This window comes from Ornithorhynchus anatinus, chromosome 1, assembly GCF_004115215.2.
Source record: "Ornithorhynchus anatinus isolate Pmale09 chromosome 1, mOrnAna1.pri.v4, whole genome shotgun sequence".
Lineage (NCBI taxonomy): Eukaryota > Metazoa > Chordata > Mammalia > Monotremata > Ornithorhynchidae > Ornithorhynchus > Ornithorhynchus anatinus.
Window position 1 is genome coordinate 23977207 of NC_041728.1, and position 226862 is coordinate 24204068.

The 226862-nt window shown below is 44.2% G+C and overlaps 2 protein-coding genes and 1 non-coding gene across 7 annotated transcripts; all 3 read right to left on the reverse strand.

Annotated features, from left to right (window-relative positions):
• Positions 1 to 76057: 76057 nt before the first annotated feature.
• On the reverse strand, positions 76058 to 76197 carry LOC114817410. The gene has a single exon (XR_003765268.1). It is a non-coding gene; the product is annotated as a small nucleolar RNA SNORA7 (small nucleolar RNA).
• Positions 76198 to 81926: 5729 nt separating this feature from the next.
• Positions 81927 to 119300, reverse strand: GCNT4 (glucosaminyl (N-acetyl) transferase 4). 5 transcript variants are annotated; one of them, XM_039911306.1, is made up of 2 exons: positions 119221 to 119300; positions 81927 to 85541 (listed from the first exon to the last, which is right to left on the reverse strand). In XM_039911306.1, exon 2 carries the CDS (start codon positions 85538 to 85540, stop codon positions 84173 to 84175), a length of 1368 nt encoding a protein of 455 aa, XP_039767240.1. In that variant the 5' UTR covers position 85541; positions 119221 to 119300; the 3' UTR covers positions 81927 to 84172. The 5 variants fall into 5 exon arrangements, with proteins under 5 accessions (XP_039767240.1, XP_028932243.1, XP_039767237.1 ...); XM_029076410.2 differs by lacking the exon at positions 119221 to 119300 and adding an exon at positions 107118 to 107229; XM_039911303.1 differs by lacking the exon at positions 119221 to 119300 and adding an exon at positions 106147 to 106332.
• ANKRD31 (ankyrin repeat domain 31) lies at positions 118246 to 214744 on the reverse strand. Its single transcript, XM_029073141.2, has 25 exons — positions 214463 to 214744; positions 211446 to 211519; positions 207023 to 207099; positions 203661 to 203707; positions 202707 to 202801; positions 199320 to 199366; positions 197644 to 198312; positions 195145 to 195413; positions 191221 to 191345; positions 189082 to 189240; positions 185530 to 185672; positions 180100 to 180244; positions 178926 to 178972; positions 175480 to 176086; positions 173351 to 173596; positions 164529 to 164720; positions 155968 to 156110; positions 154301 to 154463; positions 152735 to 152853; positions 149945 to 150032; positions 147359 to 147455; positions 139651 to 140695; positions 137827 to 137967; positions 129892 to 129991; positions 118246 to 119394 (listed from the first exon to the last, which is right to left on the reverse strand). Exons 1-25 carry the CDS (start codon positions 214567 to 214569, stop codon positions 119234 to 119236), a joined length of 5106 nt encoding a protein of 1701 aa, XP_028928974.1. The 5' UTR covers positions 214570 to 214744; the 3' UTR covers positions 118246 to 119233.
• Between the last annotated feature and the right edge of the window lie 12118 nt (positions 214745 to 226862).

Consider the following 226862-nt stretch of genomic DNA (forward strand, 5'->3'; position numbering starts at 1 on the left):
GGGGATTAAATACCTGTTCTCCCCACTCCTTAGAATTTGAGGTCTATGGTGGGGAGGGACTGTGCCCAACCTGATTATCTTTTATCCATCCCTCTGCTTAGTACAGTGCTTAGCATATAGTAAGCACTTAAATGTCATTTTAAAAAATGAGGGGTTATCAGAAAATTGATGGCCCAACCATCACCAGAGATATTGCCAAGCTCGGGACTCTAACCAGTAGAAAGAGAGTCAGTAAATCTGATGATGAGAAGGGCTGAAGACCAAGGAACATACGTATCATTTTTGTTATATAATACTCTAACAAGCACTTAGTACAGTGCTCTGCCCACAGTAGGCACTCAATAAATGCAATTGACTGATTGATGCATTGATTGACTGATTGACCAACTGCACCAGTAGCCACAGTGGTAGCATTTATGGATCATCCACTAGGTGCTTGGGAAGTTCGCAGTGAAGAAGTGATATGTTCCCTAGCCACAAGGAGCTTACACTGTAATGGGGAAGAAAAAACATAAAAATATTTACAACTTGACTGATCAAAATAACTGAGTACACATATACCATTAGTAGTAAGGAGAGGGTGAATAAATTCATGAGTGCTAGAGCTGGCTGGAAGGATAATATGCTTCTGGGTGCGGGGAAAGGAGTTAGGGTAGAAGAAGCATGGTCTACTGGCAAGAGTACAGTTTTGGGAGTCAGAAGATGTGGGTTCTAATCACCGCTCCACCACTTGTCGGTTATATGACCTTGGGTAAATCACTTAACTTCTCTGTGCCTCAGTTTCCTCATTTGTAAAATGGGGATTAAGAGTAAGAGCCCCATATGGGACAGGGACTGTGTCCAACCTGATTGCCTTGTATCTACCCCTGAGCTTAGAACAGTGCTTGGCACATAGTAAGCACTTAACAAATACCATTATTACTATTATCATTATTATTATTATTATTATTATTATTAAGGAAAGCTTGGTGGAGGAGGTAGGAGGGATTTAATGAGGGATTTGAACATGGGAAGAGCTCAGGTCCACCTGATTTGGGGAGGGAGGGATACCAAGCTAGGGGAACAGTGTGAGCAAAAGAATGGAAGCAGAAGGGTTGAGCACAAACTGCAGCTAGAAGGAAAGCAGCGTGACAGTGGAAAGAACACAAGCTTGCGAGTCAGAGAATTTAAATTCTAATCCCGACTCTGCCACTTGTCTGCTAAATTGATCTTGGGCAAGTCACTCAATTTCTCTGTGCCTCAGATACCTCATCTTAAGTGTGAGCCCCATGTGGGACATGGACTGTATCCAACCTGATTAGCTTGTATCTACCCCAGCACTTGGTACAGTACCTGACACATAGTAAGAGTGTAACAAATACCATAAGGAAAATGGCTTGGGAAGAACCAAGAGTTCCCCCTGTAAACTGTGAGCTCACTGTGGGCAGGAATGTGTTTGTTTGTTGTTCTATCATACTCTCCCAACCACTTAGTATAGTGCTTTGCACACATTAAGTGCTCAATAAGTATGAATGAATGAATGAATTGTAGAAAGAGTTGTGGAATACGTGAAAAGAGAAGAGGCCCTCCATGACTAGCCTTTAATTTCCCCACCCTATTCACCCTCTTGCTTCACCTATGCACTTAGGTCTACACTCTTTTCCCATTTTCATACTCACCCTGACTCCTACCCCCGGAATTTATGAAGATATACTCTGCCGTTACCTCTTGCTGTAATTCATTTTAATATAGGTCTTCCCCGCTGCTCAGATCATCTTTCTACAAAAATGTTCAGGACACGTCACCCCCGCTCCTCAAAAATCTCCAGTGGTTGCCCGTACACCTCTGTACCACAAAAAGTCCTCATCTTTGGCTTTGAAGCACTCCATCACTTTGCCGCCTCCTATCTCACCTTGCTTCTTTCCTTCTACATTCTAGCCCACACACTCCCCTCCTTTAGCGCTAACCTTCTCACTCTGCCTCGATCTCACCTGCCTTGCTGCCGACCCCTGGTCTACATCCTGCCTCTGGCCTGGAATGCCCTCCCTCTTCAAATCCGACAATTATTCTTCCCTCCACTTCAAAGCCTTTTTAAAGGCACATCTCCTTCAAGAGGCCTTCCCAGACTAAGCCCCACTTTTCCTCATCTCCCACGCACTTCTATGATGCCCTGACTTGCTCCCTTTGCCCTTGCCCCCATTTCCCAGCCCCACAGCACTTATGTATAAATCTGTAATTTTATTTATTTGTATTGATGTCTACCTCTCCCACTCTAGACTGTGGGCTCATTGTGGGTAGGGAATGTCACTGTTCATTGTTGTACTGTACTTTTCCAAGTGCTTAGTACAATGCTCTGCACCCAGTAAGCACTTAATACAACTGAATGAATGAATAAATACCAACTCCACTCTACTGCACTCTGCTCAAGAGCAGGTGGGGGATCTCTTGGGGGGCAGGAGAAAGATGAGGAAGCAAGGGTTGAGGGAATGATGAAGGGACTTTTAGATGTTGATGTCTGACAGCTTCTGCTTTACCAACAAAGTAGTTGGTGAAGAAATAAAGCAGCATGGCTTAGTGGAAAGAGCACGGGCTTGGGAGACAGAGGTCGCGGGTTCTAATCCCCGCCTTGCCACTTGTCAGCTGAGTGACTCTGGGCAAGTCATTAATTTCTCTGTGCCTCCGTTACTTCATCTGTAAAATGGGGATTAAGACTGTGAGCCCCACGTGGGACAACCTGATTACCCTGTATCTACCCCAGTGCTTAGAATAATGCTTGGCATATAGTAAGCCCTTAACAAGTACCATTATTATTATTATGTGCTTACTATGTGTCAGGCACTGCTCTAAGCACTGGGGTAGATTCAAACTAATAGGGTTGGACACAGTCCCATCCCACATAGGGCTCACAGCCTTAATCCCTATTTTACAGATGAGGGAATTGAGGGATAGAGAAGTGAAGTGACTTGCCCAGGGTTTTAGACAGTGGAAAGGCTAGTGATGGGGAGAGATCAGGAAGGAGTTGAAGGTTCAGAAGAGCTGGTGAGAGCTGTGGGCAATGAGTCAATGAGAAAAGAGTAGTAAAGAGAAATGAGAAGTGAGAAAAGAGAAAAGAGTAGTAAAGAGTAGTAAAGGTGTTGGGCAGAAAACTGAGTTACAGCATGGAAATGTGACTTCGTAGTGGGAACCCTTGTCCTGGAGCCTGGATTTCCCCCAGCTACATTCACAGCAGCAGAAGATACAGACTGTGGCAACAATCCAAGGCCGTGGGTTGCAGGTGGGGGAGTGACTGACCAATCAATTAATTAATCAATAGCATTTTTGAATGCTTACTACGTGCAGAGCACTGTACTAAATGTTTGGGAGAGTATAATACAGAGTTGGCAGACACGTTCCCTACCCACAATGAACTTACTGTCTAGAGGGCGATGAAGGCATCAGGGGTCAAGGGAGTTGAGCTTGGTAAAGAGGGAACAGTTTTGGGTGTGTGAGTTTGTTTGATCCCTTCTCAGACAAAGCCCTATTTTTCCTCAGCTCCAACTCCCTTCCAACTCATCCTGACTCCCTCCCTTTGCTCATCCTCCCCAACCCCGCCCCACAGCACTTACACATACATATACATATTTATCTATAATTCTATCGATTTATATTGATGCCTGTTTACTTGTATTGATGTTTGCCTCCTCCGCCACCAGACTATGAACCCATTGTAGGCAGGGATTGGCTCTCTCTATTTGCTGTATTGTACTTTCCAAGCGCTTAGTACAGTGCTGTGCACTTAGTAAGCACTCAATAAATGTGATTGAATTGAATGAATGAATGAATCAGAGATAAGGAGAGGACCAACTTGATTGATTATGGTATTTATTCAGCATATACTCTCCTGAGCACTGTGCCAAGCAGTCAAGCAAGCAAGCAGTGATATTGGGAAGCAACATGGCCTAATGGATAAAGCATGGGCCCCCCTTTCTTCATCTCCCACTCCTTTCTGCATTGCTCAGACTTTCTCCCTTTGCTCTTTCCACCTTCCAGCCTCAAAGCACTTATGTAAATTACATATCTGTAATTTATTTATTTGTATTGATGTCTGTCTCCCCCACTCTAGACTAGCTCTTTGTGGGCAGGGAATGTGTCTGTTTATTGCTGTTTTGTACTCTCCCAAGGCCGGAGTACAGTGCTCTGCAAACAGTAAGTACTCCAATACGACTGACTGACTGACTGAATGAATGAATGAACAAGTGGCTCTGCCACTTGGCAACTGTGTAACTTGACTTCTCTGTGCTCAGTTCCCTCATCTGTAAAATGGGGATTAAGATTGTGAGCCCCATGTGGGACAGGGACTGTGTCCAACCTCATTAGCTTGTATTTAACCCAGCACTTAGAAAAGTGCTTGACACATATTAAGCACTTAACAAATACTACCATTATCTTCATCATCATTTACTGAGCGCTTATTGTGTGTAGAGCACTGTACTAAGCACCTGGGAGAGTACCATTCAACAGAGTTGATAGACACATTCCCTGGTCACAGGGAGCTTTTCGTCTAAGCTCTGGGGTAGATACAAATAACAGTTCAGCACAATCTCTGGCCCATAAGGGGCTGAGAGGCAAAATAGGGCATAGTGGATAAAGCACATGGCTGGGAGTCAGAAGATCATGGGTTCTAATCCCGGCTCCACCACTTGTCTGCTGTGTGACCTTGGGCAAGTCACTTCACTTCTTGGGGCCTCAGTTACCTCAACTGGAAAATGGGGTTGAGACTGTGAGCCCCTCCTGGTTTGCTTGTATCCACTCCAGTGCTTAGGACACTGGACACTGGACACTGGGACAACCTGATGACCCTGTATCTCCCCCAGCATTTAGAACAGTGCTCTGCACATAGTAAGCGCTTAACATATACCACCAATATTATTATTATTACAGTGCCTGGCACATAGTAAGCATTTAACAAATACCATAATAATAATAATCTTTGTTATATGAACATACAGTACATATTCTATAGTATAAAGTAGGGATTGGGTAGGGATTGTCTCTATCTGTTGTGGAATTGTACTTTCCAAGTGCTTAGTACAGTGCTCTGCACATTGTAAGCACTCAATAAATACGCTTGAATTAATATTATAAGAAGCATAGAAAAAGGTGCAAGCTCCTGGAGGATAGGCATCCTTGCCTACTATACTGGCCTCTCCCAAGTGCTTAGTCCTCTGCACTCAGAAGAACCTCAATAAATGCAATTGATTGGATTGATAGAAAGACTGTTAAACAATGGGTGCTGTAATAGGATCTTAATGTCCCAGGGCTTGGGTGGTGCTATTCAGATAGGAGGGGCTCTGTCCTTTTGGACAAAGGAATGCTGTCTGAAAGTAATAATAATAATAATAATGTTGGTATTTGTTAAGCGCTTACTAGGTGCCGAGCACTGTTCTAAGCGCTGGAGTAGACAGAGGGGAATCAGGTTGTCCCACGTGGGGCTCACAGTCTTAATCCCCATTTTACAGATGAGGGAACTGAGGCACAGAGAAGTTAAGTGACTTGCCCACAGTCACACAGCCAACAAGTGTCAGAGCTGGGATTCGAACTCATGAGCCCTGACTCCAAAGCCCATGCTCTTTCCACTGAGCCACGAAATACTGAATGTGATAAAGGGCAGACAGATAACCCTGGTGTGGTGTAAAGACTAGTTTGCATTTGAGCACATCAAAATAATAACAACAACAAAAATAATAATAATTGTGGTATTTGTTAAGCACTTACTATATGCCTGGCAGTGTACTAAGTGCTGGGGTTTGCTGTCTGTCTCCCCCTTTTAGACTGTGAGCCCATTGTTGGGCAGGGATTGTGTCTATCTGTTGCCGAACTGTACATTCCAAGCGTTTAGTACAGTGCTCTGCTCACAGTAAGCGCTCAATAAATACAATTGAATGAGTGAATGAATGAATGGGGTAGTTACAAGCAAATCGTGTGGGATACAGTCCCTGTCCCATATGGGGTGCCCAGTCTTAATCCCCATTTTACAGATGAGGGAACTGAGGCACAGGGGAGTTAAGTGACTTGTCCAAAGTCATCCAGCAAACAAGTGGTGGAGTTGGAATTAGAACCCTGGTCCTTTGCAGGCCTCTGCACACTGAGGCCCCTTAATAAAGAACACTGTCTACCTTAAAGAAGTAGCATGGCTCAGTGGAAAGAGCACGGGCTTGGGAGTCAGAAGTCATGGGTTCTAATGTCTCCTCTGCCACATCAGCTGTGTGACTTTGGGAAAGTCACTTAACTTCTCTGTGCCTCAGTTACCTCATCTGCAAAGTGGGGATTAAGACTGTCTGTGAGCCCCTCGTGGGACATCCTGATGACCTTGTATTCCCTCTCAGTGCTTAGAACAGTGCTTGGCATGTAGTAAGTGCTTAACAAATACATCATTACTGTTACTCAGTCTCAGATCTCAGCTAGGCTATCCTCTGAGACCCATAGATACATGGTTTTATAGATTAAGCTTTCCTTAAACAGTTTTATTCTTGCCACAGCTCTGGCCCCACAGCTCTTATGTACAGATCCTACTCTCTGGTAGAGAAGCAGTGTGGCTCAGTGGAAAGAGACCGGGCTTGGGAGTCAGAGGTCATGGGTTCATATCCCAGCTCTGCCACTTGACAGCTGTGTGACCTTGAGTAAGTCACTTAACTTCTCTGTGCCTCAGTTCCCTCATCTGTAAAATGGGGATTAAGACTGTGAGCCTCACTTGGGACAACCTGATTACCTTGTATCTACCCCAGTGCTTAGAACAGTGCTCTGCACATAGTAAGCACTTAACAAATACCAACATTATTATTATTACCCCATCTGTAATATTTTAAAATGAATGTTTCCCCCATTAGTCTTTAAGCTCCTAGAGGGCAGGTATTCTGTCTACCAATTATATTGTACTGTATTCTCTCAAGTGCTTAGTACAGTGCTCTGCACCCAGTTAGAATTCAATAAATGCCACTGAGTGTTTGATTGATTGACAGAGAACTGAAACTTCCAAGCCTATAGGGTGTAAATTCTCTTTACTTTCAGTCCATTTCTATAAGAACAGGATGCATTTTATAGTCTACCATAAACAGAGCAATATAATTAACAGAGAACTTTTCCATCACTACGATCAGGTTTGACTCCCTGCTCCATCTGAAGCTCCCTGGAAGAATATCTGCTCTGTGAAGAAAGTGAAATATTAAAGTTTGGTCCCAGTGGGATGCTAACACTCCCCAAATCCACTCAGTGACATTATCACAAAGCTAACCCTGCATTTCTACTTTTCTTCCCTTTCCCTCTGGAAACACAGAGCTCATTCTCCATTTTAAATCTGCATAAAATCACAAGGATACAGCCAGGGTGTAAGGATCACCAAAGACAAAAAATAAATATGAGAGTTGAAGGCATGCTTTGGTATACTTAGAAATAAAGAGAAACGTTTTTGGAACAGAAGGACTCTGTAGTGATAACCTTCAAAGATATTATCTTTTTGGACTAATGCCAAAGGACTAATGTAAGGAATGGACAATTATGAATAATTTCTTATTTATGTACAATATCTATCAAACACATGAAATCAAATGGTACAACAAACTTCGATTTAGGTTCAATAAATTGGACAATTCACTTAACTTCTCTGTGTCTCAGTTACCTCATCTGTAAAATGGGGATTAAGATTGTGAGTCCCATGTGGGGCGGGGATGGTGTCCAATCTGATTATTTTGTTTCTACCCCAGCTCTTAGAACAGTGCTAGAACACAGTAAGTACTTAAAAAAAAATTTAAAAAGTGTCCTTTGCAACCAGTGATAAAAAACAGAGGATTGGGTTGGATGAACCTAGACCAGAAATGACATTCCTCATCAGTAGTTAGGTTTTATGTTCTCAGAGTGCAGAATCAAGGGAGAATCTTGCTCTAGGAGTTCTGTGGTAGGTACTAAAATAGAAGCTCTGGAATATTTTTTTCAGAATATCTTCATGTTGCTGTAATCTTTCTCTCTTTACTGGTTAATTTTGCATATATGGAATATGGGTGCAGGTGGAAACATTTTCATTAAATCATATCTCGATGCCATCCCTTTCCTTACCCGTGAATGTGGCTGTCACTTCTTTGATTGAATTTAACAAATATTTTCTCTCCCTACTAACTGAACCAGAGGCTTGAAATAATGCTTCTTACTGGCTCTCTCCAGCAAGATTCTCATTTAGACTCCCTGAAAAATTATTTCTCCAGGTCGTTTTGTTCTTGGGGCTATAATAAATGTCCTACTTTGTTCCTCCCCTCCGAGGTAATGAGATGCTCCATAGCAGACAGTCCTTGCATGAGAGGATTCCAGGTGGAGAGAACATTGCCTGAAATCAGTGTCTCTATTACTGGAGAACAATTGAGCAGCACAATATGGTGATAGCCACAACAAACCCGGACAACAAGAAGCAAGAGTCAGAGCTCATCAGTTGTGTTAGGTGATCCAAAACCTTTTGAAGTGTTTACAGTGAAGCATTTAACATACCTCAGGGGCTCTGGAGGATAATCTTTCCAATTTCTAATGAGTTCAAAAGGGAAAAGATTTTTATAAAAGTCATCTGATGTTTGTTTCCTAAATTAGTCAATCGTATTTATTGAGTGCTTACTGTGGGCAGGGCTCTGTACTAAATGCTTGGGAGAGTACAATTTAACAATAACAGACACATTCCTTGCCCAAAGTGATTTTACAATCTAGAAGGAGAGACAGACATTAATATAAATTTTAAAATTACAGATATGTATATAAATGCTATGGGTCTGGGAAGAGGGATGAATAAAGGGAGAAAAAATAATGGGATTTGTTAAGTTATCTGTGCTAGGCACTGTACTAGGCGCTGGGGTACATATGCATAAATCGGGTTGAACACAGTGTGTGTGTGGTGTGGTATGTGCAAGAGAAGGTCTTAAAAGAGAGCTACAGTAGCATATTAGATTGAAGCTCCGCTGTTGCGTCTATTGCACTCAGTCAAATGCTTAGTAGAGTACTCTGTTCACAGTAGTATTGACTGGCTAACCCAACCAGAAGTTAACTTCTGCTTCTTCCCTTTCCCCCGGTCTGAACACATCTAATCGATTATCTTATATAACTACCTCAGTGCTTGACACATAGTAAGTTCTCGATAAAGTGAGCAACAAAGGTTTGTAGCATTGTTAATCAGGGTAATCAGCTCTTCAGCGCCATGCTACCCTCTCCTCTGAGGAGGCGATCACATTCTGTAGATTCAGCACCATCGAGTGGTGACCCCTCTGCAGGGGCAGGAAAACTGGCAAGTTGGGGGTAAGAGGGGGCAAGTGGCAAGGTGCAAGGTGAGCAGGAGCCTAGGCCTGGTGCCGGCAGTTAAGGTGGCCTTGGGGGACCAAGGAAGCACACTAGATGAAGGAGCAAGGAGGAGAGCTGTGTGTGAGAGAGAGAGAGACAGAGACAGAGAGACACAGAGGGAGACAGAGAGAGACAGAGACTAAGTATACGTAAAAGTCTCTTAGTGGTTGGCTAGAACTTGATTCTGTTTTCCATAGATCTAGCACCCTCATCTGGCTATTTTATGAGACCCTCAATATCCAATAGCAAGGTGAAATAATGAGTAATAATAATAATAATGATGGCATTTGTTAAGCACTTACTATGTGCCAGGCATGTTCTAAACGCTGGGGTGGATACAAGTAAATCGAGTTAGACACAGTCCCTGTGCCATGTGGGGCTCATACTCTCAAACCCCATTTTACAAATGAGGTAACTGAGGTACAGAGAAGCAAAATGACTTGCCCACAGTCACACAGCAGACAAGTTGACAGAGCCAAGGTTAAAACCCATGATCTTCTGACTGCCAGGCTCCATGTTCTATCCACTATGCCATGCTGCTTCTGGATTGCCTCCTAGCAATGAAGCTCTCCTCACCTTAAGCCAGCTTTGCTGAGGGGGCAAGTGAACAGAATGAGCAACACCCAGATTCCCAGAAAACTGCTGAATGGAGAGTTGAAATTGGGTAATCTTTTAAGGATGTGGTAAAAAGAGCCTCAGATAATTCAGCATTGCAGCTGAAAACTGCGAGTCCGTAGCCGAGGATAGACCAGAAAGACTGACAAGAAAGCGATGTCTCTTTTTGAGCTAAGGCAGGGATCATGTCTACCAATTCTGCTATATTGTACTTTCCCAAGCACTGAGTAGCGTGCTTTACACCAGGAAGTGCTAAATAAAAGTAAATAGATAAATAAATAAATGACTGAAAGACAAGGAAACAAAAGAGAAAACAGAGATGAGAGCTGTAAACGTTAAACATTAAAACTCAAGGGGCAGCTTTTTTGTGCACACAATGGGGCCAAGACTGTGAGCCCTGCATTAGCCTTTTCAGTCACCCCGCCACCTCCAGCCCCACAACACTTTATGTAGAGATCCTTATTCTCCGCTGCTACCCCATCTGTAATTTTTTTAAATGTGTGTCTCCTCCAATAGACTGTATGCTCCTTGAGGGCGGGGATTCTGTCTACCACCTCTATTGTACTGAACTGTCCTCCCTTTTTAATAATAATAATAATGTTGGTATTTGTTAAGCACTTACTATGTGCAGAGCACAGTTCTGAGAGCTGGGGTAGAAACAGGGTAATCAGGTTGTCCCACGTGAGGCTTACAGTTAATCCCCATTTTACAGGTGAGGTAACTGAGGCACAGAGAAGTTAAGTGACTTGCCCACAGTCACACAGCTGACAAGTGGAGAAGCAGCGTGGCTCAGTGGAAAGAGCACGGGCTTTAGAGTCAGGGCTCATGAGTTCGAATCCCAGCTCTGCCACTTGTCGGCTGTGTGACTGTGGGCAAGTCACTTAACTTCTCTGTGCCTCAGTTCCCTCATCTGTAAAATGGGGATTAAGACTGTGAGCCCCACGTGGGACAACCTGATTCCCCTATGTCTACCCCAGCGCTTAGAACAGTGCTCGGCACATAGTAAGCGCTTAACAAATACCAACATTATTATTATTATTATTATTATTAAGTGGCAGAGCCGGAAGTCGAACCCATGACCCCTGACTCCCACACCCGGGCTCTTTCCACCGAGCCACTCTTTTTCTCTCCCTCCCCGCTGGATCTTGATACCATCTACCCCCCTTCACAGATTTCCCCTGGCCCTTCAGCCCCCTCACGTCCCCCACGCTTCTCACCCCCTTCTCGTAGGCCTAGGCCACCTTCGGGAACTCCCCAGTCCGGGAAAAGAGGTCCTCGAGGTGCTCACAGGCGGCCACAGTGCTCTGCACCTAGTTAGCACTCAAATAAATGCCATTATTGAGTGATTGTTTGATCATTGATAGACAGCTGAAACTTCCAAGCCTATAGGGCTTAAATTATCTTTCCTTTCAGGCTATTTCTGGTCATATATGCATATTTGGGTAGTTTCACTATCAGCAGTGTCTCCTAATAAATATGATTGACTAATAGAAAGAACAATTACACAAACCTATAATGCAGCCCCAATCATGCTCTGCTACCCACCAGGTGGGAAATATCTTGCAACCCCTTCTATATGTTGCTCTCAGCTCATCTACCTCCACCTACCTCTTAATACTAACCTAACTTCTTCTCTTATCAATAACCATCAATAGTAGAGAGAAATAGGACACTGGCACTGAGCATCCTCTTTGTCCACAGCCCGATTTCATGTAACCCTCACCTAATTTATTTCAATTCCCACGTTTGTTTAAATGAGCTCTGAAATTAACCTACCTATGATTGCCACAAGATGTCGTTAAAACCCTGTTTTACTGGCATCACTAACTCGTGCGGTAACAGGAGGGCAAGGCAACATCACAAGCTACAGATGATGACGATAATGATGATAATACTAATATTTGTTAAGCACTTGCTATGTGCCAAGCACTGTTGTAAGCAATGGGGTAGATAGATAATCAGGTCGAACACAGTCCTTGTCTCACACAGGTCTCGAAGTCTAAGCAGGAGGGAGAAAAGACATTGAAACCCCATTCTAAAGATGAGGAAACTGAGGCCCAGAGAAGTTAAGTGACTTGCCCAAGGTCACACAGCACGCAAATGGCAAAGTCGGGATTGGAGCCCAGATCCTCTGACTGCCAGGCCTGTGTTCTTTCCACTAGGCTATGCTGCTTCCCATTTCCTGGATTATTGAGTGTAGCAGCATCAAAGCAATCCTTCTAAAAGCATGGCTTCTCCAGATGGGACAGGACATCTGGAAGCTCCTTGTGGAGGGATCATGTCTACCAACTGCATTCTACTGTTCTCTCCCAAGTGCTTAATACAGTGCTCTGCACACAGAAAGTGCTTTATAAATGCCAGTGATTGATCAGTGAAAACACATGTCACAGGGGCTCCAAAAACTGGCTAATTGGAGAGATGAAAGTTAATGATGAGTCCATATGGGTGCCAACTTCTCATTCTGAGGACAGGGATGAAAGGTGGGATGGTCAAGTTTTCGGTGTATGCTACATGACAGAGAAGATAAACCAAGCTGGCTATGTGTTTAGATGCTCAGTAACCCTTTGAAAGTTTTATGAGGATTATTTTAGTATTCCCTATCCCCTTCCCAAACAAAGTAAAGATTTTGCTCAAGGAATTGCACAAATACGGTACACGATTAATGCTACACGAGGGCAAGAATTGTGTCTCCTAGCTCGAATGTAGTGTCCTGAGTGCTTAGTACTGTGCTTGGCACAGAGTGGGTGCTCAATAAGTACCATCAGTTGATTGACTGATTGCCCAATCTGATTACATTTTAGCTGCTCCAGTGCTTAGCACATTGAAGAAACATTTAAGAAATATCTGAATCAAAGTAAGCAGGATGGGAATTGGGACTGAGGGGAGGGCCCCAAAGAACTAATTATTCAGTTCTCCTAAACCAAGAAGGAGAAGGGGAAATATCTTAATGATACAGTAAAACATCCTTGGACAGTGTTGTCCCCCACATGAAAATGGGGAGTCAGTTAATCAATCAATCGATTGCATTTATTGAGCACTTACTGTGTGCAAGGGCACTGACTAGGCACTTGGGAGAGTACAACATAACAATGTAACAGACACATTCCCTGCCGACAAGGCACTTACAGTCTGGAGGAGGCTGTTGCTGCAATTGTTAATTTCTTCTTCCCATAGGGATGGGGAGACAAGCCGTCATATGGGGCTATTCTCAGGCTCTTCCCACCCAATCAGGAGCTGAGCCCCTGGAGGATCAGGCTGCTTCTCTCCCCTCAACCCTGGGCAAGCCAGCATTTCATGGCTCAAAGATCAGGGGAGGGGTTAAAAAGCAAGTTAGGCTCAGTTTTCATTCATTCAATCATATTTATTGAGCACTTACTCTGTGCAGATCACTGTACTAAGCTCTTAGTGCTGTACTAAACACTTGTAAGCACTATTTTCCTCTAATGTGGGGGTTGTGTTATGGAAGACTTGCACTGTGGCACTCACCCTGTGTCTGACGTTGTGCACATGAGTACAGGCATTTCTTCCAATCGATTAGTCAATCAATCAATGGTATTTATTGGATGATTACTATATGGAGAGCACTGTATTAACCTCTTGGAAGAGTATAATACAACAGAATTAGAAGTTACATTCCCTTCCTAAAATGAGCTTACAGTCTAGAAGGGGAGACAGACATGAATATAAATAAGGAATTCATAATATGTAATAGAGAGATATACGGCACCACATCACCGTATACATCTTCACATCACGCTGTGTCCAGTCAGCGGAGCATTATCGAAAAAGTACTCCCTAATTAGCTGTCACGCATTCTGAGAGAAACAAGTATACCTACTGCTTCAGTAGTGCCACTCCTTGAAATAGCCCTTTCCCTGTTTTTGCCAGAATTACTCTGAATTACTCAGAGAAGCAGCATGGCCTAGTGCATAAAGCACAGGCCTGGGAGTCAGAAGGACCTGGGTTCTAATCCCAACTCTGTCATTTGTATGCTGCATGACCTTGGCTAAGTCACTTAACATCTCTGGGCCTCCACTACCTGATCTGTAGAATGGGGATTAAGGCTGTGAGTCCCATGTGGGACATGAACTGTGTCCAACCTGATTACCTTGTGTAAACCCAGCCCTTGGAACAGTGCCTGACACATAGCATTTATCAAATACCATTAAAAAATGTGCCATCTGTTTTTCATAAACCTATACCTGCACTGATGTCTTTGTACTGAATCAGAAAGGTTCCATGATAGGGTAACCGACTTTGACTCTATTGGAAGTAAAAATGTATTTACCTACCGACACCACCTTACGTATAGTTGACCGCCTCTCCCAGTGACACCAAGGTGTCGTTTCCCAACAAGAAATAGAGTTTCTTTTTCCACACTGGATGCTTGATGTTGAAATGAGGTAATGGCTTCATTCCTGTACCCACAGTTGCCTAATCAATCAATCATATTGAGCACAGTACTAAGCACTTGGGAGAGTACAATATAGCAAAGTTGGTAGACACATTCCCTGCCCACAACGAGCTTACAGTCTAGAGGGAAAGACAGGCATTATTATATATAAATAATGCTAGTCTAAATTATTTATCAAAGAAGTTCTACCAGGAAAGAGAAGCAGCTTGACCTAGTGGAAAGAGCATGGGTCTGGGAGTCAGAAGAACCTGGGTTCTAATACCAATTCCTCCATTTGCCTGCTGTGAGATCTTAGGCAAATCATGTCACTTCTCTGGGCCTCAGTTCCCTCCTCTGCAAAATGGAGATTATGACTATGAGCCTCAAGTGGGACATGGACCCTGTCCAACCTAATTAGCGTGTATGTCCCAGTGCCTAGTACCATGTGCGTGGCACATAGTAAGCACTTAACAAATACCATAAAAGAGAGAGAGGGGACATTCTTGCTGCGCAAAACTATAAGCTCCAAATTATAAAGGTCAGGGATATGATTTTTAGAGCAGGGAATTGCCCTGTCAACTAGGCATTCTGGGCCAGGCACTGCACTGTTCTCTGTAAACGAGCCTCTCAGGGCTGCCCCAGATATCCTAAAGTTACATTCTGATGAGAGTAACTATACCAAGACTTAGCCCTGAAGAAAAATTCCCTAGAGCTTTTATTGAAATTGTATGGAAATACAACATGTTTGGCAATAACCAATGGGTGATGGTGTTTTTCTCTCTGGGGAGAGGAGAGGGGGGAAAAGGGAAAGAGAAATAAGTGAATGCCTTCAGGCCCCTTGTGCTACTCCTTGTCAGAGACATTGCCCATTCCATGGCTGCAGGCTTCAGACATTAGACTACTCTGAGGCAGGAAAAAATTGTCACCTTCAGACATTAGACTACTCTGAGGCAGGAAAAAATTGTCACCCTCCTCCTTAGGGCAGTTGCCCCATTGTCCATGATTGCCACAGTGCACGTGATGCTATGTGTGTTAAATGGGGCTCAGAGAGTAACATAATCAATTAATCAATCGATTGATGGTATTTATGGATCAGGTACTATGTGCAGAGCAGTGTACTAAATGCTTGGTACAGTACAATGCAACAAAGTTGGCAGACATGTTCCTTGCCCACAGTGAGCTATGACATCGAATGGAAGCCCTCCAGGAACACGCTGAATGTAGAGTGTTTCAGAGTGGAGGAGTGGGTCCCTGCCCCTCCTGGACCCCTGTCAACCGCAGGCTCCACTTCTAACTCTGGGGTGACAGTGACTCTGTCCTATCTCACTAGTTTACATTTGGCACATAATACGTGCTTACTGAACACCATAATTAAATGCCCACGGATCTAGCTTGGACTATTATAATCATGCTATGAGACTGGCTCTTCATGAATTCTCTGGGTGAAAGAATTAATGTTAAACACCTGAACAGGGGCATTTCGTACTGTAAAGAAGAAGGGGGATGGAAAAATCAAACACTTTATATGCCCAAGGTCTGATGAGAAGCAGGGGCATGCTAGAGAAAACAAGAAATTTACATTTATATGACTTTAAGAGAAAAGGCAGATGAATGCTCCCATTCCTATTCACTAGGGTGGGTTTATGCCATGCAAATTTTAACTCACTGAAACTACTGCTTTGGGTATCTGCCAAAACCATGGAAGGAAGGGTTTACCAACAGGCTGGCATGACATGTTCTGGATTTGAAGTAGCTGAATTACTTCCCATGCAAATTCAAGGGCAATGCCAACTGGTCCAACGTGACATCCCCAGAGGAGGGGGACAGAGAAAGAAAGTGATTTTCTTTCCCCTCATTAACATTTTCTGGGAAGTCATTCATTCACTCAATCGCATTTATTGAGCGCTTACTGTGTGCAGAGCACCCTACTAAGTGATTAAATGTTTACACCCAGTTTCGAACTGGGGACCTTTCACATGTTTGGTGAATGTGATAACCTCTACACTATAGTGTGTCATTGGTGGCTTTGTTTATGTTTAGATTAGTCTACTCCTTCCTGCTGGAGGAGGGAGAAAAAGAAACTAGGAGGTCCTTCTAGATTGTAAGCTTTTTGGAGCAGGGATGGTAATGATAATAATAATAATTATGATGATATTTGTTAAGCATTTACTATGTGCCAGGCACTGTACTAAGCGCTGGGGTGGATACCAGCAAATCAGGTTGGATGCAGTCCCTTTCCTACATGGGGCTCACAATTTCAATCTCCATTTTACAAATGAGGTAAGTAAGGCCCAGAGATCTTAAGTGACTTGCCCAAGGTCACAAAGCAGACAAGTGGCAGAGCCAGGATTAGAACCCAGGTCCTCTGATTCCCAGGTCTGTGCTTTCTCCTCCAGGCTATGGCTGTTGACCCCGACAATCATAATATTGTTAGGCTTTCACCATAACTGTGCCCAGTAATACATTCCCAGAGTGTTCCATTTGGTAACATCTCTTTTCCAAAACATCTCTTTTTCAAATATATTTTACTGAAAAAGCAGTCCCTGGATATGATATATATGTGGCAATCAATAAAGAAACCTAATTGAATCAGACTTGAACAGAATCAACCACAAGAGGGCAATACTTCTACTCCTATAGCAATACCTAATGGATTAAAATCAGTAAAACCGTAATTAATAGATGCCAAAAGTAAATGTATTGTGATTTCTCTCAAAAAGGGTGGCATCTCCCATTTTCCACTACTAGAGAGCTAGCTCCACACTGGGTCTACTGAGTCAAACAGCTTAATAGGAACAATTCTGAATCTGCAGCCGATTCTGTGGGAACAGAACAATTCAGTCATACTGCAGGCCTTCCGAGTGCAATGGTGCACTTCTGTTTCCTTTCACTAGCCCTGAGGTAGTCTTAAGGCCCGCCAAAGTGAGGAGCGGCATGGTAGGGAGAAGAGAGGTAAGCACCTCACTTTCTGTTTTCAACCTACCTCCTTAAAAACACGTGCTGATTAAAGACATCCACTGACAAAATGCCATCCTGGAAAATAAATTCCAGAAAATGGATTCAATTAACTCTCCTACTGATACTCGTGGGAATTCGAGTAGCAATTTCCTGGTAGAATCTTTTTACCACTTAACAAAGTTCAATTGATTTCTGCTTTTGCCTTCACTTCTCTTCTTTATCCTCTTCCTCCTATTCCCTACGAGAGTGGGAATTTGAAAGCCCCAAACCATCTCCAGGGTGATAAACCAAAGGCCCCTCTTGGTTTGAGGGACACTCTATCATCCCACTGGATTGTCTCCACACCTCCTTTCTGTGTTAATCTGCCTCCCGAGGTAACTGGTCACTCCTCTAAGTGCAGGTTTCCAGTTGGATTTTTCTAAAAGACTACACTGAGGACTTTAATGCTCCATTACCTTTTAATGGCTGTCTAAACAACGAGCCCTTTGGCCTCTATGTTTTCTAAGATGTTTTCACAGTTGCCACAAATCATGCATTAATATGCTAGTGGTAGTCAGGACAGAAGCTTTTAGGAGACTTCACGAGAGTTTAGAGAGATTTCTAACCATTTTCTGACAAGATACATCCTGCTAGCCAAGGGAACTCTATCACCATGAAAGTCTTGTTGCTTTTCTATCTCCCTGGGACTCAGAGTCCATTTTTTTTAAGGTATTTGTTAAGCACTGACTATGTACCAGGCACTATTCTAAGTACTGGGGTAGATACAAGCTAATCAGGTTGGACACAATGTATGTCCCACATGGGGCTCACAGCCTTCATCCCCATTTTACAGAGGAGATAACTGAGGCCCAGAAAAGTTAAATGACTTGCCCCAGGTCACACCACAGACAGTGGCAGAGCCAGGATTGGAACTCAGGCCCTTCTGACTCTCAGCCCCATGCTCTATCCACTTGGTCATGCTGCTTCTCTTACTACTACAGTGAGCTCCAATTAAAGAAAGGCACTCTGTCAGGCAAAGACATAAACTGTATTTGTTTGCAGGGAAAACTTTATTGTTTTGCCTGCAAACACATATGTAAGCCTGAATGGCCAACCTTGAGAATCTCTGGGGTAGAATGAATCACTGAGAACTTGAATAACACATTTCCTCCCGCCTCACCTCCTCTATCCAACAGGAAAGATAACACTTTGTCTATTATTAAATGTCTGCACAGTAGTCCTACTGAACTGAAGAGGAGTGTTATTGGCTGCTCCTTCTACTGCTTCTCATTTATCCATTTGTACATCCTATTTCCCCCACTCACACCACATTCTTTATCACTTTGACCCAGTTAGTCCTGTCCATTTAGGAGATAGTGGTGGTGCGGAGGGGTAAGCAGAGGGCTAAAGTAGGCAATTGCAAAGGTAAGAAGTTGGGGTGACAGAGTTGAAATGTCTCCCTGTGTGCTCATTAAAGTAGCATACAGTAACATAGATTACCTTACACAATTAATGGAAAAGCAAGAGACTAGGAGTCAGAACACCTGGCTTCTAGTCTCAGCTCTGCTGCTGGCCCATCACCTTGGGCAAGTCACTCGACCATATCTGTAATTTTTTAATTTATGTTAATATCTGTCTCCCCCTCTAGACTGTAAGCTCATTGTGGATAGGGAATGCGTCTGTTTGTTATTAAATTTTACTCTCCCAAGTGCTTAGTACAGTGCTCTGCACACAGTAAATGCTCAATAAATTTGATTGACTCAACAGCACTGGGTCTCGGTTTCTTATTGGTAAAACAGTTATAAGTTACTTGCCTTCTCTGCCTCTTAGAATGCAAGTTATCTTGCATCTACCCCAGTGCTTGACACAGAGTAAATACTTTAAAATAACTATAATTATGTTCCTTTATATAGGTTCTGGAAGGTATATAATAACCAAATCAACTGCACAATGAGCCTGACTCTCCCTCTTTCTGGGGGTGTAGTCTCTCAATCCTAGAGCCACATTCCATTTTGGGGGGACCCAGTGGAGAGTGAGGGTGGCTGCCTCGGAACCTACCCAGCCCCCTGAGGTGGATCCTCTTTTGTGTCTTCCCTAAGAAGCAACAACACACTGTAGATTTTATAAAGCAAATGACAGTAATTTATAAGAATAAACTGTTCAAGGGAGCCTGTGTCCAGTTATGTCTTTTCTGTCCCTGGCTTTTGTTCCACTCTGTGCTGCAGTTCTTCCTGATTCTCCTAGAACACCCCTCCCTGAAAGGGATTCTAGACTATAAACTCATTTGGGCAGGGAATGTGTCTGTTATATTGTTATCCTGTACTCTCCCAAGCACCTTGTACAGTGTTCTGCACACAGTAAGTGCTCAATAAATATGATCAACTTGGGAAAGAACAATACAACAGAGTCGGTAGACATATTCCCTGCCCTTAAGGACCTTACAGTCTAGAAGAGCTGGAGTGGCAAAGGCAGGTAGGGCATGGGCCAGGGATGAGATTCAAGAGCAAGGGGCAGTTAGGAGCACGAGCTGCAGGGTAAGGGGTGTAATAATAATGTTGGTATTTGTTAAGCGCTTACTATGTGCAGAACACCGTTCTAAGCACTGGGGTAGACACAGGGGAATCAGGTTGTCCCACGTGGGGCTCACAGTCTTAATCCCCATTTTACAGATGAGGTAACTGAGGCACAGAGAAGTTAAGTGACTTGCCCACAGTCACACAGCTGACAAGTGGCAGAGCCGGTATTCGAACTGATGACCTCGGACTCCAAAGCCCGTGCTCTTTCCACTGAGCCATGCTACTTCCCCATTATCCCTCTCCCCATAAAATGCTGAACAATGTTAGGGATCCTTTAGTATTCTTGTTCAAGGGGTAGGCTATAGGTGAGGTGGGTGGGTGGAGGAAAAGCAAGGAGGGGGGAAGAGGAGTTTGTAATTCACTCTCTTTCTCTGGAAAACTCATCGACTAAAAGTGCACACACGGGCCACACAACCTAAATCACATGGGGAAATGTCACCAGACCCAGAGTCTTATATACAATTAACCGTGCCAAATGAAACCTCTCCTAAGCCTACACACCAAATGTTCTTGCATGTGTTTCCCGTAATTTAATTGGGTTAATCTACTGCTCTCACCAAGAGGCATTTGGCTCCTTTTTGAGTCTGACTCCTGTCTAGATTCTCATTGCTCCATCTCCAGGCAATTTCAAGATGCTGCTCTTTATAGGCCCTAGTCCTGGGCCAAAGCCTCTCCACTTGAGACAAGTCTAACACATTAAGCCTCTGAACAGAGTGGGGCAGGGGAGCTCTGAGACTAAAGGAGCCCTGGGTCCAGGTCCACACTGCACAGTGTCCCCCACAGCGGCCAACCCAAAGAACACCTTCTTCAGGCCAGAAACTACACCTCGGAGTTCATTCCTTCAGGGCACAAGGCGACTGCTGAGTGAATTAATCAATCAATCATATTTATTGAGCACTTACTGTGTGCAAAGCAGTGTACTAAGTGCTTGGGAGAATATGATATAGCATCAGACACATTCCCTGCCCACAATGAGCTCACAGTCTAGAGGGGGAGACAGATATTAATATAAATAAATAAATAGATAAATAAATGACAGAACTGTACATATGTGATATAATAAGGGATGAATAAGGGAGCAAGTATGAGAAGCGCTGAAGAGGGAGGGAGAAGAGGAGAGGAAGGTTCAGTCAGAGAAGACTTCCTGGAAGAGATGTGCCTTCAATAAGGCTTTTAAGTGGGGAAAAACAATTATCTGACTGATATGAGGAAGGAGGATGTTCCAGGACAGAAGTAGGATGTGGGTGCGAGGTCAGCGGTGACATCAATGAGATCGAGGTACAGTGAGAAGGTTAGCATCAGAGGAATGAAGTGTATGAATAAACCTGTGTGTCCTAGTGATGGACCGCTTCCATGCATTCAATGTCCTGGTGGCTTGAGATGATTAATTTGGGGCCCTAACTTTTTTTACTAGAGTTGACCACACCTAAGGGAAGATTTGCCTTTAGAACACAATAGGTTTTAACTATATGAGTTCAATTTATGGCTCAAAAGACAGCCTTTGTGACTGTTTGTGGGGGCAATAAAATTCAGGTGGTGGTCAGTTGGATTTGAAATGTAGGCTCCTTGAAGGTAGGGACTGAATACTCTTCAGAGCGTGTAGTGTATAGTGATCTGTGCCAAATAATTCAGGCAACTGCTGTTTGATTCTGGGTGTGGAGAGAGGAAGATGGGCAGAGAGGTGGGGCCCAGTCTCCTTCAGCCAAGAGTGACCTTGGATCCATTCCAAGCTTAACCCCAGGAATGCTTGCTTGAAGTCAATGGTATGGAGGTGGTGAGAGACAGGGTGTGCATTTTGTGCTGTAGAATTCCCAAGCACCAATACTCCAACCCATTCAGATCAAGTGATGAAGCAGTGTGGTCTAGTGGATAGAGCCCGGGCCTGGGAGTCAGAAGGACCTGAGTTCTAGTCCCAGCTCTGCCACAAGTCTCTCCATGACCTTGGGCAAGTCATTTTACTTCTCTGTGCCTCACTTACTTCATCTGTAAAATGGGGATTAAGACTGAGCCCCATATGGTACATGGACTGCATCCCACCTGATTAGCTTGTATCTACGCCAGTGCTTAGTGTAGTGCCTGGCACATAGCAAGTGATGAATACAGCCCCTTCTCTCTAGGCAGCCCTCTTCTGGGTGCAGTTAGGGTGTGAAGTCCTTTTGGGCTGGGAATGTTGTACTTTCCCAAGAGCTTAGCAGTACACTGCATTGCACTCAGTGGGCCTTCGATAAATTCATTCATTCAATCGTATTGATTGAGCATTTACTGTGTGCAAAGCACTGTACTATGCACATGCGAGAGTACAATATAACAACAGACATATTCCTGACCACAATGAGCTCATGACCTAAAGGGGGAGACAGACATTAATATAAATAAATGGATAAATAAATAAATTACAGATACATACATATGCGCTGCAGGGATGGGAGGGAGGATGAATGAAGGAGCAAGTAAGAGCGGTGTCAAAGGGAGTGGGAGAAGAAGAGAAGAGGGTTTAGTCAGGGAAGGCTTCTTGGAGGAGATGTGTCTTCAATAAGGTTTTGAAGTTGGGGACAGCAGTTATCTGTCTGATACGAGGAGGAAGGGAGTTCCAGGCCAGAGGTAGGATGTGGGCGAGAGGTCAGTGGCAAGATAGACGAGACTGAGGTACAGTGAGAAAGTTAGCATCAGAGGAATGAAGTGTGCGGGCTGGGATGTAGTAGGATAGTAGTGAGGTGAGGTAGGAGGGGGCAAGGTGATTATGTGCTTTAAAGCTAGTGGTGAAGAGTTTTATGCCTTTACTACTACCAAGAGAGCTATTCAGGACAGTGCAGTAGCCTTGGTATTTGGTAAGAGCTTGTTATGTGTTGAACACTATTCTCAGTACTGAGATAGATACAATTAATCAGGTTGGATGCAATCCCTGTCCTGCATGGAGCTCATAGTCTAATGAGAAGGCAGAATGGGTTTTGAGTAGCCATTTTGCAGTTGAAGAAACTGAGGCACAGAGAATTGAAGCGACTTACCTGAGGTCATGCAGCACGTAATAGGCAGAGCTAGGATTAGAACCCAGGTCCTCTGACTCCCAGGTCTGTGCTCTTTCCACTAAGCCGTATTGCTTCTAACTCTGTCTCTTGCCTTGAGGCAAGAAAGCACAGGTGGCTGTGCTACTGCTGGTGGCTTGGCAGATACCTACTTCAGCAATCTGTTTCTGCACCCCTTCCCTTAAGCAGAAATCTACACAACCCCCTACAAGACTGCATATAACCTCATTTCTATGGTTCTGTCCCTACCATTTAGCACAATGTTTGCCACTCAATAGGTCCTCAGTTAATCAACCACTATACGAAGTGCTTCAGAGACTGCAGTACAAATAGCAAACTAGGATCCCATGCCCTCAAGAAGGTTGCAGTGATTGGTTGGTTGACTGATATCTCCCTTCCGGTTGCTAAGAAGAAGCCTAAAATAAAAGAAGAGAGGAAATCAATAAATGATTCCGGACTTCCAGGAAAGATTAGGAGAAATCACTTTCTACACTGGGAAGAAGAGTTCAGAGCAGGATTTGTTGGCCAGCCCTCAAATTCCTTTTTTTCACATGGTCCTGCTTCCTGACTTTCCATCAGTCAATCACTAGTATTTATTGAGTGATTATTGTGTGCAGAGTACTGTACTAAGCGCTTAGAAGAGTACAGTATTAACAGATTTGGTAGACACATTCCCTGCCCACAGAGATTTTGCAGTCCTAGAGGGGAACTTTCCTTCCAAATGGTGTCAGGGTATAAGAGGGATCTTGATGGGAGTCTCTTTAGGCTCAAAGGGAAGTGGTGCTTTGTTCCTCCACAAAAAAGAAGTTTCTCCACTTAAAAATATGGATGACTGAGCATGTCTTAGTGTATACAGAAGCTGAGTTTGCATGGGTCAAAATCAGATGGACTTTGTGGAAAGAGCACAGGTCTAGGAGTCACAGAGGATCTGGGTTCTAATCCCAGATCCACCACTTGTCTGCTATGTGACCCTGAGCAAGTCACTTAATTTTCCCCATTTTACAGATGAGACAACTGAGGCACAGAGAATTTAAGACTGTAAGACCCACATGGGCCATGGACTGCGTTCCACTTGATTAGCTTGTATCTACCCCAGGGCTTAGTACATTGCTTGGCACATAGTAAGTACTTAATAAATACCATTAAAAAAAAATCAATGCTTGTTGCCACCCAAAATTCTGCATTTCTTAAGGGCACACTCACAAACTAGGTTTTTAGGCTGTCAAATTTTGCCGTAATATCTTGCGATCAACTGAAGGCTGTTGGTTTGAACCTGTGCGGACCTGGCCCTAAAACTGGGAGGTTTGGGGGCTCTTTGCCCTTTCCCTCACCCCACTGTCACCCCACTGCCAGCCTGCTTGGATTCCTTGGGTGACAATGCACCCCCCTGCACTCCAGCAGTCCAAAATGCTGTCAATCAGGTATCTAAAAAGTGCAGTGAAGCACAGGAGTGTTGAAGTTGAAAGTAAATTAGAAATAGGTCATTATGATTGTTCTATCCCATTTGTTAAATGCCAGTGGGGTGCCTAGGGCTATGAAGAATGATGAGTAATCACACTTTCTGTCCAAGCTGTTTACCATTTGGGTAAAGTAAAAAGGGCAGTGTGATAGTAGAGATGGAATTCTGTGCTAATTGGCTATATTCTACAATGATGAATTATTAGGTTAGATTTTAACATGAGCGGTCAAGGACCACAGTATGATGTGCTATTTGGAGTCACAGTTAACAGGAAGCACAGTTAACATGTGACTTTAACTGTCTTATTTCTATCCTGTTATTTCCTGACTCTGGTCATGCTGGAAGAACAGTTTACACGTGACTTTAACTCTCTTATTTCTATCCTGTTATTGCCTCGCTCTGGTTATGCTGGGGAAGCAGCAATGCTTAGGGGAAAATGCATAGACCTGGGAGTCAGAGGACTTGGGTTCTAATCTCACCTTTGCCAGTGTCTACTGTGTGACCTTGGGCAAATCACTTAACTTCTCTAATAATAATAATTTTGGCACTTAAGCACTTACTATATGTCAGGCACTGTTCTAAGATCTGGAGTAGATACGAATTAATCAGGTTGGACATAGTCCTTGTCCCACATGGGGTTCACACTTTTAATTCCTGTATGACAGGTGAGGTAATTGAGGCCCAGAAAAGTTAACTGACTTGCTCATGGTCACCCAACAGACATTTGGCAGAGCCAGGATTAGAACCCTGGTCCTCCTGACTGCCAGGTCCATGATCTATCCACTAGAATGAAAGCTTCACACTCTGTGTCTCAGTTCTCTCATCAGCAAAATGGGGCTTCAACACCTGTTTTTCCTCCCTCATAGACTGTGAGTATCTTGTATCTACCCCAGTGTTTAGTAATAATAATAATGTTGGTATTTGTTAAGCGCTTACTATGTGCAGAGCACTGTTCTAAGTGCTGAGGTAGATACAGGGTATTCAGGTTGTCCCACGTGAGGCTCACGGTTAGTCCCCATTTTCCAGATGAGGTAACTGAGGCCCAGAGTAGTTAAGTGACTTGCCCAAGGTCACACAGCTGACAAGTGGAGTCAGGATTCGAACCCATGACCTCTGACTCCCAAGCCCGGGCTCTTTCCACTGAGCCATGCTGCTTCTTAGTACAGTGCTTGGCATGCAGTAAGTGGTTAACAAAAACCACAACTACTATTATTACCACCTTACATCATATATGCATCTGTAAATTATTTATTTATATTAATTTCTGTCTTCCCCACTGTGGGCAAGGAATGCATCTACAAACTCTGTTGTAGTGTACTCTCCTAAGAGTTTAGTACAGTGCTCTGCACACAGTAAGTGCTCAATAAATTACTATTGATTGATTGATCATCTAGTAACCAAGTAAAAACTACTGGTTACTCTCTGGGTCCAAGCAAGGAATAAGTATTGAGGAACACTCAAGCAAGAAAGGCTGTTTTTTAGAATAAGTAAGAAGGACATCCACCCAGGAATCCAAAGGTTAGGAAGGCAAATCTTGCCACCCCCCCCATTGAGGGGCCATGTGAATGGATAAATTGCTTGAATTTTCCCATTTACAAATGCAGAAAATGAATTTTCCATCTGCCAAAGGTGCTTTTGGGATGGGCCTGATAGAGTGTTGAACTCCAAGTTCTTTAAGATGCCTCGATTCATGATTCCTAGGCATGGGACAGCCATTACTATTCATGTGGCACTTGGTGAGAACTGGTCTACCTTGGGCTACAAGGGGAATTAACTGAGGAGGAATTCAGGGACACCTCCTAATCACTCAGAGTTTAGCAGCCAGTAGGAGAGAAAAATGGGAAAGCTAAATCAGGTCCAGATCCCTAGATAGCCAGGCTTCAGTGTAAACATACACTATTAGAAATATGCACACAGGTTTCCTTAGATGCACAAAGTTCTGAGCTTGTGTATGCCCAAACAACACCTGGGGTAGTAGGAGTAGTAATAGTAGTGGTAGTGGCAGTAGTCATGGTGGTAGCAGAAATTAATGCATTTATTGAGCATCCAGTGGGGGCGATGCAATGTGCTAAGCACTTGGGAAGTACAACATCAGGAGAGGCAGGCATTATCCACATTTTACCAATAGGGAAAGTGAGGACCAGAAAGGTAAAGAAACTTGCCCAAGGTCACAGACAGATCAGTGGCAAAACCAGGCCCTCTGACTCCCAGATGCATACCCTTTTTACCAATCCAGCCTGTTTCATTGATAATAATGAATCTTGCTCTCTTGCTATTTACCTCACTTTTTTATACTGAGCTCCACTCAGCCCTTTTCTTCCCAAACTCATTTTTTATAAGGGCTCCGCCTCACACACACGCTTATTCAGGCTTGTGACTTAATAATAATTAGTTAATAATCATGGTATTTGTTAAGTGCTTACTATATGCCAAGCACCATTCTAAGCTCTGGGGTAGATACATGGTAATCAGGTTTTCCCACTTGGGGTACAGTCTTAATCCCCATTTTACAGATGGCACAGAGAAGTTAAGTGGCTTGCCCGAGGTCACTCAGCAGACAAGGGGTGGAGCCAGGAGTGATTGTCTCTACCTGTTGCCGAATTGTACATTCCAATTGCTTAGTACAGTGCTCTGCACATAGTAAGCACTCAGTAAATACTCTTGAATGAATGAATGAATTAGAACCCATGTCCTCTGACTCCCAAGGCCGTGCTCTTTCCACTAAGCCACGCTGCTACTCTATAAAAGAGACTTCCCTTTTGATCTATAGTCATCAAATAAGGAATCCCATTGCCTGATTTACTTTTTTGAAATATTCTCCCATAGCCTTTAAGTTGCAAATTGCAATTTTAAAATATGGTATTGGTGCCTTTTGTTATTAAAGGTTTTTTTTTCCTGAAAAGTTGCTGACTCCCCCTCCCCCCCCCACCTCTTAGCCCCACAGCTCTGTTGTGTTTCTAGGGCCAGGGCCTGAAATTTGCCCCACCTTGTCCCCCCATCCCCTAATACCCACCAGACTCCAGTCCTCCCCACTTTAAGCCCCCCTCCCTAAATCCCCCCTCCTCCAACAACCCTTCCCCAACTAATTATCAGTGCCTCAATTCTTATCAACACGTCAGTCTACTTTAACTTTTATGTATTTATTTATAGCCATTTTAGGCACTTGTGTTGAGATACACATTCACTATTTCTATTTCTGTCTCCACAGAGTGAAAACCCCTTGAGGACAGAGAAAATGTGCTGTGATTCCATTGTATCTCTCAAGTGTCCAGTACAGTGCACTGCACTCAGCAGAGAGCCAGTAATTACCATTTCTACTTCTACTACTTTTTTTGTTAATGGTACTTGTTAAACGCTTACTATGTACCAAGCACTGTTCTAAGCACTGGGGTAGATGTAAGTTAATCAGGTTGGACACAGTCCCTGTCCCACATGGGACTGACACTCTTATCCCCATTTTACAGAGGAGGTAACGAGGCCCAGAGAAGTGAAGTGACTTGCCCAAGGTCACACAGCAGACATGTGGCAGAGCCAGGATTAGAACAGATCCTTCTGACTCTCAGGCCCATGCTCTAATGGGAAATTTGCCAATGACTAATGCCAACAGAAGGCCCCTGCCCAGATTGTACAGAGCTGAGATGAAGCCCTCTAGATGTAAGTTTGTTGTGGGTAGGGAACGTGTCTGCCACCTTTGTTGTACTGTGCTCTCCCAAGTACTTCGTACAGTGCCCTGCACGTAGTAAGTGCTCAATTAATGCCATTGATGATGAAGTCCACTCTTCAAGTTTGTAGATTCGTGCTGTTCCAGCCAGATGAAGATAACTTCCGCTCATCGTAGCCCCAAAATGTTGATGCCAATCCCTGTCTCTGTTTTAAGCTTGGTTTAGGCTGATGCCAAGCTAGACATTTCCAGTGTAGCAGCTCCCTGCCCTTGGCTGCTGGGGACTGTTTGAAGACTTTGGCATTTGCCCTTCTATTTTCTGGATCGACTGTCATTTTTGTTTTGTTTTATAAAAGCGCCAGCTTTCGCATTGCTATTTTGGAACCTGGACTGGATGGTGCCTCTAAGAGTCATTCTGTAATGGAAATGGAGCTCAATTGCTCGAGGAACCCTCGGCTGAACTACCGCCAAACCATTTGTGCTCAATCATGTGATTTTCCAAATGCTGGGGCCAAGAGACAGCTGGAACAGGGAGCTCCTGAAAGTGGGGATTGTGTTCTTGAAGAACCTTGGGGAATGGGAAAATCACATTAGATTAACCATTGATTAAATGGCAATTAATGGGTTAGGGGTTCCAAGACGCCACCATGACTGACATTTTTTGATACAAATTCCTATAATATTGTTATTTCCACCACTATTAGATGCTTTACACACTGGCTCCTCTTAGGGGGTATATTTCACTGTATTAATACTCTACTAAAATTACGTCTAATCCAGGACTAATCTCTTCCCTGGACACATATCTTCCCTGACTAATTTCTCATCTCACCACCCCATTCTCCTTTCCTACTGGGTCACTCATGCATTTGAGTCCATTCCCCCTAAGAACTTAGATCCTCACCCATCCTCACCCCCAACACCAACTATTTTCCTGTTTTTAAATTCTGCTGCTTCCCTACCTGTAATTTATTTTAGTGTCAGTCTTTTCCTGCTTTGTTCTAAGCTTCTTGAGAGCAATAACTATGTTCTACTAACTGTTGTTCTCTCCCAAGGACTTAGTACAGTGCTCTGCACATAGGAAATGCTCAAAAAATACCACTGAATGAATACATTTGCAAAAACACAAAGAACACAAACCTCTGCTGCATGGTTAGGCAGAGGCAGAGGGTGGGAAGTGTAGCAGCATCAGGCCTTGACTGATGCTACCCTCATGCACACATAACTGTTTCTTCCTACATCATATCTACTTGTGCCAACTTGTGAATTGCTTTATCCCTAAGTGAAGAAAAAGGAAGAAGAGGGAAGAGGGAAGAGGAAAGAAGAAAAAGAGAGAAGGAGGAGGAGGAGGAGGAGGAGGAGGAGGAGGAGGAGAAGAAAGTGGAGGAGAAAGAGGAGAAGGAGAACTAGGAGAACAAAAAGAACAAAAATTGTGGTATTTGTTAAGCACTTACTATGAGCAAAGTAATCTATTAAGCTCAGGGGGAAGATACAAGATAATCAGGTTGGACACACTCTCTGCCCCACATGGGCTCACAGTCTAAGCAGGAGACAGATGAGGATTAAATCCCCGTTTTACAGATGAGGGAATGAAAGCAAGAGAAGCTAAGTGACTTTTCCAAAGTCACACAGCAGGTAAAAGGCAGAGGCAGAATTAGAACCCAGATCCTCTGACTCCCTGGCCCATTCTCTTTCCACTGATAATAATCATTACAATCATGGTATTTGTTAAGCACTTGTGATATGCCAGGGACAATAGACCATACTATTTTTTAACACATCCACTGATAACTGGGCTGGAAGGACATTCCAAGTTCTTAGTACAGTGCTGTACACACAGTAAGCGCTCAATAAATATGATTGAATGAATGAATGAATGACAAAGAAAAGGGGCTGGTAATTTTCATGATCATCTTCATTAACAACATTTCACCTGGAGTGGAAATGGGAGTGAGATATGTTTCCTGACCCCTTTACTCCTCCTCTTCATTTTGTTTCACTCCTGATGTAAACCAGTCTTACACAGAAATTCCCAAGCAACTAGAAGTCCATGTACATTTTTATCAGCCCACCAAGTTTTCACCTGCCAGGCCCAAGATAATTACCAGGGAATTAATCATTTATTTATTTCCCAAGCACCTAGAACAGAGGATGACACCATGTGAGTGCTCAATAAATCTTAATACTGCTGCTACCACGTCTACCACCATCAGAGCTTGGATGCATCAGATGTCAATAACCAGTGAGTTTAGTTGGGATTATATTTCGGGCTAAAAATTTTAGACCCTTCAGTCTAATTTCTTCAAATTTGGCCCATGTGTATCTGGACAGTTTCGAACACTAAGCCAGGAGTAAATTCAAACTCAAAGGGCCCAGGGATGGTTTCCTACTATGGTGGAGCTACAGACATCTAGCTCCACAACTCAAAAAGCCAGTCAGAATAACTCAAAAATGGGGCCAGGGAAATCAGGCAGAGAGGAGCTACGTCAATCAACTTGATATGCCATTTTTCTTCTGCCATTTTCTTCTACCCATTTTCCCTGGAGTGCCACTACTGGGAGATCCAGATAAGGGAGGTTCTGAGGTCTGGACATTCAAGGAATCCCCAAATCAACCCCTCTTTCTCTATGTTTCTTGTTAAGCACTATGTCTTAGGCACTCTTCTAAGCCCTGAGGTAGTTACAAACTAATTAGGTTACACACAGACCCTGTCCCACATGGGGCTCACTGTTTTAATCCCCATTTTACAGATAAGGCAACTGAGGCACAGAGAAGTTAAGGGACTTGTCCAAGATCACACAGCAGACAAGTCACCGAGAGGGGACGAGACAAAAGGCGGAACCCCTCTCAGGGGTTATCAGCCTCTGGTCTGGCCTGGGCCAGGATAGGCTTTTGGGGTGGCAGATCCCATGGACCGAATCCCATGGACCGAATCTCAATCTGGAGTCAGACTCTCTTGAGATTCTAGCTGCCCTTGTCTCCTCTGCATTGTGAGTTGCCTGGGCTGGACTGACTACTCTCTTTAACACCTGCTCTGGCGCCTGTGTCTCTTCAGTCTCTTTGTCACAGCTCTCGCCTCTTCCGATGGGCAAGATTGGCACCCTCCACCCAGCAGCCAATCATCAGAGAGAGGGACCACCAGCAGCAGCAAACATCTATCACTTTCACTGGCACCTAAGGATTCGACCTGAGAGAAAGGCAATCTGAATTTTAAAAATCAATCGTTTTTATTGAGCCTTTACTCTGTGAAGAGCACTGTACTAAGTGCTTGGGAGAATACCATACCACAATGAGAAGAACTAGCCTATAATGAGCTTACAGTCTTGAGGGGGAGAGCTGTGGTCTGAGCTGTGGTCCAAGCTTTATGCTTGGTCTCCACCTCAAGATTATGTCTCCTTTTTTGGACTGTAAGCTCTGGGATGCCCTTTCAACTAGGTCACACACTGCTTCAAAGTCTCAGGAAACTCGACGCAGGTCTATGGACTACAGTTGAAATCAAATCAGCTAGCATCAGCTGTGCTATTAGGTTTGTGCTTCTCCTTTGATTCTTCTAAAAACCTCTAGTCTGTCTCATTTGAAGATTTAGTTGAGCTAAGTAGTAATAATAATAATAATGTTGGTACCTGTTAAGCGCTTACTATGCGCCGAGCACTGTTCTAAGCGCAGGGGTAGATACAGGGTAATCAGGTTGTCCACATGAGGTTCACAGTCTTAATCCCCATTTGACAGATGAGGTAACGGAGGCACCGGAAAGATAAGTGACTTGCCCAAAGTCACACAGCTGACAAGTGGCAGAGCCGGGATCAGAACCATGACCACTGACTCCTAAACCCTTTCACTTCCCACTGAGCCAAGTTTCTTCTCTAAATGAAAGGGGCCTCTCAGTGGATTTGTCGACATCTGTCCAATAGGCAAAATATGCTGAAGCGGGGGCCCTCTCTTGACTGGTAGCTCATTGTGGGCAAAGAATATGTCTGTTGTTGTACTCTCCCAAGCACTTAGTACAGTGCTCTGCACACAGTAAGTGCTCAATAAATACAACTGACTGACTGACTGGTAGCTCTTATCTCTAATTTTGTGCATTTGCAACATTTCTAGCCAGGGCCAGTGACCCAGGACTACAGTGGAAGATTCTATTTCTGTTTTTGCTGCTACAATGCAAGAAAGAAAAGAGGGCAAGTTGCTTGATCTTTGAAATAATACTTTACGCAACATAGAAGTCATGAGATTTAGTGCCTTTGAAGCACTTTGAGATCTCAGGAGGAAAGATGCTGTGCATGCAGTTTCCGCACTGGGACTGATAGTGGTGCAGGTCAGCCCACGGAGCTTAGGTAAAGTCTCTTCAATGCGGAGCAGGGTCGCTAGAAGCTGCTCTTTCAGAGGTGGAAGAAAAAGAGGAAGGGGAAAAAAAAGCACAGAGAGAAAGCCAGAGAACGAAGACAGAGCACATACACAAGGCACAGACACAGAGAGAGAGAGAGAGAGAAAGACCCAGGGAGAGGACAAAAAAGAGACAGAGTTGTGTGTACTTGACAAGTACACAGGTCACTTACCGTGTTCAACACACTGTACTAAGTGCTTGGTGGAGTACAATATAAGAATAAATAGACACATTCCCTGCCCACAATGAGCAGGGAAGGAGGTGAGAGCTTTATCTCGCCCAAGCACTGGGAAGAAGGGACTAGGAGTTAGGTTAAGGTGCGGTCTGGAGAGGAACCTCTCCCATACTGGGTCCTAACAAAACAGAAGTTGTCAGTGTACTTGGAGTTGGGGGAGTTAAGGGGGTAGGACCTACCTTCAGGCCAAGGTGGAACACAGGGACACACTCTACCTCTCCCTGCTGGCTCATATTATTAAAGAAAATGCAATAGGGTAACTAGAGTTTCCTTCGTGTTTTTCCGAGAAAAGTCTGCTGCTGGTGAGACTGTATCCATTAAGGGGGGTGTCACTCAGAGAGGGCCCCTTTTACACTGTGTCTGTGAAGATACGGTCATGTGCCTTTTCTACCCCATGCCGTTCAGGGTTAGGTTTTTTTTACTGGCATTTGGTAAGCACTTACTATGGGCCGAGCACTGGGGTAGATAAATGTTAATCAGGTTGGATACAGTCCATGTCCCACATGGGGCTCACAGCTTTAATCCCCATTTTACAGAAGTGGTAACAGAGGCACAGAGAGGTGAAGTGACTTGCCCAAGGTCACACAGCAGACAAGTGGTGAAGTCGGAATCAGAACCCAGATCCTCTAACTCCCAGGTCCATGGTCTTTCCGCTAGGCCACGCTGCTTCTCAAAGTCTAAGAGGGAAAAGGCAAGCTCTACTGCCAGGCGAACTAGCAGTTGAGTTGGTTTTGTAGTGATGGTGATGGTTTGCTCTGAGCCATTCACACTTTCTCCCCCGGCTCCCCCTTGGCCAGACGCACACATAGCAGGAGGGCTGACAGAAGGAACAGGTGCAGTCTGATGTCACAGAACAGAATCTCGCTGACACCTCCGTTTCCACATCGTGCTCTTTTCAAACTGTGACTCTCTTCTGGGTTGGGTGGGCCGGGGTGTGAGAGATTGCAAGCGAGCTAATTGTGCTTTTCTTGGTTGCGCCCTCCTGAATTCCACTCACTCTAGAAAGGCTTCTTGGAGGAAGAGTCTTTCAGTAAAAAGGAGGGCTGAGCCACGTGGCTCAGTGGAAAGAGCCTGGGTTTGGGAGTCAGAGGTCATGGGTTCTAATCCCCGCTCTGCCGCTTGCCAGCTGGTGACTTTGGGAAAGTCACTTAACTTCTCTGTGCCTCAGTTATCTCATCTGTAAAATGGGGATTAAAACTGTGAGCCCCATGTGAAATAACCTGATAATCTTGTATCCCCCCAGCACTTAGAAGGGTGCTTTGCACATAGTAAGGGCTTAACAAACACCACCATTATTATTATTATTATTATCATCATTCACTCTGGGACTTGCTCATTTCTCTGTCAACCAAAGCCCAGACAGAGCTGCCCGTGGTAGGGTGGGGGTAGCACAGAGTTGATGTCACCCCTGATGTCCTGGAAAGGAAAAGACAAAGCTGGCACACCTGGTCTCGTGTCAACCTCAGAAAGAGAATTTAGCTTTTTCTCCATAGCCACCAAAACCCTGAACCAGCCTGACTCTTTCAATTTGTTCGACAAGCAGCTTGGCCTAGTGAATGGAGCATGGACATGGGAGTCCAAAGGACCAGGGTTCCAATCCCTGCTCTGTCACTTGTCACTTCACTTCCCTGGGACCTCAGTTACCTCATCTGTAAAATGGAGATGAAGACTGTGAGCCCTCTTTGGGACAGGCTCTGTGTCCAACCTGATTCTCTTATATCTACCCCAGCACTTAGTATAGTACCTGGCTCATAGTAAGTACTTAACAGATACCATAAAAAGGGGGTGTTTGTCTTACCCAGGTTTTATGCAGTGTAATCTGGTGTTGGAGGTGCTGTGTTCCAACCCCCGATTAGACTGTAAGCCCGTCAAACGGCAGGGAGTGTCTCTATCTGTTGCCGACTTGTTCATTCCAAGCGCTTAGTACAGTGCTCTGCACATAGTAAGCGCTCAATGAATACTACTATTGAACCCCCAAAATAGGAACCCTGAGGCCCTTTGTCCCTAGATGACCAAGGGAGCTTTGAGGAGGTGTGCTCCCCACACAAATCCAGGCCAGGACAGGTCTGGTTAGGGGACCCCTCAGAACTGGGATGAGAGCCCCAGTTCCAAGTGGTCTTCTTCAGGGCAACTGGACCACAAAAAGGCCCAGAACTGTTCCAGCCCCATGGGAGTCTCTGAACCCACCGCCATGCCCAGCCCACCCACTTACCCCCAACAAAATACCCCAAGTTGAGGGCATCCTGGAAATCCACCTCAGGGTTGGGGAAGAGTCTTTCGGTGTGGGAAGCTGGATGACTTAGTGGAAAGAGCATGGGCCTGGGTGTCAGAAGGACCTGGTTTCTAATCCCCGCTCCATCACATGTCTACTGCGTGACCTGGGTCAAGTTACTTAACTTCTCCATGCTTTAGTTACTTCATCTGTAAAATGGGGATTAAGATTTTGAGCCCCAGCTGAGACATGGACTGGGTCCAACCTGATTAGCTTGTATCCACCCCAGTGGTTAATACAGCGTCTGGCACATTGCAAGCGCTTAACAAATGCCATTAAAAAAAAAAAGGAGACCAGCAACCTCATCTTAGCAGCTGGGCTCTTCTGGCAGGAAAGCATGGAGAAAATATGCTGTTGCATTTTATCACCCCTCTGGCTCTATTTTCATCCCAGCCTAAATGGTCTCTAGTATTCAGGTAGATGCTTAATTACGGAGGCTCATTAACTTTTCAGGCCCTTCAGGTGCCATTTCGGCATACTTAAAGTAGGAAACAGGATTCTATTTAAACTCCATCTATGAATATTTGAATAGGAACCAGTGCATATCTTTGTTTTAAATATACCCTATGTCCCTCACTATATCCATGGGTATAATCATTCAATACCCTGAGGTGGGGGACGGGGAGGAGAAGCAGTGGTGCCATTTTTCTGTGGAATGCAAACCTGTGCACGCCCGGTGAGGAACAGTAATACCTAGAATTTATGTTGTCCTTTCACTTTCCAAAGCACTTTCACATCACTTATCTAATTTTTGTTCTCACATCATCACTGTGAGGTAAAGACAGTTGTTAATAATACAAATCATGGCATTTGTTAAGTGCTTACTACTTGTCAGGCACTCTACTAACCATTGGGGTGGATCAATCAAATTGGGTTGGACACAGTCCCTGTCCTGCACGGGGCTCACAGTCTTAATCCCCATTTTACAGATGAGGTAACTGAGGCACAGAGAAGTGATGTGCCTTGTCCAAGCCCACACAGCAGACAAGTGGCGGAGCCGGGATTAGAACGAATGACCTTCTGACTCTCAGGCCCATGTTCTATCCACTATTCCATGCTGCTTCTCCAATTATTATCCTCATTTTGTAGATGAGGAAACTGAGGCACAGAGAAGTTAAAGGGTTTGCCTGAGGTCCCATAAGAGATCGGTGGCAGAGCAGGATTAGAACTCAGGCTCTGTGATTTTCAGAAGTAGGCTTGTTCCCCTAGCCTGTGCTCCCTCCCTAAGCTTCATATTTAAAGAGGATAATACTGACAGTGGTCTTATTCCTTTGTTTGAATGTGGCTGTAGATGGATAAAACAGTGATCATTCTTGTCATATGACGCACAGGCTTGTGGTGACAGCTGTTCCTTTCAATCAGTCAATAAATAAATGATATCTATTGAGTGCCTACTGTGTGCAGAAGACTGTAATAAGCATTTGGGAAAGTACAATACAATAAAGTTGGTAGTTACCTTTCCTGCCGACAATGAGTTTACAGTCTGGAGGGGGCATAAATAAATTTATGTAAAAATAAATTACAGATATGTACATAAGTGCTGTGGAGCTGAGGGTGGGGTTCAAATTCCTTCTTTTTAATTATTAATCCATAAGAGAGAGGATGAAAGGGGCAGCTGGGAGAATAGAATGAAGGAAGAGGTACTTCTCCTTCTTAATAATTTTCACTTTTCCACCATTCTTTTCTCTTACTCCTCCACTAGTCCCCTCCCTCCCACCCCCTTGGGACTGGCACCCCTCAATCCCCTGGCTCAGTTCAGTCTGGGCCTGAGTTTGGCCCGTGCGGCATAAACCCTGAAAGGGAATTGCATGGGTACTTACCTAGAACTCCCCTGGTGATGTGAGCTGATCTGCTTTGGTTTCTGCTTTGTTGCACCAACTTGACTGTAAGCTCGTTGTGGGCAGGGATTGTGTTTGGTTATTGTTACACTGTACTGTCCCAAGCACTTAGTACAGTGCTCTGCACACAGTAAGCGCTCAATAAATACCATTGACTAACTCTGATGACCATTTATAATGGATATGTTGCCCTCCCATGGGAACCTCTCCCTCTCCCAGCCTCCCAACACTCAGGAGGTCGGGGGTGGTTGCCTAGGAAAGAAAAGACACCCAGGCAAGGAACAACAGAGCCAGGGTTGAGGCATAATAGTAATGATGATGATGATGTTAGTTATTAAATATTTACTAGGCCGTAAGCTCTTCCTCGAGACTGTAAGCTCCTTGGGAGCAGGGATGTGTCTACCAACTCCATTATATTGTATGCTTTCAAGTGCTTAGTACAGTGCCCTGTACTCACTGATTAAGCACTCAATAAATATGACTGATTGATGTGCCAAACACTGTACTAAGTGCTGGGGTAGATACAAGTTAATCAGATGAGATTCAGTCTCTATCCCATATGGGGTTCCCAGGCTAAGAGGGAGGGAAAACAGGCCCCTCATCCCCATTTTACAGATGAGAAAACTGGCTAAGTGATTTGCCCAAGGTCCTTAAGCAGTCCTCATTTCCCCGAGTCTTCCACACTGCCTGTGCACTTGAAGCTGGATCCCTTAAACACTTGATCTTCACCTCACCTTCAACTCCACAGCATTTATGTACATATCCTTATACTCTGATGCTCCCCTTATCTATAATTTAATTTGCTTTCCCCTCCAGATTGTAAACTCCTTGTGGACAGGGATCTTGTCTATCAACTCTATTGTATCATATTCTCCCAAGCGCTAAGTATAATGCTCAGCATATAAGAAGCGCTCAGTAAATACTATTGATTGATTGAGGAGATGGAATTGGCACCAGAACTCAGAACTCCTGACTGCCAGTGGTTTTTCCATTAGGGGGATGGAGTCTCAGTACATCTGCCAGCATGTAATGCTCTGAGCAGCCAGGCTGAGAAATAAAGAGATCATGGCCTGGCAAAGAGCTATGCGCGTGAGTCATTCCTTGCCTGAAAGATTTCCAGCCAAGAAGGTCTAGAGAACCAATGTTGCTTTTCATGACCTGTCTTTTTTAAAAGCAGAAGGCCTGTGTTTCTAATCCATTTACACAGACCTGACTCCCAGTAATTTGTTCTTAGAGAAATGAGTACCAGGGCTCACCTGGGCAGCATTGCCAGCCCCCAGACATGTCATGGGAAGGGAAGTCTGGAAATGCTGGGCCTAAATCCTGGCACAAACAGAGCCCTGCTTACACACCTCCAGACTGGCGCGAGCTAAATTGGCATCCCTGGTTTTCCGGGCTGTGTGGGAAAGCACCTGGAGTGGGTGTGGATTGCCACAGACAGTTCCAAGGAAGCTGGAGGAGTTAATCAAGAGAACCTGACAGTTTCCACTCCTCATGGCCTATTTGTTTCCATAAATGGTATGAATGCCCTGTACTGTGGGCATGGGAGAGAGGGGACTATGGAGACTCTAGGGGCCAGTCTGTCAATTTGAGTCTGGGGGTGGAAGCAGGGAGGGGACAGGCCCCAAGGAACCAACAGGCCCAAAAGATACCACTTAGGGTCTTTTTTTAAAAATGTAATTGGGTAAGCACTTACTATGTGTCAAGCACTTTTCTAAGCTCTCAGGTAGATACAAGGTAATCAAGTTGGACACAGTCCCTGTCCCAAATGGGGCTCACTGTCTAAGTACTAAATCCCCTCATTTTACAGTTGAGGAAACTGCGACATAGAGAAGTTAAGTGACTTGCCCAAGGTCACAAAGCAGGCAAGTGGCAGAGGTGGGATTAGAACCCAAGTGCTCTGATTCCTAGGCCCATGCCCTTCCCACTAATAGTAATAGTAATTATGGAATTTGTGAAATGCTTACTATGTGCCACACACCGCACTAAGCGCTGAGGTGGTTACAATCGGGTAGGAGTTACAATCACGTAGGACACAGTCTCTGTCCCACCTGGGGCTCACAGTCTTAATGCCCATTTTGCAGATAAGGTAACTGAGGACCAGAGAAGTGAAGTCACTCAACCAAGGTCACACAGCAGACAAGTGGCAGGAAAGGGTTTAGAACCCAGGTCCTTCTGACTCCCAGAACCGTGCTCTATCCACTAAGCCAAGCTGCTTCTCTAACTACTCTATGCGGTAGGAAACACTCAGGTCACATCAGAGATCTGGGGATGAGTGAGATTGGGGTCCAGTTCAAAGTACTTTGGGGGTGATCACTCCCTTGACCTGAAAAGGTTGGCATTTTATATTCCAGTCACTCTCTGGCTACCCTTTCTGTGGCTGGAACGTATCCTTCAGCACTCTACTCCTAGCCAGCCATGGAGCTTTCCAGTCCCATAGTTTAAATATAGGGCCTTCTGAGATCTGCTTACGACTGATTTAAGCCTTTTCACTATCAATCAATCAAATTTATTGAGCACTTACTGTGTGCAAAGCATTGTACTAAGCACTTGGGAGAGTACAGAGGTGGTATTCAGGTTCCCTGCTCACAAGGCACTGCCCCACTGGATAACACTGATAGGTTTTGAATTTTGGAGAATGGAATACATGATTTCAGTATATGACATCTTCAACCCTGGGGGGTCAGGGACGTCTGTGGTGATTTACAGGGAACTGCAAAAAGTAACAAAGCTAATAATTCATATGTGGTTACAGTGGTTACTTAGCTCTAAAAGACATGGATGAAAAACACTATTAGTCATAGCCTTCTGCTTCTATTAAGTCCAAATGCAACAGAAAATAAATATTGTCAAAGAACCTCAACCCACATTCCACACAAATCAGGCCACTGAAACTTACCAGATTTTCTTGTTTGCTACCTTCTGCTCCTTTTCTCTGGTAACAACTGCTCTGTATCCTTGGGGGATAATAGGGAAGTGTGTGCCCTCAAAGGGATATTTCAGAGAAAGCCTTTAAAGCAAGCAGCGGCTACTCCTGTATCTCACTGTTTTGCACATTCATCTAGTTAGTGAGGCCTGATGTTTAGAAGAGCCTGATGTTTCTTTTTATGGTACTTGTTAAGTGCTTACTGTGTGCCAAGCACTCTACTGGGGTAGATGCAAGCTACGCAGGTTGGACACAATCTCTGTCCATACAGGACTCATAGTCTTAATCCCCATTTCACAGATGAGGTTACTGAGGCACCTTGAAGGCACAGTGACTTACCCAAGGTCACACAACAGGCAAGTGGCAGAGTTGGGATTAGAACCCAGATCCTCTGAGTTAAGAGAAGTAGCGTGGCCTAGTGGATTATATTTAGCATTATACTAAACGCTTGAAAGCACTTGAGAGAATAATTTAGAAGAAAAAGACGACATGATCCCTGTCCACAAGGAGCCTGGGGCAATTCCTATATTACTCCAGGAATCAGCCAATCAATGGTATTTCTTGAGCACTTACTATATACTAAGCATCATACTACGCAGCTGGGAGGGTACAATATAACAGAATTAGCAGAAACAATCCCCGCCCATAATGAGCTTAAAGTCTAGAGGAAAGAAAGCATGAAAGGGGCTTTGAAAGAGTTCTCTATATAAACTCCATTGCCAACCAATTAACCCAGCTAGCCCAGTTAATTGCCAAACCCAGAGAGGAAGAAAGGGGTCCTTTTTGAGGGCAGGATCAGTGAAATGGTGAGAGAGGACACTGGTCTGGGAGATGGACGCCCTGGGCGTTCACCCCAGCTCTGTCACTTGCCTGCTTTGTAACTTTAGGTAAGTTAGTGAAGCGCTCTATTTCCTCAGTTTCTCCTTTTGCATAATGAGGATATCTGCCTTTCCCTACCTCACAGGAATGTTGCTAGGACAAAAACAACTTTAGCACTGTCCCCTACCTCAAAGTCCTACTAAAATCATTACCTGCTCCAAGAAGCCTTCCCATACTAACTTCATATTTCCCCACCCCATTTGTTCTTCTTTCTGTGTCGCCTATGTACTTAGGTCTGCACCCCTTAGTCAATCAGTCTATGGTATTTACTGAGCACCTTCTGGTTGAAGAGCACCATACTACACACTTGGGAGAGCCTAAAACAATGGAGTTGGTAGAGCCATTCCCTGCCCACAAGGAGCTTACAGTCTTAAGCATTCTGATACTCCACCCTCAGTCCCACACACTTATGTACATCTTTATACTGTTCCGCTTCCCCTATCTATAATTTATTTTCATGTCTCTCTCTCCCTACTATTTTGTAAGGTTCTTGAGGGCAGGGATCATATCTACCAACTCTGTTGTATTGTATTTTCCCCTGAACTTTGTACAGCACTCTGCACACAGTTAGTGGTCCATCAATACCACTGATTGACTGATTGATTAATGGGGTGGGGGTCTGGACACCTTGATTCAGTATGGGTTGGGGGACATGAGAGGTGGAAGCTCAACACAAGCTCCCTCTAGACTATAAGCTCACTGTGAGCAGTCATTGTGTCTCCTAATTCTGTTGTACCGTACTCTACAAGTGCTTAGTATAGTCCTCTGCACACAGTGACCATTCAGTAAGTACCACTGATTGAATGGGTGTATAAAAATCAAAGTATTACACATCTTTAAGCAAAACTCTCCAAACCTTAGAGACTCTACAGAGGATTCGACCAGGACCTAATAATAATAATAATAATTATGGTATTTGTCGAGTGCTTGCTATGTGCCAAGCTCTGTTCTAGGCACTGGGGTAAATGCAAGATAATCAGGTTGTCCCACATGGGGCTCACAGTCCTAATCCCCATTTTACAGAAGAGGTAACTGAAGCACAGAGAAGTTAAGTGACTTGCCCAAGGTCACACAGAGGACAAGTGGCAGAGCCAGAATTAGAACCCACATTCTCTGACTACCAAAGCACATGCTCTTTCCACTAAACCACGCTGCCTCACCCTATTTTTGGAAGACAGAAAGTGATCCAAGGAGGTCCAGATTTATTCTTTATTAAGTTCCTCTGAACTATTTTTGTTTAAAAGATTTGTGATTTAAAATGGAAAAAGCATCCAGAACAATGAGCTTCGCTTTTGCCCACTTGCAGCACAGTTCATCATGAAGGAGCCAGACCGATTTATCATTATCATTGTCAACAAATGAGTGAATTAGCCGGCTGTTTAGCTGGTGTTGACAAAGCAAGCCAAACACACAGGGGGCCTGATATATCAGCTACCACGGTGTAATCAGTCGATCAGAGGTTTTTATTGAGCACTTACTACTTGCAGAGCACTGTAGGAAGTGCTGGGGAGAGCACAATACAAAAGAATTAGCAGACGTTCCCTGCCCATAACAAGCTTACAGTCTAGAGGAGTGTACAAGAGAAGAACACAGAGAAGGGTATGTAGAGAAATAACAGACGGCACAAAGAACTGTGTTTGTAAACATTAAATACATTTCCATGCACCTGGAAGGAAAAGCAGTGAAGAGAAACAAAACAGCATGGAGCTTGGGGGGAGAAAAAATGGGAAGGGCACCCTCCTTTCACCTCCTCCTTACCACAGAAAGCACACTCGGTTTCTTTCTAAGACCAACTATTAAGCCTCTTTTTAAAGTGGTATTTGTTAAGCACTTATGATGTGCCAGGCACAGTACTGTGGGCAAGTCACTTAACTTCTCTGTGCCTCAGTTACCTCATCTGTAAAATGGGGATGAAGACTGTGAGCTCCACATGGGACAACCTGATTACCCTGTATCTCCCCCAGTGCTTAGAACAGTGCTCTGCACACAGTAAGCGCTTAACAAATACCAATATTATTATTATTATTACTAAGGGCTGGGGTAGAGACAAGCTAGTCAGATTGGACACAGTCTATGCCCCACATGGGGCTTCACAGTCTTAATCCTCATTTTCTAGATGAGGAAACTGAGACCAGAGAAGTGAAGTAACACTTCCAAGGTCACCCAGCAGACAAGTGGTGGAGACGGGAGTAGAACCCAAGTCCTTCTGACTCCCGGGCCCACGCTCCATCCACTAGGCCACGTTGCTTCTCTTTTCTATTCTGTGGCTCCCACTCGTTCTCTTACCCTCCTTTTCCCCTGGGGCAGAGAGACCCAAGGAGGTTGGGTCTGTTGATTTTCCTCCAGTTATGCTCTCCATGGTAACTGGGCATGAGAGCTGCCAGCATCTGTGGAGAATGCAGGCACGTAAGCAGTTCCTCTGTCACATGCTGTCGGCACCTTTAGAAGATGTGAGCTCTTAAAGGCAGTGTCCAGTGGCAACACTTAGCTCTTAAAAAGGAAAATTTCACCGTGCCACTCATGCCCCCTGAGGTGCCAACCTGAATCTTTCAAGAGAGAGAAACTTTAGACATTCCTGGACTCTGTAGGGCTTGATTCCCGATTTCCCTGCCTGATGTTATCTGGCTGGCACCAGTGACGTCTTTATAGATGGAACTGTGAATCATCTGACTGGAAGTCTTCCTGTCTGCCCTGCTTGCAGTTCATTGATTGTACTGAGTGCTTTATAGTCACAACCCACAGAGAAAATTGCAAACACACTTACGCTTCAGTCTCCCCAACTGTCAAAACACAAATGAGCAACCTTTGCTTCTAAAATCAAACCAGCTACCATCATCCCAGGAAAAATCTCATCTACTGATTTTCACTTTTTTCCCCTGCTTCAACATGGGTACTTTTCCCCTCGTGCTACTGGGTAAGACTTCTGTTCTTGAAGCTTGTTTTGGGTCTCCAACTGGGAGATGGGGTAGGGCTGGAGACCCTGGCTTCTAATAGTAGCAGTAGTGATCATTCAATCAATCATATTTATTGAGGATTCACTCTGTGCAGAGCAATGTACTAAAAGCTTGATTACTCAGTGTATTGATCATCAGTGTATTTTTCCCCAGTGGTTAGTGGAGGGTTTGGTAGCCAGCAGGCTCTTAATAAATAGTATAATGACTACTGAAGCAGTGTGGCCTTGTGGGAAAGAGCACAGGTTTGGGAGTCAGAGGATCTGGGTTCTAATCCTGGCTCCACAACTTAACTGCTGTGGGACCTTAGGCAAGTCACTTAATTTCTCTGTGCCTCGGTTTCCTCATCTGCAAAATGGGAATTCAATACCTGTGTTCCTCCTACTTACAATATGAGCCCCATGTGGGACCTGATTATCTTGTATCTACACCAGTGCTTAGCACAGTGCTTGGCACATAGTAAGCACTTAACAAATACTACAATTATTATTATTATCATTACTGGGTACTATGCATGGTTATAAGCACACAGTAACATAAGGCATGTTCCCTACTCGCAAGAAGTTTGTGTTCTAAAGGCAAGAGCTTTAGGCTAGGCACATCTCCAACCTTTTTCAAGTGCTCATAAGCTTTCATTAATGCACCACTGACACCTTCTTCCCTCTGCCCATCTGCAGCTCTGTTGGGGATTAGGAATGTGTAGAGGTCAGACGTGGCATACTCCATCTATGGCATTTAATTGAGCACCTACTATGAGTAGAGCACTGTACTGAAGCAACATTCAATTACTCCCTCCCCTTCAAAGCCTTACTGAAGGCACTTCTCCCCCAAGAGGCCTTCCCCAACTAAGTCCTCCTTTCCTCTTCTCCCACTCCCTTCTGTGTCGCCCTGACTTGCTCCCTTTATTCATTCCCCATCCAAGCCTCACAGAACTCAAGTGCACATCTATAATTCATTTATTTACATTAATGTCTGCCTACCCCTCTAGACTATAAGCCTGTTGTTGGCAGGAAATGTGTCTGTTTATTGCTATATTGTACTCTTCTAAGCACTTAGCACAGTGCTCTGCATGCACTAAGTGCTCAATAAATATGATTGAATGAAGCAAAAGACACATTTTCTGCCCTCAGGAAAACAAAAATAAATTACAAAGAGTAGGAGCAGGAAGAAGAATACGGATGTAAAAGGAAGTAGTGTGAATGTGTTAGGATGAAAAAGCATACAGATTAAAATATACCCAATGCTGAAAATAGGGAGAAAATAGATATAGCTTTCTTCTCCAGTGAGCCAGAAGATTGCAACCATGGCTATAATGGGCATTGCCCATGGGTGATTTAAATCTGTCAAATTCTAATAATAATAATAATAATGATATTTTTAAGTGCTTACTATGTGCCACGCACTGTACTACGCACTGGGATGGATACAAGCATATTGGGTTGGACACAGTCCCTGTCCCGCACTGGGATCCCAGTCTTAATCCCCATTTTACAGATGAGGTAACTGAGGCACAGAAAAGTTAAGTGACTTGCCCAAGGCCACACAGCAAACAAGTGGTGGAACTGGGATTAGATCTATCAAGGGAATTTATTGAGCACCTGCTGAGTGCTAAGCACTACATAACTATACTTGGGAGAGAACAACAAAGACACATTCTTTGCCCTCCTGGTATTTACACTCCAAATGAGAAATTTGGTAAAAAATAATAATTACAGAATGTGGGAGCATGGGGAAGAATAAAGATGTAACAGGAAATGGCATGAACATATCAAGATGAAAAAGCATTACTAAAATAAATACATGCTAAAAATTGGAAGAAAATAGAGGAAGGCTTCTCTTTCAATTAGCCCAAAGATTTCAATCATCCATTGCTCATATTTCTAGTAATGGCATTTATTGAGCACCTACTGAGTGCTAAGCACTGTACAAAGTGCTTGGGAGAGTAGAGCAAAAGCAAAACACATATTCCATAATAAGGCATAGCAGGAATAACTACAACTTATACTGTCTAAGGGACTGCAGTCATTCGTCTTGTGGCCAATTTACCTTAAATTTTAGGGAACGGTGCTACCTAAGAGATTCTACCAAGCCACGGTTGTCTTGGGATCCACGGTTGTCTTGGGATCTCTGACTCAGTATTTGTTCACCAGCTTAAACTTGGTACTTTCCTATTAGCAGGGGCAAGGAGAAAGGAAATAAAATGTCTGTAATTTTATTTGTATTGATGTCTGTCTCCCGCCCTCTAGATGAGCTCGTGGACAGGGATTGTCACTCTTTATTGTTGTAATGTACTTTCCAAATTGCTTGGTACAGTGTTCTGCACACAGTAAGTGCTTAATAAATAAGATTGACTGAATGAATGAATATTCAGTTGGTGCATAACCTAAGGAGGTGGGCTTCTTTTAAAAAGAGAAAGCAGTTTTAAGTCCTGTAGTCAATGGCAAGCCAGTTATCTTTCACTATGCCAAATCTCCCCAGCTGTTCTCTCACTTATCTATCAGAACTGAGGAGCTGGTTTTGCATTTCACACCTCACTGTCTTTAAGGGGTTTGTCAGACCACTGAGGCAGACACTCACTCACCTTCCAGCCTCAGGCCTTCCCAGCAAGTCTCCCTCACTGAGTTGACACTCCAGCTGCCTAGAGAGGCCTCAGAAGGCCACAAACCTTAGCTCTCCATTGCCTCCCTAGGGAGCTGGAATGCAAATTCATTGATCTGTTCACTGAACGGTGACTTCTGTGCCAGTTCTGTTCTTCCTCATCCAGTGTCCTTCTTCCTCCTCTCCCCTGCACCTCTTCTCAGGGCCGGAATATCTAAGCAAGAATCAAACACTAAGGTGGAGTGGGGCAGAGGAAATGAATAAGGGCTGAAAAACATGTTTAAGGGGACAAACGAATGGAATTGACTGGCAGAGAATGTGTCTGTCAACTCTAATGCACTGTACTCTCCCATGTGCTTAGTACAGTGTTCAACATAAAGTAGGTGCTCAATAAATACGACTGATTGATTGGAATTTATGTGGAGGAGGTAAGCTGTGATTAAGGTCAAGGAGAGGAGTGTAAGCTCGCTGTGGTCAGGGAACATTACTACAAACTCTGTTGTACTGATCTCTCCCAAGCACTTAGTACAGTTTTCTCTATTGTAATTGGGGATTCAGTGGCTGATCTCCCTCCTACATAGACTGTGAATACTATGTGGGGCGGAGACTACGTCCAACCTGATAAACTTGTATCTACCCACGTACTTAGAGCAGTGCTTGACATATAGTAAGCACTTAACAAATACCACTTTAAAAAATCATCACGGTTTGCACAATGTTTCTCGGTGACCATTAGCTTTCAATCTCTTAGATTCTGTGTTTCCTTTAAAGCAATGGGGAAAAAAAAAAGCTTTCAAGCACAGAGGAAAATGTCAACTCCCTGAAAGTGCTGCTCTAAGTTTTCCAAGTGAAGCATCACATCATCTCAGCAGGGTGGAGTGAGGAGGAGAACAAACATATGACTATGTAAAAGAGGGTAGACAAAAGGGAACTCGCATCGTGGCTCAGTGGAAAGAGCACGGGCTTTGGAGTCAGGGCTCATGAGTTCGAATCCCAGCTCTGCCACTTGTCGGCTGTGTGACTGTGGGCAAGTCACTTAACTTCTCTGTGCCTCAGTTCCCTCATCTGTAAAATGGGGATGAAGACTGTGAGCCCCACGTGGGACAACCTGATTCCCCTATGTCTACCCCAGTGCTTAGAACAGTGCTCGGCACATAGTAAGCGCTTAACAAATACCAACATTATTATTATTATTATTATTATTATTAACTCTAGTGTTTGTCCCAAATGGTTCTCTAAGGTTTCTTCCAGCAGCCAACACACCTGCATTAGCTAAGCATTCCTCCAGATATGCTCTCAACAGCTATTATAAACATTTCAGCCTTCTGATTTCCCAAAATGTAAAGAAATAATTGTGGTGTTTGTTAAGCACTTACTAGACTGTAAGCTCTTTGTGAGCAGGGAATGTGCCTGTTTATTGTTATATTGTACTCTCCCAAGTGCCTAGTATAGTGCTCTGCACAGAGTAAACACTCAATAAATAAGATTGAATGATGAATCAATACTATGTTCCAAGCACTGTAGTAAACACTGGAATAGATAAAAGATCATCAGGTCCCACATGGGACATACATTCTAAGCAGGAGGGAATGCAGGTATTGAATCCCCATTTTGCAGATGAAGGAACTAAGGCACAGAAAATAAAGCAAATTGCCCTGGGTCACACAGCGGGTAAGTGGTGGAGTATTGATTAGAACCCAGGTCCTCTGATTCCCAGGCCCATGCTCTTTCCACTAGTCCAGATATTGCTATTAAGTATGTATAAGCAGATTGGCATGTTAATGAGAGTATGATGCACGAAGAAGACCAGAACATGTAGGAATCCCCCTATATGGGGGACCCTACTTTTCTGTTTTGCCAAACCACATTCCTCCCCTCTTTTGGAGATTCCTGAACAGTCACCTTTTCTAGGAAGCCTTCCCTGACTATATCCCCTTCCCTCCTTCAGGTCATACTACTCCATCAACCACTGGGGTAATTAAGAGTAGAACTGCTCTTTTTGGTTATTCATTTAATTAATTGTTTACTGAGAATATTTTAATCATCTGTTTCTATTCCATACACTTTTCCTGCTGCATATTTGGTAAAGTGTATCTGCTTATCTCCCCCAGTAGACTATAAGCTCCTGTAGGGAAGGATGGTATCTTTGGAAAAGCAGAGTGGCCTAGTGGAAAGAGCTAAGGCCTGGGAGTCAGAAGACCTCGATTCTAATCCTAACTCTGCCACTTACCTGCTCTGTGACCCGGCGCAAGTTACTTTATTTTTCTGTGCCTCAATTTCCTCATATGGGACTCAATACCTGTGCTCCCTCCTACTTAGACTGTGAGCCCCATGTGGGGCCTGTTTATCTTGTATCTAACCCAGTGCTTAGTACAGTGCTTAGCACAGCGTAAAAGTTTAACAGATACCATTTCTATTTGTTGGCAGAACCTGGGTGCAACAAGTCTTCTAGTAGAGGTGGAGCTGAGGTCAAAACACTAAAGAAGAAGACAGAAACTTGCCTGGGAATTACATTTTCCAGATGATAAAGGCCTAAATCTCCCCAAATCAGTTGGAAATCAGAACCCTCAAGTTGGATGGAGTCATTCAAATCCAGAAAAGAGAAGCCAGCCTCGCTCTCTCAGCCTTTCTTGCTGCTTAGCTAGACTAAAAACCTTGCTCCACACCAGCCATTTGTGAGTACAACCACTCAGAAATCTTTTCTTGGGCTCTAAGGAACTTTCCTTGTCAAGTTAGAATGAGTTATGTGTTTTTAAAAGTCTGTATATCTAGGGGAATGTAATACTTTTGATCTGTTTTTGCTGTTCCTGTTTTCTCTTCCATCCATTAAGTTAATTATAAGAGTCTTAGTTATAAGAGTCTGGGAAATGTCTGAAGCACCAGGACTTTCTCTCATGCCCCTCTCTTGAGAACCTGGATAGACCCAGCGCTCACTGAGTACAACTTGGATAATAACTTCATCCTATGGATAATAACTTCATCCTATGGCTCAGAATAGTAACCCGAGGCATCTTAAAGTCCAGTATTTTTTTCCTTCTCTTGTATGTTTTCCAAGTACCTTGTTCAATGCTTTTCTCACTGAGGGTGCTTAGTAAATGTCATTAATAATGATGTTAATAGGAATCATGAAGATCCTCCCTTTGGGTTCCATAATGTTTGTGATGGTGAAATTCTAGTCACATATGCAGATGTGGCTGAAAATACTTACATGTGAACAGTAATTCGTGCCACTGTGTGCATATAAGGTCATGGGTTCTAATTCTGCCTCTGCCACTTTTCTGCTGTGTGATCTTGGGCAAGTCACTTCACTTCTCTGGACCTCAGTTACCTCATCTGTAAAAGAGGTACTTAGACTGTGAGCCCCACTTGGGACAGGGACTATGTCTAACCCAATTTACTTGTATCCACCCCAGCGCTTAGTATGGTGCCTGTCACACAGTAAGCACTTAACAAATATTATTATTATTGTATCAAGATAATAGTCATTTGTTATGCTGAGGCATCTGACAGATTTCAGGACCTGTTGCTATTTTCAAACCTGCCTCTTAGTCTCCCATTCTTACCAGAGTCTCTGCTCAAAAAAATAACTTAGTATCCACTTAGTTTGAGATGGTGCATCATTGTGTCTTTAAGGGTTTATACCTACTTAATAATGCTGGTATTTGTTAAGCGCTTACTATGTGCAGAGCACCGTTCTAAGCGCTGAGGTACATACAAGGTAATCAAGTTGTCCCACGTGAGGCTCACAGTTAATCCCCATTTTACAGTTGAGGGAATTTAGGCCCAGAGAAGTTAAGTGACTTGACCACAGTCACACAGCTGACAAGTGATGGGGCCAGAATTCGAACCCATGACCTCTGACTCCCAAGCTCAGGCTCTTTCCACTGAGCCACGCTGCTGCCGCTGCTTGAGTATTTGTTGCTATCAAACATTCACTTCCCATGTTTCAACTGGCTAATTTTAATGGCAGCAGTAAACATCACCTCAGTGGTGAGGAGCTACCTCCATCCCAGAATCTCTCATTACCAGCAATCCAATCCTGATATTTGATGTTGAGTCTGACTTGCAGGTAGTACTGAGTAAATAGCCCCAAATCTCAGCCATGATTTCTGTGGTAAGCGCAAGTCTCATGTCTGAAGAAAAGCCTGGACGCCACCTTGGCTTATTTCCAAATTCTATTGGAATTTGGTGTTCCAAGATTTGGTATTCCAATTATTTGTCTATCTGTGCTTCGCTGGCTAGTGTGCTGCCTTGGTAGTCAGAATTCAGTGGCAGCATGGTTGTGTTGCAGATGAAAATCTTTGGTTGCGTGAAGAGGTTTCTGGGGTATAGACTGGTACATAGCCACTTTCTTCAAACTTATTGTCAGTCCGTAGCACTGTGCTGACTCTGCAAAATGATTCATAATCATCTGCATGTCTTCTTGGGTTTATGCCTCCAGAGCACAATTGTCAGCATTCCGCAGTTCCAGGATGACTTATGAGTAATGTGAACAGCGGCAGAGAGAATCCAGATTTATTCATCCAAAACTGTGAACTCTTTCATTCCTGATGTGTATAATTAAAGAATTCAATTTATAGCGCTGAGGATTCCAGCCCCACCTACAGAGAAAATGGCACTATCCCAGTGAGTGCACATCCAGTTATCAACTAATGGCCCCTAATCTGGAAGGCTGAGTGGGGACATTGTCCAGGCCAATGATAAACCCCGGGGTTCTCCAGATCCTTACCCCCCAAAGAACTACCTGGTTTTAGGAACACCTGGTCTTTCTTGAGGATGCAAATTGGAACTGGGGAAGAAGACACCCCCAACTCCTGCCTGCCACAGATTAGCTGTGAACTAGATCTCCTATAGTTTACCAGTAATAATAATAATAATAACTTCATTGTGATATTTGTTATTCACTTACTATGTGCCAGGCACTGTACTAAACACTGGTGTAGATACAGGATAATTAGGTTGGATTCAGTCCCTGTCCTCAAAGGGCTCATGGTCTTAATCCCCATTTTACAGATAGGAAACTGAGGCATAGAGAAGTAAAGTGACTTCCCAAGGTCACACAGCAAACAAGTGGCGGAGCAGGAATTAGAACCCAGGCCCTCTGACTCCCAGGCCTGGGCTCCTTCCGTTAAGCCATGCTGCTTCAAACCCGCTTCACTTCTCTGTGCCTCAGTTCTGTCATCTGCAAAATGGGGATTAAGACTGTGAGCCCCATTTGGGAGAGGGACTGTCCAACCAGAATATCTTGTTTCTACCCTAGTGCTTAGTGCAGTCCCTAGCACATAGTAAATGCTTAACCAATACCTTAAAAAAAAAAGATCTATGACATGATTTACCCGAGGCAGCAGTCAGCATCTGGAAAAGACACTGGCTGTTGACATAACATCTATAATCCACCGTTGTCTATTTAATACAGCAGCAAATCTGGTTACCACCTTAAGAGACAGTTTGCTTTATTAAGGAAAAAACAGGGCAAGGTAAAATGGGAGTCTCAAAGACCGTTCCATTCTCCTCTCCTATGGTGATGGTGAAGTGACAGCCCCTAGCCATCATATCAATAGATTCCCATTCAACACATCCCCTGTAGTGACATATAGGGATTGAGGATCACAAGCACGTGGGCCTCCTATTTGTACTCTTCCCCATAGGTCCTGCGGGACTGGCTCATTACGTTAATTACCCTTCCATTAAGCTTTCACCTCAGACCCATTAGGCAATTGGCATCCCTGGGAAGCTTTTAGAGAGGCACACAGAGCCAGATTTCTGGATTTCTTGAGGCCGCAGGCTAACTGGAATGCCTTCCTTAGGTCGGTAATAATAGCTCCTCTGAACTAACAGCGTCTTGAAACCTCCTGTGCCGTGTTTTAATTGTTTTGAGGGAACTAAACGGACATTTAAAGCCCCGGTTCCAGCAGGTGTTTAGATCACCACAGAGGCAGTGCTGGGCTGCTGCTCTATGGGGTTCTGCCTGGGGTTCCTTCCTGAGTTAGAAGAGGGGTCTGGGTGTAGAGGGAGGCTGGACACTTGTTCAGACAGACTTTTTCAGCTGGTCTGTCTCCACCTTATGGGTAGCAGCATGGCATAGTGGATAGAGCATGGGCCTGGGAGTCAAAAGGTCATGTGTTCTAATCCCAGATCCGCCACTTGGCTGCTGTGTACTTTAAGCATGTTACTTCACTTCTCTGTGCCTCAGTTACCTCATCTGGAAAATGGGGATTGAGATGGTGAGTCCCACATGGGACAAAGACTGTGTCCAACCCGATTTGCTTATATTCACCCAAGAGCTTAGTACAGTTTCTGGCACAAAGTAAGCACTCAACAAATACCATCATCATCACCTGTACATTCGGTATTCCAGCTTAAAACCCCCAGCCTCTCTCCACCGAGTCTCATGGCTCAAAAACGGCGGGGCCCAGGGACCTGTGAGGGGCATACGGTGGCTCTAGAGTGAGGGTGAGGGGTGGTCAGGGGTCCTTCCAGGGACATACCGTGGATTTGGAGGAAATTGGATGGACTTCCGCAAGATGGTGGGTGTGACATCATCATATCACACGTTACTCTGGACAAGCAGTGTGAGTTACTTTTGGGTCCACCTGGCTGGTATCCATGAGGACCATCTGTGAACATCCACTCCAGAAGAGCGGGTAGGCAGTCTGGGACAGATCAAAGATAAATTGGTCGATTTTTTTTATGGTATTTGTTAAGCACTTACTATGTTCCAGGCACTGTAGTAAGCTTTGGGGTAGATACAAGCTGGTCAATTTGGACATAAATCATGTCCCACATGGGGCTCACAGTCTTAATTCCCATTTCGCAGATGAGAGAACTAAGGTACAGAGAAATAAAATGACTTCCCCAGGGCCACACAGCACACACTTGCGGGAGTCAGGACAACCCGAGTCCTTCTGACTCCCAGGCCCATGCTCTAGCCACTAGCCCATGCTGCTCTGCTCATGCTAATTGTGGGCAAGGCCCACCAATCTCTTTTCAGGGAGATTCCCAAAGAAATAGCAAGCCAGTCCATTTTGGGGGAGAATTGGGGGGGGGTGTTAATCTAAATGCACTGAGCCTGATTAACCATTAGCCTTAACATTACAAACCAGGGTTATGCCCATTCCTTTGGAAGAATCCCTTGCCTGTCTTCCACTCTCATGATGTTTGGTTTAGTCTGGGCAAAGGCTAAACTGGCCCACTGGGAGCTGGGGGAATTCCTCATGGGTCAATGTAGCTCGTGGTCTGCTGTGAGCAGCTCACAGATGCTCCTTTCCTCTTCCTTTCCTCTTCTCCCTCTCCCTTCTAATATAACCCCGATTTGCTGTCCTCATTCATCCCCCTTCCTAGCCCCACAGCGCTTTTGTACATATCCGTAATTTATTTATGATGATGGTGTTTGTTAAGCGCTTACTTTGTGCCAAGCACTGTTCTAAGCACTGGGATAGATACAAGGAAATCAGGTTGTTCCACTTGGGGCTCACAGTCTTAATCCCATTTTACAGATGAGGGTACAGAGGCACAGAGAAGTTTTAAGTGCCCAAAATCACACAGTTGACAAGTGACAGAACTGAGATTAGAACCCACAACCTCTGACTCCCAAGCCTGGGCTCTTTCCACTAATGTTGGTCTCCCCCAGGCAATGTGTCCGTTACAGTGTTACACTGTACTCTCCCAATTGTATAGTACAATATGTTGCACAGAGTAAACACTTAGAAGGCATTGTCTCTATTGCTGAATTGTACTTTCCAAGCACTTAGTACAGTGCTCTGCACATAGTAAGTGCTCAATAAATATGATTGAATGAATATATGATTGACTGACTGACTTTAACAGGGTGGGTATGGCAGGGCGGCTTAATCCAGTGAGCAAAGGAAGTCAGAGTCCAAGGCCCGCTGCCCTCAGAGGACCCCAACTATGGCCATGTCAGGGGCCCTTTTTCCCACCTCTCATTCAGCTTCAGCTGTTGCTCGAGCCTGAAAACAGCTTGGGGGATTTGAGTGGGTGGGTTGGGATGCAGGCACTGGGGTAGGGGTGGGTGACTAATCGGGAGAGGGAGGAAAGGGATGAGCTTTGGGTTGGACTTCAACTGCTCTGCCTCCACCAAACTCTCGATCTTATCCTGGGATAAAGATGGTTTTCCCAAAGATGACACCGAAGCAAAGGTGTTATCGTTGTCCTCCAAGCCAGAAGGGAATGTGTCTGTTTATTGTTGTATTGTACTCTCTCTTAGCGCTTTGCACAAAGTAAGTGCTCAGTAAATACAATCAAATGACATTCTGTAGGCAAAAGGGGCTGCCGATGGGTTCAGTTTGTGCCCATTATAGATGGGGGTGGGAAAGGAAGGAGAAGGGGCAAGAGAATGAATGGGAATTAAATCCTATTCCCTCTACTTAGACTCTAAGTCCCATGTGGGACAGGGACTGTGTCCATTCTGAATATCTACCCCAGCACTTAGCACAATAGTTGGCGTGTAGAATGCGCTTAACGAATGCCATTATTATTAATCATAATAAAATGCTCATGTTTGTAAGAGGTTGTTCTGGCTACCTACTTGGACTGTGATCCCCGTGTAGGACAGGGACTCTGTCGGATCTCAGTATCCGGTCTCTACCCAGTGCTTCGCCCAGTGTTTGACCCACAGAATGGATCCATTAAATGTCATTAAAAGAGTAAGTAGACCCAGGGGCTTGAGAATGGACTTAAATCAATTTAAGGTCCCTTGACGTCGGTGTCCAGGCTGTCGGCAGTCAATATGTCTGCCCATCTTCCCGAGGACTTGCAAGTGTTAACAGAACAGTCGAGTCTATAGGAAAACTGTGCACATGACTAGCAGAAAGTAGGTTAATGTCACCAGAAGAGAGGAAACAAAGCTGTCATTTGAAAATTACTTTCCTAATATTCTTTGAATTCTCTTACTTCAGCAGATGCTGGCTCAGGGGAAACCTAGAGAATATGAAAGTTTTGCTCCCAGAATGTACCTGTTCTCTTAGAAATGCTTGCATTTCAATTGCTCTAAATTCTGAGTAAGAAGTTTTCTGCTCTGACACAACTGAGCTCTGGAGATCGTGGCTACCAAACGCTCCTGCTGGTGCTTGGATAAGCTGCTCTGAACCGAGCACCGACTTTTGATCTGGGCTTCTGACAGGGTAGAGCCTGAAATCTAATGTTCTTATTGCCAATGAGAGGCTCAGCCTCGTGGTTGCCACCAAACCACACAGAATCTGACATGGAGGGACAAACGACCACCTCAATCTACCCTGTAAAATGACTCCCATTACGTAAGAAAGGGTGTTCTGAGGACACAAGGAAAAATTTCTCTGTTGAAGTTCACAGAACCTACAGAGTTTCTGAGCCTGTCTTGGCCAGTTGGTCCCCTGAATCACTCCCTCCCCCAGACTCAGACACTTGCTCCAGGCCCTTTGTGTTTTTCTCCCAGGTCCCTGTAAATATCTCCGGGCCTCAGTTACCTCACCTGTAAAATGGAGATTAAGACTGTGAGCTCCATGTGGAACAGAGACTGTGTCCAACCTGATTAGCTTGTATCTACCCCAGAGCTTAGAACAGTGCCTGACACAGAGTAAGTTCTTAACAAATACCATTTAAAAACAAAAACAATAACAAAACCATGGGTGCCACTTCTGAGCTTGGTACTTGGGGTCAGAAGCTGAGGTGGAGGAAAGCTGGTTGCTGAAAATATAAATTCCAGCTACGGAGGACTCAGTGCCATACAGGCAGTGTGGTCTAGTGGGAAGAGCACAGATTAGGGAGTCAGGAGCCCTGGGTTCTAATCCTGACTCTACCACTTGCCTATTAAGTGACCTTGGGCAAGTCAATCAGTTGATCAATCCATCAGTGGTATCTACTGAGCGCTTATTATGTGCAGAGCACTGTACTAAGACACTTGGAAAACTACAATGCAGTAGAGTTGGTAAACACTGTCCTTGCCCACAAGGAGCTTACAATCAAGATATTTAACTTCTCTGTGCCTCAGTTTCCTCATTAATAATGGGGATTTGAATTCCTTTTCTCCCTCTCCTTTAGACTGAGCCCCTTGTGGATCAGGAACTCTGTTCAATCTGATTATCTCAAATCTACCAAAGCGCATAGAATGGAGCTTCGCCCAGAGTGAGCCCTTAACAGATAGCACATTACTATTATATCCAAACTGGACAGGTGAAAACCGAGACTGTGTGAAACCGAGACTGTCTACCATAAAACTGGACAAATGACCACTTAACTGCAGTGTAACCCAGACAAAGAGGCATTCTAGTGCCCTTTCCTATGACTCCTTCCTGAGGCTGACAAGGAAGGAATGAATCATTTTCATAAATTATTGAAACCAAATAAACTTTCTGGATCCAGAAATAAATAGCAGCTCAGAGGTTGTTGTATTATTCACCCTCCACGTGCTGATTTGAAACGTATGCTAAAGAGTGCAAACAGAGAAGCAAATGTTTATTTATAGGGAGTTGTCCTTTAGGGAGGGGTAACTACACACAAAGGGATTCATTCTCATGCAGACTCCCTTTTTCAATGGAATATGTTAAGAATGATGATAAAGATAATAATTATGGCATTTGTTAAGCACTATGTGCCAGTGCTGGGGTATAGGCAAGCTAATCAGGTTGGATGCAGTCCATGTCCCACATGGGTTCCCAGTCTTAATCCCCATATTACAGATGAGGAAGCGGAGGCAAGGAGAAGTGAAGTGACTTGCCAAAAGTCACACAGCAGACATGCAGCAGAGCTGGAACTAGAACCCAATCCTCTGACTCCCTGGCCTGTGACCCCCTTCCCAGAGGGTTATTTGTTCTGAAGCTGGTTGCAGAGTCTGAGCCGTTTAACCCCCGTTTTCCCTTTCTTGCTGTCTCCAAGGAATGTAGAGGAGGCTTGAAGGAACTGGCCAGCCTTCCAGAGTTCTTGATTCACTGCTCCCATCTCCATAATGAGAAGCAGCTTGGTGTAATGGATAGAGTATGGGCTTGGGAATCAGAAGGCCATAGGTTCTAATCCTGGCCCTGCCACTTTTCTGCTATGTGGCCTTGGGCAAGTCACTTCACTTACCCTCTGTTACCTCATCTGTAAAATGGGGAGTGAGACTGTGAGCCCCACGCGGAACAGGGACTGTGTCCAACACAATTTGCTTGTATCCACTCCAGCGCTTAGTACAGCGCCTGGCACATAGTAAGCACTTAACAAATACCATTATTAATAATAATAATGTTGGTATTTGTTAAGCGCTTACTATGTGCCGAGCACTGTTCTAAGCGCTGGGGTAGATACCGGGTCATCAGGTTGTCCCACATGAGGCTCACAGTCTTAATCCCCATTTTATAGATGAGGTAACTGAGGCACTGAGAAGTTAAGTGACTTGCCCAGAGTTACAGAGCTGACAGGTAGCAGAGCTGGGATTAGAACCCATGACCTCTGACGCCTAAGCCCATGTAAACCAGTCAAAGGGCAGGGACTGTCTCTGTCTGTTACCGATTTGTACATTCCAAGTGCTTAGTACAGTGCTCTGCACAAAGTAAGCACTCAATAAATACTATTGAATGAATGAATTAATGAATGAATGAATGCTTTTTCCACTGAACCACGCTGCTTCCTAGAGTTACTGAACCCATAGCCAGGTGGTTCCCTGAATCACACCCGCCCTCCATCCTGACACTTTCTCCAGAATCTTTGTGACCCTCTCCCAGATCCCTGTGCACAAGGGTTTCACTTCCATGCTCTCCTGAACTTGCAATCTAATGAGGGAGGCAGACCAACAAAATTATTTACAAAGAGAGGGAGCAGTAGGAAAGAAAAGGCAGATGATATAGGGAGTAGAATGAACGTGCCAGGATGGAATAGCAGAATAAATAATTGAGTGTGCGATTGAATAAGTGCATGTAGATAAGTGCTAAGGGTGGCTCCCTTGCTGCCTCTCTCCAAGATCCTGGAAACTTCTGTGGCCTCCCTGGATTTCCATTTCTCTACGGGAATAACTGTAAAACCCCATTTCGTTGGAGGAAGCAAAGAGCTGTTGGATTTTTAAGGTTCAGAACATCCAGGTGTTCAGGTGAAAGCGGTGGATATGTGAATAGGTGAAGATTGAAACAAAAACTCAAGATTCTCTTCTCCTCCTGGCTGGGGGCTTATTTCCTCACTCTTTCTCCTATTTTTAAATTATAGAAACTATATGTAACTAGAAAAAAACACACCTGTATTTTGGTTGGAGGTGAGATTCACAAACAATACACAGAAAATGACACAGACACAAGCTGCAATGCAGGCATGTAGATACCCAGATAGTGATGCAGACACAAGGACAGTGATACAAACCCAAAGACAGTGATGCAGACACATGAGAAGTGATACAGACACACAAACCCTTGGGCCGCAAACTTGGCATGTGGGCACGTGGACACACTGGCAATGAAGTGACACACAGACATTTTACACATGACACTCTCCTCCCACCCTTAGAAAAGGAGACCCCAAACTTCTTACTCTTTTATATATATATATATACATATATATATATATATATACCCCAATTAGACTGTAAGCCCATCAAAGGGCAGGGACTGTCTCTGTTACCGATTTGTACATTCCAAGCACTTAGTACCGTGCTCTGCTCATAGTAAGTGCTCAATAAATACTATTGAATGAATAAATACTATTGAATATATATATAGATGTGTTAAAAAATGTAATTTGTACATTATTTGGTGGTAGTTTCACTCTGTTGTTGCTTTGGCTGATCTGTTAACAACTGTGGTATTTGTTAAGTGCTTACTCTGTGCCAAAGGCTGTTCTAAGCACCCGAGTAGATACAAGATCACCAGGTCAGATCCAGTCCCTATTCCACCTGGATCTTGCAGTCTGAGTACTAAGAAATAAGGAGCAGGGGTGGGTGAGATTGATTTGACCCCAGGTCTTGGGGTGGCTGTATTGTCTTTTTTCTGGAGCTGTCATGTGAGGAACAGAGCATGTTTTTCTAGATAAAGCAGAGAGGCACAAAGGTGGGGAGTGAATCGGAGTTATACTGATGATGCTTAATCCACAAAGAACAAATGAACTCAGAGGCTTTGAAGGTGATCATAGTCATTTGGCTAAATCAAGGAAGAGCATTCATTCATTCAACTGCATTTATTGAGCACTTACTGTGTGCAGAGTACTATACTAAGCACTTGGAAAGTACAATTCAGCAACAAATAGAGACAATCCCTATCCAAAAACAGGCTCGCAGTCTAGAAATAAAGCCTGAGTCAGGAGAGCTGGTTTCTAGTCCAGGGTCTTTAGTCTAGAGCAGCAGAGTGCCTAGTGGATAGAACAAGACCTGAAAGTCATAAGGACTTGGTTCTAGCCCTGGCTCTGCCACTTGTCTACTGTGTGACTTTGGGCAAGTCACTTAACTTCTCTGTGCCTCAGTTATCTCATCTGTAAAATGGGGATTAAGCCTGTGAGCCTTATGTGTGACAGGGACTGTGTCCAACCTGATTAACTTGCATCTACTCTGGCCCTTAGTACAGTGTCTGGCACATAATAAGCACTTAACAAATACCATTTAAAAAAAAAAGTTCCGCCACTGGCCTGCTGTGTCATCTTGGGCAAATCACTTATCCATTTCACAAATGTGGAAACTGAGTCCAGAGCAGTTAAATCCTTGCTCTCCTGCTTTCTTAGACTGGAAGACCCATGTTGGACAGGGATTGGGTCTGATTTGATTATCTTGCATGAACCCCGTGGTTACCATAGTGTCTGGCATGTATTTGATGTTCAAAAGACACCATAACTCCATTTTCCTTCTCAAATGAGCCAAACTGATGGGTGCCCAGCATTGGGTCATTCCTCTGTGGTGTGAGCAATGCTTGGCTCTGGAGGTCAGCCCCCCAAATTGAGACCTCACTAGTGAACTTTACCTCCAGTGAGTTGAAATTTGACTCCTAATGCTGTGTAACTCTGGGGAGGGTCCCTGTGATGATTTTCAGAATATGGATCCACCTGAGAGGGTATTAAATTTTCCATTTTCCCAGCCCGCGTTGAACATTTTAATTTTTCCAATCAATTATGCTCCAAAGTCCTAGACTTAAATATTTATTTCATGTTCCTTTGATGAGAGAGCTAGTGATTGCCAAGGGCTCTTTTAATCACTTTTCTTAGGATGGGCCTATCACACAGATTCCTCGGTTGCTTAGATCGCTCTTTCTCTAATAATAATAATAATGATGGTATTTGTTAAGTGTTTACTATGTGTCAAGCATTGTTCTAAGCACTGGGGTAGATAGGGGCTAATCAGGTTGGACACAGTCCCTGTGCCACATGGGGTTCACAGTCTTAATCCCCATTTGACAGATGAGGTAACTGAGGCACAGAGAAGTCAAGTGACTCGCCCAAGGTCATGCAGCAAAGTGGTGGAGCTGGGACTAGAACCCAGGTCCATCTGAATCCCAAGCCCATGCTCTACCCATTAGGCCACACTGCTTCACTACAGACTGGGCTGCCCCTCCCGCATTGTAGGCTGGTGGAGTGGGTCCTTGCTTGGGCCTCCCTCAGGTCTTGCACTATGTCAGGCCCTTCTCCATGCCAGGGAGCTGGCCACCATTCTCTGCATGGGTTAGACCAAGAAGAGCACCCTAGTCCAACTGCTCCAAAAGTTAGCATTACAGTGGGGATTCAGGGGCACCCCAGAGGACTGCAAGGGAACCTCAACCCTTTCTACATGACATGGTGGGATGCAGAGTTGCAATAGATTGATCAATTGTATTTATTGAGTACTTACTCTGTGCATAGCACTGATTCTATTTATTGCTATTGTTTTAATGAGATGTTCATCCCCTTGATTCTATTTATTGCTATTGTTTTTGTCTGTCTGTCTCCCCCGATTAGACTGTAATCCCGTCAATGGGCAGGGCCTGTATCTGTTGCCGATTTGTACATTCCAAGCACTTAGTACAGTGCTCTGCACATAGTAAGCGCTCAATAAATACTATTGAATGAATGAATGAATCAACTAAGTGGTTGGGGGAGTACAATACAACAAAATAGCAGGCACATTCCATGCCCACAGCGAGCAATTGAAAAGCAGCATGGTCTAGGGGCTAGAGCATGGGCCTGAGCATCAGAAAACCCGGGATCTAATCACAGATCTGCCACTTCTCAGCTGTGTGACCTTGGGCAAGTCACTTCACTTTTTTTTTTTAATGGTATTAGTTAAGTGCCAGGCACTGTACTGGGCACTGGGGTCAGTACAATCAAATCAGGTTAGATACAGTCCATGTCTCACTTGGCACTCACAGGATTAATCCCATTTTACTGCTGTCACTGAGGCACAGTTAAATTCCTTGCCCAAGGACACACAGCAGACTTGTATGGTAACTTGGCTGGGCCTCAATTACCTCATCTGTAAAGTGGGGATTAAGACTGTGAGCCTTATGGGGACATGGACTGTGTCCAGCCAGAGTAGCTTGTATCTACCCCAGTGTTTACTACAGCATCTGGAAACGTAGTAAGTGCTTAACAAATGCCTCTTTAAAAAAATCCCATTGATAGCAGCAGAGGCACAATCATTTCTTGACACTCACTTTGTGCAAAGCCCCATACCGAGCCCCGGAGGATTAAACCTGTTCTCCTCAAGCACAGGGTTGCTTTTCTCACAGAACCCTGCATCTGAAAAAATGGTAATACGCTCTGGGTCCTCCAGCACAGGCAAGCTGACATGAGGGTACGTCACATCCAAGCAGACTCGAGAAGTCTGATGAGAGCTCCCTAACTTCCCCTTAGCCTTCCAGCCACCGTACGTTGTGGGTAAGGAACATAAGTTCCAAATCTGTTATATTGAACTCCCCAAAGTGCTTAGTACAGCGCTCTGCACACAGTAAACCCTCAAATACCATCAATTGATTGAAACTGGATTTGTGTGGAAGGTGATGGAGAAGCCCCTTTGCCCCTGGGCGTGCACTATCTGAAAGCATCAGACACTGCGGAGAAAGTCAGCCATTAGAATTCTTCTCAAAACCAGTCGGATTCAGTCAATCAATCAATGGTATCTGTTACACATTTACTGTACTAAAGTGCTTGGTAAAATACAATATTTTGGAATTGGTAGATGCAGTCCCTACCCATTAAGAGCTTATAAGGGGAAACAAACATTAAAGTAAATTACAAATAGGGGAAATAGAGATAAGGATATGTACTTAAGTGCTGTAGGGCTGGGGTACACAGAAGACTTAAGCAGTACACCGTCATGTGCAAAGTCATCATTGAGGGGAAGGCGGATGCAGGGTTGAGGGCTTAGTCAGGGAAGGCCTCTTGGAGGAGAAGTGACTTTAGGAGGAGAGTGGTGGACTGTCCGGTATGAAGGAGGGGGGAGTTCCAGGCTTGAGGGAGGACCTGGTTAAGAGATCAGCTGTGGGATAGAAGAAATCGAGGCTCCGACAGTAATCAGCAATTCAAAGTCTTACTCTTCTACAAGCCACAAACTCCTTCTCTCATTTCCTGCTCATTTCCTGTGCCAATGACTTCTTCTATCTCTACAGATTTTCCCTCCCCACCCCCTGGACCTGGTTGGTGGTATTTGGTGAACAGTCCTGCTCTCCCCCGGCCACATCCTTCAGGGTGCCTTTATCTCTGGCAGCTTTGGGACAAGGTGTGGGGAGGTAGACTTGGAAAAGTTACCTTACCTGTTTTACTGGTTGCAGCTTGGTCTCGTTGCCACTCTCCCAGCACTGGGAGTCGAAGTTGTTTATCTTACTTTTCCTGGGTTGAAATTCGTCAGTTGGTATCCTAGCGATGGAGATGGGTTGTGTTCATCCCTCTTACAAACACATAGAGTTGGAGTGTTACAATTACTAAGGTAGATAGGTTATCCACACTACAATACCATACCTGTCAGCTGTGTGACTGTGGGCAAGTCACTTAACTTCTCTGTGACTCAGTTACCTCATCTGTAAAATGGGGATGAAGACTGTGAGGCCTACATGGGACAACCTGATTACCCTGTATCTACCCCAGTGCTCAGAACAGTGCTCTGCACATAGTAAGCACTTAACAAATACCAACATTATTATTGACTTCCTGAGCCACTCTCTTCCCAAGGGTATGGAAAATCTGATACCTAGTGACAGCAGTGTTTTTGTTTCAGACTACTTTGTTATCCAAGTACTTTCTGGGTGCAGAGCACTGTAGTGGGGCCTTGGGGAGCACACAGAAGAAACCAAAGTTTCAATCTCTGCCCTCAAAGACCTTACCATCTAATGGACGGGACTAGATATAAGTTGTTGACTAGCCCATTGGCTAAGAATGAGAGACTAAATATATTATAAAATCAGTAACAATCAGACAGATACATGAATGCTGAGGTATTAAGTGCTTAGAACAGTTCTCTGAACACAGTAAGTGCTCAATAAATACCACTGATGAAGAGTAGGAGGAAGTAGTTAATTGGCTGGCTTGACTAGGAAGGTGGGGGGCAAATCTGGGGATGCTTCCTGGAGGCCGTGGCTTTGAAGGAGGGTAGGGTTATGTTTTAGTGAAGCTGAGGGGGTAGGACATTACACATTTGGGGTAGGGGACACACCACACCTCTGCCAGTGAAATGGAGTGGGCCAGAGGGAAGGGAAAGGGCAAGCACTTTAAGCTCCACAAACATATATTTTTTTACTATGGTATTTATTAAACACTTGCTAAGTGCTGGGGTAGATACAAGATCATTCTATTAGACAGTCTCTGTCCCACATGGGCCTCACGCTCTAAGAGCAGCAAGGTTCTGATCTCGATTTTACAGATAAGGAAATGGAAGCACAAGCAGGCTCAGTGACCTATCCGAGAACACCCAGGAGGCAAGTGACAAAGTTGGGACTAAAACCTAGGTCTTTTGGCTCCCAGTCACATGCCCTTTATTGTGTTAAGCAAAGAAAAATGCAATTATTTTCAAAGCCCTCTAACGATTGTCTTCCTCGCAAATCCACTTCCTCAACATGACTTCTCCTACCCAGGCTCTTTTCTGTGGGAGCCAACTTTCAGCCCCAATCTCCTTCTACTAGAAGGCACTGCCTCTGGCTGACCAATCCTCTTTTATGGTGCTGCCCCAATATTAATTCCCTATTTTTTTTAATGGAATTTGTTAAGCACTTACTATGTGCCAGGGATAGATACAAGCTAATCAGGTTGGACCCAGTCCATGTCCCACATGGAGCTCACAGTCTTAATCACCACTCTGCAGATGAGGTTACTGAGGCACAGAGGCAATGAAGTGACTTGTCCATGGTCATTCAGCAGACCAATGATAGAGCTGAAATTAGAACCCAAGTCCTTTTGACTCCCTGGCCTGTATTTTATCTACAATGCTTCCCTATCTACCATTTTATCTACAAGCCACAATGCCTCCCTATTTACCATTTTGGCAGCTTGAAGCTCCTTGAAGGCAGAGACTAACTTTTAAGCACTCATTGCTGTGCTGTGCACACAATAAGTGCTCTGTAAAGCTCCGATTAGTGAATCTCAGGCTGGTAGGTCCTGTATGTTGTGAAAACAAAACAAAATAGGAATCTTGTTCATTCAGCTCCCACAGTGACGACTGTCATTACTGGAATTTGCTCATAGCTGCAATTAACTTTATAAGCCCTGCACAAGGCATGGTAATTCAATTTCATTTTATTTACACCCAGAGCAATTAAGCATTGCAAAAGGAGAGCAGACACAGGAGATAACACATGGCATACTAACCATGTGTGTCCTTTGGCTGCTACGGCCAATCAGTGCTTTCTTTCAGCTTGATGCAAAGACTAGGAATGGTTTGCTGATTTATACTTTGCTGAAGGAAAGATCTATGCAGCAGATCACTCCACGAATTCCCCCAACAAGCCTTCCTTGTAAGTCCTGTAAGTGGTCACTTAGAGTTGTGAACCCTCTCCTACAGAGTTCTCATCTCTCCAAGGGTCTTGGGTGGCTATTTACGAATTACCACCCCAACCAGAGCTGAGAAAAGGAACAGCCTGGATTCACGAGCCTGTCTAACAGTGGTAATTTTGAGGACTGGAAAGCTGGGTGTAGAAAATCAGAGAAATTTCCTTAATTAACATGCCCACCCTCCCCAAACCTCCCAGCACTCATGGATTTAATCTGTTTATTTGCTATTGACTTATTATTTCACCAGTGTCCCTTGTTGCACCTTTGTTCCTTCTTCTGCTCCCATTAATTGTAAATATTTTTTGTCTGTGGACCCCTCATTAGACTGTAAGCTCCATGAGAGCAGGGAGCATGATTTTTACTTCTGGTATACTCTCCCAAGCACTTAGTAATGTGCTTTACATTCAGGAGACGGTCAGTAAATACCACTGATTGATTTCTCTTAAATGTCGGTTCTCATCAGTTTGTCTACTGCCGCGCCTCTTAGGTTCATTCAATCGTATTTACTGAGGGCTTACTGTGTGCAGAGTACTGTGCTAAGCGCTTAGGAGAGTACACTAGAACAATAAACAGATGCATTCCCTGCCCACATCGAGCTTACAGTCTGGTGGGAGAAGATAGACATTAATATAAATAAATTACTGATACCCACATAAGTATTGTGGGGCTGGGAAAAGGGGATGAACAAAGGGAACAAATCAGGGCAACGCAGAAGGGAGTGGGAGAAGAGGAAAGGGGGGCTTAGTCTGGGAAGGCCTCTTGAGGAGATGTGCCTTCAATAAGGCTTTGAAGAGGGGGAGAGTAATTGTCTGTCAATTGAGGAGGGAGGGCAATCCAGGCCAGAAGACAGGATGTGGGCGAGGGGTTGGTGGCAAGATAGATGAGATCGAGGCACACTGAGAAGGTTAGCACTAGAGGAGTGAAGTGTGAGGGCTGGGTTGTAGAAGGGGAGTAGCGAGGTGAGGTAGGAGGGGAGAAGGTGATTGACTGCTCTAAAGCCAGTGGTAAGGAATTTGATGTGGAGGTGAATGGGCAACCACTGGAATTTTTTGAGAAGTGGGGAAACATGTCCTGAACATTTTTGTAGAAAATTATCTGGGCAGCAGAGTGAAGTATGGACTGGAGTGGGGAGAGACAGGAGGCCGGGAGGTCAACAAGGAGGCTGATGCAGTAATCCAGGCAGGATAGGATGAGTGATTGTGTGAACATGGTAGAAGTTTGGATGGAAAGGAAAGGGCGGATTTCAGCGATGTTGAGAAGGTGGGACTGACAGAATTTAGTAATGGATTGGGTATATGGATTGAATGAGAGAGAGTAGTCAAGGTTAATGTCAAGGTTATGGGCTTGTGAGACAGGTAGGATGGTGGTGCCATCTACAGTGATGGGAAAGTCAGGGGGTCGGACAGAGCTTGGTGGGAAGATAAGGAGTTCTGTCTTGGACATGTGGAGCTTGAGGTGACAGCAGAACATCCAAGTAGAGATGTCTTGAAGGCAGGAGGAGATGTGAGCCTGGATAGAGGGAGAGAGGTCAGGGGAGGAGATATAGATTTGGGTATCATCCGCATGGAGGTGGTAGGTGAAGCCACACTGGAGTGAATGAGTTCTCCAAGGGAGTGAGTGTAGAAGGAGAAAAGAAGGGGACCCAGAAATGAACCTTGAGGGATCCCTTAAGGCTTGGGAGGCAAAGGAGGAGCCAGTGAAAGAGACTGAGAATGAACAGCCCCAGTGATAAGAGGTTCTAAGATGTACAAGGGCAGGAGCCACTTTTATAATACTTCTCTGTTTCCTAATGACTCGAATATGGGTGCCGTTCACTGGAGGTGCTTAGTCAATGCTGTGTCGCGTAAGTTTGGGCCGATGAGGGCATCATGGGCAGGTTGGCATTTCATACTAAGACAAATTGTTACTTACCCAGAAGGCCAGGTTCATTATCAGGTACGATTTCACCCTTTAGCCAATATACGACTCTATTTTTACCAAGAAAACTCTGTGGGTACACTACCAGAACGACTGCAAATAGAGGTGGGGCGTTCTGGGAGAGAAGTGTCCATGGCGTCGCTATGGGTTGGAGAAGACTCGACAATATAAGACAAGAAAATTTTCTCTAGGAGACTGTAACTGTTTTGGAAAATAGAAGCAAAATGTCAGCCTTATAAATCATTTCAAAAGAATCCAACGACTAGCAAAAGACAAGTGCTTAGTACAGTGCTCTGAACAGAGTAAGCACTCAATCAATGCCACTGATTGACTGAAACACTCCCCAAAGTCTCTTCCACTGATCAGATCTTTGGGATGACACCACCAATGACAGTAAGCACCAGTTGCCTGAAGCTTCAGGGCCAGGATTCAGTTCTTATTCAAACTCTTTCTTGCTTGCAGCCTGACTTCTTTTAAATTTTGCCTAATTTAACTCTCTCTGAGGGCAGGGAATGTGTCTCATGCTTCTGGGGTTTTTTTGTGTGTTTTCTTGTTTTTTAAACTGTATTTGTCAAACCCTTACTACAGCACTCTAGACTGTAAATTCATTGTGGGCAGGGAACGTGCTCATCAGCTCTGTTATATTGTACTCTTCCAAGTACTTCGTGCTCTGTTCACAGTAAGCACTCAAAAAATACAAATGAAGGCTGACTGATATGTCTGGTACTGTACTAAAAGTTGGGGTAGATACAAGTTAATCAGATTTGGACACATTTTATCTCCCACATGGGGCTCTTTGTCTTAATCCCCATTTTACAGATGAGATAACTGAGACCCAGAGAGGTGAAATAACTTACCCAAGGTCACATAGCAGACTAGTGGCAGAGCTGGAATTAGAACCAAGGTCCTTCTGACTCACGGGCCCATGCTCTAGCCACTAGACCACACTATACTCTCCCTGGCACTTAATAAAGTGCTCTGCACCTAGTGAGCCCTCAATAAATACCACCAATGATGATGTTTCTGTTCTGCCTTCTCAAATGCTTAACACTGTTCTTTAAATTCAGTGGCAGTTCAATAGATGGCTTTACTATTACTGATTTATTTCAGGCCCTACACCTACAGCCCCACACTCATTTGCAAACCTGTTTATGACTTTACCTCCCTGGATGGAACTCTTAGAATAATCAAGACAATCTCTCTCCCCACCTTCAAAACCTTATTAAACATACATCCAAGTGGTCTTCCTCAACTAAGCTCTCATTTTCTCTTCTCCCACTCCCTTCTGCATTGCCCTTGCCCTTGGATTTTATTTATTCGCCCCTACCTCAACCCTACAGAAATTATGTACATATCTGTAATTTAATCATTCATAAACATCTGTCTCTCCCTCTAGACTGTAAGATCTCTGTGAGCAGGGAACATGTCTACCAACTCTGTTGACTTGTACTCTCCCAAGTGCTTAGTACAGTATTCTGCACATAGTAAGCTCTCAATAAATACAACTGATTGATCAAGCTTGTTGGGCTTTTCTTATAGCTAAATCTTATTCCTTTCTAGAAAATAATAGACACGAAGTTGATAACACTATTCTATCCTCCTGAGGGCAGGTGAACCGCAGGCAAGATACAGGGCATGGGGAGGTGGGGGTTGGGGTGTGGCAGAGAGGGTGGGTCTCACTTTATTTTTTAAAATAAAGGCCTCTTACTGTGCCCACAGACTTTTCAAGGTGAATTCTAGGAAGGCTGCCCATGTTAAAGGAGGTGACATACCTGATTGACCCTGCTGTCTGGGAAACGCCAGACCCCTTCTGGTGAGGGGGAGAGTGCGGGTACTGTTCTCAAAACACCAAACGTGCAAATGATAGAAGAATGAGGAGAGAGAAGAAGCGGGATAACATCTTGGGCTGACGGGAAGCAAAGAAATTCACACTGCAGAGCTACCCAATTGCAGTCCCAGGGAGCTTAAATTGCAAAACAAACAATCTGCAGAACAGCTTTTCCGAACAAGATGCCAAGGAAATGTCTGGGGGAAACTTCAGTCGCACCGCATCTGGGACCGGGCTTCTGTTTAGCGTTCCCTGTACTGGCAAAGGGTGACAAAGGTAAGAGTTTTGAAAGAAATCAGCCCTGAGGTCTGACAAATATATAGTTTACATCTTTCAAAAGTTTCCTATTGGGAAATCATTTCTCATAGGTGTTTACCAAATTGTCAAACTATTTCAGTGGAGTGGCGCTTGAGGTTTGATTCACACCTAAGCAGCCCCTGAAGAGAAAGGATTCCCAAATAATCATAATAATTATTATGACATTATCATTATATTATTATTGTGGCATTTATTAATCACTTATTGTGTGTCTCTCTTACCCTCATTTTGCAGATGAGAAAATTCAGGCCCCAGAGAGTTAAAGTGACTTGCTTACGGTCCCCCAGTAGGCCAGTGGTGAATCTGGAACTCAAACCTTGGTCTCCTGGGTCCCATTTCAAACTTTAAAGCAGTCAATCACATTGCCCCTTTCTACCTCACCTCCTTACTCTCCGACTACTGCCCAGCCTACACACTTCATTCTTCTAATGCTAACCTTCTCACTGTAACTCAATCTTGTCTATCTCATCGCTGACCTCTTGCCCACATCCTGTCTCTGGCCTGGAACGCCCTCCCTCCTCTTATTAGACCGACAGTTGCTGTCCCCCAATTCAAAGCCTTACTAAGGGCACATCTCTTCCAAGAAGCCTTCCCTGACAAAGCCCTCCTCTCCTCTTCTCCCTTTCCCTTCTGTGTCACTCTGACTTCTTTCCTTCATTCCTCCCCTCTCCCAGCCCTAAGGCACTTATGAATATATCTGTAATTTCCTTTGTTTAACATCTGTTTCCCCCCTCTAGACTGTGAGCTCACTGTGGACAGGGACTATATCTGCTTATTGTTGCACTGTACTCTCCCAAGTGCTTAGTATGGTGCTGTGCATGCAGTAAGTGCTCAAAAAACAGAGTGAATGAATGAATAGGTCCCAATGCCTCTCCAGTAGTATCATGTCTGTAGTGGAGACAGCATGGGTTTGGTCAGTGGAGGACCAGGTTTCCAGTCCAGTGTCTGCCACCGGCCTGCTGTGTCTATTTGGCCGGGGCCTTTAACTCATCCAGGCCTCATCTGTAAAATGAGAATAAGATATATGGGCTTCTTATCTCACAGGGTGTTGTGACAAAAATGAGATAAGGAATGTGAAAGACTTTGGTAAATAAAAGTACTCTATAGGTTCGAGACATTATGATTCTCCATCTCTACAGGCCGGTCTCTTGATGCCACTCCACTCTTCCTCACTTCTCTAATCCCAGTGTCTCCCTAATCCCAGTGTTTTTTCTGAGTATGCCACTGCCCAGCACTAGGCTGCCTCTCTAGACTCTACATTCATTAGGGAAGGGGAATAGCTCTGCTAACTCTGTTGCATTGTACTCTCCTGAGCACTTAGTACAGTGCTCTGCACATAGTAAGCTCTCAGTAAATAGCACTGATTGATTGTTAGGCTCAGAGCAGTGCAGAGGGGGCAGAGAAGGCTGTCAGCAATCTCCCCAGTCTGAGGGAGCACCTGGGAGGGTAGGGTCTTGTGCCTAAAGAAGACAGTGGAAAATGCCATCCAGGGCTCCTCCTTTGGGTGTGCTTGAGGATTAAAGGTTCAAACTGATGCCCAGTGCTTAATGTGGAAGAAGAGGGACTTGGATTTATAAAGTTATTTAACTTCATATTTTAAATTGAGATCACAACTCTGAAAGTTTGGGATTTTTGCTAAGAGAATTTTTTAGATAAAGTTAACAGCTTGCAGAGTCAATTTCTTGTCCACATTAAATGATACCATTCAGAAAAAGAATTAGGAAATGAACATGGGGAAGAGAAGTAGCATGACCAAATGGATAGGGCTCAGGCCTGGGAGTCAGAAGGACCTGGGTTCTAATCCCGACTCTGCCATCTGTCTGCTGTGTGACCTTGGGCAAGTCACTTAACATCTCTGTGCTTCAGTTACCTCAGCTGTTAAATGGGGATTAAGAATGTGAGGCCCATATGGGACATGAACTGGGTCCATCCTGATTAGCTTGTATCTTTGTCTGTCTCCCTCGATTAGACTGTAAGCCCATCAGTGGGCAGGGATTGTCTCTATCTGTTGCCGAATTGTACATTCCAAGCACTTAATACAGTGCTCTGCACATAGTAAGCGCTCAATAAATACTATTGAATGAATGAATGAATCAACCCCAGTGCTTAGTGCAGTGACTGGCAGATAGGCAGTGCTTAACAAATACCATTAAAAAAAAAAGGACAGTGATATTATTGCCATGGTTACCATCCTAGACATGACTTGTACATTTCAAAGAGCAGTCCAATAGTTTAGTACTTGATGAGTGTTGCATGTTTAAAGAGTGTAAGAGGCTTGTAGATCCAAAATACAGATCTAATCTTTACTGTGGTAGCTGAAGGGGCAAACCCAGCCAGGCTGTGACCCAGCCTTGGGACAAATTAAGCATTTCCTAGGCCCCTGGGAAAATTGGCACCTGGTAAAGATAACAAACATTAAGAATTAGGAATAAGTGCCCATCATGCCCCTCTCTTCCAGAGGTGACACTGCTTTGGGTTTTTTTGTTTGTTTATTCTTAGGCAATCTCCACCACTCTCTGAAACAGCAAAACAATGTGAAGGCTGAGCCACGTGGCAATTGAACTAACCTTTCAGGAAGGTCAAGCTCTGCTCTTGCGGCCTATAAATCATTTAAAAATCCTGATAGCGATCCAAGGGTAATTCCCACTCACTCTCTCCAACTTAATGGATGTGAAATATAGTAATCCGCAGGGTAGAGGGCAAGTTTTAAGCTTTAGCAAATCACACTCCAGTGATAAAAACTCATTTGGAAGCACATAGAACTAAAATAAATAGACATTGCTGGAGGCAAATTTCTCCTCATCAAGTGCTTTATTGTAAATGCTTTAGGTCACGAGCTTCAGGGCTCAGCCCAAACAGAAGCCAAATTGGGAAAGAGGCAAGAAGCATCGGGGACACTGGAAAAGTATAATGAAATGGAAGGGGGCAGCATCGCTGTTTCAACAACCTTGTAACTTGGTCCAAGATCCTTGAGCTTTTAGCTCTTGAGAGTAGGGCAACATCTGCTACCTCTTCAACATAACTAACCTGGGACTTTGACAGGCCTACAAGCTGTCACACAGAACCGTGGGAAGGACGTGCTCTGTCCCCTAGACTACAAGACTGGGAGCCAGAAGATCTATGTTTTAATCCCAGCTATGCCACTTGCCTACTGTGTGACCTTGAGCAAGTCACTTCATTTCTCTGCCTCAGTTTCCTCAACTGCAAAATGGAGATTCAAGATCTGCTCTCCCTCCTACTTATACTGTGAGCCCCATGTGGGACAGAAACTGTATTCGGTCTGATTAACTTGTATCTACCACAGTGCTTGACACATAGTACGTGCTTAACAAATAAAAAAACCCTCAGGGAGCTGAGGAGTAGGAAACTGCCATCCGTTCCCCTCCTCTCTGACTTCCTGCTGAAGTTCTGTGGGGTCCTGGGATGGGCTAGAATCAGCCCCACTCTCCCCATCAGTAAAGCCCTCCCATATGGTAAATTGAGCCCATGGAGGGTTGTTTAATGTAATGATCTGTATGGGAAAATTAACCTGAAGGGTAACTCATTACAGCTCAAGGCCCTGATTTAAAACCAAGGAGTGTTTTACAAAATGGAGTACTTTCCTGGAATTCAAGAAGGTAGCAAACCTATTGGAAAGAGCATGGGGCTGGCAGGGGGAGACTTGGCTCCTAATCCTAGCTCTACCACTAACTATGTCACCTTGGGCAAGTTGCTTGATGTCTCTGGGCCTCCATTCTCTTATTTATAAAATGGGAATAAGATACCTGTTCTTCCTCTTAGATTGTGAAGTCCATGTAGGGTTCTAGTTCAGGCTTTATGGGACCTCTTTGAAGAAAGCAGGAAAGGGGGGTGGTTGGGAGGTTGGGGGGCGTGTTGGGGTGTGTGTGTGTGTGTGTGTGTGTGTGTGTGTATCCTGCAAAAGCTGACTCTAGGTACCATGAGCAGTCATTTTTGCAGAATCAGCAGTACTTAAGAAGCTAACACTAAGTGGTCAGTAGTCTAACATGTCCAGCCCAGATACCTAACCCAAAGATTTTCATCAACTAATCAGGCCTGAATATGGACTGGGTAGGGAAAAGTCGGTTGAGTAGGGAGACCTAGAAGAAGAAAGTATGGAATGCTTAAGTGGCATCAGATTTGAGACTTACTATTTTTATGGTATTTGTTAAGTACTTACTATGTGTCAGGCACTGTGTACTATGCCCGGGAGTAGATACAAACTCATCAAGTTGGACACAGTCCCTGGCTTACTTGGGGTTCACAGTCTTAATCCCCATTTTACAGATGAAGCAGCTGATACAGAGAAGTGACTTGCCCAAGGTCACCCAGCAGACAATCGGCAGAGCCAGCATTAGAACCCAGGTCCTTCTGACTCCCAGGTCCGTTCTCTAACCACTAGGCCACACCTTGGACAAGTCACTTCATTTCCCTGTGCCTCAGTTTCCTCAATTACAAAATAGGCATTCAAAATCTGTTCTCCCTCCTACTCATACCTGTGAGCCCCATGTAGGACGGAGACTGAACTGGCCTGATTAACTTGTATCTGCCACAGTGATTGACTCATAGTAAGTAGTAAATAAGTAAGTAGTAGTAACTCAGGCTACTACAGAATAGCATTAGCATTATTCTGTAGAGATAATGGTCTTGAGTGGGTGTGGTATCTCTAGACTGTAAACTTGTTGTGGGCAGGGAACGTCTACCAACCCTGTTATACGGTACTCTTCCAAGTACTTTACACTGTGCTGTGCACAAAGTAAGCCCATAATAAATACTCTTGATTGATTGTTAGATAAAAATCACCTTGCTAAAATACCTAGAATGAGAAGCCTTAGCAGCCCTTTGCCAATCCAGGCATTCAAAAGGAATGAAAGGCATATGAGATCTGGCCAGAAACAAAAAAGGAAATCTGCCCGAGTGTTTTGGAAGACCTATAAAACTCCGATTACACAGCTGCTTACAAGTAATATTTTAATTGGAGACACAGCTCAAAAGGATGCATCAAAAAGAGAGATAAAACCACAAACTAAGATTTACCCCAGAAAAAACTCCAAAATAGATTATCGACCCCCACTTCCCTGGCTCTCCTCTCCATCAGCTTAATTAAGGAATTTAGGTTTATCCAAGTGAGACTTGATCTGCAGAAATAAATGAAAACCACCTTCTCCACTATCATCAGGGGAGAAATATACATTTCTAGATCTTTCCCCACATCATATTTAGAGAATCTGGGGACCTAGTACATGGGACCACCCTACTCTCTGGTTCAAAAATATTCTGAGTCAGCCCCTTTGCCTCTTGGAAAATGTAGTTTGGCCTTTCCTTTCCTGCAATTCCCTTGCCAACCTTCATCCGGACCATTTGGATGTTTTGAACAGTTCACACCAAAGACTGGCCACGATACACACTGCCAAAAGATGTGTAAAATACTTGCCTACACTCTGCTACGTGCCACACTCCTGCCCGCCTACTTCCTTGTAGCATGCACCCTGTGCTCCAGTGGGAAAACAACTGAAAGGGACAAAAGGAATGCAAGTGTCGCCACACAAACCACTAGAGTTGTAATGAAGGCTTGTCCATCTTCCTTAACAGGAGGCTGTGTTCTAAGGTTTGTTGAGCAGTTCGTCAGCTTTGCCTGTGAGCCATGCTCAGCGCTTTATTAGGGCTGGTGATTTCCTAGCTCAGCTCTGAGACCTGTGGAGAGCGAGCCCTTTTCAGGGGGGTGACGGTGGGGCTTTCGGTTCCCCAGTTTGGACAGTCAAGAGCCATTAGTGGAGCCTATACTGAGCGTAAAGAGAGGCCGTTCTGCTCTTCGTACCCCATCTCCTCCATCACGCTGGAGGACCCTGACACCACAATGGGAAAAGTTCCAGAACCTCTCCTGATATAAACTAGGTCTTGGACATAACTTAAATGCAGCTGGCAAGCCAGGCTTTGGATCGTGTCAGCCCACCATCATCCATGTCAAACACCAGGATAGAAGGACAGTTGGCTTTGTGTTGGCCGTTTAAGCCATTCTGCGATATTTAGATTACAAGGCAGCATGGCCTACCAAAGAGAGCACGGGCCTGGGAGTTGGAAGGACCTGTCTTCTAATGCCGGCTCCACCAGTTGTCTGCTATGTGATCTTGGGCAAGTCACTTCACTTCTCCGTGCCGTCCGTGCCGCAGTTACTTTTTCTGTAAAATGGGGATTGAGATGGTGAGCCCCATGTGGGATAGGGACTGTGTCCAACCTGATGAGTTTTTATCTACCCCAATGTTTAGTACAGTGCCTGGCACAAAGTGCTTATAACAAATACCATTAAAAAAAAATATGAGCCCCACGAGACACAAGAACTTTGTCTAAATCCCACCTGTTTTCTCTCCCAGCACTTAGTGCTGTAAACAATAAGAGCTTATTACTACTGCTCTACGTGGGTAAAAACCCACCTGGGATTCTTCCAGCAGGACTAGAGCAAGCTTTCCTGTTTCCACAAACCCTGCCACGTTCAAGGCTCCAGAGATGGCACAATGCCCAGCTCCCGCTCAAGAACTTGGAACGGTCTAATAATTAGAGCAAGGACCTCCAAGCCTGGTTCCAAAGTACGTTGTTGCTAATCTCACTATAAACAGAAAGCTGGCCCAAGTTCCTGCAATCTGACTCCTGTATCCACTGCTGCCTGGGTCTGCTGGGCGACCTTTTCGAAAAGTTCTTTAACCTCAATGTCACAGTGATCCCAGGTTAAAAACCTGGGCGGTCAGGCCTGCACTTCATGGATGGAGGTAATAATTCAACTGTGTGCCCTTCCGGAACACTTACGAAAGATGGCTTTGTCTTGTCTTATGCCGTTGAGTCGTTTCCGACCCATAGAGACACCACAGACACATCTTCCCCAGAGCGTACCGCTCTCCATCTGCAATCGTTCTGGTAGTACATCCATAGAGTTTTCTAGGTAAAAATACGGAAACAGTTTACCATTGCCGCCTTCCGTGCAGTAAACTTGAGTCTCCGCCCTCTACTCTCTTCCATGCTGTTGCCACCCAGCATGGGTGACTTTTGACTTGTAGCAGATTGTTTTCCACTCGCTAGCCACTGCCTAAGCTAGGAATAGAATGGGTATATACCTCTGCTTGACTCTCCCTCCTATAGTCGAGACTGGTAGAGTACTGGAAACTCTCCAGGTACAACCCTGAGAGTGGAGAGATGGCTTTAGCCCCTCAGCAAATATATGCTGCTAAAATAAAATGCCGGTAGAATCTGAAAGAAGGGGATGCTTGAACTGGAACCCAATGTTCCAGTTTATTTCAATCCAGTGTTTCTGAGGATCCTGCTTCCCCCAGCTTTGGTGGGAAGGAAAATATTAAAGGAAACTTTGTCCTTATATATGGATAAGATTTGTTTTCAGTTTAGAAAGCACTGTGTGACATTCCCCTGTTCCACCACAATCACTCTTATTTATTGAGTGCTTACTATGTCCTGCTCTGTACTAAGTCCTTGGGAGAGTTCAACATAATACCCTTGTTTTCATGAAGACCTGCGTTTCAGTGACCTGCACTTCCACTGATTCCTAAGGATAGTTATAACTGTTTCAAATGCTTGAGCAAAATCTCATCAGCAATAATAATGATAATAATAATGGTGGCATCTGTTAAGTGCTATGTGCCAAACACCATACTAAGAACTGCATAGATACAAGATCATCAGGTCCTACATGGGGCTCACAGTCTAATTAGGAGGGAGAATGGGTATTAAATCCCATTTTGTAGGAAGGGAAGGCCCAAATTACTTGCCCAAGGTCATATGGAAGGCATGTGGCGGAGTCAGGATTAGAACCCATGTCCTCTAACTCCTACGCCTGTGCTCTCTCCACTAGGCCATACTACTTCTCTGGCTATTGCTTCTGTTTACTTGCCTCATCAACATTTTGTCTTCTTTCATTACAGGTACATAAGCATAACTACAGTATAGACATCGTATCCCTTTAATTTTACACTGTCACCTGTAAAATGCTTCATTATGTTTTTTAAATTATTGCAATTGAGGGAAGAAGTGGGTTGAAGATTTTAAGAGTGGGAGGGATTATGAAGCTGTAATGGCAGGTAACTTCAGTCGTTAGCCAGAAAAAAAAAAAAGCAAGTTTCCACACAGAAATATTGTTGAGAGCACAAAGCTAACATGATGGAAAATGCACTTCTGATCCAATTTTTCTGTCCTGGGTGGGGAGGTGCATAAAATCATACTGACAGAAGAGAATTCCAAACCTGAATTCCAAGAAACAGATAATAATGGGGAAAGGACATTGGGACACTGTACAGACTTACTGACATTAAGAAAGCATGCCCATCAAAGTTTGAGGTAATATGCCAATTCTCTTAGATCAGTTCTGGACTCATTCTTTGCTCACTTTATGCACCTATAAATCCAAAGCATGTTTGCACATATTGCTATACCCTATCAACCAATCAATGGTACTTATTGGAACTTATTACTGGGTGCAGAGGATTGTACTTTGCAGAGGACCGTATTAAGCGCTTGGGAGAGTACAAGTCAATGTAGTTGGTAAACATCTTCCCTGCCCAAAAGCAGCTTAGTCTAGAGGGAAAAGCCCACAGTGACCTATTTAAGCAGATTCATTTACATATCCATTTTTTCCTCTCTTTTCTTTCAGTAAATTATTTTCCAGAAAATAATGCTCACGGTAAATGCTCAGTAAACACCATTAATTGACAGAATCCAGGTTAAATAGGGGGATGAAAAATGTTTCCTTTAACTTTAGTTAAGAGGAAAACTCTCTCCCTTCTTCCAGACTAAAGACTCTTGCTAAACCTGAAATCCATTATCCAGACTATACTCAATTCAGAATCTAACCAGAAGGCTATGCAGAAAAGGTGGCAGACACTAGGCACATCGCTGTTGCATTCTGATTTCTTCTCTGATCTGGAATTTCCTCCCTTTTCATACATAACACACCACCACTCTCTCCATCTTCAAAGCCTTATTAAAATCACATCTCCAAGAGGTCTTCCCTAAGCTAAACCCTCATTTCCCCTACTTCCTCTCCCTTCTCCTCCCCCTGGCACTTGAATCTGTACCTTCTAAGTGCTTGATATTCACCCCATTCTCCGCCCCACAACATCATCAGTCATCATCAATGCTATTTCCTGAACACTTACTGTGTGCAGAGCACTGTACAAAGCACTTGGGACAGTACAGTACATCAGAGTTGGCAGACACGTTTCCTGCCCACAACGAGCTCACAGTCTGGGAGGAGGCTTACACTTATGTACCTATCTGTAATTTGTTTAAATGTCCGTTTCCTCCTCTAGACTGTAAGGTCCTTGTGGGCAGGAAACCTGTCTTCCAATTCTGTTGTATCATACTCTCCTAAACATTTAGTACGGTGCTCTGCACACAATAATTACTCAATAAATTCCACTGATTAATTCTGTTTCCTTATTGTTTGCAGGGTTAAAAACATGATTCTCACGAATAAATTCATCTTTGCTATTAAGATTGTTAGTGGAATCAGATCTGTTATGAGGATCTGCCTCACTTTTTGGCCATGCTAACACTGAATCCACCTTATGTTAGATTGAAAATAATCCTTAAATCACCTCTTGGGACAAACCGCATCTAACTTGCAAGCAACTAACTTGGGGGATTTGAGACTCCAGAAGTACCCTCATCACAAGTTAGCCCAAAAAGGTCAAAAACATTAAATTGAGGTTATCATCAGTATGTACTGAACACCTTAATCTGTGTTTAACACTATCTTAGGTGCACAGGGGACATTCAGAAACAAGTAGAAGTGACCCCTGCCTTGAAGGACCTTACAGTCTAATGGGAGAGACGAGCAAACACAAGGGGCCAAATACCCAGTGAATGAAAGTGAGTGAATATTTGTAAATAGACACACTGGGATAAATAAATCAATAGCAAATAGAGAAACAGATGAGTACATGATTGGGGTGGCTGATGAGTTGGCAGCACTGAGAAAATAGGGGCATTATTCCTTTTGCTTAGAAGTTTTCTTCCTTCATAAATGTTTACTCATAGCTTAATGTACTGGTTTTGTATTATGAGAACAACCCAGATGGGAGGGAGATTGCTGTTTGATCTGTAATTTTCTTTCAGAAAATTTAACATTTCACAGATTTGTCATTTCCCCTCTTCCCCTTTTACCCCACTGCCAGTTTCTCTTCTTTCCAAGAATCTGCAAACTCCTCCACACATCCTCAATAATCACGAATCCCTATTTTTCTCAGAATATTTCCTTCATTCCCTATGCTTTTCCAGACATATGCCTAGCAATCAATCAGTGGGATTTATTGAGAGTTTACATGTGCAGAGCACTGTACTAAGTGCTTGTACTTAGTGTTCTAAGTATCTCTAGGATGTAAGCTCCTTGTGGGCAGAAAATGTGTCTACCAACTCTGTTAAACTGTCTTCTCCCAAGCGTTTAGAACTGCTCTCTGCAAACAGTAGTACTGACTAAATACCATTAATTGATTGGGAGAGTACAAGACAATAGAGTTGGTATACACAATCCCTGATGTCAAGGTGCTTAGCATCTAGAAACTTTAAGTCTAGACATTTTCCCCTTCGGACCCTAAGAACTACATAAATTATGGTGGATTGACAGGAGACTGCACAGGTTGGGACATATCAGTTTAGAAAACCCACACAGAGAATTTTAGGTTACTGAGGATTGCAACCAGTGCTTCTGTTAACACTTGGGGGGCATCAAAGGTACTCTGAGGCCCAACCTCATTCCACGTAAAGCCAACTTTATTTTAAAATTCAGATGAGAACATTTAGCAGCAGTACACTACAAAAAAAATCTATCACTAATTTGTCTAAAATCAATCCGATGAAAAGATGTGTTATTTGAAAACCACAACCCATGAGGACTTAAGAACTATTCAGTCAAAATGCTAGAAAAAACCATCATCTGTCATTACAGTAATAGTAGGCATTTACACTTTACAATTTTTAAGTGTCTTATAATAATCATTTTCTAGGAAGTGTCAAATATATACACTTATTGTCACAATTTTTTCAAGGGCAAAGGACACCTTCAATGACACATAAATAGAAATTACATTTAATACCAAAAAATGGAAAATAGCAGATAGTGACATTGATTCTCAAATACATTTGACCCTGCAGTGGTCTGCACACATAACATAGATGCATGTGGTTGGCTCAGCTCGTGACTCTCTCAGACTTAAAAACATTTCTGATCTGAGTTCCACAAGCCTGATCTCAGCTCTAAAGAGCTTGTGGCTTCAATACAGCACATTTGATGTACAGGATCATCAAACGAACACACGATACTGTGAGAGACACAAAAAGGAGCTGTTAAAAAGCTTCACTGAAAAAGCAGCTTTTAAAGCAGCATGAAAGGAGGTGCCTGGGCGACTGCTCCCCCAAATCAAGAATGATGGGATAAAAGGTGCTCAGCTGCTGGCTTAGTGAAGAAAGATGAGAAAATGAAATTGAACATGCCAAGATGGCAGAGTCTGAGTCTTTCATAAGTTTTGGCCCACTTTTTGGCATTGGGCGAGAGCTCCATCAACATTAAAGTTTCAGGCAGGTGAAGACAAAAAGAAGACAAAGCATGAAACAGAATCAGTATGAGGTAATCCTTGAGGGCATCTTTTGGGAGTTTGTCCTTCAGCATGAAGGCTGGAATTAATCGTCCAACAATCAAGAGGCAAAATTCAAAACCATTTACTTCATTACAAAACATGCATCTCATATGCCTAGTGTGGGTATTTTTTCTAATCAAATTGGGATCCGTTTATTAACACTCCTTAATACAGATGAATGTTTCATACTGAACTAGTAGACCAGACTGGCTGGTTGACCTGCAAGTGAAAAACCCCAGTAGGGAATGGGGATGAGGAGGGAAGCAGAGTAGTCTAGTGACTAGAGCCGGGGCCTGGTAATTAGTCAGACCTGGGTTCTAATCCTAGTTTTACCACTTGTCTGCTCTATGACCCTGGCTAAGTCACTTCCCATCTCTGAGCCTCAGTTACCTCTTCTGTAAAATGGGGATTAAGACTGTGAGCCCCACTGTGAGACAAGGACTGTGTCCAACCTAATTTGCTTGTATGCAGCCCAGCACTTAGTAGAGTGCCTGGCACATAGTAAGAGTTTAACACATGCCACAATTATTATTATAAAAGGAAGGGCTCCTCTTGGGACCCCACGGACTCAGTGCCCCTCACTGTAGAGGACTCTGGTGGAGGAGAAGCAGGAGTTAAGTTTTCTGTCAGATTCCTAACCTGAGAAAGAAGCTATTTCTGTGTGGGCAGTTATTTCCTTCCACCCTCTACTGTACTCCCCCAAGCACTTAGTAAGCTGCCTCACATTCTGTAAGTGCTCAGTAAATATCATTGACTGTTTGATAAAGAAGAGCTTAAGTTAACCTTATCCCTTATGCCCAGGCAGAAACGCCAACAGATTGGCATAGTGGCAAAAGCACAGGCTTGGGAGTCAGAGGTCGTGGGCTCTAATCCCGGCTCCGCCACTTATCCGCTGAGTGACTTTGGGCAGGTCACTTAATTTCTCTGCCTCAGTTACCTCATCTGTAAAATGGGAATTAAGATTGTGTGCCCCACGTCAGACCTGATTACCCTGTACCTACCCCAGCATTTAGGACAGTGCTTGGCACATAGTAAGCACTTGACAAATATCATTATTATTATTATTAGGGAGAAGAGTATTGGATTGGTTGCTTCTGATGACTGAAAGGCTAGAGAAGAGGATGAAAGGGAAAGGAGAAGAAGAGAAAGAAAAGAAATCCCACTTAGCAGCAAATATCATGTACTTTTTCCGTAAGAGAATTAAAGTGCATATAAGTGCACTGTTTTTATAAACAAAAACTCAGACATAACAAAAGACATACAGAAGTTCTTCATACTTTCTTCAAATGTGTTGGTTTTATTTTGGCCTAAATCACTGTTGGGCCTCCTCTGGTCAATTCGGAGGCAGGCTCCAGAACCCCAAAAAACACCCAACCCCAAAAGATCATAAGTAGCACATTGTACTGAAAGTTAAAAACCGGAACCCCAGTGGCCCCTGCTTCCACCCCCTTACCACCGCTACCGACCGGGAGGTGAGTGGGCTTGGGCAGGGAGGAGGAAGGGGTGTCAAGAGTAAGAGCAGGCTTTTGGGGAGGGGGCGTTCAGCCGGCCACTGGCAGTGATGCTGGGTATGCAGTCTGGGGCCTTGGGGAGGAGTAAAATGCCAAGGGGTCCCTACTACAGTCAGCACTCGCGTCCAAAGAGACTGCAGACCACGGGAGCCGGAGGCCAGAGCATCCCCATAGCCTCAGTACACCCGTCTGAGATGTTCTCATACCCGAGACAGGTTCAGGACAGCAGCTTCCCGAGGGAAATGGTGAAACTCTCCAACCTCATCCCTAAAACTCCCCCCACATCAAGTATAACCCAGTCGTGGTAAAATTGCTTAGCTTCACAGTGAGGCAGCGTGACCTAGCACATGGGACTGGGAGTCAGGAGACCAGGGTTCTAGTCACCAACTTGCTGTGTGACCTTGGGCAAGTCACAGTTTCTCTGAGCCTCAGCTTCTTTATCTATACAAGGGGGGTAAGAGACCTGCTCTCTCCACCTCTTAGATTATGAGCCCAGAATGGGAGAGGATCCCAGTCCTTAGCCCATAGTAAACACTCAATAAATACCATTAAAAATAGTTCCTCCTTCAAGGTAACCTATGTTACAAAGTACTTAGGCGTGGAATCTGGACATTTTCTATACTCTAATGATTTGGTGTTTTAGAAAAATATGTTTTTTCTGTAATGTGATGCAGGGTGGAGGGACAGGAGATATCTGGAAGTTCTGGAGGTTGGAAACGTCTACAGTAATAAAAAATTTGAACTGTTCCATAGGAGATAAGTGTCAAGGAAAACTTTCCCCAAAAGCAAATTTAAAATGATACAGTTATTTAATTTAGAAAAGTTGTCACTTCTCACGCATACTGCCTCTTTCCAGAAAACTTTACAGTGACTGTTAGCTTGACAGTTCTACCCACAGAAACAGCATTGGACCCACAGGTATATATCTATCATAGAGGAACAAACTGTTTCTTGAATTGTTAAAATGTGTTTCCTGGAAGCCTCCTGTTTTGACTCCTTGACATCTTAATCAATTCTCATTTTAAAACACCACTGTCTGCTAGAGTTTCCATGATACTGCACTGTAAAAAATAAGCCCTATTAACTTAGAAAAAAAAATAAACCCAACGTGCAAATCTGGCTCAACCCCTATAAATATCAAACTAGCCTATTTTGCCATTTAAGGTAACTCCAACCTTTGGGTTGACTGCTAGGAGAAATGGAGTTCCATTTTTAGTCTTCGCGCCTGGTGTGCTTGTTAAAAATGGATGTTCTTAGAAAAATATAATTGGTGAGAGGCCGCTTGGGCTGAGCTGGGTTGCAGTCTATCTAGACACCAACGTTTGCTTATATCCTTTTCTAGGTTCCCAAGATTACGAAATCTTATCTGCAGTGGTCAAGATAACAGGGCTTTTAGCCATTAGGAAGAGCTGCAGATGTAAAACTTTATCAAGCCAAGAATAGGTTTTCAAGAAACCCTGGTCGCTGAAAAGCCCAGCCCCGTGATTACCGCACTGCATAGTGTGGCCCATAAAATCCCATGAATCTTCCTGAACACACACTCCCTGCTCCCAATCCTCAATCAACTACACCCCCAAAAGGGGCTCAATGCCCTCCGCCAATTTGACGTACTACATGGTGTGCCAACTGCCTTGGCAAGAAACTGAACACCTCTTCACACTTTCTTGAGGTAGCAGACAAGGGGTAGTCCTTCACTCTTAACATTTCCAAGGTTCAGAAAGCGAAGGTGACAGAAGCGATCACAAACGGAATGTTCTTCATAACTCGGATTGAGAAAGTTCTCTGAAATGCATTTTGCTAGCAAGCCCCCAAGCTCTCCCACCAGCCCTGGGCCTCTTTTGACCTCTGAGAACAATAGCAAAGATATTAAGGTCACAGTGTGAGTAGGGATGTTCCTGAACAACTACTCCGGGGGGAAATGCAGCACACTATCATTATTATAATGATACTATGACTCTTTATCTGTTAACATGGGTTTTTCAATGCCCATAGGGCCCGCCCAGGGCAGGCTTTTAAAGGGATGTGGAGGGGGCACTTTTCAACAGAAAGAGCTTTTCTGAAGACAAGCGGACCCACTCTTGTTGTTGCTGGGCAAGCTTCTCCGCTAGGCATTTGATGAGAACGGGATCCACCTTGGAGTCGAATTTATTGGCAAACCAATGACCGTACTTCAACAGCCACCTCAGTTCCGCTGCCCCGTAGATACACACACTGCGGAGGTGGGAGCCGGTGCACGGGGGATAGAGGTGGTCTTCCAGGTAGTTCCATTTGACCAGACGGGTTTTACTCTGCAGGTCAGTGATGTCCTGGGCTGATCGGGAAATCTCTCCAGGGATTCCTGGCACGCGAGTCAGGGTGGCCCAGAAATGTTCATCTGGGGAATAGGTGTCCTTAGACCAATGCAAAAAGTCCTTAGCAAGGGAACTGTTTAAAGCGTATTGGGCGAACGCTCGATTTACGACAAAATAGGCACTGCCAACAAAAACTTCAATGTTATGTGGAGGTGGATTCTTGGAAATGTTTGTTCTTATAGGCACCTGCATGTATTCGTAAGGCACGCTTTTCAGTTCATGGTGATAAGTGAACCTCTCCTTTTTGCTCTCGCTGGGCTTCACTGTCTCCAGCATGTTGGCCCCCTGGAGTTTCTTCAGCTCCGAAACTAATTCGAAGTTGGACTTCAAAGGAAAGTCTTGTCCACACAGGTTAATCACGTATTTCCAGGGAACTGAAGATTTCATCAGGTCTGACAAGCAATTGAGGTCAGCTTGGAGTCTGGAAATGTGAGCATATTCCACTCTCTCTAATTTGGATGCAATGAAAACGTTGGCAAAGCACTTAGCTAAATTGTCCATGGCAAATTTGAAGGTGTCAGGTGACTTCAGGTCATAGTGGATGCAATAAACGTTGTGTTGGTTGTATATCGTGTGAATGAGTCGTTCAACCATAATTGCTTCTTTGTGAACCACCAGAGAATAGGCTATTGGGAATCTTTCCTCCTCTGGTGAAACAGGCTTTAGGTGATATCTTCTTATGGTCTGGTAAACCTTGCAGTCACTTGTCATCGCAATGACATCTTCATCATCTAAATCAATGATGTCCTTTTTTCTTATCTCTAAGGTCTTGCCAATTTCCCCTGGCTCTTGCTCGTAAATATAAGAACAGTTGATTTCATATTTGAAGTCGTTCCTGACATAGGCATACCTGTTTCTAACTAAAGAGGAGGTGCTTAGAGAGTGCTCCACGAAATAAATGTCCTTTTTAGGGAATAAAATTTTTTTAACATTCAGAAGTTTTAATAGAGAGAACAACCAAAGGGTCAAGAAGAGGACAATGATCTTCTGTCTCAAGGAGTATTTTGAGGGACACTTGTATCTCTTCATTCTGTGGGAAGACAAAGGGAGAGAACAATTGAATTATTATTACTGAAGAAAATCGGACTCACACTGATGCTGCAGCTCTTTTATCAGGAGACTTCAAAACAATGATGTGGACCAGTCAGTAGTGTGAAGAGCACTGTACCAAGCATTTGGGAGAGTTCAAGAGTTAGTAGATAGGATCCCTGCTTTAGTCTAGCTAGGGAGACAGACGCTAAAAAGATATTATGGATAGGAGGCGATAGAGTTTAAAGATGTGTACATGAGTGTGGAACGTGTTGAGTACCCAAATGCTTCAGTGGGGTAGAACTGCTGAAGTGGCAGTTGGGGGGGAAGGGGGGGAGGAAGATGGCCCGATCAATGATGGTGTAGAGGTTTAGGGGGAGGGGGTGTCTGTTGACCAGAGGAAAGAGAGAGGTCAGCAGTGTGGGAGGGGGCTAGAGAGCCAGCCTAAGACACCTTAAGGAAGAAAGAGAAGAGTGGCCTCCTTTCTTCTCTCCCCAGCAACTCTGCGCTAGCTGACTTCCCAGCCTTTCTTTTCCTGGATGTTGATTGGCTGGAAGTTCTGGATGTCATTCACAGGTGTCTCTGATAACCAACCAACATCTGGACTATGCCAACTGAATAACTGAAAAAAAAAATGCAACTCAGGACAACGGTTGGGCTTGATTGTCTTTGTTACTCTACACCTCCAAAGATTATTTGGGGAGGTGGAAGCCAATCTGGAAAACGCATTCATAGGTTTAAACTGAAGTACGTTCTGGGAGTTAGGTGACATTCTGCTGCCATCTTTATTCTGAGTTTACTTTTAATTGTTCATCGGCAGACTCGGTGCAGACACGGAGTACTCCCTGGTGGTCGGGGATATCACTGTGATCTTTTCTGCCAGGCAGCGGGAAAGTACAGGATAAGAATGAGCCAGGGAAAATTGGCAAGAGCTTAGAGATAAGAAAAAACGACATCATTGAAGATGTCATTGCGATGACAAGTGAAAGACTAAGACTGAAGGAGCAGCATGGTTTATTGGAGAGAGGAGGGGCTTGGGAGTCAGAAGGTGTGGGTTCTAATCCCGGCTCCACCACGTGTCTGCTGTGTGACCTTGGGCAAATCACTTCTCTGGACCTCAGTCAGGGATTGAGACTATGAGCCCCACTTGGACAGAGACTATGTCCCACCCGATCTGCTTGTATCCACCCCAGTGCTTAGTTCAATGCCTGGCACATAGTAAGTGCTTAACAAATACCAGTTATCGTTATTACTGAGTCTCAGCCAGAGTTAGGCCCTTTGAGCCCAGCTGTCAAAGGGGGTCAGGTGAGGGTATATTTGAAGATCACTTCATTTGCACTTGCTTTCAGGGACAGAGTGGGGAGAAAGGAGACAGTAGTATCAGTATGGAATACAAGAGTTCTATTCCCATTTTGCCTCTAGTATAAGGGTGTTTCCTCTTAGAATTAAGTTATTTAACAGTCATTTACACCTGGCTCCAATCCCTTAGATAGATGTTGGAACCGACTGGCAATCAAAAAAGAAATAATTGGCAACTCTGGGAGGAAAATAGGTCTTGAGGAAAACAGAATGAGCAAAAAATCCACGTGAGTAATCTATGAGAGTCAGCCTCTCGGTAAACTCTATTTCTTACTTTATGAAACTTGTCTGAGCTCCTGCTGGATATACCATATGTATGCGCACTCATACAAAATGCCAAACCTTATCCCCTGAAAAAAAAAACCTTGAGTAAATCTGAATAATACAAAACAAACCATTTCAGATATTTTAATAACCTAAATTGTAAAGCATGGGCCACCTGAAAGGGCTAATTCAAGCTTGAAAACAGTGTTTCTGCCATGGTCATCGCCAGTCGGTTCCCTCATTCCTCTGACTTAAGTACGTACAGGGCAGACAAATGTAACAAGAGACACTGGGTTGAGGGTGGCACTAGGTTACAAGAGAAAGGCTCAGGATGAGGATGAGATGGGGCTCAGGATGAAATGGAGAGGGAGAACCAAAGCACACTCTGACCGTATTGCCAAACAAAAACTCCTCACCATTGGCTTTAAGCAGTCAATCACCTTGCCCCCTCCTACCTCACCTCACTACTCTCCTACTACACCTCAGCCCACATACTTCACTCCTTTAATGCCAACCTTCTCACTGTGTCTTGATCTTGTCTATCTCACCACCAACCCCTTGCCCACACCCTGCCCTGGAACGCCCTTCCTCCTCAAATCCGACAGACAATTAAGTTCCCTGCCTTCAGAGTCTTACTGTGGGCACATCTCCTCCAAGATGTGCCCCTTTCCTCTTCTCCCACTCCCTTCTGCATTGCCTTGACTTGCTCCCTGTGTTCATTCCCTCCTCCCGGCCCCACGGCACTTATGCACATATTTGTACTTTATTTGTATTCACGTCTGTCTCTCCCCCTCTAGATTGTAAGCTTTTTGTGAGCAGGGAATGTGTCTGTTTATTGTTATATTGTATTCTCCCAAGTGCGTAGTACAGTGCTCTGCACAGAGTAAGTGTTCAATAAATGTGACTGAATGACTGAATTCCAGAAAATAGTAGTGCAGGATAAAATGGGTGGTAGTAGAATACAGAATTACCTGACATCAAGAAGCCCTTTTGGCACTGATGTCATATGAATAGCGTGGGTCAGTGGAAAGAGCCCGGGCTTGGGAGTCAGAGGTCATGGGTTTGAATCCCAACTCTGCCACTTGTCAGCTGTGTGACTGTGGGCAAATCACTTAACTTCTCTGTGCCTCAGTTACCTCATCAGTAAAATGGGGATTAAGACAGTGAGCCTCATGTGGGACAACCTGATTACCCTGTATCTGCCCCAGCGCTTAGAACAGTGCTCTGCACATAGTAAGCACTTAACAAATACCAACATTATTATTATTATATGAATGGGCCTCTTTATCTCGGGTCCCCTTGTGGATTTCTGTCCATTAATGTCCCCTATTCTTTAAGAGGAAAGAGGAAGATGCACTCAGCTTTTACCATATTCTGGGCATGGGCTGAGTTTTTTCACCACTGTCATTTTCTTCCATAAAGCCTGGACAGCTTGCCAAAGCATTCTTGAAGCAGTTCAATGTTTGATCTTCCAGAGTTCCTTTTTATATCATGTGAATCGGGAATAAATCTTGGGGAATGTTGAGTAGTGTTTATTTTGCCTTTCTTGTATTCCTCTTAAGAGTTCAATCAACATACTTATGAGCGGATAAAAGTGAATCTTTAAGCCAAAGGATTTGATTAAAGCCTGTCTCAGGGCATACTTAGCCAAATTCTGGCATCAGCTACTCTCTGGCATTAGTAAATAGATGAGTAATTGGTGTCAGAATTAGACAAGAGAAACTGATGGAAGAATTTGGCTCATGATAACTGTAAACTGCTGTCGAGTTTTAGCTAAGAAAAAATATCCTGCACATATAAAACTTTCCTTCTTTCCTCTTTGAAATCTTGAAATTAGCAACGTCTTAAGCTACCTGCATTTGACAATTACTCTAGCCTAATTCAGGCCTCATTTCGACAACTTTGATTGATTAAAAGCTCCCATGCAGTTTACTGGGAATACAAAACACAGAGATTCAACCCCAAACCAATTTATAAGGTTATTTTGTTTTTAGTCAATCACTGCTATTTATTGAGATCTTACTAGGGGTTAGGGCACTGTAATAAGCACTCGGGAGAGTAGCATCAACAGAGTTAGCAGATACATTCCCTGCCCACAATAAGCTTTTAAGAAGTGAACCCCAGTTAAGGGAACTAATTTGAAGCAGTTCTTAGCAACAACACATTGTGTGAATAGCCAGGCCAATTTTCTTCTAGGGCAGAATGGCAAACTTTTAAATAGGGGAAGGAATAAAAATGGAACGCAGGATATTCTACAGATTCTATCACCGATCTAAGAAAATTACTTCGAGAACAGTAGCGCCCATGTTGTTTGGGTTGATGAAATCCGATCCCTTGGTAGACAATGAGGACTGGGTTGGAGGGGGTGAAGGGGTGGTTAAACTCAAGCCGCTTTAATCATCCCCTCTGGGTCCTGGAAAGAGGCAGGGGGGATTGAAGGAGCTTGAGAGGAGACTCTGTGGCTCCAGGTTTGGTGTGATGGCATCTTTAAATTTCTTCCTCCCTGAGTAGAATGTAAGATAGATTGTAAGCAGCATGGTGCAGTAGATATAGCATGGGCCTGGGAGTCAGAAGGTTGTGGGTTCTAAACCCAGCTCTGCCACTTCTCTGCTTTGTGACCTTGGGCAAGTCACTTCACTTCTCTGTGGCTCAGTTACGTCATCTATAAAATGGGGATGGAGACTGAGAGCCCCATTTGGGACAGGGTTCTACCACAGTGGTTTAATGAATACCCTAATTATCATTATTATTATTATTACTGTGGGTAGGGATCATGTCATCTTCCATTACACTTTTCCAAGTGCTTAATACAGTACTCTGCACATAGAAGGTGGTTAGTAAATACTACTATGTGATTGGTTGGTTGGAGACTGTAGGGATTGGGTCCACAGTATCCCTTTAAGATGTCTCTGCCACCCTGGATCCTTTGGCCCAGGTAACTATTGTTCTCAAGAGACACACTCCCCCCACTCCACCCCCCCCCACCACCACCCAGCTATCTTTTTGTGAAACAAGTTGGTGTGGTGGAGAGAGTACGGGCCTGGGGGGGTGTCAAAGGAGAGGGGCTCTGCATTTGCCAGTCATATGACCTGGTAAATCATTTAATTTGTCTGTGTCTTAGTTTCTTCATCTATAAAATGGAAATTAAGACTGTGAGCCCCATGTTGGGACAATATTTTATCAACCCATGCCTTTAGTAGTGTCTGGAACATTGTAAGCCCTTAAATAATGCACCCACCCCTGTCAAAAAAACCCTAAAAACAAAAATAAACTTACACCACCCTGGCCCCTAAACCATGGTTTACTAGGAGACTGTCCCCCCTTCAGATTCATTTCCGCTCAGCCCAAGACAAGAGTAATGAGAGAGGAGGGAAGTGAGCAGAGCACTTCATGACATCATAATGCTGCAATGCATTGTTGATGCAATGTTGCAACAGCACAGAATTCTAGGGTAGTGAATGCTGCTTTAAATGTGTCTTAATGGCCAGCCAAAAGATAAACCCATATGAAATTCTATATTAGGTCTGGTTACACTCTAACGCCACTTTTCTCTGGAGAAGCAGCGTGGCCTAGTTGATAAAGTATGGGCCTGAGAGTCAGCAGGATCTGGGCTCCACCACTCATCTGCTGGGTGACAGTGGGCAAGTCATTTCACTTCTCTGTGCCTCAGCTCCCTCATCTGTAAAGTGGGGATTAAAACTGTGAGTCCCATGTGGGACAGGGACTGTGCCCAGCCCAATTTGCTTGTATCCACTCCCGGGAGTACAGTGTCTGGCACACAGTAAGTGCTTTAAAACACCACAGTTATTATTATTTTTATTCCCTTTGTGTCCTTAAAGTAAGTATCAGCCAGCAAACTTACTAAAACTTGATTTTTCTGATCAGCACAACTAGCCAGCTGTCTGCAAATTTAAACTGCTCCGCTGACTGTGTACTATGAGAGCCATGGAGTGTTTTCTTTCTAAACTCAAAAACTTTAGTAACAAAAGTTCCTTATGTTGCAAAACTATTTCAACAACTCAAAAGAACTTGTTCTATCATTTCTGTTGAGAAAATCAACTCCAAGGAGAATGCAAATGGTCAACAATGTTGAAGTATTTGTGGCTGAATTGTACTTCCCAAGCACTTAGTACAGTGCTCTGCACATAGTAAGAGCTCAATAAATACTATTGAATGAATGAAGTATTGAAATTCGACCAAGCACAAACACTAAGACAGCCTTTTTTCTTTTAACTCTTCAGGATATTGATTTATCACAGGATAAAATGCTGCCCCAAAGCAGAGAGAAAAATCAGATGCCAGCCCATTTAGAGATATTTTTATTTTAGACATTCATCCCTGAAGTCATTCAAAACTGAAATCACCCTGTGAAGGTTACTGCCTGCTTCACATTCGCAAGCTCTAAGGCTATAGTCAAGACTAAAATAAATGGTATTTTACACCCTTCTTACTATCATCTCAGCCTTTTTGCACTACCTCAGAACTTATGCCTTCACAACCTCTTATAGCACTTTTGTTCTTAAGAACTTAGTACTCTGCTAAACACCTGTTCCCCCCATCCCCACCCCCCAATAGGATTAAGATCCTTGGAGACAGGGACCCTGTCTCTTACCTCCACTCTACTCTCCCAAGTGCTTAGTACAGAGCTCTGTACACAGTAGGTGCTCAGAAAAAACTACTACTCACTGAATACACTTACATATGTTAGAAAATTCAGAAAAGGACCAACTTTGGCATTTTTGTAACTTATTAACAAATTATTCTTGTTTCTTTTAAAATATGCATGTTGTCAAAAGGCCTCTAGTACATGTACAAAGAAACCCAATTAAATAATAGTAACAGCCAAATTCCAAAGCAGTTTAGAGTCGTACTAATAATGGTATTTTCTGAGCACCTCCTGACTGCAATGCACTGTACTAAGCACTTGGGAAGATTCAATGGAAGCAAAACACACATACCCTCCCCACAAGGCGTTTACACTCTAATGGGACCACTAGCAAGGAGGGCTATGCAAGAATGGAAATTCCAAAAAAAAGGTCCTTCCTGGAAAACGGTCTTCTGAAACTTTTCAAACTGACACAAGTTTGAGTTCCTCTCAAACTCAAACCTCTAAAGATTGTTAGAAAGAGCATGAGGCTATTTATTCTCCAGAACCAGAGCAAAAACATATTAATTCAGGATTTAAGATAACTAATCCCTATAAACCCCAAAGTTTAAAAACTCTGTTAAAAAGTGATCTTTTTGACCACATTTCCTCATTTCACGACTTTGCAGGCTATTATTGTTATAGGCTCTGGTATACCAAGTCCTGGCAGATCTTAAGTTCTATGCCAAGATCAGAGATTCCCCTGATTATCTGAGTGCACTTCACTGCTGCTCTGGTAAATTAGCTACAAGTAAAACCTGCCCCAGAAAAAATCCCTAGTGCATAGGAAAACAGTTAACTTATTTCTACACCATCCCCCGTCCTCGCCTATCCCGCCGTCGACCCCTGGGCCACATCCTCCCACGGTCTTGGAATGCCCTCCCTCCTCACCTCCGCCAAACTAATTCTCTTCCCCTCTTCAAAACCCTACTTAAAGCTCACCTCCTCCAAGAGGCCTTCCCAGACTGAGCTCCCTTTTTCCTTCTGCTCCCTCTACCCCCCCACTTCATCTCTCCGCAGCTAAACTCTCTTCTCTCCCCTTTCCCTCTTCTCCTCCCCCTCTCCCGTCCCAACCCCTCAGCACTGTACTTGTCCACTCAACTGTATATATCTTCATTACCCTATTTATTTTGTTAATGAGATGTACATCACCCTGATTCTATTTATTCGCTATTGTTTTAATGAGATGTTCTTCCCCTTGATTCTATTTATTGCCATTGTTCTTGTCTGTCTCCCCCGCTTAGACTGTAAGCCCATCAAAGGGCAGGGACTGCCTCTATCTGTTACCGATTTGTACATTCCAAGCACTTAGTATAGTGCTCTGCACATAGTAAGTGCTCAATAAATACTATTGAATGAATGAATGAATAAAATGGTGATAAAACTCTAAAAAAAAAGAGTTGAGCCCATGTATCCCCACACTTCAAGAGCCTCCAGTAGTTGTCCATTCTCCCCTGCATCAAACAGAAACTCCTCACCATCAGCTTTAAAGCTGTCAATTGCCTTGCCCCCCTCCTACTTCACCTCACTACTCTCCTACTACAACCCAGTCTGCACACTTAGCTCCTCTAAGGCCAACCTACTCACTGTTTCTCGATCTCATCTATCTCACTGCTGACCCCCTGCCCAAATCCTGCCTCTGGCCTAAAACTCCCTCTCCCTTGGTATCTCATTGTGGGTAGGGAATGTTTCTATCAACTCTGTTATATTATACTCTACGAAGTGCTTAGGAGAGTGTCCTCTACCCGGTAAGCATTCAATAAATATGACTGACTGATTGATATACAACAAACCACCACTTACCTCACCTTCAAAGCTTTATTGATGATGATGGTATTTGTTAAGTGCTTACTCTGTGCCAAGCACTGTTCTAAGGACTGGGATAGAGACAAGGTTATCAGGTTGTCCCATGTGGGGCAATCCCCAGTTTCCAGATGAGGGAACTGAGGCCCAGAGAAGTAAAGTGACCTGCCCAACGTCACACAGAAGACAAGTGGTGGAGGCAGGATTAGAACCCATGACCTTCTGACTCCCAGACCCGTGCTCTATCCCCTTTACCATGCTGCTTCTCTATTAAAATCACACACCCTCCAGGAGACCTTCCCTGATTAAATCCTCATTTCTCCTACTCCCCCTCCCTTCTGCTTCATCTATGCACTTGGATCCGAACCTTTTGAGCACTTGATGATCACCATCATCCATGGTGTTTATTGAGCGCTTACTGTGTGAAGAGCACTAAGTGCTTGGGATAGTACAATACAGCAGAATTGGTAGATGGTAGACACTTTTCGCCCCCACAATGATCACCCCACCCTCAGCACTTATGTCCATATTAATAATTTCTTTTAATGTCCTTCTCCTCCTCTCTCTCCTCCTCTAGACTGTAAGTACCACGAGAAGCAGCGTGGCTCAATGGAAAGAATCCGGGCTTGGGAGTCAGAATTCATGGGTTCGAATCCCGGCTCTGCCACTAGGGTGACTGTGGGCAAGTTACTTCACTTCTCTGTGCCTCAGTTCCCTCATCTGTAAAATGGGGATTAACTGTGAGCCTCACGTGGGACAACCTGATTATCCTGTATCTACCCCAGCGCTTAGAACAGTGCTCTGCACATAGTAAGCGCTTAACAAATACCAACATTATTATTATTATTACCTCTTGCAGGGAACGGATCTACCAACTTTGTTGGATTGTTCTCTCCCAAGCGTTAGTCCAGTGCTCATTGATTGACTAACGCAGGCAGAAGCAAAAACAGCAACAGGCACTACAAACCACAAACATTTCAGTAAAACAGTGGTCAGCCTCAGTATGTCTACAATGCGGCCAGGTGTCTGTCCTGCGCTGGCCTCACCCAACCACCCGGAAGTGAATTTCATCAGCAGTAGCGTCTTCTTTGAGAATGATGAGGCTAGAGATATAGATCCATATGCATAAGGTGTACAATGAGAATAAAAATTCAGCACCAACTCAAATCATCAGATTACTTTTAGATAGATATTGCAACATTAATTCCCAGTAGGTACTTGGTGGAATTTACTGGTAAGAAGCAGCCTAGTCTGTGCGTGGGCTTGGGAGTCCCCCCTTTCCCTCTGATCCTCCCTCTCTCCCGTCCCATCCCCTCAGCACTGTACTCATCCGCTCAACTGTATATCTTCATTACCCTATTTATTTTGTTAATGAGATGTACATCACCCTGATTCTATTTATTTGTTATTGTTTTAATGAGATGTTCTTCCCTTTGATTCTATTTATTGCTATTGTTCTTGTCTGTCTGTCTCCCCCGATTAGACTGTAAACCCGTCAAAGGGCAGGGACTGTCTCTGTTACCGATTTGTACACTCCAAGTGCTTAGTACAGTGCTCTGCACATAGTAAGCGCTCAATAAATACTACTGAATGAATGAATGAGTCGGAGGACCTGAGTTCTAATTCCCTCTCCGCCACTTGTCTGCTGTGTGACCTTGGGAAGTCACTTCACTTCTCTGGACCTCAGTTCCCTCATCCGTAAAATGGGGATTAAGAACATGAGCCTCGTGTGAGGCAGGCACTGTGTCCAACCCAATTATCTTTTCTCTCTCCCAGCGCTTAACACGGTACTTGGCACATAATAAGCACTTAACAAATACTATAAAAAAAGAAAGTCTAAGAATCAATTACATGATGTATACAACAGGCATCTCTCTCCTGACGAATTTAATTGGAAATAATGATTAGAAGAAATCTGTATCCTAGCTGAAACTAGAAGAAAAAGTTCTAAAAGGTACAATACCTGCTTCCTCGATCTGCCTGGGTTCTATAAACCCCCAGCGAAGAAAGGGAGAACCTCTTGCAGGGACTTTGTTCTAGCCTATCTGGTTGATCGCTTTAGGGAGGCCACACCCCTGTTTGCACACTGGTTTTCCTGGGAGGAAAGGGAGGGGTGAGTGATGTAGAGGTGAGTTCTGACCTTTGTCATCCTTCCTTCGTCCTACAATGATACCTTGTGTCAGTCTGAAAAGGCCCCAGCCAAGCCAATCTTGGGTTGAGAAGGTTAGGGCTTTATTTTGGCTAGACCTGATTGTCCTTAGTGAGGTGAAAAAGGGAGGGAGGAATGAAGGGAGGGAAAGAACCTGTTCATATGCTACGTTGATAAGGGAGATCCCACATCACTTAGATTATAGACCTACTCAGGGCAGGGATCATAGGTTTTGCTTCTGTTGTATACTCCCAAGTACTAAGTACTGCACAGTGCTCTGTCCATAGTACTCAGCAAACACTGTGTTTAGTACACATAACTGATTGAACACAAATCTGGCACCCCTCTCTGGTGCTCCCTAGAACTGCAGACAGAGAAAATGCAGGTGCCCAAAATCTATCGATGGTAATTATTGAGAGCTTACTAAAGTAATAATGTTGGTACTTGTTAAGCACTTACTATGTGCCAAGCACAGTTCTAAGCGCTGGGGTCATCAGGTTGTCTTAATCCCCATTTTTACAGATGAGGTAACTGAGGCACCGAAAAGTTAAGTGACTTGCCCAAAGTCACACAGCTGACAGGTGGTATAGCTGGGATGAGAACCCGTGACCTCTGTCTCCTAAACCCGTGCTCTTTCCTCTGAGCCACGCTGCTTCTCTATGCACAGAACACTATACTCAGCGCTTGGGAGAGTGCAACAGATTTAACAGACACGTTCCCTGCCCATAATGAGCTTACAATAAGGTTCATATTAAACTGGGGATTAAATATCTCTTGTCTCTTCCTCTTGGTCTATAAATCCCTAGTCGGTCAGGGACTGTGTCTGACCCGACTTGTATTTTATCTATCCAAGTGCTTAGCATTGTGCTTGGAAGATAAGTAAGCGATTATGTACTCTCCCAAGTGCCCAGTACAGTGCTCTGTATATTCATTCATTGATTCATTCAATCGTATTTATTAATCGCTTACTGTGTGCAGAACACTGTACTATGCTTGGAAAGTACAATTCAGTAACAAATAGAGACAATCCCTACCCAACAACGGGCTCACAGTCTAGAAGGGGGAAGACAGAAAAAACAAGTAGACAGGTATCAATAGCATCAATATAAATAAATAGAATTATAGATATATACATATCATTAATAAAATAAGTAGAATAATGAATATCTACAAATATACACGTGCTGTGGGGCAGGAAGGGTGGTAGAGCAGAGGGAGGGAGTAGGGGCGATGGGGAGGGGAGGAGGAGCAGAGGAAAAGGGGAACTCAGTCTGGGAAGGCCTCCTGGAGGAGGCGAGCTTTCAGTAGGGCTTTGAAGGGGTGGAATGTGCTAGTCTGGTGGATGTGAGGAGCATATAGTCTGTGTGACTGTGGGCAAGTCACTTAACTTCTCTGTGCTTCAGTTACCTCATCTGTAAAATGGGGATTAACTGTGAGCCTCATGTGGGACAACCCGATTAGACTGTAAGCCCGTCAAAGGGCAGGGATTGTATCTGTTGCTGACTTGTTCCACTGAGCAGCGTGGCTCAGTGGAAAGAGCACGGGCTTTGGAGTCAGGGCTCATGAGTTCGAATCCCAGATCTGCCACTTGTCGGCTGTGTGACTGTGGGCAAGTCACTTAACTTCTCTGTGCCTCAGTTCCCTCATCTGTAAAATGGGGATTAAGACTGTGAGCCCCACGTGGGACAACCTGATACCCCTATGTCTACCCCAGTACTTAGAACAGTGCTCGGCACATAGTAAGCGCTTAACAAATACAACATTATTATTATTATTATTGTTCACTCCAAGCGCTTAGTACAGTGTTCTGCACATAGTAAGCGCTCAATAAATACTATTGAATGAATAAACCTGATGACCCTGTATCTACCCCAGCGCTTAGAACAGTGGTCGGCACATAGTAAGCGCTTAACAAATACCAACATTATTAAGCACTCAAATACCATTGATTGACCACAATAAATAATAATGACAATAATGATAATCTGGTCTGATGGGCTTTGGCTTCCACCTCCAAAGCTCAGAGGCCCAAAGGGGCTAAAGAGAGAAGGCAAAAATGGGGATTCCTTACTGCTTGCTTAATTACTCTCTTTGACTGTAAAGTCAAGGGCAGGGAAAGTGCCTGCTAATTCTGTTGTACTGTACTTCCCTAAACACTTAGGACAGTGCTCTCTGCACATAGTAAGCACTCAATAAATGTCACTGATTGATTGATTCCTTCTAAGCACTCTTTCTTTATCCTATAGAGTACTCCACCCCCTAGAGAGACAATCAAGACGTCCAGCCTTTTGGCCTTTTCAGATTCTGAGAGGTCCTGGGGAAGGGTGTGTTCCAAGAATCCCACCCAGACCCCTCCCCAAATCAAGGCATGGGGGCACCCTGGTGGGCTTCCAAGTATTTTCTGCTTTCTGTTCCCTTTAAGTAGTAACACACACTTTTTAGCAATGCAGTTAAAGTAGCTTTATATAATGTTACCGAGTTACCGGGGTATTTAAAATTTGCTTTTTTGAGTTATCAAAATCATTCCTTTCCATCTTTTTCAGCATCCTTTTTTCCTTTAGATAACTTCCGTGTAATTCTTACTATTGTATTTGTTCAGCCCCGACTACATGTCAAGCACTGTACTAAGCACCTGGGTTAGGCTCAAGGTAATCAAGTTGGACACAGGCCCTGTACCACAGTCTTAGTAGGAGGGAGAACAAGTAACCCCAGTGCTCAGTACAGTGCCTGGCACATTCCACAATTATTCTAATCCCGTCTCTGCCTCTTGCCAGGTGTGTGACTTTGGTCAAGTCACTTAACTTCTCTGTGCCTCAGTGACCTCATCTGGAAAATGGGGATTAAGACTGTGAGCCTTACGTGGGACAACCTGATCACCCTGTATCTACCCCAGTGCTTAGAACAGTGCTCTGTACATAGTAAGCTCTTAACAAATACCAACATTATTATTATTATTATTAGATCAGGCATAGTCTCTGTCCCATGTGGAGTTCCCAGTCTAAGCAGGAGGGAGGTCAGTGGTTAGGTAAATAATAGTAATAGTAACTTGGTATTTGTTAATCACTTACTATGTGCTAGGCTTTGTACTAACCACAAACAAATCTGGGTAGACATAGTCCCTGTCCCAAATGAGGATCACAGTCTTAATCCTAATGTTATAAATGAGGTAACTGAGGCACAGAGAAGTGATTTGCCCAAGGTCACACAGCAGACAAGGGGCAGAGCCTGGATGACAAACCATGTCCTTCTGACTTACAGGCCTGTGCTCTAGCCACGCTGTTTCTCAGGAAGTCAGAGGACCTGGGTTCCAATCCCAGCTCTGCCACTTGTCGGCTGTGTGATCTTGGGCAAGTCACTTCACTTCTCTGGACCTCAGTTACCTTACCTGTAAATTGGGAGTTTCAATACCTGTTCTCCCTATTTAGACTGGTGAGCATCATGTGGGATATCTGACCTGATTATCTTGTATCTTCCCCAGCACTGAGAACAGTGCTTGACACAGAGTAAGCATTTAATACTACAACTGTTATTATTATCATTATTATTATCATTATTACTGGGAGAGCTGTAGGCAGTTGCATCTGTTTTCACCCCTTGCAGCATTTAGGGTGTACATTTAACATGAGACCTACAAAGCACTGTTGGAGAACACATCAGAGAAAAATGGATTAGAAAAAGGGATATTTTGCAATAGGAGTTTATGTTTTCCTGCTCAAGCTCAGGCAAGAACAGTGATCTGTAGTGGTGAGCGGCCCGATTTTGCAGAACCCTGAACCTCCCGCTGCAGTATAATCGGGCAAGGTGCTAAGTGCTCTGCAGCAGAATTTGTAGCCTCCTGAAATAAGGCCAGTGTTTGCAGATACCTTGGGAGCAGGTTTAACCTGTCCAATCACAGACAAGCCAGTTGCACAAGTCAAATTAAATAGAATTTCTCTAAAGTGAGCCATCCCTCTTTCCTCTTCATAGTATGCATACAGATTAAACTAATACCTAGCAGCATTATTTAGTTGGTGAGGGCGCTTAGTGTTAACCTTTACAGAGGCTTCCACCACCAGGTAATTGATCAGTCTCCTGGATACTCTAGTGTGTAATCATAATGCTCAAGTTGCTAATGCCCATCATAATGCTCAAGTTGCTAAGCCCTGAATTTTCAAAAGCGTTTTTTGAGTTTTTTTTCTTTTAACCTAGCTAAACTACAAGTATCTTACCTAAACTCTACTGTAACCATCCTATAGCAAATTTCACCTCACCACCACCTCCTCAACATTCTTGACTCTGCTCTCTCATTCACCCCACATATTCAATCTTTCACCAAATGCTGTCGATTTCACCTTTGCAACATCGCCAAGATCCGCCCTTTCCTCTCCATCCAAACTGCTACCACATTAGTACAATCACTCATCCTATCCCAGTTGGATTACTGCATCTGACCTCCCAAACTCTTGCCTCTCCCCACTTTAGTCCATACTTCATTCTGCTGCCCAGATTATCTTTCTACAGAAACGTTCAAGGCACATCACCCCCACCTCAAAAATCTCCAGGGTTGCCTATCTACCTCCATATCAAACAAAAACTCACTATTGGCTTTAAAGCTCTCCATCACCTTGTCCCTTAATAATAATAGTAATAATATTGGTATTTGTTTTAAGCACTTACTAAGTACCAAGCACTGTTCTAAGCAGCTGGGATAGATACAAGGTAATCAGATTGTCCCACATAGGTCTCACAGTCTTCATCCCCTTTACAGTCTTCATCTTCATTTACAGATGAGGTAACTGAGCCACAGAGAAGTTCAGTGACTTGCCCAAGGTCAAACAGCTGACAAGCGACAGAGCCAGGATTAGAACCCATGACCTCTAATTCCCAAGCCCGGGCTCATTCCACTGAACCACGCTGCTTCCTACCTTACCTCCTTTCTCTCCTTCTATATCCCAGCCCGCACAGTCCACTCTTCTGGTGCTAACCTTCTCACTGTACCTCGATCTCGCCTGTCTGGCCACCGACCCCTGGCCCATGTCGTACCTCTAGCCTGGAACGCCCTTTCTCCTTAAATCCGCCAAACAACTACTCTCCCCCCCATCAAAGCCCTACTGAAGGTGCACCTCCTTCAAGAGGGCTTCCGGGACTAACCCCCCTTTTCTTCAGTTCACCCTCCCTTCTGCGTCACCTCGACTCTCTCCCTTTGGGCTTCCCCCCCCCCACTCCACAGCACTTATACATATATCTATAATTCTAATTATTTATGTTGATGCCTGTTTACTTGTATTGATGTCTGTCTCCCCCCACCTAGACTGTGAGCCTGTTGTGGGCAAGGACTGTCTTTCTTTATTGCTGTATTGTACTTTCCAAGTTCTTAGTACAGTCCTCTGTAAAGTGCTCAATAAATATGACTGAATGAATGGGGCAGGGATTCATTATCTCATCTACTCCAGTGCATAGTACATTGCTTTGGCACATAGTAAATTGGTAATAAATACCATAATAAATATAGTTGGATCAGGTTGAGCTAATAACCAGCATGGCCTAGTGGAAAGAGCATGGGCCTGGGAGTCAGGGGACCTGGGTTTTAATCCCAGCTCTGCCACTTATCTGCTGTGTGACCATGGGCAAGTAATTGAACTTCTTTGTGCCTTGGTTACCTCATCTGTAAAATGGGGATTAAGACTGTGAGCCCTACGTGGGGCAGGAACCCTATCTAACCACCCTTCAGTATAGTGCCCGGCACATCGTAAGCACTTAAATACCACAAAAACAGTGCTTACTATATGTCAAGCACTGTACTATGTGCTAGGGTTGATATAAAATAATCAGATTGGACACAGTCCCTAGCCCCACATGGAGCTCACAGTCTACTTAAGAGTATGATTTAATCCCCATTTTCCATATGAGGAAATTGGGGCACAGTGAAGTGATATGATTTGCCCAAGGTCACACAGCAGGCAAGTGTCAGAGCCCTATTAGAGCTCAGGTCCTTTGACTCCTAGGCCCATGCTCTTTCCACTAGGTGAGGTCATTCTTGAAGAAAAATGGATGTAGAAGCCTAAGAGCACCACCTTGCTATTTTGAGTCTGGGGATGAGTGACAGGCTGAGCTTGGGCTGGGAGGGGAAGTGCTTCTCTCTCATTTACTCATCCAATCATTTTTATTGAGCACTTACTGTATGCAGAGCACTGTACTAAGCACATGGGAGAGTACAGCATAACTAACAATAGACAAAACTCCTGACCACAATGAGTTTACCCTCCCCACCCCCATTCGCCACCTGCCCCTTCCCCTCTCAGCCAGTCTCCCTTCCCAGTTCCTGACTGGGAAGCATGCCCAGAAGCACTCACTTGTAGCCCCAGGGTCTTCTGCTGCCCCTGAGGGGTGCTGCTTGCAATGGGTGCAATTGTCATCCATGGGTAGGATGGAGGGAGGATGTGAAGAACTGCTCAGTCCTGGGTTATGAAAAATAAGTTTTAACTGTCCTGAGTTATTCTCAAGAGACTGAGGCAAACTTTTAACCTAACAGGACTGTCCCAGGAAAATCAGATTAAGTGCCCCCATTTTGGGACGGTCTATGTTTTTCACCCTCATCTATATTGGCTAGCTTTTTTTCGTCCATATACCTGACTTGGAAGAAGGGCTAACTGGGTTTTCCTTAATAATTAAGTTTCACAAAGCCAAGTTTTGGGTTCTTTTTCTCTTGGATCCTCCACTTTTGCAGTGTGAATTCTTTTAAATTTAAAACCGCAGAAACTGTTCAACCTCTGCTCTGAGCTGATATTTGTGGTCAGGTGATCCCTAGTAGTAATAGCAGTAGTAATAGGTCATTCATTCATTCAATCATATTTATTGAGTGTTTACTGTGTGCAGAGCACTGTACTAAGCGCTCAGGAAAGTACAATACAGCAATAGAGACAATCCCTGCCCGCAACGAGCTCACAGTCTAGACTGCGTGCATTCGATCTGTCAAGCTGTCACCAAATCCTGTCAGTTTGACTCTCACAACATCTCTAGAATCTGCCCTTTCCTCCCCATCCAAACTGCTACCACATTGATCCAAGCATTTTTCCTGGCCCGCTGGACTACTGGCATCAGCCTTCTCACTGACTTCCCTGCCTTCTGTTTCGTGCCCCTCAGGCCATAATTCATTCTGTTGTCTGGATTATTTTGCAGAAAAACTGTTTTATGGAAAAACTACTCCTGCTCAATCAATCGTTTTTACTGAACACTTACTGTGCACAGAGCACTGACCACTTGGGAAAGTACAGTATAACAGACTTGGTAGATTCATTCCCTGCCCACAAGGTGCTTGCAGTCTACACTGGGAGATACACAGGACATTAAGCGCTTAGTACAGTGCTCTGCACATAGTAAGCCCTCATTAAACACAATTGATGTGTACACTGAGTGCTGTGGGGGCTAAGGGTTGGGTGAATAAAGGTTACAAACCCAAGTGCAAGGTAAGGCAGGAGAGAGAGGGAATAGGGGAAATTAGGTCTCATTTGGGGGAGGCCTCTTTGAGGAGGTGTGATCTTAAAAGGCTTTGAAAGAGGGGAGAGTGACGATGGTCTGTCAGATATGAAGGGGAAGGGAGTTCCAGACTTGAGGTGGGGCATGGGCAAGGGGCTGGCAAAGAGATAGAGGAGATGGAGGTATGGTGAGTAGGTTGGTGTTAGAGGAGCGATGTGAGCAGGCTGGGTTGTAGTAAGAGATGAGTAAGAGATCAGTTTTTTTAGAAAAATGATCCAGGCTGCAAAGAGCGGTATGGACTGGAGTGGGGAGAGACAGGAGGCAGGGAGGTCAGAGAGGAGGCTGATGCAGTAATCGAGGCGAAATAGGATAAGCGCTTGGATCAGCACGGTAGCAGTTTGGATGGAAAGGGAAGATTTTAGCAGCTGTAAAGGTTGAACTGACAAGATGTGAGGCAGACTGAATATGTGGATTGAACGGGAGGGATGATTGGAGGACAATGTCAAGGATATGGCCTTGTGAGCCAGGGAGAATGGTGGTGCTGCTACAGTGATGGCAAAATCAGGGGCAAGACATGGTTTCGGTGGGAAGATGAGGAGTTCTGTTTTGGATATGTCAAGTTTGAGATGTCGGCGGGGCGTCCTGAAGGCAAGAGGAAATACGAGACCGCAGAGGTGGAGAGAGACCAGGGCCGGAGATGTAGATTTGGGAATCATCCACATAGCTGAAACCAGAACTGAGTCTTGAGGGACTCCCCCAGTTACAGTGTGGGAGGCAGAGGAGGAGAAACTCAAAAAGGAGATTGAGAAGGAGCAGCCAGCGAGGAATGAGGAGAACCAGAAGAGGACAGCGTCAGTGAAGCCGAGGTTGGATAACGTTTCCAGAGGGGGTGGTCCACAGAGTCAAAGACAGCTGAGAGGTCGAGGAGGATTAGGATGGAGTAGAGGCAAGGAGATCATTGGTGACCTTTGAGAGGGCAGTTTTGGTGGAGTGAAAGGGGCACGAGCCAGATTAGAGGGGGTCACAGAGAGAATTGGAGAGGAAGTGGAAGCAGCAGGTGTAGACACCCTTCTGCAATGCCTAAGCAACTTGGATCTGTACCCTTTGAGAGTTTGCTATTTACTCCACAGCACTTACGTACATATCCATAAGCTGTTCATTTGTATTAATGTCTGTCTCCCCCTCTGGACTATAAGGTTATTGTGGGCAGAAAACGTCTCAACCAACTCTGCTGTATTATCCTCTCTCCAGGGGTAAATAACAATAATAATAATGGTATTTGTTAAGCATTTACTATGTGCCAAGCATGGTTCTAAGCACTGGAATAGATACAAGGCAATCAAGTTGGACACTGTCCCGGTCCCACAGTATCAATTCCCATTTTACAGAAGAGGCAACTGAGGCACAGAGAAGTTAAGTGACTTGCCCAAGGTCACACACAGCAGACAAATACAGTGCTCTGCACACAGTAAGCACTCCATAAATACCATCGATTGATTGATTTACCAATCCCTGGAAATTTTAACCCTCCCCATCGTTAAGATGACTTGTTTGACGTGCCGGCTGGAGACGGATTCTACTCCAGCTCCGTAATTTGACTCTACAGTGTCTGATGATGCCATTGTCTTTGGCCATTAATCCTGTTCCTAGCTTTCTGAAGCAGGATTTTGAATCCCTAAAACGCTGTAATTCTATCCTCCTTTAGAGGAATCAGCAATCTGAAATTCAGTTTGGATTGTATCTATAGTCTCATCTGGAAAAATATATATTTACAGAGATCTTTTAAAGTTAGTAAATTATTCCACTTTGTTTAAAATCATTTCTCTCTTGGCCCATCTACAAAGGAGCTTTCAGCTCCCGTTATTCTGGGTTCCTACTGCATCGTTCTCAGTCTTTTATAGGAATTAAGTCCTTTGAGGCTATTATTACCCTTATATCTTTGATGCTCCAAGTCGGTGCTGCCGAGTTGGTTTCACTACAGAAATCAAAGGCCAAGACAAAGCTTCATGACAAAGCTTCGATTTCTTGTTTTGGGAAAGGATCGAGGAACTGCATAAATCACTGAAATTACACGATGGATTCAAAGTGGACCGTTTCTTTTTAAGTATGTTCAAACAGTCGACTTTGCACAGAATTGAGGGACTAGGCAGGTGAAAGGGAAGCCAGTCAATCAACTGTATTTATTGAGCACTTACTGTGTGCAAGAGCACCGTGCTAAGCACCTGGCCGAGTACAGTACAGAGTTAGTAGTCATGTGCCCCTGCCCGCAAGGAGCTTACTGCCTAAAAATGACATCTGTAGGATCACCATTCACAAAGCAAGTTGCCAAGTTTACTGCAGGAATTTTAATGACCAAACTAAATATAAGCAAGTCTGAGTATAAAACAAATGTTCCTAATTCGACATAGTTTTATTTCACCGTCTTGCTTTTAAAGAGATTCTAAATTAATGCCAGTCTGTGCCCCTACCTCTAAGACATAACAGTTAGCTACTCAAATATTTTTACTTTCAAAGATGTAAGCATTCAACATATCCTGCAAATCTTATTTGGTCCAAACCAAAATCATCCAAGCATTTAAAAACAAGGCATGGGAAGGGATGAGTCCGCCCAGATTTCCCGAGTCTTCCTTTTAGTTTCGATGCCCGTCTGCCCTTCGGGCATCTACCGGACTCACTTCTGGTTTAAAATACGGTCCGACACGATACAAAGCCAATTCAACGGTATTTGCCTCGCGGCAATTTTTCGCAGGTGCGATTTCTCTTTTTAAAATAAAAATAGGGTAGAAGAAAGGACATCCTGCCAGAAGTGCGCTTCTTTTTAAAGAATTACTTTCCCGCAAACCCTGGGGGAAAATATCCCACTCGGTCTGGGGCAAAGAGAGCGTGACCGCAGGTCTGGGGGTGGTTTCCCAGGCGGAGTATCGATGGTACCTGCGACACCAAGGGCGACTCCAACTTCTGCTTGCCCGACCCTGTCCAGCGTTTCATCTGCAACCCTCTCTGTCTTCCAAGCCGTGCCGTCCTTAATCTTACATGTCGGGAAGGTTGGGGCCCGGCTTCTCCGGGTCGCCCCTGCCTGATTTGGAAGGAAAAAAAAGAATCCCTGGGACGGAAGACGGAGCCGCTGAGACCTTGCCACCCTTCGGTCCCTCCACGCGTGGGGGCCGGGGCGGTGCCTAATGAATGCCCGATTAGCGTCCGATTAGCGCCCGATTAGCGTTTGGGCGGGGTGGGGTGGGGGGAAGGACCGGCTCTGGCCCGGGGGAACATCACCCTTGCCAGGGGTGCCCATCCACGAAAATCGATGCCCGGGTGCCCTCTCCGTTCCCGGCGGGGGTCTCCGGCCGCCCCCGTTTAGGACGGGGGAGGGGAAGGGGGCGTGGTTGGAGATGGCACAGCGCTTGGCGGCGAGTGTCTCTCTCTTCGGCCCGCGGGAGCGGAGTGGGGGTCTGGGAGGGCCGTGTCTGTCCTCCCGGGGGGAGGCGAGAGGTCCCTGCGGGCCCGGGACGGTCCGGGACCGGCCTTCCCATGGGGATGGCGCTCCCCTCCTCCTTTCCCTTCCCGGTTCCTTTCCCCCCCGGGCCCGTCCGTCGGAGCGGGGGCGGCCGATCAATCGCCATCCATCCATCCATCCATCCATCCATCCATCCATCCATCCATCCATCCATCCATCCATCCATCCATCCATTCAACGGCCACCAAGTTTCTCCCCGGGAGAAAGCGAAAGCAGAGCGTGGGTGCGGGGTCGGGGGGTGGGGTGGGGGGAAACCCAGGACTGGCCGGGGGTCCCCGCGGTTCCCCGCCCCCGGAGTTTGAAGTTGCAACGGCGGGAAAGCGGGAAGGAAAGTGGGGTGCGGGGAGGGGGAGGAGGAGCCCCCGTCTCTCCGACCCGGGGCACTTACGGGGGGGCGCGGGGAGGCTCCGGGCTGCCGCTCCGAGGCGGGGGCGGCCAGGACGGGCCCACCCTCCTCCTGCCTCCTCTTGCTTCCTCCTGCTTCCTTCTACCTCCTTCTACCTCCTCGTCCCGCCTCCTTCTACCTCCTCCCGCCTTCTGCCGCCTCCGGGCCCGGGCCGGTCCTCGGGGCCCGGGGGCGGCTCGGGCTCGGCCGACCCCATGACGTGCTGGGAAGACGAGGCGCACCGCCCCCGTCCTCTTCCTCCTCCTCCTCCTTCATTCATTCAGTAGTATTTATTGAGCGCTTACTAGGTGCACGTTCATTCACTCTTTCCAGAGTATTTATTGAGCGCTTACTAGGTGCCCGTTCATTCATTCATTCCAGAGTATTTATTCTGGGTATTCATTCATTCTTATTTACTGAGCGCTTATTATGTGCACATTCATTCATTCGTATTTACTGAGTGCTTACTATGTGCCCATTCATTCATTCATTCCATAGTATTTATTGAGCACTTACTATGTGCACATGCATTCATTCCATACTATTTACTGAGCGCTTACTATGTGCACATGCATTCATTCCATAGTATTTACTGAGCGCTTACTATGTGCAAATTCATTCATTCCATAGCATTTATTGAGCGCTTACTATGTGCACATGCATTCATTCCTTAGTATTTATTGAGAGCTTACTAGGTGCACATACATTCATTCAATAGTATTTGAGCGCTTACTATGTGCACATTCATTCAATAGTATTTATTGAGCGCTATGTGCACATTCATTTCACAGTATTTATTGAGCGCTTACTATGTGCACATTCATTCGTTCCATAGTATTTATTGAGCGCTGACTATGTGCAGAGCACTGGACTAAGCGCTTGGAATATACAATTCGCCAAGAGAGAGAGACCATCCCTGCCCAATGACGGGCTCGCAGTCTAATCAGACGAACAAAGACAAGACAACATCATCACGATAAATAGAATCAAGGGGGTGTACACCTCGTTAACAAAATAAACAGGGTAGTAAAATATAGACAAATGAGCACAGTGCTGAGGGGAGGAGGAGGGAGCAGAGGGAAAGGGGGCTTAGCTGAGGGGAGGGAGCAGAGGGAAAAGGGGAAGCTCAGTCTGGGAAGGCCTCTTGGAGGAGGTGAACTCTCCTCTTCCTCCCGCCGCCGGCAGCCCCGAGGACCAGACTGGCAGAGGCGGGCAGCGATCGGTGCCCCCGGGCAAGGCTGCACCAGCCTCCCGGGGAGCAGGGGGACCCCAACCACCGCCCCCGCCCCTTTCCCTTCTCCAGCCTCGCCGCCCCGGGCTCCTTCTATTGGAGCAGGATGCCAGGATGCCAGCCCTCGGAGGGGTAAAAAGGCGGGGTGGGCGCATCCTCCTATTTAAGGGTGGGTGCCCGTGCCCCCTCCGCCAGCCACCAGGCTCCCGTTGCGTTCCCGCAGCCCCGCGCCCCGACAGCGCTCAATCGGCGCTGAAGCTGGCCGGGCACCAACTATAATGATAATTATGGTGTTTGTTAAGCGCTTGCTATGTGCCGAGCACTGTTCTAAGCGCTGGCTACAAGGTAATGAGGTACAACTATCAGCCCTCTACAGACAAACGAAATGATTTCCCGCTCCCTGGCCCCCTCCACCTGACTCCCCCGTGGCAGAAATTCATTACACCACTCACTTCCCCCTTCCCAAATCGTCTCCTACCAGCGTTAATTTTTTTCTCCCTACTATTGGTCCCTGAAAACATCAGCCTGATCGAATTTCTGGTTCCACCTGTTGGCATTTTTTTTTTAAATGACATTTGTTGAGCGGTTACCATGTGCCAGGATACCACGGGCTGGGACGGATTCAAATTTATTTCAGGTTGGATGGCCTGGCTGACACCTATCCCTGGGGCAGGTGTGGTTTATCTGGCGCTGGTAGAATCCTGGATTTTGAAGCTGATTCCAGTACCAGACATAAGGGCTTCCCCCTCTAGTCAGGTGATTAATAATCAATGAGATTATTGCCTTATGGAACGGGGCTGGTGGGGGAGAACAAAGAGGACATTTTCTCAGTGAAAGTAAAGATATTTGAAAGCTGAGAATCACTTTAAAGACTCGGCGGTAATGTTCAATAATCATCCCAAACGTTACAGCCTCTGTGCCACTTAAACTAAACTATCCTCACCTTCAAAGTAGCAGCATGGTAGTGGTTAGCTACAATTGAGCCTTTACCCGTAGCTCCTCGTGGGCAGGGAACTTATCTGCCAACTCTGTTATATTGTACTCTCCTATGCAGTTAATAGAGAGCTCTGCACACAGTAAGTGTTCAATAAATACCATTGAGAAGCATTCATTCAGCTGTATTTATTGAATGCTTACTGTGTGCAGAGCACTGTGTAAGCGCTTGGGAGAGTACGATACAGCAATAAAGAGACACATTCCCTGCCTTCGGGGAGCTGACAGTCTAGAGGACTTTGTACCTTACACTCGGTGAAGGAAAGATGCAGAAGAGAAAGAGAGACACATGAAGAGAAGCTTTGGATCGCTGGGTTCACGGCTATAACACATAGGATGACCACGTGCATTTAGACCTGGTTTAAACCTCAGAACTGGTGCAGCAACTCATAAACATTCAATCGGGCAGCATTCCTAGAGTAGACTGTGAACTTGTTGTGGGCAGGGAATGTGTCCGTTTGTTGTGTTGTACTCTCCCAAGCACTTAGTACAGAGCTTTGCACACACTGAGTACTCAATAAATATGACTGAACGAATGAATGAGTCACACTTAATTTTCCTTTAGTCCTATGCTCTGCACCTGGCACCTTGAACCATTAACCAGCTCTGCTGTGGGGAGAAAGCCGGCCCTTTCCCACTTCCTGAGGACTAATACCTTCTGGTCCACTACGACACCCTGCATCTATTCGACCCTGAGACGGAGGACTGAAGCAATGTGGCCTAGTGGAGAGAGCACGGGCCTGGGAGTCAGAAGGACCTAGGTTCTAATTCCGGCTCCACTACTTACCTGCGTGTGTGACTGTGAGTCACTTCACTTTTCTGTGCCTCAACTACCTCATCTGTGAAATGGAGATTAAGACTGTGAGCTCCAGGGACTGTGTCCAACCTGATTAGCTTGTATCTACAATGTAGTGAACCCAGGAGCAATTCACCCTGCCTTCAACTTTGTTAGTCCCACAAGTCTCTATAGGTCCCTGCCTAGAAGGTCAGATCTGTTTTTAGTGCCCGCTTACTCACTGTGCCCTGACCTATCTCATCTATCTCCCCACTGACCCCTTTCCCATATCCTTCCCTTAAACTGGAACTCCCTCCCCCATCATATACACTTGATCATCACTTTCTCAGCATTATTAAAGTCACATTTTCTCCAAGAGACCTTTCTCGATTAACCCATCTATGCACTTGGATCTGTGACCTGTGGACATTTGATATTCTCTCCACCCCGACCCCACAGCACTTACGTACACATTTTTAAATGGCATATTATAAATTATTTTTTCATAGTAACACCTGTCTCCCCCATTAGACTATAAGCTTGTTATGGGCAGTGAACACATCTGCTAATCATGTTATACTCTTTCAAGCACTTAGTAAACAGTCAATAAATACCATTGATTGACTGACTGATTGATTGTTTTGGGGCCATCATGGGTGTTCAGATCTGCCCTTTAAGGTGGGTCTGAGATCCCAGACTGAATCTTAGAGCACTAGACCCAAACATCCAAGGCCACTCTGGAACCAAACTGATCTATCCAGACTGCTCTCCCCAGGGTCTCCCTGGGGCTGGACTGGCCTCCAGAGCTCACTCTGCCAATGTCCGGGAGAAAGTAGCGGGAAAATACCCCCCTGCCCCATACTCTGTGCCACTATCATTTTATAACATTGTTTAAGACTATGAACCTCATGTGTGGGACAGCAACTGTGTCTTGTATCTACCCCAGCGCTTAGAACAGTGCCTGGCACAGAGTAAGCACTTAACAAATACCATAAAAAAACCCAGAGCAGAGCTAAAGTGGAAAGGGGCTGATTAGTTTGACATCAAGCAGATAAAAATTCTGGTATAATTATCCTTCAGAGATGGGGTAAAAACTTCAATTTTACTCAATCAGTAGTATTTATTGAGTGCTTATTATGTGCAGAACACTGTACTAAGTGCTTGTGAGAGTACAATTCAACAGTTAGGAGACAGTTCCCTGCCCCTATATTTTAACCCACTATCTAAATCAGTTTAGCACAAGCCATTGTTTTGGGGCATACTTAGTAGCTGAGGTTCCTATAGTTGACAGTATTCTATCAGGACCCAAGAAATGAGTTAATGGCCTTATTCGATCTTGCTCAGGAGGGTGTCTGTGTGAACAGAGAAGCCACGAATGGTAAAGACTTAAATGTCTGGGAGTTCCTTGGGGCTCCCCCATTATAATGGTAGGTCTTTGAGGCCAGGTACCACATCTTTCACTTCTACTGTACGCTCCCAACCACCTACTATGGGACTCTGCACATAGTAGATGCTCAATCCGTGTTGTTCATGATAATGCTGAGGTTAAGTTCATAAGAGCAATTTCCAGTTCTGCTACTTAACAGGGAAGAAATGATCAAGGGAGCCAGTCCATCCCACATTCTGAAGACAACCCTTCACAGAGCATTCACATCAAAAGCAGGAAACCAGGCCGACCTGAACGTTGCTAATATCGTATGCCCGACGTGCGTTTTCTCTGCTTAGGAAGCAGGATCTGGATTCTGATTGGGCTGGATCTTCCAAGCGTTTTCAAGGGTGACTGCACATTGCATGCCCAGCAGTAATAGAAGACGTCGACTACCTTGAGTTTTTACGGTGGTCATCTCAAAAGGTTTGACAGAAAAAAAAATGCCACTAAGCCTCGGGGATCTGGAGGATGTAGGTAGCAGATGACAAGACTCAAGTGAACTTGGGGAAAGAAATGCAATGAGGCAAGTGGACCATGTTTTGAATCAGATAAAGGGTACAGCTTCCCAAAAGAGGGAACAGTCAGCAAGTACGCCTGCCAACCCCTCCCTCCTGAGGTTTTCAATTCTATTTTCACAAACTTGTGGGGCATAGTCTCACTCCAGAACTCTGTAGTCCTCCTCGGTCCGACTACTCAGAGTATTGATTTTCATCTTTAAGGCACCGCAAAACATCCTCTCCATCTTGAGTGTCAACTGTTTGAGCCTGGCCTCCTATCGAAAGGCCCTGAGAGGAGCAGCCTGGGGGCTCGAGTTATAAACAGCTGGGGCTTCTCAGGGAGCACACAGAGGGTCCAGGTAAACCCTGCAGACTGTGGAGTTTGGGACTTTAATGGGCCATGGGGTGTTAAAGATGGCTGCTTTCCACGAGACCGCAGATCTGAAGTTTCTTTCTGGTGGGTTTGGAAATAAGTTGAGAACAGAGGCAATTTCTCTTGGTTTGCTCATAATACGTTGCTTAATCAAATACAGATTGGTCTATAAAAGTAAAGCAACATTTCCTATCTATGCTTTCCCCTCTTTTGACAAGTCATTTTGAAAGCAGTAACAACATGAAAGACTTTGCAGTTCTGACAAACGGAGATGGTCTGTGCAGGTGGGGGTGGTGTGGCTGAACTCAGCAAGAGGCACCTGAAGGATCTCAGGTGTTGTAGAATATGCCAGCACCAGTTGATGACTCCCTGGAGCTGAATTTGGTTGCCCTCTCAGGGTTGGCAGGGGCTACGCCGAGGCCGACGGGAACTTGCTTTTGCTATCTGGAGGAAGTTGTGGGTGGGGCTGGTGGGCAAAGGGTTGTCACTCAACTCTTTTCTCTCTTTTTTTAAATGTTATGTGTTAAAGTTCTTACTATGTGCCAGGCAGTGTACTAAGCAGTGGGGTAGATATAAGTTAATCAGGTTGGACACAGTCCCTGTCCTATAGAGATCTCACAGTCTCAATCCCCATTATACAGATGAGGTAGCTGAGGCAGAGAGAAGTTAAGTGACTTGCCTAAGGTCCTACAGCAGACCAGTGGCACGGCCAGCATTAGAACCCAGATCCTTCTGACTCCCAGGCCTGTGTTCTGTACACTAATAATAATAATAATGTTGGTATTTGTTAAGCGCTTACTATGTGCCGAGCACTGTTCTAAGTGCTGGGGTAGACACAGGGGAATCAGGATGTCCCACGTGGGGCTCACACTCTTAATCCCCATTTTACAGATGAGGTAACTGAGGCACAGAGAAGTTAAGTGACTTGCCCACAGTCACACAGCTGACAAGTGGCATAGCTGGGATTCGAACTCATGACCTCTGACTCCAAAGCCCGGGCTCTTTCCACTGAGCCACGCTGCTCCTCTGGGCCTTGCTGCTTCTCTCTTGACCAACTGCTGTGGTCTCTGACGATCTCAAGAACAGGGACCTAGAGGAGAAGAGGAAGGATCGGCAGGACCAGTGGGAATATGTGTGTGTGTTGCCTGGGCCTGCCTTATACCTTTTTGGACCAATTTGGTCAATCTGGAACTGATTCAGAACTGCTACTTAAAGGAAGCTGGTGTCTGCCCTCATGAAAACCCTGACTGAAGTTGGCTTAAAGCAGTGCCTTGGCCCATCCTTTGGTTCACCCTTTGTCATTAATCAATAAATCATACTTACTAAGCACTTACTGTTTGCAGAGCACTGTACTAAATGTTTGAGAGCGTACAATGTAACGGAGTTGGTAGACATGTGAAGAGTATATGGTAATTAAGGAAAACCAGCTTTTCTTCACAATGACTGAATGAAAAAACAGGCAAGAGGAGGAAAGAGAGGGAGAGCACTCGGGCGTCCTTGTTGTGGGCAGGGATGTATCTGTTTATTGTTGAATTGTACTCTTCCAAGTGCTCAGTACAGTGCCCTTCACACAGTAAGCACTCAATAAGTGCAATTAATGAATGATTGAAAGTGCTATGGGGTCCCTTCAGCACTGCCGGTCAAAGTCACCTAAGATTCTATCATTGTGCTCAGCTGCTTGTCATTAACCCTCAACCAGAAGTCAGAAGTCATGGGAAGCCTGTGTGGGAGACTCCCTCAGCTCAGATAAACCATTACTCAATCCTTCTGCCTCGAACCTCCTAAAGGAGAAATCAGAATTCCTGAAGAGTGAGTCCACATAGGTCCAGGAAATCAAGCAAGCCAGACAAAGCCCGGCCAGAAAGGTCGTTCAACCATTCTGACAGAGACAGGAGATACAGTCTGTGTTTCGCCTGGATCTCAGTCAGAAAAGAAGAGGGAAATGCTTGACTTTAGTTTCCAGGTTCATCCATCATTCACCAGGCCAGCCCACCACTCGGAACTCCACTCTGCTGCTGGTATGGCCTTGGGCAAGTCACAATATCTCTGGGCCTCCACTTTATCATCCTCCATACTAGCTCTCTTTCTCCCTTCAAAGCCCTCCTGAGAGCTCACCTCCTCCAGAAGGCCTTCCCAGACTGAAGCCCCCCTTTTCCTCTGCTCTGCCTCTCCTCCCCATTGCCCCACTCCCTCCTCTGCTCTATCCCCTTCCCCACCCACAGCACTTGTGTATATGTGCATATATTATTCTATTTATTTTATTAATGATGTGTATATATCTATAACTCTATTTATTTTGATGCTATTGATGGCTGTCTCTACTGGTTTTGTTTTGTTGTCTGTCTCCTCCACTAGACTGTGAGCCCGTTGTTGGGTAGGGATTGTCTCTATCTGTTGCCGAATTATACTTTCCAAGCGCTTAGTACAGTGCTCTGCAAACAGTAAACGCTCAATAAATACGACTGAATGAATGAATGAATCTGTGAAATGGAGTTAACGATACCTGCCTCTCTCTATCTCCCAGTGATGTTGTGAGGGGAAAATGAGAGATCATTGATGTGAAAGGGTTTCGGAAATGAAAAAAGGGGCTGTTCCCAAAAGAAGATATGGAAAAAGAAAGCTTTGGAACAACCTGGAACTGATGCCTAGATTCTCTGGGAGGTCGTGGAACAGAGCGTTAGGTTTACCAGGGATTCCTCCCAGCCCCCTTTTGTTTTTTACATTTCACGTATATGCCCATATGCACAGATATTTAATTGTCCTTTGCATTTAAAGAAAGCACCACTGATGGTGAAATTCACCTGAGTGCCTGTATGGCTGGAAAGATCAAAGCGGGCCCCACAGCCCTGGCCTCATTGTGCAGAGGAAGGCTGTCCCTAAGGGGGTGTTTATGTGGGAGAACAGGGGATGAATGGGGAGCTGCCCAGACTCCTTTGCAAACCAGGAAAATGGAGGCGGGCCTAGCCCTCCTAAGGGCACTCCAGACCAAAACAAACCTATATGGGACCGATCCTCATCTAGACCTCTGCCTCTTGACTGTGTCAGAACTGGGCCAGCCTCTTGGGAGTGAGAAAGGAGAAATTCACGATGTTGGAGTTTCCCCATCGGGATGGATGGAGGAGCTTCGGTTCCGGGACTTCAGAACCAAGAAGAACCTGGCCGGGGAGCTGATGATAGCGTTAGTGACTTGGACAGCTCCACTGGCTCTCTCTTGGCCCTGCTGGTCATGTTTTGTTTTGTTTTAATTGTATTTGTTCAGCACTTACTAGGTGCCAGGCACCGTACTGGGGTAGATATGAGCTCATCAGGTTGGACAAAGTCCCTGTCCCTCTAGACTGTGAGCTTGTTGTGGGCAGGGAATGTGTCCGTTGTACTCTACCAAGCGCTTAGTACAGTACTTTGCACACAGTAAGTGCTCAATAAATATGACTGAACGAATGAAGTAAGCGTTCAATAAATATGATTGAATGAACAAATCCCACGTGGAGCTCAGTCTTAATTTCCATTTTACAGACGATAGAACTGAGGTATAGAGAAGCGAAGTGACTTGCCCACCATCACCCAGCAAACAAGCGGTGGATATGGGATTCGATCCCAGGTCCTCTGACTCCCAGATCTGTGCTCTTGCCACTAGGCCATGCTGCTTCAATGAGGGAGGGCGAGGAGAAAGTCGATAGGGCTTTGGTGCATTGTGAAGTTGGCCAGCTACAGGCAGAGCTGGGGAGAGAACCCAATTCTCCTGATTCCTAGAGCAGTGTTCTCTTCACTGAACCTATGGCAGGCCTATGGAGAAATTCACAGTGTTTGCTGGGCATTTGCCTCTTGGTCAGACATCAGCACATTTTGAAGATATATTGAGAAAGTGAAATTTAAGAGTCTGACCTCTTAAATGAAATTAGCTCCACTTGCCTGAAAAAGTAGAGCAATGTGCTTTCTAGAATTCCACATAACACAATAAAGGGCTTATATTTTAAAATTTACAAAGACCCAAGTAAACCACAGTATTGGATCTTTCCCTAATCAGGAATTACAGCCAGGGGAACTGAACATCCTCGGAAGATTATAATAGGATTACAGAACTCTAATTTTCCAGAGTGTGCAACATAGGGAAGGTAAGAAGGAGGAAAGGAAGGGGATGGAGTGACCATCTTTGGTTCATACCCTGTGATGTGCAAGGCTAGCTTTCCTCAAGCTTTACTATTGGGATCTCTGAAGGGAAAATGAAATTAATTGATTTCTTTAAACGTCCACCAACAGGGATTTTAGGGAAATCTGAGGTATGTCATTACAAAAGTGATACATTTTTACATTCTGTGAATATAAAAGGAGAGACATTCCTTCCCTTTCCCAATCACCAGTCCCAACTTTCAAAATTTTCCTTTTCAGAAACATAGATTGAATAGATTGTTAATGAGCAGAAGAAATTAAAAGTAGGAAGAAAAAATGTTTGAAAGCAGGGGAATATAGATGCCATGGTCTGTGTATTCCAGGGTGTCCCTGTTATAATCACCAACATAGATTTTTTTTAATGTTCAATTCTTCATCCTGAGAGGGAGAGTAGGAAAGGATAGAAGACGGTAGGGTGGGAAGATGAGGATAGAATGAGGACTAGACTGGTGTAAATATAGGCAATTCAGAGAGATTTTCTCCATAAAATAATACTCATTTTCCCTACTAGTTATCAATAGTAACTCTGCCCTTCAAATTTTACTTTTTAGTACAAGGACAGGATTTTGCAAATATAGAATAGCAATTCCTCCTAGCAGAAAACCTCCTCTCTGATGTCACTGGTAGGGCTATAATTTATGCAATGACTATGGGTCTGGAAAAAGAGTTTGACTAATTTGATCAGTTACAATAATTTCAATTTATTGCTTGGTTTACAAACCCCTTGTCCAGAATACAAGCGTAGCTCAGTGTGGAAAACCTCAAAGAGAATGTGGCTTTGAACTTTCAAACGTGGAATTTTCAAGGTAAAAATCAATTTACAAATCAAGTCACAGAGAATCAGATGATGAGCTCTTATGCGTAGCGGCCTAGTTTCCCAGCCCAGTTCTCTCAGGCCGTCCCATGCATAATAATCAGTTCTTATTCAGATCTTGGGTCTTGGTGGGCTGGTGTAGAGAAAGCCTGGTGGGCAGACCTGTCCTTCTTGGAACAGTCGCACACCCTCGCCCTCAGAACGCACTGCCCTCCCCAACTCAGTGTGGGGTGGGCAGCGGGAGAAGCACCATGGCCTAGGGGAAAGAGCATGGGCTTGGGAGTCAGAGGTCGTGGGTTCCAATCCCACCTTCTCCACTTGTCTGCTGTGTGACCTTGGGTAAGTCATTAAACCTTTCTATACCTCAGTTCCCCATCTGCACAATGGGGATTCGGTACCTGCTCTCCTTCCTGCTTAGACTCTGAGGCCCATGTGGGACTTGATTATCTTGTAGCTACTCCAGTGCTTAGTACAGTACTTAGCATATAGTAAAGACTTAACAAATACCACAGTTATTATTATTAACTCAGATGCAGGTAGTTTTAGCCCAGAAACAGCTGCAGCAGGGGAAATATGGAGTAGGGGCAAAGAAATACCATCAAGTTGGTCAGAGTGAGCCCTTCTGATGATGATTCCGGAAGGGCAGTGAAGGTCCCTTTAATCCCAAAGTTAAAGCAGTCCTGAAAATCACATTCAGCAGTTATAGTGAATTCATTCTCTGCATTGAGACTATATATTATTTTTAAGATTAGTCAGTAAATCTTCCACAAGGTGCAAAAGGTCATATTTGGGTCAACTCAAAGCTGAGTGTCCCTAACGCTAACAAAACCGCATAAAACAGGTGAGCTGCCATTTTTTTTGAACTGATTTTTAATTTAAGGAGCACAAAAACAGCATTACTGGGTATATTATGAACATTTAAGAAATCTGGAATATAAGCATTTTCATTGCTTATCTCCCTTTCCCCCAGGGATTATCCTATTAAATGCTTACTATACCAAATGGGCTCTTATTAAAATAGTTCTTAGAACAGCTGTGATTTGAATTTTGGATGTTGCCAAAAGCCTGGTCAGTGACTTCCAAGACTAAGCCAGTATCCTTTTAGACCCCCAACTCACACAGCTTATCCTGTGATCCCTTCCCCTGTCTAATTCCCCAGAGCTGTGAACATCAGTTTTAAAACTTGACTAAAAATTATTAAGGAAGTCTGAACAAGGACCATCTAGCAAGTAGTACCATTATCTTCAGGGATTACCCTAAATCATTTAAGCAAAAATAGGCTGCTTTTAGATGAAATTTATTCCCCACCTCCAAATCCTTGGGTATCTTTAAGATAATTGAAAATTAATGCCTGGAAGAAGTCATTTAAAAATGTTAGTTTTACGATGACTTCATAGGCTTTCACACCAGGAGAATTTTTTTTAAATGACTGTGCACTAACATGTGTCAAATTTGTTTAACAATTTCTTTCATCTATTCCAGAAATCACAAATTAGGCTGGCTGAACCAACGGTTATTTGGGAGAAGTCTCTGTTAGCATTTATTATCACTAGTGGACACCACATGAAAAATTATTTAATATCCTCATAAGCAACTTGACAGGTAAAGTACAGTTCTTGGTATCCATTTGGCATGATGGATGGAGATCTTCCATTTCCTTATATTAACCTGAGTTCATAAAGATTCCAGATCATTTGCTAACAGAGGACTTAATCTAGTAAATCCACCTAAGAAGAGGATTTACTAGAGTGAAGAAAGTAAAGTCTGAGTTTTGGATAGCAATACTTTCAGTTTAGAAATAATTAAGAAGAAAAAAAAACTTGTTACATTCAGGGTCTTCTTAGAAGGTGAGTTCCTCACATTCCACATAGAATTGCCACTGCTGATCCATCATTTGGCTAGGCAAAAGTTCTTGGTTACTTATTAATAATATTTCCTTCAGTTGCAGAATATGGGTGATATCTGGCTTTGAAGTCGACTGGCTGGATGATCCTGTATAAACTAACAAAATAATAGTAATGAAAGTGTGGTCTTCCAACCATAGGAATAATGCTCTGTTTACAATATTATTTAAAAATCACTGCACTTATGGAGTGGCTGTATATGAAGAAAGACATACATTGGGTTTTGGGGTCCAAATGACCTACTCCCCTTACTCCATTTTGATTATCTCTCAGTTGTACAGCAAGGAAAGCCTGTAGCTGCGTGCATACATCTGCCTTACTTCACTCACTGATTCAGGAGACCCTGCAGGGATTTCATTGGCAGAGCCTGGAACTTTGATGATGTGCTCTGGTAGGCCAGGGATTGGGAAGGTTACCTGAGGGATGGTTTGTGGGATAGAAGCTGTACAATTTTCAGCTCCTTTAAAAATTTCAGTGGGGCATTTTGGAAAGGAGCCAGCAACCCCTTCTGAGAAGCAGCACAGTCTAGTGGAAAAAGCCCCAGGCCTTGGAGTTCTAACCCCAGCTCCTCCCTTTGCCTGCTGTGTGAACTTGGGCAACTCACTCAACTTCTCTGAGCCTCAGTTTCCTCCACTGTGAAATGGGGATTCAAAACCAGCTCTCCCTCTTTCTTAAAACGGTGAGCTTCATGTTGGACAGGAACTATGTCCCGCTTGATTAATCTGTATCTACCCCAGTGCTTAGAACATAATTCTAAGTTCAAGCACATAGCAACTTTTTTGTGTGTTTGTTTTTTATGGTATTTGTTAAGAGCTATGTGCCAAGCACTTTTCTAAGAGCTGGGGTAGATACAAGGTAATCAGGTTGTCCCACATGGGACTCACACTCTCATTCCCCATTTTACAGATGAGGTAACTGAGGCACAGAGAAATTAAGTGACTTGCCCAAGGTCACACAGCAGACAAGTGGTGGAGCTGGAATTAGAACCCACATCCTCTGACTCCCAAGCCCGTGCTCTTTCCACTAAGCCACACAAACAAATCATAATAAAATCCTTCAGTTCCCGAGCCTTGTTCATGTTACTAAACTGTTACAAACCGTCTTACCCCCAGTACAATTACAAATCATCCACTGACAAGTGTGGGAGGAGGCTGGCTTGGCTTCTAAAGAGGAAGATGAGAGGGGCACAGCAGTTTTCAGCTGCCTTCATTACACATCACTGAACCACTCCACCTGGAAATCCTCTCCCGAGGGCCACTAACCCATTAGATCAAATGAGGTGTTTTGCTCAAACATGAGGCTAGATGAAAAATGTATAATTGTCCTTCTTAGTCAAAGACAACACCCTCTAGACTGTGACCTTGTTGTGGGCAGGAATATGTCTATTATTATACTATACTCTCCTAAGTGCTTAGTACAGTGCTTTGCACACAGTAAGCACTCAATAAATATGAATGAATGAATGAATGAACCACTGACGGTAAAGTATGCCTAAGAATGTGTGTATAGTTGAAAAGGCCAATATGTGGCCCATAGTCCCAGCTACATTGAGCTCACAAAATGGTTATCTCTCATTCTGGTGTTGTGCTTACTACTACTAATAATAATGATGGTATTTGTTAAGTGCTTACTATTCATTCATTCATTCATTCAATAGTATTTCTTGAGCGTTTACTATGTGCAGAGCACTGCACTAAGCGCTTGGGATGAACAAGTCAGCAACAGATAGAGACAGTCCCTGCCGTTTGATGGGTTTACAGTCTAATCGGGGGAGACGGACAGACAAGAACAATGGCAATAAATAGAGTCAAGGGGAAGAACATCTCGTAAAAACAATGGCAACTAAATAGAATCGAGGCGATGTACAATTCATTAACAAAATAAATAGGGTAATGGAAATATATACAGTTGAGCGGACGAGTACAGTGCTGTGGGGATGGGAAGGGAGAGGTGGAGGAGCAGAGGGAAAAGGGGAAAAAGAGGGTTTAGCTGCGGAGAGGTAAAGGGGGGGTGGCAGAGGGAGTAGAGGGAGAAGAGGAGCTCAGTCTAGGATAAGTGCTATTTTGGCAGCATCTAGAGCTGTTAACTTTTTGCCTCCTTTTCTCCAATATCGTTAGGAAACCACCCACCCCACAACCTTGAACCAACTGGATTGTTTATCCTCCAATTAGAAAGATGTGTGATTCTGGTTAGAGTCAAGCCTAGAAGAAGTTCTTCATTCAAGATTAAACCCAGCCCCTGCTGTTCAATGGTCACTGAAATGAGGTCTACAGAGTACTCAGGCATCTTCATTTCACTTTGTAACAATTTCTTTTATAGGATGTATTTAAGGGAGACCACTGCAAGGCAGGGTGGAGCAAAGGATGGCAGCATAGAGGGCAGAGCAAAATCATTATTGATTTATCAAAAGCGGTTTAGCTGTAATACTGAACAGAAAAATCAGTCTTATTACAAGCTATGTTAGGGGAGTCCTAAATAATGAATAAAAATTCACATCACAGATCATGCAAATATTCTGCTATTCACCAGTGAAGTGTCATTTTTAAAATCCCCAGAAGAAGTCCATGAAGACCATGTAATAGCCTGTGGCAGTGTCATGCAGTGTCACGGATTGCCTGATGGACTGAATGTAGTGGAGTTTAGAATAGTTTTTAATCTAGGTAGGGTGCCTTGGAACTCCGAAAAATAAATAGAATAGTTTTAGATAAGAGCCAATACAGTGTTAACATTTAACAGACTATGACCCTTGGCCTTTGTCTCTAGAGACCTTGACTGACTTGGAGTATTAGATTAAGTTTTTCTTTTATATTACAAAAGTCATGAATATTAGATGAATCCATACAATTCTTGAATATTGCATTTCATTTCTCCCACTCCAACCAATTAGGATCTACATTCTTCTATCTAGTATTAGGCTGCTACCAGCCTGGCAGCTGCCCCTGACTTGCGTCTCTGTCTCTACAATGGGAGTGGTGGGGGGAATCACAGAAGTGAAAGTTTAAACCCCGTTATCGCCAGCTCAGTTTAGAGAAGCAGTGTGACATAATGGATAGAGCACAGCTCTGGGAATAAGAAGGACCTGAGTTCTAATCCTGACTCCACAACTTGTCTGCTCTGTGATATTGGGCAAGTCACTTCACTTTTCTGTGCCTCAGTTACCTCACCTGTACAATGGGGATTAAGACCATGAGCCCCATTTGGGATTTGGACACAGTCCACTATGGTACAGTGCCTGGCACATAGTAAGCACTTAACAAAAATAAAATAAAAGTAAAAATCTCAGAATGTGGGGTCAGTAGCAGAGCCCAGGAGCTGTTAGAGTTGGTTAGAGTCAGAGTTAGGCCAGTTCTTTCCTAAGCCCCCAAGAAGCGGGCTTCAGAGACCCACTTTCACAATAGGGTTTCTAGAACCCCAGGCACATGATAGGGAACACCAAAGGAAGGGGCCTTATTTATGCTGTCCTCTGATTTGAAGATGAGGCTGTTTTTATAAATGTGAGTGTCTTCAGACACTCTATAACCCTATAACCCCAACCTACTCTTTGTACCTCAGTCTCGTCTATTTTACCACAGACTCCTTCCTCTGGCCTGGAACTCCCATTTCGTATCTGACAGACCACTCTCCTCATCTTCAAAATCCTCCTAAAGTCACATCCTTTCCAAGAGACAACCCCTGACTAAGCTCTCTTTTCCCCATCGCCCCTCCCCTCTATGTCTATGCACTTGGATTTTCCCCTCTTAGGCACTTGATAGTCACCCGACCCTCAGGCTCACAGCATTTATGTACATATCCTCACATTCTGCCATTTCTCCCATCTGTCTGTCTCTTCCGCTATACTGTAAGCTCCTTTTGGGCAGGGATTGTGTCTACCAACTCTACTGTATTATACTTTACCAAGTGCTTAGACAAGTGCTGTGCCCACAGTAAGCACTCAATAATTACCAGTGATTGACTGAGAAGTGGTGATTGTTTACCCTGAGTAGCATAAATATTTCTTACAAGATACAATGACCACTCTGGTCCCTTTAAGACTATCACTACCCAACCTACGTGACAGAGTCAGCTTGCTTTCTCGCCTGAGTTATGCTGAAGACAGAGCTTGAGAAGATGGAGCCAATTTGGTTTGGTCAGACTTTTGGCTTCAGCACCCTTCTCCCACTCAGGAGAAGGCTCGAAAAGACCTTCCTATGTGTGGACGGCAAGTGGGCCACTCAAGGGATCCTCTCCTCACAGCTCACCTGGCTGGGAGGCAGGTTCAGTTCCCTCTAACTCTGGAATGGCAATCAAATATGTTAAATGCTCATTACAGTGCTCTGCACTAAGTAAACACCCAATAAATACATCTGATTGATGGAAGCTGTATTACAGTGGCAGAATGGCATGGGGCCCCGTGCAGGGGCATAATGGGCTCCCACGGGGAGTTGAGGTGATGATACAACTCTTGCTAACTTTTCAGAGTCTTCAACATCTCCTGAATGTAACCCGGAGCTGGTCTGGTCCCCAACTTGTGCCCCTGATACCCTGTGGAGATGGACACACGGACAGAAGGAAGCCAAAGGACAGTTGACAGTTGAGTTCAGCAAGGCAGATCTCCAAAGGGGTCACACCTCAACCACAAGGTGAACCGATTTAGAAGCTCCAAAGGGGTCACACCTCAACCAGAAGGGAAACCAATTTAGAAGTATCGGTGCCAGCCAAAATGATTTGGTGTGCCAGTCTCTGGTAGTAGTGTGGGAGTTACCAATGCTTATTCTATTCCTTTTAACTTTCTGGCTTTGGTGTTGAAATATGTATTTCCTATTCTTTCAAATATAGTTATGGGTCACCCCTGAACCTTTTTTAAATCTACTTACTCTTTTGATAAAATGGTTGCATATGGTATTCATAATGCATCCATGTGTACAAACATACCCTGTCCCCTGCCACACACACACAATCTGAGTCTAATCCAAAGCAAAATGGTTTACAATTTCAACAGATGGTAAGAAAATACAGTCTCCATAATCGTGCAGTAAAAAAAAGAAACAAAACCCTCAAGTATGACTCTTTCCATAGAAAGCTCATTGCCGTTTTATAGAAGGTAATACTGGAGAATAATTGTGGCCATGGAATGTTAAATGATTTGGTATTTAGACTGTGTGAAAAAAATCAAGCCCGGATTTTAATTTGTGAGCCTGGAACATCATATGAGCATAAAAACCCTATGACCGAAAAAAACCAGAACTATACATTTTGCTTACGCATGAAAACTTAAGCGAGCCCCTACAACTCTGATAAAAACTTCCTGATTTTAAAACTTTAAAACTGATTTTAAAAACTTCCTGATTTGGTTTTACTTATTTGGCCTTCAGATTTTATGTTTAAACTCCCTGAGGTAAGATTAATGTTATGGGGACAGGTAGTGTGCCTTAAATGCATTTTGTATTTTGTGAATTGGGAAAATGTTATTTTCTTAAGACTTTATTAGTATTATCAGGAGGAAGTTTAACTTTAAAATAGGAAAGGAGCAACGATGTTTAATGCCAACTTAGATTTGGAGCATTGGACAGTGATCGCAGGCAGATTTCTTCCTGAGGTGTCTAAATATTAGCAAAAACTCAATATCATAAATAAATATTTTTAAATGGATGTGCATTCATATTTGTTCTGCATTATGTCCGTAACCTTGGAGTTATCCTTGACTTCTCTCTCTCATTCAACCCACACATTCAATCCATTACTAAATTCTTTCGGTTCCACCTTCATAACATAGCTAAAATCAGCTCTTTGCTCCCCTCCAAACTGTTGCCATGTTAATACAATCACTTATCCTATCCCACCTGCATTACTGCATCAGCCTTCTTGCTGACCTCCCAGCCTCCTGTCTCCCCCCACTCCAGTCCATACTTCTCTCTGCTGCCTGGATCAATTTTCTCTAAAAATGTTCAGGCCACGTTTCTGCACTCCTCAAGAAATTCCAGTGGTTGCCCATCCACCTCGGCATCAAACAAACACTTCTCACCACTGGTTTCAAAGCAGTCAATCACCTTGTCCCCTCCTACCTCACCTCACTACTCTCCTACTATAACCCAGCCCGTACACTTTGCTCCTTTAATGCCAACTATCTCACTGTACCTCTGTGTAGTCTATCTCACCGCCGACCCCTCATCCACGTCCTGCCTCTGACCTGGAATGACCTCCCTTCTTAAATCTGACAGGCAATTACTCTCCCCTGCTTTAAAGCCTTACTGAAGGCACATCTCCTCCAAGAGGCCTTCCCTGACTAAGCCCTCCCCTCTTCCTCTTATCCCACTCCCATCTGCATCACCCTGACCTGCTCCCTTTATTCATCTTCCCCTACCAGCCCCACAGCACTTATATACATATCTTTAATTTATTTATATTAATGTTCATCTCCCCCTCTAGACTGCTCATTGTGGGCAAGGAATGTGTCTGCTTATTGTTATACTGTACCCTCTCAAGTGCTTAATACAGTGCTCTGCACACAGGAAGCGCTCAATAAATACAACTGAATGCATAAATGAATTATTTATCATCCTTCGATATGAGAAGAGCTACACTGACCACATTTCAGCGAAGAAATCCTTCCTTTGAGATATTAATTTTTAACAATGAGTCAGTGGGCCATGGGCCATTTTGAGGAAAAGAACACAGCTGTTTTTCCTGGAAATGCATGTGTTTTCAAATGATGGGGCCTGTCAAAGGAATATCATAATTATCGTACATTAAGTGAACGACTTTAGGAGAAAGACATTTTCTCTTCCTCTTAGTTAAATAAATTTAGCCTAATGTGCTTGAGTGCCTGGATGCCATGGTGATAAAGAATAGAGAATTCAAAAATAAGGGATATAAAATATATAGGTAAATAGGGAAATGGAAAGCTTTCTTCGTAGAATGTTTGCTTTAAGTAGTTTTGTACTCCAAGAAGTTTTAAATAAAAAGTATCAAGTGGGAACAGTTTCCACCCCTCTTCCAATTTTATTCTTTGAGAATGAGCTTCATAGGAGGTGAAGGGTTCACTTCCTCGGCCCTCCTGGTAGAAACTAAGGAGGAGGATCTTCAAAGGATCAGTCATGCAAGAGTTAATTTCCTAGTAGACAGTCACAGAAATGTTGTCCTGAGTCATGCTGCTGCTTCTTAGTTGAATGGAGCACTTCAACCACTACAGTGACCACAACATCACCTTGATCTGCTGAGCTTGTCTATGAATGTGTGGGAAAAAAAAAAACCAGCCCACAAAAGGTTTTGTTCCATCAACCCTCTCCACTGGTTAGTGTCACGGTGATCATCAAGGATCGACAAAAATTGGAGGTCTGTTGCCTCTGCCAAGTTATACGTCGGCAGTGTCATCTTGAAACAGGACGACTACCTCATGACAGTGAGTTTCACCCACTGAATGGGTGGTTCAAGAAGCTGGTGTGACGGTCTCTTCTTTACTACAGAGATTGTATTCCCTTGTGCCGTCACACTTGTTCAACGAGTCGCTGGTACTGTATCTAATTCCTCCTCTTACTACCACGGCAATCCCAAAGAGGAAACTCACCATCCCTCTTCTGGGTGCTGCATGCAGTAATGAACTGTCCATCACTCCTGTTTCCCAGCACTCCATTGTTTGAGGAAGGGTTTCAAAGTTTTGTTTGTATGCTGCAAGTTGGCCTGGGTTGCGAAAAAACGACCTTGCGCAGCCCCACCCAAAGATAAACCCATGTCACGCCTCTGCTGATGGTCTCATACAGAACTTTTGTTTTTATGGGAAAGGTGAGGGGCATTTGGAGCTTCAGAGCAAAACTGTGCTGTTTTCATGCATGCACTTTCAAGGGTCTAAAGGTTTTAATGCTTTGCCAATCACCTAAACCATAGTGGCAAGAGTACGGGCTCGAGAGTCAGAGGATGTGGGTTCTAATCCCATCTCTGCCACTTGTCTGCTATGTGACATTGGGCGAGTCACTTAACTTCTCTGTGCCTCGGTTACCACATCTGTAAAAAGGGGATTAAGACTGTGACTCCCACATGAGACAACCTGATTACCTTGTATCTACCCCAGTTCTTAGAACAGTGCATAGCACATAGTAAGCGCTTAACAAATACCATAATTAATATTAGTCAGATATTTTTAAATCCCTTTATCCACTTTTGGGAGGCATTTATCCCTCAGACCTAAAGCAAGGATTCTCAATCTTCAACAATGAGGACAAGCTATCATTTCTAAGTCTCCCCGACATGTACTTTCTGTTCTATTTGCATAATCAGAAAAATAGATGCACGCAGTATTAGGTCAGACTAATCCATCCCAGAATTCTGTCTCTTGTGTCATCAAAAGAGGTTTGAAGCAAACTTACAATGGCTGCCCCTCTAGACAACCAACGTCATGATTAGGGAGGTAGCATTGATCATCCCTAATATTTTCATCTAATAGCCCATCATCCATAACTCTGTCTTCCTTGAGTCTATCTAAACTACACAACCTTTTTAACACCGCTATATTTTTCCTCTAATAACCCATTACCGACCTAATAGCTATTAATTTGTCCAAACCTTTCTTGATCCCAGTACCACTTTCTGTCTGCACAGCCTCTAGTGCTTTGAAAAAAAAAACACACCACCATTCCACATGTTTACAGCTTTTCTGGGTGAAGAGATATTTTGCATTGCTCTTTCACCAGACTCTCAGGTTTGCATCACTTGGTATTTTTCCTAATTAGATTTAACATTATTTTGTCATTTCTTGTCTTTCCCCTTTTTTATTTCTCAAAATTTTACCTACTTTCTCCAATTCCCCTTGGGCCTTGGGCACTCTGCACCAATCAAAGGCTGGGTCATGAACAAAGAAGTGTCAGCATGGGTGGTGGAAAGGGCCTGGGTCTGGGAGTCAGAGGACCTGGCTTTAGTGCCAACTTTGCCTTCATTTGATCTGTGATCTTGGGCAAATCTGGCTCTCAGTTTCCTCATCTGTACTATATAAAAGGGAAGGAGGGGACCTGCAGTTTGTGGGGGGAAGAAAACCCATAATCAGAAACTACTTGTGCAGGTAACAGAGAAAGTAGTACTCTATAGTAAGTCCCTAGAAATTCCACCTGGGCTTGCTAAAGTACGTGATTGTATTGTTCTATTAAAAATAAATATAACTGTTCTGGGACAATTAGGGAAATGATAGTAGTGACCCAACCCCTTGCCATTTAAAAGGGATGGAAAGAGTTCAACCTGGGGAAGAGGAGGAGAGCAAAGGAGAAGACTGGTGAAGCAGTGGAACTGAAGGGAAAAGTCCCAACCCAGGGGACTCCAAGGAACTCTCCCTGATGACCTCTCCACAGGCCGGGTGGTTGACTTAGCATTCCACCTTCTCCCCTTTGTTGAGGATAAAATTAAAATGGGGTGGGTGGGTGATTATTGTGGCAGAGGACTTACTTGCTGTCCCAAATACACTTTACACCCAGTCCTTCTATAATATGGAGGTTGTGTTCTTGCAGAACCCCACAGTAAGGGAATTACACATTGAAATACTACATGTCTGATGTCCCCCTTTTTTTGCACACAATCTATTTCTTCTGACCCTGTCATGTTGTATCCAGATTAGCCCCATTTTATTGGAAAAAATTTTCCCAAATTTTGCTGTTTCTAACCAAAATGCATTTTGAAAACATCCATTTTAGCAGAACTGATTGTACGATACGATATATATAATAGTAATCCCCTTATATTGGAAAGGGAGAGGGGACTTGGGAAAAAGCCTTTTATCTAAGGTAGCTCTCCGGAAAATATGAAGTTCGAGACAATATGATTTGAGAAAACTGGATTTCTTAATGTTATTCACATATCATGTGCAATTAATTACTTTCTGAATATTCTAGAACACACTTGTCTTTCCTGTACTGTTACTATGGCCGAATGGTCAGCGGCAATGATTCAAAAGCTAAACTAAATTATTCAAGGCAACAGTAGCAGATATCTTAGCACCTCAGTTGGCAAGAAATGCAGGCTCTTTGTTAAGAAAGGAATTTAAAAGGCAGAGGATAAAGCTGGGATTGGAAAGAAAATTCTCTCATAAAGAAGCCGTGAAGCTTCTTCCTGAGGCATCAGGACATACTGTTTTCTTTTTTTTTTTTTTGGTTGGAGATGCTAAAGAAGTTCATGGAGTAAAGTGAAGAGGAATTAAAAGGCCAAGTTGAAAATCATTTAAAAACCTGGAAAAAATGACTTCCACTCGACACGGGTATCTGGTTTAACCAGCCCCTCTCTCAAGAAAAGGTGGTACCGATTGCTCTTCCCTCTGAGGCCTGAACGGGAACTGCTGGTGGGGGGCCACTCCTCAGTTGGCTTTCCTAAGACTTGGCTAGTTCCATTAGATCCGTGCTGAAAGTCCAGCACCCAGAGCAATGATCAATTATGGTTTTGCTTTCAGAGAATATAGGAAACTCTCCAACTCCTGGCATCAAGACCAGGGGAATAAGATTTTTTTTCCCTCACCATACAGCAGAGTTTCGGACAGACTGTGGTCAGAAAAAGGAATTGGATCAGGGTTAATTCCTGCAACAGATGCTTTCAGGGTCCATGAAACATCTGCAGCCTTTCCAACTGGACCGAGAGTTGTGCATACCTGATGGGCAGGGCTGGCTTGGCGGAGGCAATTTCGGTTCCACAGATTTCTGTACTTCTTCAGAAATGTACTTGGAAAGCTCTTTCCCAAGATAGGTTACCTAGTCGTTTTCAAAAACAAAATTGCAAGACCATAAGAACTCCCTGGGACAAAGAGACCCATTTCTTCATCTGCAAATTTGTTAACTGCACAGTCATAGCGCTCTATAAATAATGCATACTGAAACCTTAAGTCAATGCGTTCTGAAAAATACAGACTCTTACATTATTAGAATGGAACTGAAGGCTAACGTCTAGATGTGAGCGTGGGGATGTACTCTTGCCTGTTTGTGAACTTGGGTTACACCACTTAGCTCAGAGGGCAGCAGAGCTAGGTATGATGGCAGATGAGATGGCTTGGCAGGAGCAGTAGTAATAGAGAAGCAGCATGGCTCAGTGGAAAGAGCACGGGCTTAGGTTTCAGAGGTCATGGGTTCTAATCCTACTCCGCCACCTGTCAGCTATGTGACTTTGGGCAAGTCACAACTTCTCGGTGTCTCAGTGACCTCATCAGTAAATGGAGATTAAGACGGTGAGCCTCACATGGGTCAACCTGATGACCCTGTATCAACCCCAGCACTTAGAACAGTGCTCGGCACATAGTCAGTGCTTAACAAATATCAACATTGCTATTATTATTATGAGTGGTACGTTATGGTAACTGGTAGATTCTTGCAGGTGAAATGCAGGCATGGACCTCTCCAATTTAGAATGGTCCAGGAGATGTTCTGTCACCCTGGGTCACAGCTGGCTCAGGGGGCCCTTACGAGATACGGGGAAGTACCGGGATAGTTCCACTTCTGGTTCCACCAATGGTCCATCCAGCCCTGAATTCTGCTTGGAGATTAGGGTCCTACAATTTGCTATCTCTAACTTTTCCTTCTGCAGCCCTCCCTTTCCTTCTAGTAACCCATTATGGACTGCTCTCCCTGGAATTTATGCTTTTCGACCCCCTGATATGTACAATTTCCTTTGGGGATGGACTCAGCCGCTCCAAAATGAAACAATCCCCTGGATCCCACCCAATCTAGACCCAACCCCCTGGGGTTGCTCTGAAATCAGAGATGGTGAGCATCTTCTTTGGAGCCTCCAAACTCTGTGAGGGGAAAGCAAGAGTCTTTCACCTGGCAGTGTGGTGTGGCCTCTAGCGCCTCATTCCCTTTTGTATTCCCACAAGCACTTAGTACAGTGCACTGACCTCAGTAACTGCTCAATAAATATCAATGATTGACTGTTCATAATCCATAATTTAATATCTGTCTCCTCCGCTAGACTGTAAGCTCCTTGTGGGCAAGGAATGCGCCTACCAAATCTGTTCTACTGTAATCTCCCAAGTACTTAATACAGTGCTCTGTACATGGTAAGTGCTCTGACCTGCACCCAGAATGATTGACTTGCACCCAGAAAAGCACAATGAACCCTGCTCTGGGAAAGCCATGGATGATCTCATAGTAAGTGCTCAGTAAATATGACTGAATGAATGAAAGATCTAGACCCATCACATTTTTCCCTATGCCTCCCTTTTGCTCTGGAGTCAGAACATGTAGGCAAAAAAGTATCAAGTTTTGGACTCCACTAATGTGCCGTGGATCATATTTGAATATTAGTTATTATTATTATTGAGCTCAATTTCCTAGCCTGACCCCAATTCCTCCTTTGCCAGGCCTCTGCAGGCCTTTCCCAAATCCGAGCATTTCATTTCTAACCAGAGGTGTCTGAATGTCATATTGATTACTGAGCATTTGGGGGTAAATGCATGTGAGAAACCCAAGTTTCTGAATGCAAGTCCCCCCCCCCGAGTCCTTCTGTTCCCTGCCCCTGACCCAGCGCAAACCACTATATTTTTATACAATTATCCTCCATTCTGCTCACATCAAATTGGGCCTATATAAGTCTTGCCAAAAGAAAAATAGAGGTGGGGGCCAGAAATAGGCTTGAGCTGGAGCAGAGCCTAGAATTTGGGTCTCTGTAGTGCTTTCTACCTTTCTGACTTCAGATAGAACCAATAGTAATTCGACATGAGGAAGTTCTATTTCTTTTGTTGAGAAACAAAGTGATGCAAAGCAGAGGCTATATCTAAAATTTCTTGAAACCTCACTCCCTTGCTCAAGTGTGCTGGAAAATTGAGTCTGATTAATACTGTCAGACCTGAGCTACCTCTAAACGTAGTTTTCACTGACAGATTTGAGTACTTTCCCATATCCATCTTTCCATTCACAGTTTGTATTAAGCCCTTGGAAAAGTACATTAAAACAGGGTTAGTAGACATGTTCCCTGTCCACAACGAGATTACAGTCTCTTCTTCTTCCCATCTGTAATTTATTTTGTACTTGCCTCCCCTCTAGACTGTAAACTCCTCAATGGAAGAGAAGCATCACCGCCTAGTGGAATGAGCATAGGCCTGGGTGTCAGAAGACCTGGGTTCTAATCTCAGGTCCATCACTTGTCTGTTGTATGATCTTGGTACAATCATTTAACTTCTCTGTGCCTGAGTTCTCATTCGCCCTTCTACTTGGACTGTAAGCCCCAAGTGGGACAGGGCCTGTGTCCAACCTAATTAACTTGTATCTACCCCAGGACTTAGAACGGCACTTAGAACAGAATGAATGAACAGTATTTGACACACAGTAAGTGCTTAACAAATACCCCCCTGCCAAAAAAGACAGATGTTTTCTAACTCTAATGTAATTTCTCAAGAATTTAGTATGGTGCTCAGAATTTAGTGGGCACTCAAATATTATTATTGATTGATGGATTCCCTGCTGCTGCTGCAGAAACCCTGCTGGGAACCCAGCCCTTAGGCCTGAGCCTGATGGAAAAGAGAGTGGTGGGGTTCCTCTGAGACTGTGTTTTCCCCAGCAAATGCACACCTCCACTTGCCCTCTTCCCTGGGCCATCAGTCACCTGGAGAGCAGGAATCCAAAAATTTTTCCAAATGTCCAAGTTTTTTGAGGGGTGATGAGCACAGATTTCATCTGGTCATTTTCAGAGATGGTTTTGAAGGAGTAAAGCACAATACGAATAAGGATTATGGATTGCGGAAGGGAAAGTTTCCCCTTTATACATTTGCTAATATTCAGCATAAAGGATCCAAAAGTTCATGTTCTTTGAATCCTCTGCATTTGTTAAGGATATCCAAACATCTGAATCCCTGAAACAGGTCCATGCTCTTTAGGGACTGAACTACTTCATTTTAAAAATAACAACAATAATAATGATAATAATTAGATTTGTTAAGTGCTTACTATGTGCCAAGCACTGTTCTAAGTACAGGGGAAGATATGAGATATTCAGGTTCGACACAGTCCCTGTCCCACAAGGGGCATACAGTCTAAGAAGAGGGAGTAGGATTAAATCTCCATTTTACAGATGAGGAAACTGAGGCACAGAGAAGTGGAGTAACTTGCCCAAGGTCACACAGCAGACGAATGATGGAGCCAGGATTAAAACCCATGTCCTCTGACTCCCAGGCCTGGGTTCTTTCCACTATTCATTCAATAGTATTTATTGAGCACTTACTATGTGCAGAGCACTGTACTAAGTGCTTGGAATTAGACTGTAAGCCCGTCGATTAGACTGTAAGCCCGTCGATTAGACTGTAAGCCCGTCAAACGGCAGGGACTGTCTCTATCTGTTGCCGACTTGTTCATCCCAAGCGCTTAGTACAGTGCTCTGCACATAGTAAGCACTCAATAAATACTATTGAATAAATACTATTGAACAAGTCGGCAACAGATATAAACAGTCCCTGCCGTTTGACAGGCTTACAGTCTAATCGGGGGAGACGGACAGACAAGAACAATGGCAATAAATAGAGTCGAGGGGAAGAACATCTCGTAAAAACAATGGCAACTAAATAGAATCGAGGCGATGTACATTTCATTAACAAAATAAATAGGGTAACGAAAATATATACAGTTGAGCAGACGAATACAGTGCTGAGGGGATGGGAAGGGAGAGGGGGAGGAGCAGAGGGAAATGGGGGGAAAAGAGGGTTAAGCTGCGGAGAGGTGAAGGGGGGGTGGTAGAGGGAGTAGAGGGAGAAGAGGAGCTCAGTCTGGGAAGGCTTCTTGGAGGAGGTGAGTTTTAAGTAGGGTTTTGAAGAGGGGAAGAGAGTCAGTTTGGCGGAGGTGAGGAGGGAGGGCATTCCGGGACCGCGGGAGGACATGGCCCAGGGGTCGACGGCGGGATAGGCGAGACCGAGGGACGGCGAGGAGGTGGGCGGCGGAGGAGCGGAGCGTGCAGGGTGGGCGGTAGAAAGAGAGAAGGGAGGAGAGGTAGGAAGGGGCAAGGTGATGGAGAGCCTCGAAGCCTAGAGTGAGGAGTTTTTGTTTGGAGCGGAGGTCGATAGGCAACCACTGGAGTTGTTTAAGAAGGGGAGTGACATGCCCAGATCGTTTCTGCAGGAAGATGAGCCGGGCAGCGGAGTGAAGAATAGACTGGAGTGGGGTGAGAGAGGAGGAAGGGAGATCAGAGAGAAGGCTGACACAGTAGTCTAGCCGGGATATAACGAGAGCCCGTAGCAGTAAGGTAGCCGTTTGGGTGGAGAGGAAAGGGCGGATCTTGGCGATATTGTAAAGGTGAAACCGGCAGGTCTCGGTAACGGATAGGATGTGTGGGGTGAACGAGAGAGACGAGTCAAGGATGACACCGAGATTGCGGGCCCGAGAGACGGGAAGGATGGTCGTGCCATCCACGGTGATAGAGAAGTCTGGGAGAGGACCGGGTTTGGGAGGGAAGATGAGGAGCTCAGTCTTGCTCATGTTGAGTTTTAGGTGGCGGGCCGACATCCAGGTGGAGACATCCCGGAGGTGGGAGGAGATGCTAGCCTAAAGGGAGGGGGAGAGGACGGGGAGGAGATGTAGATCTGCGTGTCATCTGCGTAGAGATGGTAGTCAAAGCCGTGAGAGCGGATGAGTTCACCGAGGGAGCGAGTGTAAATGGAGAACAGAAGAGGGCCAAGAACTGACCCTTGAGGAACTCCAACAGTTAAAGGATGGGAGGGGGAGGAGGCTCCAGCGAAGGAGACCGAGAATGACCGGCCAGAGAGGTAAGAGGAGAACCAGGAGAGGACGGAGTCCGTGAAGCCAAGGTGAGATAAGGTATGGAGGAGGAGGGGATGGTCGACAGTGTCAAAGGCAGTGGAGAGGTCAAGGAGGATTAGAATGGAGCAGGAGCCATTGGATTTGGCAAGAAGGAGGTCATGGGTGACCTTAGAGAAAGCAGTCTCGGTAGAGTGGGGATGGAAGCCAGATTGGAGGGGTCTAGGAGAGAATGGGAGTTAAGGAATTCTAAGCATCGATTGTAGATGACTCGTTCTAGGATTTTGGAAAGGAAGGGTAGTAGGGAGATAGGGCGATAACTGGAGGGGGAAGTGGGGTCAAGAGTGGGTTTTTTTAGGATGGGGGAGACGTGGGCATGTTTGAAGGCAGAGGGGAAGGAGCCAACTGGAGATTGAGTGGCACTACGCCATGCTACTTCCTCAATGCCTTGTCACCAGGCAGCTATTGGTTGCCACATATCACCCATGGAAGTCTTTGAATAGACAGATTAAGTTAAAGTTACAGACACATTTAGGCTGTGGGATGAAGCAATTACAAGGTATCACTAGCTTGCAAAAAAAAGGGAAGGGTGTTTGGGGGCTCTTTTATATAGTCTCGTCTCAGACATTCCAAGGGAAAAAAAAAAAAACGCCCAGTATTCACAGGTTTATTTAAAGATCATCGTGACACAAAAAGGCATCTTATCCGAGAAGTGTATCTCAGGTGAAAAATGCATTTGAAAAGAACTCTGAAGATGAAAATTGATGTAGTGTGGGGGGAGCAAGGACGAGGCCTGCCCCTAGAAGGAGGAACAGCCAGATTCAGAGGGAGGGCAGATGTTCTCTGGGTAACAGCCAGATATTTCTGTTGGGAGAATGGATTCACCTTCCTGAAGGCCAACAGAAAACAAGCTTCCCTAATAATAATAATAATAATGATAATTATGATATTTGTTATGTGATTACTATGTGCCAGGCACTGTTCTAAGTGCTGGGTAGATACAAGATAATTGGGCTGATACAGTCCCTGTCCCACATAGGGTTCTCAGTCTTAATCCCCATTTTACAGATGACGGAACTGAGGCACAGAGAAGCGAAGTGACTTGCCCAAGGCCACACAGCAGACAAGTGGTGGAGCTGGAATTCGAAGCCATGACCTTCTGACTCCCAGGCCCTTGCTCTATCCACTAGGCCATGCTGCTTCCCTACCAGCTGGCCAAGGAGAGAGAGAACCTGTGCCGTCAGCTGCTAGACTCTGGCCGTGCGGCTGTGACGGAAAGCAGATTCACTGAGCCCATTTTTGTGGGTGGCAGCCGATTCCAGCTATGTAGCATCCTCTGGGCCAAGAGAAATGTCGTATCTAAGTGGCTGGCCGTTCTTCACTGGGACATCCTGAGACAGAGGTCATGGGTTCGAATCCCAGCTCTGCCACCTGTCAGCTATGTGACTGTCGGCAAGTCGCTTTACTTCTCTGGGCCTCATTTCCCTCATCTGTAAAATGGGTATGAAAACTGTGAGCCCCATGTGGGACAACCTGATCACCTTGTATCCTCCCAGCGCTTAGAACAGTGCTTTGCATATAGCAAGCGCTTAACAAATACCACCATTATTAAATGCCCTAGCGCAGTGACACTACAGGAGGTCCAGCAAGTGATTGAGGAGAGGCTGACTCACCCCTCACCATCTTGAGTAGAAGAGCTTGGGGCCAGGCCCAGTCTGAGCCAAGGAACTGTACCTCCCATACTTGGCCAGAAAGCCAGTTGGCAGGGTTGTCCCACGGCAGTGTGGGGCCCAGGACAATGTACTGTGAGGCTCTCACTTCTAGGCTTGGTCCCCAGAGAGAGAAGAGAGGTTAAGCACTGGAATTCCCAACCGATGTAGCCATTCCACTCCTCAAACTGCTTCCCCTCCACCTTTGCTTCTGGGACCTGATTTGGTCCCATGGCTCCTGGGCTGGGAGACGAGTGTGGTATGTAGTACCCATAACAGGTCCTGTTTCCTGGGCTTGATGGAGTCTGACCTCATTCTTGATTCTATTTATTTGCTATTGTTTTAATGAGATGTTCTTCCCCTTGACTCTATTTATTGCCATTGTTCTTGTCTGTCTGTCTCCCCCGATTAGACTGTAAGCCCGTCAAAGGGCAGGGACTGTCTCTATCTGTTGCCGACTTGTACATTCCAAGCGCTTAGAACAGTCCTCTGCACATAGTAAGCGGTCAATAAATACTATTGAATGAATGAATTCTCCTGGGGAATGCGGTCCCCTTGAGAGGCAGTGTGGTCTTGCGGAAAACCACGGGACTAGAAGTCAAGAGATCCGGATTCTAGGCCCAGCTCTGCCACTGGTCTGTTGGGTGATCTTGGGCAAGTCACCGAACCTCTCTGTGCCTCAGTCTCCTCATCTTTAAAATGGTGATGATACACATTCTCCCTGCCTCTTAGACTGTGAGCCCGTGTGGAATGACTGTGTGCATCAGATCTGATTATTGTGAATCTCCCCCAGCACTTGGTGTCTGGCACATAATTACTATTGCTAATATTTTCACCGTTCATTGTTATTTTATTATTATTACTATTATTACCACCATTTGGAGATGGGACTTGAAATACCAGCAAGAGCCCAGAGACCTCCACAGATCTCAAGTTTAAGGAAGCCAACAGAGTAATCTCACACATTTTTCCAGCAGCCCTTTTTCCTTGTGCTCATGGGTCAGAATTGGCTCCAACTGTTCTTACAACCAATCAATCCACCCAGTGGTCACATAACTGGTATCCAGACTGTACAGCGTATAATCTCACCCTTGTTTGAGAGAATACATTTCCTTAAGAAACTGTTGAAGAAAAGGGACTCCCTACCTTATTCCATACGTACTTCCAGGTCACAGATATATTACTTCCTAGGAGTTGTTTAATCCAGGCAATGGGGCTGATATAAATATTTCCGCTCTCATCCTTCACCTTTCCATTGGGCAAAATACTGGCTTTGTAACTGAGGTTCTAAAGTGAAAAAAAAGAATGAGAGGTTAACAAAAATTATCTTTTGGGTGAAAGAAACAACATTCTGAAATCCTGTTCCAGCTAAATTGGAGCAGCTACGGTGGCTAATTTTGTATCTTGCCTTTGCAGCCAATTATATCTGGTCATGGGGGGACAGTGGTTGCGCGATAATGGAAAACCACGTTTTAAAGAATAGTGCCAACTTCACTGTTCCCACACACCAAACCTTTCACCACAGCTGCTAGAAAAAAGCCAGTGACCTGGGTTTACCTCCTTGATTTCCCCCTATTCCTTCTGGTGAAGGTGCTAATGAGCAGGGCAGTATCTAGGAGGGATGCCACCAGAGGGAGAGAGAGGAATAGGAAGGACCTGGATAATTCACTAACTGGATAATCTACCCCTGAGAATAGTAGTAGGAATAATAATGATGATAATAACAATAGCATTTTAAGTGCTATGTTCTGTACTAAGCGCTGGGCTTACAAACATACAATACGATCAGATTTGAAAGCTCCCGTGCCACCTGTGTCTCAAAGTCTAAAGGGAGGAACGGGGGGTGAGGAAGAAAACAGGTATTTAATCTCCATTTCCCAGATGAAGAAACTGATGAGATGAGATTCAAATGCATTTAATGCTCTTAAGAAGATGTAATCAATTCTGCCAGAAAGCATGCTTTCATGACATGCTTTATCTAGAAGGCAATATAGTCTTTCAAGTACCTCTGTTAATTGCAGTCTCACAAAAAAGCAACACACTAAAATGATTAGGGTATGTGCCTTGGGGCCTAAATCAGAGGGAGTCAAATGGGGCTGGGGCCAAGTTGAAGGGAATCCAAGAACCATCCTGGAAGGGATAGGGACTGGCCTGGAGCTTGGCCTAGTGGATAGAGCCCGGGCCCGGGAGTTAGAAGGACCTGGGTTCTAATCCCGGCTTTGCCACTTGTCTGCTGTGTGACCTTGGGCAAGTCACTTCACTTCTCTGTGCCTCAGTTCCCTCATCTGTCAAATGGGAATTAAGACTGTGAGTCCCATGTGATACAGGGACTGTGTCCAACCTAGTTACCTTGTATCTACTCCAGTGCTTAGTACAGTAAGCACTTAACAACTACCATAAAAAAAGCAACCCAGGCGTTGCTCACGAAGGGAAAAGGGAAGGGAATAGGACTACAGGGTGTGAGCTAAATAGGCCCTACCACAATCAATCAATGGTCTTTATTGAGCTCTTACTATGTGCGGAGCACTGTACTAAGCACTTGGGAGAGTACAACAGAATTAGCAGACACGTTCCCTGCCCATACCGAGCTTAGAGACAGCTTGGAAGGAAGGAAATGGTTAGGGATTGGCAGGGCCAGGCAAATGCCCTGGCCCCACTATTTACCCGCTTCCTTTCCTCTCCCACCGCTGTGTGGTCCAGCGGAGTTGCCAGTGGGAGAACCAAATCGGTCTTCAGGGTCAATGGTTCATGAGCATGGTCTGGTGAGAGATGTAGGGCAGGGGGGTTGAGAAGTGAAAATACTACACCGTAACTGTCATCTCGTCCCACAGACTGACAGCTCTGAACTACCCAATTTGCCCTGGGCCCAGGTCTGCTTTGGAATGGTCCTAGAGATTGGTGACTCACTCCCTCATGGCTTCCCCACAGCCCCCATTCTGAGAAACACCGGGTCAGAGCTAAAGCAATGACCTGCATCTTGAATTCCAGAACATCTTCTCCTGGAGTAATCTTTCCTTGTAACATCAGATCTCGGATCCTCACGTTTCGCCTTTCTCGCTCTGTTCTGTGGTTCGAGGATTCCTGTTTCCTGGGTTGGCTGGATGACAGCGGGGTGAAAGACTTTTGGCTATCATTTGCAAGTCCATCGACCTGGGTCGACTTGGGATGATCCGGTTTTGTCTTAAGCAAAGCTTCCCTGCCTCCAACAGGGCCTCTCTGATGCATGGGCAAAGATCTTGATGATCTTTCGGACCTTTCTGTAGGTGGCTCCTGGGAAGCTGCTTTCATACTGGTGCTTCCTGGTGGATTCCAACAGGCAGGAGCCTGGCTATGGGCAGTGGTTGGCTGACAAGAATTCTTTTTGACAATTTCGCTTGTTGCCTCGGAAATATTCAATGTTCTGGGTTTTGCAGAGGGATCTGGGGATTCACTTTCTTTGGGTGCAATTTCAGAAAGATGATTTTCTTTTTGCTTTGAATATTTTGTTTGACTAATAAAAACTACAGGTTCTAAAGCAACTGCTCCTTTTTCGGTGACATCCGGGTAATGGGATGTTGAGGTCTGTTCTGAGGAGTCTCCCCCAGCCTTCCTTTTAGCTGTCTTATCATTTAAAGAACATTCTTCCTGTCCAAGTGCTTCTTCTGTTTCCTCCTCCCTCACCCAGCTGTTTGGACTTTGGCTGTCCGCCTGATCCAAAAACCTACTTTCTGAAAACAGATGTGTCTCAGAGCCGCTTCCAAGAGAGCAGCTGGTGGCAGGGCTCAGGAGAAGCAAAGCGGCCAAAGGGTGCTTTGTTCTCTCAGCGGCCGCAGGTTTTTGCTTGTCGTCATCTCCAAGGCTGCCTGAGTTGGTGGCTTGTTGCCTCAGAGAAGCTTGTTTCATAGCCTTGAAGTTCTGGATTTTATGGCTTACTTCTCGTTGCTTGTGAGCCACAACCAAAAGTCTCTTCTGTCGAGAGGCCAGGTTAGTTAGTTGCTCCTTCAAAGCTCCGGCCTTAAAAGAATCCTTGGAAGCCCTACGGGACCAAAAAAACAAAAAAGAAGGTGGAATTGTGAGTCCAGAATCCAAAAAAGACCCAACAAAAAACAAGTAAATGTCAAATGTTGGATTACTTTCAATCTAAAAAAACCAGCCTCTTTGAATCTTCTCTTGAGGAGCCAAACCAAGAGGGTAGCAGCACAGCAGAGATGAGTTCAGCATTTTTAAGTGAGGAAAGACTTGAGTTCAGAAAGATTGATATTGTTTTTAATAATAATAATAATAATTATGGTACTTGTTAAGTCTTTACTATGTGGCAAGTACTATTCTAAGTCCTGGAGTAAATACACGTTAATGGGACTGGACACAGTCCCTTTCCCACATGGGGCTCACACTCTTAACTCCATTTTACAAACGAGGTAACTGAGGCACAGAGAAGTGAAGTGACATGCCCGACACGAGGTGGAGCCGGAATCAGAACCCAGGTCCTTCTGACTCCCAGCCCCCGGCACCTGCTCTATCAGTCCCATTCACCAGCCATAAAAGAAATCCAAATTTAGTCAAATGGCCCCCAGGTAGACTTGCAGTTTACTCCCAAAGAAAGAGCAGGAGGCCCACGACACACCAGTGTGACAGGTTGGAATGGAATCTAGAGAGTGAAGGCTAAAATGACTCTCTCCCTGACACTGATGACGATAGAGTTCCCCACTGAGGACAAATGAGCCTCAAGCCCGAGACCGCATGGCTCAGTGGAAAGAGCACGGGCTTGAGAGTCAGAGGTCATGGGTTCGAATGTCGACTCTGCCACTTGTCAGCTGTGTGACTGTGGGCAAGCCACTTAACTTCTCTGTGCCTCAGTTACCTCATCTGTAAAATGGGGATTAAGACTGTGAGCCTCACGTGGGACAGCCTGATTACCCTGTAAATCTACCCCAGTGCTTAGAACAGTGCTCTGCACATAGTAAGTGCTTAACAAATACCAACATTATTATCATCTCAGTTCCACCACTTGTCTGTTGGGTGACTTTGGGCAAGACACTTCACTTCCTTCCATCTCAGTTATCTCATGTGCAAAATGGGGATTAAGACTGGAGGTCTATATGGGACCGGGACTGTGACCAACTTGATTATCTTGTATCTACCCCAGAGCTTAGTACAGTGACTGGCACATAAGCGCTTAAAAATACCAAAGAAAAACAGCCCTCTCAACCCCCTCCATCTGACAGTTCTGCAGAAGCTGTAGCTGTGGTTTTGAATGCTCACACCTGTAACCCCCCTTGTTGTGAATTTCAATGCTGCTACCAAGGCCTCTAGGGAGCAAGTTGCCTTCTGTTTCTATTTCCCAGGTTCCTGCCCCTGCAGGGTTTCCCCTAGGACCTTCCTTGGCAGTTTAAAAGTTCACTGTGGGATGAGCCACTACTCCAGTCAGCTATGACCTGAGCTCAAACAAATCAGTCACCCAACCAATCATATTTATTGAGCCCTTCCTGCGTGCAGAACACTGTACTAAGTGCTTGGGAGGGTACAACATAATAGTCATATAGTCCCTGCCCCATAGGAATCAGCATGGCCTAATGGACAGAGCACAAGCTGGCACTGCCATGTGTCTGCTGTGACCCTGGGCAAGTCACTTTACTTCTAGGGAAGTGGTATGGCTCAGTGGAAAGAGCACGGGCTTAGGAGTCAGAGGTCATGGGTTCGAATACCGGCTCTGCCACTTGTCAGCTGTGTGACTGTGGGCAAGTCACTTCACTTCTCTGCGCCTCAGTTCCCTCATCTGTAAAATGGGGATTAAGACTGTGAGCCTCACGTGGGACAACCTGATTACCATGTATCTACCCCAGTGCTTAGAACAGTGCTCTGCACATAGGAAGCGCTTAACAAATACCAACATTATTATTATTATTATCATTCTATGTGCCTGTTACTTCGTCTCTAAAGTGAGAATGAAGACTGTGAGGCCCATGTGGGGCAGGGACTGTGACCAACCAGATTAGCTTGTAACTATCCCAGGGTTTAGTACAGTGCCTGGCACATAATAAGTGCTGAACAAATACAATTTAAAACAATAAAAAACAGAGTTGATCACATGTTCCTTGCTCACAGAGAGCTTAATTTACCACTTAATTGGTGTTGTCTGCCTCTGCCTTTGTTTGACTTATCTTTTGGGTATCTCTGCTTCCTGTCTTTGCTTTAGAGGAGCAGCGTGGCGCAGTGGAAAGAGCACAGGCTTTGGAGTCAGGGCTCATGAGTTCAAATCCCAGCTCTGCCACTTGTCAGCTGTGTGACTGTGGGCAAGTCACTTAACTTCTCTGTGCCTCAGTTCCCTCATCTGTAAAATGGGGATTAAGACTGTGAGCCCCACGTGGGACAACCTGATTCCCCTGTGTCTACCCCAGAGCTTAGAACAGTGCTCTGCACATAGTAAGCGCTTAACAAATACCAACATTATTATTATTATTATTGATTTACCTTCTCTGCTTTCTGCAGCAGTTGGATTACCAAATTCCCTGAAAGGGGTGGGACTCCCTTCCAGTCTGGAAAATTGCAGGCTGTGAGGGGCCATGATTAAAGCCCATAAAATTATGAGGGGAGAAGCCTGGGCCAACATGAGGATGAGTGGGGTATCCTTGAAGCTTGAAAGTGGTGGGTTAAAAACAAGCAAAAGGAACCCCTACTTCATCTAGTTGGTGCTAATCACATGGAATTCATTACCGAAGGAAACTCTGCAAGTCAAAAACAACAGTGAGGCTCAAGAGAAGGGAAGTTAGGGCTGTAGAAGGGGTGACAGATGGTATATCCATAACCATTGTTCATGGAGGGCAGCCACTAAATGGCTAATAATTAATCGTTGAATGTTTTTAAGTGCTTTCTGGGTGCCAAGCACTGGGCTAAGTGCTAGGGTAGATTCAATACAATCAGAGCAGACAAAGTCCCTGTTCCACATGGGGTTCACAGTCTATGGGGAAGCCGCAAGGTGTAGTGGATACAGCAGGCCTGGGAGTCAGAAGGACTTTGCCACTTTCTGCTGGTTGGCCTGGGGCAAGTCTTTCATTCAATTGTATTTACTGAGTGCTTTCTGAGTGCAGAGCACTGTTCTAAGCGCTTAGAAAGTACAAATGAGCAACAAAGAGAGACAATTCCTGCCTACAACGGGCTCACAGTCTAGAAGGGGGGAGAGAGACATCAAAACAAGTAAATAGGCATCAATAGCATCAATATAAATAAATAGAATTAAAGATATATATTCATTCAATAGTATTTATTGAGCACTTACTATGTGCAGAGCACTGTACTAAGCGCTTAGAATGAACAAGTCGGCAACAGATAGAGACAGTCCCTGCCATTTGACGGGTTTACGGTCTAATCGGGGGAGACGGACAGACGAGAACAATGGCAATAAATAGAGTCAAGGGGAAGAACATCTCGTAAAAACAATGGCAACTAAATAGAATCAAGGCGATGTACATTTCATTAACAAAATAAATAGGGTAATGAAAATATATACAGTTGAGTGGACGAGTACAGTGCTGAGGGGATGGGAAGGGAGAGGGGGAGGAGCAGAGGGAAATGAGGGGAAAAGAGGGTTACGCTGCGGAGAGGTGAAGGGGGGGTGGTAGAGGGAGTAGAGGGAGAAGGGGAGCTCAGTCTGGGAAGGCCTCTTGGAGGAGGTGAGTTTTAAGTAGGGTTTTGAAGAGGGGAAGAGAATCAGTTTGGCGGAGGTGAGGAGGGAGGGTGTTCCAGGACCGCGGGAGGACGTGGCCCGGGGGTCGACGGCGGGATAGGCGAGACCGAGGGACAGGGAGGAGGTGGGCGGCTGAGGAGTGGAGCGTGTGGGGTTGGCGGTAGAAAGAGAGAAGGGAGGAGAGGTAGGAAGGTAGAGCCTCGAAGCCTAGAGTGAGGAGTTTTTGTTTGGTGCGGAGGTCGATAGGCAACCACTGGAGGTGTTTTAGAAGGGGAGTGACATGCCCAGATCGTTTCTGCAGGAAGATGAGCCGGGCAGCGGAGTGAAGAATAGACTGGAGTGGGGCGAGAGAGGAGGAAGGGAGATCAGAGAGAAGGCTGACACAGTATCTAGCCGGGATATAACGAGAGTCTGTAGCAGTAAGGTAGCCGTTTGGGTGGAGAGGAAAGGGTGGATCTTGGCAATATTGTAAAGGTGAAACCGGCTGGTCTCGGTAACGGATAGGATGTGTGGGGTGAAAGAGAGAAACGAGTCAAAGATGACACCGAGATTGCGGGCCTGAGAGACGGGAAGGATGGTTGTGCCATCCACGGTGATAGGGAAGTCTGGGAGAGGACCGGGTTTGGGAGGGAAGATGAGGAGCTCAGTCTTATGTACACATCAGAACAAGTAAAACAGGCATTAATATAAATAAATAGAATTATAGATAGGTACGTATATACAGAAGTGCTGTGGGGCGGGAGGGGAGGTAGAGCAAAGGGAGCGAGTCGGGGCGAGGTGGTGGGGGGAGCTGAGGGAAAGGGGGGTTTAGTATGGTAGGTCCGTCCTGGAGGAGGTGAGGCTTCAGTAGGGCTTTGAAGGGGGAAAGTGATTGTTTGACAGATTTGCGGAGGGAGGGCATTCCAGGCCAGAGGTAGGACGTAGGCCAGGGGTCAACTGCGGGACAGGAGAGAACGAGGCACAGTGAGAAGGTTAGCATCACAGGAGTGAAGTGCGCGGGCTGGGATGCAGAAGGAGAGAAGGGAGGTGAAGTAGGAGGGGGCAAGGTGATGGAGACCTTTGAAGCCAATAGTGAGGAGTCACTTCACTGCTCTGTGTCTCAGTTCCCTCATCTGTAAAATGGGGATTAAGATTGTGAGGCTCATGTGGGACAAGGACTGTGTCCAACCTGATTAGCTGGTATCTACTGCAGTGCTTAGTACAGTGCCTGGCACACAATAATACTTAACAAATACCATTAAAAAAGTTGGGGGGGACAGTGGAGGGAGAACAGGTATTTAATCCCCATTTTTTACAGTTAAAAACACTGAGGCACAAGTAAATTAACCTTGCAGGCAAGCGGGGATTAGAACCCAGATCCCTTGACTCCCAGTTCTGTGGTCTTTCCATTAGGCCATGTTGCTTTTCAAGTGATTCTCTTGGTTCCTCCTAAGTGTCCTGTAACCATTGGCCTGACCCCTATGGTATTTCTTATAAAACTTAAGGAAACCCGCTCAAAACTGAGGAGCAGATGAATGTCTTTGTTGGTCTTTGGCAGTAGCCATTAAATGGTAGCCAGCCCCAACAAATACCAGCAGAGGCATCCATGAAATGTTAATTAAAAAAAAAAATACCTCAGCATAGGCTTCTAAAAGTTCCCTAGAAATAACCTGAATAAAATGAAAAAAAACTTTAGAATAATTTTAGTAGAGTAAGAAACTGTATTACTAGTGATGGCAAGAGCTAGATCATAGTCTTAAAAAAAAATTGAAGGGAGTGACAGCATCGGAGATTTTTTTTTTCCTAGACGTCCAGTAATATCCCAATTTCTTGAAAAGTGCCAGCAATCGGTTGACTGCTTTCTCCGAGGATCTCATTCATTCAGAGCACTGTACTAAGCTCTTGGAAAGGACAATCTGGCAACAGATAGGGACTATCCCTACCCAATGACGGGTTCATAGTCTCAAAATAATAGTAGTATTATTATTGTTCCTAATACTCCTAAGCATGCTTAAATTTCTCTTGTTAGATTTCCAGGCATGGCCTGTGAGGACGTCTGCCAGGTGTTTCTAAAAATGTGAGCCAAATCACTGTCTTTCCTCCAGAAGTGCTGCTGCCAGCGATAATGGGGCAGAGTAAGCGCAGGGTGGGTAAGGGACTCCTTAAGGAGCCTCCACAAACACAGCGCAGCCCCCATCTCGGGACTTTCCTTAGCTTTCACCCTTTTTAATGGTAAGACTGAGCTTCCAAGTTCAGAAACACCTAGCCAATCTCAGATCCAAGGCATTTGTGTTTTTCGAGAAGTTTTCTTTTTTTTAAATGGTATTTGTTAAGCTCTTACTATTTACCAAGTGCTGTTCTAAGCACTGGGCTAGATACAAGTTAATCTGGTTGGACCCAGTCCATGTCCCACATGGGGCTCACAGTCCCCATGTCATGAATAAGGTAACGGAGGCTCAGAGAAGTAAATAGACTTGCCCAAGGTCACAGTGCAGGCCAGTGTTGGAGGTGGGATTAGAACCCAGCTCTTTCTGACTCCCAGGCCCGTGCTCTATCCACTGGGCTACCTGCTTCTCAACATGAAGGGGTAATTCAAAGGTAGCAGGGTGATTTCTGTATCTTCCAATCGTTGCAGGACCCTTTAACGCTTCACCAAGACTTTCTCTGTCGAGATTCATAAGCATATATTACACAACTTTTTTCTAGGATGGTTAGCTAAAGCCCTGCAGAAAGCAGGAGATGGCCTGAGCACTCTGCTGAGGCACTTTCCAGCCCTATGATTTTGTTGTTTCCCCTGAAAAGTAGGGTAATTTCTAGCATTTATATATTCCTATTAAATTCCCAACTTTAGCTCAGTGTTTCCTAGACTGGGAGCTCCTTGTGGGCTGGGATCATAACTACCAAGTCGATTGCACTGTACTCTCCTAAGCGCATAATACCATGCTCTGCACCCAATATCTGCTCAACAAATACCATTGATTGACTGATTACTAATAGTCGCATCTTTTAAAAACCTATGAAACAAGTCTTACTTACCTGTATCTTTTAGCAAGGTCATCCCTTTCTTCCTTCTGCTTGGCAAGTACATCATCCAGAAACCCTTTGATCTGAAGCATCTTTTGACTGTACTGTTCTGGAGGCAGGTGGACAGAAGTTATAAGGAAAAGGATAATACATTCATAGGAGACAACCAACTTGCACTATTTCTTCCAAAGGCGCTGGACCTGAAGAATTCTCATTGACCCAAACTGTGTACATTAGTCATGCCCATGACTCCCATGCCATACTCCCCCATCCTTTGGGGAAAGAGAACACTAGTATCTGCCAGCAGCAAACGCACTACAGAATTCCCCACAGATGTTGATTCCGATGAAAGCAAATGGAAAGATGGCGAGAACAGAGTAAACCCGATTTCTTTTAAGTCCCTGAACCTGGAGAGTTTCAACAGAGCTCCTGCCTAACTTCCTGAAGGCCCACCTTCATCTCTCCTACCTGCTAGGCACTTGGGCAAGTGTTTATTTTCACTGGTAAGTAACCAGAACCCAATCAGGAATGAAAATGATGTGGGGAGGAGAGGGCTGGGGGACAAGCATCCAGAGAGTTTTTTAATTACTGCTATGCAAACCAGGACTATGCTTGGGCATTGTACAGCCATCAGCATAAAGTAGATTGCTTGCCACCTGGTGCTTTTGGCATCTTTTCCCCAACACTGGGACACTCCGGGAAAGGGGAAGTGGGTATGTGTACATGCACGTGCCCAAGTGTGCACAAAATGATTCATATCATGCCCCACACCCTCCTTCCACAGATTTGTCCTCCCCCTTGATACCTTTTATAATGTGGCCCTGCCTAGTTCGTTGACAATTCTCAGGGCTGAGGCAAGGAGGTGTTAAAACCCCACTGAGTGTTAGGCTTTAAAGTTATGCTCTCTGGACTAGAGGTTAAGATTGGGATGAGGAAATCAAACTGGGTGGGAATCAGAGAAAACATTAAGTGCAACTCTTGCATTGCTTAAATTCCTTCCTGACAGCAAAGCGGGTAATCTCTCTCTTTCTCTCTCATGCATCATGCGTGCACACAAACATATACACAATTTTCATCTTCAATAGTGATCGGAGCAGCAGCGGAGAGGAACATCCTGAGAGAGCTCCTTACACCTGCGGAGCAGCTCCGCTCTTCTCTGTGCTCCTGCTGCTGCTACAAACACTTTTCGCGTTTTCTGGCGCAGCAGAGCTGCATGCAGCGGGGCCCCGAATGTCTGACACCAGAGACCTGCAGCAGTGGCTGCCCTACCCGCCCAGAGCCAGAACCTGGCTCTGGGAGAGGTGGAATAAGCAACTCAGCTACATCTTCCTCTTCCGGCCTCCCTGCCACCCTACCTTCCTGGTGTCCCGACCTGAAGGTCACACCCCACCTCACCTGGACTCACGTGGTGGGCCGCATTGCTGCCTACGTTATACATAGCGGTGCTAAATAGTTCTCGAGTGGCCCGGACAAATTACTGCTCCTTCTAAGGTACCCGACTTTCTAGGCAGGAGTACCTTTAGATTCTGGGGGAATCAGGCGCCAAAGACTAAACAATGTTATAAATCAGAGTTGGGATGAGAAATGAGCAAATCATAAACAAACAGGAGACCCAATAGCAGCCTCAGCTTGATACCCACAGGACTGATGAAGGGGGGCGAGACCGTTGTTGGGCAGGGATTGTCTCTATCTGTTGCCAAACTGTACTTCCCCAGAGCTTAGTACAGTGCTCTGCACAAAGTAAGCGCTCAATAAATACGATTGAATGAATGAGTCCCTTGGATAAGCCTCTCCCTGCATTTCTAGCACTCCCATGCAGACAACGAGGAAGACAACTACAAAAACAGTTCCACTTATACCACGGACTTCGCCTTGTAGTTTGCACATTCCCTATTTAAGGGTGGGCCCAGCCCAGATAAGTCATGAGTTTGTTCAGCGGGTCAAAGAGCTTAGGACAAAGCCAGTGTAGAACAATGAGGGTTTAGGGAAGTTGTGACCAGTGAAGCAACAGGATAAAGAAATGCAGTTAAATTTGCTGTGGTCACCAATACTGCAAGCCGCACCCAACTAACCTGAAAACCCCCACAAATTTATACATCAAGAAATGATGAAGATACCCTATATTCACAGAGCCGTGCCGTCTCTATTTCCAACATTCTTTGGTTACCTTACCCTGCTTGAACTGAGAAGCCGACGAGTAGCATACTGGCCTCCAGATAGCATCCGATACTTTTTATCTCCCCAGCGAATCAATATCTCTGTTAACTTCACATATTCCCGGCCCGGGTTCCTAGACTCTATGAATCACCAGTACTGTACTTCTGGGTTAAGGTGATCACTCTTCTCAAATCATTTTGTTTGCTGGTACAGGTCTCATTAACTTTCTCCCTCTCCTGGATCAGTGAAACTCAAATATTTTCTCAACTGAGAGAGACAGAGACACTCTTCAAACTATGTGGTCAGCTCAATAAGGCCTTATATTTGTACATTTTTTTTACAAGCAAACATCGAGTTCTTATCGAGACCTGTTACCGAGGCTCACACAAGGATTTACCATTATTTCAGAAAAAAGTCTCTCACTGAACCTAATGAAGTTACCTGAGTCTTCATGAGTTCTTATTTCAAACTGTAGTAGGTTTTCTTGTTTCTCTGCAATGTCTTGTAAAATGGCACTGATGCTTTCATGCTAAGGGACACAAACATTATGAGCTTCAGAGGGGGCCGGAGGGCGGAGCGGGGGATGGGGGAATTCAGAAAGGAATTGAGGAACTATAAGAACTGAGTAAATAAAGTGTCCTTGGTTGAGGGGGAGGCAACCGGCTCCCTTTGGGTTCCAAGATCCCAACTGTACCCAAGCCTTCCCCACACTGCCGTGGGCGGCTACGAAAATATCGATCGGTGGTATTTATTGAGCGATTACTCTGTGCAGAGCACTGTACTAAGCGCTTGGGAGAGTATGATACAAGACAGTTGGCAGACCTCTTCCCTGCCCAAAAGGATGTTACAATCTAGAGGAGATTACACACCTATGATTATGTTTGGATAAAAGTAAAGATAAATGGAAATGTTTCGAGGGGGATGCAGGGGGTACTGCCCACTACACACTTAGTCCTCTTGTAAGCTCATTGTGAGTGGGGAATATGTCTACCAACTTTGTTATACTGTCAGCATGACTCAGTGGAAAGAGCCTGGGCTTCGGAGTCAGAGGTCGTGGGTTCGACTTCCAGCTCTGCCACTTCTCAGCTGTGTGACTGTGGGCAAGTCACTTAACTTCTCTGTGCCTTAGTTACCTCATCTGTAAAATGGGGATTAACTGTGAACCTCACGTGGGACAACCTGATGACCCTGTATCTCCCCCAGTGCTTAGAACAGTGCTCTGCACATAGTAAGCGCTTAACAAATACCAACATTATTATTATTACTCTCCCAGGTATTTAGTTCAGTGCTCTGCTCAAGGTAACTGCTCAGTAAATACGACGCTTAGTGGAAAGAGCACGGGCTTGGGAGTCAGAGGTCAAGGTTCTAATCCCGCCTCTGCCACTCATCAACTGTGTGACTTTGGGCAAGTCACTTAACTTCTCTGTGCCTCAGTTACCTCATCTGTAAAAGGGGGATTAAAACTGTGAGCCCCACGTGGGACAACCTGATTACCTTTTATCTACCCTAGCGCTTAGAACAGTTCTTGGCACATAGTATGTGCTTAGCAAATACCATCATTATTATTGTTTGAAGAGTTGCTAGTATACATAGACTGGAGTTGTGAAAGCAGATATGGGTTTTTTTTTAAAAGTCTATTAAGTAATCACCTTTTCCTTACCTTCTTCCTACTCTACTTTCACCTAACGTCCACCACCTCTATGTCTCCTATCTGTCATTGCTCACTGCCTCTTCCACTCCCATCAGTCAACTGGTGGTATTTATAGGAGTGCCTACTGAATGCAGAACATAACAGAAGCAAGACACACATTCCCTGCCCGCAGTAAGCTTAATTATTTACGTATCGGAAGAGAAACAAAAAGAAGGTTATAGCAGGAAGCGGTATTTCCTGAACCAATTACGTATGCATCTTACAAACCCTACTGCTTAAGCACCAACTCATATACATATCCCCTTTTCCGTCTTCCCCATCTGTAAATTAATTTAGCACCTGTACCCCCCCCCCCCCCGACACTTGAATATAACCTCCTTGAAGGCAGGCAACATGTCTGTTAAATTTACTGTACTCGCCCATGTGCTTAGTTCAGTGTTCTGCATGAGGAGGCACTCACTAAATACCACTGATTCACTGACAGTGCATATGTACATCAATGCTAAGTATAGAAATAAAGCTACTGTGTCACCTAGCATATACTCCTTCATTTCTGTTTCCTTCTCCCTTTCACCCCCTTACCCCTCCACCTTTCCCTTCTTAATCTTTTAATACTGGTTGTTCATCACTTTCATACTGCTTTCTTAGCCGGGGAATCTATTATCTTTGCAAGAGACAGCCTCAAAACGTATTTGTTATTTTTGTTGACGTGGTGCACAGAAAATTCACTTTGAATCTGCTAAATGCCCGCATCTCTCTTTTCATCATATCTGTCTTGGCTCCTCCTTCTCTATTAACCTTGGAATTATTTCATATCAGTGTGTGCCATGCAGTGAGTACTTAATAAATACCATAACAATAATACTTAATAATGAATACAATCATTATTATTATTTTTGTTATGATATGCATTAACCACAGGTCTTTTAAAACAAATTATTTCTAGGGCTGTGACCTCATATAGAAACCCAAGTAGTTCCAGTGTTTCCTACTTGTATTTTTTGAAAGTACTATGCTCTTTAATATCATTCTGCTTTTTTGGGAGCTATTCTCCACACAGTACAGTTCAGTTCACCTAAAGAGATGATGAGCATCCCAAGGTCTGATATGAAAGGTCTGAAGTAGAATGAGCCCACTTCTCTAGGAGTGGGCTTGTCCTTAAATGTCCCAACCCAGGTGATTTACCCACGCACAGCTGGGACTACAGGGTAACAGACTAGGTTAAAATCCCTTTAAACATCAGAAAGTTCCACTAGCAGCCCTGTAAGTGTTGAAGCTGGGCACAGCAGGTGACCTCTACCTAGTTCAAAGTCAGTCATAAAAAAAACCTAATTATTTGTTGTAAAGAAAACTCTGCATTGCCTGACAACCATAAGAGAGAGAACACAACATAATAGGTGCTGCCTTGCCACCTAGCCCTTCAAGGACTTAAAGTTCTAGAACACTGCATCCTCGTTTGAGAGAGAATAACATGTTCACCTTGCCCTTACAGTTCAATCATTGCTGTCAACAAGAAAGGTTGGCACAACAGGAATGGCATTTTCATTCCTCATGACCGTGTGGCTAAGAATCTTACTCACTGTTGGAGATGTATTTCTCATTTGGTCTTGGTGTGAAAATGAAGGTCGATCAACATCTGTAGAGCCATGACAATAGCACTGTTGTGATTTTCTTGACCTATTAGATGTTTCCTCCCCTTCTGAGAAAAACCAAAACCAAAACAGAAAGCATAACGGCTCATACAAACAAGTCTCCACTGATTCATAATGGAGGCTGGATTTTAGCCAACAATTTCACCTATTAAGTCTTTCAAGATTCCAAGCAAATAACACGATGGACTGATTTAAGTTGCACCTCCTCTTCCAACCCCTGTTCACCTTCTCCTTCAGAGGTGCTAATTCACTCAATAGTATTTATTGAGCTCTTACTATGTGCAGAGCACTATGATCACTGACAGAGCCAGCAGAGGCATGTCAGGGAGGAGCAAGAAAAAGCTGGAATAGTCCATTTTTCACAGATTCCAGCCATAAATAATTGAGAATTGGTTTTAGAGTCAGATGTAGGGAAATAGTTTCATCATTCTCATTTAACTGCCAATTATACAGACTTAAAAACATTTTAATCGAGTGGTAAAAAAAAATTTGCTCAGCAAAAACATACATTCTAAAAATAATAATGTTGGTATTTGTTAAGCGCTTACTATGTGCCGAGCACTGTTCTAAGCGCTGGGGTAGACATAGGGGAATCAGGTTGTCCCACGTGGGGCTCACACGTGGGGCTAAAATCCCCATTTTATAGATGAGGGAACTGAGGCACAGAGAAGTTAAGTGACTTGCCCACAGTCACACAGCCAACAAGTGGTAGAGCTGGGATTCGAACTCATGAGCCCTGACTCCAAAGCCCATGCTCTTTCCACTGAGCCACGCTGCTTCTCTACTGATGAAATGTTTCAAGCAAATTAGTTATATCTCCTTTATGAGAAATTGGTTCCAAAGATTCACAATCTATATGAAATTATGCCCTACTTAAAAATTCCGGTTGTAGATACTGAATTGTGGATGGCAGAGGCCAAATATATATGCAAATTGCCTATTTAGGAAGAAGTTCAACAATGAGGTTGTAATTATTTGGATTTTATTTTAATGTTCTCAGATCCAATGACTAAAAATGATTCTCTTTGGTGGCCAGAGACCTAGAACTATAACCAAATGTGGTAATGCTCATTTTCCAGAAATCCCTCCACGACTTTCCAAATGAAGGAAATACCCATCTGATGTGAATCAATTCATATTAGAAGTGTTTGCTGTTTGTTTTATGGTTCTTGTTAGGCGCTCACTATGTGACAAACACCGTTCTGAGGATTGGGATTGGTATAAGTCAATTAGGTTTGAACACAGTCCCTGTCCCGCATGGGGGCTCAAAGTCTTAAGTAGGAGGGAGAACAGATACTGAATGCCCATTTTACAGTTGAGGAAACTGAAGCACAGAGAAGTTAAGTGTCTTGCCCAAAGTCACGCAGCAAGCAACTGGAAGAGCATTGGCAGAGCCGGGATTAGAACCCAGGCTCTCTGACTCCATGAAGTGGCATGGTGTAAATTCAATTTACTAAATAAGAGTATGAATCTTTAGAGAAAAAACCCACACACCTGGATCAGTGGAGCCTACATTACTAGATTTTCTAGTCTCATGAGGACCAAAAGACTTCAACAACATCTTCATCTTCTCATCAGTGGCTTCATCCAAAGCACTTCTCTCATTGTCATCCTTTTGCTTCGGATCTGCTCTGTACCGCAGCAGAATCTCAGCGGCCTAGAAAATATTCGCTCAGTGTTGTAGCAGCATATCAGCAATTATTTGCAACATCACAATATTGAAAAGCTTAAAAAAGACTGGGCTTATGAATCTCTGGTCAATCAAGTACTTAGAGGAACACAAACAGTTTACAAACAGTTTTTAAATTATACAGTGATTGACGGGATTAAACATTGCAGTCTCATGAGGCTCACTCTTTTGGCCATATCTATTCTTTCTCATTTCTGGCTAATCTTTCCCTTTCCAATTTCACATCAACTGTTTTTTGAACACTTACTGCGTGCAGAACACTGTACACGCGGTTGGGAAAATACAACACAACAATGTTGGTAGATGTGATCCCTGCCCACAGGGAGCTTAGCGTCTACAGGCATGTTCCCATAATTTGTCACCTTGAATAATTCCTCCATTCCTATCATTTCTACTCTTCTTGAACACATGAGTTAGTGGCATCATCTTCGGCTTCTGAAGGTTCAAAAAAAACGAGTCCCAAGGCCAAGAGGCACAAGTTCAGGCACTGATCCACATTGGCGGCTGATAGGAAAATTTAAGTCTTCACTAAGTAACACATAATGATTTTGCTACGTTCATTAAAAACCAAATTCCGACCGGGTTCTTTGAAGGCAGATATCCATTTAAAAAATACCTCATTAGGAACTACTGACTTCTAATGTCAAAAGTCAAATACTTATATTCACAACTGTTTAACACCAAAAAGTCTCTCCTCGTTTGCTTTCTGGGAAAGACATGAGTTCAGACCTCAAGATCTTAACTTGTTTTCAAACTATATTCTAGTTCTGAATATCCATCCTAATTCCGATTAGCCCCTTATTTCCTCTTCTCCCTCTCCCTTCTGCATCGTCCTTGCATTTCCATTTTCACCCTCTATTCACCCTTCCCTCGGCCCCATAACACTTACATACACATCTATAATTTATGTATTTATATTAATGTCCGTCTCCCTTTCTAGACCGTATGCTCACTGTGGGCAGGGAACGTGTCTGCCAACTCTGTTATACTGTACTTTCCCAAGTGCTTAGTACAATGTTCTGCACATAGTAAGTGCTCAAAAAATACGATTGATTGAATATATGCAAGCATTTCCTACTGAATGGAGAATTGCTTGGGATATTTTTATTTTACTAAGTTTATCTATATATTCAAAGTGATTCCTGAATGTTAAGTTTCGGGGTTCATAATTTTCTTAGGTCTCAAGAGTTTGCTGTCGCTCAAAGATGGACTTAGTAAGATGTGGCGTTGATTATCCGATTATATTAGACTTCATAGCTTGACTGATAAATGCTGTACTTTGTTCTATAAATACCTAAAAGGAATATAATTCATCTGAAAATATATTGCCTTTTAAATTAACCTACAAATTCTCCTGTTCATTTGTAATTTCCAACAGACTGCTTGCTTTAGATCTCTATCTAAAAGAACCTTATTTCCTCTCCCTGTTTTCTTGAGAAGTACAAAAATGGAAAGGTAATAAGCATTTTACCTTTAAATGATTGCCCAAAACAGCATCATGTAGGGGTGAGATCCCATCCAGGTCTTTACTGTTAACGTTTGCCCCAGCTTTCAACAGTTCTATGATGATCTCGGTAAATCCCCTCTTAGAGGCTTCATGCAGTACTGTCCGACCTAACAAAATGAAGAAGACACAAGTTTTCATTCACGTATCATTTGAGAAGCAGCGTGGTCTCGTGGTTACAGCACAGGCCTGAAATTCAAAAGGATCTGGGTTCTAATTCTGGATCTGCCACTTGTATGCTGTGTGACCTCGGGCAAATCACTTCACTTTTCTGTGCCTCAGTTACCTCATCTGTAAAATGGGGATTAAGACTGTGAGCCCTTGGTGGGACATGGACTGTGTCCAACCTATCTTGTATCTACCCCAGTGTGTGGTACAATGCCTGGCACAGAGCAAGCACTTCACAAATATCAGTAAAAAAGGGTCTGAGAGTCATAAACAGAATAAGCACTGTAGTGACTAGTACTCTTCTGAATTCATGTGGCTAGTCTTGAATTTTTTTTGGCATATAATGAATGTGAAACACAAAATCCCTCAGAAACATTAATAGCTTTTAAGAAATTGAAGCTGCTTTTTCGGTGTAATTAATTAACCTGATCAGAAATGCTGTTTTACCACACATTTCAAAGCAGAGTTCTTGCAAAACAGGAAAACCAATAAAACCAACCAGCAGGTGAATTCTGTCAGTTTCAACTCAGCTAAATTTCTCAAAATAACAATACTAGAAGGCTTATGGGGCCCAAAAAGAATAATTAAGATCTATTTTCCCCAGTCCTAAATGCTGTGAGATTACTGTAAAGCACTAAACAAGGAGGTGGGCAAATGCCCCGACTCTGAGAGTTACCTTCAGATTTTCTTAGATTGCGAACACTGTTTGGGACAGGGGCTGTCTGATGTAATTATCTTCTATCTAACCCTGGGCCTAGCACATAGTAAGCACTTAATATATATGTACGTAGCTAAACTGAATTCAAGAAATGAAAACTAATAAAGGGGGCCCTGAAGGGGATTGGTTGCCTCCCATTCAGATTTCACAGAGCTTTCTTTATAATCAGCAATCTACCTTTTCGGTTTTGTAACAGCGGGTGGGAGAAGAAATGGTTTTGGAAAGACCCAGAAGTTGAATCAGGCCATGGAAGTCATTTAGATTATGGTTGGAGGCTCTGAAATCCCTTAACTTCCAGGGAGTAACCAAGGTCCTGCCAGAATTTGGCCACTGGAAGGGCTCTTAAAAACAGTCCTATTATCCACCCTCCTGCCTTTGAGCAGGCCCAACCTGAACTACTCCAGAGAGATGAGAACCTCTCCTATTATTAAGAAAATCAAGAGAAGGAAAGAGGTTATGAGAAGGAAAGAGGTTATCATCTTTGCTTGGCAAACTATTCTGGTGTTGAATAATCCATCTCTTTGGTGATGTCTCACTCATGCTCTAACTCCAACTCATTCCCTCTTGTTCTCTCCTCAGGGGAGATGAAGAACAAATAGCTGGTTACCATCCAAACCATCAGGAAAGAGCAGTGGATTGAGGAGTCAGAAGACAGGTTCTTTTCCCAGCCCTGCCACTGGCCTGCTGGGTGATGTGGGGCAAATCACTTGATTTCTCTGTGTCTCAGTTTCCTCATTGTGAAATGGGGATAATAATAATGTTGGTATTTGTTAAGCACTTACTATGTGCAGAGCACTGTTCTAAGCTCTGGGGTAGACACAGGGGAATCGGGTTGTCCCACGTGGGGCTCACAGTCTTAATCCCCATTTTACAGATGAGGTAACTGAGGCACCGAGAAGTTAAGTGACTTGCCCAAAGTCACACAGCTAAGTGGCGGAGCCGGAATTCAAACCCACGACCTATGACTCCTAAGCCCATGCTCTTTCCACTGAGCCACGCTGCTTCTCTAAGATACCTGTTCTCCCTCCTTCTTAACTGTGAGCCCCACGTGGGACAGGGACTGTGTCCAATCTGGTTATTTTATGTCTAACCCAAGACTTATGTTTAAAAACACAAGTTTTCCTGGGTTTCTGGGTGTCAGGGGACCTGGGTTCTAATCCCAGCTTTGCCACTTACCTGCTGTGTGCCCCTGGGCAACTCACTTAACTTCTCTATGCCTCAGTTTTCTCATCTGTAAAGTGGATTAAATACCTAAACTGTGAGCTTTATGGAGGATAGTAGCTGGGTCAGATCTGATTATCTTGTACCTACCCCAGCATTTATTATAGTGCTTGGCATATAATAAGGGGTTAATGCCACTATAATCATCATCATCATTCACTGTCACATCAACAGCAACTCCTGACCCTTGGGTTTAAGGCACTCTACCAGCTCCTACTACACCTCAGCTCACACTCTCCATTCCTCACAAGTTCAGCTTCTCTCTTTGCCTCATTCTAGACTCCAGCTTCTAACCTCTGGTTTATGTCCTTCCTTCTGCCTGGAACCCCTTCTATCTTCTAATCTGCCAGATCACCACCCATCTTCAATGACCATCTGAAACCCCATCTCCACTAGAAGGCTTTCCCTGATTATTTTTTCTTTTCCCCAGGTGACCCTCATCATATTAAGAGTAATAATACTAATTAAGGCATTTATTAAGTAGTTATTTACATACCAAGCACTATACTAAGCAGTGGAATAAATTCACAATAATCAGGTTGGACACAGTCCCTCGTCTCACACGAGGCTCACAGTTTAAGGAAGGAGGAGGATTTAATCCCCATGTCACAGATTAAGAAACTGAGGCACAGAGAAGTTAAGTAACTTGCCCAAGGTCATCCAGCAGGCAAGTGGCAAAGCCGGGATTAGAGCCAGGGCCTCTGACACCCAGGTCTGTACTTTTTCCCCTATGCCACTCTGCATCTTCTAAATTGTGAGCTCACTGTGGGTAAGGATTATCTCTATTTGTTGCTGAATTGTACTTTCCAAGTACAGTGCTCTGCACATAGTAAGCGCTCAATAAATATGATTGAATGAATGAAACCCTCTGCACTCACAACTTCTCATCGCAATTTATGTACCTCTTTACATACTATATTGGCTCACTTTTTCCTCTTATTTGTAAACTCTTTTATGTCTATCTCCCCCATTAGATTGTAAGCTCCTTGTTGTGAGGGACTGTGTCTTCTACCTCTGTTGTACTCTCCCAAGTGTTTAGTACCCTGCTATTATTTTTTAAATGGTATTTGTTAAGCACTTCCTATGTGTTAGGAACTTCCACTGGGGTAGATTCAAGGTACAGGTTGGACACAGTCCAGGTCCCACATAGAGCTCACAGTCTTAATTTCCATTTTATAGATGAGATAACTGAGGTACAGAGAAGTTAAGCAGCTTGCCCAAGGTCGAAGAGCAGACAAGTGGTGGAGCCGGAATTAGAACCCATGTCCTTTTGACTACCAGGCCCGTACTCTATCCACTACAGCACGCTGCTTCTCTTACATATTTTGCTTTGCATAAAGCAGCTGCTGAGTAAATACTTTTAATTGATTACTAAACACCATACTTTCAATTCTTCAACCTGAAGACCTAAGACTACTTAAAGCCTTCTCATAAATAAGGGAAATAATCCCAGTCTCTCTAAACTTTCTTTATAGATTTTATTTCCTAAACCTTTAATGATCTTTCCCCCTCTCTGTTCTGAACCGTCTACAAGTTCTCGACCTTTTGTTTTAGCTATGCAGCCTAGAATGGATCGCAGAACTCTCATAAGGTTGAGTCTAATAAGTGCATAAATGTTCTCTTCTTACTTTGGCATCCCAGAAGTACATTTTCTCTTTCCAACCCAGCACTACACTACAACAATCAGGCTTACCAGGTTTAATGGAAAAGTTTTGTGTAGGGCATGAACTTAAGACTTTTCTGTACTTGTGCTGGGTAAAACAAAGAGTGGCCTGATGATGTTTGGGAAATTTCCTTGAAAGGGGTTTAGAATTCTAGAGACTAGTAACTTCACTCCAACTCTTTTTTTTTGTCATTTGCTAAAGCACCCAAATAAGCAAGAAATCTGCTCTACAGTTTTCCATTGCATAAGCAATATGTTACACAAACATCTTTTTGGGAGGGAAAGGAATCACAGGCAGTAGAGTCTGTAACCCTATTGTTACAAATGTTTTCTCTCCCATCCAGTTTCCTTTAGTATAACTGAAAAGCGGAACAGAAAGTTCTGCGGGGAGATTAGGAAAACAGAAAGTGTGGAGTAGACAATGTACTTTGTTCCTAAAATTCCTCTTAGTGATTGCTCTCATGAATCTCTCCCCTACTCCAAAACATACATTTCCATTTCTCTCTCTCTAACACCATTCCCTCCATGCTTTTTCTCCTTCCTAACCATTAGTGGCCTATGTAGTTGTAAAGGGAAGAGTCGTTCCTGGGTGGATAAGGAGCTGGCATTAACCCCCTTTTTCTTTTCAGTCCTACCTCTTTCTGTGGTTAATTTCCTCTTTTTCTATCTTTTTAATCTTCATGATCTAATAATAATTATGGTGTTTGGTAAGCACTTACTATGTGCCAAGCACTGTTCTAAGCGCTGGGGTAGTTACAAGATAATTGGGTTGATACAGACCCTGTCCCACAGGGGGCTCACAGTCTCAAGCTCCATTTTACAGATGAGGGAACTGAGGCACAGAAAAGTTAAGTGACTTGCCCAAGGTCACACAGCAGACAAGTGGCAGAGTCGGGTTTAGAATCCAGGTTCTCTGACTCCGAGGCCCATACTCTTTCCGCTCGATCGCACTGCTTCTCGTGTTTGTGTGTGTGTGTATATAGCAGAACCTAAAGAGAAATCTCTGTCACAGGCCATAAATTAAATAACCCTAAACTAAACCTTGGGAATAAGATAGCTTGCCCTTTAAGCATATCTGACTACTAGGGAGTAATTTAGGCATGGGAGAAACTCTATATTGTTCAAACCACTTGTCCCTCTCCGTATGGGATGATCAGAAGAAGGTGGAACTAGAATAATAATAATAATAATAATGGTTACGTTCTTACTGTGTGTCAAGCACTGTTCTAAGTGCTGGGGTGGATACAAGATAATCATTTTGAACACAGTCCCTGTTCCACATGGGCGCACTGTCTAAGTAGGAGGGAGCAGGATTGAATCCCCATTTTACAAAATGAGGAAACAGACACTGAGAATTTAAGTGACCTGCCCAAGGTCACACGGCAGACGAGTTAGGGAGCCAGGTTAGATCCCAGGACCTCGGACTCCCAAGCCGGGGCTCTTTCCACTATGCCCCATTGCTTCCCAATCCAGTTGGATACCCAGCACATGCTCGTGTGGGAGGAAAGAGGACAACACAGGAAGTTCATCATTCTCTGTTCCTCCTGATTCCAGGCCATGCACTGCCAAAAAGGGGTGGGCACAGGGTGGGTTGGGGAAAAGTCTGGGCAGAGGCACTAACAACACAATTATGTAGGCATGCTAGCTCCTCCTCTGGTGGGGCATCTCTCCCCACAGAGCAATAGGATTAGTACTAACAGTATTTAGAAGCAGTGTGGCTTAGTGGAAAGAGCACGGACTTGGGAGTCAGAGGTCATGGGTTCTAATCCCGGCTCCGCCACTTGTCAGCTATGTGATTTAGGGCAAGTCACTTCACTTTTCTGTGCCTCAGTTACCTTATCTGTAAAATGGAGATTAAGATTAAGACTGTGAGCCCCACAGGGAAACCTCCCTTAAATCTCCCACTTACCTTGCCAGCTCCCTCTTGCCCTGCATTCACTCTCATCTTTCCTGGATAGCTCTCAAGAGATCTCCATTTGTGCCTCCAACCCCATCCCGTCACAGAATATCAAAAAACATTAGTGTCCACTCTTCTTCCCTCCCTCACCACCATTTTCAATTGCTCCCTCTCTGATGGCTCCTTCCCCTCTGTTTTCAAACAGACTCATGTGGCCCCTATCCTAAAAACCCCTCTCAATCCCAATGCAACATCCAACTATGACCCCATCTTCCTCCTCCCATTCCTGTCCAAATACCTCGCATGAGTTGTTTATACCCACTGCCTCTAACTCCCTGATTAACCCTCTACAATAGGACTCCTGCCCCTCCACTCCAATGAAACTCTTTTCTCCAAGGTCATCAATGGCCTTCTTCTAGCCAAATCTAATAGACTATATTCTGCCCTAATTCTCTAAACCTCTTGGCTGCCTTTGACATGGTGGACCACCTCCTCCTGGAAACATCAATTCTCTCTTGGTTCTCCTCCTAACTCTCTGGCTGCTCTTTCTTGGTCTCTTTCGCTGGCTCTTCTGCCTCCCACTGTATAACTTTGGGTGTCCCTCAAAGGTCAGTTCTGGGTCCCCTTCAATTCCTAAACTAAATTTACTCCCTAGCTGTGAGACTGTGGGCAAGTCACTTAACTTCTCTGTGCCTCAGTTACCTCATCTGTAAAATGGGGATTAAGACTGTGAGCCCCACGTGGGACAACCCGATTCCCCTGTGTCTACCCCAGAGCTTAGAACAGTGCTCTGCACATAGTAAGCGCTTAACAAATACCAACATTATTATTAAATTTGCTCTATGGCTTCAGCTACCATCTCAAATCCCCAAACTACATCACTGTCCACACCCAACCCTATGTCCTTTTATACAGTCTCACATCTGCCTCCAGGCATGGATGTCTCATTGGCATCACAAAGTCCACATGTCCAGAACTGACCTCATCCCAAGACCACTTGTCCACCTTACTTTATCTTAACCATCACTGTTGACATTACCACCATGCCTACCTTAAAATCCTCAACCATGGTATTATCCTTTACTCTTCACTCTCTTTCAAAACCCAATTTCAGCCTGTCATCAAATTCTGTTGGTTCTTTCTTTACAATAGCCATAGAATCAGCCCTTTTCTCTGCATGCATACTACGACCGTGCTAGTCCAAATGGCTTTGTCATCTCCTCACTCAACTACTGCATCAGCCTTCTCACTGATCTCCCCACTGTCCAGTCCACACTTCACTGGGCTTCTTGGATCGTTTTTCTAAATCACTGTTTTGGGCATGCCTCCCAACTCCTCAAAATCCTCCATTTGCCCATTTTGTCCTCATCAAAGCCTGACCGTTAATTCACTCAAGGCACTCACCGAACTCTCTCTTGCTTCACTCCTCTTCCATTACTCCCCGATCACACGCTTCGCTCCTCTAAAACCAATTTACTCCCTGTGCCTCAGTCTCATCTCTCTACCCACTGACCTCTTACCAACATCCCCCCTTCTGCCTGAAACTCCCTCCCCCTTCACATCCGGGAGACCACTGCTCTCCTCATCTTCAAGACCCTTCTGACATCACAGGTCCCCGTTGCTTACTGTCCCAGGAACTGAACTGAGCACTGGGGTCTAAACAAGCTAAAGAGGTTGGACACAGTCCATGTCCCACATGGATCTGACAATCTCAATCCCCATTTTGGAGATGAAATAACTGAGGCAAAGAGAAGTGAAGTAACTTGCCCAAGGTCATACAGCAGACAAGTGATGGTGCTTGGATTAGAACTCAGATCCTCTGACTCCCAGGCCTGTGTTCTATCCACTAGCCAATGCTGCTTCTCACACTGCCTTCCTTAGTAACTGCTCATCCAGTGCTTAGACATAGTAAGCACTTAACAAATACCATAATTATTATTATCATTATCTTTCCAACCTATTTCCCCCTACTGTTACTTCACCATTTCTGCATCCTCCAAGCATTTGGGCTCTTACCCCTGTACCATTTATATACATATCTTTACACTATAATAATTTCCTCTGGCCTATAATTTATTTTAGCATCTGCATACTCCACTGGATTGTTGCAAGGTTTCTGAGGGCGGGGATCCTGTCTACTAACTTTGTGGTACTCTCCCAAGCACCTACAGTGGTCTGCACAGAGTGAGAGTACGTACTTAATGAATACTATTGATTGTTTGATACACATGGCCAGGTTCTTGCAGAAATCTGCAGAATCTATGTAGCTTTTGCTATTTTAAAAACAAAAATAGCAGACAAATGTACTCAGGGCTGCCTCAGTACCGGCCAGGGAATGGACCAGCTACAAACTGGGTGAATGGCTACCCTGGCAACCAGTTAAAATGATTTACTGCATAAGCAAAGGGGATGGTTTTCCTCTCTGCATGTTAAAAACAAGGCCAGAATAAAGTGGGGAGAGGCCAAAGGAGTAACAGATAGAGCGCCCCACACCAGTGTCTGATGGTTCTGGTCAAAAGCACTATTCAGGTTTAAGAGAGAAAAGTCATACCTATTGGGTATGACTGGAGATAGAAATGGCCCTGTTGAAATCCCTTATCCTCAATCATTCTCAAATGAACAAAGGCTCTAAATTCCATGAAGGCAGGCAGGGGCTTCCATTCCACTTTCCCATGTATCTAATTGAGTGCTCTGTCCACAGTGAGGGCTCAATGATTATTATTCATTGTTTGATTGATTTAAAAGCAACCCATGTTCCCGAATCATGATTATCTGTTCCTAAATTCATAAAGAAAGAACTTCAGTGTCATTTTAAATGTGCTGAATCTACAAAGCAGAACCACTGGAAAAAAGACCCATACCTGCATGATCCTGTTGATTTACACGGGCTCCAGACTTTATTAGAGCTTTCGCTAATGTCAAATCTCCTTTCTCAGCAGCCGAATGTAGACGGTTCTCTTCTTGAGCATTTCTCTTGTTTCCTTGAGTGGTTGTTTCCTGAGCAGACTGAGTAGGCAAGCCCACGCTTTTCTCTTTGCCCAATTCGGAAGGCCCTAAAGACACAGAAGTGGATAAAGAACTTCAGCGGAAGGTCTTCTTTTTCTGGATTACCATTTATGACTATTATCTTCAGTATCATTATTTTAATGCATAACTTGGAAATATTCTTGGCAATATTTTTTTGGAAATCACTAACATTACAGGCCACTACTTCCAAGAAATCTTGATTAGTACTCCCCAGCTGACAGCCTTGCTTGAATTTTAGGGGAAACTGAAGATATGCCAGTGGCTTGACTGTATTTTGGAGTAGATGGCTCGCCCTGGCTTATTTATAGGTTTCTGGCAAAAACATGACTGCATCTCAGAATATTCATGTGCACCAAAGCCATGCCCATGAGCCTAAATATTGGCATTTCTCTTTATGTGTAACTTGGGGAATCATATAACTCTAAGCACATTGGCACTGGCATTGACTTAGGAATTTCAAGTCACTTTGAGCGGCACCTACAATTCTAACTTTACACCTGTTTCAGATGTGCAAAACTTTGGTTTCAACTTTTCAACACTGACTTCTTTTATGGCATTAGGTCTGGGGAAGAGGGCAGAAGAGGGAGCCATGGAGAAAGGGGGGAACTTTTAAAGGGGGTGAGGGTGAAGCAGTAGAGGTTGAAGGGTGGGGATGGGTTGGGGGGAGGTTCCCTGATCACCAGGCGACATCACCGACGTCGACACGTCCATTTTACTTCCGATGAAGAAAAAACTGGTTAAGCTAACGTGAAACCTCTCTGACTCAATATCAATGCATCAGTCTAGCTACGTTACTTATTCATAATTGTCTGAGTGCAGAGCTCTGAGTCATTTTGATGAAAATACAGTCCCCAAAATTGACTCAGGAATCAGTCACCCATTTCTAAGACTTTTTTCCTATGAAAAAATTGGTTCTGGCTTACAATATGTTAACTTTAGATGCAGTCCTTAGGAATCAATTGTAAATCTGAGGATTGCTTGCGTAGACAGAGTGGGTTTCACATGATAAACGAAAGCAGCCACCTAAGGGGAAGAAGTGGCCTTGCAACTCAATGAGGATTTTCTATTCAGAACTTATATCTCGTTATATCCCGGCTAGACTACTGTGTCAGCCTTCTCTCTGACCTCCCTTCCTCCTCTCTCGCCCCACTCCGGTCTATTCTTCACTCCGCTGCCCGGCTCATCTTCCTGCAGAAACGATCTGGGCATGTCACTCCCCTTCTTAAACAACTCCAGTGGTTGCCTATCGACCTCCGCTCCAAACAAAAACTCCTCACTCTAGGCTTCAAGGCTCTCCATCACCTTGCCCCTTCCTACCTCTCCTCCCTTCTCTCTTTCTACCGCCCACCCCGCACGCTCCGCTCCTCTGCCGCCCACCTCCTCACCGTCCCTCGGTCTCGCCTATCCCGCCGTCGACCCCTGGGTCACGTCCTCCCGCGGTCCTGGAACGCCCTCCCTCCTCACCTCCGCCAAACTGATTCTCTTTCCCTCTTCAAAACCCTACTTAAAAATCACCTCCTCCAAGAGGCATTCCCAGACTGAGCTCCTCTTCCCCCTCTACTCCCTCTGCCATCCCCCCTTTACCTCTCCGCAGCTAACGCCTCATTTTCCCCTTTTCCCTCTGCTCCTCCACCTCTCCCTTCCCATCCCCACAGCACTGTACTCGTCCGCTCAACTGTATATATTTTCGTTACCCTATTTATTGTTAATGAATTGTACATCGCCTTGATTCTATTTAGTTGCCATTGTTTTTTACGAGATGTTCTTCCCCTTGACGCTGTTTATTGCCATTGTTCTTGTCTGTCCGTCTCCCCCAATTAGACTGTAAGCCCGTCAAATGGCAGGGACTGTCTCTATCTGTTGCCGACTTGTTCATCCCAAGCGCTTAGTACAGTGCTCTGCACATAGTAAGCGCTCAATAAATACTATTGAATGAATGAATGAATGAATGAACTTTTGGAGTATGGCAATTTTGTGACCCATTAATTTGAAAATGGTTAGGAGATTGCCCTTAGATGTTTTTAACTATTATTGTATTTGTAACAAGGGCTCCTGTAGATCTTTCAAAATGTTCTGAATCACATTATTTTACAGCATGCGAGTGGGAGAGGCCTCCTTTGGGAGAGGTGACAAATTTTTTTCCCACCTCAGGCCAGACCCTAGGTCTGAAGTTGGCACTGTTTACAGAGATATCAAAAAACATTGACCACATACTCAAGAATATCATCTAAACAGGTAAAGTCCCAAGAACGTAAGTAGTTTTCCTGATGTATTTTTTTAAAATACAAATTTAGAAGACATTCTTGGGAAGAGCAGAGAGTGAATCTTCTAAGTCTACCGAACCCCCTCAAGTGCATAGTATAGAGCTCAGCCCAAAGTAGGTGCTCAATAAATACTTTTGATGGATTGAGACCCCCACACTGTTAAAATACATTTTTTCTCCGGTAGACTGTGTAACATGATTTCGCTCTTAATTGATCAACAACCACTTTGTTGTACTAATCTTGTCCTATTGTACTTTCCCAAGCCCCTGGTACAGTGCTCTGCACACAGTAAGTGTTCGATAAATATCACTGATTGATCGTTTGTAGGCACAGTCTTTATCTCTTCAGGATAAAAGCTATATTCACGACTTACCTTTTACACAACCTCCCGACCCAGGCTGCCAAACCACAAGGCCTCCACTGCCATCCTGCTGACTCTTCTGGCCCCTATCAGCACATACACTAGGGGACCTTGACCCTCACAGGGATGTACACGATAACGATTTCTTCCATTACTCAAGAAAGGTGGTCGGATGGCTTGCAAAATCAATACTTATACAACAGTTTTCTTTTTTTCTGAAACTTTAAACCCAAGCTTTAAAGACAGAATTGGTGACTGACACTGTATAGCCCGCTATCGAACAATCCTGGGAGTTCACCTCTCTGTGAGAAAGCCAAGAGTTAGAGCATTTTAAAAACTGCTTTTCAGATACTTTGCCACCAGATAATGGGCTCTCGTATCCTCTGGACCAAACCCAATCCATGGCACGAGGATAGGAATTTGGATGGATGCAATAGCACTTTCAGGCCACTTTGGCAATGGGGAGAAGGGTGAAATAAGCTCCTGTGTAGTTTCAAAGAATAAAAGCACTTCCCTAAGAGCTTAATTCCCTGTGGGATCAGCCTTAGGCCCACAGATGCATCTTCTCGATGCTTCCCTACACCTCCAGGAGGGTATGGGCAGCAAAGGGAGTGGACCTTCATTTGCTTGAACCTCCCCTCAAGGAGGAGAGTTGATCTTCAGGAATCAAAGAGCTCTGCAGCTTTCTGTTGCACAGGTTTCCTATTTGGCCCTAAGCTTCCTTCCCCTCAGTCCACGGAGGGGCTATATCCAGGAAGCAACATTCCCCTCTCCCAACTATCCCAGAAATGATGTGCTGGCATTCCAGTGCCTGCTTTCCTTGAAAAATAATGTCTATTCCATTTTTCCATTTCTTTATTTTTACAGCAACACTTTGGGAACTGCTGCTCATTCCTAAAGCAAAGCTACTCTCACAAAATGGCAGTTCTGTTTCCTGAGCTGCAGAATACTCTGTTGCCCTTTTGCTTCATTGGCTTCAGATGGCTCATTGGGATGTGGCTCAGAATTGCTTCTGGTATAACAGTCCAGGCTTGGGGTGGTACCTGGACTTTCCTCTCTAACCCCATCATTCTGACTGGCTTCTTTTTTCATGAAACAATGACAGGGTCATGCTTTCCTCTAAATAGTAATAATAACGGTATTTGTTAAGCACTTACTATGTGCCAAGCACTGAGCTAAGCACTGGGCTAGATACAAGGTTATCAGTTTGTCCCACGTGGGGCTCACAGTCTTAGTTCCCATTTTCCAGATGAGGTAACTGAGGCACAGAGAAGTTAAGTGACTTGCCCAAAGTCACAAAGCTGACAAGTGGCAGAGCCGGGTTTCAAACCCACAACCTCTGACTCTCAAGCCCGTGCTCTTTCCACTAAGTCACTTAAGCACTTAATATGTGCCAGACACTGTACTAAGCGCTGGGGCGGATCCAAGTAAATCAGGCTGGACATAGTCTGTCCCATGTGGGGCTCACAATCTCAATCCCCATTTTACAGATGAAGTAACTGAGGCCCAGAGAGGTGAAGTGAATTGCCCAAGGCCCTAGCAGACCAGCGGGCCTTTCTCCTCTCATTTATCACTATTTTTCATCGGGTCACCTGACTTGGCACACCTGATTTGCTATCTGATCAACTTTAAAAAGTTCCTGTTTCATTTTTCATTGCTTTCAGGAGCACCGTATAAGTAATAGCTAAAATGAGCTGACATTTCGTCAAATCTACTTTCTTCTAATGAAAATATTCTAAAAACATCTCAGCCCTCTGCCACTCTCTTAACAGAATCAAGCTTGGAAAGCCTGTCATTTCACTGAAGAGTGAATAGTTGCAACTGCTATTTGGCAGTACTGACTAAAAAATGCATTGCGATCAATTAATAGAAGTATTTATGTGTGTACTATGTACCGGGCACTGCGTTAAACCCTCAGACTAGAGAACAATAAAATTAAATTTACTTTTAATTTCAAAGTCAAAGTCAGAACCAATACTAAACACCTGAGGAAAAAAAAACTAGTTGAAATTTAAAAAGCAGAGTCTTGCTGAAGCTTAAAGAGGGCCTGCAAGAGAATTTCAGATATTAACTGATGCTACCCTTCTGAATTCACAAATAACTAGTGGCCATGAAGCAAGGGATGGAACGGTTTACATTTAGGTTTACAAAGGGCCACTAAGAGGCAAAAACAAGAACAAGTAATAGCTAAATGGTCCAATATTTTGTGAAAACTGGCAGGGTCCACTCTGGTCTGGGATTTGGGGCCTCTGCCATTTGGAGGATCACAGTGGTGTCAGGAGATGGCAGGAACACTGGCTACCATAAATAATGAAGACCTTCTTTTCTCCTCTTCCCTTTCCTTCCCAGTTTACCCTTTATTGCCCTTTCCCCTCTCCCCTTACCCTTTGCATAACCTCCTTTTCCTCCTCTGCTCTTCCTTCTTCTTTCCCAGCCTCCCTGTCCCCCGTCCTCTCCTTTCTCTGTCCAACTTAAGGGAACAGAATTCTGATTGCTACAGAGAGGGTTTAAGGAGCAGAATTTCTAGCCACAGCTCTTCTCACTCCTTAAACTCCCCAACCCTCAGACCAGGCATGGAAGTTTTTACTTGTGGGGACCCTGCACTCAGGGGCCTGACTGGCTTTAAAAAACTTACTGGGTAATCTTTAATTCTGGGAACTGGATTTCCCAGCATGAAGGCTGAAGAGAAGGTTGAAGGATCTAGGGTGGGGGAATTTGGGAAAGGAGGGAAGAAGGTTTGAAGAAAATGGAAGCTCCCCTACTTCTGGCTGCTGTTCTCATGTGGGTCTGAACAGGCTTCCATCAATTCCATCCTCCAACTCATCCCCTAGATGGACCATGGGGCCTAGACTGGCCTTCATGAGCACCAATTTACCAGGATTGGCCTTGCCCCACTGGATTTCCCACCAAAAATGGCCAATCCCTGAAAGTGGGCAGCCCTGGTGGCCTGCCCACTTTGCCCACCTCAAAAGTTGGCTATGTTCCAGACTTCCAAGCTCCTTCCTGCATCCCCTCAGGCTGGGATGTTGACCTGACTCTCCAGAACCTGCAACTTTATAAAGGGATCCTTTGGGGCCCACAACCTTTTTTTCTTTTTGTCTACTTGACCTCTTTGACTCCTGACAAACCCTCCCTGAAGAATTTTGAAGCCATTCTAATGTTAAATTTAACATCTTACCTGCCCTTCCTGCCACTGTTAACAGCTTGCAGGTCTACAACGCTATCTGACCTTCTTTTAACCTTCCACTTTCTTGGCCTGCCAAACCGCATGTGCTACTCAGGGTTTACCGCCAGACACCACACATTCACTGTGCCAGCCAGCCAGTATCTGTCCCCAGGGGATGGCCCCTCTGAGTGGCTTGAATGATTAAAAGGCCCAGGGTGCTCGAGTATCAAAACTGCCGGGAGCAGTGGTGGCCATCGAGAAGCCCTCAGCGCCCTGTCGATTTTGTTTCCTCCCCTGTGGATGTTCAGGAAGGCCCCCCATGAGGGCCGCGCATAGGAAGGTACCTGGATTACAGACCTTTTGGGCCTGCAGCCTGGTCCCCAAACTGCTGCCGGGGGGACTAGTTGATCGCATTTATTGAGTGCTTACTGTGTGTGCAGAGCACTGTATTAAGCACTTGGGAGAGAACACTATAATGATATAACAGACACATTCCCTGCCCACAAAGAGCTTACAGTCTAGACCCCCAAGCAGCTGATTCCTACCACTTGTGGGCTCCCCAAGAATGGATGCCAGAGTTTCCTAGCCTGGCTGAGGGCTGCTAGAACCATCTATCCACCTTTCCATTCTCTTCTTCCTCCTGTCTGTATGAAAGAATAATAATAATAATAATGGTATTTGTTAAGTGTTTTCTATGTGCTTTTTACGTACTAAGCTCTGGGGTAGATACAAAGTAATTTGGGTTGAACTCGGTTGCTGTCCCACACAGGGCTCACAGTCTTAATCCCCATTTTACAGATGAGGTAACTGAGGCACAGAGATGTTACGTGACTTGCCCATTCACACAGAAGACAAGTAGCAGAGCCAGGATTAGAACCCAGGTCCTTCTGTCTCCCAGGCCCACGCTCTATCCACTAAGTCACGCTGCTTCATCTATCTCCCCCTTTGGATGGCAAGCTCTTCGAAGGGAGGATCTGTGTCTTTCACCTCCACCGGACTCTCCCTAGCAAGTACTCTGCTCTGAGCACAGCAGACGTGGAATAAATACCGCCGACTGAAAGGACATAAGTGCCCTCTACACTGGTCAGAAGTGACCGGGTTTTCAGACTTCGGTAGGAAAAAACAGAAAGTGGAAATATACCTCTGAGCTCCTGGCCGATGCATTTCTGAAAACATATCAGGGCTTCACGTGGGGGCTGCAGTATAAACGCTTCAGCAGCATTTCCCCAGCACGCTGTAGCTCTGCAACTGTAACGCTGCACAGGCTTACCAGGGCGTGGAGTCCCCACATCAAATGCTCTGTGCCCTTTTATCCTCTTAACTCAAACATCTTCAAAATGTGCCTGTACCTACACTAGTGGTACCAGAGGGGCAGACCCAACTCTAGTTACCACATTTCTTAACGGACCAGATGTGCTTTGCTTCCTCTTCACTCGAGCTGAAAGGGGATTGTGAAACGGCAAGTGGTGTTATAATAATTCAGGGTCAGGCCGAAAACCTTGCAGGCAAACATTCCTTGGCGACCTGCTTGGTAACTGGTCAAGTTACACAAAATTTAGAGTGAGTATACTGAATTTGTTTCCTGATTTCTGTTCAGTCCATGTCTCCCCACCCATCAAGAACCTCCAATGGCTGCCCAACCATCTCCGCATCAAACAGAAACTCCTCACCACTGACTTTAAAACAGTCGGCTCGCCTCATTTTGCCTCACCTCACTGATCTACTAAAGCTCAGCCCGCACACTCTGCTCTCCTCTAGCACTGGCTTACTCACTGTGCCCCAATCTCCTCTATCTCATCTCTGACCCCTTTCCCACATCTTCCCCAGCCTGAAACTCCTTCCCCCCTTCCATACGTGGCAGAACATCACTCTCTTCACCTTCAAAGCATTAATAAGGTCACATCTCCTCCAGAGGCCTTCCCCAAATAAGCCATCTTCCCCGGTTCGCTCATCCTTAGGTGGTGTCTATGCATTTGGATCTGTGACCTTTGGACATTTGATATTCATCCCATCCCCACAGCACTTATGTATATATCTTTAAATTATATATTATAAATTACTTATTCTTATTTATGTCTGTCTCCCCGTCTGGACTCATTATGGGCATGGAAAGTGTCTGCTAATTCTGTTATATTGTAATCTCCCAAGCATTTAGTACAGTGCTCTGCACAAAGTAAGCACTCAATAAATACTGGTTGATGGGTTGATTTGGAAGGCAGGTTCTCATGAAATTTTGTAAAAAAGGTGGCCAATGAAAGAGGGTCGTCTGAAGGTTCCTAATTTCCCCTTCTTGAAACAAGGGCTAAGACGAAGCCTCCTGAGGGAATCTAGGAAAACTCTTCATGACCTCTCCTATTCCCTGCTGCTTAGGCCACTTTTCCTGTCTGACTGGACTTGGAACGAAGAGAAGGTGCTGAGGATCTCTGACTTCTCCCTTAGAACCAGAAATGTGGAAACCACCATTCTGGACTCTAATGAAGAGCAGAGTGATTCCTTTATTATTGTCATTATAGTATTTATTAAGCACTTACTTTATGCCTAGCATTGTGTTAAGTGCCGGGATAGACAAGTGATCTGGTGGTGAGGGCTTACAGTTTAAGAGGGAGAGAGGGGACAGCAGGTAAGTTATCTCCATTTCTGGATAAGGAAAGTGAGGCACCAACATTTTCAATGGTTCATCTGAAGTCGCACGGCACGTCAGTGGCCAAATTGGGATTTAGCACTCAAGTTTCCCTACCTCCCGGTCTCATGCTCTTCACACCAGACCAAGCTGCCTTCTTTTATGATTCATTTACTCCAGACGATCCTTCTAGACTCCAATTTCTTTCAAGGATTCAGTAAATAATTACTACACTAAAAAGGTACCTGAAACTTCCTGCCCCGTTGGGTTATATGGTGCCCAATTAATTGAATCCTCATCCACATTGCCGGAGGAACACAGATCTTGACTGAGGAAAGTCTCCTGGAGGTCTTGCCCCATTCTCACTCCTTTTTCTTGGGTTTGCAAACGTGTGTACATATATGTCCCTGAATGGTTTTCTCTGTTTCTTCCTCTACTGCAACCTTCACTGTTTCGCTCTCCAACTATATTACCAGATACTCTGTCATCACCTGAAAAACAAAATCATCTGGAACATCGTGACTCGCATCAGGTTCAGAAATATTACCATAGCTCTATTAATGGACATCAAAAGTCACACTTAGTCAGGGTTTCTGAACTACACTGAATTATCCTAATTGGGTATCTACACCTTTGGAAGGTATTTTCACAGTAGGAGATTTTTGTTTACTTCACATTATTCTATTAGAAATGTACTATTCTGTCTGCATCAACTGACAATCTCCTGCTCTGAACAGATGGTTAGACGTCCTGATTCTAAGTGGTGTCCTGAAAAGAAGCCTGTTCTAATGAGGTTATAGACTGACGGAAATATAGCATACTGACTTCTGTCAAAATCACTGAGCGGCTGTCTTCTGATAGTTACAGTATTCCTGGGGGAAAGTTGTCATTTCACTTGAAAGACCTGGCAGTAGTTCCAGAACAGATGTAGTACATAGAGCACGGGCCTGGGAGTCAGAAGGTAATGAGCTCTAACCCCGGCTCCGTCACTTGTCTGCTAGGTGACCTTGGGCAAGTCACTTTACTTCTCTCTTCCTCAGCTACCTCATCTGTAAAATGGGGATTGAGACTGGGAGCCCCATATGGTACAGGGACTGTGTCCAATACGATTTGTTTGTATTCCCCCCAGCAGGGCTTAGAACGGTGCCTTTTACACAGTAAGTACTTAATAAACACCATGATTATTATTATTTGTTGGACTAGATATCTCTTGCCTGATATGGGCTTGCTCAAGATTGGGAGAGGTCAAGAGATGCTGCAGTAAATTAAAAATCCTAGTTCAAAGGGTTTGCCATAATGTAGATTTTTGAGAGGTGCTGTGAAAGAATGTGATTACAGAATTAAGCAACATTCTTCTGACAGTGTGAGCCTGTTTGGGGTAGGCATCACATGTTACTGAAGAAACTGCTTTTGTGCGCATGGGCGTACATGGGGTTTTGAAAAAGCACAACGCTCCTCATCATAGAATTGGGTGGGTGCATTTTTATTAAATACTAACAAAACCACCCGTGTTCAGAGAAATTTCTGCCTCTAATGCTTGAAGATACGGCGGGCCTGGGGGTGGTGGTGGGGTGATCCTGCAAATTATTAATCATATTGCTATTAAAATGTAAATCTGGGTTTTGCATGATCTGACTTTCTGGAGAGGCTAACCTCTTCCTTTCAGCTTCAATCATTATGTTTTCACGAGGTTGTTCAAATATGGGCTTGGCATTCTTTGTATGTCTCTCTTGAATTTTCTCAGGGCAATGTCGATCTAGATTTTGTACATCACTGGCCTCACCTCTTTGAGAAGCTAAATAATGGACTCCTCTGTTGGCAAAGTGTTCAGGGCTTTTAGATACACCGCTTCTCATAGAAAGGAATGACAATTTATATGGAAAAAGTGTCCCTGAACTAAGCTGAGGAGTTTGCTCAGGATGGTCATTTAAGCCTTAGGAATTTACCCTCTACTCGCTTTGTTCACTGTCTGGTTCAGATTCAGGTATGACTGAACAATCGGAATCAGAAAAGTTAACCGTTTCCTCTTGTGAAAGAGTAATTGAAATGCCAAAGTTTGACCGGGCATTCTGTAAAGAATGGCGTTTTGTGAGCAAAAAGAGCTGGAAACCTGATTCTTTGTTTCCGTTTTAGACATTTCACAATTGCTCTGACCTTTGTAATTAGCAAAAGATATGAACTTCTGGGATGGTAGGTTTTTCTCTGAAATGCAACCATCCACATTTTCTTCTCCAACATTCTCACCAATGCTGTTCCCACTTTGTCTTGCAATATCATATTCATTGACCCAAGGAGGTAAAGTTAGGGTTATGCCTTTGAGACATGCGACATTGCCCTGTAAGCAGGACTGGTAGTTTTGCTTCCAAGGACTGACCTGGTTGAGGAAGAACTTTCTCTGATGCTGCAGATTCTGAATCGAGAAAATCTACTTGTCCTCGACGGTCTGACGGATCTCTGCTCTTGAAATGCATTTCCTGGACTGAGGAATTCCCACAAGTCTTTTTCTTCCTCCCTGAAACCAAATTAGCTTCAGTCTCATTTCCGATGTCACTTTTGGTAGCCTTTGCTGACTGGTCAGTGAGTCCCGAAATATCACAGCCATTTCGGTGACTATGCTCCTTTTGGGTTGCAGATCTAGTTATTCTTCTTGAAGAAGATATAACTTCCTTCATGCTGGTGATGCTGCTTTCTCTCACAGGCTTATCCCTTCTGGAAGTTGATCTTGTTGTTTTTCCATGTGCAGTCTTATCGGCTTTGTGGTCTCTGACCTCTTGGGTTCGTGTTTGCCTTGACCCAGTATTTCTTTTGTCATTTGTTGATTGCTTAATCTTAATTTGGGCCAGTCTTCTTGATCTTCTGGGTTCTGATGATTTCTGAGGCCTCAAAACCATATGGATTCTTCGATTAACATTCGCATTCCTCTGCCTTGTCGTCCTGGAACTGTCCCCCTTAATGGGGCCTTTCTGAATGGGCTCTAATTTCTGTGGAAAGAAAACATAGGTTAACTTAATTTTCAGATGAAGTGCCGCACCCATTAATTCCGGAGTGCTGGTATTAGTCTGTCACAACTAGATCAGACCACAGGGTCTGCTGTGCCATACCGAATCAGGCAATTTAGAATAATGAATAACACATTAAAAATAAGAATTCTAAATAAGATTTTTTAGAATAATCTAACTAGGGAGGAATGAAGGTAATGTACTCATTATATGGTCTACTTCATTTTCTCTACTGTGCATTTTTCTTCCCTTATATTTTTAATACTATTGGGTATTATATATTAAATCCTTCTAATAGTCTCTGCAAGCTTATGCAAATAAACCAAAGTTAAAATCAAGACAATCCCAAAGGTATATTCCATTTGGTGGGCCTAGTTTACTATTAGGGTCCCCCCCAACATTTTCTATTATCTCCCTGCAAGTGATTTGCTGTAGGTCACTCAGCAGGCATGGGGTGGAGCCGGAATTAGGACCGGTTTCTCTGACTCCTGGGCCTGTGCTCTTTCCATTAGGTCGTGCTGCATCTCAGCAGAAGCAGCAGGAAGAGAAAAGGATGAAAAGGGACAAAACTGTGCAGAGGGAAAAGCAAAGAGAAAAATGAAGGAATGAGAAAGGAAAGGGGGAAATGATATCCTCCTTTTCAAGGAGGTACTGGAGCAATTAAGCCATTCTGCTGTGAAAAGTGAGAACAGGGGTAGGGTGAGTCACACATGTCCTAGAAACTCTGAGGGAGGGAAACAAACAAGGGGAAAGGAGGCTGATCCATTGGACTTTGGAGTCTCTGAAACCTCTGCTGAGTCACTGCTGAGATGAAAACATATCAGCGAATTGGATCTTCTTTGGAATGATATCACCAGGCAGCTCATTAACAGAGACCAAAATAGGGAATATATAATGAAAACTTGTTACAATAAGTTTCTCAGAAACTTCTGTTTTTATATACGTAATATCTGATTTCATTTGCTGAGTATTTCATTCTTTCATTCATTCAATCGTATTCATTGAGTGCTTAATGTGTGCAGAGCACTGTACTATGCACTGTACTTGGCAAGTACAACACAGCAATAAAAAGAGAAAATCCCCTGCCAACAACGGACCCACAGTCTAGAGCTGGGGAGACAGACATCAGTACAAGTAAACAGGCATCAATCTAAATGAATAGAATTATAGATACAGACATATCTATGCTTTGGGGCGGGGAGAGGGGAGAAGAGCAAGGGGAGCGAGTCAGGGGGACATGCAAGGGAGAGGGAGCTGAGGAAAAGTGGGACAGTCTGGGAAGGCCTCTTGGAGGAGGTGTGCCTTCAGTAGGGCTTTGAAGAGGGAGAGTGATTGTCTGGTGGACTTGAGGAGAGAGGGCGTTCCAGGCCCAAGGAAGGATGTGGGCCAGGGGTCTGCGGCGAGGGCGTTCCAGGCCCAAGGAAGGATGTGGGCCAGGGGTCGGCAAAAAGACAGGCGAGAACGAGGCATAGTGAGAAGGTTAGCAACAGAGGAGCGGAGTGTGCGGGCTGGGATGTAGAAGGAGAGAAGGGAGGTGAGGTAAGACGGGCCAAGGGGATGGAGAGCTTTAAAGCCAATAGTGATGAGTTTTTGTTTGATACGGAGGTTGATAGGCAACCGCTGGAGATTTTTGAGGAGGGGGTGACGTGTCTTGAACGTTTCTGTAGAAAGATAATCCGGGCAGCAGAATGAAGTATGGGTTGCAGTGGGAGGAGGCAGGAGGTTGGAAGGCTGATGCAGTAATCCAGTTGGGATAGGATGAGTGATTGTACTAACGTGTTAGCGGTTTGGATGGGGAGGAAAGGGTAGATGGGGATTCAATACCTGTTCTCCCTTTTACTGTGAGCTCCAGGACAGTGTGTGAATCTATTTAACCTGAATCTATCATAGTAAGCAGTTAAAAAATACCATTATTATTATTATTATTATTATTGGTATTATTATTATATTCCAATTCCCAGTGGGAAAATCCACTCCTATAAGCCATTAGCCTCTCCCCAGAGCAAATTCAGCACTTGTTGATATTATTTGCCTGCCTTCCCTAGGGTATTTCTCTAGATTCTTTCAATTATAAAAGTAGGGACCGCCAGTCGGAAAATCCCAATCTTACAATGTACAGGAAGGTTCAATGTGGATTTATTGTTTAAAAACATAGTTTAAAAGATACCATTTTTCCCAATCTTAGTCTCTAAACACCTGGGTCACATAATTCCCACTGCATCAAGCTCCAGAGAAATAAGCTCATAAATGGTACTCTGATAGACTATCATGTAATCATGTGAGAGAGTCACTTATCACAGAGATAGATGCCACAGGCAACCTACTTATTAATTCATTTCCTCCATTTTTCTTCTTTCAACCCTTTGAAAGTATTGTATCCAAGGGGGAGACAAAGCTGATTCTTCCTTTACTAAAAACCAAAATGGTAATTCCTGGGGAAAAATGAACTATTAACCCCATACTAAAAGCATTTCCTAAAAGTACACTGGGGAAACTGATTCCAGTGGGTAATGTGCTTTCCATTAGTCAAAAGAAACTTGAAGATCTGTGACACTTTAAAACCCACAAGAAGCAGAGTAAACTACAGCCAGGCCAGCAGAGACTCTGGATATTCAGTGACTGAACTGCTTTCAAAACTTGTACATCTGAGTTTGGTAATATCCACCGCATGATGGAAATATTATTTATGAGCATATGAAAGATTGAATATGTACTAGATCCAAAGAATGTTTCACAAGTTCTTTTCTTTTTTTATGATGTGCTATAAAATATCCAGTAAATGCATTACTCTAAAAAGGGGTTTTGCTAATTTTAGATTTACCTTGTGCTGGGACGAAGTATCCACGTCAAGTGACGTATTCCCTTGAACTGTAAAATTTAAAAGAAGGGAAAAAAGTTTTTTCAAAAAATCTACTCTTTAAGGAAACCAAACAGATCGTGAGCTACATGAAAAGCAAAAGACAAACCGCTGGATTAAATGGCATCATGTAAATATGCTTGGTATTAAAGATCAATATATACAATTATGCTTGGTATTAAAGATCAGTATATACAATTACTGTTACAACACCTGGTAATCTCCACCTTCATTAGTAAATACAATCTTTGAAGAGCTGGGATCATTTATATATGAAATATGAAGTGCAAATATAGGTGAATGGCTGATTTCACCCATAAGTCCCTAAGCTTTAGGAAAGCTTTGAAAACGACTGAAAGATAGACAATAGCCTAACTGTGATTGATGGCAAGAGCTTGGACCAGTTTGGTAGACTGTGAGCCCTTCAAGGGACAAGGTCCATTTGTAATTCCCACCTGTATACTCTTTCCTAGTGCTTAGTACAGTGCTTTGCACAGAGCACGGGCTTAATAAAGACTATTACTACTAATAATAGAGATGAGTAAGGGCCCCAGTAGAGTGTAGCGTGGTGGAGAACTGATTGAGTACAGTAAGTGCAAAGTCAATACTACTGAATGAATAAATGCAAATCTTTTTGTTGGGCAGGGGTTGTCTCTATCTGTTGCCGAATTGTACATTCCAAGCACTTAGTACAGTGCTCTGCACACAGTAAGTGCTCAATAAATACAATTGAATGAAAAAAAAATTTCCAGAAGAAGTGTCCATTAACAAAATGATTCATTCAATCGCATTTATTGAGCACTTACTATGTGCAGAGCACTGTACTAAGCGCTTGGAATGTACAATCCAGCAACAGATAGAGACAATCCCAGCCCAATGATGGGCTTACATCTCACAGAAGAAAACAGGACTTCACCAAAGTTCCACACAACATCTCACGCTCTAACAGGGAGCTCAAATCTAAACTCACTTAAAACAAAATCTCTGTCACGTTACTTTGGTCTTTTCTCATCACAGACGTGAACCGGCGAACGATGCTATTTGACGTAATCTTCTTTAAAGAGGGAAAATGCAAATCCGATCGCTGAGGCTCTCCATCTCTCCTATGGACCGACATATCTGGGGAGGCCCTTCCTACCTGCTCTCTGACGTCTTCTGGATTTAACGACATAATTTTCAAGGAGCCTCTTGAAATTTGGGTCTTCGGTTAGATCCACGGCACATTCTCCATTGTCATCTTGCAATAGGGGATCGGCTCCATACTGAAGAAGTAACTCTGCCACCTAGAGGAAAGTGGTTTGCAGGATTGCGTGAGTACAGGACGCGGCAAACCCATGGACACGCAGAGGCTATGTACACATTCACACTCCTTTCGTGATCTACACCTGCAAAAATATCCACAGAACTGAATCATTATAATCCAATTTGTCTTGAATAGCCAGATTAATTGAGGTCAATGTTATTTGGGTATTTTTTCTTATGGATCAAAGCCTAGCCTTATCTGGCCCTCTTGCGGGCTTAGGAATCAGAGGTCATGGGTTCTAATCCCGGCTCCACTACCTCTCAGCTGTGTGACTTTGGGCAAGTCGCTTAATTTCTCGGTGCCTCAGTTACTTTATCTGTAAAATGGGGATTAAGACTGTGAGCCTCATGTGGAACAACCAGATTACCCTGTATCTATCCCAGCGCTTAGAACAGTGCTCGGCACATAGTAAGCGCTTAACAAATACCAATATCATTATTATTATTAATGAGTCATTTCTGCACAAGGTGAAACCTCTTCTAATGCCTTCTTCAGGTCTTGATTTTCAAAAATGCAGCAGAGCCCCATTATCCTGAGCTCTCCAACTGCTCTCCTTTCTAACCAAACTCTTAGAAGGGATCATATATTCCCCTGCTGCATTAATCTCCTCCAAATCAACTCTCTTCTCGACTCTCGGCTTTTGATCTTTCCACTCTGAGCCTGCTCTTTCCAAAGTCGCCTATAGCCAAGTCCCAAAGGCTCTATTTCATCTTGATCACCTTTGATCTCTCCGTTACAGCTGACACTGTGGACCATTTCCTTTTGCTCGAAACACTACCAGGACTCAGTCTTGCTGACACAGTCTTCCATGCCCGTAACAAGCTTACAGTCCTGGGGGGAGACACTCACTCTGTCAGGGAAATTATCCTCTCATGTGGCTTCAACTACAATCTCTATGAGGATGTCTCCTAACTCTATCTCTCTAGACCTCATCTCTCATGAGAACTTCAAGCCTCATCTTTCGGTGCCTCGAGGAAATCGCCATTTGGATGTTCTACCGGCACTTCAAACTCAAGTCTAAAACGAGCTCCTCAACCCTCCCTGTAAGATCCACTCTTCTCCCTGACTCTAACCTCAGTCCAAAACGCCATCGTTCTCCCTATCCCAGAAGCCGGTAACCTTAGTATCATCTTTAACTCTTCACTACTGTCCCGCCTTCACATTCGATCTACCGCCAAATCCTGCTGTTTTTTCCCACCCGTCCACTCCTGAGTCTGCCCTCTCCTCTCTACCCAAACGGAATGTCTAGCTAGCGGGCTCTGGAAATCACCAATGAAAATTGTGAGTTCAATCACAAAGGACAAATGATTAAAAGGCTCAAGTTCCCTATGGAATTTGGAAAAGCATCATCTACTGTGTCCTCCGCCCTTATGCAACAAAAATCAAAGAGAAGTGGAGCCAGCAAAGGCTTCCCAAGGTTAGTTCTGTACCTGGTGAAATGAGTTTCAAACAGCTACCACTCTCTCAGCGTTTATCCCTATGTGTATAGTCAGTGATTTATTCTGACCACCCTAATTGTCAATATTTTCATGTCTGTCTCCTCCATTAGAGTATTAGCTCCTAATAAGCAGGGACCATGTCATTTGTTTATTCTGAACTTCCCTCAATAAATGCTACGACTTCCATTACTATTCCCTTTGACTTGGCTTCCTAGAGAATCTTCTTTATTTTCTTATTTCCCAGAAAATGGCATGCACTTTTGTCAGCATCCTCCAGAAATCCCAGGTCAAATACAAAACATCCAGACAGTGGAGGCCAGATTTAATTACCCTGATCATTTGCTTGTGTGGACCTGATTTTGGTGTGGATCATATACAAAAAATGAATAAATGTTTGCACCTGTTTCCAATGCCACACAATTAAAAAAATGCATCTATATTTATTTTGAGACATCATGATAAAATGGTAAAATTATTGCCCTGTTTTCGGTCTGCCCATTTAGATTTTCTCTCCTACCTCCAACCACAAATTAGCTGTCCTTGAAAGAGAGGAAGTTACTTAACTTTAATTATTTTCCTCTGAAGGAAAGTTGCTAAGCAGTTTCCCATTAAGTATTAACCACAAAAGAGATGGAAATGGAGATGCATAGCCAACAGGCTCTGATCCTTACCAATGGAAATTGTGAGTTCATTCACAATGGAGAAAAGATTAAAAAGCTCAAGTTCCCTAAGGAATTTGGAAAAGCAACCATCTACTGTGTCCCCCACCTTTAGACAGTAAAAGTTAAAGGCAAATGGAGCCAGCAAAAGCTTCCCAGGCTACTTCTGTACAAGTTTCACCAGCTTGTACATGACATTTCTTTTGAGGGAAGCAAAGGGAAAGCGCTTGGTTGGAGCATCACCTTTGCCTTAGTCTGTCTGGTGCCTTTCTTGGGATGACCAAACCCCTGCGCTCCTTCTCCACACACTTCGAGAGATCCCCCTCAAAGATCTCTCTTCCAGGTCCCCTCAGAATAACCAGTGCGTGAAATCATAATTTCGATGGCTTCCTGTCTTGAATCTACATCTGATGTATCTGCCAAGTCTTAGTTCCTCTGGTGATGGCAAGTGTGAAGAATATTAGACATGACGCTCCCCCAACATGCCCACTGCTGAAGAGATGAGTTGGGAGACCCCTCTTCCCACCCGTGTCAACCGTCTCGATCATTTAACAAACAGTGCAAGCCCTTTCCAGTCGGCTCTGGTTTGGTACTGAATTTCCGTAGCTGCTGATGGAACCAGATGCAGCTCAAGGGAATCAGGACCCAGAACTGCCACATCGTGGATTCAGCTTGGAGTTTTCAGTCTGGTCTGGCTGAGTTCAACCTTAAAAAGTGGGAAACAGCATGGCTTAGTGGATAGAGCATGGGCTAGGAATCAGAAGGATCTGGGTTTTAATAGGGGCTCTGCCATTTATCACCTGTGTGGTCTTGGGCAAGTCACTTCACTTCTCTGGGCCTCAGTTCCCTCATCTGTAAAATGGGGTTTTGACTGGGACATGGATTATGTCCAACCTGATTAACGTGTATTTACCCCAATGCTTAGTAGAGTGCCTGGCACATAGTAAGCACGTAACAATTTTTTTTTAAAGCAATCCCCTTCCCCAGTGCTACTTCTTGGAAACACAAACCATTTTGGGATGCTAATTCTATTTAAATGATTATTTAATGACAACGTCAAACAAAGTCAATGCAACAAAAAGGCAAGAATGGACTTTTAGAATTCTTTCTGTTTGGCAACAAACGACCCAGAAACGGAGAAAGGTTGCAGCTGGCTCCAAGCTCTGCTGGTAATTTTCTGAGTGACCTTGGAGAAATTGATTCACTTCCTTGAACCTTGATGGTCTTATTCACAGTGGAGTCAAGAACAAGAATTCGCCTTCCAGGGTTATGGTATTGTGAACTCTGAACAAGGGGCTCAGTAATAATGGTGTTACAATATCTGGTGTCACAGGTTACTAAAAAAACTTTAGAGTCTAAGAAAACTCTCTTTAAATAAGGCCCAAAGGAGCATCCTATGGAAAATGCAGGAAAGGAAGGAAAGGAAAGAGGACCTTGCAGATCATCCTCTTTCCCCTTTGGGCACTGGCACACACATCCTAAAATTCTCAGTGGCAAGGATGAGGGGGTCCATGGTGAGCTCTGTAGTAAACGCTTGGAAGAGTGCAAATCAGCAGAGTTGGTATTTTTTAATGGCATTTGTTTCGTGCTTACTGTGTGCCAAGCACTATACTAAGCCCTGGGGTAGATACAAACTAATCAAGCTGAATGTAGTCCGGATCCCGCAGGGTCACAGATTTTAATCCCCATTTTACAGATGAGGTAACTGAGCACAGAGAAATTAAGTGACCAAGATGACCCAGCAGACGGGTGGCGGTACCAAGATTAGAACCAAGGTCCCATGACTCCTGGGCTTGTGCTCTTTCCACCAAGCCGTGCTGCTCTTCTGTCTTACCATCAGTCCCTTGTCTATGTCCTTCCTCTGGCCTGGAACTCCCTCCCTCTCCACATACACCAGTCCATCACTCTCCCCACCTTCAAAGTCTTAATAAGGTCATATCTCCTCCAAGAGGCCTTCCTCAGTAAACAGTGCTCTGCACACAGTAAGCGCTCAAAAAATACAATTGAATGAATGAAGCCCTTTCTTCCTCAGCTCCCTCTCCCTTCTGCATTGCACGTGGATCTGTACCCTTTAGGTCCTTGGTGTTCACCCGAGACTCAACCCCTCAGCACTTATGTCCATATATGTAATTTATTTATATTAATACCTGCCTTTCCTTCTAGACTGTAAGCTCCTTTGGAGCAGGGAACATGTCTATCAACTCTGTTGCACTGAATTATCTCGAGGATTCAGTGCAGTCCTCTGCACACAGTAAGCTCTCAATAAACACCATTGATTGATGGATTGATTGCAAGAGCACCACTTTCAGAGCATACAAGAGTTGATTATATATGTACTTTACACCGAAAAAAAACAATAAACCCAGGGCTTTGTCAACTCTAATTTTAGCCACCTTCTTCATATACGAGGCAGGACTGAAGCACAGAAACTGCCATTTCCCAAAGTGAAAGATTAGCTCATCCTTTTAGGTTTGGTTAGACCGTAAGCTCCTTGAGGGCAAGGACCACATCTCTTTACTCTACTGTGCTCTCTCAGGTGCTAAGCACTGTGCTCTGCCAATGGTAGGCACTCAATCAATGGCTTTTTTTGAGCACTTACTATGTGAAGAACACTCCACTAAGCTTGGGAAAGTATAAGAAATGACTGATGGGGTTTTTTAGTCTTCAATTACTGTCTTCCCTGCCGTGCCACTGAAACCCCAGTGTTCCACTAAAGTGAAAAAATAGCTGAATAGGTGAAAAAAAGAAAGAAAAACAGGAAAAAAGATTCCTCCAGCCAAATTAAACTGCACTGATTAACAAATAATAAGTGATAACTGACTCTGTCCTATCCACTTCAGCATCCTCCTCTTGATACAGGCCCAGAGAATCAGAAAGTTCTCAAATTCTGACATTAGACTCTCCTGATTGTATTGCACTGAAAAATAGGAAACAGGTCTCCTAGGGCAATCTGTTGCTGCCTGAATCAAGTTCTGAAGTCTTGAACTACCAGTCAAAAAGCTACCTTCCTGATCAATTCATTTAAATCACTGACCAGTAACTCTGAAGCCTCATTACATCCAGAGCCTGACATTCAGGAGCAGAATGGAATGATGCAGAAAAAGCCACAGAGTCTTTAAAGGCTTGGCAATTTTAAGATGGTGAGAAAAAGACCAAAATCCCACTACCTCATAGTGCCCCATTTGTACAGCGTCTTGTATTGGAGTGGTGCCGTCCATCCCTTTGCAGTTCACGTCAGCTCCTCTTTTCAATAGCTCATGTACTGTCTGGTAATAACCTTCCACACTGGCTTCGTGAAGTGCGGTCCAGCCTATACACAAAAAGAGAAAGGCAACATATGCTAAAACACTTAATCATCTTAGATTAGTCACGTTTCAGTTATCTCTTTAAAAATACTTCAGCATTAAAGCTAACCATGTGATAAGTCTTTAAATACAGGGAACAGTCATTTCTACAAGAGAAAAATAATTACCGTACTTAACAAAAATCTGAATTTACCCTGATACATACATGTCCAAACCTGGGGAGATTTGTGGCCTTCAATCCTATATAAACATTGAAAAGGGAACCCTACCTAACCCAGCCCTGAGTGCTCTGTGAGTATAACAGTCCACAATATGCTATATAGCTCTAGTAGTAGAGATATAAGCATATCTGTCCTCCATATCTGAAAATCTTTTCATTTAGAGGACGATTTGCAGACTGCAAAAGAAAAAACAGAAACTCAATTTTCGTCTCTGTGCTTACGGGTTTCGTCTGACCGTATGCCTCGTGGCCAAATCTTGAAAATCATAATAATGAGGTTCAAAACAAAATATTAAACAATTAGCCTTGATAAAAGCCACGCAAACCATTTTCCTAATGCTATTCCTAAATCTAGCCCTAACCTTAACCTGAGTCTTAACCCTAATCCTCAAGTCACAGCATTTAATTTTATTATGCTGCTGCTGGTTTTCGGCTTTACCAGGGTTTTAAAAATTTTGATTATCTGCCATGTGATTATTTGTAAATCTACAGATATACACAAACTCATTCAGTCGATCATTCATTCAATCGTATTTATTCACCACTTAAGTGTGCAGAGCACTCTACTAAGCACTTGGGAGAGTACAATACAGCAATAAACAGATACATTCCCTTCCCAAAAAGAGCTTACAGACTAGGGTTGGGGAAACAGATATTAATATAAATTACAGATATGTACATAAGTGCCGTAGGTCTGGGAGGGGAAGGGGGCTTAGCTGAGGGGAGGTGAAGGGGGAGAAGAGCGGGAGCAGAGGGAGCAGAGGGAAAAGGGGAGGTTCAGTCCTGGTTCCAACCCTGGCCTCATATGGTTCCTCCTGTGCAGCTCTGCTGTCTATCAGGTAGAAAGAGTACTGCTCTGCGAATCGGGAGACCTGGGCTTTAGTCCTGGCTCTGCCTGTACTTAGCTAGTGGAGATGAGCATAGCACATGGTTTTTGCAATGTGCTGCCCCCCCCGCCCACCTACTTCCTCACCGCCCCCCGTGTCCCAGCAGGAACACGACCGGCAAGGATGAGACTGTGCAAGTGACACTGGGCGAGGCATTAGCACTACGATCAATTCCTTTGCTTAGCGTCCTGAAGTCTCAAGACCGAGATTCCCTCCCCTCCACGATAAATTTCCTGATTAATCCCCATTTTCCTGGACCCCCTCAGGCACAGTATCACTCATGAACAGATCTGTTAATTATTTATTTATCGATTTAACTGCCTGCTTTTGCTTCTGTGATTGGTATCTAAATTATTAGTCTTACCTATGCATATTTGGCCATGTGTCATTCGTTCATTCATTCAATAGTATTCATCGAGCGCTTACTATGTGCAGAGCACTGTACTAAGCGCTTGGAATGTACAATTCGGCAACAGATAGAGACCATCCCTGCCCAATGACGGGCTCACAGTCTAATCGGGGGAGACGGACAGCAGAGCAAAACAGAACGAAACAAAAACAAGACATTATCATGATAAATAGAATCATGGGGATGTACACCTCATTAACTTCATTAACAAAATAAATAGGGTAATAAATAATATATACAAATGAGCAGAGTGCTGAAGGGAGGGGAAGGGAGGAGGGGATACTTATCCCTCTTGTGAAATCGTAGGTTTCTTGAGGGCAGAGTCTGCGTCTTCTACCACAATTGAATGTTTCCAAGCACCTAGACAGTGCTCTCAAATCAGGGGCTCAATATATTTGTTAAGTGCATATTATATGCCAAGCACCGTATAAAATGCTGAAGTAGATACAAAATAATTAGATCCCACATGGGCTACCAGTAAGCAGGAGGAAGAACAAGTAACGAATCCCCATTCTGCAGATGAGGGAACTGAAGCACAGAGAGGTTAGGTGACTCACCCAAGGTAATGTGGCAGGTAAGTGGCAGAGCCGGCATTAAACCACAGTTATTATATCCAGTTGACGAAGATGATGGTGGTATAGTCTGCTTTCTTTTAAGCTTGGAGTAACTGATTTTCGGCTCTTAAATTAGAGTTTCTTTGAAAGAGTCTAGCCTTCTAAGGCAACAATCGGACAGTCAAAATGGACAAAGTGTATCAATAGGGGCCTGACCAGACTCGCATTGAGTAGAGTAGGAGGATCACCTGGAGGTGAGCCAGGTAAGGTTTGGGGAAGGGACTGGAGGGAATGGAAGTGAGCCAGAAGAATGCCACTTCTGGGTTGCCTCAATCAGAAACATTTATAATAATAATAATAATGATGATGTTGGAATTTGTTAAGTGCCTACTATGTGCAGAGCACTGTTCTAAGCGCTGGGGTAGATACAGGGTAATCAGGTTGTCCCTCGTGAGGCTCACAGTCTTAATCCCCATTTTACAAATGAGGTAACTGAGGCTCAGAGAAGTTAAGTGACTTGCCCACAGTCACACAGCTGACAAGTGGCAGAGCAGGGATTCGAACCCATGACCTCTGACTCCCAAGCTCGTGCTCTTTCCACTGAGCCACGCTGTGTGTCCAGAGCTTGGAAGAATGGAACAGAGTTAGTAAAAAAAACATCTCTGCCCTCAAGGATCTTACAGTTTAGCCTCAGAACTCTCACAAAAATTTCCAGATAGCACGCGCAAGAGCAAGGGCTTGGAACTCAGAGGTCGGGGGGTTCTAATACTGGCTCCGCCACTTATCAGCTGTGCGACTTTGGGCAAGTCACTGAACTTCTCTGTGCCTGTTACCTCATCTGTAAAGTGGAAATTCAGACTGTGAGTCCCACGTGGGACATAGTAAGCGCTTAAATACCATCCTCATTATTACTATTATTATTATCGATCGATCGTATTTATTAAGCATTTACTGTGCAGAGCACAGTATAAGTACTATACAACAGAACTGGTAGACATGTTCCCTGCCTACAACGAGCTTACAGTCTAGAGGAGAGGACAGACATTGGTATAAATAAATAAATTAGGGTTATGTACATAAATTCTGTGGGGCTGAGGAAGGGGTGAATAAAGGGGACAAACCCACGTGCAAGGGAGACACAGAAGGGCATGGGGGAAGAGGAAATGAGGGCTTGGTTCGGGAAGACCTCTTGGAGGAGATATGCCTTTGCTCGGGGGGTCGCGTAACTAATTTTACTGAACAAATATTCCTGAATCCACCCCACGTGAAGCTGAGCTCATAAACCAAAATCTGTAACACAGAACTACAACTTGGCATCACATTATAGGTGGAACTGCAACTCACCAGCGTAGTTTGGTCGGTTTACATTCGCACCTAGTTTTAGACACTCCCGGACAAGATCTGAGTCACCTCTCTCAGCAGCTTTATGCAGGAGCGAGTCTCCATAAATATCTCTCCGGTTGATATTTGAAAGTTTCATTACTTTCTTGGGAGGTTCTTTTGCTGTAAAAACATAACGTAAATGTCTGGTAAACACAAATCTCTTCCCCATTTGTTCCTGAAATCACACCTCTTTTTTTAATGGTATTTTTTAATAGCATTACTATGCATCAAGCACTGTTCTAAGTGCTGGGTTAGATACAAGTTAATCAGGAGGGACACAGTCTCTGTCTGTCCCACATGGGGCTCACAGTCCAGTAGGAGGGAGAACAGGTATTGAATCCCCATTTTACAGTTGAGGAAACTGAGGCACAGAGAAGTTAAGTGACTTGACCAAGGTCGCACAGCAGGCAAGTGGCAGAGCCGGGATTAGAGCACAGTTCCTCTGGCTCCCAGGCCCTCATCCATTAGGCCACGCTGCTTCCTTGCTTCCTCTAGGAGGAATTTCCTGATGATTTTCTCCTCCCTAAGTCATCCTTCCAAATAATAATGATAACAATAACAATAATAATACTATTTGTTCAATGATTAATTTGTGCCAAATATTGTACTAAGCACTGGGATAGAGTCAAGATAATCAGGTCAAACAGTCCCTGATCCACATGGAGCTCACAGTCTAAAGGGAAGGGAGAACAAGGATTTAATCCCCATTTAACTAATTAGGAAACTGAGGTGCACAGAAATTAAGTGCCTTGCCCAAGGTTACGCAGCAGGCAAGTGGAGGAGCCCAGATTAGAACCCAGGATCCCTGGCTTTCTACTAAGCCTCACTGCTTCTATGTACTCACAGTCACACCTAGCACTTATGGATATCATTTCTACATATTCTACTATTTGAGCATTTATTTATTCACTTATTCATCTGTCCATTCCCTTTATTCCTCCAATTCTGAAATAATTTGGGGTCCGGCTCTTCATTAGAGTAGCTCTTTGGGGGCAGGAACTGTGGCTTTTACCTACCTCTATTGTCCTCTCCCAAGCACTTAATACAGTACAGTTTAATCTCAGCCTTGGTGGACTCAAGATCCATAATGTCTGAAAGAGTCCATGAAGTCCCATGAGAAACAGAATAGGTAAATGCAGATTTGATTTTGGTGATTTTACTGGGCAGACCTAACCAAAGCCAAGAACCATAGTGCCACTGGGTTGAGCTGGTGGCATGGTCACCTGACCCAATCTCTCTGCCAGAAAATAGAAGCTGGGTGAGTCCTTGGGTTTCCTTGTTTCTGTTTCTGAATCTTCCTTGATGGTGATGTAGTGGTATGAATGGTAGTTATTTAGGGTGCAGGGCCCTAAATAAAGACTTAAGAAAGCACCACCACCTCCCTTTCCCTAGTGCCTCCCCACTGCCTTTCTGACTTCCAGCCCCCTCTTTGACCAATGTAGTGATCCTCCTACTCTTCTCACTCACCCCGAACCCCCAACGATTGTCTATTCCTCTCCACATCAGGCAGAAACGTCTGACCATTAACTTCAAGACATTCCATCAGCTCTCTCTTCCCTACTTATGCTAGTTTCTCTCCCACTTCACCCCTCTCAAGCCATCCTACTCACTGTGCCTCATTCTCATCTCTCTCACCTTCATCCTCTTGCTTATGCCCATCCTCTGCCTGGAACTTCCTCCCCCTTCCCACCTTCAAAGCCCTTCTAAAATCATAAGCAACTGTAACCATGTTCATAAAAAAAACCCAGACTACAAATATTTACTTTAATACCGTGTCCCCAAATGGGCCCAGTATCCTTTTAGCATGCCCAAGTGTTCCATTCACTTGAACTGTGATTTTATGTGGTTTTCACTTTGGTCTCTTGGAATATTTTTTCCCCAAGCGAATGCAAAAAATGTGGGTGAAGAACTACATCTCTGGCATGCTCTGCCATGACTGTCCAGGATCCAAAAGCAAAGGAAAATGTTTGACTCATCACGAACAGTTACGAATTCCACTTTGCTTGAGATAGGCTTGGCAAGCCATCTGCCTGAAGTTTAGAATTTGAGTTGGCGGCGGGAATGTAACCATGTTTAGTAAATATCCAGCATGCTCCTTACCCATTTTATTTGCAATTCTTTTGCTTCTCCTTATCTCTTCACCACTATTTCTGGTAGAAGATGATTGCTGGCTTGACGGCGAGTATTCCCTTACTCTTTCATTCCGAACAACAGGATCATGTGTTCTGGAGGAAACATTTGATTTTCAGAATTACTATTAACTTCTCCATAAATGATTTTAAGGGGTCACATTATATTTCAACCATAGGCCCCAACCTTCCATTGTGAGTTTGGGAGTGAAAAGATGCAGGGATTTGAGTGTGTGTGTGTGTATGTGTCAGGGTGCGGGGGGGGAGATTTGGCCAGGAGGGGACAGACTTCAAAGGACAAACAGGTCATAAAGTCACTACTCTGGGTCTCTATAACACCAGCTGGCCTTGCCAAAGACTTGGGATGAGTGGGGCTGAAAGTCCAGCTCCAATAGCTTTGGGGGCTCCCACCAGGGTGACCGGGGGACTGCCGTTAATAAACTGGACCTCCAGAAGCAAATAACATCGTACATTTTAAGCCATCAAGACATCATGTGACTGCCAATCTGTGGAAGTCTGCCCAATTCACCCAGAATCAGCCTGAAAATAATCAATCATTGGTATTTACTGAGCATTTACTGTGTGAAGACCACAAAACTAAATGCTTGGAAAATTACATTATGATATTGTTTTTCTGGGGGACCCTTTCTCCTCACCCCCAATTGCTTTAGAGCAATTACATTCCCCTCTCTGATTACTTAGACACCTAGCCATTATTCCCTTATCCCCGTGGAGATGGAACTTATGATTTCCACATAACTTTTACGATAATTCGGTCGCTAAAGTTGTTAAGGGGAACGAGAGCACGTCAGCATAAAGTATCATAAGCCTTGAAAAATCTGAACAGCACATGAAGCCCCCAAAACAATCAGTTGTATTTCTTGAGCACTTACTGTGTGCAGAACACTGTACTAAGTGCTTGGTAAAGTACAATATAACAGAGTTAGTAGATACATTCCCTGCCTACAACCATCCTACTTAGCCCAGTCTTAATCTTATTTAAATGTTAATGTTAAATCCCTTATTTAAATGTTTAGATTTAACCATTATCAATCAATGATATTTGTTGAGCACTGTACTGAGTGCTTTGGAGAGTACAATACGACAGAGTTGGTTAGACATATTCTCTGCCCACAATCAGCTTACAGCCTAGAAACAATTAAACACTTAAACATATTCCACCCAAGGGCAAGGGCAGCAGTGGTTAGGACAAGTTGTCAGGACAGAGCTGGGCAAAGGGAGAATGCTTTGGGAGAAAGGGAATAACCCTCAGGGAGCCCTATTAGATTGTGAGCCCCCTGAGAGACGGGAACCAGATCTAGTTCCCACCTGGGTACTCTCTCCGACCATTTAATGTAGTGTTCTGCACACATTAAGCGCTTAATAAATACTGTTACTACTATATAGCATTATAATAATGATAATAATAACAATAATAATAGTGGAATTCATTAAGGACTTACTAGGTGCCATACTGTACTAAGCGCTGGGGTAGACAGAGGATAATAAGGTCCCACATGAGGCTCAAAGAGTAAGTAGGAGGGAGAACAGGTACTGAATCCCCATTTTGCAGATGAGGGATCTAAGATCCAGAGAGTTGAAGTGACTTGCTCAAAGTCACACAGTTGCCAAGTGGCAGAGCCGGAATTAGAACCCAGGTCCTCTGACTCCCAGGTCTGCACTCTTACCACTAGTCCACACCGCTTCTATAGTATAGTAGTCTCTTCATCTGAAAAGTTGCTATATTCAAATTAGCGCCATTTAGCATTGAACAACTTCAGAAAAAATGTCCTGGGAAACTGAAAGTCTACTATTGTGATACAGGCTAAAACTAGAGTTGACTCTATTCCCCATTTCCAATATTTACCTGATAGAGTGTACCCAGGCTCCACTGCAACCTTTATGTTCCTTCACGGACTAAGTCTCAGTGCCAGATAGTGAATTCTGGGGGCTCAGGGCTGGTGCTATTTGGGGGCTGGTTCAACTCACTGCCTCACCCCAGAGCATCCTTCCTAAACTCGCGTCATATCTGTGATGCGTAGCTGTATAATCACAGGAAAGTGGATGGGAGAGGGCTGAGAGCCTCATTTCTAAAAGCGGCTCCAAATGATCTCTTTTAGATTAAGACTCTAAATTCACTGTGAGTAGGGAATGTGTCTACCAACTCTGGGGCATTGCACTCTCCCAAAAGCTTAGTACAGTGCTCTGCATATTGTAAGCACTCAATAAACACCATTGATCAACTGACTGCAAAATTTATGAAATGAAACAGGGAAGTTCTTTAACATCGGATCTGAGTTCTTGATAAACACTGTATTATGGGAAAATCCTTTTATAGTCAACATTAATTAAATGGGAATTAATTCCCAGAGAAGCAGCATGGCCTAGTGGATAGAGCATGGGCCTAGGAATCAGAAGAGCCTGGGTTCTAATTCTGCCACTCGTCTGCTGTGTGACCTTGGGTAAGTCACTTCATTTCTCTGTGCCTCAATTACCTCATCTGTAAAATGAGGATTGAAACTAGAAGCCCTATGCGGGACAGGGACTGTCTCCAACCTGATTAGCTCATATCTACCCCAGTGCTTAATACAATGCCTGGCACATAGTAAGCTCTTAACAAATACCATTTTTTTTTATAAAAGGAGCAGAAGGTTCAAGGATACCACCAATCTTGACACTTTCCGAATCAAAGTCCTATATTATTGTTATGTCTATCACTACTAAGAAACTTTACACCACGGTTATTTTACTGTATTAAAAATTGTAGAGATACAAAAACTATAAGGTACAGCACAGGAAGGCCGGGGCAGAAGCTGAGAAGCAGAGCACCATTTTGTCTTGACAGGACGCCATACTCACGCACAAATTGATTTGTGCCAACTTGTGGAGCATGAGATCAACAGACTTGTGAGATGAGAAATAACATTCCCAAATTTGTCTATCATACTATATCCAAATTATATAATAAAAACATATGATCTAGAGGTTGGGGTGTATTTTTTTATCAGGAGAGAAAGTTTTGTGGATTTAAATTGTTTTAAATTTTTCAGTGAGGGGTTAACTCTTGGACTGCAGTTTTATTAGCCCATTTAGTGGTCTGCCCCTGGGCTTGACCCAAGATGTACTGAGGGTGGAGTAATTAATTAATCCATCAGTCAGTGGCATTTATTGAGCGCTTGCTGTATACAGAGCACAGCACTACGCGCTTGGGAGAAGTAATGCAACCAGTAGGTAGACATGTTCCCTGGCCGCCATGAGCAGGGAGAAGCCTGTCCAGGGTATCTGTGATGATTCCCTTTTTAGTGGCTTCATTGGATTTGGCTCTCTTCAAGGAATCCTCACTATTTGCCCCACCTTGAGAACATGCAGGTGACTGAATGCCAGAAATGTGGGGGAAAGAGGCAGGGCACTAATATTTCTTCTTCACAGCTAAAGGAATTTTAATCTATCTCCTTTCCTTTATGGTATCTGTTAAGCACTTATTATGTGCCAGGCACTAAACTAAGCGCTAGGGTAGATGCAAGGTATTTAGGTTGGACACAGTCCGTGTACTATATGGGGCTCACAGATTTAATTCTCATTTTACAGATGAGGCAACTGAGGCACAGAGAAGTTAAGTGACTTGTCTAAGGTCACAGAGCAGACAGATGACGGAGCTGGTATCGGAACCCATGTCCTCTGACTTCCAGGCCCATGTTCGTTCTACTAGGCCACACTGCTTCTTCCTTTCCTGAGTGAAGATCAGAATACAGGCTAAACTGTACAACAATGAAGCAGAGGTTGACTCTTTCTGCTTCTGTTCTGCCATAAATGGTCATCGACCCCACACTCACGGCACTCGCAAGAGTAAGCAGCAGTTTACTCAAGGAGAATAAAACATCATTTGAAGACACACCTCAAGGACTCAGTGGGCCTCCGACGTATCCCGTAGGGGAGTGGTTTTTGAGGATCCTCCACTCGCCTGTTATTCACTCCATCCATCGACTTTGCAGCATTTCTTGTTGCTAGTGTTTTCAATCTGGAGGATCGCCTTATCGTACATGCCGAATCTGTGGCAGTCACAATGCCAGGGCTAATTTCGTTTCGATCTGAATTCTTTTCATTACTTGGCTCACCACAGGAGATGACATTTTGATGATCCAAGGTTTTTGAATCTAGAACAACCTGAAAAAAGCAAGTAAGCAGTATTAACAGGGATATCTGTGTCACAACGGAAAGCAAAGAATGGTTGCTTATACTAGGGTTATAAGCTCTTGGAGGGCAGAAAACATGGCTCTTCTGTTATATCAACTAATTGTATTTGTTGAGCGCTTACTGTGTGCAAAGTACTGGACTAAGTGCTTGGGAGAATACAATATTCCAGTTGTTATAGTCTTCCAAGGGCTTAGTGTAGTGCCTAGCACTCAGTAAGCACTCAAAAAATACCTCTGGTTGGCTGAATTCTGCCCGTGGGAGATAAGACCTATTCTCTCATTCAGTCCTATTTCTCATTCTCCCCAGCGTGGTACTAAAACCCAGTGGGGTCCTGGGGCTGAGAAGCTGAGGATTCCTCTTCCCCGCTAGGCTCTGGAGCTGGACCAGAGACTGGGTCCCTGTACAGTTAGGAGCTTGGGTGGGGTAACCCGAAAGCTCCTCTCACCTCCTTGGGGATCTGGGAGCTCCTCTTATCCCTCCCGGGGAGAAGAGAACTTCTTTGTGTCCACACCAGGTGTGGGTCAGAGGCGTTTCTCTCCCTGGGCCCTAAGGTCGGCGGGGGGGAGTCGGAGGAGTAGGGAGACGGGGTGCCCTTGCATCCCAGCTGAGATCAGACAGTGACTCTGTCCCTGGAAACCACAACCTTGGAAGCCCTGTCAATCAATCAATCAACGGTATTTATTGAGTGCTCGCTATGTGCAGAACTGTGTATTAAGAGCTTGGGAGAGTACAATACAACAGAAGTAACAGACATAATACTCCCATTTCCTCCCAGCTCCATTCCTTAAAAGCTCACTTACTTAAATGTAAAGTCGACACTGAAGAAAGAACACCACCGATGGAAAAAAACATAACTCAAATTCCTTAGATTTGATCATCATCATAATCCACATCTTTTACTAGGTACCAACTATTTAAATAGACCACTTTACTAAGTAGTGGGGAGCAATCAAAGACATGGACCTAGAAGAGTTTGCCTTTATATGGCGATATACAACTGACGAAAAGCAGAAAGGGAGTCCTTGGACAATAATAATAATAATAATGTTGGTATTTGCTGAGCGCTTACTATGTGCAGAGCACTGTTCTAAGCACTGGGGTAGATACAGGGTAATCAGTTTGTCCCACATGGGGCTCACATTCTTAATCCCCATTTTACAGATGAGGGAACTGAGGCACAGAGAAGTCAAGTGACTTGCCCACAGTCACACAGCTGACAAGTGGCAGTGCTGGGATTCGAACCCATGACCTCTGACTCCCAAACTCGTGCTCTTTCCACTGAGCCATGCTGTTTCCCAAAACCCCACAGAAGATGCAGTGCTGTCCTGCCCAGAGGCTTCAGTGTTACCATGACAGTAAAGGAATCCATGACTAGTCAGCACCCCAGCATCCCCAGGTAGAAGTACAATAGGAGGGGAAAATCAGTGTTTGGAGGAAATGTTGGTTGGTGGAAAGAGCAAAGGGCTGGAAGTCAGGAGATCCCTGTTCTATCCCAAGCTCTGCTGTTGGCTCATGACCTCTGTGTCCCAGAGTTTTCTCATCTGTAAAATTGGAATAAGATACTTGCTATCCCTTCCTCTTCAGGCCCCTGTGTGGGACAGGTCTGAACTGATTGCCTTAGTATAGTGGTCTGCACACGGTAAGCGCTCAACAAATACGATTGAATAAATAGGATTGAATGAATTGTCTTGTAACTAGTCCAGCATTTAGCACAGGACTTGGCACAGAGTTAGTGCTTAATAAAAACTATAATGAATTAATTAGTAGACCAGAATGGAGTCGGGAAGGAGATTGGATGCTGGAAAGCAGCGTGGCCTAGTGGAAAGAGCATGGGCCTGGGAGTCTGAGGACCTGGGTTCTATTCCCAGGTCTGCCACTTGTCTGCTGTGTGACCTTGGGCAAATCACTTGACTTCTCTGTGCCTCAGTTTCCTCAAGTGCAGAATGGAGATTCTCCCTCGTACTTATGACTAGGACTGAGTCTAACCTGATTAACCTGTACAAATACCCCAGCACTTAAAACAGCGCTTGACATAAAGTAAGCACTTAGCAAATACCACAGAAATGCCGGGGGGTTGGGGGAAGGGCACTGGTGGGGCATCAATTTTTGGAAAAAAAAAACCCAACCTTTGTAATTTTTGAAAAAGCTGGAAAAATTATAATCCGCTCTCTTCCTCCCAAGTAAAATGGCTGACACTTACTTGCTTATCTGATGTGTCCTTGGCTTCAGCCTCGGCTAACTGCTGAACGGCTTCAAATGACTGAACAGAACATTCAGGCTCCAAATTATTGTTTGGTATTTCAGTGCCACGATAATCTGTTTGAGTACAACTGGGTTCACTCTTAGAGTTGAGCCCGCTACCTTTCTCTGCTCCTTGAGAGGTGGGCTCCGACCCAGAATCTGACAAAGTCTTGAGGACTATCTGCAGCTCAGCTGACAAGTCATCATTCTTCTCACTTTCAGAGGTGCCGGAAAATAGAGTCTCTTCCACACAGTCCAACGAATGATTTGAAGGGGACGTTAGTTGTGGACTCTCTGTCTCACTGAGCAGCCTCCACTGGTTTGGGGGTTCCTGTGCTAATATTCTTGGTTTGAAAGGTGTTTTTTCCATACCCAATTCAGGTGACCCTCCCATACTCAACATTGGCTTATGAGAGCGATCTACTTCCTGGAAATCTCTTGCAGACCAGGTCAGCATGATGGGTCTCAGAGGATCTGGTTTCGAAGGCAACGTTCTTCTTAATGATGTCTCCTGCTCTTCTCTTCTGTAGCATATTGGAGTAGTGCTCCCTGAAATTATGTTTTCTTCATTGTAATACGGTGAATGCCGATCAGGAGTTCCAGGAATCCAGTGAAGCCAATTGGTCTCCTAAGAATGAAAGCAGCTCAGATTCAGAAGGTAAATTCAGAAAGAATTCACCAACCTACAGAAATGTTTCACCAACTAGCCCTCTCCGCTGACTTCATGGCTGCACTCGTGAGATTTTGTTAGTAGTATTATAGATTTCAATGGACTGCACTATCGCCAACATCTATATAATAACCCTTCACTTATTTTTTTAAAGGTATATAAAGTCATTCCACTAATAAAAAAAAGTTTGCTGGCCAATCAACACACAATTTTGGGACTATCTGGCTGTTTATATATGTGAGGCAGAAAAGAGGCTAAAAGTTAGAATGTTTCACAGCTGAGCATGAGTCATGAATTCTGAGGCCAGGGTTTAAAAAAGCATCCCAGCAGTGGCTGCCAAGATAAAAAGTGTGTAAGGATGGAGAGGCAATTTTCCTAGAGTGCTCAGTCCCGTGCCTGCTTCTGGCTCCTCAATTAAGAGGGCAGGAGAAAACTTGGAGGGAGCTCAGTGGAGCAATGAGGAAGATTAGTTGACTTGGAAGAGAGGACTCATGAGAAAAGCCTAACAGAACTGGGATCTTTTAGATGACAGAGCAGAAGGTTGAAGAATGATTCACAACAGCCTGAAGCTAGAGGAAGGGGCATTACACTGAACCCAACAGTCACCTCTAGCACTTCAGTATCTACATAATTCCCATCCTCAGTCCTTGGATATATATTGCATCTTGATGGATAAAATGTACAAGTGCTCAAGAGATTCTCTCAGGCACCCACTCAGGCCACCTCACTGTCGGTAACATCATTTTGAAACCAAAGGACAACTCTGCTGTATTCAACTGTTCAATCATTTATTCTGATTCCACTCTTTGTAGATATTCTGTGTTGGACTATACTATGTCAGGCTCTAAAACTCTCTATGGGCAGGGAACATATCTTGAACTTTTGGTACTTTCTCAAACAATCAGTATAAAGCATTTTCCTGCTGATTCCGAGATACAGAGTTTCAGTGGTAGGTACAGACTAACCTTCATTTCTGCTCTCTGGTAAAATCCAGGAATTCCAACATTTAGGCCTGCAATGACAGCAACAATGAATTATGCCTTTCCCCTTCATTTGAACATTTATAATTTTGTCCTTGAATTAAAGCTTATTTCTCTTGCTAGACTTTTTTGGACCCAGGTGGTTTTAGATCGCTCTGAATCCCCTTCTAAAGGAAACAGTGTGTGGTGAGCTCATGTCTACCCAAATTACCTAATCGTCCAAATAATTCAGGAAAAGAGAAAACTTGCCCTTTCATCCAACTTGTCCTAAATAATTGCAACAGGGTAGATTTGGATTGAGTCTTAATACCCTCAAACAAAAGGCAAAAAAAAAATCACATCTGCTTAGTAAAAGTAGAAAAAGGGAAGATGGAATAAAGAAAAAAGGTGGCAAAAACAACACTTCCTAATCTCTAAATAGGTATCCTTAAACAAAAGATGAGTGGGGAGCCCATTTAAGATTAGTTAAAAATAACTCAGGTGATTTATTGTACCACTGAGGGTCAGGCAAGATTATGATGTTTAAAGTAACCACAAAAGAGCTGAATTCTAGGACCCAAATCTATATATCTCTGAACACTCCTGTGTCCTGAAAATTTTGATATTAAGAAAAATTTCATCTAAGTGGGAACCTGATAAAGGTGGGAGATCTGAATCTATACCAACCATCAAAATAGAAGAACCTCTTTTTGAGCATAAAAAAAGGTTTTCTTTTATAACTGCATGTAAATCTGACTTTCACCTTCTCTAAATTTGCAGTCCTATTCTTTCCCCTCTTCTCACCTATCTTGATCGAAAAACCTCCCTTAAGCAATTCTTCCACCCCAGGGCTTCAAAATTCAACATGAATAGGAAGCTCCGTGTTTGAATTTAAAGATGTGTGTCATTCTTGGAAGAAAGTTGGAGTAAAATTGATTTTGAATTTTTTTTCAATGACGTGCAAAGCTGTGAGTGTGGTTAGTTATACTTCGAACAACAGTTCTGAATTCAAACTGTCTATCTGCCCTTTGGATTGAAAGAGATGCCACTGTTGGTGAGCTTGTAGCTCATAGGAACCAGGTGCAAAGGTCTGAGGAGTAATAAAAGGAGATCTGAAAACTTTGAGCTCCAGCTACCTATATGCTACCTAATCCCAGAGCCTCCGGAGAGGTAAGAGGGTGCCTTAAAGTGTTACTTTGGATGGAGAGTCCTCCTGTGGTAAAGTATGTAGTTAGGTGCATGAACCTTTAGGATCAGAATCAGAGAAAGAGTTGTGCCACCATTTCCAAATATCGTTATCTAGGGATAGGTGGGCCGGGGGGGGGGGGGGGGGAGGGAGGGAGAAGGAGCAGTTATTTTGACCAGAGGGAGTGTCTTTCATACATTTGGGGGAGAGCGGGTGGGCCACACACCAAATCCTCCCGTCCAGCTGATATTAGAGAAAGAGTGAAAGGAAAAGGGTGCCTGGATATTTTACTCTCCCAGATGCCAAGTACAGTGTTCTGCACAGAAGCAGCATGGCTCAGTGGAAAGAGCCCGGGCTTGGGAGTCAGAGGTCATGGGTTCTAATCCCAGCTCCACCGCTTGTCAGCTGTGTGACTTTGGGAAAGTAACTTCACTTCTCTGAGCCTCAGTTACCTCATCTGTAAAATGGGGATTGAGACTGGGAGCCCCATGTGGGAGTACCCGATTACCTTGTAACTACCCCAGAACTTAGAACAGTGCTTTGCACATAGTAAGCGCTTAACAAATGCCATCATTAGTAGTAGTAGTAGTAATACCATTTATGGCGATGATGTCCATTTTATACATTTATATTTGACCTCTCTAATTGAAGGTATTAGTATAATTGTCTCCCCAATTAAAGTGTAAGCTCCTTGCGGGGACGGAGTGTGTCACTTTTATTCTCTACTCCCCAAGGGGCTAGTACAATAATAATAATAATAATAATAATGTTGGTATTTGTTAAGCGCTAAGTGCAGAGCACTGTTCTAAGCACTGGGGTGGATACAGGGTAATCAGGTTGTCCTTTGTGAGGCTCCCAGTCTTAATCCCCATTTTACAGATGAGGTAACTGAGGCACAGAGAAGTTAAGTGACTTGCCCACAGTCACACAGCTGACAAGTGGTAGAGCAGGGATTCGAACCTATGACCTCTAACTCCCAAGCCCGTGCTCTTTCCACTGAGCCATGCTGCTTCTCTGAATAATGTATACTGCCCCGCACCAAGTGGGTAATCAGTAAATACTCATACTACTGCCATCATACACTCATTCGTATGCATTGAGCGCTTACTGTGTGCAGAGCACTGTACTAAGCGATTGGGAGAGTGCAATATAACAATAAACAGACACATTCCCTGCCCACAACAAGCTAACGGTCTGTCTCAGAGCCAGTCTCGGCCACAGTCAGTAACCCCTGCCTCCCTGTCACCGCGGTTCTTGGAGCTGCACCCGGGAAGGACATGGCTCTCTCACCTGGGTCAACTCTCAGGGCTGTAAGTAAAAAGTTTTCTATCTGGAACGCTGCCGTCGCAGGTAGCAGCATTAGTGGTGACAAGAGGGCGACACGCGTGTCAGCGATGACGGGCAGGGGCACTGCCTACCAGTCGGAAGGGCCACCACCACCGCCGTGACAAAACAATTTTCATCCTGGGATGGCAGTCACTAGACTTTTTCCCTAACCCGGGGTGAATTTCCAACCGGTTCCAGTTAACTTCCAGCACTGCTAACTCTGGAGCCTGGCCAGTTGCGGCCCAGGGTTCCTACTGGGCCCACTTCTGACTTAATGGGATGCTACAGACCCGAGAGGGAAACAGGAGCAGGCGTGGGGTGTGGGAGGTGAGTAGGGCACGGAAAGTGAGGGGTATGGAAGGTCTGGGGCTCAGCGGCTAGGTCTACAAAGCGGAAAGTGAAGGGGAGGCTTGATGATTATCTGCTTAATCTGTTCGAGACAGGGATATAATGTGGAAAATTCAAGTTCCAGAGGGTAATTTTTGGCTGGAATTATCCTGCTGGGCTATATACAGCACTTCAGTTAACTTCATTAGATGGCCATCTCTCCCCCCTTCGCTTTGCACTGTGGAACCCCCGCCACAAGGTGAGAGGGGTCTTGTTTCTCTGACCACCCTGGAGTAAGATGAGGGAGAGGAGTGAAAACTGCCCAACCTTGCTTTCCCCCAACACCCTGCAGATTTGCCTAAGGCAGGAGATGGAGGAGGAGGGGAAGAGTGGTCTGAGGAATCATTTGAGCATCGCTAAAAACCCCAAAGGAATCTTAAATAAAACCTCTCTGGATTTTAACGATCTATAACTTCTATCTAGTCATGTCTTCTATTTGTGGGTACAATCACAACTAAAAATTCCCCTTGTTATTTTCACCCCAAACAACATACCCATTGAGGAGCTCTCCTCAACATGCACTACTGAGTTAGGTGGAAAGTCAGCAGGAGGAAAGGTCACCATCTGTGTCATATCGTTCTTTCCATTCCTAAGAGGAGAAAACCACAGATAGCTTTCACTTAAAGGCTACTCATTTGCCTTTTTCCTAACCAGGCTTTTTATTTTATTTCCGTTGCAAATAGATATCTCCAGGTCATTTAGCCATCCGGAAAAGGGTTTACTAAATGTCCCCAGTACTTGGGGTGTTGACAGAAATCTTCCATGGTGGAACAAATAGAATTTCAGTCTATAAACTTTATCAGTCCATTGCGGGGAGCAGTTTTTTCTATTTGATCGTGGCCCCAGAAGGAGAGCGACCCTGTATTCCAGTTGAATAGAAAAGGCTGCTGATTCCATTAATTTCAACTTGGACAGGTATAGGCTGCTAAAAAAAAAGGATGGAAATATAAATTTCTGTACTTATTTATAAGACTGAATTAGGACATCCATCAGGAGCCACAATAAAGTCAAAACCCTACTAGATTAAATTAAATAGAAGTCTCCAACAAATCATTGCTCTCCTTTCCCTCATTCTCCTAAAAGCCTACTAGTTGTGTTAATTCTAATATCACTAAATCCCATGAATCTGTTCTTGTTTCTTCGATGCTCTGAATTTGATTTGTTTTTATAAAGCAAAAAGGAGTGAACTGCTTTACCTAAGTCCCACTAAATCTTAATAAAACTACTAACCTTACTGAAAGCAAATCTTACCTAAAATGACAAAAAAACCCTACACATTTATACTTCTGAAACATAGCAACTATTCAACAATGCACAGAAACGCATACCACTTAAGAGCTGAAAATGAAGAATTATGTAAATGACATGAATATGTATGAGAAAATTTTACATTGGCAAAATAATGAAGTTACCCAGGCTGTAATTGGGCCAAGAGTTATTATACTCACAGTAATAAAGGCTGAGGCTGTTCAGTTTCAATCCTCCTTAGAGAGTGCTGAAAGAAATAGTAATGATATCAACTTGATGAATGTACATCCAGCTCAGCAAACTAAATAATTTATTTTTCAACCTTCCCTTGCTTTAAGACTTAGATTCTGTGTAAGGGATGAAGAGTGTGGTAGGTTTATTTCTTGCTGTTTTATTTTACTAAGAAGGTTCTTAGGCACCATCCTACATATCACTGCTGTCATCATCACATGTATTGCGTGTCTACAGAGTGTGTAAAATAATGCACTAGTGTCTTTAAACTATACATCAAAAGGCTGAATAAAAAAGGGTTGGGGGAGAGACTGAGGGTGGCTACCAAGAGCTCTCAGAAATACCAGACAAGAAGACACATGTGAAGATACATGCATTATTCTGGGCCTGAAGAATAACTTGACGGTCCCATTTTGCGGAAGTACAGTGATCTGGGTCACTCCTAGACCACTTCTCCGGGGGATCCCTGAACCCTCTACTTGCTCCCAAGCCAGTGCACTTCCTTCCCAGGTCCGTATGCACTCTAGCGTATGTCCGAGCCATGAAAATCAGCATCAGGAACCATGACGGGAGGAGTCTCAGTGCTAAATTTTTACATGGACATAATAGCATCTGGCTCCATACCAGGCCCTAATAGGGGCAGGCCAGCTGAAAACTGGGCTGTCAGCTAAAAAAAACTAGACAAATGGCCATCCCAGGGGAAGACAAACTGAGAAATAACTATTTAACTTTAAGCATTTAAACATTAAAACAAGTTCATCCTGCTAGGCACAATACTGACATCCTTCTCTTTCTTTTCTTCACCAAAATCTGTAAGAATCACCAATTTTCTAGTTTAAGATGATACTCCTTCATTTGCTTCTGCTTGGTAGGGAGGAAGGATTGATTCTTCACGCTGTGATGGTGTGGTGACCAGGTGTGAGGGATTCAGGATAGAGGGGATGCATCTACATCGGGGCTGGCTGCTGGGCTTTAAGTTCTAGCAGGATCCCCTTTGGTGATAGAGGAATGTGTACAAGTATGCTAAGGTTTGAGATTTGGGCAAGGGAAAATACCCAATTTTTTCCTGGATGCTGTACTATCCTTCTCTTTCTCTTCTTGTTTCTTTTTCTTCCTCTTCTTCCTTTACCTCTCTCCCACTTCCTCTTGCCCTCAAAGTGACTTCTAGCCCAAAGATTTGGTAATGTGGAAACTTACAAAAAGTTAAAAAACTAAAATCATTAAAATCTGATCATGCACAATGGACAATATGAAGTCCCCAATTCCCGGCACGTGCTTATAAAACAACAGTAGAGAAGGAAAGTTCTGTTTAACACACTCATTAAATTGCAGAATCTGGGGATGAAACCTAGACTGGAAATTCCTTGAGGACAGGCAATGGGTGGTTTCTTTAGTGGATGAGTCTCCCAAAGCACTTAATAGGTGCTCAGTAGATCCCCCTGATTGATGATTTAAAATTCAGATCAACTTGGACTCCTCTCTACCATCCCTCATATGTACAGATAGTGGAGAGACTCACTAGGCTTCAAGCCACTGCCTCACAGTGCCTCCATTTCCCCAGACAAAAAGAGGCTCAGCTGCCTCGATCTTTGATTGAGGCACTCTATACATATGTTTCTGCTGCTGGGCCAACAAATCTAGGGTTCCTGGCAGAAGTCCCAGAAGCAGGCTCATATGCCCAGTAAAATACCCAGGCCAAACTCCGACTGCATGGACTTGCTGAGTGGGTGATTGTACTAAGTCTCCCTGGTCAGGCTTTTAAATCTGTTATTGATATCTGATTTGGGAACTGAAATGTACAGAATTGTTCTTCAGAGGAAAGGTGTTTAACCTTTGATAGAGCTTAAAGCAAATTTGGTAATACTTAACTGGAAGATGAAATAATGGGTTTATCACTGCTAATCCTGTGTTAATATCCATCATTCTGTGCCCATAAGCTGTGAGCGTTGGAAATGAATGAAAGTCACAAACACCCTTGAAAAATCAGGTCTCCTCCAACAGACAAATAGACGTATGTGTTCTTTAACCAGGTTACATAAATGAAGAACTTCTCCTTATCTCTCCCAATCCCTTTTTTCCTCTCCTCTTCTTTCCCTCCTTGTCTGTAATCTTGTGGGCAGTGAATGTGCCTAACACTTTTGTTATATTGTCCTTTCCCAAGTGCTTAGTACCACGCTCTGCACACAGCAAGCACTCGATAAATATGATTTACTGATTTACTGATCGATCGTTTGTAACCCTCACTTATCCCTCTTTGCACATATCTCCCTATCTCTCTCCATTGCTCCCCCCCCAGGTATTCCTATCTCTATCTGCCTGTACTCCCATTACACCCATCTGCTGCTTTCCTTCTCTCTATCCATTCCCCTTCCCTTAACTTCTTCACCTCTCCCTTCCTTCCATTCTTTAACAGGAAAGGAAAAAAATATTTTTCCTCATTTGCCTACAGCTTGCTTTGAGAAACAAATATATTTTCTAAACTTAAGTTTTCATTATGCAAAAAATTGTCAGGCAGGGATTTTGGTTTCCCAGTTTTGAAAAGAAAAAATGTTAAAATGGATATCATGCAAGTCATCATTTCCTTTGAAGTTTTATTAACCTATATAGATGATTGGATTTGTAGTATGGAGACCAGTGCATGAGAAAGGAAGAGAGAAACTGATATCTGATTAATTAGCAACCCAATCAAAGTTCCTCTAAGGACGGAAGGAGAGTTAGAGAATACTGATGGGCTGATAACCACCTCAGTATTGCAATAAAAAAAATTATATGAAATCAGATCCAGTGCATTCCTGGGATAAAGAAGAGAACTGCTCCTTCATGTACTTTCCATATTCTCTCCTTGGATGGAGCTTCAACCTGATTTAAGGAGAGAATTAGTTCCTGTCAATGACCATCAGTACGTGTCTCTCTAGAAGTATTCCAAGGAAACTATCATCAGAGCAGCGGGTTTGCCAACCGGGTAATCATCCAGCCTCAATGCTAGCCCGCTTCATGGAGAAGAGAATTAGGTTCGTCATCAGCATTACAGCCCACATTCTTTCTTCCTTCCCACCGCCACTTCCCAAAAGAAACTGAAGAGAAAGGGATGTCAAAAGAGGAACTAGCATCTCCCAGTGCCAACGCACCACAGTAGGTTTTACTAAAGCAGTAGGGGCAGAGGAATGGGATGGCAGAGGAGACGAGAAGTTGGAAGACAGAAAATTCAAACCAGATAAAGAAAGGAGAGTCAGAGCATCTCTGGCCATATGCCATCATCTCAGCACAAAGCCCCAGCTCTTAACATCACCAATTGTTAGCGCTTGGTGGAACTACAAATTTAGTACATAACTGTTTTCATCAGGTCACTAGTCATCTGTTCTTGCGGGTCTTCTTTGTCCACATACTGAGCCTCTGGAGAGGGTGCTTCTAAAATGACACAAAAACATAGATCATGTACTACCGTTGGGATGCCTGTTAAAAAAAAAAACACCAAAAAAAAATTTTAAAAGCCCAAGGGTTTTACTAAAATATCCAATTGGCTGAAAAATCATCTTGTAAATCACATTTTGCTGCTACAGCTGCAGGACTAGGATTTTAAATCATTGCACAGGAGGAGGTGGAGAAATACAACCAACTCGGAGAAAACTTCATTTCAGACTTTGGAAGGGTAATAAATAATAATAAACAATGTTGGTATTTGTTAAGCGCTTACTATGTGCAGAGCCCTGTTCTAAGCGCTGGGGTAGATACAGGGTAATCAGATTGTCCCACGTGAGGCTCACAGTCTTAATCCCCATTTTACAGATGAGGTAACTGAGGCTCAGAGAAGTTAAGTGACTTGCCCACAGTCACACAGCTGACAAGTGGCAGAGCCTAGATTCGAACCCATGACCTCTGTCTCCCAAGCCCGTGCTCTTTCCCCTGAGCCACGCTGCTTCCCTCAAATATAGGGAATATAGGGTATAGGTGCTATCCCCCAGACTGTAAGCCCGTCAAAGGGCAGGGACTGTCTCTATCTGTTACCGATTTGTACATTCCAAGCGCTGAGTCCAGTGCTCTGCACATAGTAAGTGCTCAATAAATACTATTGAATGAATGAATGATTTATTTTTCACAGGGTGAAATCAGCTCAACCCTTTGCCCCTCAAGCCCATTTCTAGTCAGGAGTGAATGGTCTGAGGGGAAAATTGCAGGGGCCTTCCTCCACAGATTTACATGGTGGGGATGTAAGGGAAATTGTTTCCCCACAACTACGCCCCAGCGCTTAGAACAGTGCTTGGTATATAGTAAGCACTTAACAAATACCATAATTATTATTATTACCTCAAAAATTCTGCACTCCTACAATGTTCTGGTCTGGGACAACTTAGACTCACAGGGCCCATGAAGAGAAGTGTGATCACTTTGTGACTTTGGGCCTTAGAACTTTGCCCTTGGGAGTAAAGAAAATATAAAATTTAGGAGGTGCCCCCAGGATCTGTGGCATCTTGACCTTGTGGGCAGGGAATGTATCTATCAACTCTGTTGTATTGTTCTCTCCCAAGCGCTTAGTACAGTGCTCTGCATGCAGTAATTGCTCAATATATACAACTGATTCCTATACTCCCCGTCTGGTTTCTCTTCCCTTACGATGCCCCTTTCCCAGTGTTTAGAAATTGGATGGGGTTTTCATTCCTCACTGCACACGCTCCGCTGTTTTTCAGAACAGGTATGCGTGTGCAGTTTAGATCTACAGATACTGCATCTATCCCACAATTTTTAACTCTCATTATGCAAGTCGACATTGCTCCAGTAGTGCAGAGACAAAGGAAGAATTTCCTTCCTTTTTTTGTTCGGTCTTAACATCTAGGAGGTGCAGCTCAAAAACGTTTATCCAATGGGCACGTTCAAACATGTTTAGAAGCAGCATGGAGTAGTGCATAGAGCACGGGGCTGGGAGTCGGAAGGTCAGGGGTTCTAATCCCAGCTCCTCCACTTCTCTGCTGTGTGACCTTGGGCAAGTTACTTAACTTCTCTGTGCCTCAGTTACCTCACCTGTAAGACAGGGATTTGAGACTGTGAGCCACCCTTTGGACAGTGTCTCACCTGATTTGCTTGCATCCACCCCAGCACTTAGTGCAGTGTCTGGCACAGAGCAAGCGCTCAACCAATGACATAATAATAATAATAATTATTATAGATGGACAAATAAAATCAAGGGTTGCCCAAGTTAGTACCCAGAGACCTAAACTGACTTTCCTATTGGGCAATTTCATTTTTAACCAGAGTCTTGAGTTTCTGTAGATGGCTGATTTGGCAAAACAAACTAGGTTCCTACTCAAAATGTTTTTGAAAAGATAGGATACCGCGCACACAGATTAATCAAAAAGATAATAATGATATCGCTTTTGTCTTTGCCTCGCACTTCTATTCTTCCAAAGTCCTTTCAAATCAATTGTCCCATTTTATGCTTATCATTATGGAGAAACAGCGTGGGTTAGTGGAAAGAGCCTGGGCTTGGGAGTCAGAAGTCATGGGTTCTAATCCCGGCTCCGCCGCTTGCCTGCTGTGTGACTTTGGGCAAGTCACTTCACTTCTCTGGGTCTCAGTTCCCTCATCTGTAAAATGGGGATTAAAACTGTGAGCTCCACATGGGACAACCTGATCACCTTGTATCCCCCAGCGCTTAGAACACCTCCATTATTATTATTATCCTCATCTTATGGATGAGGAAACTGAGGCCCAGAGGAGTTAAGTGAGTTGCCCAAGGTCACACAGCAGACCAGTGGAGGAGCCATAGTAGGTCCCATAGCAGGCCAGTGACCAAGGTGGAACTAGTACCCTAGACCTAGCCTCTTTCCCCGAGGCCCTGTTGTATTATTTTTGAAAGTTACACTTCAGTTATAGCCCCACAGTCTAGTATTGAACAGGCACCAACTACAGGGAAACACCATCTGCTGGTCCTCGACTCTCTGGACCTCCAGATAAGCCAAGCCATTTGGGGTTCAGCTTGCACCTCAATCAGAGCTCCATTCTGAACACCTCGGCCTCCCTGGAATATCATTTTGGCTCTTGGAAATAATCGACGGGACTGAGTCCTTGTGAACACGAGACGGATTTCTCCAGCACTGTAACAGGGCCCATTCCCCAGTATCCTCCATTGTTCTGATTCAGCCTCGGAGGAACTCTGCACCCCTTTTGGCAAGCCCCTGATCTCCCTCTACCATTCCTGTGACTTGTTGATTCCACGCTGTTGGACTGACTACATCAAGGATGGCGTGGGAGCCCTTTTAAATGTCTCCCCGGATTATCTGGGATCATCAATTATTCAAATTACATCTGGCTCTAATGGTTTGGATTTCAGGGTTTCTTCCTTATAAGTGTTATGAGGGAAATTTTAGCACTTACTCAACAGGATCAGAACAGCTTCTAAAACGTAACTTTATATTCAGAATGTTTATAGAAATTTCATAATGACATGATAAAAGGATTTGGTAGTAATCTAGCAAATACTTCAGTACTTCAAACTGAAATTTACACATTATGAACAAAAGTACGGCACAGAACATTGTGATTTGAATTCCTGATTTCTGAATAGAGACCAAAATAGAGAATCTGCAGAGAATGTACACTTATAATTATGCTATTCAATTCCCTGGGAAAACTGGCTATAACAAAGATCATGGTTCTTCTAAATTCAGCTTCTGTGATAGCCTCTGGAAATAAGACAATATTGTAATCCTTACTCATCAGTGAGGCAACCGCCAGGCCCTAAAATTTCAGCTTTTGTAGATTTCTACCTGGGTCCTAGACCCCGAGGTTCCTGACCTCCAAAGTCTCTCCAGGTTGCTGCTGAGGGTCTGGGTAGACAACTACACTGACAACTTTGGATGGAAGGAAAGAGCTGTTTTCCTCCTCTTTCCTCTTCCCCTGAATATTCAAGTGATATAAAGGACCCTCCCACAGGGGTGGAGGGGCGTCAGACTGATGTCCTACAGTCTCTTTGTTCATCCCTATGTTCACCAGTCTGAGTCAAATGGAACCAAACTGAATCCACCAAATTATTTCTCATTTGACACAATGCCACATTATGCATTTTTTCTACACTTTACATGACCATCCTAATAATGCTCCACTCCTAAGGTCGAAAGCTCTGTCATGATATTTAGTACAACCCTGTCTGTAATGTCTGAAAATGGGGGAGTGACTGGAAATGGCAGGTGAGTTGGAGAATACGGATTGAGGTTATTCTGGCAGCCACCACCTGCAGCTTCAGATGGTGCTTTGGGAAGGAGAGATGGGAGGGCACTGAGTGAGATTTCGACTACCAAGAGGGAGATTTCTACTACCCATTCAGATATGAAGTGGACGAGAATCAAGCAAAATGTTATTATGTACTCTGCACATAGTAAGCACTCAATAAATACCACTGATGGATTATTTTACTCCCTCCCTGCAGTCAATATGTGCAAAGCACTTGACAAAGTACAGTACCAGTAGTATACATGATCCCTGCTCACAAAGAGTTTGGTCTAGCAAATAGGCAGGAGTCTATTACGTAAGTAGCTACCTTCCTGCTCCTCCCCAGCTCTCTCCAGCCACGATAATTGTCCCAACATGGGGATGGGGGATGCTGCCTCACTACATCTTCAAATTAGTTGCAGGAGTGGAGAAGGGACTACCAAAGAATATCTCTATTTAAAGTTGAAACAAAGTATAATAAAGCAACCAAAAAAAAGAGGAAAAAATATCTAAAGATGCATAATTCTTAGGAAAGTAAAATTGATTCTCACCTCCATATATTCCTGCGATCGCTGGTCTAAAAGTGAACTGAAATGTAAAATCCGAGGCTTTGGCAACAGTTAACCTTTCAAATAAAAAAGAAAGCTTAGGTTATTTGGAATAGAAGCTCCACTGACATATTGGCCAATATCTAACAGTATAACTCCCATTTTCATTACATCAGAACCTATTTCAAATCTTTAGTGAACCGATGACAGGATTTCAATAAAACAAATTTTATTCAATTCAAAATTTGTTCCGAAATGAAAAGGGCATACTATACTCATATGCACAGCTTTAGTTTTTACCCATTACCAAACACTGGGAATATTTTTGACAAGGGACAAATTTGTTGAGAGTTTGGAGGAGATTGAGGGATACAATCTGTCCATGTCTGTCCAGAATCAGGCATATTTCAAAAGGATTTTTCTAGAAACATTTTTTTCCCCAGATTTGCATGGAGAAAACTTAACTTTAAATGCTACGATAAGGGTCATTCATTGCAAGTTCAGCTGATACTTTGGGGGCCACGGACCCCTAGTCCTTCATACCATTGATAGCCTTATGCCCCCCTGATTGACAGGTAGCAAAGCTAAAGTTGAAAACATTTAAATTACTATTTAGAAGTGATTATTATCCCAACTGATCAGAGGAAGACCTCAGAGAGGTTAAGTGGCTTATCAAACGCTACAAAGTAAATCACTGGCAGATGTAGGAATAGAATGTCGGCCACCAGGCTCTTCATTTAATGCTGTGGTCACTAAACTGCACTGAGAAGTTAGAGACAAGCCCAGGAAATGTGATTTGGCTTCTTTAAAAATGGAATGTTACAACTTTTAAACCCCACACAGTGATTACTAAGCAAATAATGGCAACTTATGGAATTCAGGGATAGTGGAATTATAGATTGGCAAGGTACTGAATCAAAATACTATATGGACAATAAAAACATTAGTAAAAACAGTTAGGACTAAAGTTTTACATTTCATATTAAGTACAACAGTATTACAAGCTGAAACTTTGGTTCATGAAACGATATAATTAAAACATCTATTTAGTCAGTAGTTCCACTGTACTTTAATCAGTGGAGAACCCTGCAGTTTGATTTAGATCTTGGGGAAAAAAGTTGCTTCATTTACTTGATTCATTATGATTATTTCTTCCAAGTCTACTTGTATTTTGCAAATTATCTTCTATTTTTCACCTTCCCTCAAATTTTAATATCCTTTGAGGAAGATGTTTTATATTCAAATATATACCTACAGAACATACTTCAAAGGGCCTCAGATGTTATTTCTTTAAATTGGCATGGATGACAGAAACTGGGAAAACACCTGCTGCTGAGTTAAAAGGAAAAATCTAATGTTTTAAAATAACTAAAATTATTTAGTACAATTCTTATTTTAGTCCATGTAATTATAATTATGGCATCTGTTAAGCACTCTCTATGTGCCAGGCACTGTACTAAGTGGTGGGGTAGATACAAGGTAATCAAGTTGGACAAGGTCCATGTTCTACGTGGGGCTCGGTCTTAATCCCCGTTTTGTAGATGAGTTATCTGAGGCACAGAGAAGTGGGTTGACTGGTCCAAGGTCACATAGCTGGCAAGTGGCAGAGCCAGGATTAGAAACAAGGTCCTCTGACTCCCAGGCCTGTGCTTCTTTTAAATGGTATTTTTTAAGCACTTACTTTGTGTCAAACAATGTTCTAAGCGCTGGGTAGATAAAGTTAATTAGGTTGGACACAGCCCCTGCCCCACATGGGGCTTACAGTCTAAGAAGGAGGGAGAACAGGAGAACCGAGGCCCAGAAAAGTTAGGTGACTTGTCCAAGATCACGCGGCAAGCAAGTGGCAAAGCCAGGATTAGAATCCAGGTCCTCTGACTCCCAGGCCCATACTCTACCCACTAGGCCTTGCTGCTTATGTCGGGCATTGTTACCAACGAGATTCTCAAAAGGGCTGTGGTCACTCACTGGCAAGGTTTGCAGTGTAAAAGTGCCCACTGACCATCTTATGACAGACTCTAGATCTTAGAGAGTAGCACTAAGCAAGGGCCTCCACAGTCGGATACATTTAACTACCAGCCCACTGCTTTTTCTGCAGGAATTACAGCACTCATTAGGGTCCATGCCTTTTTCAACTCCAGTTAGGGTTTCTGCCATGCTTTACACCTTCTTCCCTTCGCAGTTTCAGCAGAGGCTACTCTTCCCGTTCAAAGCCCCGCAGTCCTTAGCCTCTGCCATCTGATTGACATACAGGTTCCGATACGTTGCCGATTCTATGAATAGCCAGTGCTGGGGGCTGGGACTGGGGAAATCTCAATCCTTCTAGTTCTGCTGTTGACTCTCTACTATGACCTCGGTTTAAGTCCTTGCCTCAGTTTCTCCACCTATACAAAGGTGAATCTAGAGAAGTGGCGTGGCTCAGTGGAAAGAGCACGGGCTTGGGAGTCAAAGGTCACAGGTTCGAATCCCGCTCTGCCTCTTGTCAGCTGTGTGACTGTGGGCAAGTCACTTCACTTCTCTGAGCCTCAGTGACCTCATCTGTAAAATGGGGATTAACGGTGAGCCTCACGCGGGACAACCTGATGACCCTGTATCTCCCCCAGCGCTTCGAACAGTGCTCTGCACATAGTAAGGGCTTAACAAAAACCAACGTTATTATCACCCTATTTACTTTGTTTAATGAGAGGTACATCACCCTGATTCTATTTATTTGCTATGGTTTTAATGAGATGCTGACTCTACTTATTGCCATTGTTCTTGTCTGTCCGTCTCCCCCGATTAGACTGTAAGGCCGTCAAAGGGCGGGGACTGTAATCTGTTACCGATTTGTCCATTCCAAGCGCTCAGTCCCGTGCTCAGCACATAGTAAGCGCTCAATAAATACTATGGAATGAATGAATGATTCCCCTCTGCCTCTGGCCCTCCGGGGTCATCGAGGGGTCACTGTGGGGGGGAGGGGAAGACAAAAAAATCCCTATTTTCCTTAGACGGTGTGGGGGTTTCCCTGCCGTTTCCTAGCTCACCTGTTGAGGCTGAGCTCATCTTCATCCAGATCGCTATTTAACAGCGACCCTGACACTACGGTCTCATCGGAGTCGCCCCCGTCGGAGGCCTGGCCGCCTTCCTCCATAGGCCCTGCCCTCTCCCCGCCCGCCCTCCCGGGGCTCCGCTGCGGCAGGAGGGAGAAGAGGGTGCGAAGGACCTTCCTCTCCTTTCTCCCCGGCCGCTCCTCTCCCTCTTTAGGCCTCGATTTCCCCTCCCACGGCCCCTGGGCCACAGGCCGTGGGGCCGCCGCCGAGGAGACCCGCAGCCAGGGAGAGGAGGGTGGCGCGGGGGCTTCTGGGAATTGTAGTCCTGCGGCGCCGCGGCCCCGCCGCCCATCTGGGGACGGCGGAGGGCGCGAGAACTACAAATCCCAAGCTCCTTCGGGGCCGGGGCTGGGCGGGAGATTTGAAGGACCTGCCCGGGCGCTTAGGCGTCAGCCCCTCTTTCCCAAGATTTCAAAATGTTGGTATTGGTTAAGCGCTCCCTATGTGCAGAGCACTGTTCTAAGCGCTGGGGGCGACCCAGGGTCATCCGGTCGTCCTACCAGTTAATCCCCATTTTCCAGATGAGGTCACTGAGGCCCAGAGAAGAAGAAGAAGAATGTCGGTATTTGTTAAGCGCTTCCTATGTGCAGAGCACTGTTCTAAGCGCTGGGGGAGATACAGGATCATCAGGCGGTCCCATGTGAGGCTCTCACTTAATCCCCATTTTACAGATGAGGTCACTGCGGCCCAGAGAATAATAATAATAATGTTAGTGTTTGTTAAGCGCTTCCGATGTGCAGAGCACTGTTCTAAGCACTGGGGGAGATACAGGGTCATCAGGCGGTCCCACGTGAGGCTCCCAGTTAAGATGAAGTAACTGAGGCACAGAGAATAATAATAATGTTGGTATTTGTTAAGCGCTTACTATGTGCAGAGCACTGTTCTAAGCGCTGGGGTAGACACAGGGGAATCGGGTTGTCCCACGTGGGGCTCACAGTCTAAATCCCCATTTTACAGATGAGGGAACTGAGGCCCAGGGAAGTGGGAAGCCCACAGTCACCCAGCTGACAAGTGGCAGAGGCAGAATTCGAATCCATGACCTCTGACTTCCAAGCCTCTGACTCCACTGAGCCACGCTGCTTCCCAATAATAATGTTGATATTTGGTAAGCACTTACCATGTGCAGAGCACTGTTCTAAGCGCTGGGGAAGATAGAGGGTCATCAGGTTGTCCCACGGGAGGCTCACAATCTTAATCCCCGTTTTACAGATGAGGTAACTGAGGCCCAGTGAAGTGAAGTAACTTGTCCACAGTCACACAGCTGACAAGTGGCAGATCTGGGATTCGAACCCATGACCTCTGACTTCCAAGCCCATGCTCTTTCCATGGATCCCAAACCTGTTGGCGCAAGGACTGGGGTTTTTCTTCAATGTTTATTCTCTGTCGAGCACTGCAGTCAGAAAGACCTGAATTCTGGAGAAGCAGCGTGGCTCAGTGGAAAGAGCCCAGGCTGGGGAGTCCGAGGTCGTGGGTTCTAATCCCAGCTCTGCCACGTCTGCTGTGAGACCTTGGGCAAGTCACTTGACTTCTCTGTGCCTCAGTTACCTCACCTGTAAAATGGGGATTAAGACTGTGAGCCCCATGTGGGAGTACCCGATTACCTTGTAACTACCCCAGCGCTTAGAACAGTGCTTGGCACATAGTAAACGCTTAACAAATACCATAATTATTATTAGTAGTACCGGCTCCGCCAAATGTCTGCCGTGTGACCTTGAGCAAGTCACTTAACTTTTCTGGGCCTTAGTACCCTCATAATAATAAATAACGATGGTATTTGTTAAGCACTTACTATGTGCCAGGCACTGTACTAAGTGCTGGAGTGGATACAAGCAAATCGGGTTGGACGTAGTCCCTGTCCCATGTGCGGCCCACAGTCTCAATGCCCATTTTGCAGATGAGGTAACTGAGGCCCAGAGAATTGAAGTGATTTGCCCAAGGTCATAGAGCAGATAAGTGGCCGAGCCAGAATTAGATCCCATGAACCTTCTGACTCCCAGGCCCGTGCTCTATCCCCTACACCATGTTCCTTCTCAACTGGAAAATGGGGATGAAGACTGTGAGTCCCATGTGGGAAATGGACTGTGTCCAACTTGATTAAGTTGTATCTACCCCAGTGTTTAGAACAGTGCTTAACATATAACCTGCCCAAAGAGACGAGGTTTGTCAAAGTTGAGGAAAAAAAAGGCAAACCTCCTTATAAGTTTCTTAAATTCTCTTGAATTTAATATTTTGTACTGTAGTTATATATCTTAAAAGAAAATAAAAAGGTCATTTTCAGTTAGAGAAAATTAAGTTACTTGCCTGTTACCTAAAATTTCAGGTCCCTTTACTCACAAGTAACTTAAAATTCCTAAATCTCACCTGACAAATCCTCTTTAACTCCTTTTCTACAGGAAGTCCTTGGATTTTCTACACACTTGGTTCTCCAAACCTGTGCTTAAGTGAAAATGTAAGTCAGAAATGATTTTCTCATAGGACAGTGTTATGAGTGGGAGATCGGTTCCTGAACCAAGGTTGCACACTCGATTTTTAATCAAAATTACCCCAGTATTCTGTACTTAATCAATTGTAGATGAGTTTTTGGCTGTATAAATACATCCATATTGGGTTAGAGATGTTCCATGATATAGTAGTCACCTTTATCAGAAGTAAAATGGCATTTCAACCCTTCCTAGTGACTCTGCCTGGCGATCAGGTTTTAACCGGTTTTGGAGAGCCTTCAATCTTAGAAGGCATGACGAAGAGAACACTGAAATGTTCTTGCCATCATTTTAAGATTCCCTCTTTGTCTATGATGAGACTGCAGTCACCTTCACTGGTCACAGATACCGCTATGGACGAACAGAGCCATATATTGTCTAAAGTAGAATTCTCACCTCTGTATAAATCCTCAGCGCTTAGTACAGTGCAGCGTTTAATGCATGCTTTTATTTCACATTGCTGCCCGTATCATTTTTCTACAAAAATGTTCAGTCCATGTTTCCCCACTCCTCAAGAAAGTCCAGGGGTTGCCCATCCACCTCCGTATCAAACAAAAACTCCTCACCATTGGCTTCGAAGCACTCAATCACGTTACCCCATCCTACCTCACCTCGCTAATCTACTACAACCCAGCCCCCACGCTTCGCTCTGCTAATGCTAACCTCTCACTGTATCTCCATCTCGTCTGTCTCACCACTGACCTCTCATCCACATCTTGCCTCTTTCCTGGAACACCCTCCCTCCTCAAATCTGACAATTACTCTCCCCCACTTCAAAGCCTTACTGAAGGCACATCTCCTCCAAGAGGCCTTCCCCGACTAAGCCCTCCTTTCCTCTTATCCCACTCCCTTCTGTATCATTCTGACTTGCTCCCTTTTTTCATCCCCCATCTCAGTCCCACCCCACTATGTACATATCTGTAATTTATTTGTATTCTTAATGTCTGTCTCCCCGTCTAGACTACAAGCTCGTTGTGGACAAGGAATGTGTCTGTTTTTTGTTGCACTGTACTCTCCCAAGCGTCTAGTACAGTGTTCTGCACACAATAAGTGCTCAATAAATAAGATTGAATGAACGAATGAACTGTTAGCCCAATACCAAAGCTAAAAGAAAAATGTTGCAGTTTAATAGGCGTTTAGGGGGCATATTATAGCATTTATAGAGGCTGAGTTCTGAAGGACCACTCCAAGAACAAGATGCATTCCCCAAGGTGGGAGAAGACTGGGAATAAATTAACAGCTGAGCTGGAAGCAGAAGTGGCCTTAGGGGGAAGGCATAAGGGGCAACTCACTGGGCAGAATGAACCTGGGCACAATGTTATACTCCTTTTTCCTATTTATTAAAGATGTGGCTGGTATGGATAAGACAAAGTGAAATAGAAAATGGCTGACCTGTCAAGAGGTCATCAAGATTAAGCCTCTAAGGGTCCTTAAATAACTCTTTTGCTGGGGACCTTTTGGAGGAACCTGGGAAGATGGCCTGGAGATCTCAGTCACAGGAGTGATGGAGAGGAGGGGGAATTTGAGCATGGGGATGTTCAGTAAATATTCCTGATAGAAATGAAACTGGGAAGGGGGAATTTGTTTTATTTCAGAGGAAGAGATCTTCCACTGCATCTCTGTTTCTCCAGCCTCTACACACAAACACACATTGGCAACTAAATCTAGAGGTGCCCCTGAGGGGTCCTGCTGCACCCCTGCTTCTTTCACCGGCTGCAGCAGCCAGGATCCAGACCTTGGACAGAGGAGATGAGCAGCAGTGATGGAAACCTGGCCCACTGTCAGGGTTGGGTAGTGGTGGGGAGGGGGGATAGAGCAAGGAGTCAAAGGCAACCCAGAAGCGTATTAACTCATCCCCAGCTCTATCCTTAAGTGCAATGTGGCAGGATGCCTTGGTCACCTATCCGTCTTTTGAGCCACTCCTACACACATGGAGAGGTTCTTACTGCCAGTGGAGTGTTTAGGTACCAGAGAATCATCCCACTGGAACAGTGGTGCGGAAGCCAAGCCATTGAACTGTATTTTCTGGACTAGGGTGGCCCAGGGCCACCTCTGCTCCCTCTACAAATCTTTCCAACTTGGTCTTGGGATTTCCTGCACTGTTGTCTGCACTGTCCCAGGCCCAGAGCAGCAGCACTGCTTACCAGTTCTAAACTCGGCCACCCACCCCGTGGACCTGCTTCCCTTGCCTCCATTTTCCTCGTCATCTTGATCTCCCTGTCTTTATTCACATCCTTGTCCTTTTCTCCAGCCTCCTAGTCCCGTTTTACTCAGCTCCTCCCCCATCCTCATCAATTGATCGGTCAGTGGAATTTAATAAATAGAGGATAAGCACGGCTTAGTGGATAGACCACACACGGGCCTGGGAGTCAGAGGTTCTAATCCCGGCCTTACCAATTGCCTGCTGTGTGATCTTGAGCAAGTCACTTAACTTCTCTGTGCCTCAGTTTCATCATCTGTAAAGTGGGGAGTCAACACCTGTCCTCCCCCCCACTTAAACTGTGAGCCCCATGTAGGACAGGGACTGTAGTTGACCTGATTAACTTACACCTACCCAACTCTTAGAACAGGGCTTGTGCCATAGGTTTAACAAATACAAAAATAAAAATAATTAGTCAGTGGAATTTATTGAGTGCTTATTATGTGCAGAGCTTTGTACTAAGCACTTGGGAGAATATGATACAATAGAATTTAGTATTAATAATAATAATAATCATGATTCCTGATTTGTGCAAAGCACTTGGGATAGTACAAAGAGTTAAAAGATCTAATCCCTGTCCATAAGGGACTGTCCCTCCCACTGCATCTCCACTTATCCTTGTCTTCCCTCCAGATTGCTTTGGACCTATTCTAATCCATCTCCCCCTCTAGACTGTAAGCTCACTGTGTGCAGGGAACGTATCTTCCAACTCTGTCGTATTGTAATCTCCCAAGTGCTCAGTACAGTGCTCTGCACACAGTAAGTGCTCAATAAATACAATTGATTGATTTCTCAGTCACTTGCCAACGGCTCTAACTCCCCCAGCCACAATCTTCACTACCCTTTGCAACTCCAGCCCCACTCTCATATCTCACATCTGAATTTTCTTCCTGGGGTATAAATTCAAGACTAAAATCTACCACACCTAATGCTGAGCCTATTTAAAGATCAACACAAACTTCACTATTCGAATGCTTCTTTGAAGCTACTGTCCAGTGCTTCAGAGTTTTCAGCAGACATCAGGGTTGCTGGCTATCTGTGCTACCTATGAAGATAGAAGAGATGGGATTGTCAAAGAGGATCTGATGAAATTAAAATGATGACAAGGTCTCAGTCACATCGTGAGGTTATTTTTTGGAAATTCAAAATCTCTGGCCTTTGACTTAAGCATTTATTCAGGTTTTTTACATTCAAATTCCTCATCCTTCTCTCTTTTTGGCATCCTGCAGTTAGTTATAGGAGAATTGAATGGGGCCAGACAATTTTATTCATAGAAAAATCCACTGGGAGTCTCAATCATCAAGGGGGAAAACCTGTTATCAAGCGCCAATGAGCCAGGATTGCACCAGGCAGATAAAATCCAAGTCACTGGGGCCATCGCTACCATTCTAGCCCCATCCTCATCCCATCTGAATGACGCACTCCAGTTAAGTCTCTCCCACCCTCGCCCTCCTCTTCTTCGCCATTTCATTATTGCCCTTGGGGGGCAATAGGGCAGAGCCCAGGCAGCCTGGCATCAAGGTGAGAAGATATATCTTTGTGGTATTTAAATGCTTACTGGGTGCCAAGCACTATATTAAAAGCCAGAGTAGAACCACGCTAATCAAGTTGGACACAGTCCAGGGACTACATGAGGCTCACAGTCTTAATCCCCATTTTACAGATGAGATAACTAAGGCACAAAGGAGTTAAGTGATTTACTCAAGGTCTCGCAGGTGACGAGTAACAGAGCCGGAATTAAAATCCAAGTCCTTCTGACTCCCAGGCCTATGCTCTACCCATTGGGCAATACTGCTTCTCAGGTTCAGGGATGCCAGGATTCTTAGTCCAAGACTGGCAATTTCTGGGCTCCTGGGACTGCACACGAGCAGGCAGTCTCCTTGCCAACATAGAGCCATAGAATGCAAGATGATAGAGGAGGAAAAAAATCTATTAAGATCATTGGTTTAGCTCCCATCTTCCAGGACCCAGGGTGGTAAATGCCACCCTGGTGAATATAAATATATTTTATTTATATATATTTATATATAAATTTCTAAATTTATACATATGTATTTATTTATTTTATGGTGCATATAAATATGTACATTTGCACCATTATACATACGATGCATATAAATATGTATATATTGTCCCTTTAAAGGAAATGCCGCAGTCAGGGAAATTTGCCTAAGAGTGCAAATGTGACTGCTGAGGCCTACAAATACATTGAGACCGACCCATTTTATGTTGGGCATTTGAGAAGCAGCATGGCCTAGTGGAAAGAGCACAAGCCTGGGGGTCAGAGGACCTGGGTTCTAATCCCGACTCCGCCACTCATCTGCTGTGTGACTTTGGGCAAGTCACTTACCTTCTCTGTACCTTTCTTCCCTCAACTGCAAAATGGGGATTCAATACCTGTTCTTCCAATCTGGACTGCGAGCACCATGTGGAACCTAATTACCTCATATCTTCCCCAACGCTTAATGTAGTACTCGATGCATAGTGAGCACGGAACAAATACCACAATTATCATTACGGTTATTATTCCCTCTTCATTGTTGCTTCTTCGTCTCAAGGACCTCTTGCTACCTCTGCTCAAAAAGAGCTGTTTCTTTCTTGAATGCGATTCACCAAGTTGGTTTTTCTAAAGTTCTCTCCCAGTTTTCAGCAGTAATGCCACATTGTGCAAGGATGCCCTTTCTTGCATCTTTAAAAGGTTTCCTTTGACTCCCTTGTTTTCATTTCCCCCCTTTCAGCTCAACATACTGACATCCATTCTCCTTATAAGTCCCATTCAGTTTAGCTGTGTTGAACTGAGCACGATTAATAGACTGACTTTACTCCGGACTATGTTATTTTTTGTTTATATCTGGCCTAAAAGTGATGATGACGAAACTGCTAAAGGAGTTGGATGTGGCATTTGTGGTCGGTAGAGGTTTTTAGATGAATGGGCGGCATTATAGCTCTGTTGGCCTTCAGTTTGATCTAGTGCTGTGTTGCCATCACATACAATAAACTGGTTACATTCATCTGATTTCCATTTCCCTGTCTATTTTGCATCGTTAGACAGAGGCCTACCAAGGTATTAGAAGTCCGTGACTCCATTCAGTTCATAGTCGCCAGTGAAGCTCTTCGGTCACGTGCAGCACTTTCCTGGTGCGAGCTGATACTTTATCTCGGTTTCTTCGGTTTTATCAGTCCCCACTTCCAGGCTGACTCTGAGAATCGGTTTCCAGTCATCCACTTGTCTCTTTGCATGACTATCTCTAGTTCACACTCATCTGCATGTAGCATCTCGGGAGGGATCCTATCTCAGGACTTTGGATGAGAATTTCACTGCCCATTGAGTTGTCTAATTTCATCGAAAGAACACACAGCCAATTCATCACGTCATCAGAATCTGACATTCTTATGATGGGATTTCATATTTTAATTAACTGCTCATAAATCATCCACAATCCAAGCCTCCCAAGGCAACTATAATATGCTTATTGTCCTTATAGTACTGCTACAAGGAAGGCATCAATATGCCTATTTGGCAAAGGGAACACAAAGACCAGGAACTTCCCCGTAACATTCGAAAGCTCAGTGGGAGAGGCTAGACAATCTAGAATTCAACTTTACAATGTTCTACTGGAACTTATGCAGTGTAATTTTTTTAGAAAAAAACACACAAAACAGTGAAGAGTTTCTACTTGGGAATTATTGAAATTGCATATTTTGGGGCTCTGGCCAGTGATGGAACCCTTCTGTTTTTGAGAGGAAAAGTTATTATATTATTATTATTATATTATTTAGTGACAGAACAATCTAATAAAATAAAACCAGGAAAAAGGAACAGGAATCACAGGCCTAGAGAATAGAGCGCGGGCCTGGGAGTCGGAAGGACCAGGGTTCTAATTGCCACTTGTCTGCTGTGCGACCTTGGCAAGTTACTTAATTTCTCTGTACCTCAGTTACCTCAGCTGCAAAATGGGGATTAATACTGTGATCCCCATATAGGACAAGGACTGTGTCCAACCTGTTTAGCTTGTATTTACCCCAGTGCTTAGTACAGTGCCTGACACATAGTAAGTGCTTAACAAATGCTATAAAAAAATATAAAAATGCTGGGAGTTGGTTTATGGTGAGGGCAAAAACATTTAATAAACTTAAGGTCATAGGAAAAGAATAGCCTGGCTTTGGAGTACAAGTTATAGAGTCAGATAAAGAAGCAGACGTACTAATGATTTCAACTTCTTTAGCATCAAAAACTGATTTGATTTCCAACTAAGTAGAATTACAGTTTTTTTTTTCAGCTTTGCTAGCAAGCAGCAGCATCGCAGATAGCAATGTTACGGTGTGAAAGATGGAACAATTCAGATTGCTTCTTGAGTGGCTGTGAAAGAATTGGCTTAATTTAGAAAGACCTTAATTATGAAATGCTCAAATTATGAAATATTATAATATTGTTGCCTCTCCTCTAATATTTTTAATTCCAAGATCATCACATTGGGCCATGTATTTATTTAAAGACATAGAATAACTTCCAATTATTGCTCAAGTCAACATATATATTCTTATTCTCACCCATCAGTAAAATCTAGAAACTAACCACAAAAACTCTTCCTCCTCTTATTTGTTCTCTGCTCCGCTGCATTTTTTATTCTGTGATATTTTATTCATTCAAGAGGAAGGAAAATTGGCCGTTAGACTGTGCCTTTCACTAACACAATCAGTTATTAAACCACCTTCAACAGTAAGCAATGTACATAAATTACCGTTCTTTCTTGAGACAGTTTTAGCTGTCAGCCATCTTTGAGCCTCTTTGATAGTATGCATTTTGTCTGTGCTACAATGACAGGCAAACCAAGAAAGGCAGAAAATGTCCGGGATCGGTTTTTAAAAGAATTAGAAATCAGCTTTGGGATTTGGACTTGCTTTTTGTCACTAGGACTTTCAAGTTAACAGAGGAATGGGAAGAGAGAGAAAGAGAGAGAGAAAGACAGATACACATGAAGGATAAAATACATTTTAGCTCATGGACAAACAGCCTACAGATTACACTGGGTGCTAAAGGGTTCTTGGCTAATCAAGAATGTCCCAATTATGATTCCTACCATGGCCTGCTGCAGATCCCTTTCTTGTGAGAGTCTCCCTCTGAAGTTGATGCAAGCGAAAAGTTGATGGGGGAAAAGCCTGAGAAGACTGGGCTCCTGGTTCTCTCAAAGGTAAGATAGGTTGCATCAACTTCCCAATTAAGGAGTCCCTTCAGGGAATGCCTGAGGAAAAAATTGAGAAGGATGGAAATCTGGATGGAAGAGGGTAAAAGATGAAAAACCAGTTGCTTCTCTTGAACAACATCCAACAGCTCCAGGTGCTGGGTCAAGGGCAGAATTGGTGTTTTATTTGTGCTGGGACTTACTGAAGCTCATTTTTTTTTTTAGTGGTATTTGTTAAGCACTTTCTGTGTGCCAGACACTGTACTAAGAGCTGGGGTGGATACAAGCTAACCGGGTTGGACATAATCCATGTCCCTTGTGAGACTCACAGTCGTAATCTCCATTTTACAGATGAGGTGCCTGAGGCACAGTGAAGTGACTTGCCCAAAGTCACACAGCAGACAAGTGGCAGAACTGAGATGTCTTCTGTCTCCCGGGCTCATGCTCTTTCCACTAGGCCACCCTACTTCTCAGTTCCAGGATCTTTGGACAGAACCCTGGGGCTTGGTGTTGGAATCTTATCAATCAATCGATCGATCATATTTTTTGAGTGCTTACTGTGTGCAGAGCACTCTACTAAAGCACTTGGGAGAGTACAATATAACCTGTAACAGAGTTGGTAGACATATTCTTTGCTCCTAGCACTTGGTCCAGGGAAGGATACTGACTAGGTCCACAGCAAGAGGAAGGAAGTGACAGAACCTCTACTCTTGAATACCTCCTGCTTCCTACTCTTAGGATTTCTGGGTTGTGGGAGTGGTGGTGGATCTGTCACTGGAGAGAAGTGCTGAATAGCTATTTTTCAACACTCTGCTCTTCTACCGGTACAAATTAAGCACTGGACAACTACAGTTTTGCCAACCCTTCTACTAGATAGCAGACATCCTTCTTCTCCCTGTTAGTCTCAAAGGGTCCTCCAGAAGGATCGGTTGTTGATGACACTGGTCATAGCTGACCACCAGGACATCGAGGTCTGAGGACTTGAATCATCACAGTTGGCTGTCAAAGTGTGAGATGAGGTGAGGCTGCATCAGATAGAACAAAGGCCAGACCTGAATTCAAGAGTCATTCCAGAATCATCATGCCCTGGATGACCAAGTGCCCCAAAATGATGGGGAAAGTCTCAGTTCAGGACTCTTTTTTTAAGTGGTATTTGTTAAAGGCTTCCTCTGTGTTAAGCACCGTTCTAAGATCTGGGGTAGATACAGGAGAAAATAAGGTCAAACACAGTTCCTGTCCTACCCGGGGCTCAGAGTCTAAGTAGGAGGAGGTAGGATTTAATCTCCATTTTACAGTTGAGGAAACTGAGGCACAGAGAAGGGAGATGACTTGTTCAAGGCCAAACGGCAAGCAGTTGGTGGATCCAGAATTACAACCCAGGTCCTCTGACTCCCAGCTCTGTGCTCTTTCCACGAGGCCAAGCTACTTCCCCCTTGGGCTTTCCGGGAGTACCATCATGGGGCTGACAGATGATTGTGAAATGTCAGGCAGTAGCTGTAGGTTCTTTTTAATTCATCCTTTGCTCCAAATCCCTCACCTAGAGAGGGGTGGCAGTCATGGCCCCTTTTCTATCCAAGAGGACCCCATCCCTCAGTTGGGAAGGGAACTCGGATATCCCTTGATGCTCTGCATTCGGGCCTAAAGAAGGTAGATTTCAGTTCATCTGGAGCTCCAGAAGGGATCAAGGATAGGGAGCTGCCTTAAGAGTGGCTGACTTGGTCCGTTTGACCTGAACCCAATGCTTGCACCACTGCTCATCCCTCCCCAACCCCACACCCTTGTTCAACAAGGCTGGAGCAGAAAAAAACCTCATGAATGTGACCTTGCATGGCCACCTAAGACATTGCTGGGACAGACAGCTGACTCTCTAACAGTGTTAGAGGGACTACATCTGCCCTCTTTTCCTCTCTTCCTTTTTTTTAATGGTATTTATTAAGCTCTTACTATATGTCAAACACTGTTCTAAGTGCTGGGGTAGATACCAGTAGGTACTATCCGCATCCTGAGCCTAGAACTCCCAGAGGCCATGGGATCTTCAAGGACCCCATGCTTCATCCATAAAGAGAATATGGGGTCCCCAGTCCCCCCAACATTGAAGAGAATGGTGTCTGGTACATTTTGGAGTGGAGCGAGTCCTGTTTTTTCTTGCATTAAGAGCCCCTAGTTGCCACCCTTTGGCTAACACCATATTAACCTTTCATATTAAGTTTCTCTAAAATGGTCTTTTCTCTCTCCTTTGGCCTGGAACTCCTTCCCCCTTCATATCCAACAGATGATCACGCTCCTCACCTTCAAAACCTCATTAAAATCACATCTCCCCCAAGACCCCTTTCCCAACTAAGCCCTCATTTCCTCTTCTCCCATTCTCTTCTGCATTACCCTCATCCTCAGATTTGCGCCCTTCATTCACCCTACCCTCAGCCCTATAACGCTGACGTACAAATCCATAATCTATTTATTTATTTGAATAT

Coding starts and splice junctions, on each gene's coding strand:
- GCNT4 (XM_039911306.1), bottom strand. CDS start 85,540: ATGAAGAGATACAAGTGTCCCTCAAAATACTCCTTGAGACAGAAGATC.
- ANKRD31 (XM_029073141.2), bottom strand. CDS start 214,569: ATGGAGGAAGGCGGCCAGGCCTCCGACGGGGGCGACTCCGATGAGACC. Junction 156,111..164,528: donor AAATCAACAGGATCATGCAG/GTATGGGTCTTT, acceptor TCATTTTGTTAG/GTCGGACAGTACTGCATGAA. Junction 137,968..139,650: donor TTCTGGAATTCAAGATGCAG/GTCATTGCTTTA, acceptor TTTTCACTTTAG/AACCTCAGTTACAAAGCCAG.